This window comes from Electrona antarctica, assembly GCF_951216825.1.
Source record: "Electrona antarctica genome assembly, chromosome: 8".
NCBI classification, from domain to species: domain Eukaryota; kingdom Metazoa; phylum Chordata; class Actinopteri; order Myctophiformes; family Myctophidae; genus Electrona; species Electrona antarctica.
Genome location: NC_136789.1, coordinates 28767868 through 29002867, shown reverse-complemented (window position 1 = coordinate 29002867; position 235000 = coordinate 28767868). Strand labels below are relative to the sequence as shown.

General features: G+C 43.2%; 6 protein-coding genes across 6 annotated transcripts in view; 4 read left to right on the top strand and 2 right to left on the bottom strand.

Annotated features, from left to right (window-relative positions):
- igsf9bb (immunoglobulin superfamily, member 9Bb) overlaps window positions 1-553 on the bottom strand; it is a 191915-nt gene extending 191362 nt beyond the window's left edge. Inside the window, exon 1 of the mRNA XM_079508357.1 lies at window positions 354-553. Coding sequence (XP_079364483.1) covers window positions 354-417 — 64 coding nt within the window. The 5' untranslated portion in view covers window positions 418-553. The remainder of the gene's footprint in view (window positions 1-353) is intronic.
- A 90107-nt stretch (window positions 554-90660) lies between these two features.
- Window positions 90661-151324, top strand: jam3b (junctional adhesion molecule 3b). The gene is made up of 9 exons (XM_079508366.1): window positions 90661-90782; window positions 142687-142755; window positions 142987-143100; window positions 143250-143402; window positions 145026-145228; window positions 145997-146096; window positions 146725-146854; window positions 147405-147459; window positions 147844-151324. The coding sequence occupies exons 1-9, from the start codon at window positions 90734-90736 to the stop codon at window positions 147877-147879; spliced, it is 909 nt and encodes a 302-aa protein (XP_079364492.1). The 5' UTR covers window positions 90661-90733; the 3' UTR covers window positions 147880-151324.
- A 4847-nt stretch (window positions 151325-156171) lies between these two features.
- On the top strand, window positions 156172-164808 carry LOC306928295 (vacuolar protein sorting-associated protein 26B-like). The gene is made up of 6 exons (XM_079508301.1): window positions 156172-156529; window positions 159804-159960; window positions 160741-160905; window positions 161349-161524; window positions 163198-163340; window positions 164525-164808. The coding sequence occupies exons 1-6, from the start codon at window positions 156307-156309 to the stop codon at window positions 164660-164662; spliced, it is 1002 nt and encodes a 333-aa protein (XP_079364427.1). The 5' UTR covers window positions 156172-156306; the 3' UTR covers window positions 164663-164808.
- A 19009-nt stretch (window positions 164809-183817) lies between these two features.
- On the top strand, window positions 183818-184173 carry LOC306928338 (fasciculation and elongation protein zeta-1-like; the record flags this gene model as incomplete). The annotated part of the gene is made up of 1 exon (XM_079508371.1): window positions 183818-184173. Exon 1 carries the CDS (start codon window positions 183835-183837, stop codon window positions 184171-184173), a length of 339 nt encoding a protein of 112 aa, XP_079364497.1. The 5' UTR covers window positions 183818-183834.
- A 5578-nt stretch (window positions 184174-189751) lies between these two features.
- On the top strand, window positions 189752-202529 carry LOC306928335 (fasciculation and elongation protein zeta-1-like). The gene is made up of 9 exons (XM_079508367.1): window positions 189752-189866; window positions 190239-190326; window positions 193504-193590; window positions 195489-195654; window positions 196707-197002; window positions 198769-198849; window positions 201189-201264; window positions 201558-201623; window positions 202025-202529. Exons 3-9 carry the CDS (start codon window positions 193528-193530, stop codon window positions 202039-202041), a joined length of 765 nt encoding a protein of 254 aa, XP_079364493.1. The 5' UTR covers window positions 189752-189866; window positions 190239-190326; window positions 193504-193527; the 3' UTR covers window positions 202042-202529.
- Window positions 202530-215694: 13165 nt separating this feature from the next.
- Window positions 215695-226935, bottom strand: LOC306927900 (endothelial cell-selective adhesion molecule-like; the record flags this gene model as incomplete). Its single annotated transcript, XM_079507784.1, has 6 exons — window positions 226788-226935; window positions 225038-225245; window positions 223020-223175; window positions 221213-221335; window positions 217557-217686; window positions 215695-216250 (listed from the first exon to the last, which is right to left on the bottom strand). The coding sequence occupies exons 1-6, from the start codon at window positions 226902-226904 to the stop codon at window positions 215695-215697; spliced, it is 1290 nt and encodes a 429-aa protein (XP_079363910.1). The 5' UTR covers window positions 226905-226935.
- Window positions 226936-235000: the final 8065 nt, after the last annotated feature.

Below are 235000 nucleotides of genomic sequence, written 5' to 3'. Positions count from 1 at the left end.
CTATAAGGAAGGTTGTCTTTAGGGGCTATAGTCAAATTACTTTCTGCATGCGTCGTCGTAGCCGGCTATCCATTTAAACCTCATCACCGATTCGTTTTTAGATACCATTTATTAGCTTACCTGGTGAATCAGCCGGCAACCTTTCTTTAGCAGGTAATTGCGATCAGGTGCGGAAATGCACGAAATGCCACAACTTTCATCATAAAAAGTGCGAATATTCTAGGCGTGCACGCCACGGCACAACGCGTCGCCAAACAGGATCAATAAATGTCACATTTTTTAAAAAAGGACATAAAAACTTGAGCATATACAAAAAATAGCTGTTGCAAACAAATTATTGCACTTCAACTCACCTTGAGCTGCCGTTCCTCGGGTGCTGAATACACTTGCTATCAAAGTCGCCACATACCAAATCATAGTACTATTGCCAACCAGAAATAAACCTCATCATATCTCAAAGTGCCCCTTCCGATGCAGCTGTCATCGCCCAGTGCGGCCCAGGACGTTTGAATGAGCCGGTATCCTCTTTAATAATCATGCCCTGCACACTTTAATCATCCATATCCCTTCTCGGCTCCCCCTCTCCTCTTTCCTCTCTCGCATCCTTCTCGTCGAGACGGATCACCTGCACCAATGGGACGAACGGCGGCCGACGCCAGATCACGAATCCCGACCGTGAAACCAAGCTATGACAAATCTAAAGCCCCCTCTCTCGCGTGTGTTGTATATACTTCGTCGGTAGGGGGGCGCCGCGCAGCCCGGAAAAGCGCCGACCTGCAAGCCTTGAAGTTGTGCATTTGTGCATTTCCGTTGGGCTTGCAGATCGGCGCTTTTCGGCTGCGCGGCGACGTCGTACGGACGACGCGTATAGACGCCGGCAGGTCCGCCTCCGCGCGCCGCTCATTGGCGAGCGTAGCGCCGGCCTGGGGGCGTGGATTGGTGTGTGGGCGCCGTCGGTCTTCATATATCCCGTGCAGTGTGTATGGGGGACCCAGAAGCCCCAGACGAGATGGTTTGGTTCAAGGTGAGTTGGAGCGTGGAACCGTATTGGAAGCTGCAGTATCATCATGCGCAATCAAATGACATGAGCAGCAGCCGGCCGGGCTCTATATCTATATATATATATATATGTCGCTCTCTTCCAAAAAGCGCTGCCTCTACCTCTTCTGCTGCGAAGCTTATTTTGAAATTAAGGGGTTTTATGATGCATATTAATGGACGGAGGACAGTATGAATGAATGTGGAGTGAGAGGATTTTTACGTCGCCGAGAGATGCGCTAAACTGTTAGCTTTATACTATAGGCCCATATAGGGCAAAACTGTGGGCATTTCTTATATCGTTATCCTCATCCTGTCTGTCAGTGGGCTATTATTAAGCTAAGGTAAAACTTTATGCACGTTAATGTATAAATGTAGCATGAAGATATGGAATGTTAGTGCTGACTGCTGATATGCCTATTGTAATGATGCATTGACGCTTATTATTATTTGAATAGCTATTCACACGTTTAATGCAGCCCAGAAAAGTGTTGTATATAGAATTCACACAGATATATCGAAAAGGTGAGCGTGCAGTTACAGTATCCACCAACTGACTCACTCCACCTTGCACAGCACAGACCAATGTGCGTCAGAGTGAAATCCTACTCCACGCCTCCCATCTTCTTCTACAGTCATGTCCCATTATTCTCCCATGATATTACCTCAGGCTCTCCATCCCACTCAATATCATTTATGTATGCCACCGGCACCTCTTTTAGTTACCTCTCACTTGTCATCAGCCCAATTCAGACTTGGTAAATCTTTCTCCAAGTGGACTTGGAGAATAATTGGAGAGTTTCAAAATAACGTTTTTCTTTCAAGCTTTGCCATGCATGTGCTCATGGACTGTATCCTAGCTCAAGTTTTTTTTTTTTTTTTTTTTAACTTTTTGATGTCATGGCCCCCCATTAATTATTTTCTAGGGATCCTGATATTTTGGTTTAAATTAAACTGTCTACATCAACATTTTACATGAGAAATAGATTCATGGTGTTGATATTGAAAGTTAGAATAGCCAGTCATACATTTTATGGAATGTAATCATTTTTAAGTTAATTGAATCATAGTGAAATTAAACTATACCCCTTATTTGACTGGGGAACCCAATAGGTACCCAATAGGTTAACTTATGCAGGAATGTCTGCTGAGTTGCAAAAAACAACTTTCTGGCCATGACAGCCCATCCATCCATCCATCCATCCATCCGTCCGTCCGTCCATCCATCCGTCCGTCCGTCCGTCCGTCCGTCCATCCATCCCTCCATCCACCCATCCATCCATCCATCCCTCCCTCCCTCCCTCCCTCCCTCCATCCACCCATCCATCCACCCATCCATCCATCCATCCATCCGTCCACCCATCCATCCATCCATCCATCCATCCCTCCCTCCCTCCATCCATCCATCCATCCATCCCTCCCTCCCTCCATCCATCCATCCATCCATCCACCCACCCACCCATCCACCCATCCACCCATCCATCCATCCACCCACCCACCCATCCATCCACCCACCAACCCATCCATCCATCCATCCACCCACCCATCCATCCATCCATCCATCCATCCATCCATCCACCCATCCATCCATCCATCCACCCATCCATCCATACCACTGTATATTAAACCACATTGCAGCTGTACGGAAAGCTTGACTTATATCGTCTTTCTATCTGCAAAGTTTTTGTTTCATAAGAACCACCATTGACATGTTATGAGCTATTTATTTATTTTCTGTCGAGGAATTCAGTGCAGCAGTGTTGATTTCGTCGACTAAAACTAAGACGAAAAATGTTCGTCGACTACCTTTTTTCACAGACGAAAACTAAATGGAAACTAAATGAAAACTAAGCTACGATGACTAAAACTAAGACTAAATATACTGACAATTTCGTCTACAAATTAAAACTAGACTAAAATGTTAGGAAGGGACTAGTGGACAAGAGATCCAGTATAAGTCATTTTACACTTGGTTGCATGCTGAAAATAGCAGATCTACAAGCTCACAACGCGTCGCGCTGCGACGCGTTGTGAGCTTGTAGATCGGCTATTTTCAGCAAGTGCAAAATCAGCCATTACAACGGCATCAAGGCCCGCCAAAATACATTTCAGTCGACTAAATCAACTGTAGATTTAGTCGACTAAAATCTTATGACATTTAGTCGACTAAAACTAGACTAACACTATAAACATTCCAGGTGACTAAAATGTGACTAAAACTAAATTAAAACTATTCAAGAGACTATGACTAAAACTAAAATCAAAATTTGCTGCCAAAAACAACAATGCAGTGCAGGTGATTATTTTTGTGATTATGTGACATTCATAAACAGGACAGGTGTGTATGGCACACAGGACCGTCATGTGATTTAAAAACGAGCGCTTCCAAACTCCAACGCTCCATCCATGCTGCTCAGTGTGTGCCACTCAGTCTAGATGAGTGGGCTGTGTGTGTCCCAGTGGAAAAGTGATGCATGTGCATAATGAATTGCATTTTTATAGCGCTTTTTCAAGTGCTCAAAGCGCTTTAAAATGGTTCATTCATTCATACATTGGGAGGTGAAGCGGCGAACAGTCGACCCCAGCGTCCTCACTTCCCACATTCACACACACCAATGGTGGCGAGCTCACACCGACCTAGCCTGGCTAATAAGCCAGACTCAAATCACACTATCGCGTGGTGGCAGGCATCTTTTTTTTTGCCAACGGCTGATTCGGTCTGGCTTATTAGCCAGGCTAACACCGACCAACTCATTGACATGTGGACAGGAGGAGCCAGGATTTGAACCGCCTACCCAGCGATCATTGGACGACCTGCTCTACTTCCTGAGCCACAGCCGCCCTCACAATGTGCATATACTGTACTCTCTACTCTGAAAAGCACTTTTCTATAGCCTGACAAAGTCAAACTCCCAACACCAGCATTTTATCAGTAGTGTTTACACTCACTTGACAACATTTGTTGATCGTTCAGCCAAACACAGTATAAATCCTCAGTGTTAATATTTCCACTTCTGAAAAACCCATGTTTCTACGTCAGTGGTGCTCAACCTTTTTCATGTCAAGGACCCCCAGAATTATCTCTATTGGGCCACGGACCCCCATCTCAAAATATGTAGTTCCAGGGACCCCCCCCAGAAGCAAATATTTTAGTTAATGTTCGCTCTGAAATATTATATTCAATGATTTGCACCACATTTTAACGATTTTTCAAAAATAGCAGACCTACAAGCTCGTAGCGCGCCACTCGGTGGCGCGCTATGAGCTTGTAGATCTGCTATTTTTCAATAGATAAATTATAACAATGTTACTTACGTAGCAGCGAGTGTACAAATGTAACCCAAAATGGACCCAAAATGTTATATCCTTTAGTTGGGAGAGAGTTTAAGTTTTTCATACAAAAGCTCCTGGCAGCACACATGAAATCCTGCACTGTTCTTTTCTTTCTTTTTTTTTCAAAATCTTTTTATTCAGGTTTTTGTAACAGTAGCCCAGGGGCAAGTATTAAACAGACATATAAAATATAAAAATAAAACTCAATCCCCTATCCCACCCTCCCCCCACCCACAATCCCAAGGATAGTCGGAAAAACAGTCTGGAGGAAATAAAATAGATAAATATATATATACACATACACAAAAATACATGCATACATAATTACAAAAAATAAAAATATAATATAATAAGCACATTTTTCATAGAAAATCTGTTGTGGTTTGGCGTTGGCCGAGGCATAGGCACGGCACACTATGCAGTCTGTGTGTTGTGGTAGAATGTCATAAACGGGCCCCAGGTCTTGTAAATGAAATCCTGCACTGTTAAACGCTGCTCTCCCTTGTTGCACTGCACTGAAATGTGTTGTGGAAGCTGATAAAAGAGACGAGCAGACAGAGTAATAGGGAGTCTCTGTACTTTACTTCCAAACAAAATCAAACACACACAGGTAAAGGTACTGACTTATATCAGCGAGGAGGCGCTGGTACAGTAACAGTACACATCTCCTGTGGCGAGCATATTGGCATGTTGTTTTGAAATGTACTCCTCTTGTAGAGGGCTGCAGTGGCCCAGTGCACCCAACTCACTCTCAATAACAGTAAAATGTGTATATTGTGAGGTGTCTTGAATCTCTACTATCAGGACCTTCGCTTTACATTAAAATAACATGACAAATTCGTGAATTATACTCATGAAGCTTTATGGATTGTGTGTTCCAAAGCTCATTATATAGCACCACTAGTGGACAGATACTGTAGGTGCAGTGATGATACATAGGCCTACATCATTAACTTTCCTCAAGGGCCATATTTTGACTCGGGTACCAGGCTGGGGGCCGAGTCCGCACGCGCAAAAAAATGTTTTTTTTATTTTTTCATTAATTAATTAAAAGTTGTTCTCAACCAGTGGTCCGGGGACCACCAGTGGTCCTTGAGGGGGTGCCCAGTTTGACATGCATAGGCTACTGACCCCCATTTAATGCCATTTATATCTGGGACCACCAGACAAAAAAAAAACGTTTTAAAATTCTTCCAGGGGCCACAAGGGGGCGCTGCGCCGCCCGAAAATGGCCCGCGGGCCGCCTATTGGGGAACCCTGGCCTACACCTTCTACCATTCAGCAGCCTGCATCCATAAGTAAAGGGATTTATATCTGTATAAAATATATGTTATATGTTATAAATAAATGTTATAAATAAAACATACAATAACTAAAAATACATCGCATGGATGCACCATAGAGTATATATATAATAGAGACTGAACTGGCGCGAAGCTCCGCCCCCCCAGCTATTCATGTCAGTGGAAGTTGCTCAGTGGCGTTTTGAAGCACCCGGAAGACTGCCGGAAGTACCGTCTCAGAACGTCTACTTCCGCATTTGACCACCAAATTTTGGTGGTCAAATGCGGAAGTGCAACCGAGCGCTCAATGTTAAAGCCCAGCTGCACGGGGTTTCCCGGTCATGAATCCACGGGTCCGCCTGTAGTCCCTCCTCCTACCACTAGGGAGGAGAGCTTCAACGTTGGAAAGTCTGCCTGCCCCCTTGGGATGCACCTGGGACGTATCCTCATTGATGTATCCTGTGGTCAACGGGGTTTCGGCCGGGTCTACCAACATCATACCCCGGTCCTCACTCAGGCGACCCAGCCGGGGTTGATCAAATCCCGACTTAGTGGCTACCCTCGATCAGTCCATCAGGGAATGAGCAAGGCCACACAATCCGTTGCTCCGGAACTACTCTGTCGGGACTGAGAGAACCAGATTCTGGCGCGTGGAAGGACAATTTACAATTTACAATTTAGGCATTTAGCAGACGCTCTTAATCCAGAGCGACTGGATTAGGCTCTGTGGGTTGACTCCTGTCAGGGCCCCTCCTATACTACGTCTCACCAGGTCCACTCCTGCTCTACAACAATACTGTATATTAGCCCCAACTGTCTCACAATGTATTGTATTATGTCATGACATTTTATAGTTGTGAATATAATGGTGTGATGTGTTAGAAAAAATCACACCCGTGTGAACTGAGTGGTGCAAGGTCTTATATAGCCTGATCAGCTGTGGTCTGACGTAATGTCAGTGACCATGGTAACCATGCTCACCTGTGCACGGACACAGGTACACAAACATACAGACAAAGCTGGTTGTTGGAGTGGTAAGAAACCTCATAGCCAGATTCATAATTCATTGTTTACTATATTGAATGTTTTGTAAGTGTGATTATATGTATATAGATATCTATATATATATATCTTTGTTGTTGTTCAACATGTACATACAATGCATAAATTAATGAAATTTCGTTCCACTGGCTCTCAGACTACTCCTAGTTAAAAGAATGCTAAAATCACCACTTATAAATGTATGAACATTGTATACATTGTATAGAAGCAAAGATTTGAGTTAAAAACGTTCACTGTGAAAGAATATATATTCAAATATTTGCTCACATTTCAACGAATTTTCAAAAATAGCAGATCTTCAAGCTCGTAGCGTGGCACTTGGTGCTGCGCTATGAGCTTGTAGATCTGCTATTTTTCAACAGCTAAAGAATAACATAATGCAAAAGGGGTTCCTATGCTGAATGGGATAATAATGTTTCCCTCATACACTAATATTCGGCAAAAACTGCCAATGTACAAACTCACAACGTGTTGCTTGACGATCTGCAATTTTCACAGACGGCTCGCCCCAGAATAGGGAAAATGCATGCTTGCGTTGGGGAGAAAAGCCACAGTTCTTAGTTTGTACACCCTCTAGCCACTAGAAAGCCACATAATGTCACATAATGGCCTTTCTGTCGCCAAACGGCTATTGAGTGACAGTGAGTGAGTGGCCCATTACTTACAGTACCATGACCTAATGGTCTCACGCATATTTACTGCCCTCCCCCATACTACTGCCCTCTGTGATAATGTTGTTTATGATCCTATTGTTATGACAGAGAGGGAACCTACAGTTGGGTGCCACCGATATTGTCCCTTATCATTTGACCCATTTAGGCCTGACCTCAAAATTTAAAAAAATCCTTCTAAATCCTCCAGTTTTCTGAAATAAATATTTTCACGATTTTTCAAAAATAGCAGACCTACAAGCTCGTAGCACGCCACTCGGTGGCGCGCTATGAGCTTGTAGATCTGCTATTTTTCAATAGCTAAATTATAACATAATGTTTAAAACACCAAAAGGGGTTCCCGGTTCCCGCCCAAAATGGGTTAACTGTCCTTTTGCGCAGATCACCCAAACCTCAGCAAAAAGAAAAGGACAATATCGATGGCCTCCAACTGTATAACAAAACCATTCTGTAACTCGCTTTGACCAAAAAACACATTCATGGGTTATTCCTTTGAAGTTCATGAAACCAACGACCAGTACAGAATGAATTATGTTTACGGGTAGATCAGTAATGGATGGAATTCAAGTCCTTTTGCTGAGGTTGATGATATATATATATATATATATATATATATATATATATATATATATATATAAATATAGCAACATGAATTAAAATGTTTAACAAACAATTCTGAAAGGAAACTGTTACTTGGCTAATTTCGGCCAATCTACAAGCTCACAACACTTTACACACTGACACATTGTGAGCTTACAGATCTGCTATATTTCTGGCACGGCACACCGTCATCACCAAATATAAATCACCGAATGCTGCACCCCATTCGACCCGTATCTCTGTATTGGATCGGCGAAATCATCCGTTGTCAGCACCTTCGAATAGGGCCAATATGGCCATACTGGCATACTCACTGTTTCAGTATGTCATTATCACCTATTGTGACGGGTGATAATGTCACTGATGTCAATGACGGAGGCGTGCCGTGTCTGGTGGCCTTGAGCCACGTGAGGCACTGCCGAGCGAGGCGCTAGCCGAGCGAGTCGCCGTGCCGAGCGTTGCGACGGCCACCAGACCCGACTCAGCGCCGTCCGAGTTACGTCCCGATAGGCAGAGAATAGTATATATTAGTAGCCCCTAGTTTCCATGCGCCGACAATAGAGTTGGAAATTACATTTAAAGGGTAAGACCACTTTTTTAGAGGTTTGGGTTGTTTTCTTACCTTATTATGGTCAAACTAGTCCAGTCCAGGAGTTATTTCGCTCCATAGTGCAGTTTTACAGAAAATAGCGTTATAAAAATACCAGCCCATTGACTTACATTGTACACTGAAACAGCTCTCAAAATCACTCTTTTAGTTCGTAAACAAACACAAACAAAGTTGTTTCAGACAATATAGAGCAACACCAAACCTCATGTGGTTTTTTTTTTTCATAAAAATGTTAACTTCCTGTTGATTTTACTATATGAAGATCTGGATCCGGATCCATGGATCCAGTCCGGGTTTTCTTCTGAATAAAAATGGACAAATCAACAGGAAGTTAACATTTTTATGAAAAAAAAAAACCACATGAGGTTTGGTGTTGCTCTATATTGTCTGAAACAACTTTGTTTGTGTTTGTTTACGAACTAAAAGAGTGATTTTGAGAGCTGTTTCAGTGTACAATGTAAGTCAATGGGCTGGTATTTTTATAACGCTATTTTCTGTAAAACTGCACTATGGAGCGAAATAACTCCTGGACTGGACTAGTTTGACCATAATAAGGTAAGAAAACAACCCAAACCTCTAAAAAAGTGGTCTTACCCTTTAAGGGGCAGCGGTGGCCGAACGGTTTGCGGAGCGGTCTTGTTATCGGAAGTTCGCCAGTTCGAATCCCCGGAACGGCACGTTAAAATTACCACCGCTGAAGTGCCCTTGAGCAAGGCATTGAACCCCTACCATGAAATGTTCTATGAGCAGGGTCTGGCTGTAAACAAGCATCTCGAGCTTAGTCCATTCACCCTGGGTAAACAAAGAACTTTGCTTTGCTTTGCTTACATGTTCAGCCAAGGGTGAGTATGCCAGTATAGCCATATTGGCCCTATTCGAAGGTGCTGATAACGGATGATTTCACCTATCCAATACAGAGATAACGGTCGAATGGATTTAGTACTGTGGCTTATCGTTGTTCCCCTTGAACAGAACCGTGCCACCCGTTTGGGCCTCCTGCTGAGAGCTGGCACATGTGGAAACAGATGCATCATGCAGATCTGAGAGCATCAAACGCCGCCTGTTTGACGGTCATTGTGACACGGCGTGACGCCCGAGGGTTTTAACCCACCCTAGATGGCCGTTTGGTCGTGTTTTGAGCATCTTCTGTACCAGACAGTGATGAAAAGTGATGCCTATAATCATGACATGACTGAAACAGGCACATGCAGGGTGAAAGTGGTTAAGCAAATTACAAATAGACCATTTCACTGTATGGCTTCTAGGAAATAGTGCAGGTAAACGTTATCACTGCTGCAGGTTAAGCCCAATTGATTGATTGATTGAAATATTTATTAACAGTTTGCAGAATTACAGTACATTTCAAGCACAAACTCAATAAAAAACTCAAAGGCTGTTAACTGAGTGGACGACCCAATTAAGCATTACACTTGTTTACAAGAGGGTCCACCATGTTCAATTCATCAAAACATTTAGAGACGTACAAATACACACTTCTATATAGACAAAGAACAGAACAGCAATTCATCATAATGGAGGTAAAAAGGGAAAAGAAACATATACAGTGGGGGAAAAAGGGGGGGGGGGGGGGTGTGCGGTGGGGGGGATTCAGATTTTACGGGGGCCAGTTTCGAATTGCAGCCATCCGTAGGTGCCCTTTGAGAGCGGTTTTGAAGGAGTCAAGGGATTCGCATGTCTTAATGACTGTTGGTAGGGCGTTCCACATTTCAACCAGCTGGCAGCTAATTCAGTTTCCACCTCTTTTTGCTTTCTAGTGCTAAAGTATACTGTACCTGGGCACAGGGGCACAATAGATTTGCATGAGCCAACATGATAAGTGAAAACTGTTAACATTGTGAGGGATGGCATTAATTATCCTTTGGGTATATAGTTTGGTGGGTTTGCCATAATATGTGTGGGGAGGATACCCAGTGGTTGTTCTTTTTAAATATGCAAATCTCCTAATGGAGCAGAAAAAAGTAATTCTATTCATGGTCTCTAGTGAATACTATGGAAATAAAAGTCCTTTCTGAGTCACACCGCTTGCTGCTGCTGATGTTTATAGCCTTTAATCCATTTTGGGCGGGAACCCCTTTTGGTGTTTTAAACATTGTTATAATTTATCTATTGAAAAATAGCAGATCTACAAGCTCATAGCGTTACGAGCTTGTATGTCTGCTATTTTTGAAAAATCGTTAAAATGTGGCGCAAATCATTGAATATAATATTTCAGAGCGAACATTTTTAACTAAAATATTTGCTTCTGGGGGGTCCCTGGAACTACATATTTTGAGATGGGGGTCCGTGGCCCAATAGAGAGGATTCTGGGGGTCCTTGACATGAAAAAGGTTGTGCACCACTGACGTAGAAACATGGGTTTTTCAGAAAAATGTTAGGATTTTTTTATCGACCTCAGTCCAAAATGGGTTAAGCTCTGTTTGAGCATACATGGAACATCAGCATGAATACATTACAGCACATCTGTTCTCATAGTTGTAGCAGGAGCCACGGTTCTCACACCTGGAGCTATAGAATCCATAATGCAGTGCTGTTTCAGAAGGAATCCAGCTTGCAGAAGCATTAACTTTGGAGTGAGCAATTACAATTAGTCTGCTGTGGTCACATCTGTAACAACAATGAGTAACAACTGTTAAACATCCAGAACATTGATTGTTTCTGTTTGAGAGAGTGTGTGTGTGTGTGTGTGTGTGTGTGTGTGTGTGTGTGAGAGAGTGAGATACATTGTTTTCAATGAGAGCAGCGCAAATAGAGCAATTTTAGGTATATGTGTGCAACATGACATAGGACATAGGACTGTGTGGTGTTGTGTCTGTGTGGATATATGGCAACCACATTGTGGAGCTGGGAACATAGGACTGTGTGGTGTTGTCTGTGTGCATATATGGCAACCCCATTGTGGACCTGGGAACATAGGACTGTGTGGTGTTGTCTGTGTGGATATATGGCAACCCCATTGTGGACCTGGGAACATAGGACTGTGTGGTGTTGTCTGTGTGGATATATGGCAACCCCATTGTGGACCTGGGAACATAGGACTGTGTGGTGTTGTCTGTGTGGATATATGGCAACCCCACTGTGGACCTGGGAACATAGGACTGTGTGGTGTTGTGTCTGTGTGGATATCCATACTGAGAGAGAACAGAATGGTTCACCACCGCCACTAACCAGCACACAAAGACAGGAGGAGGAAAGAGAAATGTTGGATACAAACAGGACAAAATGTGCCAGCAATAGCTACAAGGAATGTGCTGTGCGTTAAGGAGGCGACTATATGGGTTGAGCGAAGAGAAATAACAAAGTAGTGAAGCGATTGTACGTGAATGTGAGTAACCGTAACTATATTGTACGAGAATGTGACTATAACCATAACTATCTGACCGGGGGGACATATTGTCCCACTATAACCATAACTATCTGACCGGGGGGACATATTGTCCCACTATAACCATAACTATCTGACCGGGGGGACATATTGTCCCACTATAACCATAACTATCTGACCGGGGGGACATATTGTCCCACTATAACCATAACTATCTGACCGGGGGGACATATTGTCCCACTATAACCATAACTATCTGACCGGGGGGACATATTGTCCCACTATAACCATAACTATCTGACCGGGGGGACATATTGTCCCACTATAACCATAACTATCTGACCGGGGGGACATATTGTCCCACTATAACCATAACTATCTGACCGGGGGGACATATTGTCCCTTCAAGGGGACCATAAACGTCCTTGCCAAAACGCGTCCTTGATGGATACGGATGAATGAACGACAGAACCACGTAGGTGTCTTCTCTGTTTAACTCGGGTATAACAGGAAAGAAAGAAAGAAAGAAAGAAAGAAAGAAAGAAAGAAAGAATTTGGTTCTTTTTAAGAGCCACCTCCTCTCCTCTTTCTGTGACCTTGCCGCGGTGGAGAGGCTTGAGCGACTCGATGACCCTGAGAGAGTGATGCCACCTGCTGGGGGTTGAAGGTACTTGATGACCCTGAGAGAGTGATGCCACCTGCTGGGGGTTGAAGGTACTCGATGACCCTGAGAGAGTGATGCCACCCGCTGGGGGTTGAAGGTACTCGATGACCCTGAGAGAGTGATGCCACCCGCTGGGGGTTGAAGGTACTCGATGACCCTGAGAGAGTGATGCCACCTGCTGGGGGTTGAAGGTACTCCATGACCCTGAGAGAGTGATGCCACCTGCTGGGGGTTGAAGGTACTCGATGACCCTGAGAGAGTGATGCCACCCGCTGGGGGTTGAAGGTACTCGATGACCCTGAGAGAGTGATGCCACCTGCTGGGGGTTGAAGGTACTCCATGACCCTGAGAGAGTGATGCCACCTGCTGGGGGTTGAAGGTACTTCATGACCCTGAGAGAGTGATGCCACCCGATGGGGGTTGAAGGTACTCGATGACCCTGAGAGAGTGATGCCACCTGCTGGGGGTTGAAGGTAAACCCCCCGACAGTTTCAACAATAACGTAACTGTTCACAGGTGAGAGTCCAGACAAACAACAACGAATTAGTGTTGTGTTTCACTGCCAACAGAGCTGTTCCTCTCGTAAGTACAGTATTTACACGCCATAAATAATAGAAAGGAGTGCTCCGTGGAGCATATATCTTCCAGGCCGGGTGTCCTATACCCAGCTCTGTGTTAAGTCATGGGTTGCAGTATTCAGGACGCCCCTATATGGGCAGATTGGCAGAAGTAAAAGTGGGGGTCACGGGTGAGTCTTAACCGGCCACGTATGTCGGACTAATGGGACGTTGGACTAACGCACGCCCCCAGATTTCTCTCCCTATTAAAATGTCTAATTATTCATCGTAAATCGTTTATCTTTTATTTCCATAAAACATTGACTTCATATCCCTTATTGAACTGCTGGATAGAAGCTGCAATGCCTCCATCTTAGCTCTATGAAGAGGCCATTGCTTACACAGAGTGCAGTGCTGAAATGGCACATGTACAGGGTTTCTTTTACCCAGCGGGCTTGACATGGAGCAGGTTTGTCCCTGCAGCCTGCCCTAGAGGAGAATAGATATGATATACTCACATTCACTCCCAGTATATGCTGTCCATGCACCACCTCCCTCCCCCAGTGTTATGGGCACACCTTCAGTTTAAATATTTTTCTCCAAAGCACCTGGGGCTCCGAGGGAGTTCAGAGTCTCCAAAACCGCCCACCCTCCACTGTTGTCCGCAACTTCAGGAGCAGCCAGAGGCCCATGGGCGGGCCCTAGGCCAAAGAAGCAGACTCACTCATCCAGCCGTTACTGCCAAGAGGGATAGGAGGAGGGAAAAGTATCCCGCATAGTAAAAGGTTGAAGGTGGAGAGTGCTCAGCCTCCCTCTGCTGCATTGTCTGGCTCTTCTTGGGGTTCTCCGGACCTTGCTCTGCAGTAGGGGTGTGCTGAAATATCGATATGGCGATATATATCGATACGTCCTCCTGCGATAAATAATCGATATTGATTATTAAAATATCGATATCGGGAAAAAGAAAACTTATTTTTTTTTTTTGAAATGTTGTTCATAATGAAGTGATGAACAACATGTTTAGAAAAGGAGGAAATTACAGCTAAAATAAAGCAAATCCCACTCAGATTCCACAGCAACCAGAAGTACTGAATTACTGGATGGTGATTTGTCCAAAGTCTCCAAACAGCTTGTGGGAATAAAAAATGCTGCATTTGTTCAGTTCCAAGTATTTTGTAGTTGCAGATATCGTGATATATCGTTGATGAAATTTCATACAATATATCGATATATCGCAAATATCGCAATATATCGAATATCGTGATATTATCGTTATCAAGGGCCTAATATCGCGATATATATCGTATCGTGAGGAACCCATATCGTCCCACCCCTACTCTGCAGCCCCCCCCCAATAAGTCCAGGTACTGTCCCAAGGTTTGTTTTGCACTGTCCGTTGTTGTATACAGTTGGAAATAAATCATGTCAACCACAGTGATAGCCACAGGGTTGTAGATGAGCTTAGTTGTAGATCAGCTATTGTCATGGTGTAGGTAGGGGAAAAAGAGGGGGGGGGGGCAAGCACAGATTGCAGATCCTGGTCAATAAAAATTGTTGTAGTTTATGTCAAGCTGTTTTTCTGTTTTTCTTTGGGTTTCTTTTGTTGTCTTTGTTTTTGTCATGTTTTTTTTTTGTTTTTATTTATTTATATTTGATCTGATTTCTGTTCATTCATTATTTGGTGGATATTTTTGAGTGGTGTAAACCACTCCTACAACTGGCTTTTTTGTGCAGAAAAAATGAGCATGGTTGCTATGTTCACCCTGTGACGTAATGAAATCACACCCGGGTGAACAGGGTGAACATAGCAACCATGCTCATTTTTTCTGCACAAACAAAGCCAGGTAATGAAATCACACCCGGGTGTGATTTCATTACGTCAGACATGATTTCATTACGTCAGACAGACCTTACACCACTCAGTTCACACAGGTGTGATTTTTTTAAAAATAAAAACAAAGTAAAAAAACAGAACATTGTGTTGTCCCTTACATGCACAGTGTCTCAGCACGAGCAGCAGCCTCTGTCCTACTCATGTCACCTTGTTGCTGTCTGTCAATATTTAGCATGGCTGGCTGGAGAATTAGTTTCAGCACAAGAGAGAATGCAAAATTAGAGCAAGCCTCCAGATATTATCGCATGCATTTGCATGCGAGTGAAAGAAACACAGGCAGGCACAAAGGATTCAGGGAAGGTATAATGTCCCAGTAGCTATATTCTTACTGTACATGTTGGGCTGTTCTGCATCATTTTAAAGTACAACTTTGCATATCAATGAGAAAGGGAAGAAAATGCACAGTCATCTTCCCGAAAAGGAGGCACCGAGTGAAGCACAACCGAACTGTAGGGGGGGACGAACAGAATTCAGGGGTGTGCCAGAGGGCAAAAGTTGTAACATTAGCAGGAGATAGAGAATGGCAGTTAATATAAGTATCCTGCATCTGTCTGTGTTAGGCGTTTAAAATGCATTCAGCGGCAGACTGAAGAGTGTCATGACCTCGGGTTATAGAGCATGCAAGAACATTTATTTGAAGGCATCTGGGAATATAAGAATTAGTGGTTAAGAAGCTGTGGCAATATCCAACGGGCTACAGCAGCATTTAACATGAAGGGACATTGCAGCCAATTCACATTATCTAATCATAATTTTGTTGTCGTTACTGAGAGAAATAGTCCAATAAGATAAGTATGATTACAGCATAAATGTCATATTAATGGTGGGGACAATTACGGCAATAGTCTTTAACTCCTACACATTATTAGCATACAGAGTTAAAATGTTATTGGTTTAAGATGTTAAGGTAGCCCATGGTGTGCACATCTCAGAATCCATGTGCTATGATGATGATTGAACCTGCTGCTTTTATACTTTTGACGCACTGTTGTTCTGCTTTATATGCCTATCCGTTGGCCATACCTTCAAAATGGCGCACCCCGGCCCAGACGGTGGCGTAACCGTCTGGGCACCCGACTGATAATCCAGTCGCAGTGTGCCGCGGGTTCGACTCCCGAGCCCGACACGGCCTTTACTGCATGTCTTCCCCCATCTCTCTCCCGTTTCCTGTCAGCCTACTGTCTGTCCCTTCAAAAAACCAATAAAAGGCGTAAGCCGCAAAAGAAATGCATAGCAAAGGTGCGAGGTTTGCATGCCCTTTTAGCTTTAGTAGCCTAGTAGTTATAGGGCCTTAGTCCTACTCCTCCCAGCCAAAATGGTAAATGGTAAATGGTGCATTTATATAGCGCCTTTATCCAAGGCGCTTTACATAGATTGTGCATTACATTCACCCATTCACACACACATTCATACACCGATGGCAGCGGAAACCATGCAAGGCACCAACTAGCACATCGGGAGCAATTAGGGGTTTAGGCCCTCATTTATCAACCGTGCGTACGCCAAAATATGGGTGTACGCCGAAATTACCGCAATTTTCGGCATTTACCATTTGCGCCAAAGACTGAAAATGATCTTGTGCCAAGACAAAACTCACGTCTGGTCGGGAGCTGTCGTACGCTTTGTCCTCACCTGTTTTTTTGTCGTAGAACAGCGGAGCAGCATTGTTTGACAGCTGAGAGGCTGTCACAGGCATCGAAACATATGTATTCACTCCTAAAATGTTTATATAAAACTGTATAGGTATGTATATGGGCTAAATGTAAAAAAAAAAAAGGAAAGGAATACATCAACGATGTGTCTTTGTGTCATATGAAATTAGTAGGAGATTTCCAACTTTACAAGCAAGCAATTAAAATCGCGCTTTTAAAAACAATGTTGCAAGTTAGATGCGTAAGCCATTTAAACAGTGTTTTGCATGATGAGCGCATACATGCGAGGATTTGGGCTGTCTGTGCTGAAATATTTCCATGACGGGACGTTGGAGATTATAGTACAGCGCTGCAGCTGCGGAGAGTCCCAACATGGGTAGCCTACTGTAGCCTAATCTACAGCAGGCCGATGTCTTTCTGGAGTTACAGTATGTGCAATCTCCTCCTCGTTTAATAAACCCGACGCGTCGCTCGAATGCCAAATGTGTCGTGCCAGCGCAAGTGGGAACGCATCGGAGATAGTATAGGCTAACCCAGCCTGCAGCCCACCACCACCACCACCACTGTCCAGTGCATGCCACATGAGGCTACGGTTTTGGCTTCAATATTCATATAATTGATTTGACAGTTGACAGCCCAACCACTGCAGCGACTGCGAGGCAATTTAAATCGTCGAACGTGCTGGTCAGTTGATCACGGTGTCACGGACGGACCACAGTGATAGAGAGAGACAGACAGGACAGGAGGAGCACCTATGCAAAACAGCAGCGTGTGTGTGCCTATTTGTTATTTAATTCATGGTTCACAGGTTCAGGTTTTCGTTCACTAATATTTCTTGTTGTATATTAAATTAAAAATACTTTTGCTTGCAAATTGCGATATGTGCGTGCATGCGTGCGGGGGGGGGGGGGTGAGGCGGACAGGGGGGAAGCGAAGCGAGAGGAGAAACAGACAGGGTAGGCTACAGCTTTATTTAATTCATGCAGGTTTATTTATTTAAGATACAACAAGTTGCAAGTTGCGTGTGCGTGCGTGCGTCTGTGTGTGTGTGTGTGTGTGTGTTTGTGTGTATGAGAGGGGGCAGAAAGGCAACTTATGCAAGCGAGGGGAACTTTATTTTTCCTGTAACCATGGTTTCCAGGTCGTATTGCAGTTGTTCATGTCGCAAAAACGAGGGCGAGGCTTGATTTCATAGGGCGTGCCAGATAGATTTCAGCCGTCACATTTATTAACGTCGGAACGAAATTAAGGAAGAAACAGCTGTCTGCGATCACTTTGTAAATGCCGACCCGACGTGGGTGTACTACGAATCCTACACTCGAATTTGGGGCAGATTTTACACTCGATTGATAAATGAGGGCCTTAGTGTCTTGCTCAAGGACACTTCGACAGTAACTCTGGGGGAGCCCGGGTTCGAACTGGCAACCTTGCACTTACCATCCAGGCACTCTACCCCTGAGCCACCGCCGCCAACACTCCCCACTGACAGGTAGTTACGCCCCCTTTTGATTTGCATCAAAAGGGCATGTGAGCTCAAACCCACAATTCAACATTTTGGTTTTAAGATGTTGATATTCATTTTGTATCCATCCTTAGGACCCCAAATCACACCTAGGAAAGCATGAGTGTCTATTTCAAACAAAGTGTTTTTTGACCGGGGGGGGGGTCATATTTTGACAGCAGGATTTGCCTGTCATAATTTGACCCCCCAGTATTAGGATGTATTAGGATGTTGATATTCATTCATCAGCCAACACCCCCCACTGACAGGTAGTGCATGTTTATTTAGTTCATGTTCAGTTGTATGAATTGTCTAAATAATCAAATAGTAACGTATAGCCATGTGCATTTCTAATCTTTAATTTGACCATTAATATCTCAAGCACTGTATTGGCTAGGTTCACATTGTTCCCCAGCTACAGTATTCTTTCAAATGAATTTCTACATAGTATGACTGTAAACATGGGATATGTCAGGTGTTATGTGTTGCGATGAAGAGCAAGTTACTTTCATTGAAACCTGATTCAGAATAAACTTTGTTGTCACATCGCAAGTTTGCAGGTGTTAAGAATTGGGTGAACTTCATTGTTGTGCAAGCTCCAACGGTTTCGTTATTTTAAAAAAGTGAAAAGGAAAATGAGAGATTAGATTAAGGTGCAGTATAGGCCGCAGTGGCGTGCACAGATAGACACTAGCACCCCCTTTTGGCAATGTGCCCTTTTGAAAATAATAATAATAACTTATTCTTTTTTTTTTGTACAGTGTACACTGTACAGTATGTCTACCATGGTGACATTGATCAATTCATGATAAAAAAAGCTTCTAATATATTATTTAGGCCCCAAAATCTATAAATCTCACTATAAGGCAACCGGCCGGTTCCACACGCTGCACAAGGTGCCCTTTTTTTCACTTGAGCACCTGCCCCTCTAAATGTCTGTGCACGCCACTGATAGGCCGGCCTCATGACAGGCTGACATGGAGCGGTAACCAATCTTAATTAAGAGTAAAGACCAAAGCCAGCCTACTGACAGGCGGCGGTCATGCCTTGTTCAACAGTCTGATGGTAGCTGGTCAGACATGTAGTCCGAACACTTCTGGCATAATAGTCAGAGAAAACTGTTCACCAATGTGTTTGTAGGTGTCTACTAACATATCCCACATTGGTTTCTTTCTTTTCAAAATCTTTTTATTCAGGTTTTTGTAACAGTAGCCCAGGGGCAAGTATTAAACAGACATATCAAATATAAAAATAAAACTCAATCCCCTATCCCACCCTCCCCCCACCCACAATCCCAAGGATAGTCGGAAAAACAGTCTGGAGGAAATAAAATAAATATATCTATATACACATACACAAAAATACATGCATACATAATTACAAAAAATAAAAATATAATAAAATAAAAAGCAGAGTTTTCATAGCAGAGCAGATTTTGTTTCTGTTGTGGTTTGGCGTTGGCCGAGGCATAGGCACGGCACATTATGCAGTTTGTTTGTTGTGGTAGAATGTCATAAACAGGTCCCAGGTCTTGTAAAACTTTTTCTCAGAGCCGGCAATTGAAAACCTTAACATCTCCAACTCGAGACAGGATATTATATCACGAAGCCACTGACGGAGCACGGGTGGGGCAGCATCCTTCCATTTGAGCAGACCACATTGGTTTCTAACCTTCTATTCAGCCCCTATAGTTTGACACGTCACATAGTTGTTAATGGTACCCAAACAAAGTCACTGGTGGCTGAATAGAAAATTCTTGGTAAGAAATGTATTCCCAGATTTTAATAATATCCTCTGACTAAAGTGTTTGTCTGACTAACTCCCCTACTACGATTCAGTGTTTGCTTATTTAGAGATAATATTGTACAACATGGTATATACAGTATGAGATTTGTGTTCGCCATTAAGCTCCTAAGTCAGTTATTGACACGTCCCAAACTCTTCTCCCTTCTGGCTCCAAAACTATGGAATGCACTTCCCATCACAGTCAGAACTGCAGCCTCACTCCCAATCTTCCGCCGTAGTCTGAAAACCCACCTCTTCAGACTCCACCATGGCCCGTAGCACTTGCCCTAGCCTAGCCCCTTAGATAGCACATTATGTAGACTTAGATAGTATTTTAAACAGACCTATAGCTTGTTACGTAGACAGCTCTAGAATTGCACTTTATGTAGTCATAGCACTTTATAGTACACATGTATAATATATTATATAGTATAGTATGTATAGTTAACATAGATACTCCACTGTTACGTTCTTAGTTTATGATTCATGATAACTACTTTTTATATATGTGATGTATGCCATGCTTTTGTTATTGCTTAATGTAAATCGCTCTGGATTAAGAGCGTCTGCTAAATGCCTAAATTGTAAATTGTAAATTGTAAATTGACCAAAATGTCAAAATGGCTCTCACCTGAAGGTGGGGCTACAACATGCTTAAAAAAATACTTCGGTGCATCTAAGGCGCGATTCATACTCCTATTTTAGAGCCGAATAAAAGTCGGTTCGGCTCTGTAGAGCCTACAATGTGACGTCATTTGAGGCTCGGGGGGCCGGGTACCGTGCTAAAGTCGGCTCTTCGGTGCTACTGAAAATTTCTGACGAGCCGAAATCATTTCGCCACTACAGCGGTAAAATAGGAGTATGAATCGACCCTTAGAATCACTGATGACCTGATGTGAAGGGCGATTAATGTTTTGTTATGTCGTGCATTGGATCTTGAAACATCTTGAATCTATAGAAAAGGTGCAATGTGACACCGACCTATTCCGAGTTAAATACCATATTGATACTGATTTGTTGACTGCTTGCTGATACCTGCATGCAAATTATTTGACCAGGATTGGATCCTGAAGGACACTGCTGATGACTGGTGGGATGGTGGGAGACTGTGAGAGTTACGTCAACCTGAGCCACTGGCATCACAGCATTTAGTTACTAATCTGCATGTCATCCATCCAGTCACCCTTTTAATAATTTGTGAATCGTAGTAGGGGAGTTAGTCAGTCAAACACTTTCTTAATTAATGCCAACAACGTCTATGAGCACATAGACCACCAGAGGGAGTAACGTACCACGTTCAACCCAGATTCGGCTCCAACATGGGTTGGGCTCCTATGCCACTAAAATGTGGAACACCCTACCAACAGCCTGTATAACCTCATTTAAGAGAAGTTTTCAATATTGTTTTACCACTTGAAAATGTTAAAAGGTTATTTATAGTAAAGTTTGCTTGGTTTTATATTGTTTAAGGTTGCCTTAACCCATTCTAAACGGGAACGCCTTTTGGTGTTTTAACTAAGCATTATGTTATACTTTAGCTATTGAAAAATAGCAGATCTACAAGCTCTGCTATTTTTGAAAAACCGTGCTTTCAGAAGACTTTTTTTTAATTTCGACGTCAGGCCTAAATGGGTTAATGAAAATAATTAATAATATTTGGGAAAAGGAAATGTGTTATTAAATTATGTTTGATGAAAGAGTCAATTACCCCTTAGGGTTCTCCCTAACCTAGGGCAAGTTGAGCCACAGGACCACTGTTTTTAGAGTCAATTACCCCTTAACTTCTCCCTAACCTAGGGCAAGTTGAGCCACAGGACCACTGTTTTTAGAGTCAATTACCCCTTAACTTCTCCCTAACCTAGGGCAAGTTGAGCCACAGGACCACTGTTTTTAGAAGTCAGATTTTTATGGCCCTTTGTCATAGATCCTTCTCTGAAACAGCAGCAACTGTGTGAGGTTAGATTACCCACATCATGTGTGCAATTGTGTAATGTTGTGTCTCCCTCTGTAATGTATTTTTGTTTGTCACTGATGTTTTATGTGTGTGGACAATACAGTTTACCTTGACCCTTGACCTTGACTCATCATGATTCATCAGAAGACATCCTGAAAAGGGCTAGATCTTTAGATTTGACTTCTGTCTCATTTCCTTGGTCTCAAGGACAACTTTAAGTGAAAAGTGGCTGCCTCCTTGTTGAACAGTATAGCCACTGTGAAAATAGCCACCATGAAACATGACTCAACAGATTATATACACTACACTACAGCATGTCCAACACATGCGGGGGGGGGGGGGGGCTCTCTACCTATTATGAGCAATCATGACTAATGACCTTTTATGTTCCAGCCAACACCATCAATTCTCTGACATCACCAGTTAACCAGCCACCTACAAGCACCTGTCGCGCTTCGCAAAGTGACAAATAATACCAACAAGTTTCTGATATTTACCATTTGAGAAACACACACACACAGGCCTTGTTGCTCCTGTTGTGTATGTATGTGTATCTGTCTTTGAATGAGTCACCCCACCTCTCCTTCCCTCTGTTTGGTCCTATACATGGTAACAGTCACACTGTTTGCCGTCTCATCCTGGGGAGGTGGGGGGGGACGGTGTTGAACCTGGCCTTTGTCAGGGTGACTCACTTATCCTCCCTGCTTGGCATCCTACAGGGACCTCACTCCGTGTCATGTTGCAGGAAGAAAAGCAATCGTCATTTATTAGAAGCCTTGTTCTTCCCTGAATGAATCCATCAGTGCCTGCCCACTGCACACACACTCATAAGAGGTTTGGGAACAGGCTGGAAATGTGTGTTAATAATGACCAGTGACTGTGCCCCGCCCCCTGGTGTTGCTATGGTTTCCTGGCTTATATCCGTCATACAGTAGCAATGAAAGTGAGGCTCCTTCTTCTACTACACCGGCTTTCAAACTTTTTCAAGTCACTAGACTACTAGAGGCCCCAAAATAACCCATAAGCTCCCCAAGCGTCACATCACAACACGCTGTGAGCTTGTGCATTCCATACATTCCATAGGGCTAGACCATATATGGGCATATGACATCTTCAACTTGCGACAGGAGCAGTTCCTATCGAGTGAAAGATTCTTTAAAGAGTCTTTGTTTTATTTTAGTTGTAGAGGGCAAGTAATAAGTATAGCTATAATTTTTAAGGCATATTTGTCTACTTAGCCAGGGATCCTTTTAACAGGTGGCCCTGGATCATGTGTCATTTTGTTTTGGCATAATGGTAAAGGTCATGGCCATGATGACCTGAAGTAACTTGGCATTCAATAACTACATACTTTGACTCATGCTAGACGTGACTCACACATCAGTTACCACACTGTGGCTACATGGTGGACTCTTACAACGTTTATTCTACAATACTAAGTGATATTTACATACCTGTGTAGTTGATATAGATGTCTAATGAAATGTGATCTGGGTTTATATGTCAACTTATGCGGGTTATTGATTTGTTGCATGTTCTTTAAAGGACCACTTCACCACTTTAACATCTCTTCATATAATTGGTCCTCACTAATGTTCATGATAAAACACCACCATTTTTTCCTACTCAGTCTGTGTCTCATAGGAGGGCTTTGGGCAGTTCGGACACCCGTCCACCAGTGACATCATCATTAGGCAGATTTTTTGAGTGGTGTAAACCACTCCAACAACTGGCTTAACAACTATTGACTTTGAACATTTATTAAAAGCAAGTAAAGTACAATGAGTCATTTTCAAGTCTGGAGTCCACAGTCAGATCTGATCAGAAATGATTGATATCCTGGAGCAGTTGTGGAGAACTGACACAGACCAACTCTTCTTATACTAGAGAGCCTGAGGTGGAGCCACTAACTGCTTGGATTGATAGGCCAAGGAGGAGAACAATAAAGCCATATCTCAACCAATCACAACAAACTCCCTCCCTCCTCAAACTGCTGCATGCTCCGCCCCTCCCTCCTCCCCCAGTCATGCTATATGCAACCTTCTAGAATCTAGAAAGAAACTGGCAACTGTGAGATTGCTTCGTAAACCTAATATGTAACATATGAATCTATTTATATCCAATACATATATGTATGGACATTATGCACATACAGTGAGTATATTGGCAATATATGTACAGTCAAATACTATTGAATAATATATTAATTCATTTTTACTGAAGCAGAGCCATTTGTGACTGCACAACTTTTAACATGTAACAAAGTAATAAACAGAAAATAATGCGCCACTACATAGATCAAATATAATTTCAATTGCTATGCTAAGAAAAGTCAATTTTGGACAAAGGAAAACAAATAGCAATATTCAGTATTCATCATATGACTAAATATATAGGCAGTTTGTTTTGGTCATTGAGTAAGGTTTCTCCCCAGTGTTAATTCATGGTGTAGTTTAAGGTTAGACATTATAGAGAAGTGTTGTCCACACTGATCACACCTAGTTTTTTCTCTCTAGTGTGGATTCTCTGGTGTGTATTAAGGTGGGACATTTGAGAGAAGTGTTGTCCACACTCATCACATCCATATGGTTTCTCTCCCGTGTGAATTCTCTGGTGTCCTTTAAGGTGGGACATTTGAGAGAAGTGTTGTCCACACTGATCACATCCATAGGGTTTCTCTCCAGTGTGAATTCTCTGGTGCGTTTTAAGGCTGGACATTAGAGAGAAGTGTTGTCCACACTGATCACATCCATATGGTTTCTCTCCAGTGTGAATTCTCTGGTGCGTTTTAAGGCTGGACATTACAGAGAAGTGTTGTCCACACTGATCACATCCATAGGGTTTCTCTCCAGTGTGAATTCTCTGGTGCTTTTTAAGGCTGGACATATCAGATAAGTGCTGTCCACACTGATCACATCCATAGGGTTTCTCTCCAGTGTGAATTATCTGGTGTGTTTTAAGGTGTGACGTTCGAGAGAAGTGTTTTCCACACCGATCACATCCATATGGTTTCTCTCCTGTGTGAATTCTCTGGTGCTTTTTAAGGCTAGACATTTCAGAGAAGTATTGTCCACACTGATCACATCCATAGGGTTTCTCTCCTGTGTGAATTCTCTGGTGCTTTTTAAGGCTAGACATTTCAGAGAAGTATTGTCCACACTGATCACATCCATAGGGTTTCTCTCCAGTGTGAATTCTCTGGTGTCCTTTAAGGTGGTACATTTGAGAGAAGTGTTGTCCACACTGATCACATCCATAGGGTTTCTCTCCAGTGTGAATTCTCTGGTGCGTTTTAAGGCTGGACATTACAGAGAAGTGTTGTCCACACTGATCACATCCATATGGTTTCTCTCCAGTGTGAATTCTCTGGTGCGTTTTAAGGCGGGACATTACAGAGAAGTGTTGTCCACACTGATCACATCCATAGGGTTTCTCTCCAGTGTGAATTCTCTGGTGCTTTTTAAGGCTGGACATATCAGATAAGTGCTTTCCACACTGATCACATCCATAGGGTTTCTCTCCAGTGTGAATTATCTGGTGTCTTTTAAGGTAGGACATTTGAGAGAAGTGTTGTCCACACTGATCACATCCATAGGGTTTCTCTCCTGTGTGTATTTTCTGGTGTTTTTTAAGGTTGGACATGACAGAGAAGTGTTGTCCACACTGATCACATCCATAGGGTTTCACTCCAGTGTGAATTCTCTGGTGCTTTTGAAGGCTGGACATTACAGAGAAGTGTTGTCCACACTGATCACATCCATAGGGTTTCTCTCCAGTGTGAATTTTCTGGTGACTTTTAAGGCTGGACATTACAGAGAAGTGTTGTCCACACTGATCACATCCATAGGGTTTCTCTCCAGTGTGAATTCTCTGGTGCTTTTGAAGGCTGGACATTACAGAGAAGTGTTGTCCACACTGATCACATCCATAGGGTTTCTCTCCAGTGTGAATTCTCTGGTGCTTTTTAAGGCTGGACATATCAGAGAAGTGCTGTCCACACTGATCACATCCATAGGGTTTCTCTCCTGTGTGTATTTTCTGGTGTTTTTTAAGGTTGGACATGACAGAGAAGTGTTGTCCACACTGATCACATCCATAGGGTTTCTCTCCAGTGTGAATTCTCTGGTGCTTTTGAAGGCTGGACATTACAGAGAAGTGTTGTCCACACTGATCACATCCATAGGGTTTCTCTCCAGTGTGAATTCTCTGGTGCGTTTTAAGGCTGGACATTACAGAGAAGTGTTGTCCACACTGATCACATCCATAGGGTTTCTCTCCAGTGTGAATTCTCTGGTGCTTTTTAAGTTGAGACATGTAATGGTAGCGTTGTCCACACTGGTCACAGCCATGCATTTTTGGTTTGTGTTCCTTTACTTTTGGCAAGACAGGGAGGCCAGACTGATGATGCAACACTGGAATGGAACAAAGATAAAAGGAAAACATTTTTGTGCAATTTGTTAATAAAGAAATGCACAATTTGTATGTGCTTTTAAATAAATTAATAGTAAATAATGATACAATAAATATAGCAGAGTATACATTTTCTTAGCATATTAATTAAAAATGACACTTGTAGTGACACATAATTTTATGTTTATTTCTTTGTACAAACAGACATTCCTCCTATAAGGTTGCTGCTATCTGTTATGCATGTCCTGCTGTCATTTACAGGTAAAATAAACAACACCATTCATGTCCTTTTCCATGTGTGTGAATGAGTCTCTCTTGTTATTCCACCAGAGCGACTGAGACACCATTCATGTCCTTTTCCATGTGTGTGAATGAGTCTCTCTTGTTATTCCACCAGAGCGACTGAGACACCATTCATGTCCTTTTCCATGTGTGTGAATGAGTCTCTCTTGTTATTCCACCAGAGCGACTGAGACACTTTCAAGGTCTTTCAAATTCCTCCTGGACAATACAACCTATTGGAGTGAAGGAACAGCATCTTCTAGTATTGTCTTTATTTGTGGCACTAATATAAATTTAGTTAAATTAGTTTTCTAGTGGGACATGCTTTGTTATTACTTTCCAATGCTTCCATGTGGTCTTCTTTATATGACATACTGACATGTTCCTATAAAGAACAACGTTATTATTTCAACCATGAGGTAAATTATATAATATGTAGGCTATTGATTATGTAATGATTATTATTTATGTTTACCTATCCCTATATCTTCTTGCAAGCCACTGACCTTGTATGTACCAATGTATGATGATTCACAGGGATACATGTAGTACGGCTGTTTGTGTCTGTACTTTCTGTAAATTATATATACATCTTCCTCTGATTTAAGAATATTCTCTACTAATGCAAATCCATCTCCAACCTCAATACAATTGTCTCCTTTCTTTGTGGACAAAGTAAACCGATGAGTGGAGACCTTCCTGTACTGTTGTGAATCAGTAAACTGGGGGGGGGGGGGGGGGGGACAGGCCCATCAGTGTGAATATTACGCAAAATTGGATCATCGGTGGGACATGGGGATCCAACATGTGGAATTTCAGACAACCTTTTCACTACCTGTTGTAGAGGCTGATGTGGCTTGCGTAGAAGATGCTTAATTTGTCCAAGATAGTTCTCAAAAGGGAATCCTGAGATATTATCTAGAGTGCCAAACTTCCTGTATTCATCAGCCAAATGAATAAGCTGGTGTACATTGTACACAAGTTGATCTTTTCCAGACAACGCACCAAAGTGTTCAACAAAAAAAAACATCAACTTGTGCGCAAAGGCCAACATTTCCTCAGAAATACTAGGGGACAGTAACAAGTACATTCCAACAGAAAACATGAAGTTGTCATACAGCTCACTGGGGAGGGAATCCTTCAAAACAACAGGACCCCAATACAACATGAAGGATCGCAACTCAGTAGCTTTCCAGCAATCTAACTCTGACAGTTCCCTTGGTTTACGGTTAAATTCACAAGGCATGTAGGAACGTAGCTTTAGCAGTTTACCTGAAATGGCATCTACAGTTTTGGAAGGGACCCTTGTTGCCAAATTTTTCCCCTTTAACCATAAATTAAGCAGTTTCCTTGTAACTCCGAGACAACACAGATGCATGTAATCAGTTGGAAACATAGAAACCATCTTAACTAAACCTGTTAAAGGGCTTGTCCCATTGTGATGTCCCTCATCAACCATGTCTGAGAAACTGGAGTCTGTCCTAAGTCTGACTTTTGTTTCAGGATATGTCATTTTATTTCTCCATACACCCTCCTGAAAACACTTGTCACAACCCGAATAGCCATTAAATGCCTTGGTCTGCTTAATATAAGCTCTAGCTGGGGCATCACAAATAAAAGAAGAAATCTGTACATCAAATTGCTTGTCATTATAAATAATGCCATTAGACATTCTGAAGATCTTTGACAAACTGCTCTAGGTACTCAGAAACACTCTTTGGCTTGCTTAGACCACAAAAAATGCCAACAACAAATGGGGACTTTGTGTAGTCACATTTGAGACTTCCAAGTATGGGCCAAAACTGAAGTTTAGAACTTTTGAATAAAGGTAAATTCATTAAACTGTAAATTAAGAGTTGTCAGAGTTGCCGGTAAACTCAAACATGCCAACCGTGAAAGCACCCCTTTGACGAAACCAAAATGATAGTATTCTCCCCCTTCAATCTTAATGGTAGGCACATATTTTTTGTGTTCCAAGCAATGTTCTTCCATCTTTAGGAAGGGTGGGGTGAAACATCTTCAAAATGGACAGCAAAGATGATAACAACCAGAGAGACTGAATAGGATGTTGCCCAATATTTTAACTTGTCATGAGGAAATCTTCATTATGCTCATCACTGTCAAATACATGTTCAGGTTCAATTTCGTCATCCCCAGCTATACTTTCAAAATGTGCATCTGACTCACCTGGTGAGTCAATATTTTCACTCTGATCACTGATAGTTAGTGGTCTGTTTAGTGGCCAGTCTGATGTAGTTGGTAAGTCTAGTGGCAAGTCTGATGTAGTTGGTAAGTCTAGTGGCAAGTCTGATGTAGTTGGTAAGTCTAGTGGCAAGTCTGATGTAGTTGGTAAGTCTAGCAGGCACTCAGAAGAGGCTGAGACAGGATCTGTGCTCTCTAAACAGTGACGGTTTGTCCTTGAATTAGCAGCAACAATTAACTTATAATCAGTGAGGATAGCCTGCTCTGTCTCTCTCACTAATTTGTTGACTCTACGTCTTTTAGCCCAAGAATAAGATGACATCTTAGGTGCTGTAGTCAATTTACAGGTACATAAATTGTGCCCATTTACTTACTTGCTATAACGGGTCTTCTTTCTTCAATGCTGCAGTCTTGAAACTGGTACGTGATTCTGGAAAAAAAGAAAAGGGGGGGGGGGGGGGGGGGGGGTCCTGATTAATGTGCTGCATTGCAATGTGCAAGGTGAAACAATCTGAAACATTGCATAATTCTACATTTGGATCAGTATCAAGAGAGTTAATTATTATATTGTTCATTATAAAATACCAGCATAACCAAACGTCTAACTATAACATTAGCAGGACCAGTGCAGTCTGAGACTTCTCAGACTGCACGAAAGGCACGTTCAAACTTCACCGTCGTACTTCAGAATGAAAATTAAGCCTTATGCCTAATGCCTTCTTAAAACGTTGTCTTTAGCGGATCAAACAATGTACAATTACTTTGTTCTCCGTGTTTATCCTTAGAGGTTTATCCACGCCGCCGTCTCAACTAAGAGCCGCATTTCTTCCTGTTTTGCTATGAGTCACCCACTATGCACGCTTTTGATTGGCTGACTCGCACAACGTCATTCAGTACCAAAGCACGCAATTGGTCTGTTCGTTTTGGCGCAACGCCGGTTAGAAAGATGATAAAACATTTGAAAAGTTAAACACATCGAAATAAATAATGTACTGCTTGGAATCATAGATATATATAAACACTAGATGGCTCAAGGCGGAGTTTCTGACGTCGTTCACCCGGCAGCCATCTTACTTCGGGGCTACAGTACAGTATGTTCAATGGCAGCTCAAACAGAAACAGTCTTGACGGATTTACAAACGGGTTGGTTTATTACAAACGTTGTCAACGTGGCTATGATTCAGGACGCTTATCTGCTTAATTTATGTTTTTTATATGAACGTCGTATAAAATCATATACGTATGCGGACGTCTCTGACGTTTATAACAAACCAAACCGTTTGAAAATCGGTTGAAAATTGAGCAAGTTATGGTCATTTAAGAGTACATGCCCCATAGACACAATGTTATGTGTCCCGAGGTAAGATGGCCGCCACGTAACGACGTCGCTCTCCATTGGCCAACAGCGCGAGTGAGCTATCTAGAGCTTATATATATCTATGCTTGGAATGATAGGCCAAGGAGGAGAACGATAAAGCCATATCTCAACCAATCACAACAAACTCCCTCCCTCCTCAAACTGCTGCATGCTCCGCCCCTCCCTCCTCCCCCAGTCATGCTATATGCAACCTTCTAGAATCTAGAAAGAAACTGGTAACTGTGAGATTGCTTCGTAAACCTAATATGTAACATATGAATCTATTTATATCCAATACATATATGTATGGACATTATGCACATACAGTGAGTATATTGGCAATATATGTACAGTCAAATACTATTGAATAATATATTAATTCATTTTTACTGAAGCAGAGCCGTTAAGTAGAATAAATCACTGCTCATTATGTGTGTGTGTGTGTGTGTGTGTAGTGCTACAAGGTTGGTTATGCAGTGATACCTTTGCAACGAAATCAACCAAGGCACACTGGCGCTTTTCCTACAGGCATGGTGGCAAAACGTGTAGCTTGTTTGAGTAAAACACGAGGCATCACAGCACAAACTATCTCTGACTTAGTACAAACAAACATTTCTCTAAAGGTTGCTGCTATCTATTATGCATGTCCTGCTGTCATTTACATGTAAAATAAACAACACCATTCATGTCCTTGTCCATGTGTGTGTGAATGAGGGTTTATGATCAGTAAGCCTAATGGGGGTGTGTCTGTGTGAAGCAGTGTGTACAGCTGTGATCTGCATTACCATCGACTCAGATGACTGAGATGAGGCAATGTTTTGGGCGTCTCACGCCTTACTGTTGGTATTACTATTAGTAGATATGGGGATTTTATATGTTGGATTTGTCATTGGTAGCTGAAATGTATTTTCGACTACATTTCAACATGTAGGCCTATTGTATGTTTAAATAGATAAATAAAATATGCTATTGTAGTTCACTGCTAATGGCTCAGTTAATACAAGCAGTCAAACATCGTTTTAGTGTGTTTTACTTGTAACAGGGTATTTCTACATTGCAGCATTGGTACTTTTACTTAAGTAGAAAGACTGAGTACTTTTTACACTACTGGAAAAGTAGTGTCTTTAGAAAGGAGCTGTCTTTAGAAAGGAGGCCACATGGATGCAGAAGGCTGATTACAATGAGACCTGGAGTAGTGTCTTTAGAAAGGAGGCCACATGGATGCAGATGGCTGATTACAATGAGACCTGTAGTAGTGTCTTTAGAAAGGAGGCCACATGGATGCAGATGGCTGATTACAATGAGACCTGGAGTAGTGTCTTTAGAAAGGAGGCCACATGGATGCAGATGGCTGATTACAATGAGACCTGGAGTAGTGTCTTTGGAAAGGAGGCCACATGGATGCAGATGGCTGATTACAATGAGACCTGGAGTAGTGTCTTTAGAAAGGAGGCCACATGGATGCAGATGGCTGATTACAATGAGACCTGGAGTAGTGTATTTAGAAAGGAGGCCACATGGATGCAGATGGCTGATTACAATGAGACCTGGAGTAGTGTCTTTAGAAAGGAGCTGTCTTTAGAAAGGAGGCCACATGGATGCAGATGGCTGATTACAATGAGACCTGGAGTAGTGTCTTTAGAAAGGAGGACACATGGATGCAGATGGCTGATTACAATGAGACCTGGAGTAGTGTCTTTAGAAAGGAGGCCACATGGATGCAGAAGGCTGATTACAATGAGACCTGGAGTAGTGTCTTTAGAAAGGAGCGGTCTTTAGAAAGGAGGCCACATGGATGCAGATGGCTGATTACAATGAGACCTGGAGTAGTGTCTTTAGAAAGGAGGCCGATTACAATGAGACCTGGAGTAGTGTCTTTAGAAAGGAGGCCACATGGATGCAGATGGCTGATTACAATGAGACCTGGAGTAGTGTCTTTAGAAAGGAGGCCACATGGATGCAGAAGGCTGATTACAATGAGACCTGGAGTAGCTGTCTTTAGAAAGGAGGACACATGGATGCAGATGGCTGATTACAATGAGACCTGGAGTAGTGTCTTTAGAAAGGAGGCCACATGGATGCAGATGGCTGATTACAATGAGACCTGGAGTAGTGTCTTTAAAAAGGAGGCCACATGGATGCAGATGGCTGATTACAATGAGACCTGGAGTAGTGTCTTTAGAAAGGAGGCCACATGGATGCAGAAGGCTGATTACAATGAGACCTGGAGTAGTGTCTTTAGAAAGGAGGCCACATGGATGCAGATGGCTGATTACAATGAGACCTGGAGTAGTGTCTTTAGAAAGGAGGCCACATGGATGCAGAAGGCTGATTACAATGAGACCTGGAGTAGTGTCTTTAGAAAGGAGGCCACATGGATGCAGATGGCTGATTACAATGAGACCTGCCTCACCAGCTGGTCCTGATGTGGGAACAACTCGCAGGAAGGGTTTGATGATGGAAGCCTTTTCAACTTAGTTACGACAAAATACAAAAAACAATATGCAACAAAAGGACAGTGCTAGGAGGAGGCAAGAAGCCCAAAGGTCTCATACGAGGCCTCAATAAGAGGCTCGATAGAATTCCTTCAGAACAACAGAACCAAGTAGAAGAAACAACTGTGATTTACATCCCAGCATCTTAACTTATCTTCTAAAAATGTTACTTGCTTTACATGACAATGTTTACTATCGCCTCTCTCTCTCTTTATGTTACTGGTTGAAATTATGGGTGTAACCCAGTTAAAAAATAGTTTACATTAAAAAACGTTTTGTGAAGTTTGTGAACGCATGACTAAGTCATTAGGAGCTGTGTGTTGTTTTGGTTTAAATGCAATGTACATTATTCTAAACCAGCACTGATGGTGTTAACATTCTATATGGAACATAGAGGAGTGTGTTGCTGCACGGACGACAGGAAGGGGAGACATGAAAGTAGGACGAGGACAGAACGAGTGAACAGTAATTCAGAGAAAGCCTGTATCATTATATAAGTTTGCAGTGCATAAACCTGCGTGTATTTTGTGTCTTAAGAGTGTTTGCACAACAGTCTGAGTAAGAGGACAAGCTGCACGTTGAGAAGCAAGCTGAATGTCTGCACGGAATTCAGACTGTTTTTTTATGTGTGAATGCTAATGCTAACTAGCTCAGTGAGTCTATAGTGCCAGTTTCATAGTTTGCACATGACAGATGTTTTCTAGACCCAGTGTAACTTCTACAGTTGGACTGTTGTTGATGTGGTAGTCTGTTGTTTTCGACTGGAGGACACAGAGTGATTGAATTACCACACACTATAAACACAAGCTCTTTTTAACTTTATTTGTGACTGCACAACTTTTAACGTGTAATAAACAGAAAATAATGTGTCACTACATAGATCAAATATAATTTCAATTGCTATGCTAAGAAGTAAATTTTGGACAAAGGAAAACAAATAGCAATATTCAGTATTCATCATATGACTAAATATATAGGCAGTTTGTTTTAGTCATTGAGTAAGGTTTCTCCCCAGTGTTAATTCATGGTGTAGTTTAAGGTTAGACATTATAGAGACATATATAGACATATATAAGTGTTGTCCACACTGATCACACCCCTAGTTCTCTCTAGTGTGAATTATCTGGCGTTATAAAGTGTGACGTTCGAGAGAAGTGTTCTCCACACTGATCACATCCATAGGGTTTCTCTTATGTGTGAATTCTCTGGTGCTTTTTAAGGCTGGACATTTGAGAGAAGTGTTGTCCACACTGATCACATCCATAGGGTTTCTCTCCAGTGTGAATTCTCTGGTGCCTTTGAAGGCTGGACATTACAGAGAAGTGCTGTCCACACTGATCACATCCATATGGTTTCTCTCCAGTGTGAATTCTCTGGTGTCCTTTAAGGTTGGACATTACAGAGAAGTGTTGTCCACACTGATCACATCCATATGGTTTCTCTCCAGTGTGAATTCTCTGGTGCGTTTTAAGGCTGGACATTACAGAGAAGTGTTGTCCACACTGATCACATCCATAGGGTTTCTCTCCAGTGTGAATTCTCTGGTGCGTTTTAAGATTGGACATGTCAGAGAAGTGTTGTCCACACTGATCACATCCATATGGTTTCTCTCCAGTGTGAATTCTCTGGTGCGTTTTAAGGCTGGACATTACAGAGAAGTGTTGTCCACACTGATCACATCCATAGGGTTTCTCTCCAGTGTGAATTCTCTGGTGCGTTTTAAGATTGGACATGTCAGAGAAGTGTTCTCCACACTGTTCACATTCATATGGTTTCTCTCCAGTGTGAATTATCTGGTGTCTTTTAAGGTGGGACATGTTAGAGAAGTGTTGTCTACACTGATCACATCCATAGGGTTTCTCTCCTGTGTGTATTTTCTGGTGTTTTGTAAGGTGGGACATTTGAGAGAAGTGTTGTCCACACTGATCACATCCATAGGGTTTCTCTCCTGTGTGTATTCTCTGGTGTTTTTTAAGGTTGGACATGACAGAGAAGTGTTGTCCACACTGATCACATCCATAGGGTTTCTCTCCAGTGTGAATTCTCTGGTGATTTTGAAGGCTGGACATTACAGAGAAGTGTTGTCCACACTGATCACATCCATAGGGTTTCTCTCCAGTGTGAATTCTCTGGTGCCTTTGAAGGCTGGACATTACAGAGAAGTGCTGTCCACACTGATCACATCCATAGGGTTTCTCTCCAGTGTGAATTCTCTGGTGCTTTTTAAGGCTGGACATGTCAGAGAAGTGCTGTCCACACTGATCACATCCATAGGGTTTCTCTCCAGTGTGAATTCTCTGGTGCTTTTTAAGTTGAGACTTGTAATGGTAGCGTTGTCCACACTGGTCACACCCATGCATTTTTGGTTTGTGTTCCTTTACTTTTGGCAAGACAGGGAGGCCAGACTGATGATGCAACACTGGATTGGAACAAAGATAAAAGGAAAACATTTTTGTGCAATTTGTTAATAAAGAAATGCACAATTTGTATGTGCTTTTAAATAAATTAATAGTAAATAATGATACAATAAATATAGCAGAGTATACATTTTCTTAGCATATTAATTAAAAATGACACTTGTAGTGACACATAATTTTATGTTTATTTCTTTGTACAAACAGACATTCCTCCTATAAGGTTGCTGCTATCTGTTATGCATGTCCTGCTGTCATTTACAGGTAAAATAAACAACACCATTCATGTCCTTTTCCATGTGTGTGAATGAGTCTCTCTTGTTATTCCACCAGAGCGACTGAGACACCATTCATGTCCTTTTCCATGTGTGTGAATGAGTCTCTCTTGTTATTCCACCAGAGCGACTGAGACACCATTCATGTCCTTTTCCATGTGTGTGAATGAGTCTCTCTTGTTATTCCACCAGAGCGACTGAGACACTTTCAAGGTCTTTCAAATTCCTCCTGGACAATACAACCTATTGGAGTGAAGGAACAGCATCTTCTAGTATTGTCTTTATTTGTGGCACTAATATAAATTTAGTTAAATTAGTTTTCTAGTGGGACATGCTTTGTTATTACTTTCCAATGCTTCCATGTGGTCTTCTTTATATGACATACTGACATGTTCCTATAAAGAACAACGTTATTATTTCAACCATGAGGTAAATTATATAATATGTAGGCTATTGATTATGTAATGATTATTATTTATGTTTACCTATCCCTATATCTTCTTGCAAGCCACTGACCTTGTATGTACCAATGTATGATGATTCACAGGGATACATGTAGTACGGCTGTTTGTGTCTGTACTTTCTGTAAATTATATATACATCTTCCTCTGATTTAAGAATATTCTCTACTAATGCAAATCCATCTCCAACCTCAATACAATTGTCTCCTTTCTTTGTGGACAAAGTAAACCGATGAGTGGAGACCTTCCTGTACTGTTGTGAATCAGTAAACTGGGGGGGGGACAGGCCCATCAGTGTGAATATTACGCAAAATTGGATCATCGGTGGGACATGGGGATCCAACATGTGGAATTTCAGACAACCTTTTCACTACCTGTTGTAGAGGCTGATGTGGCTTGCGTAGAAGATGCTTACTTTGTCCAAGATAGTTCTTAACACAGCCGACGCGAATCGCGTATCAATACGTTATCAATTAATCAAACGTCGGGTGCGAATCACGTATCAATACGTTTCAATAACTTTTTTATAGCATACTTTCATTCATCTTTTTACCCACCCGGACAATGAAGAACCATCGCCCTATCATTGCTGCTTAGTCCCGCTCACGTGATCAGAAAAAAAAAAAAAAAAAAAAACCCTCCCCTCCTGAAAACAGGAGGGCGGGCCGCTTTACGTGTATAAACCAGTGTAAAATGGATGCGCCCATGCCGATGTAGTCTGTGTGTGAAAAGAATCAAATTTCACCTAACCTCGCCTCACCAGGCTTTCCTCCACCTATTGGCTTTTATACTCGATTCCCCCCTCCCCTCCTGTTTCTCCTGCAGGAGGAGGGCCTTGCGAGATGGGGGCTCATGTCTCGGAAAAAAACATGAACGGAACGCTGTTACGCTGCCTAACACATGATCTGCAGATTCTGCACCAGATCGGCATTGCTGCAACACACATGGACAGATGCATGTTTACTTCTTCATACTCTAGCGACCAAACGATCCCCGAGCCTACAATACTACGAACTAACAAACGAACTACAGTATCGAGAGGGGCCGCCATGACAACAGACAGTCTACCGTTGGTGGATCACGTATCGCCATGCAGAGCCGTCATAATCGGAGATCGCTCAGACGTGTGATTGTAACGCTTTTTTATTCATTATAATTGTAGTGATAAGACCGCAATGAACGCGTCGGGGACGTAATCGACCCGGGTGTAATGTATAACGAACTTTTCCGCGTCCTAAACAGTGCATGCCCAGGCATGTTCCCTATACTAGCTTGAAAAACAAAATCAGCTCATGATGACAACGCGTCTCACCGTTATACTATAGTTCTGAACCGAACGGTGGAATGGGACTTTTTATAGCCGTACGATCAAGACTTTTTCTGCCCAATGTGCCCATGACCCCCCCCCCCCCCCCCCCCCCCCCAATGTTACTGCGATCAAAACAATGAAAGCAGTGAATCATCATCATCATCTAAAGGATGCAGAGTTATGAAGGTTTATAGTCAGACATTGACAGGCAGATATAACAATAAACACAATAAATATGCTATACATCCTATACACCGAATGAAAGCCCTGAATGTGTACTTTTACGAGGAAAAGAGTAAACATTGATCCCATGTACAGTCTGTCATAAATTGGTTACTGGGTGGATGCACATTGCGCCCACCAGATATAACTGCAGAGAAGACATGGACCCGAACTCAATATTCACAAAATAAGGCCTATAGCGACATATAAATACTATATACCGTATGAAACAGAAGACTCTCTGCTTTCATAAGAAAAAAATCACACCCGTGTGAACTGAGTGGTGTAAGGTTTTATATAGCATGATCAGCTGTGGTCTGACGTAATGTCTGACGTTAAAGATCTTTGGCTAGGTAGACTCGTCTTCTGATGTGACGATTTGTGACCATGAAGTTGATTCAGCTGGAGTTTTTGTCCGATGTGAGGTATTATATAAGGTAAGGTATTATATAGCCTGATCAGCTCTGATCTGACGTAATGAAATCACACCTGGATGTGATTTCACAACTGGCTTTTTTTGTGCAGAAGCCAGTTGTAGGAGTGGTTTACACCACTCAACAAAAGCCAGTTGTAGGAGTGGTTTACACCACTCAAAAACTTCTACTGTAGTAATAATAAAAATCACACCCATGTGAAGTGAGTGGTGCAACTCTGTCCCATATTCTGTTCTCTGCTTATTCAATACAGCTCGCTATATACGGACTGAGGCAGAAAGTCATGTAAACCTTTTATTTACAGTTTGGTCTGTAAACTTCTACTGTAATAATAAAAATCACACCCCTGTGAAGTGAGCGTTGCAACTGTTCTGTACTTATTCACTACAGCTCGCTATATACGGACTGAGACAGAAAGTCATGTAAACCTTTTATTTACAGTTTGGTCTGTAAACTTCTACTGTAATAATAAAAATCACACCCCTGTGAAGTGAGCGGTGCAACTGTTCTCTACAGTTGCGCGGTGCAACTGTAGAGACCAAACTGTAAATAAAAGGTTTACATGACTTTCTGCCTCAGTCCGTATATAGCGAGCTGTATTGAATAAGCAGAGAACAGAATATGGGACAGAGTTGCACCACTCACTTCACATGGGTGTGATTTTTATTATTACTACAGTAGAAGTTTTTTTCTTATGAAAGCAGAGAGTCTTCTGTTTCATACGGTATATAGTATTTATATGTCGCTATAGGCCTTATTTTGTGAATATTGAGGAGTTCACGTCCATGTCTTCTCTGAAGTTATCTGGTGGGCACAAGCTGCATTCAATAACCAATTACTGTCTAACTGTACATGGGATCAATGTTTACTCTTTTCCTCGTAAAAGTACACATTCAGGGCTTTCATTCGGTGTATAGGATGTATAGGATATTTATTGGGTTCAATTTTATATCTGCCTGTCAATGTCTCTGACTTTAAACCATCCATAACTCTGCTCGCTGTTCAAGATAACCACTTCCAGGCAAATGCAGGTGTTGCAAAAAGGTCAATATCTCCAGAATGGAACATGGTAAAATCAAAATGTATTTTTTAAATTGAAGTGGACAAGTTCAGCTTTCTTTTGATGTATGCGTGTGATTCTCGCTATAAGAGAACATTTTGCTGTGGGCCCCCGAACAAGGCCTTTGTGCAATGTTAAACGGTAGCAACATCCAAATAGGCCTGTCGAGATCTTGTAGCAATCAAAGTGTTAAAAGGGAATCCTGAGATATTATCTAGAGTGCCAAACTTCCTGTATTCATCAGCCAAATGAATAAGCTGGTGTACATTGTACACAAGTTGATCTTTTCCATACAACGCCCCAAAGTGTTCAACAAAAGAAACCATCAACTTGTGCGCAAAGGCCAACATTTCCTCAGAAATACTAGGGGACAGTAACAAGTACATTCCAACAGAAAACATGAAGTTGTCATACAGCTCACTGGGGAGGGAATCCTTCAAAACAGGACCCCAATACAACATGAAGGATCGCAACTCAGTAGCTTTCCAGCGATCTAACTGACAGTTCCCTTGGTTTACGGTTAAATTCACAAGGCATGTAGGAACGTAGCTTTAGCAGTTTACGTGAAATGGCTTCTACAGTTTTGGAAGGGACCCTTGTTGCCAAATTTTTCTCCTTTAACCATAAATTAAGCAGTTTCCTTGTAACTCCGAGACAACACAGATGCATGTAATCAGTTGGAAACATAGAAACCATCTTAACTAAACCTGTTAAAGGGCTTGTCCCATTGTGATGTCCCTCATCAACCATGTCTGAGAAACTGGAGTCTGTCCTAAGTCTGACTTTTGTTTCAGGATATGTCATTTTATTTCTCCATACACCCTCCTGAAAACACTTGTCACAACCCGAATAGCCATTAAATGCCTTGGTCTGCTTAATATAAGCTCTAGCTGGGGCATCACAAATAAAAGAAGAAATCTGTACATCAAATTGCTTGTCATTATAAATAATGCCATTAGACAGTACATTCTGAAGATCTTTGACAAACTGCTCTAGGTACTCAGAAACACTCTTTGGCTTGCTTAGACCACAAAAAATGCCAACAACAAATGGGGACTTTGTGTAGTCACATTTGAGACTTCCAAGTATGGGCCAAAACTGAAGTTTAGAACTTTTGAATAAAGGTAAACCATCTATATTAAACTGTAAATGAAGAGTTGTCAGAGATGCCGGTAAACTCAAACATGCCAACCGTGAAAGCACCCCTTTGACTTGTTCCAAGCAATGTTCTTCCATCTTTAGGAAGGGTGGGGTGAAACATCTTCAAAATGGACAGCAAAGATGATAGTGCAACCAGAGAGACTGAATAGGATGTTGCCCAATATTTTAAACTCATGAGGAAATCTTCATTATGCTCATCACTGTCAAAGACATGTTCAGGTTCAATTTCGTCATCCCCAGCTATACTTTCAAAATGTGCATCTGACTCACCTGGTGAGTCAATATTTTCACTCTGATAGTTAGTGGTCTGTTTAGTGGCAAGTATGATGTAGTTGGTAAGTCTAGTGGCAAGTCTGATGTAGTTGGGAAGTCTAGTGGCAAGTCTGATGTAGTTGGTAAGTCTAGTGGCAAGTCTGATGTAGTTGGTAAGTCTAGCAGGCACTCAGAAGAGGCTGCGACAGGATCTGTGCTCTCTAAACAGTGACGGTTTGTCCTTGAATTAGCAGCAACAATGAACTTATAATCAGTGAGGATAGCCTGCTCTGTCTCTCTCACTAATTTGTTTGACTCTACGTCTTTTAGCCCGAGAATAAGATGACATCTTAGGTGCTGTAGTCAATGTACAGGTACATAAATTGTGCCCATTTACTTACTTGCTATAACGGGTCTTATTTCTTCAATGCTGCCGTCTTGAAACTGGTACGTGATTCTGGAAAAAAAAAGAAAGGGGGGGGTCCTGATTAATGTGCTGCATTGCAATGTGCAAGGTGAAACAATCTGAAACATTGCATAATTCTACATTTGGATCAGCATCAAGAGAGTTAATTATTATATTGTTCATTATAAAATACCAGCATAACCAAACGTCCAACTATAACATTAGCAGGACGAAAGGCACGTTCAAACTTCACCGTCGTACTTCAGAATGAAAATTAAGCAAGAAAGCCCATTATTTCCTAATGCCTTCTTAAAACGTTGTCTTTAGCGGATCAAACAATGTACAATTACTTTGTTCTCCGTGTTTATCCTTAGAGGTTTATCCACGCCGCCGTCTCAACTAAGAGCCGCATTTCTTCCTGTTTTGCTATGAGTCACCCACTATGCACGCTTTTGATTGGCTGACTCGCACAACGTCATTCAGTACCAAAGCACGCAATTGGTCTGTTCGTTTTGGCGCAACGCCGGTTAGAAAGATGATAAAACGTTTGAAAAGTTAAACACATCGAAATAAATAATGTACTGGTTATAGGTCTGAAAACAGACACAGCAACCGTACGATTCCACTTGCACACTCTCAAGAGTTAAATTAATAAGTACACGCTAACGAATATTCATGAATATTTATCTTAATGTTAGTTGACGTATATAGCACATTTACCTACCAAACTGCAGCATAAGCACAACATAATGCAGTTATTTTTCACTAAACACAGTTAAGATAAAAGTAATATCGCCAAACTTACTGCAAAAGCGCTCAGAGTAGAATTAAAATCCGGGGGAGAGTAGTAGTAGTTTGCAAGCCAACTCGGGCACTGTTTTTTTGGCAAATCTAAGCTAGCAAATATAAGACATCCGGTGGACGATCTCTTCAAAATAAGAGTACACTCTAGAGTATTGAAAAAAAGATTAATTTGCACATTAAAACTATAAATTAAGCATTTAAACGATGCTATAGGACACACATTATGTTTCTGTGTAAAGATAAGTAATTAAAAAGTTATCTAAATGGATAAATGCTATTCACTGGAGTGCATGGACTTTATAAAGTGGACACTGGACAAAAATCCCTGCTATGTATCGACTAGTGTGACATATGCACATGTCCGGGGAGACCTCCTCTACAACACCACACTGTCCGCTAAGCAGCAGAGGTGTAAAACAAAGATTGGCACGCCATACAGCGAGGTCAGAGGTAAAAAATATCCCATTTCCAGACTAAAGTGAACTAAAGTGGACGCTGGACAAAAATCCCTGCTATGTATCGACTAGTGTGACATATGCACATGTCCGGGGAGACCTCCTCTACAACACCACACTGTCCGCTAAGCAGCAGAGGTGTTGAGGGCGTGGGGGGGGCTGGGAGGGGGGGGGGGTAGACGGCAGCATACGTTGATTCAACATTGATTAGATGTTGGCATTTCAATCATTCAAATTCGACCACAAAACAACATTGATTCAATGACATCTTTTCAACATTGGTTAATTGGCATCAATTGGCATCAATCGGTTGATGGTTGATCCACCATCAATCGTCGACCTTAACCAAAAATCAACCATTTTGACCATAATTCAACATTGAATTAACATCTTTTGCTATCTGGGTACCCGTGTCTGTTCGTACCAAAAACACCACACCCGTGTGAACTGAGTGGTGTAAGGTCTTATATAGACTGATCAGCTGTGGTCTGACGTGGTCTGACTGTGTCTTACGTAATGAAATCACACCTGTGTGAACTGGGTGACCATAGCAACCGTGCTAATTTTTTGGAACAGACAGACAGACAGACAGACACGTAAATTAACAAAGCCAGTCGTAGGAGTGGTTTACACCACAAAATTTACCCGTGTCTGTTCGTACCAAAAAAAATGAGCATGGTTGCTATGGTCACCCAGTTCACACAGGTGTGATTTCATTACGTCAGACATTACGTCAGACCACAGCTGATCAGTCTATATAAGACCTTACACCACTCAGTTCACACGGGTGTGATTATTTTAAACAAGATTTGTTTTAAAATATATTTAGATTTTTATTATCGTGAGAACGATGGCTTCAACTTTTGCATTGCAACTTTTCAGGGGAAAAAAGCCTGCCGTTTCTATTAGCTTGGATTCACCATTGATGATGTCACTGGTGGACGGGTTTCTGAACTGCCCACAGCCTTCCTATGAGACACAGACTGAGTAGGAAAAAATTGTGGTATTTTATCATGAACATTAGTTAGGACCAATTATAGGAAGAGAAGTTGAAAAGTGGTGAAGTGGTCCTTTAATGTTAACATGGTAGAATCCAGACTTGAGTGGCTCAGAAAAGGCTGACAGATTCAAACAGACGCAGTTCTATGGATAGGACATGATGGAGCTGCAGTTCTATGGATAGGACATGATGGAGCTGCAGTTCTATGGATAGGACATGATGGAGCTGCAGTTCTATGGATAGGACATGATGGAGCTGCAGTTCTATGGATAGGACATGATGGAGCTGCAGTTCTATGGATAGGACATGATGGAGCTGCAGTTCTATGGATATAGGACATGATGGAGCTGCAGTTCTATGGATAGGACATGATGGAGCTGCAGTTCTATGGATAGGACATGATGGAGCTGCAGTTCTATGCATAGGACATGATGGAGCTGCAGTTCTATGGATAGGACATGATGGAGCTGCAGTTCTATGGATATAGGACATGATGGAGCTGCAGTTCTATGGATAGGACATGATGGAGCTGCAGTTCTATGGATATAGGACATGATGGAGCTGCAGTTCTATGGATAGGACATGATGGAGCTGCAGTTCTATGGATAGGACATGATGGAGCTGCATGCCACCTTTTGATGCTCATGTCATTTTGATGTCTTTTTTCCAAAATTCTTGTAACATTTGGTGAGTGAGTAAAGCACTTTTGGGTTTCACTCTACAGTAGAAAAGTGACTCTGTGCTGATTTCCAGCTGTGAATTGGGCCAGCCTATACTAATAGAGAGACGTATTCATACATGGGATGTTTTGGAAAGCAGTGTTGGACCTTAACCCATTTTGGGCGGGAACCCCTTTTGGTGTTAGCATTATGTTATGCTTTAGCTCTTGAAAAATAGCAGATCTACAAGCTCATAGCGCTGAGCTTGTAGGTCTGCTATTTTTGAAAAATCGAAGAACGACTGACATAGAAACATAGCTTTTTCAGAAAACTGTCAGGATGTAGAAGACATTTTTAGAATCTGATCCCCATGACTTGAGTCAAATAGTCCTGGTCAGATATTATTCCACTACAAGTGAAAAATTGCTGAGGATCATAGAGAGAGATGCAGTAATTCACAATGACATTGAATTATGATGAACATGGCCCATCTACTTGTTAGTGTGTTTTGCTACCACACGGGGGCACTGTTAGGCCCAAACCACACCAATGCAACCCCTTGCAACCTGATAATTGGGAATAATGGTTGCAAGTAGTCGCAATGAGTTGCATGGCGACCCTCTGGTGTGGTTAGGGCTTTACAGGCGACCCTCTGGTGTGGTTAGGGCTTTACAGGCGACCCTCTGGTGTGGTTAGGGCTTTACAGGCGACCCTCTGGTGTGGTTAGGGCTTTACAGTTGATCTTTGAACAACAATAAACAATGGAATGATTGAAAACGGTCACAGTGGGAGATGTATAAGCTCCAGTCAGTAAAATGCATGGCCTTCCTGGCTTGAATCCTTGTTCACCATAATGATATATATATATTTTTTTAATTTCTTGGTTTTCTCATATTGTTATCACTTATGTAAATGGTAAATGGTGCATTTATATAGCGCCTTTATCCAAGACGCTTTACATAGATAACATAGGTAATGCACATACATGTGCATTACATTTGCCCATTCACACACACACATTCATATACACTGATGGCGGCGGAAACCATGCAAGGCACCAACCAGCTCATCAGGAGCAATTAGGGGTTCAGTGTCTTGCTCAAGGACACTTTGACACTAACTCTGGGGGAGCCCGGGTTTAAACTGGCAACCTTGCGGTTACCATCCAGCAACTCTGAGTGCCGGATTTTTGAAAAATCTTGAAAATGCGGCGCAGATCTTTGAATATATATTATTTCAGAGCGAACATTTTTAACTCAAATCTTTGCTTCTGGGGGGGAACAACATATTATCAGATGGGGGTTGGTGGCCAATTACAGATATGTTGGGGGTCCTTGACATGAAATAGTTTGAGAACCACTGACATAGAAACATGGGGTTTTTCAGAAAACTGTCAGGATTTAAAAAGACATTTGTAGAATCATATATAAAAGTACATAGGGTTTAAATGGATGATGCACATCATCCAATATACAATGGGTGTCAGCTAAGTTCATTGGCTGACTTCTATTGACCACAGGGGGGCAGTGTTTCACTACAAACAAGACTCTGCTTCATCCAGTGTCAGGAGTCAGGACATATTGCACAGCACATGTACCATGACAACAACTTCTGGCATCTGTATTTATTTTTTATTTTTTCATTTCACCGTTATTTATTCAGGAATTCCAGTTAAAGGACCACTTCACCACTTTTCAACTTCTCTTCCTATAATTGGTCCTAACTAATAAAATACCACCATTTTTTCCTACTCAATATGTGTCTCATAGGAAGGCTGTGGGCAGTTCAGAAACCCGTCCACCAGTGACATCATCGATGGTGAATCCAAGCTAATAGAAACGGCAGGCTTTCTTTTCCTGAAAAGTTGCAATGCAAAAGTTGAAGCCATCGTTCTCACGATAATACAAATCTAAATATATTTTAAAATAAATCTTGTTAAAAAAAAATCTGCCTAATGATGATGTCACTGGTGGACGGGTGTCCGAACTGCACAAAGCACTCCTATGAGACACATACTGAGTAGGAAAAAATGGTGGTGTTTTATCATGAACATTAGTGAGGACCAATTATATGAAGAGATGTTGAAAAGTGGTGAAGTGGTCCTTTAAGAGCCAGCTCTCTTTTCCAATGATGCCCTGATTACAGTAAACATAGCATACAGGTTTTTTTTGTTTGTTGTCTCCACCAGGCCGAAGGCATGGGGAGAGAGTATGTTTTGCACTCCGTCCGTGTGTGTGTGTCTGTCCGTCCTTCCTTCCGTCCGTCTGTGTACAGCTAATCTCCGGCACCGTTAACCCGGTCGATGCCAAACTTTGCACACACACTCCCTGGATGCCAACGATGAACCTCCGCCCCACATTTTCCAGAACGGCCTGTTATAGCGCCATCATGAGGCAGCTTTTCACATTTTTTACCTAAAACTGCACCGATCTGTGTGAAACGTTGCATGCACACTCCCTAGAGGCCAAGGACAAATCTTTGACCTGCATTTTCCGCATCTGCCTTTTATAGCGCCACCAGGAGGCCGACTTTTGTAAAACACATTTTTTGATATTACTCCTCCAGATTCTGTCCAAAAATCTCACAAATCGTTACACAGTATCTCTATGGTCATGTGCTCAAGTCGGATCTGTCCGATATTTCATATTCCATCCTAATTGGCTATAATTGGCTTTCACAGTTTGCAAGATTGCCCCGTTTTGAACAAAAGCCTCAAATCATGAACGCAGCATGCAATTTACGTGAAATCTTTCACACATTTTCTTACTAGGCTGAGGAACCCTTTTCACATTGGCCTGTTATAGCGCCACCAACAGGTTGATTTTTGCAAAACACATTTTTGCCATTAAACCCTTTTCACATTGGCCTATTATAGTGCCACCAGGCACTCTGCATTTCCTCAACAAAATGAAGAAAACCTGTTTATATTACTTCTAAACATTTTGCCAAACATCTCACACAGTCCTATCCTCCTGGTGGAGACCTGTGCCCAGAAGGGCACTTTTTCTAGTTTGTTTTGTTTTGTTTTGTTTTGTTTTAAGGATTGCTTTTATATTTACTCACAACTATACCTTTCAATCCAGGAACCCCTTTTGTCATTTATTTTTTATAAATTTGAATTTCTTTCAGAAAACCTGAATTTTGTTTTTAGAATCGGCCTCTGGTCTAAATGGGTACATTTATGGCAAAACATCAACATGGCCATAATGTACAGGTACTGTATTTATTCTTACAGTATAAAGACCTAGAAACAAGCGCAGTATCAATATGCTAAAATCTTAACCTTAACTGTTGTACCCTTGTTACTTGCGCAAGCAGAGCGTGCAAGTAATGTTATCAGTCAGGTGCTACGATGCGTATGTCCCTTAGCAGCATATGATATGACGTCATATGCTGGCCCCGGACATACGGAAGCAGACCGTGCAGGTATGTTTTCCGCGGATGTCCCATGACGATGCTGATGATGAAGATTATATGTACCAATGCCAGGGTATAATTGGTTTACGATGGTGACGTAATGATGATATGTTTCAGTGTCAGGTGGATTAAAAAAAGGGACATACGCATCAAACCACCCGAGTAACCACATTATACCACTAATCACTCAGAAATTACATATACATACATATAGACACATATATAGACATATGAGCATATGACGTGATGAGTACCAATGCCAGGGTATAATTGGTTATCGATGGTGACGTAACGATGACATGTTTCAGTGTCGGGTGGACTAAAGGTAATGCCCCTATGTATACATGTATGTAATCTGACACCACTGCCATAACAGGCATAAGTAATCATTACCATACTTCAAAATACTACTTTTTCTCCTCCAAAAGCAAGGTACGTATCAAATAGCTAAACCTAGTAATTCAATATTGCAAACGTTCCTTCACAGAGAGGCTGATATTTGAAAGTTTGTAGCGGTCTACAGTACTTGCATGCTCTGCTTGCGCACTACTAGTGTGCAACAAGCAAGTAGGCACTCGACTGAGTGCAGTTCTAGTTTACAATAGGTTTGTTTACAATCCCAGAAAGAAAGAAAGCACAACTACACAGGTGCAGCGTGTTTCAACCAGTCTTTTCTTCTGAATATCCAGTTGCTCTTCAGACTTTTTTGTAACTTATTTTGATTTGTATCTAATATTTGATATAGGCTACACTCTGTTGCTAATTTTATACTTTTATTTACTGTAGTGTCAGAATACCTTGCATTCCACCCCAGACGACCACGTGGAGTTATATAAGTCACTGAATTCTCCTCACGGGGAGAACATGCAAACTCCACACAGAAAAGCCCTTTCGCCAACCCTGCCTCGGGTATGGGCACTGATGACGCGGAGGAGGGAACACGCCCCCAGCGCCCACAGCTGTTTTTTTTTAAATTTTCTTTGGATCTTTTGAATTAACTCAACACACACCAGCTCCCAGCAGTCTCTACCACCTCCCCCCTGAGCCCCTCTCTGCTGCCTGGCTCCATAACTTCCTCTGATGAGGACAAATCCAACATGGCTGGCTCCATAACTTCCTCTGACGAGGACAAATCCAACATGGCTGGCTCCATAACTTCCTCTGACGAGGACAAATCCAACATGAACACGTGTTTGGGTGCGTTGCGTTCAAAGCTCACGATACGGTTTCCCACCATGCAACAGCACATTCCGGGCATTGGAAAACTCCCATTGAACTCAACCCTCTTCCACGAGAAATGGTCTCAGGGTTGAATTTCCACATATCATTGAAGGTAGTATGGTGAAAGCTATCGCCACCATAGATGTACAGCTCTCGGTTGTAAGTAAAGGATGAATGACAAAAGCGTGGATTTGGATAAAGCTGTGAAAGAGGTGTGCTCAGCCAGGAGTCGGTCTCCGTATCAAACACTCTGATGGTGTTGTAGTGGCCAAGGCCCTGACCACTGTGGCCCCCAAATACAAACATCTTGGTCCCAATGAGGGAGGCAGAGTGAGAGCTTGAATCAGGTGGTGGGGTGCCACGGGTGTTTATTGAAGACCAGACCATTGTGGGGGTGTCCAACTTGTAGATGTCATTAGTACATTCTCCATGGACATCCTCCGTGGATGTACATCCTCCATGGATGTACATGGCCTTCCCCAAGACACAGGCCGAGTGCCAGATCCTCCCCACTGGAACGGTCCCGGAAACCTCGGGCCTGAACCATGTATGGCCTTTGACATCAAACGCGTAAAGGTCGTTGCAGTACCGGCCCCTGCAGTTATATCCTCCCCAGATGTAGACGATACCTCCTACCAACACAGCAGTATGGCCACAGCGCCAGGAGGGAACTTCATGGGGACGTTCTTCATTTCCAGGTGTCAATGCAGGGGTCAACTTCGTCCAGTGTAAAGAGATTGTGTTTAAGACATTCACATCAATGTCATCTTTGCGTTGGCCACCTCGGGCACCTCCTCCAAAGCAGTACACGCTGTCTCCCACCGCTACAGCGGCAGAAAGACCAGTATTTGGCCCTTTGACTTTGGTCTCCGTCCACTGGAACATGTCTATCTTCTCTGGTCTCTTCTATCGTCTTTTCTCTGGATGTAAAACGTCTCTATGTCTCTTTCCGTCCTCGATTACTTTCTTAATTATTTTTCCACGTCTCTGTGCCTTATATAAGCCAGAGCCATGGTGTGACATCACAGTAGGCCATTTATGGCCTACTAGTGTGCAACAAGCAAGTAGGCACTCGACAGAGTGCAGTTCTTGTTCTTATTGTGTTGATGCGATGTATATTGTGGTGTGTAAGTAGCTGTGTATATGTGCATATAGGGCATTAAGCAACTACTCGACTAGTTTACTAGTCGACTAGTAAATCCACTAGTTGACCTTGTTGGTACTAGTTGACTAGTTGATTTTTTCCCCCCCGATTTTGTAGGCCTCAAGATCAGGTAGATCACCAATGTATTTTTTTTTTTTTTAAACATAATAGGTGGTTAAACAACTAGTCGACTAGTAAACTAGGCAACTAGTCAACTAGTAAAAATGACTAGAAGTGAATGCCCTACTATGTTTTATATGATTATGTGAAGGACAACATGAATGTATGCACTGTGCAGGTAGACAGATGTCCATCAGTCTCCAACACGTGGACCTACAGTAAATATGCAAATTTCTGTCAGGATTTGCGCCACATTTTCATGATTTTTCAAAAATAGCAGATCTACAAGCTCATAGCGCGCCACCGAGTGGCGCGCTATGAGCTTGTAGATCTGCTATTTTTCAATAGCTAAAGTATAACATAATGCTTTAAACACCAAAAAGTATGAACTGTATGTCCACCATTCCTGACCATCCAACTGAACTGAACTTACACCACACTGTAAAAAGGTTTTGAATAGTCCCATGTCAATGTATTTATTATTATAGATCTTATAGCAGGGCCTGCAAACCTGTGAGCAAGAAAAAAAATCACACCTGTGTGAACTGAGTGGTGCAACTCCCCTCTCCCTCCGCCTCTCTCTCTCTCTCTCTCTCTCTGTCTCTGTCTCTGTCTCTGTCTCTTTCTCTCTCTCTCTCTCTGTTTCTGGCACAACAGCACCACTTTTGCCTCTACTGGTACTCTAAACATAGTCACATAGGTTAGGACCTTAGAGTATATATGAATAGAGACGGCACCCGGAGGAAACCCTGAGGCGCAATGGACATAGTGGCCGAATTTGGTATTGCAGTGTGGGCCAAACACATGAACGCGCTGGTCCGTTGACTATCATTGCGCACGTTCATGATGACACGTGAACACGGTTTTAGTGCAATGGCAGCGCGTTCATGTCTTTGGCCCAATCAATCCCAGAATGCACTCTGTTCCTAACCGGAAGGAGGAGTGAAATCGCCTCATGCGCTTTTGAGCAACTTAATGCTAGTGGATGGGAGGAGAACTCTGGTGCCGTCTCTATTCATATATACTCTAAGGTTAGGACGGACATTGCTGTTCCTTGGAGTGGTTGCACCTGCACTCAAAAAAGACATCATGAAAATACACAGGCTTCCTCCACAAACACGCCCGCAGGCAGCTTCAAAGTCAGACCCCTGCACGGGTCAGGAGCAATAACACTACAGGGGAGGGAAAAGTGCACGAGTGGCGGTAAATCTATGGTTCTATTACAGTGTGTCAAATGCTGGGCTGCCTGGAGTGGAGGGAGACTGCAGCCTGGCACTTTTCTGCAACGATTCCTCTGTGGTTGCTGTCAGGGCCAATTTACACGGACTCTGGTGCCCCGGCTTCATTTCATACAGAGGAATGACTTTAAGTGGTCTTGCTGTGGGCAGGTGTAGTGCACTAACAGGTAGCCTACACAATGAGCTTCCGCTGACCTGACAGCGCAATTAAATCACCTCCACTGCTCCCTATACCCCACGGCTATATGCCACTGTCATTACAGCATTTAGCAACCAAAAGGTTCTGTTTACTACTAGAGGAGGATACAGGTCTACTACTATATGTTCCTGCCTGGTGTGTCAGGGCAGCAAGCAAGTGAAAACAGGCAAAATGCACATAATGCAGCCTTAGCAGGTGTGTGTGTGTGTGTGTGTGTGTGTGTGTGTGTGTGTGTGTGCGTGCGTGCGTGCGTGCATGCGTGCGTGCGTGCGTGCGTGCGTGCGTGCGTGCGTGCGTGTGCGTGTGTCCATAGCTGATCTTGTAAATCGAAACTGCCACTATAGGCCGCATTTTTGTCTCCACCAGGCCGAAGGCATAGGGAGAGTATGTTTGTCTCCACCAGGCCGAAGGCATGGAGAGAGAGTATGTTTTATTGTCTCCACCAGGCCGAAGGCATGGGGAGAGAGTATGTTTTGCACTCCGTCCGTCCATCCGTGTGTCTGTCCATGTGTCCGTGTGTCCGTCCATGTGTCCGTGTGTCCGTCCGTGTGTCCATCCGTGTGTCCGTCCGTCGGTGAACAGCTAATCTCTGGCACCGTTGGCTTGATCGCAGCCATACTCTGCACACACACACTCCCTGAATGCCAGAGCTGAACCTCTGCCCCAAGGTTTTCACATCGGCCTGTTATAGCGCCACCAGGAGGCCGCTTTGTGCAAAACACATTTTTTTTACATGTACACTTATGGAGGTCAAAGGGGCTCTGATCGCACGTAAAAAACGGTTACCTGGCCCAAATGTTGAGTCATACGTCGTCAAAGACTTGACATCACAGGCTGGCCAACATTCACAATATGAATGTGAGCTTGTACTGCAGTAGATCTGTTCAAGCTGTTACTCTGGGCTCGTTTTATCTGTAAAGACAAAAAATCACACCCGTGTGAACTGAGTGGTGTAAGGTCTTATATAGACTGATCAGCTGTGGTCTGACGTAATGTCTGACGTAATGAAATCACACCCGTGTGAACTGGGTGACCATAGCAACCATGCTCATTTTTGAGTGGTGTAAACCACTCCTACAACTGGCTTTTGTGTGCAGAAAAAAATGAGCATGGTTGCTATGTTCAAAATAATTTCTGACGTAATTAAATCACACCCGGGTGAACTGGATGACCGTAGCAACCATGGTCATTTTCTCTGCACAAAAAAAGCCAGTTGTGAAATCACATCCAGGTGTGATTTCATTACGTCAGATCAGAGCTGATCAGGCTATATAATACCTTACCTTATATAATACCTCACATCGGACAAAAACTCCAGCTGAATCAACTTCATGGTCACAAATCATCACATCAGAAGACGAGTCTACCTAGCCAAAGATCTTTAACGTCAGACATTACGTCAGACCACAGCTGATCATGCTATATAAAACCTTACACCACTCAGTTCACACGGGTGTGATTTTTTTTGGTACGGACAGACGTAAACTAACAAAGCCAGTTGTAGGAGTGGTTTACACCACTCAACAACTAGAATCGGCACATTCTACGGATGTGTTTGCAGATTAATCTAGTCCCATCACTAGATAGTCTAGATAACTGGTGTATTATTTTAGGGTGGCAGCTGCTGCCGAAACGCTGAACTGTCACCGCGGATGACCTCGCTGTGAAAGGAACTCACCGGGTCAAACATTTTACTTGGCTGCTAAACACGGCTGCTAGCTGCGGTTGGTCGGTGCGGGATAGAATTCATGGCTGAGGAGACACTGCAGTCCATCTGGGTGAGAAGGAAGGAACCAAAACACATGGCTGAGGAGACACTGGAGTCCATCTGGGTGAGAAGGAACCAAAACACATGGATGAGGAGACACTGGAGTCCATCTGGGTGTGAAGGAACCAAAACACATGGCTGAGGAGACACTGGAGTCCATCTGGGTGAGAAGGAACCAAAACACATGGCTGAGGAGACACTGGAGTCCATCTGGGTGCGAAGGAACCAAAACACATGGCTGAGGAGACACTGGAGTCCATCTGGGTGAGAAGGAACCAAAACACATGGCTGAGGAGACACTGGAGTCCATCTGGGTGTGATAAAGAACCAAAACACATGGCTGAGGAGACACTGGAGTCCATCTGGGTGAGAAGGAAGGAACCAAAACACATGGCTGAGGAGACACTGGAGTCCATCTGGGTGAGAAGGAACCAAAACACATGGCTGAGGAGACACTGGAGTCCATCTGGGTGAGAAGGAACCAAAACACATGGCTGAGGAGACACTGGAGTCCATCTGGGTGAGAAGGAACCAAAACACATGGCTGAGGAGACACTGGAGTCCATCTGGGTGAGAAGGAACCAAAACACATGGCTGAGGAGACACTGGAGTCCATCTGGGTGCAGCGAAGGAACCAAAACACATGGATGAGGAGACACTGGAGTCCATCTGGGTGTGAAGGGACCAAAACACATGGCTGAGGAGACACTGGAGTCCATCTGGGTGAGAAGGAAGGAACCAAAACACATGGCTGAGGAGACACTGGAGTCCATCTGGGTGTGAAGGAACCAAAACACATGGCTGAGGAGACACTGGAGTCCATCTGGGTGAGAAGGAAGGAACCAAAACACATGGCTGAGGAGACACTGGAGTCCATCTGGGTGAGAAGGAACCAAAACACATGGCTGAGGAGACACTGGAGTCCATCTGGGTGAGAAGGAAGGAACCAAAACACATGGCTGAGGAGACACTGGAGTCCATCTGGGTGAGAAGGAACCAAAACACATGGCTGAGGAGACACTGGAGTCCATCTGGGTGAGAAGGAAGGAACCAAAACACATGGCTGAGGAGACACTGGAGTCCATCTGGGTGAGAAGGAACCAAAACACATGGCTGAGGAGACACTGGAGTCCATCTGGGTGAGAAGGAACCAAAACACATGGCTGAGGAGACACTGGAGTCCATCTGGGTGCGAAGGAACCAAAACACATGGCTGAGGAGACACTGGAGTCCATCTGGGTGTGAAGGAACCAAAACACATGGCTGAGGAGACACTGGAGTCCATCTGGGTGTGAAGGGACCAAAACACATGACTGAGGAGACACTGGAGTCCATCTGGGTGCGAAGGAAGGAACCAAAACACAAAGCCACAACGTGCACAGAGTGTTAGAGAGAGGGGCAGGGGCTGGAATCACGTAAGAGGGCACTTTTGGACAAAAATAGCGGAAAATAGCAGATCTACCAAAGACTCTAAAAATGGGACCCAGTGCCTCCCTGCTTGATTGGATTGGGGGTCCCTGCGACATACTAGCGTCATGTCCAGGGGGTGTACTTGTACATCAAGCTGCCTCACGCTACAGAAACAGGAGATAGGCTCCTGCCCTATGGGCCTCGATCATGGCTCGGCAAGGCTACTACTTACTTACAAGCTCTGAGAGCTTGTAGATCACCAATTTCCGGGGCACAACCCAGCACTCTTTATCTACTGGAGATGCGGTGTGTAACGACATGGATTTCGAAACAAATTTGTTCAACGCAAAATGCTGTGTTCCAAGTTCAGGAGACTTCGGAGAAAAAAAGCTATTCTCCTGAAGGCTGCAAGGAAAGCGATGGCATTTGCATTTCTTTCACCATGTAGTAAATGCTGCATTCGTGGTCTGGAAAGGGCAGTTGTTTTACAGACAGGTAAAAGGGCAGTTGTTTTACAGACGGGTAAAAGGGCAGTTGTTTTACAGACGGGTAAAAGGGCAGGGGCTGAAGCCCCCTTTGATGTCTACGGTATGTGTGCAGGTCCCTGGTAGAACACTGGAGTCCATCTGGGTGAAGGAACCAAAACCCAAAGCGGAAAGCGGCTATAGTGAACAGCGACCGTTCACAGAATGGTTGCTTTTAGGCCAGTGGTTCTCAACCTTTTCAGACCGTGACCCCCCCCCAAAATAATCAAAATAATCCTATTTGAACTGGTGACCCCCCCCCCCCCCCCCCCACCACCACCCTGACAACAAGCACTTAGAATGTAGGAGGAGTTGAGGCATTACGTTTAGTTTGACTTGGTTCGACAGATTCATATTGTAAAAATAGCAGATCTACAAGCTCACAACGGCTGGCACGCGAGGTGTTGTGAGCTTGTAGATCGTCTATTTTCACATTTTCATATATTATTTAACAAGTGTTTGACCGTGAGCTGGATGGAAAAAAGTTTTCAAAGCCACAACATTTTTGTTGGATTCAGACAAATTTGAATCCATCAACTATTTAAAGGGGAATTCCACTCATTTTCAACATTTTACCATGTCATTAACATACCTTAGAGCTTTTGTGTGGAACTGGAAATAATAAAAAAAAGTCCCCCCATTATGTGTTTCCTAGTATGAAAAGTATGAAAAGAATCATTAACATGGTGAAACACATCTTGATGACATCATCAAGATGTGTTTCACCATGTTAATGATTTCTTTCAGACCTCCAGTTCTAGGAAACATAGAATGGGGGGACTTTTTTATTATTTCCACACAACAGCTCTAAGGTATATTAATGACATAGTAAAATGTTGAAAATGAGTGGAATGCCCCTTTAAGTACCTATTTTTCCAGGACACCGAACGAAAGAAAGAAAGAAAGAAAGAAAGAAAGAAAGAAAGAGAGAGCCTAGGCCCTACATAGAGCATTCTTTGCCACCATGCCAGTCATGAACCAATACAGCCACGCACCCTGTCACAATGACTCAACCAATCTCAGCAAACACAACACAACACAACACAACACAACACAACACAACACAACACAACACAACACAACACAACACAACACAACACAACACAACAACACAACACTGTAACACAACACAACACAACACAACACTGTAACAAAACACAACACAACACAACACAACACAACACAACACAACACAACACAACACAACACACATACTGTTCATCAGTTTCAATTGAAAATTAGCATTTGGAATTGTTGGCTGTTATGTCAAAGCCCAAAACTTCTAGCGCGAACCAAAGGAAATCTATAGCAAATTCAATCACAGGATTATTGAAGTGATCAAGAGCCACATATTACGGTTCCCTGTTACAACTCACATACCTTCAACGGCAGATACAACACAACATAGAAACTGTAGAATCACATCAAGGGCCTTTCTCGGCCCCACCTTTCTCCCTGTGTTTTAGGATCCAAGATGGCCGCAGCACCAGGGTGGGGTGGGGCAGAGGTGAGCGGGCGGGGTCGACATATGACCTTACTGAGCTGCATTCAAGACACTTGCCTTGTGTCTGACACCTGACTTGTGTCTGAACACAGCTTTGATGGATGTGTTCTGCCCCCCTCCCCCCCATCAAACAAAATGTTTGGTCAAACCATATGGGGTTCCATTGGAAATGCATTGGAGTGGCCATTAAACACAGACACAGGACAAACGCAAGACAGGTGTCTTGAATTTGTGAACGCAGCCCAGTAAGGCCACCCCCTGCTGGTGCTGCGGCCATCTTGGATCCCAAAACACAGAAATTAGTAATGGTACACCAGCTTGAATCACACTATATGACTAGTATACACAGCACAACACAAGCAGCAGCAAAGAAGCAAAAAACAAAGTTCCTACCTTGAGTCTTCTACTTGACTTCATAAGTTGTGTAAGTGATGCCAGGGTCTCCCTCTGGTTCATGATGAGCCCTATAGCTGGCCAATACTTTCCTCCCAGTGCCAATGGCACCGACCGGCCTCATTCTCCATGGCTGCCATCTTCTCACTCAGCCTTGGATGTTTAGTTCTGCACATAACATTCTGGTGTAGTGCAGTGGTCAGGGATCTGGGGGTCTGGGGTCATCACCCTGGCCGTGTACCTGTGGAGCAGTTTGAGAGACGCCTTTGATTATAAGTAGGCCTAAGTAAGTATGGTAGAAAGAAAGAAAGAAAGAAAGTGAACTAACCAAGAGCCACATATATGTATACTGTACCCTGTGTCGATGTAACTATATGTAACCTTGGCAGAGATAGACATGTATGTATAATCTTCAACTACGCCACCTTGGGAATTAATAACCCAAGGAAATCAATTCAAGTAATAAAGTAATAAAGTGCAACACACGTCCGGTGTAATCATAGGAGCAGACACGTGCTTCAAGATAATCACTTCCATTTTGTTTTTAACATTCAATCAATCAAGTTTTACAGTACAATTTAATATTTTAAAAGGGCAAACACAAGTACAGAGTCAACAATCGACTATAGGGGGAGAAGAGAAAGAAGTTAGTGGGGTGAGGGTTCTGACTACTTCAATCCACAGCAAATCACACAAATACCACTTACACAGGTTAGGTGCACTCTAACACAAACACACAGCATGCTGTGAGGAAGAGGGGGAATTGCCCTTCAGATAAATCTCCCCCACAGTACGACCGTTGCATCCTGAACAACACAAGAAACAACAATTAGGGTCATTTAAACCCTTTATTCAGGTTGCTAGTAAAAATCCCAATACAAAGTTCTGTTTCCCCACCCCAATTATACTCTGCAATATAAACTGCAACTGGTCACTGATTATCCCCTCCCCCCCTATAAAGCCAGGTACCCAGTCATTCATTCCTGCTTGGCTGTATGCACTGACTGTGTGAACAAGGAAGGCATTGGTTGTTTCGATGTTAAACCATGCTTTAAATCATTGTGTATTGTTAATGGTCCTTTTGTTCCTTGGGTGCCTCATAGGCCTCAGTGCCGAGGACCAAGAGCCTGTTTTGTTTGTAACCCATTGTTAGGGCCAAAACTACACTTAGGAGACGTATGTTCTTAACTGTCCGAGTTTGCTCCTGTGTCTTCCTTCTGTTACCAGTCCTGCTCCTGAGATGCACCGGACCAGCCTATAATAGGCTTGAGTCGCGGTGGAAACCCCTTGTGCGTGTTTTGGTGTTTAGCTCGGTAGACGCCGCCCAACAGGTAAGATCCACCCCAGAGAGCAGAAGCGGCAGAGAGACCACGCACGCCTGGGGCGGGTGATTGACGGAGCATATATGTACGTACCCAATCACCTGTTGAATCAACTTGAACTTGCAGCACCTGTATTGGGAACACCCTGGCCTAAAGGCCAGCTCTCTCTGCTTCATTGCGAGACAGCTCTCGGGAGGAGGAAGTTCAGAGCGACGATATGAATAGTGACTTACAGTATCGTCTCTCCTCCAAACTGTCACGGTGACACTCCCACATTCCTTTCCATCTCTCAGTCCTTGCCACACACCTGCTCACACTTCCTCATCAGCCCAACAGTGCCATGCCCCTTTCACACCTGAGGACACTTCTGCAATCAACCCACCACATATAAAACTGGACTCCTTTCACACACTCACTGTTAGGTTATACTTTGTCGCTTTTGCTCTTGGACTTGTCAGTGCTTTGCTTGTACCTGGACTTTATTGGACCCCTTGATCTACTATGGCCTGCATTCTTAATTTTAAGCTCTCCATTTTTGAACTGCTGTTCTTCTGCCTGGATGTCTTCCCTGTAAGTGTTGCTTTTTGGACTGCTGTTCTCCTGCCTGATACTTGCTGTAAGAATTGCCTTTTTGTGTTAAATTCTAAAATCTACTCTTGTCTACTGTGGCTTTGCATTTGGGTTCAATCTAAACCTCCTCACCCCTGACACAAACACAGGCACCGACGGGGAAGCGCTACACGCTCTACAATAGCGCTTCCTAACCACTAAAACGAAGCAAATGGAGTAGACATAAAGGATTGGAAAGGAGGAACCACAACCTGCCGAGTATGTGGATACGGAAACGGAGTGAAATGCCTATCTCTGACCTGCGAAGAGAGTACAAATACTCTACTTGAGTAGCAGGCTGAGTAGAAATACTTCCATCAATCCATCCATCCATCTTCAACCGCTTATCCGTAGTCGGGTCGAGGGGGCAACAGCTCCACCAGAGTGCTCCAGACATCCCTCTCCAGAGCAACATTAGTGACTTCCTCCTCAGGGATCCCGAGGCGCTCCAATTGGGCCAGTGAGTCGATGTGTTTCCTCCAACTGCGCCTTGGTCTGCCCCGGGGTCTCCTCCCAGTGGGACGTGCCTCGAGGACGTAGAAATACTTACGAAGGAGAAATCCTGTCCTTTTCACTTGAACAAATTAAGAGAGTCACTTACCTCGTATATGAACTGCTGTGCCTGAAGACCTAGAAGCAAGCCTAAGTTGTCGTTTTACTTACCTACTGTATGGACCCTTTTCAGTTGTTCGCCTTTGAAGATTCTGGTAATTATTACCTACCTGTGACGTCCCGCGACGACTCCATCCTGCGATGGCTCCAGTCCGGTCCTCGAACGCTGTAAAGAAAGACTTTTGAGTTGCCTATACCTTGGAACTGCTTCCCCTGCAAAAAGAAAAGAGAGAAAAGTGACTTTTTTGTATCTACTTTTCTACCTTGTGAACGTGACTCTTGAGTTGTAGTAGTTGAGTGGTGTATCAGTGTTCATCAGTTATGAAGATGAATTCTCTTCTCTTTCAAACTGTCACACTTGTGACTGAGCAGTTTTCCTAAGAACCCAGACTGGACTACTACACATGAGGTGTAAAGTTACATTATAAGTTGTTTATTGGGGCGGCGGTGGCTCAGGGGTAGATGGCTCAGGTGGATGGTAACCGCAAGGTTGCCAGTTCAAACCCATTGCTCCTGATGTGCTGGTTGGTGCCTTGCATGGTTTCCGCCGCCATCGCGCGGTGTATGAATGTGTGACTGTGTGTGAATGGGTGAATTGATGCACAATCTATAAAGCGCCTTGGATAAAGGTGCTATATAAATGCACCCCGGGGCAGACCAAGGCTCAGTTGGAGGAAATACATCGACTCACTGGCCTTGGAACGTCTCGGAATCCCCCAGGAGGAAGTCACTGATGTTGCTCTGGAGAAGGAAGTCTGGAGCACTCTGGTGAAGCTGTTGCCCCCACGACCCAACTACGGATAAGCGGTTGAAGATGGATGGATGGATTTACTATTTTACCAGTCGGATTTTAAAGAGCGCTGCTATCCCTAAACATAATAATTCCCAATGGTAAATGTACCGTGAATATATATTCCCCACACTTTGCAAACCTAGCGACTGTGGGTGACAATGGATGAGGTTTGAGAAGAAGTGGAACAGACAGGAATGTGTTGTTGCTTGCTAACCATGGAGCCTAGACCTATAGGATATCCAAACTGTGTCCGAGAGAGCTAAGAATTGTGCAGAAAATCCTCTTGAAGTCCACTTATTGTTCCTGAGCTTCTATGGAGACTGCCCTGGACTGTCAGCATTCCTCTATAATCTCACACAGACACACACCCTCAACATTTGTTCACATTCACTGTTGTGTTTAATTGACTACTGTCCCAAAATAGCAGATCTACAAGCTCACAAGTAATGCGATTTGACACATGACACTTTCTGCCTGGTTCCCTATATTCTGGGCAAAGATTTTTCCAAAATTGACAAAGTTTTTCATCTGTCAAAAAGTTAAAAGAAAATAACAGATGGGCACACTGTGTACTCTGTGTACTGTGTGTGTGTGTGTGTGTGTGTGTGTGTGTGTGTGTGTGTGTGTGTGTGTGTGTGTGTGTGTGTGTGTGTGTGTGTGTGTGTGTGTGTGTGTGTGTGTGTGTATGTGTGTGCTCGCGAGTGAGTACGTGCGTGCGTGCGTGCGTGCGTGCGTGCGTGCGTGCGTGCTGGACCAGTCAGGGGCCAAATTAATTTATTGTGCAAGTAGGTCACAGAAGTACCCTCTACACTTTCATAATTTCATAATGGAAGTCAATGGGGATCAGGCTGAAATCTTGCCCAAATTGGGAGCCATACTTAAAGCTGCAGAGAATAATATGCATGTCAAAATCTGAATGACCTTTTTAATTACTTTTTTTTATTTTATTCAGACAGCCAGCAATGGGTAAAACGCTCCCAAAACATTGTAGTCTCTGTGACACATCTATAGTGGCCGTAATCTGCATTCAAAGATTTTCCTAGAAGAGCTTTGTCATTGGTCGATTTGCCTATACTTCCTGATTGGTTAGTCATTTCGACCGGGTTTCTTTCGACCAATGACAAAGCTTCTAGGAACATCTTTGAATGCAGATTGTGGCCCCTATAGATGTGTCAAAGAGACAAAAATGTGTCAAAAATAGAAAGGTCATTATCTTGACATATTATTGCTTATAGCTACTTGAATAGATAACGATTGACGTTATAGCCGTTTTACAACAATGCTATGTACTGTAGCCTACAACAAAGCGCTGCAATCCTCCATCTTGTTTACCCCAGGTCCAATCCAAGAACCAATGTACTGAAGTCAGTGCATGGCACATAACTATACAGAGCCAGCCTACAGGCTGACACCTATCACGACTGACAGCATGTGTTAGAGCTGCCAAAGTTAGGATTCACTGAATCACTGAACACCTGCTGAATGGGCGGTACATTTAATTTATCTGAACCAGACTCATGCAATACCATCAACATTACTTGGATAAAAAAAAACATTTGATGTAGCCGTTTGTTTACCATCAAAGTTTCCCCAAATGTATAAAATGTCTAAATATGATCCGACCTCTCTGACTCACCTTGGTGGCGATAGTGAATTATCATGGTGAAAGCATGAGCAGCCACAAAAAACAGATGCTAATCTAATCCAAATCCATGCTGTACAGCATTAACTTGATGAGCTTCTCACCTCAACCACGAGTAAACAGAAGGTAGCATTCATTCACTGGGGTAGACCCAGGTGGTGCTTGCTTGAACATAGCATGCCAAGCATGTGGAAGTATATGGCAGAGGGCCAATCCGTCTTAATGTTCCTCTATTTCTATCCATAGCTGACTGGCCTTTCTGGGCAGATGTTAGCACATTACAAGCATATAAGTGAGGTCAACGGGAGGAGATGGGGAACCAAATCTGCTCTGACTCTGGCCCAGTGCCACAGTGGGAGTTGCAAAACGGAACACTCTATTGCGAGGCATGTTCACACTCAAGCTTGGTACAGTTTGCTGGCCAGAGTGTCCTGTGTGCAGTGCACGCCAAGCATGCTGGGATTTGTGACAGCTGTGGGCAGAGAGAGACACAGTCGGTCAGATTTGGCAGCAGAAATGAGTGACAGGTGGGAAGGGGCTCATCCCATTGAGTCACATGACCCAAAGCCTTATGAACATTACCCAAAAGGGAACCCAGCCAACGCATGATTCCTATCAGGACTACATGATACAGCATACAAGTACTAAACGGTACATTGGGAGAAGTATAATGGATAAAGACAGCTGATTGTGAGAACATAATTGATCCTTTAGTTAAAATGGATGACAAAAATCCTAATAAAGCGATCACACGACGCTGGTACCAACAGGACCCACCAACGAAAGAACATTGGATGGACATTACTGAGGAACTGTATGTTATGGAAAAACTAACATTCATACTTAGACTACAAGACGATAAGTTCTATAAAAAGTGTGAAAAGTGGGATCTCTTCTCTCAGCCTAGCGATAATGCAATAGGATTTCATTGAATGTATCTTGTAATATTTTAATTTTTTTTTTCTTCCTCTTTTTGTTCTTTTATTTTATTTATTTTTTTCGTTTTGACTTTTTTGTTTTGTTTTGTTGTCTGTCTTTTCATCAATAAAAATTAAGTGAAAAAAAAAAAAGGATGACAAAAATGAAAAAGCACCACACGGCATGAGTAGGGTGTGTGCGGGGTAGGGTGTGTACTGTGTAGTAATTGACTGAAATAACTTGGAGCAACTCCACAATGGGGATGCAGTAGCGATGGAATGCAGTGTGACAAACATCGAAGATGTCTCAGGAGGAGGATTTGTAGTGATCCCCGAGGGGAAATTACTGCTCGGCATCAATCAACCCAGCAGTGGCTTGTTCTCAGTGAGTGCACAGGAGAGCTAGACTGTACATAACTAAAGGATTTTAAGCTGAGTCATTCAGATTCAGATTCAGATGCCTTTATTTGCCATTGTGTAAAACACATAGGAATTTGTTTTGACATTAGCGTGTGTGCATTCCTTATTCCTTTTTTCACATATAACAAAAATAACAACAACACAAATACAACACCGTGCAGGAAGTATAAATATAAAGTGCAGAGTTTATGGAACATAGTGCAAAACATGTCCGGTGACACTCCCTAGGGGGCAGGGGGGGGAGGGAAACCAGAGTCATTTAGCAGCCTGGCGGCTGAGGGGAAAAAGCTCAGTCTTGGCGGACTTTTGTAGCCTTCGGCAGCCGCAACCGTCTCCCAGAGGGGAGCAGGGTGAGGAGGCCGTGGCCAGGGTGGGAGGGGTCAGCCATGATCTTTCTCCCTCTCTTCAAAGCCCTGGAGTCATGCAGGGACTTGAGGGAGGGCAGTCATCATCAATACAGTTTGTGCTGCATCTGACATGTTTTTTTTTAATATATATATTCCTATCCTATCTTGCCTACTTCTGTATCCGTTATGCCATATATCTTTGGGTCATGTAAAGCGGGTTGTATAAAAGGTGCAGTATATTCTCTGTGTGAGCTCTGACAGCCAACCAGGAACCTTAGATCTGGCAGCCAACCAGGAACCTTAGATCTGACAGCCAACCAGGAACCTTAGATCTGGCAGCCAACCAGGAACCTTAGATCTGACAGCCAACCAGGAACCTTAGCTCTCGCAGCCAACCAAGGCCTATTAAAAGAGGACAGGAAGCGAAGACCGTATGTTGCTCCCTGGAAGGAAAGAAACATGCACAGTGGGCGATATGCAGCCAACACTTCCGCGTTCAGCTTCCTTGGTCTCAATTGCGCATGTTTCTTTCCTTCCAGGGAGCAACATGGAAGGAACACCGCACGGTCTTCGCTTCCTAACCTAATTTAATTAACCTTGCAGCCAACCAGGAACCCTATAGCTCTGGCAGCCAATCAGGAACCTTATAGCGCTGTCAGCCAATCAGGAACCTTCTGATTCCAAAGCAAGTGCTCTGCCTCCTGATCACTGCGGCCGAAGTAGTGCAATTGATGAAAACGGAACAAAGAATAGGAGAAACGACTGTGTGCTGATACAGTTCGGCTTCTGATCAGCAGCTGTTTTCTGAGCCTGTGATTCAGGATTAATGCAGTGTCTGACCTCCAGGAAGTGTACTGTATGGCTGCGCATATAGGCCTGATGTGTGCAGAACAATATTTTTGGAAGGCGTTCTATAATGTTAGAATGTTGGTGTATTTCAGATCCTGTGTATTGGTACGTCATAGCTTTGTGTGGATAATACAGGAGAATAATGCATTTGGAAGAATAATTGGTGAGACCTGGAATTTATGAAACTTGGACACCAGTTGCAGTTCAGTTGTAGGCCAACGCGCTCATAACACTCCGGTACCGCGGTCCGCTCAAAAAAGCCCAAAGAAAACCGGAAATGAAAATACGCTCGCGGGACATGTTACATAGCGGATTTTCACTTCCTGATGACTCGCGGTTTCCGGTTAAAATCGGCTTTGAAACTAAGACGCTCTAACATTGAAGTAAACGGCAGGCCATGACAGCGGTAAATGCTATGCATGCATTTGGGTACATAGGGTATGTCTTATCGTCTCTTATTTATATAAATACATTTGACTTGACTTGACTTGACTTATCTATGACACAGAGCTAGTGTCAAGCAGGCAGCAGGGCGCCTGGTAAGGGTTGGATTGCGTCAATTATTGCATTGATAGCATCGTCTAGATTAATGTTCTTCAGCTCTGCAGTCATCACTCCAGCATTAAGTTTCATCACACTCCAATCACACTAGACAATGATTCTTAAATGTTCCATTACACACGTGTCTTTTGGAAATAATTAAAATGCTAATATCAACAAAATAAGTTGAGATTTTAAATATATACAGTGCTATCATCATTATCAATGAATTCAACAAAATAGGCTAATACTTTATACCATGCGTTAGGCGGTGGTTTTATAAAAAATGTCATTAGGTTCATAGGATGAACCCCCCGAACCTTGAAACGCATATAAATAACATGCATGCATTAAAGAGCTCATGTTACGGACATGAATCATGGGACACACCTCTATTTTGAGGAAACCCAGATCAAGTCACAGATACATGAGAGCCACTTTAATGCCAAACAGAAATCCGACATCTATCCAGTAACTGTAGCCAACCAGGCCATGTGGTTTTGTTATGAAATAGCAATTGCACAGACTTGCATTGCTTACCACAAAGGTTTCTTAAATTGTGTGAAAACAACATAGTTTGTTTAGTTTATTTGAATCAGAGGATCATAATATAGGCTCGAGCAGTTGGAATAATTCTAATAGATCAAATGGTTTCACAAGCCAAAATTGTAAAATTGTCCAAATCAAGTTCAAGCTGAAATCTAGCCTATATAACGTCTCATAAACAATTGAGGTGTAACTCAATTATGAGGCAAATTTTTGTGAACATGGGAAAATTCTGCTTCCCTTCAGTCCCTGCATGGCCGGCCCTTACTCCTTTTCTCTCTCTTTCACGTATTGTCTTAAAGGTATATTCAGTGATTTGACTTAATTCAAATATCACTTGTTTTTTCTGGATAATCCTCCCTACCATAGAGTGTGCTGACCATATAAGGAGTTCCTCCCTGTCCCCAGTGAGCCCCTGGGGTAAAAAAAACCCTAGTTTCAGTTTTGGTGGCGGGTGGCAAAACCTTCATCCAATCAGGATGAGAGGGGCCTTCCTCCAATCATGATCGAGTGGGGGCGGGCCTTGGTGCACATGCTGTTGGCCTGTTGCACTTCCCCCCACTGTAGAGCGTGCATGTGCACATTTTGTTACCGGGGCGGACTGCGTGGTTTTCCAAATCACCCAAATCACTGAATGCTCCTTTAAGCTCTCAATCATACAGACATCTCCAGCTCTAAATCATGTCCCGTGGCTGCATTTTCCACATGTCTTGCTGTCGTCACTCCTGTTACATTTTCTCCTCCCTTTCTCCCATCCGCACAATTTCCCTTTCTCCCCCATATATACACGTTCAGCGTATCCATCCACCACTATTCATTTTTGACAAAGCTCTACGAGGACGTCACTTATCACCAGCCTTCATCCCATACTTTTCCCCAAGATGGAGTGGTCCTGCAGGCTCTGATATACATCTAAATATCCATTCTCTACTTCTGCTGAGGTCTGGCGCTGTCCGCGTGTGGCACGTTCATGCCCGTCCGTTGTCAGTTCTCATTACCTAATTGGAATTGAGATACAGCTGGCCTGTGTTTCTGTCTGCACTGCACTCCTATAGTGGAGATTATAGCCGGCCCTCCCACCCCCCTTATCCAGTTCAAACTACTCCTCCTGGAGAGTCTGCCGCTGCCCTCATTTGTGGTCAAACAGTAGCTATAAGGTCACTGGGAGATGAGAGATGTGCACAGAGCAAAGCTAAAGCCAGGAAATCAACCTGCTATAGCGACTTAATCAGAGCACTGTTTAATTCATGGGATCTGGCATGGAACAGTGGCTTAATCTACTCTGTAACATTTACGGCAGAATCCACAGTTTTCTGTCAGTATCACTCCTTGGTTAAGGTTAAGGATTCAATATAATGTTTTGTATAATTGATGCCATATTGTATACCATATGCAATAGACCTTTTAAAGCAGCCATTTTGTCGTGAAATAGTTGTTTCCGGTTACAATTTATATGTCCAATTCTCCGTAGTTTTGTTTGATTAGCTCAGGTGCGGCTGATTTGAACTGGAAACACATCGAACTCTCTATAAATAATTACAGTATGCGCAATCAAACTCAACTATGGGCACATTAACTGGAACAGGAAACACGTATAACGACTTCTGAAAACATGGGACTACAGATACGTTCAACATGGGACTACAGATACGTTCAACATGGGACTACAGATACGTTCAACATGGGACTACAGATACGTTCAACATGGGACTACAGATATGTTCAACATGGGACTACAGATATGTTCAGAGCCTACATTGGCTCACTGGAAAGGCTCTACCCTAAATGGAAAGGAACCTTCATTGGCGGCGGCGGCGGTGGCTCAGGGGTAGAGTGGCTGGATGGTAACCGCAAGGTTGCCCAGAGTCAGTGTCGAAGTGTCCTTGAGCAAGACACTGAACCCCTAATTGCTCCTGATGTGCTGGTTGGTGCCTTGCATGGTTTCCGCTGCCATCGGTGTGTGAATGTGTGTGTGAATGGGTGAATGTAATGCACAATCTATGTAAAGCACCTTGGATATAAATATATATATAAATGCATCATTTACCATTTAAGACCTCTGTTTACCCGGCCCATACTATTTCATGTCAATGTGGCCACCTGGGGAGGTCCCCGGTTTGTGCCCCGGCCCGGTCTACTACGCGTCAAAGTGTCCCTGCACCTGGGGAGGTCCCCGGTTTGTGCCCCGGCCCGGTCTACTACACGTCAAAGTGTCCCTGCACCTGGGGAGGTCCCCGGTTTGTGCCCCGGCCCGGTCTACTACGCGTCAAAGTGTCCCTGCACCTGGGGAGGTCCCCGGTTTGTGCCCCGGCCCGGTCTACTACGCGTCAAAGTGTCCCTGCACCTGGGGAGGTCCCCGGTTTGTGCCCCGGCCCGGTCTATACGCGTCAAAGTGTCCCTGCACCTGGGGAGGTCCCCGGTTTGTGCCCCGGCCCGGTCTACTACGCGTCAAAGTGTCCCTGCACCTGGGGAGGTCCCCGGTTTGTGCCCCGGCCCGGTCTACTACGCGTCAAAGTGTCCCTGCACCTGGGGAGGTCCCCGGTTTGTGCCCCGGCCCGGTCTACTACGCGTCAAAGTGTCCCTGCTCCTGGGGAGGTCCCCGGTTTGTGCCCCGGCCCGGTCTACTACGCGTCAAAGTGTCCCTGCACCTGGGGAGGTCCCCGGTTTGTGCCCCGGCCCGGTCTACTACGCGTCAAAGTGTCCCTGCACCTGGGGAGGTCCCCGGTTTGTGCCCCGGCCCGGTCTACTACGCGTCAAAGTGTCCCTGCACCTGGGGAGGTCCCCGGGTTGTGCCCCGGCCCGGTCTACTACGCGTCAAAGTGTCCCTGCACCTGGGGAGGTCCCCGGTTTGTGCCCCGGCCCGGTCTACTATACGCGTCAAAGTGTCCCTGCACCTGCGGCTGGGCTAGACACTTAATTAACCCCTAACTGCTGCCTGAGGCGCTGCCCCCGCAGCTCCCACTGCTCCTGATACTTAGGACGGGTTAAATGAGTTGCGGGGACTCAAATTTCCGGTGAGCTCTGGGAAGACACGTGACGAAGGCAGAGTAGACACTGCCTTATTCAGTTTCCAATCATATAGACTTCTCTCATATGGTCTGGTCTGTTTACAGCAAAAAAATCAATAAAAATAAACATTGACACACTGTAAAAAGGAGGAGGCTCCTGCATTTAAACATTGGCTAAATGAAATGAGTATACGTAGTACACTTCACCTTGAGAGAATAAGCTACTAAAATAAAGACAGTTTGATAAGGTTTGGCTGCCCTTCGTCCATTACCTAAATAGAAGCACCCAGGATACCATTGATGTGGCCAACTGTCTATCATCTCATCATCATTTCAATGTTGATTATGTCTTCCATAGCAGCATTTTGTCATACTATACTCTATTTTATGCAATGTCACTGAGCAGTATGGGTATTGGAGGGATTGAGGGATTTCTTTTCCTTTTTTGTCTGTCTTATTTGTTCTTTATTTTATTTTTCATAAATAATTATGTACTGTACACTGTACAAATTGTATAACACTTTAACATGTTAATAAAGCATATTTGACAAAAAAAATAATAATAATGGCACGGCCTTATTTATAGAGCATGTGACTTCATGTGGGTCAATACATCATCATCATAGATCATCATCATACTGTACTTAGCAACCACACTTGCAATTTCCCGGAATTGCGAATTTTCTAGTTTTAATTATTATTATAGCTGCCGTGAAAAAGGTCTATTGTGCAGTTGTCACCGGGTGTGAGAGCGTTTGAAAAGGACCTGATAGTGATTTGCTATTAAGCGTGGCAAACTAAGAATGATATCTCCCTCTGACAGGAGATTTAACACATTTTGGGCGGGAACCCCTCTTGGTGTTTATAGCATTATGTCATACTTTAGCTATTGAAAAATAGCAGATCTACAAGCTCATAGCGCAGCACCGAGTGCCGCGCTATGAGCTTGTAGGTCTGCTATTTTTTTTAAATCGTGAAAATGTGGCGCAAATCTTTGAATATATATTCTTTCAGAGCGAATGTTTTTAACTCAAATCTTTGCTTCTGGAGGGGCCCCTTGGAACAACATATTTTCAGATGGGGGTCCGCAGCATTCTAGGGGTTCTTGACATGAAATAGTTTGAGAACCACTGATATAGAAACTTGTTTTTTCAGAAAACTGTCATGATTTAGAACATATTTGTTGAATCGAGCTCAGGTCTAAATGGATTAAGTATAGGGTGTTGCAGGAAATGGATTATATCTCATTAATATCCATCAACTTGACAGAAGAAAGAAACTATAGGCAAATGACCCACATTTCACAACGTTTGAGGACAGCCTTTGTAAGGAAACCGAAGCACTGACAAGAAAGAGAAAAGACATTAATTGGAGGGATTAATAATGACTTCTTTTCAATCTTTAGCTTGCCGGACACATTCAGTGTCCTTGTTGCCATCGTTAATTCCCAAGTTTCTCAACAAAATGCAAATGTCGGCATAATTATGTGGAAAAAGATTAATTAACAGTAAAAAGGAAAAGTGGTAGATTGTGTAAGTTGGTGTTTAAAACGATGGCTGCCTTTGAAGGAGGAGAGAAGGTCATAGAGGACTGATCCTTCTCTTTCTATTTATCTTCATTAACACATTGAGTCTCCTGAGCGGGACAGTTTAGCCTATCTGCACGGGTAGAGATAAAGGGAATTACATTCTCTGGAAAGACAGTGAGTTTGATTGTTCCAGATGTCAACCATTTGTCTTAACGCCAAAGGAGTCTAAAATATTGTCACAGTGGACAAACCCAATACGCTTGTCTTTAGTGAGATTTACAGTCATGGCTTTGGAATAGTGAAAGGTCTTTAGTCCTGACAATGCACTGCCAGGGGAACACACAAGGACAGCAGATAAAATGTAACTGAATCCTTTATTTTTCAGAGAATTGATGAGTAACCCTTCTCGGATCCTGAAACGCTCAGCCTAACTGCATGAAGCAGGTCAGTTTTGGTGCAGGCTTTCACGATTTGGAACAATGCTGATATCTTTTCTTTTAAATTCATTATTTTCTTCTTTTTTTTTGTAATCAATCTGTATCAATAATATCAAGTACAGGTGGACTCGCAAAATATCCCATATTACATAATTCTAGATTTGACCTCAGAGATATAACCCAATGTGTCGGAGCTGCAGTCATAACTGACATTATAACGTTATCTTGTCTTGGTTGGAAGTCATCCTTTGATCCTTTCATAATAGTATGGCTTATTCTTTGGCTCAGGAAGCTTCCTCCCTATAATGCAGATCCTCCTGTGGGCCTCAGGATGCAAGTCACCACAATGACAATAAAAGCTCACAATGCGACAGTGTCACATCTCAATGTTTTGTGAGCTTGTAGATCTGCTATTCTAGCTGAATGTTTGCAAATCTTTACAGATTTGTTCGCTTATTATCATCATGACGTAAAATAGACACTATGTCAATTTGCTCAGACACTATAACGTAAAATTCTCCATTCATTGTCAATGGGAATTTAATGCTTGTATAGGACAAAGTTTGTGGACAGACACCAAAAGCTGGAGGGGCTAGTGCCCCTCAAAAAAAAAGAAGTGAAAAAAGAAACAGCCTATTATGGCATGCCCAGAATTGGGATGCTACGGTTGATGTGGTCAATATAATTGCATAATTCCTGTAGCACATGATTAAAGTTTCATCACCCATATGATTTTTGAATAACATGTTTTGCTGTTGTACATATAAGGCAACAGTAAAAGGGCAACCCTCCATCCATGGCTGATTCTACACAGTAAACGCCTTCATTTAGAATATGTACGTGTCACCCTATTGTACATTTGTACACTCTCTAAATCTTTGATTAATTGACTGAGCACTTGACACATTGAAAAACAATCAAAATGATAAATATATTTACACAAGAAAGCCTGAAGAAAGCCTGACACTAATAATTAGTGTCAGTTTGGGGGTCCTTGACATGAACAAGTTTGGGCACCACTGATGTAGGGGATTAATGAGTTTTCTGAAATAAATATTTTCACGATTTTTCAAAAATAGCAGACCTACAAGCTCGTAGCGCGCCACTCGGTGGCGCGCTATGAGCTTGTAGATCTGCTATTTTTCAATAGCTAAATTATAACAATGTTTAAAACACCAAAAGGGGTTCCTGCCCAAAATGGGTTAACTACACATAAAAAGTATAAGTATGTGCAGCATAATAACCATATCAACTATACAGTACAGAAAATGATAAGCGCATCTAGGAGCCTGTGTGTGTTAATGAGTGCAGTGCATACACATACACAATTGCATAACCCCCAGTCCCCCCCCCCCCCCCCCCCCCCGCCCCCGTTTCAGCTGCCACACAATAATTGTCCCTTTAAGTGCATTTAATAAGAATACTTTAGCATTTCCTGAATTTCCCAACGAGTCTCACCCAGTCCGTTCCACGCAGGTGGTTCCTGCAAATGAGCTGGAGACTGTGCTGCTACAGGGCCGCATGTATAGAGCCCACGCACTCTAACCCTATTAACCCATTCAGGCCTGACATTGAAAATTTAAATAATGTTTTCTAAATCATGACAGTTTTCTAAAATACTTGATATTTCTATATCAGTGGTGCTCAATATTTCATGTCAAGGACCCCAAGAATTATATGTAATTGGCCGCCGACCCCCATCTGAAAGTATGTTGTTCCAGGGACCCCTGGAACAACATACATGTGAGGCACATTTTCACGATTTTTCAAAAATAGCAGACCTACAAGCTCGTAGCGCGCCACTCGGTGGCGCGCTATGAGCTTGTAGATCTGCTATTTTTCAATAGCTAAAGTATTACATAATGCGGTTCCCGTTCAGAATGGGTTAATATAATGCCTGATTTGGTTGTGCGCTGCGGTGTCACACACAGAGAATGGCCCCACAATGTGTCACATTGCATATCACATAAATAAGGCTTAAACCTTTAAATTTATTTGTATGAATCAGGCCATTTCAGTATCATGAGCTACGTCAAAAGTTATTCAACAGTTTTTCTTTTCAAAATCTTTTTTTATTTTCCCAACAGTATGGGTGTCAAGTCACAGGTTTATAGAAAAAAATAAACATAACATATCAGATTTTAGTATCAGTGACTGAGGTAAACAAACGTAGCCTACTGTATGAATCACAGAGATCGTGGGCAGACATAATGAAAAGACTGTTATTGTGCAAAACATGCCCCTTCAAGAAAAAAGAAAAACATTTTCTCCCCTTCAAGTCCCAATTTAGTAAAGCCAATTCCCAATTCCCCAGCCTCTATACAAGTACTCCATCTCTGCTAACCCCCACAATCAGTCATTGGGAGGGTGGATTTAACAGTTTTTAACAGTAAAAATATAGATCTGATGTGGTTAAGTGATGCAGAGCGACTGAGATGGATTTTCGAACAGAAGATATTTGCATTAGCAGAATATATAGAGAAAGCTTGGGACATATACGGACAAGGAAAACTTATATCTGATGTATTTTATTTTTATTTTTATGTTTTTGCTTATTTCTGTTTTAGTTTTTATCAAATACTTGGTGTAACTTCTGTGTGGGGAAGTGAACGTGATATTGTTTATTTATGTTGTTGGTGTCTTACAATCCCGTAAGGGATGGGTCTTAACCCATTCTGGGCGGGGACCCCTTTTGGTGTTTTAACTAAGCATTATGTTATACTTTAGCTATTGAAAAATAGCAGATCTACAAGCTCATAGCGCGCCACCGAGTGGCGCGCTATGAGCTTGTAGATCTGCTATTTTTAAAAAATCGTAAAAATGCGGCACAAATCTTTGAATATATATTCTTTCAGAAGACTTTTCTTTTTTTTGTTTTTACGTCAGGTCAAAATGGGTCTTAACGACAAGACACGAAAATAAAAATTTCTTTCATTCATTCATTCATTCAGGCTGAAAGTGCAGTTTTGTTTCCAGTTCTGCGAGTACCCAGCATTGCCCTGTCTGCTATGCCGAGTGTACCCAGCATTGCCCTATGTCTGCTATGCCGAGTTGTACCCAGCATTGCCCTATGTCTGCTATGCCGAGTTGTACCCAGCATTGCCCTGTCTGCTATGCCGAGTGTACCCAGCATTGCCCTGTCTGCTATGCCGAGTGTACCCAGCATTGCCCTGTCTGCTATGCCGAGTGTACCCAGCATTGCCCTGTCTGCTATGCCGAGTTGTACCCAGCATTGCCCTGTCTGCTATGCCGAGTGTACCCAGCATTGCCCTGTCTGCTATGCCGAGTGTACCCAGCATTGCCCTGTCTGCTATGCCGAGTTGTACCCAGCATTGCCCTATGTCTGCTATGCCGAGTTGTACCCAGCATTGCCCTGTCTGCTATGCCGAGTTGTACCCAGCATTGCCCTATGTCTGCTATGCCGAGTGTACCCAGCATTGCCCTGTCTGCTATGCCGAGTGTACCCAGCATTGCCCTGTCTGCTATGCCGAGTGTACCCAGCATTGCCCTGTCTGCTATGCCGAGTGTACCCAGCATTGCCCTGTCTGCTATGCCGAGTGTACCCAGCATTGCCCTGTCTGCTATGCCGAGTGTACCCAGCATTGCCCTGTCTGCTATGCCGAGTTTCTCGTGTGCAAGAGGCATGTCTGCATGGATGACCTCACGGAAGCTCACATCTCCAACTCCCACAATGCCATCTGGCAGCCACTTCAGAACATAGAGGTGCGTGTATTGTTGTCTATCTGCTTATGCTTCAGAACATAGAGGTGCGTGTATTGTTGTCTATCTGCTTATGCTTCAGAACATAGAGGTGCGTGTATTGTTGTCTATCTGCTTATGCTTCAGAACATAGAGGTGCGTGTATTGTTGTCTATCTGCTTATGCTTCAGAACATAGAGGTGCGTGTATTGTTGTCTATCTGCTTATGCTTGTCTACCATTATTGTGCATGAGTGCGTGACACCGCGAGGAGGTATAACCTTAGTATGGAAAAGTATCAAAACTCCACATGGTTCACTGATCACACCTTTTTATTCACAGTAACATGTTGAAGGTTAACTTAACTGCATGGGGAGTGAACAAATGTTCCGCCCTGCATGCATATGACAAATTAACACCCAAAAGTCTCCACAGTCAAATCCTAGCTCAGGGAAGAGGACGGCCCTGCCATAGTGCAGGGGTTCTCAACCCGTGGGTCGCGAGCCCTCGGGGGGTCGCCAAATTATTTTGGGGGGTCCCCAAATAAATTTCAAAAATAAAAAAAATATTTTATATATATTATTCTTTTTTGCAACTGAATGGCTGGAAAATGGAAATGAAGAGTTTACATATAGTACACATAGTACATGCATACACCTTCCCTATGGTGTATTGTCTCTATTATTATGGTTATTGTAGCAGTCCATTTATATTGGGGGTCGGGAGGGGGCGGGGCGGGGGTCCCGAGACGTTGCCAAAGCATTTTCGGGGGTCCCCGGCCAAAAACGTTGAGAACCCCTGCCATAGTGCACCATTGGGAGGTGTGACAGGCCCAAGGCCCAGCAGGAACTGCATCTCTCTTTATGCAATAAATGTTAGTCAGTTTTTAAGGCAGGGGTGCCCGCACTTTTCTTTACTTGAGAGCTACTTTCAAATTGACTGGCTCAACCAGATGTTTTTATCCCATTGTTTAAAAATGTACCTGAGGGGGCTTTTGGAATAGCGGTGATGGCATTACATATAAGACATTTTGAATAAATGCACTTTAATATGTTATTCTATGAGCTATATAGGTCTTTCGAGTATGACCCTCAACCTACCTCTTCTTTTTAAGGACTCAGCCAATGGTGCGCTATTACCTATTATTAATTTCTTACTGTTTAGATGTTTTGGAATTATTATGTGGGTAAATATGTGACTGACATCAGGGATGTTGTGCCTTATTGACTCAAAATCATGTATAAGCTTAATATATTTATGGTTGATGTAAATGTTATGTGACTGCACTTTGGGTACTGCATGGGATTGGTTGGACGTTGTTACGACACGGACAGGGGTTGGTGTTACAACCACGGACACTATAAATGTGACACCAGTTTTTGTGTGCAGTAAACAACGCTGACGAAGGCTTCGGCCGCAACGCGTTCGTTGTGTGCTGCTTGTTTGCAGCATACCATACCCAACCTACCTATGGTAAAATAAACAAGTGCCTTAAAAGCTACTGCCGTGAGTGCTGGTTTTCTTCTGTTTAAAATTACATATAAGACAAACACACATGGAATGGGAAATAGAGGCGGATCAATGGAATTGGATTGGTTCTCTTGTTGTAATGCTACGGACGTGTGTGTGCAACATCTCTTGAAAACAAAGTATTGCATTGTGTGTTTGAGCTGACAGGCCCTTTTTGATGTCAATCAATCAAGTCACCTTAATTCAAGTGGCAGATGCCTTTTTGAGGGGCCCCCCATCTCTCTCCCCCATTTCCTGTCAGCCTATACTGTCTGTCTCTCTATAACAAATATAAAATAAAGGCAAAAGCCGCAAAAAATACATTAAAAAAAAAGAAAAAAGATGACATTTCTCATGCAATGACTGTAATGTGATGTCAATACCTTGTTGTTTGCGGTGGTCTAATATTAGCCCTGACTTGTGTTGTTTCCCCTGAGGATGGTGCTTCTGCTATGAGGGAATAACAGTATTAATATTGTTATAAACACACCGACATGTGCCAGTGAGTTAACCCACTTATGACGGGGAACCCCTTTTGGTGTTTCAAGCATTGTTTTATACTGTAGCTATTGAAAAATAGCAGATCTACAAGCTCATAGCGCGGCACCGAGTGCCGCGCTATGAGCTTGTAGGTCTGCTATTTTTGAAAAATCGTGAAAATGTATAGTGCAAATCTTTGAATATATATATTCTTTCAGAATATATTTGTTAACTCAAATCTTTGCTTCTGGAGGGGTCCCTGGAACAACATATTACATATAATTACATATAATCTTGGGGCTCCTTGACATGAAAATGTTTGAGAAAGGACTGACATAGAAACATATGGGTTTTTCAGAAAACTGTCAGGATTTAGAAGACATTTGTAGAATCTGGTCCTGCAGGTCGCAGTGAGTTAAACTGATAAGCGCATGGGGACATTACCCGTCATGTGCCCATGACAGATTCGCCCAGAAGAGTTGATTACTTGAGACACATCGTGGTCCCTTGAGGGTGAGGAAAAAATAAGTCACTTTCATTATAATTGAATTATGCTTTCCTTTCTATTTATTTCACTGTCCCAAAGCCTTGGCTTCCCTTAAGCCCTTGCAGCGGTCTGAATAAGAATGGTATAAGAATATTAGTAACCCATGTTCCACCCAAGTATCCCCTCTGGTCCCGTCTAGAACTATCCCCTCTGGTCCCCTGCTCTGTGTGTGGGACTGTGTGTGTGTGACTGTGTGACTGTGTGTGTGACTGTGTGTGTGTGTGACTGTGTGTGTGTGCGTGCGTGCGTGCGTGCGTGCGTGCAGCATGGATGTTGACTATACTGCCAAGGAGAATTTTGTGTGACAAAAGCTTTCAGTTTGCCCGTCTATCATTCTGTAAGACGTGAGACATGAGGGATATAAATACCCAGCTTTGATACCCTGGTCTCCATCCTTCACCAGGCGTCTCTCACGTGGGGCGCGGGGCACACGCACGCACGCACACACACACACACACACACACACACACACACACACACACACACACACACACACACACACACACACACACACACACACACACACACACACACACACACACACACACACACACACACACACACACACACACACACACACACACACACACACACACACACACACACACACACACACACACACTTCCCCTCCTAGCCCCCTATGGAGACGGCAGATCAGTTTGAGTGCTTTGAGTGCTTTTCCCTCCTTGACTCTGATAAGGCCGTCCACATAGGAGGAAGAGAACTGGACCGTTCCCTCCCTGACTCTGATAAGGCCGTCCACATAGGAGGAACAGAACTGGACCGTTCCCTCCCTGACTCTGATAAGGCCGTCCACATAGGAGGAACAGAACTGGACCGTTCCCTCCCTGACTCTGATAAGGCCGTCCACATAGGAGGAACAGAACTGGACCGTTCCCTCCCTGGCTCTGATAAGGCCGTCCACATAGGAGGAACAGAACTGGACCGTTCCCTCCCTGACTCTGATAAGGCCGTCCACATAGGAGGAACAGAACTGGACCGTTCCCTCCCTGACTCTGATAAGGCCGTCCACATAGGAGGAACAGAACTGGACCGTTCCCTCCCTGGCTCTGATAAGGCCGTCCACATAGGAGGAACAGAACTGGACCGTTCCCTCCCTGGCTCTGATAAGGCCGTCCACATAGGAGGAACAGAACTGGACCGTTCCCTGACTCTGATAAGGCCGTCCACATAGGAGGAACAGAACTGGACCGTTCCCTGACTCTGATAAGGCCGTCCACATAGGAGGAACAGAACTGGACCGTTCCCTGACTCTGATAAGGCCGTCCACATAGGAGGAACAGAACTGGACCGTTCCCTCCCTGGCTCTGATAAGGCCGTCCACATAGGAGGAACAGAACTGGACCGTTCCCTCCCTGGCTCTGATAAGGCCGTCCACATAGGAGGAACAGAACTGGACCGTTCCCTGACTCTGATAAGGCCGTCCACATAGGAGGAACAGAACTGGACCGTTCCCTGACTCTGATAAGGCCGTCCACATAGGAGGAACAGAACTGGACCGTTCCCTGACTCTGATAAGGCCGTCCACATAGGAGGAACAGAACTGGACCGTTCCCTGATAAGGCCGTCCACATAGGAGGAACAGAACTGGACCGTTCCCAAATTGGTGGACTTTGCAGAAACTTGTTTGCTGAGGGCGCCACTGACTGATATACAGGGTTTTTAATGTTATTAGATTCTTCTTCTCCATCTTCCTTTGTTTTAGTCGACTTAATGATTTATAGTGCGTTGTATGACACATTGTAGAGCCGCTGTTTGTGGCACGCCGCACGGGACACGTCATACGATGGAGTAAGTTACCGTATAAGCATTATTCTGACATATTCATTCCAACAAGCCAGTGTAAAATGAATGTGCAGTGGGCATGGTCTAGATTTATTTGATCAATTACAATTAAGTTTTACAGCTTTTGTGAGAAACATAACCTTGTCCTTGTAACACACACTTCTAGCTTACTTTGTCAGTAATGAGCCGCTCATATTGGCACAATGAGTCGAGACCTGGTAAATGGTAAATGGTGCATTTATATAGCGCCTTTATCCAAGGCGCTTTACAGAGATTGTGCATTACATTCACCCATTCACACACACATTCATACACCGATGGCAACGGAAACCATGCAAGGCACCAACCAGCACATCGGGAGCAATTAGAGGTTCAGTGTCTTGCTCAAGGACACTTCGACACTAACTCTGGGGGAGCCCGGGTTCGAACTGGCGACCTTGCGGTTACCATCCGGAAACTCTATACCCCTGCGCCACCACCGCTGACCTGGGGCCAGATGTGAATACAAGATTATACTACATACTGTACCTGTACAGTAGTAATTATGAGTGTGACCAACTTTACATTAGTATTGTTATGCTCACACACTCGCATGAACAAGTAACTGATTTCTACTAGAGAAAAGGCGGCGATCCGAGCACTACAAAATGTTTAAAAACGAGGGTGCATAAAAATCAAGGTACTTTATTTAGAAATGTAAAAAAGCCAACATGTTTCGACTCACAAAGGAGTCTTCATCAGGGCATATCATACTTATAGTAAGGGCATTTTATCAGGTATTTGACCAATCTGGGAACTAAATCGTTACCAAGAAATGTCTTCACCAATGTGTTTCTAAAGGTGTCTAATAACATGTACTAAAAGTTTGAAATTCAACTCCCGTGGGAAAATTTAGTTATTAGCATAATATGTGACCATACCCATAACATCCTATATAAGGCAAAAAAGTCAAAATTTCATCATTCTTTAAGTAGCATGTGACATATGAAACTAGGGTGATTTCATGATTCTGAATCCATTCCAAGCATTAGTTTTGCACAAAAAACACTCCTTATTAAATTAGGCCATATCCAGTTGACCAAATGTGCTGACCTCATCACGTTTGTGTGGCTGTTTTCCTCCCAAGGAGTGTTTTTTGTGCAAAACTAATGCTTGGAATGGATTCAGAATCATGCAAACACCCTAGTTTCATATGTCACATGCTACTTAAAGAATGATGAAATTTGGACTTTTTTGCCTTATATAGGATGTTATGGGTATGGTCACATATTATGCTAATAACTCAATTTTCCCACGGGAGTTGAATTTCAAACTTTTAGTACATGTTATTAGACACCTTTAGAAACACATTGGTGAAGACATTTCTTGGTAACGATTTAGTTCCCAGATTTTCATAGATTTCTCTTACTATTAATTGCCCTGATGAAGACTCCTTTGTGAGTCGAAACATGATGATTTTTGTATCCACCCTCTCCTCATTTTTAATCATTTTAGAGTGCTCCGATCGCCACCTTTTCTCTACTATTCCAGTCCCACTGATCTTTGAAGCACCACTGAGTCTACTTTACTTTTAAACTTTTATTGCACCTCCATCGAGCACCTGGTTGATTCTTGGAACTGATTTCTACGTTATACTATTTTGATGTTGTAACACTAACAAACCTCTGTGGCCTGAAAGGGCTTATTTCCCATAAGAGTTTAAACAAAGTTGCACATTATTGGAAATGTATTTCAAAGATTAATATTTTCTCCAGCTTGTATGGTTTGAGGGTTTCATGGGCTATAGTTTGTAGTATTCCCTCCTTCACATTGAATGGAATTCTAACCACGTTTACACAAGGCTTTAGTTGTTTCCATTGGCTGGCCGTCTTGATCTGGAAAAATATACCCTAAAACCTCAAACCCAATTTATCTACAGAATAACCTATAGCCTTGGAGGGAGTACATTTTCACTCAGCCATGGCGTATGGGAAACTGTGGGATTTCACCTTTTTCTGATGTGATATTGAAAAAGTATCAGATTTTCTATACAGTGCCATTTCGTGGCGGGGAACGGGAAAGGACAATAACAACAATAAGTATATGAAAACAGTACCTTCCACAACTATTATTACAGTACATACAACATCCTAAAGGAGATTAGATATAAATTCAACAAATCTGAATGACATGACTCGGCAGAATTCCAAGTATTAATATTATTTAGATTCACTGGGTAATAATTTATCATCTGGCAGTCTACCAATATAACGTCTATATACCTCTTACATACCTTATAGTAAGAAGTATTATGGTAATAATTTAAGCTTTCAGAGTGTACTAAGCAGTTAGAAAGTGATGTTTCAAAACAACCTCGATCTCATCAAATTAATTTGAGTTGATTTGTTAGACTGAAGATGTAACATAAAAAAGGCCTGTGAGCTCAAACCCATAATGAAATACTTTGTTTTCAAGAGTGTTGCTGCGCAGAATTACAAATTAAATACAAACTCGACTTATTCCATTTCTCCCCCTCTATTTCCCATTCCAAGTGCATTTGTCTTAAATGTAATGCCAGCGCCGCTATTCCAAAGCCATCTTCAGCAATGGTATTATAATGTTTTCGGTGGGTAGATCTGGTCATTTTGAAAGTAGCTCTCAAGTAAAAAAATCACACCCGTGTGAACTGAGTGGTGTAAGGTTTTATATAGCATGATCAGCTGTGGTCTGATGTAATGTCTGACGTAATGAAATAAGGTAAGGTATTATGTAGCCTGATCAGCTCTGATCTGACGTAATGAAATCACACCCGGATGTGATTTCACAACTGGCTTTTTCTGCGCAGAGAAAATGACCACGGTTGCTACGGTCATCCAGTTCACCCGGGTGTGATTTTTTTACTTGAGAGCTACTTTCAAAATGACCAGATCTACCCACCGAAAACATTATAATACCATTGCTGAAGATTTAATTACGTCAGAAATTATTTTGAACATAGCAACCATGGTCATTTTTTTATGCACACAAAAGCCAGTTGTAGGAGTGGTTTACACCACTCAAAAAGTGTGGTCACTCCTGTACTCCTGAGCTAGAAGGATTCACAGCTGGAGAAGAAAAGTTCATTGTTTCGTTCTAGCTGGTCACTGTTTTGACAAGCAGGGAGCAATAAGCCGTAAAACAAGTCAATACTGTGGCCTATACTGTATATACATTAACCACATAAACCCACAGGAGTTTTCTGTTATTGTGGTTGAAAGCCCTCGCTGAAAACGGGTTGTGAGCTACAGTAGTCCATCTGCTATTTTCTGCGAAAGCTTTCCCCACAATACGGATGCTGGGGTTTAAGTGGTTAACAAACAAGTAAGACCACCGTCTACAGTATGGCAAATGGTAAATGGTGCATTTATATAGTGCCTTTATCCAAGGCGCTTTACATAGATTGTGCATTACATTCACCCATTCACACACACATTCATACACCTTTACATAGATAGTGCATTACATTCACCCATTCACACACACATTCATACACCTTTACATAGATTGTGCATTACATTCACCCTGATTCACACACACATTCATACACTGATGGCAGCGGAAACCATGCAGGGCACCAACCAGAACATCAAGAGCAGTCAGGGGTTCAGTGTCTTGCTCAAGGACACTTCGACACTAACTCTGTGGGAGCCCGGGTTTGAACTGGCAACCTTGCGGTTACCATCCAGCCACTCTACCTCTGAGCCACCGCCGCCCCATGCCGCATATGGCAGATATCTAGTGTGGACATTTCAAATTGCTTATTAATTTAGAAAGACTTCAGGAATGTCTGGATTATGCTGACTCTGACTTATATTAAAGGGGAATACCACTCATTTTCGACATTTTACTATGTCATTAATATACCTTAGAGGTGTTGTGTGGAAATAATAAAAAAGTCCATCTGTTCTGTGTTTCCTAGAAAAATCATTAACAAAAAAATCATTAACATGGTGAATCACATCTTGATGACATCATCAAGATGTGATTCACACCATGTTAATGATTTTTTTCAGACCTATTAATATATTAACATATACATATATTAATGACATAGTAAAATGTTGAAAATGAGTGGAATGCCCCTTTAAGCCTAGAAGACCAAGATGCATTTATCTTCTAAATACAAGAAAGGTACAGCAATTAAAAAGTTAAAAAAGCTCCACTATTATTGCACTTTTCTGTTTCTTTGTTTGTTCTGTAAAGCACTGGATTCTATATCATGATAGGTGCTCAATAAATAACGTGTATTATTATTATTACTATACTATAGATTCAATCAAAAATGCTGCACTCTGTTTAACATGTTAACCCAGTTAAAAAGAGAATGTAGGCTATGGTATTAGGAGGAACAAATGGTTTGCCTGAGGGCCAGGGCAGCAGAAGGCTTTGCTTATGTACAGTGACTACAGTCTGCTGGTACAGATACTGTATCTGGGGCTCGTCATATAAAGAGGCCACCAGTTTATAGTGCTCGTACTGCGGATGATGCATCTCAAGGTCACATACGCTGGACCGAATAAAGTTTTCACCTCAATAAACTTGATTGATCAGGGGTTCTTTTAATTACTTTTTTCATTTGACACGTCTACACAGCGGCGAGCATGTGGCAATGACAGCAGGGAACCAATGCTGAGCTGCTGCAAGTGTTGAAGGGATACTTCCTGATGTTTGATGGCATGTGGATGTGGTGACCGGTAGTACCTATTGATTTCTGGTGATAGGTAATGGTTCAGCTGTCACCACTGTAAGCTAAAAATTAACCCATTCTGGGCGGGAACCCCTTTTGGTGTTAGCATTATGTTATGCTTTAGCTATTGAAAAATAGCAGATCTACAAGCTCATAGCGCGCCACCGAGTGGCGCGCTATGAGCTTGTAGGTCTGCTATTTTTGAAAAATCGAAGAACGACTGAAAATGGGGTTAGGCCTGACGTCGAAATAAAAAAAAGGTTCGCTCTGAAAGAATATATATTCAAAGATTTGTGCCGCATTTTTACGAATTTTCGAAAATAGCAGACCTACAAGCTCGTAGCGCGCCACTCGGTGGCGCGCTATGAGCTTGTAGGTCTGCTATTTTTCAATAGCTAAAGTATAACATAATGCTTAGTTAAAACACCAAAAGGGGTTCCCGCCCAGAATGGGTTAAAATAGAATTGTTGGTGTGGAATTGACACTTGACCTCTACTCCGCCAGTGATCATCATCACACATCAGATTTCAATGTCACACCTTCAGTTCGATGTGCTTTCATATATTTAACAGATCTATAAGTCATATATCAGTTGATATTGTGTGATTTATATTTTAGCATTACTTGGTCATTATGATAACCTGTAGATCAGCTATTATTGATGCGCGACATCGGCGTACGACGAAGTATAGATCGGGCTTAAGTGCTGCAAGTCAGAATGTCTCTCACCACTTCTATTATTCAAAAGAAAGAAACAATGGAAAACAAAATATTCAATGCAGTCTGTGTGTATATATATACGTACATGCACAGGAATGTGCATGAATGTGCTATTTCTTTCTTACATCAAGCTGGAAAAGCCTGGTGCATAATTTAACTGTGTTTTATCTCTCTCTTCACTCTGAGAGACATGACATCAGTGTTTTATGAAACTGACTGAAACTGACTGAAACTGACTTTTCAGTCAACTTTAAGTGCATGCGAGAGAAATAAGCAACCGGGTCTATGAAAACAAGCCCAAAAGAAGCGACTATAGGCCACATGATGAGCACTTCAATTACGTTGGCAGATCTATAATGGGTGTATCAGATATACTGTATGAAAGACAAATGAATTATGAAAGACAAATTAATTGTTATCTATTATGATATGTACTGTATTGTGATACACTATGTGCGGGGGAAAAATGGGGGAAAAAAATGAAATAAGCTCATGCGATGCGTTGTGACCTTGTATATCTGCTATTTTAAAAGAGTAGAAATAAAGAAACACAAATCTGGTACTGCCACAAATTATACTTTCATATGGGGGGTCCATGGACAAATTTACTTTGGGGGTCCCTGATGTTTACTCAAAGAAATAAAAAAAACGTTTTGAATTTGCCTCTCTTCTAGAGAGAGTTATTATTATTTTCACCCCTTTTTAAAATGTAAGTGAATGCGTGTGAATGCATGTGAGCACGTGTCCGCAAAACTGGTTCTGGCCCACATCAAGTGACCTTTGACCCCAACATGAGTTGGACACCACGTACTGATCTAAACCAATTGGTGGGTGAGGATCCGTCGAGTCGCAGGCGTGGAGAACATGCCAACACAGCCACGTATTTGCATACATTCTACATTACACACAGAGAGAATTATATACAGTATAAGAACAGTGGATCTATTTTTATTTATTTTTATCCCACGATTTTATAGCGCGTGGAAGGAACATGTTATTCCAACCAGTTCCTTTCCCCACCATCAGGCGCCCCGGCTGGCCAGGGGGAGGCAGTTTAGACCAGGATTACTGCATGTTTTTTGTGAGGGTACCTACCCTAGGGGACACGGGAGAACATGCAAACTCCACACAGAAAGGCCCTTTCGCCAACCCTGCCTCGGGTATGGGCACTGACGGACCTTCTAGCTGTGAGGCGACAGCACTACCAACTGTGCCATGTGCCCCCTAGAACAGTGGATCTATGACCTCCTTAGCAGATTATGGATAAGAACAGAATGAGCAGAAACAAGCATGCATCTCATTTCACAATCCACACTCACCGTAGAAGTTTTGGAAGTCTTTTTTTTAATAATGTTGAGAACTGCAGCAGTAGTCAACCAGACGAACAGATGCGTTCTATATTCTTTATCTGTAAATGTTCCTTTGCAGTCTTGCAAATTGTTTTCAATTTTAATGAATTCCTTGAAATAGAGCATTCCCTCTGCAAAGCCAGCATCTTACAAGTCTAGTTCAAATCATTTCTAGGCTGATTGCTGTAGAAAGAATTTCATTTCCTGGGAGGGATTGGATATTAAGAAATCCAAAATGCAGGTCGATTTCCTGATATGCTTGATATCTTCTATTTCTGTTAACACATTCACGGAAAACCTTTCCTTCCTCCCGGATGTGTTTTATTGACCCTCAGACCCCATCACGCGGTTCATCAGCCTGCCTGCCTTGTGTGTTCACTGTTTGACATATCCGTGCACTTTAACACACACACCGGTACAAGACTGTCTCCTTTTACAGTGCGTAAAAAAACAACGGATGAGTATGATTTATTGCCTGTTGCTTGTGGGCCACCGTCCGTGCGGGCCCCTGGTAGCCTCCTCGGGCCCCTGGGCTGCTGCCCCGTGAGCCTGTGTGTTAATCAGGGTCTGGTTAGGGGTTAAGTGTCTTTCTCAGGGACACTTTGACACGTATACTGTGTGAGAAAGAGGTCAAACTGGCTACCTTCCGATTCCCAGATGCATGCACGCTCTAGGCACTCAGCCACCCAGGATACAAAAGGTCTAACCCAGGTCCGAGACATTGAAATCTTCACTATAGACTGAGACCTCTCTCGTTGACTGTTGGCCTACAGTGAACCATTAAGATCGTCCAACTGGATATAACTCTAGTCTCTGACTTGGCTATTGTTCACAATTGCATCCAATAAGAAAAAGACATTAGCCGTCAGCTACTTATGTATAAGGTTTGTGTCATGTTTTAATTATTTTGTCTATCGTCACATTGTTTTCTATAAGCTCTAGTTAGGGCATGTATTGTATGAAGCCAAAGCTATTAGAGGTCATTACTTCCTATTCTATCCATAAGCACTAATTTCCTGGAAGAGAGACAGTTCTTGTTGGAATAGCCTCTCTCTTAATAGCCCTACTTCATGGACACAATGCCTGTAGCCTCTCTCCTAATAGCCCTACGTACTTCATGGACACAATGCCTGTGCCTGGCTGTGGCAGCAACGATAGCAACCATTCTCAATAGCCGCACGTCTGTCTGTCAACCACGCTGTGTCGTTCAATGTGGCGTGCCTGCAACGCGCTGTGATCTTTTAGATTGGCTATTTTCTGAGCATAAATTAGGCATACCTGTGTAGAAGGTAATTTTGCACACTTTTAGTGAATAGTGGGATACATCTACAGTAAGTGATTATGTACAGGAGAACAAGAGACATTTGTTTGTTATCCACTCCTTGCACATGGCAGTATCATTTTACTGTATAGTTTGTTTTCCAGTTCAGGTTAAAAGCACAAGTATAGAATAAAACATGGCAGTCTAACACATTCTGGGCGGGAACCCCTTTTGGTGTTAGCATTATGTTATGCTTTAGCTATTGAAAAATAGCAGATCTACAAGCTCATACAAGCGCTATGAACTTGTAGGTCTGCTATTTTTGAAAAATCGTAAAAATGCGGCACAAATCTTTGAATAGGTATATATTCTTTCAGAGCGAACATTTCGACGTCAGGCCAAAATGGGCGACACTGCACAGCACACCCAGAGCCATGCATGTGTAACGCCTGGCTGTGGCAGCCATGCCAATGTGGCAGCCATGCCAATGTGCCATAGATAGTATTGGCACACCTAAATCTAGCGCCCACAGCTGTGTTGTATTATGCTACATCATGGTGTAGTAGTATAAGGTCAGCCTGCCATGTATATACCCTGTTGTAGTTTGTTTTACCTGAACTGTCTGGAAAACAAACTACAGAATCAGCAGTGTTGTTTTTGGCAGCAAATTTTGATTTTAGTTTTAGTCATAGTCTCTTGAATAGTTTTCAGTTAGTTTTAGTCACATTTTAGTCACCTGGAATGTTTTAGTGTTAGTCTAGTTTTAGTCGACTAAATATCATAAGATTTTAGTCGACTAAATCTACAGTTGATTTAGTCGACTAAAATGCATTTTGGCGTGCCTTGATGCCGTACTGTTTTTACACATGCAACCAAGTGTAAAATGACTTATACTGGATCTCTTGTCCATTAGTCCCTTCCTAGCATTTTAGTCTAGTTTTTATCTGTTGACGAAATTGTCAGTATATTTAGTCTTAGTTTTAGTCATCATAGCTTAGTTTTCATTTAGTTTCTATTTAGTTTTTGTCAGTAAAAAAAGGTAGTTGACGAACATTTTGCATCTTAGTTTTAGTCGACGAAAGCAACACTGCCTAAGAGTGTCTATTTTTTTTCCAGTGCATGCACAGCATACTGTACTTGTTGCATAGAGTATACGTGCGGTCACAGAGTCTAGGAGGCACGTAGTAGTGTATACAGTATGAGTTGTTGGCTATCCGGATATGGAAAGTATCCTTTGGCCTTTAGCCTATACACTATACTGTATATTTAGTTACTTTCACCCAGCCTATAGGGTTTCAGGTTTTCTTTAAGTGGTTATGTCTTACTGGACTACTGCTATTATAAGCGAATAGTCACTTCTTATACAGTACGTGTTGTTCAGCAGCTCATTGTCTTCTTGATGCTGATCTCTACCTGGTCCGGCCCATCATTGTTATTGTCAGGGTGATTTAAATAAACAATTCCTGCAACCCTATATACACATGTTCTGTAACCTCGCGTCACCAGGCTTTCCACCTCGGAGGAAAGCCTGGTCTGTGTTCTGGTCTGGAGTGGATGGTAATTTACGTCATGTTGTATGTAGTCATTGTTTTGTACCGAAACGTCGACCCAATAAAGAGCAACATTTTGGCATAGTGTCTGACAGTGTGTGGGACCCTTTCTTGGTTTTTCAAAGATAACCTTTTTAGGAATAAGAATTCCGCCATTCAATTCCGTCTTCCAGATGACTACAAATCATTGACTACAACATGACGAAAGTTACCATCCGCTCCCGACCGGATCATGAACCCGAAATGGAATGCTGCCCCTGCAGGCTACATGCAGTTCTGCAAGTACAAACAGCCTTTACATTGCAACAATGACCTTATTGATAAAGATGTATCAATAAAAGGACCATGACAAGGTCCAGAGATGCGTAAGAACATCATCATACAGTGTTCCAAGGCACAGCCACTGTCTGGAGGTGCATGTAAATACACACGACTGCAGCACTATTGAGCGTCGCAGTCCCGCCCCCTACCATGGCCCAGGAAATTAATTCCAATGCATTTTTCCCATAGACATTTCAAAAAGTATTTATTTAAAGACGGTTACGCCGCGGACAAAGCCAACTCGAGTCGTGACAACTCATGACAACACAAACAATATTTTGGACCAAACAAATAATTACAAAGAAGAAAAACAACAAAAAAAGTGTTGTAACCTGCCGTTTTTTTTCTTCTTTCTAATTATTTGTTCGGCCCAAAAAATGTTGTTTGTTGTCATGATTTGTCACGACTCGAGTTGGCTTTGTCCGCGGCGTAAACGTCTTTAAATAAATACTTTCTGAAATGTCTATGAGGAAAATGAACGGAGAATCATTTCCTGGGCCATGGTAGGGGGCGGGACTGCAACGCACTATTGACTAGAGACTTTCTTTTTAATTTTGACCTGAGATCAAATTCTAAAAATGTCTTCTAAATCCTGACAGTTTTCTGAAAAAGCTATGTTTCTATGTCAGTCGTTCTTCGATTTTTCTAAAATAGCAGACCTACAAGCTCGTAGCGCGCCACTCGGTGGCGCGCTATGAGCTTGTAGGTCTGCTATTTTTCAATAGCTAAAGCATAACATAATGCTAACACCAAAAGGGGTTCCCGCCCAAAATGGGATAAACACGACTGCAGCACTAGAGACTAGAGACTTTATTTTTAAATACAGACAGACAAACATGACTTGCTCATATAAATTCCACCCAGTAAACTGAAAGTGAGCTTCAGAAAAGAAAAAAATAATATTATTCTATACTGTAGATATTTATTTTATTTAATCCAGCTGGAATGCCAATATTGAGTATACTCCATGATAAATATCTGACTACACAATCAATGTTTTTTTTTCTCCATTCTATGGAATTATTAATTATTTTTCATTTTGATTATCACTAGTCACCAGTCACTAGTCATAATAATTACACATTATTGTCTCACATTATTCGTAACTAAATAGTTATATGAATAATGTAATACCAGCACATGATTTAATGTTCATGTAAGTGAGCGAGGTAAGGTGTCAAGGTGTCAAGGGGGCCAGTTCTATGAAAAATTCACATTTTCACATCTGGTGCTCCTCGTCAGACTGACTTTCAAGCAGGTTTTAAAGGCCATCCATCAGCTTCTGCTTGGTTAATCAATGTAGCTGTAGCGGTATACTGCAGCCTTCTTCCTTTCTCTTTCTGTGTGTGTGTGTGTGTGTGTGTGTGTGTGTGTGTGTGTTGCAAAATAAAATAAATGTATCGATGTACTCATTTATGTAGCCTATACTTACTTCAGTAGTCTGAAAAGCCATTACAATGCTGACGAGTGTGCATAGATAAGATTATTATTATTATTATTATTATGCAAGGAATCCCTTTATTGCAAATAGTTTACTTGAGGTGAAATGAATGTTTGTGATTGATGTGAATAGCATCAATCACAATCATTCCCTGAAGAAGGCCGAAAGGTCGAAATGTTGGATTCTTCTCAATAAATATACAGCATCGTGGCTACGTGTGTGCGGCCTTTTCTCATTCTTACTTATTTACTGCCTTAGGCCAGCACCTCACCAACACTGGTGTGCGCCCTTTCCTGCTTTTTCTGATGTGAATAGCATGGCATGGGTAGCCTCTACAGTTGGTTATATCAGCTTCTGACAGAACAGAGCATGAGGAAATATAGCCTAGCAGTGCAGACTAGAGGCAGTAATAAAGAGAGGGAGAGATAGAGACCAGGTGGGGGGGGGGGGGGGTAAGCAAATAATTAACCAGCTTCTTCAACCTGGCATCCCTATTTTGGGCATGCCGTGCCATATGTTGTGACAGTTGTGGGCTTGTGAGACACCATCATACGACAGAGTATCAATATATAGGGCTGGGCTTGATTGATTGAATTGCATCATTATTGAGGACTTGGCATATGGTAAAGGCTGGACTTCATGCTTCAGGCTGTGAAGCCTGTGATTTATGGCTGCAGGGAAATCAAATCACGAAAGGCCTTTGCGTGATATCCTCCCGGTCACTATTTTGATCAGACACAAATATACCCACATTTTCCACTCAGTCACCAGCAAAAAAAAAAGATTCTATACAAAATAATACCAAAACGAGTGAATGAGAAAATAGGGATATGGGTATAGCCTAATTGTGATTAATTAAATTATAATTTGCATCTCTGAATTCTAGCTGAAGCCCACGGTAATACTTATATAAGGCTGAACACTGGTCGGTTTTAATCTGAGCCTGTAGTTAATTCTCTATCTATACCATAAGGCCACAGACTTGTAAACGCCTCCTATACATCTTGTCAACTATAAATTACTGTCTGTGTGAATGATGCTTTCGGTAGCTATGGAAACCCAATATAATAGGACCCCCTCCCTTTCCCAGCGTGCCTCTCTCTCTCTCTCTCTCGCCCTCTCTCTCTCTCTCCTCTCCTCCATCCACTCCAAAGCGTTTAGGTTACTTTGCGCATGCACAGCCAGCCCAAACAGAACAGAGAACATTGCATCGACTATAGCTGAGACTCTAAGATGGCGATAACACGTCTGGCTTGGCTTCTGATTCTGCTCTCAACTCACTGTAAGTAAAACTGCGTGTGGATGGATTGTTACTTTTATCTGCCCTCTTCTTCGACGTCGGTGTCCTGTGGATCTTTTGCCGTTTGAGCTATACTATGGCCGGTGAAATATGTCCTATTCTGTTACAGAGAAGTGTATCTTCTCTGTAAACTCCAGCCAGACTGTCAGCGTTGTAGCTACACACACACAGTCATCTCTCTGGACTGGAAGTTTTTTGTTTTGTTTTTTAAACTCTCATTTATACTTTAATGATTAATTCAGAATAACTGCCGTTCTCTTGGTGGTTTGTTGATTGACAAAAGCGCGCATAAAAAAAGCCCTATAATCCGAAAGCTCCATTGTTTCGCAAAGCCATCGCATGCCGGACAGCGCATCGCTCGTTTATAACGTAGCCTAGCTACGGTTAAAGAATTCCTGCTCGTAAATCGTAAAATAAACAACTATGTTGTATAGAAACATACAGTATATATTTCATACAACCTCTTTAGTAACATGTTAACATTGGGAGCTCTTTAGTTTGTTACATTTGAGGGCACATTTCGAGGTGTGTGAATATAAGTTTCTCGATATGTGTCTCCCACTTTCAAAAGTTTTTACTCGCTGTAGCCTACTTCGAGGAGTGAGTTTTATGTACATTCAATTCTTTAGTTTAACCAATAATACAACTTCGCCGTTGAAGTGATTATAGCAACACAACATCTTATTGCTATAACGGTCCGTTCTCACGGTGTAGCCTGGTCTGGTGTGAGTGAGTTGCGCTGAAATTGGTGATACGAGATAACGGTTTTTCCTATGAGGGAATAAACAGCGTCCGCGCTGCGGGAGGAGCCAATGCAAACAGACAGTCTGCTGCTGCGTCCCCCTGTTTGACTCGTTTAAACAAACCACGACAGCATACAATGTACCTCTTTTAGATGGTAGTAGGCTACAACAACAACAGTGCGTATAATTTAGTGTACAGGCCTATATATTATATATATACCGGTTCTGTACGTTTTGTTTAAGCGAGCGAGCCTGCTTCCATCCATGTTTGACTCTCGGGAACACATTAGAAATGTCAACTGTTGCATCATATTGCATTGAGGTGCATTTTTTGCTTATAGCCTACTTTTGTCTATTCTGAATGAGATCATTTTGAAAATGAATAGGACAGAACATTAACACCTATTAAATAAAGGACTTAGCGTAGGACTACATTGTATTTTATTGAAATAATCAGTAGCTACGAATCCTACTGATCATCAATAGTTGTATTCTTGAATAGAAAATGGCAGAATCCTATAGGACATTGAATGGAACTAAAAGACAGGCTGTAAACAGTAGGACAGTGCCTACAGCTCTTCTAAACAGATTGGCTTAAATTATTTGTGATGCTTTTCAGAGTCAGTATATTAATTGTTGACGATCTGTTGCTTAAATCAATCTGTGAGAGGTCAACATGCATGTTGACAGAAACCATTTACATTTTCAGGGGGGGATTTATACTTGTCTAAGGTTATAAGATATATTCTTTTGGTCTTCTTCATGTCTGGACAGGGTTTAGCTAGCCGTCAGCTGGCTCGCAGTCAGCACCTCCTGTCTTTAGAAGCAGGCCAAATCTGGTTATATCACAGCTGAACTAACACCATCTGACCTGCCCAATGTTGATTAAGCTGATGTATACTATAGAATTAGCTACGTATGGTTGTCTTAATCTTACAACACATCCATCATCAATGTGTCATGATTCTCCTGTAGCGGTCAAACTAATGTGCGGCTTCTGTGTGTGTTTGAGAGAGAGAGGCTATTGCTATATGACCCGTCCTGTAAACATGCATTCATTTCAATGTCAAAGTAGCAAAAATAGTGCTATGGCTTTTATGTTTAAGTGTGTGTGCTTGTGCGTTGTTGTTTTTTTTACAGCAGACCTTTCAGTCAGAGTCAGATCTAAGTGGGAACATTTTCCATTGTTGGCTTTTACCTGAACTGTTTTACTTTAACCCATTCTGGACTGAGGTCGATTAAAAAAAAGGCTTCTAAATTTTTCTGAAAAACCCATGTTTCTACGTCAGTGGTCCTCAACCTTTTTCATGTCAAGGACCCCCAGAATTATCTCTATTGGGCCACGGACCCCCATCTCAAAATATGTTGTTCCAGGGACCCCCCAGAAGCCAATATTTTAGTTAAAAATGTTCGCTCTGAAATATATATTCAAAGATTTGCGCCACATTTTCACGACTTTTCAAAAATAGCAGACCTACAAGCTCGTAGCGCGCCACTCGGTGGCGCGCTATGAGCTTGTAGATCTGCTATTTTTCAATAGCTAAAGCATAACATAATGCTTAGAACACCAAAAGGGGTCCCCGTCCAAAATGGCTTAATATATGCCAAACAAAGCAGTATGCACTGCATGGTGGTACATCTGCCAGGAAGCCGCTGCCAAGAGCAGAGCCAAGATATGTAGGAGCTTGGATGCTGCTCAGAGTGGATTAGCTCTGAGCTAATATAAACTTTAAGATCATCACTTGGATTCTTCTTTTTTTTTCACGAAGCACCTGCTGTGTAGGCAACCTGCTGTGCTCACTGTCTGCTCATCCATATGCTCCCATGATCTGTTTGCCTTTTGCTCCCGTGATTTATTGCCTTTAATATGTATCTTTGGATCGATAGTCAGCACCTGTAAAACAATTGTATTTCTTTTTAGATAACAAATGGAATATAGCCTACTGCCTAATATTGTACTTTAGGCAAAATTGTACTTTGGTTAAGGTTTAGGTTACCTTGCCATGATGTAACTCTACATTTATTATATATTGGTGAGATATCATTCAATGATTGTTCTGTTGATTTGAAATGTATATCCCAAAATATAGTCTCAAAAGTAATCAAAGTCACTCTTTTAGCACATAAACGAACGCATACTGTACATTCTGTACATGAATGTAAAACATTCGAAAACATATCGTTTATTTATTTATTTCATAAAACAAAATCAATTTCCTGTTTATTTGAGATAGGAAGATGATCTGGACTGGATATTTATGAGAAAACCTTGGCCAACCGACTCATTTTGTGACTCAACCTAAATTGTCACTTTAATTGCAGCTGAGAATAAACCAATTTGAGCCCTTTGGGACAAGATAGTGAGTCTCTTTATCTGAACAGATAAGATGGTGGATAAAGCTGTCCACTGGTGTTGTTGTGTCGACTCCCCTGTTCTCTCACTCCCGATAACAGGGAAGCTTTGGACATACAACCATTTGTCTAACCACATTAACACTCGTCCCTATTCTGGGCATGTCACAATAGAGCAACAACATTTGGTGAAAACAGGTGAACATTCAGCAAAACAGGCATACAAATAGCAGACCTACAAAAAGACCTGTGAGTTTGTAGATCGGCAAATCTCCGCTGTTTTGGAGTGTATGGGTTTTTAGTTCACTCATAGTGGTTGAGGCGGTTCATTCATGCTTTGGCATGTGTGGTATAGCTGGTTGGCATGGTGGGAGTTGGTGTAGCCCCGCATGCATGCAGGATAAGTGCTGATAGTTCCTCCCACAGGAGGTGCATGTTGTCAGATGGTTCCCTACCCACCCCAAAGCTTGTGAGCAAATGTTTAGAGCACTTGTCTCTGAATGGCATGCCTGGCCCCTGTGGGCAAGTCACATACAGTCTGACATTTTACTGGAGAGACAGTAAATGGCAGTGTAACTACTAACTCACAGGGAGAATGAAATGAGCAGAAAGCAGTCACGTCCTGCCAAGTGTAGTTGTTTTATCACCGTTTTGGATGTATCTTAATGAACCCATTTAGACCTGAGCTCGATTCTGCAAAATGTCTTCGAAATCACGACAGTTTTCTGAAAACCCCATGTTTATATTATGTCAGTGGTTCTCAAACATTTTCATGTCAAGGACCTCAAAAATTATATGTAATTGGCCACCGCGACCACCATCTGAAAATATGTTGTTCCATGCAGGGACCCTCCCAGTAGCAAAGATTTGAGTTAAAAACTCGCTCTGTAACAATATATATTCAAAGATTTCAGGCTCATTGTCACGATTTTTCAAAAATAGCAGACCTGCAAGTTCATAGCGCGGCACTCGGTGCCACGCTATGAGCTTGTAGATCTGCTATTTTTCAACAGCTAAAGCATAACATAATGCTATAAACACCAAAGGGGGTTCCCGCCCAGAATGGATTAATTAGGCCTGAGTGAGACACATATACCACTTAAGCCCTACAGTGTATATATACTTAGTTGACCGGGCTATACTTTGTCCACCACCTTCTTCCCCTCCAAATATCTCCAAATGGCAGAGCACAGTGTGTTGCGTTGCAACCTGCTTGAAGATCTGCTGTTATCACCAAATGTCCGTCTATAAAGGAACGCCCAGGGTGGTGTTGTCTAGCCTCAAACGGACACTAGAAGAAAAGAGTTTGGCCTGAGTTATTGGTACATTTGTCATGGATGCTGCTGGTCGATGCTAATATGTTCACAAGCAATTGTATAGTGCTCAAATCTGATCAGAAGATAATTAGCACACGCCTTAGGATCATCACCCAGATGGATATCTGTAGCAAAACAGTTTTTTCAACTGGGATACACAGGCAGAGCACTGGGATACACAGGGACACACAGGGATACACAGGGATACACAGGCGAAGCACTGGGTCACATGACGCTTGCTGTGGAATGGCCCCAAACAGCTGAGTAGGAGTGGGTGGAGGTGTTTTAGGCAGTCAGGGACGTGACCAGAAATATCTGTGGTGTCCCTCCCAAACCTCTGTGTGTGTGTGTGTGTGTGTGTGCGCGTGCGTGCGTGCGTGCGTGCGTGTTGGCAGCAAATGCAGTGTTTGTAGTAGCAGCAAATGCAGCATTCCGAATAGAAAACATATGGGGTGGGAAAGATCTTCATATCATGTGTGCTGGGAATAACAATCATACCCACCTGTTTTTCTGCGAGATAAAAGGGAGCCATGTTGATGAGCGGGACCCCGGGGCCCAAGAGGAGAGGGGGAAATAATACCAGGACTTTGTAAGGAAAGCACAACTGAAGGTTGGGTTTGAAGATGCCTCTCCAGAGAGAAAGTGGAAGAGGTGAAGTCAAGTCCTCACAGGGAAGAATCCTATCCCACTTTTATCATTTTCCCTCTCTCAGTAAGCTAGTAGCAGATGTTGAAGGTTAAAAGCTAAACACCTTCACACTCACATTCCAGAAATGGCAGATATGTGCAGCCTCAGCCCTCCATCGATTCGAACCATGATTCACATATAGGGGCCATTTTGCTCTTACGTCATACTGGTGGGGGGGGGGGGGGGGGGAACGCCATCCATCCCCCGAGTATGATGGCCACCATGTGATTATGTCAGTGACAGATAAGACTAACATGATAAAAAAAAAAGAAGGCAAATAATGGAAGCCATTTCATAGATAGAGCATAATTGGCCAAAACCTCCTCATGGCAATATAGAGAGTATGCGCATGCTTAAAGTGAATGGCACATCGAGTGGCAAATCGAGTGGCAAAGCAACAGGCAAAGTGAGTTTAACATTGTTTAATGTTGTTTAATGCAATCAGATATGACTTTTCTGTGTGGATGTATGTGCTGTCAAGGCCAGAAAGTAGGTTTTTGCCACTCAGTAGGCGTTCCTGCATAACTTCCTGGTTTGATGATGATGTCACGCGCATAATCTCTATTACAGACACCATTGCCTACCTCATAGGACAATCTAAATATATAGTGTATAGGCTAAAGGCCAAAGGATACTTTCCATATCCGGATAGCCACTTCGTCAACAACTCATACTGTATACACTACTACGTGCCTCCTAGACTCTGTGACCGCACGTAACAAGTACAGTATGCTGTGCATGCACTGGAAAAAAAATAGACACTCTTAGGCAGTGTTGTTTTCGTCGACTAAAACTAAGACGTAAAATGTTCGTCGACTACCTTTTTCCACTGACAAAAACTAAATAGAAACTAAATGAAAACTAAGCTATGATGACTAAAACTAAGACTAAATATACTGTAGATTTTGTCAACAAATAAAAACTAGACTAAAATGTTAGGAATGGACTAGTGGACAAGAGATCCAGTACAAGTCATGTTACACTTTGCTGCATGCTGAAAATAGCCGATCTACAAGCTCACAAGCTTGTTTTTCAGCAAGTGCAAAACCACTGCACTGCATCAAGGCCCGCCAAAATACATTTTAGTCGACTAAATCAACTGTAGATTTAGTCGACTAAAACTAGACTAACACTAACACATTCCGGTGACTAAAATGTGACTAAAACTAAATGAAAACTATTCAAAAGACAAAAATAAAAATGTGCTGCCAAAAACAACACTGCTCTTAGGAGAGGTTGAGTGAAGAGGTGTCGCTGTATTATAGGAGCATACAGTGATAATAAAGGACTTGAACTTGAAATTGTGTTTGTTGGCAGGTTTGATGAACAAAATACAAACCTGCATTTTTTTTTTAGAATCTTTGCTGAATCTGCATTCCAGGAATGCATAGACATAATTGATGCAAGATAGAGGAGGCTACTATAGGATATTAGGGGCTCCATTTTCGTCACCGCTAAACCCCGTATCCCTTTGCCTTTTTACTATTTTGAAAAACATTTTTGAATAGTTCAACTACTAGCCGATCTACATTGACACGTTGTGAGCTTGTAGACTGGCCATTTTAACTATTCACCCATTTTGACCTGAGATCAGATTCTAAAAATGTCTTCTACATCCAGTTTTCTGAAAAAGCTATGTCTCTATGTCAGTCGTTCTTCGATCTTTCAAAAATAGCAGACCTACAAGCTCGTAGCGAGCTTGTAGATCTGCTATTTTTCAATAGCTAAAGCATAACATAATGCTAACACCAAAAGGGGTTCCCGCCCAAAATGGGTTAAATAGTAAAAAAAAAAAAAAAAAAAGGCAAAGAAGTTTAGGGATAAGGGGTTTAGCGGTGACGAAAATGGAGCCCTAGACCTCTTCTCACAATGGCAATAAGTCCTTCAGTTGTCTGGAAGGTCATTAGGTTGTGCCTTGTATCGAGTGCAGCTCGTGTTGCTACTGAATGTGTGCACGTCTGCAGACACCAAATTGTAGTCAAAAGATATGAATACGCATTGCAGACCCTTGCATCTACACAGATGTATAATCATATAATCAGGCTTATTATAGAATTTCTCATAAAAGGCCATATTATCAGATAGCACACACAACAGAAAAGATACCAGAGAAATGACTCTTGGTATCATAAATGTTTCCTGCATGGCAGGCAGAAATGGTTGTTTGTTTTGCCAGGATGTTATTATGTGATGTTTAGACGACTCCAGAGATTAACATGATAACCTTTGAGATATATGCCCATGCAGCTCCAATCCGTCTGCGTTAGGGCAACGTACGTTAGCTAGGCTTCCTGTTTAAAGATCCTTATCTGTGGTCCCCAGAGGCAGTAAGCACTACAGCAGTGTTTCCCTTGCTCTTCATGTGCTCGCTGGACACTGACGGAGCATATCAATAAGTCAGATGAGACCGCCATCGATCAAACATCGGGATGTTGTCAGCTTAGTGAAAGAATTAGGGGCTTCATTAATCCATTCTAGACGGGAACCCCTTTTGGTGATTTAAGCATTATGTTATGCTTTAGCTATTGAAAAATAGCAGATCTACAAGCTCATAGCGCGGCACCGAGTGCCGCGCTACGAGCTTGTAGCCAGGTCAGCTATTTCTGAAAATGTGGTCGATATCTTTGAATATTATATATTCTTTCAGAGCGAATGTTTTTAACTCAAATCCTTGCTTCTGGGAGATCCCTGGAACACCATATTTTCAGATGGGGGGGGGGGGGGGTCGGCGGCGAAAATCCAGATATTTTTGGGGGTCCTTGACATGAAAAAGGTTGAGCACCACTGACATAGAAACACAGGTTTTTTCAGAAAACGGTGTAGGATTTAGAAGACATTTTGTAGAATTGTCCTCAGGTCAAAATTCTGGACGGGAACCCCTTTTGGTGTTTTAACTAAGCATTATGTTACACTTTAGCTATTGAAAAATAGCAGATCTACAAGCTCATAGCGCGCCACCGAGTGGCGCGCTATGAGCTTGTAGGTCTGCTATTTTTGAAAAATCGTAAAAATGCGGCACAAATCTTTGAATATAATATTCTTTCAGAGTGAACGTTTTTTTTTATTTTGACGTCAGGCCTAAATGGATTAATGCCATGATGCTGCATGGCGATGGGCTATAGTATCCGTGTGGTTGAACTACCGTCTGAGAGAACAGGAGGCTCTGCGCTGGGAGTCATAACCAGATAATCGCTCTGGATTCATCCTCTTGTTTACCGGCTTGTAACAAAAGGCAATTACCAAACTAAAAATAGCCAAAAGGCAGCGTCGTATGACAACCTCAGGTGTTTTTCAGCACAGTTTGTTCCACAGCATTGCACCCATATTCAGGCACACATACGTGAATATATGATTCCGGATGGAATATTCATATGCTGATTATAACCATGATGTATTTGGATGATTTTGGTGTTTCCATGTTGCAGAATTGAAGCTGTTTAGGAGAAGCTCAAGGATGTTGTGTGCCAGCTCATGGCGTATTAAACGTTTTCCATATTCATGCAAGCCTCTAAAAGTAATATTCAAATCAATCCGAAATCTCCAAAAATAGTTCAGGGAGACTAAAAATAAATACAGTATATGGTGTTACAGTTCATCCTAGCTGTTGTTATGTTCTTCGGGCCTCAGTGGAGCATTTTTGGGTGAGTTGTAGGCAGAGGAGAGACTGGGGAGTTTGCCAGGAGTTACAGTAATACAACTGAGAAGAAATGATAGCACGGATGACATTCTCTAGGTCACCATGGGATGGGGAGAGAAAAAAGAAAAAGAAAAAAGGCCCTCTTTTTGAGATAGCAGCCTTATTTCATATAGCTGGAGAAAGCATGACTGAACAATCCTTTTGACCGGTTCATCTGAACCATGATCTGGATTTAAAAGAAGAAAAATAATCACCTTTTTTTTCTCTCTCTAAATCTCATTCTGTGGATTATATTTAAAGACGCCATGAAATGTAATTCAGAGCGAAGTTTGCGACGTACGCCTCCAGCACAAACACACATGAAGGGGTGGGAGCTGCTGGTAGACTAAGCTACGATAAAGTTGAAGTCACAGTAACTTTCTATCGTGCATTAACCTCACCCCAAGTGCCCTCGATCTCACCAATGAAGATGTCAATCACAATGTTATGCTGCTGAGTGGTATAGCTCTGGGCACAACTGCAGGAAAAAGGGAGTGGGAAGATGACTTTTATCTGATATGAAAGAGAGTCTCTAAAGGGAAGACATTTTGTTTAGCATTCTTTGGGCCTGTGTTCATCTCCTGGAGCATCATTTTCCCATTTCCTGCTGTCTAAATTCGAAGACCGTAACTACGTGATGGAGCTGTTCCGTGTCCTCTGATAGACATCCTGATGTTCTACTGCAAAGGCAGTGATTGACAGGTCTGCTATAGTACACTACTCAAAGTCATATTCATCTGAATAGCAATGAGGAGAATCTTGTTGCAGTAGATGAGATCAATTTGTTGACCCCTGTCTGTGACGATGATGATCGCCAAACAGAAAAGCAAATATAGCTTCGGACAGAAGTGACCATGTTGAGGAATTTATTAGGGACAGCTAGATGGCAGGTAGAAGATGTGATACTGTGAACAAGTCCTTATAGTGGTGCCGGGCCATGGCAGAATAATCTAAAAAGTAGTCTTCAAGGGACAAGAAACGACGCAGAGTAAAGAAACCAGCCAACAAAGCAACCTTCTTCAGGGAAGGCAGTTACCTGCCGAAACGTTGGTTTCTTTACTTTAAAATATTGGCACTTTGGCTCCAAGAATGTGCGGCCACATTTTGTCTCCTCAAGACTACTTTTTAGAAGGGGGGGGGCAGCAGACTGACCTCATGCTTCCTTCTATGCATGAGGAGTCCAAGCTGCTTTTTTTCACCTGACAGGGCAGAGTTTCCCCGGCCGGACGTAGGAAGGAACACGTTATTCCGACCAGTTCCTTTCCCCTCCATCAGGCGCCTTGGCTAGGGGCTAGGGGCTAGGGGACACAGGGAGAACATGCAAACTCCACACAGAAAGGCCCTTTCGCCAGCCCCGCCGCCTCGGGTATGGGCACTGATGACGCAGAGGAGAGGACACGCCCCCAGCGCCCACAGCGTCCCCAGCGGGGATCGAACCCAGGGCCTTCTAGGTGTGAGGCTGGAAGGTCCTGGGTTCAATAGTGCTGTACTTGATAGCACAGTCTCTCCAGAGGGGGATTTCAGAGTGCTTGTGGTAGGACATGACAGAAATCTTGGTGGCCATCCAAAGGGAGTTACATACCAATGAGTAGCAGAGCGTGTGTGTGCATGTGTGTGCATGTGTGTGCATGTGTGTACGTGCGTGCGTGCGTGCGTGCGTGCGTGCGTGCGTGCGTGCGTGCGTGCGTGCGTGCGTGCGTGCGAGCGTGCGTGCGTGCATGCGAGATAGACAGAGCATGTGCATCTGTATGTGAGTTATAAAGGGATGCTGTTTAGAATTTCACGGTGCGTTTCCAGTGAAACATTTCTTAGTAAGCCGTTTCAAAGTACTCGCGGCTGACACTTCATCAGTTCAGTGACACATGCATCACTAATGCTTCACAATGAGGCTAAAAAGCTCAGTATCGATGAAATCCTCCTGGAAACCGTCTCAGGCTTTAGCGCACAGAATATATAGTCCTGCTATTAATGTCACCCAGTTGATTTAGATTTCCTTTCAGATGTGTTTTCAGGTTAAGCACATCTTATTATGCTGCTGCATTGTCTGTAAGGAAGCCAAACAAAAAATAAGTTTTACTCTTATGTACCTGTACGTGTACACAAGATGTAACAATAAAGTACAACCTTCAACCCTAGCGTCCCAATTCTGGGGGAGAACATTTGGCAAAAAATAGCACATCATCTACACAACGATTTTGGGCACAATAAGAATAATGTAAAATAGGAATGTTTTCGACGTTGTGAAGAGATGCGGAGGGGAACAGTATAGACTTGTGGTGGTCGCTGGTCAACAACGTGTACTTTTTATTTATTTCCTTTAAGTTTAAGGTTTATAAAGAATCAATGTTGCCGTCCTAAACAAATTAATTAGGTCATATATCATGACAACCAAGCAGGTTGATAGAACACACACACACACACACACACACACACACACACACACACACACACACACACACACACACACACACACACACACACACACACACACACACACACACACACACACACACACACACACACACACACACACACACACACACACACACACACACACACACACACACGAAATGTTTCTTCATGTAAATCAAAGAAAATAAAAAAAGAGCATCAGAATCAGACCCCCAATCAATCAATAGCTTCTTCTCTGTTGTGGAAGCCCCACCGGTTGCATCATCGTTGCAGTCAGTGATGCTTTCAGCTGACTGGCCAGATAGTGTTGACAGATTGTAACCACACCATCTGTCCATATGGTGTTAGTACGCTATCCCTTCTGGGCTACTTAGTGGTAAAGATGTTAGGATTTAACTGGAATAGATTGCTGTTACAGTATGTCGCTTTACAACTTGGTATGTCTTATACGAGGGGACATTATGTTTGGCATTAATGTATAAAAAATAGACTCGCTATAACCACTTTATTGACCCCCGGGACAGGAAATCATCCTATCCTAAAAATCACACCCGTGTGAACTGAGTGGTGTAAGGTCTTATATAGACTGATCAGCTGTGGTCTGACGTAATGTCTGACGTAATGAAATCACACCCGTGTGAACTGGGTGACCATAGCAACCATGCTCATTTTTTAGTGGTGTAAACCACTCCTACAACTGGCTTTTGTGTGCAGAAAAAAATGAGCATGGTTGCTATGTTCAAAATAATTTCTGACGTAATTAAATCACACCCGGGTGAACAGGGTGAACATAGCAACCATGCTCATTTTTTCTGCACAAAAAAAGCCAGTTGTGAAATCACATCCGGGTGTGATTTCATTACGTCAGACATGATTTCATTACGTCAGACAGACCTTACACCACTCAGTTCACACGGGTGTGATTTTTTTTGGTACGGACAGACACGTAAACTAACAAAGCCAGTTGTAGGAGTGGTTTACACCACTCAAAAAATTAAGCAGATAAATGCAGAAAGAAAAAACTGACTGGCTGTCTTCCAGCATAAAAACTTAATCAACTGGGTGAAGGAAAGAAAAAAACCATCCTAAAGTATTGTCGGATGGAAGGTGAATAAATATTTAAAGAATGTTGAAATGGCTGATATCTAGGGACATTAATGGCATTTCCTGATCCTGTCAGAAAAGATCATTGTGCGTGGGTCTACTGCTCTGGTCTGGTCTTTTCACTGTACTTAGTAGGGCTATAGTGGAACATGGCCGAAGGTCTACTGCTCTGGTCTGGTCTTTTCACTGTACTTAGGTCTACTGCTCTGGTCTGGTCTTTTCACTGTACTTAGGTCTACTGCTCTGGTCTGGTCTTTTCACTGTACTTAGTAGGTCTACTGCTCTGGTCTGGTCTTTTCACTGTACTTAGTAGGGCTATAGTGGAACATGGTCGAAGGTCTACTGCTCTGGTCTGGTCTTTTCACTGTACTTAGTAGGGCTATAGTGGAACACGGCCGAAGCCCAGAGACCGCATGTACACAGTCCAGTTGTCACACGTATGTGAGGACATACTTTGGGTAAGTACGTGCTTCAGATATTTGCCTGGATGCCAGAGATAGGTGGCAAGTTTGTAACATGGTGGCCCGCCATGCCTGAGCACTGTTAGAGGGAGCGTATAGGCCTCTCTCACAGCCCGCTTTCCACGCCCACTTCCGGTACATAGTGGTGTCATTTAACATTAGGCATTTACACTTTTTTTCACTGGAGAATCTAAGTACATTTCCTAATGTTAAAATGTCAAAGACCGATAATAATATGAAGAAAACACAATGGTATAACAACTCAAATAAGTAGAATAAACCTTACCTTTACAAAACGGTAGTTTGTGGCTTGTGAAAATACCTCTTTTAACATGGAAGCCTATGGACCGGAAAAAGAATAACACCACTAGCTCTAAAAGGGGGGCGTAAAAAGGGGGCGGGGAAATGCTGTGAGATAGGCCTATTGCCTCGGGATCTCTTCCTAGTTGTGTTTCATGGTAAACAATATAATAATATAGTAAATATTACAGAAACTGAAGGGTTTGTTTTTTTCCCCCATCTTTATAAATGATCACTTTGAAGGCATGGGCTACTGCGAGCCGCCTCATTGTGGTTCTAATCTTAGCTGCATGGTGCTTCCCTGAAGTGAATACTTCACATTACTAGGAAATAATAATAATTATGATGACAATAATAATAATAATAATAATAATAATAATAATAATAATAACAATTTAACCCATTTAGGCCTGACGTCGAAATAAAAAAAAAGTCTTCTGAAAGAATATATATTCAAAGATTTGTGCCGCATTTTCACGATTTTTCAAAAATAGCTAAAGCATAACATAATGCTTAGTTAAAACACCAAAAGGGGTTCCCATTCAGAATGGGTTAATAATAATTCATTTTAAAATCATTTCTTCAAAGAAGTGTCTTTGAAGAACATTATTTTAACTACATTTCCTGCTAAAAGGTAAAAAAGCAAGAGATGTAGAAAGAATGACTAATGTTCCACATCCCATGTGAGCCGAGGGACTTCCTGACTTGTATGCTATGCCGCAGAAGTTGATAATCAAGCTTCTCTTCGCATTCCAGCGATGTAATGCAGCAGAAACACCCCTAAAATGACAATTACTTATCTCTCGTGCCATTTCCTTTCACAAGGCAGTCCCACTTCCAAAGCCAGCTTAACATTATACAATGCTCTTTATCAGAGCTTACAAGATAACCTTAGAAGGAAGACCCACCAAGAACATGGAGATTTGTCTGCCTGCCAGAATAATGAGAGCCTATTACTGTGTAAGGGAACAAATGTATCCCTGACAGTAATGTATCCCTTTGTAAATCTCTCACGTACTTAAGATGAGGTTCCATTTGGTACACAGTGTGTTCCATAAAGCCAGAAGAAAGCAGATAGCTGTAGCTGTCGGGTTTTGTAAGGTATCTGATGGGGTTTGCGTGCAGCTTGCTGAGACTGAGCCACATCTCATCATTCTTGTCTAGAGAACTGAAGAATACACGGATATGCACATATGTGCAGATCCTAAAATATTCAACGCATACAAAAGCAAAGAGCCAACAAATAATTTATTAGAGGAAAATAAAAAGACAAACAGTAGAACCCACGAGAACAAAGCCTTTTGTCGGCATGGGGTAAAGTTTACGGCGCTCACATGGGACCCCCAAGGAGATGTGTGTGTGTGTGCCTGACTGTTAGAGAACTAGAGAAAAACAGTGAGCTAGGCCCACCCCCTCCCCACACACGCACACACATTACCCATCTATTCTCCACCCCTAAGTTGAACCCAGAGTTTCGTCATGAGGACCCCACCATTCCAGCTCAATCCGGTGTGAGGCAGCGAGAACAATTGTCTTATGCCTTCGTGCGCTTGCTTTCCGCCACACTTTCAGATGAAGTCTACATGTATCTAGGCTGACGACTGCCTCAAAGTGACCTCCGTCCAACTGATGCTTGGTGTAATGAACATCCCCCCTCCAGTGCAGCCGCTCATGCGGAACTGACCAACCATGCAGTTTATCTCTGATCACCAACCATCAAGATCATCCCTGCACATGGCCGAGGGCGGCGTCCTGTGGCCAGGGTTCTCGTTGGTGGTGTGGTACTCGGAGGGAGAGGCGAGGGCATTGTTGTCCAAGGAGAAGGCTAGGATAGTCAGGGCTTTTTGGGGGGGTGGGGGGGGGGGGTGGATGTGCACGTGTAAGGTCTCAGATATGATTGTGTGACTGTAGTGTACAGTGTGTGCTATCATTTATTATGCCTGCTCCGTTATACTGTTGTACTACCATAGTAGAATGCATTTAAGCTGATCAGGCCTGGCAGATGGCCAATCTGTGTTAGTCAACGTTTATCAGGGGTGGGTCCAGCTATGTGCTGCTCCAGAGATTCCATAGATTTTCCACACCAGGAGCAACAGGCAGACGAGCGGCTCTTCTCTCTAAGTGATGGAATATTCGACTCTGCTATGAATGTTCAAGCTGCAATCATTGCCTAATGCCTATTAACAGGTTATTTTTTCCTATACACACGGCCGAGTCCTTCCAGGGTTACATATTGCATATAATGTGGCACAAGACCGTATCATCTTGTTCAGATGAAACTGAACTTGCCACAAATGATGAGGCAAACGGAAACCCACAGGTTTGTATTTCCTTTCTGGATCAGGGTCCAGAGGCAGGCTTGCTTTCTGCTGTCTGTCCTACTGGCACGTAAACACCAGACAAAGGCATAATCTGCTTACAAAACAGCTCAGTGGTTCTTAGCTCTGCAGAAAGACAAAGATTATGTTGAAAACCCCTCTTTCAAAGCATTTTCATGCAGTAGATTGTATGTATTTTACGTTGATTTGTATTGCCACCCCGAGGTAAATCATAAAAAGACGATAGTATTGAAACGAGGACCATGGTGGGGTTTTCCTTACCAGCCACAAGTGCCACAGAAACCTTGTGTTTGGATACAAGGAGAGACAGCAGGTGACTGAGGTCACCAGCTGGCCACCTAGCCTATTCTTAACACCACAGCACTTTAAAGCAAAGCCTAATTTCGTCGAACGTGCTTCACTAAAATAACATATTTTCAACAATAAAGAAATTATCTTCAACTAAAAATGCTTTGCATTGTGTGTTTTTAACTTGAGCCTAAAACAAGCTCACAACACGTCATGATGCATATTGCTATTTAACCCATTCTGGGCGGGAACCCCTTTTGGTGTTTTAACTAAGCATTATGTTATTGAAAAATAGCAGATCTACAAGCTTGTAGGTCTGCTATTTTTGAAAAATCGTGAAAATGCGGCACAAATCTTTGAATATATATTCTTTCAGAAGACTTTTTTTTCCCCCGACGTCAGGCCTACGTAAATGGGTTAAAGAGAAGATGTAATCACATGCCTAAAATAGGCTGAAAGTGGTTAAATCAGTCCTTGTCATTGAGCAGCATTGTTGTCGTACAACAGAGTAAAACGGTTCTAAAGCATCAACAGGCTTGTGTTTATTTCCTGTGTGACTGTAAGAGCAACGATGGCATAGGTCACGTTATGCAGTCTGTAAATAGTCCTCGGTGGCATTGAGGCAGCGTGTCGTTGTGGTTGCCTGTCTATTGCATGTGTCTGTCTGGCATTTCCCGTGGAAACCCACAGAGGGATTCTTCCCCCTGAGCAGGTGATGGGAGCTGCAGAGAGAGGGGAGGTCAGTGGCAGCATGAGGCTCAGATGCAGTCGTCCCCCATCCCTTCACCAGCTGCTGTGCAGCGACATTCCCTTTGCAACAACTCAGGCGGCCTATGCAAACTATTTGAGGTTAGAGTATGCCTTTGTGCACATTTGTTGTCTGAGATGAGAGGCTGCTCGACCCGTAAACCGGAAATCTCTCACTTTATGACGTCTCCATTTTCATCCGTTATTCTTTACATTTTCTAAAAGCTTCCGGAACAATTAGCAAAAATAGCAGATCTCATAACATGTTGCATCGGGGTGTGAGCTGCTTGTACATAGGCTATTTTCGATCTATCGAACATCGCACGATGCACACCAAAGTATAAAATATGGCTGGTATAAGTGGTTAGCCGGAAATTGCTCACTTTTGGTGTCAACATCTTTCTTTCTTTTTGGGACATGTACTCAGATAGTAGTCACGTTTTAGACAAATAACAAATAATCATAATGGTTTACCGTCAGCTATGACTCTCCTGGAATGGAATGTGATGTCTCAGGCGTTTAGCATGCGGATTTTTATGAGCGAGCGACTCCACCCTTTTAGTGAGAAGCTATTTTGTCGATGTGGAGTAAACAACTATTAAATTGCACAGTAGTACAATCTTTCTGGATGGAAATCAGATTTAGCCCATTTTGACCTGAGATCAGATTCTAAAAATGTCTGTTTGAAAATGACAGTTTTCTGAAAAAGCTATGTTTCTATGTCAGTCGTTCTTCGATTTTTCAAAAATAGCAGACCTACAAGCTCGTAGCGCGCCACTCGGTGGCGCGCTATGAGCTTGTAGATCTGCTATTTTTAAATAGCTAAAGCATAACATAATGCTAACAGTAACACCAAAAGGGGTTCCCGCCCAAAATGGGTTAAATCAATTCTCATATTATACCGTATGTACAATTGTGTCACTTCTTTACAACTCAAATAATATATGCAAAATAAATTACAGCAAAGGCTTTCTGTCACAAAGACCGGACTTAATTTAACCCTGGAATGTATTTGGAAATTTGCACATACAGGGTAGGGAAGCTATGGCTGATTTGCCCTTGGCGGGGCATTACTTTCTCGATTGAGTCTGGTGGTAAAAATGTGACCCATGTCCCTCTTCAACCATGCCTGTCAAAGCATGCTCACCTGTGGTCACTTGTCCCCACAGGCAGTCACACGCTGTTGGTGACACACATTCTACTCTGCTGGCCATGTATTCCACACTATAGTGCTTACTAATGTAATGAGCAATGAAATGGCATGAATTGCTTCCCACAGCATTATACAAAATGCTGGCCAGTTGCTAGAGTTTGCAAGCCAGGTTTAATGGATATCTTTTGCTTAAGGTGTAAATCTTCAGCAGCAGTAACTTGTTTGACCCTTGACTCCATACTTAACGGTATTGATTGGTGGCAGGTTTGCTATGCACTAACCATCGCCATCTCTATACCGTACGGTTGACAGTAAAAGTAAGCATCAGATTGGATCTGCATCGATCAAAAGTCTTTCACGTTGTGAATCAAAGTGTATACAACTAATAATCATTGTCTAATGTATACATTCAAGACCCAGCAAGCCAAATGACGTCATGATGACGTTATGATGATGTCCTCCGGTGACTCCGGTGGCGTTCAGGACTAGGCCAGATCACAGCCCATATGGGGATGATCTTTACGTTCAGGACTAGGCCAGATCACAGCCCATATGGGAATGATCTTTACGTCATTTCCAGGACGTCTTCACCAGTTTAAATAATATAGCTTATTCTGGGCCAGATCTGACTAGTTATGATATGACTTAAGTTGATCTGGCCTCGATCAGACTCTCTCCGATTCATCCAGGGACGTCCGTCTTAGTAGGTACAATTTCTGTTGGTTGAAATCGGGTGATATTCTGGGCCAGATCTGACTAGTCTCGGTTTGACTTGATCTGGCCCCAATAGAGACGTCACTGATTGGTCCAGGTCCTGATCTAGCCCCAATAGAGACGTCACTGATTGGTCCAGCTCCTGACCGTGCTTGCTGGGGAAGTGATGGGGATTGACGGCCTTTCTTTTAAATGTGGTACTCTATAGCCATAGATCATTGCTCCAGAACAGTGAAAGCACTTAACCCATTTTGACCTGAGATCAGATTCTAAAAATGTCTTCTACATCCTGACAGTTTTCTGAAAAAGCTATGTTTCTATGTCAGTCGTTCTTCGATTTTTCAAAAATAGCAGACCTACAAGCTCGTAGCGCGCCACTCGGTGGCGCGCTATGAGCTTGTAGGTCTGCTATTTTTCAATAGCTAAAGCATAACATAATGCTAACACCAAAAGGGGTTCCCGCCCAAAATGGGTTAAGGCTGGTGTGGTGGATTTTAATTGTTGCTCATTGCACTTAACAGTCTGAGGTCTGCGCGCCTGCATGCATGCAATAAGAAAAAAGTAAATGGAATAGCATGTGGACGTGTTCTTAAGAAATAAACAGGTTCAGCTATTGCCAGCACTGATAATGAAAACCACATACAGTCAGGTCTGGCCAAGTATTTTGATGATAGACATGAGAAAGGAGACATCTTTCTTAAGGGCGGTAACCCCTTTTGGTGTTAGCATCATGTTATGCTTTAGCTATTGAAAAATAGCAGATCTACAAGCTCATAGCGCGCCACCGAGTGGCGCGCTACGAGCTTGTAGGTCTGCTATTTTTGAAAAACCGACAAAAGACATTTTTTGAATCTGATCTCAGGTCAAAATGGGTTTTAAACCTCAGAATCGGAAATTAACTTTATGTTTCCATGTGTAAAACAGTGGGTGAAATTTGTTTTTGTGCAATAATTTTTTCATGACAATCACAGTAAGAAGCCTTTCTTACTGTGATTGTCATGAAAAAATGATTTCATGACAATCACAAAATCGCAAAAACTAGAGCAATACCATTGGGCTCACATAAGAGTTCCAAAGAGAAGAGGATGTATGCGTTCAACTATAGCCTGACTGTCACGGATTACTGCGTTGCTGCCCCGTTACACACAAGATGGCTTTTGTTCGGGAGTGCAAACAAAGGCCAATTAATGAGACGGACTAAACGGGAACCCAACCAGCTACTGTTGGAAGAGTAGTCTTTAGAAAACACTGTCATTTCTGCTGTTCCCGCTGTTTCTGAGCCGATAGCATCTCCATGATGGAGCTCAATGCCGCCGGGAGGCCCCATTATGAGGAGTTTATATGAGCTTCCTGCTGCCTCCTCGCACATTGTACGTCCCAAGTGCTACTCTGCAGTGTTCAACACATGACTCTCTCTGTGGCTCCACTCTGGCTGTTCAACACATGACTCTCTATGTGGCTCCACTCTGGCTGTACGCTACGGTGTTCAACACATGACTCTCTATGTGGCTCCACTCTGGCTGTTCAACACATGACTCTCTATGTGGCTCCACTCTGGCTGTACGCTACGGTGTTCAACACATGACTCTCTCTGCGGCTCCACTCTGGCTGTACGCTACGGTGTTCAACACATGACTCTCTATGTGGCTCCACTCTGGCTGTACGCTACGGTGTTCAACACATGACTCTCTCTGCGGCTCCACTCTGGCTGTACGCTACGGTGTTCAACACATGACTCTCTATGTGGCTCCACTCTGGCTGTACGCTACGGTGTTCAACACATGACTCTCTATGTGGCTCCACTCTGGCTGTTCAACACATGACTCTCTATGTGGCTCCACTCTGGCTGTACGCTACGGTGTTCAACACATGACTCTCTCTGCGGCTCCACTCTGGCTGTACGCTACGGTGTTCAACACATGACTCTCTCTGTGGCTCCACTCTGGCTGTACGCTACGTTCTGCAGTGTTCAACACATGACTCTCTGTGCGGCTCCACTCTGGCTGTACGCTACGGTTCAACACATGACTCTCTCTGCGGCTCCACTCTGGCTGTACGCTACGGTTCAACACATGACTCTCTCTGCGGCTCCACTCTGGCTGTACGCTACGGTTCAACACATGACTCTCTGTGTGGCTCCACTCTGGCTGTACGCTACGGTTCAACACATGACTCTCTCTGTGGCTCCACTCTGGCTGTACGCTACGGTGTTCAACACATGACTCTCTGTGTGGCTCCACTCTGGCTGTACGCTACGGTTCAACACATGACTCTCTATGTGGCTCCACTCTGGCTGTACGCTACGGTGTTCAACACATGACTCTCTATGTGGCTCCACTCTGGCTGTACGCTACGGTGTTCAACACATGACTCTCTATGTGGCTCCACTCTGGCTGTTCAACACATGACTCTCTATGTGGCTCCACTCTGGCTGTTCAACACATGACTCTCTATGTGGCTCCACTCTGGCTGTTCAACACATGACTCTCTATGTGGCTCCACTCTGGCTGTACGCTACGGTGTTCAACACATGACTCTCTATGTGGCTCCACTCTGGCTGTACGCTACGGTTCAACACATGACTCTCTATGTGGCTCCACTCTGGCTGTACGCTACGGTGTTCAACACATGACTCTCTATGTGGCTCCACTCTGGCTGTACGCTACGGTGTTCAACACATGACTCTCTCTGTGGCTCCACTCTGGCTGTACGCTACGGTTCAACACATGACTCTCTCTGTGGCTCCACTATGGCTGTACGCTACGGTTCAACACATGACTCTCTATGTGGCTCCACTCTGGCTGTACGCTACGGTTCAACACATGACTCTCTCTGTGGCTCCACTCTGGCTGTACGCTACGGTGTTCAACACATGACTCTCTCTGTGGCTCCACTCTGGCTGTACGCTACGGTTCAACACATGACTCTCTCTGTGGCTCCACTCTGGCTGTACGCTACGGTGTTCAACACATGACTCTCTCTGTGGCTCCACTCTGGCTGTACGCTACGGTTCAACACATGACTCTCTCTGTGGCTCCACTCTGGCTGTACGCTACGGTTCAACACATGACTCTCTCTGTGGCTCCACTCTGACTGTACGCTACGGTTCAACACATGACTCTCTATGTGGCTCCACTCTGGCTGTACGCTACGGTGTTCAACACATGACTCTCTATGTGGCTCCACTCTGGCTGTACGCTACGGTGTTCAACACATGACTCTCTATGTGGCTCCACTCTGGCTGTACGCTACGGTGTTCAACACATGACTCTCTATGTGGCTCCACTCTGGCTGTACGCTACGGTGTTCAACACATGACTCTCTATGTGGCTCCACTCTGGCTGTACGCTACGGTGTTCAACACATGACTCTCTATGTGGCTCCACTCTGGCTGTACGCTACGGTGTTCAACACATGACTCTCTGTGTGGCTCCACTCTGGCTGTACGCTACGGTGTTCAACACATGACTCTCTGTGTGGCTCCACTCTGGCTGTACGCTACGGTGTTCAACACATGACTCTCTCTGTGGCTCCACTCTGGCTGTACCGTAGCTACGGGCTGCATTCAGGCCTCACATCTGCATCAGCGGCCGGTACGTGTCACACACTGATGGTTAGTGTGAATCGATTACAATGATTTGTAATGGGTGACAAATACAAGTAGGGCTGCCACTATAGATTATTTTCTGTGATTTATTCTGTCTGCATTTCTACGTGTGTTGTCGTTTGTTGACTGTCGTTTATTGCCTACTCCGCTTAGTGCAATCTTGCACTTTGAAGCTTAATAGATAGGATAAAAAGTAAGAAAAAAATAAACAAATTATATTATTTCGTCCCCCTAAATACAAGGACAGAGAGAATAAATACTGTGTGTGGCTGTGGGTTGGGAGTTGGGACAAAGCTAAACAAGGCAAAAAGAAGTGGCCTATAGCGGTTGCATAGAGCGTTTTTGTCCCGGCCTAAACGCAGTGCCACAAAAGGACAGCACGTTTGAAACCTTCCGCGTGGGCATCCTTGGACCATGCAGGAAGTGAGGCAGATTAAACCTTCCGCGTGGGCATCCTTGGACCATGCAGGAAGTGAGGCAGATTAAACCTTCCGCGTGGGCATCCTTGGACCATGCAGGAAGTGAGGCAGATTAAACCTTCCGCGTGGGCATCCTTGGACCATGCAGGAAGTGAGGCAGATTAAACCTTTTGGTGCTGCTAAATCAACATGTCTCTTCTCTGCAGCGTGGCGTTATTGTTCAGCTGTCAGACGAGCCTTAGCGCATCGCAGTCAGCGACAACTCACCGGCCACACACTCAAACAATGGCCGCTTATCCCTGCGGCCAGCGTGGCTCAGCAGCACTCCACCCCTGACGGTCAGTGTGCTGCTCCACCCCTGACGGTCAGTGTGCTGCTCCACCCCTGACGGTCAGTGTGCTGCTCCACCCCTGACGGTCAGTGTGCTGCTCCACCCCTGACGGTCAGGGTGCTGCTGGCCAAATGCATTAGTAGTAGCAGTAGTTAAAGGGAAGTACACAAAACAACCCTCGGTGTTCATTTAACTCTATGAGACTGTATAAATGTAACTAAATTGACCTGTAAAATTACAGTATGTATGTCTGATATCTAGGTTCTCATATCATTGTTGTAAAGTAGAGGAATAATCATTTAGATATATTCTGCCTGGTCCCCTTTTGGGGCGAAGATTTTCTCAAAAAGTAAAAACAAAAATATCAGATGGGCACACTGTGTGTCTGTGCGTGCGTGCGTGCGTGCGTGCGTGCGTGCGTGCGTGCGTGCGTGCGTGCGTGCGTGCGTGCGTGCGCATGTATGTGCGTGTGCGCACGCGTGCAGAGCACATGCATGCCGGTTGGTGCGTTATGACTATGAGCTTTAGAACGCAGGGACCAAAGGACAGCCTGTGGAATGTTGTTATCCTGGGATTCACCACCATGGTATGATTTGACCAGTTCACTATTCACCTGAAGGCCGTAATAGTCTAGTAGTAGGCTACGTCTAGATGAAACACTGCACCAGTCGTTAAATTAAACACCTAATTATTCACGTGAGCCGGCTGTCTCAGTATAGCTGCCTACAGTATGATAGTCTATTTCACAGAGGCCATGTGCCTTATAGCAAGAGAGAGAGATTTATTTTCATCACAACTTGGAAAGGGCTAGGGTGAAAATTGCATTCCTAATTAGGATTAAGGAAGGGGTCAGTCTGCCTGGACTAGAATGTAAGGCATTTGCAGCGAGCAACGGCCCGATGCCATCTGTGTGGAGTGGGGTGAGGAGCTAATTCTGGCACTGAGCACTGAGCAGACCCCTTGTCAAGCATGGGCTCCGACTGTGTCTGCAGTCCCCACAAAAACTGTTGCATTCAGCTGAAATACCACCCCCCCACACACACACACACACACATATACACATGACACACACACACACACACACATACACATGACACACACACACAAACATCCCTTTACATCTTTAAGCTGACACCATGAAACCTCCCAATTGGTTGGGACGGCCAGCATGTGTGTCATGTCAGATTGCTGGTGTGTCAGAGATGCTGTGGCCATGGAGAAGCTTCCGCTCTCGGCCCTCATACCTCGATGTGTTTTGACAAGGCTTTCTCAGCATCCTCGTGGGGCTCTCTCGCACGGCCGGGATCTGACTGACCTGGCTGAGGAACATTGGCAAGTGTTATAATTGTGCTCGGTCAAGGCTTCCTCCGGTTGCCTGGCTGTGTGGCAGGGAGGGAGATGCGGAGGCTGCACTTCAGTTCAGTCCTTTACCTGAGAGAGAGGGCAACTAATTAGCCGGCCGTGGTGGTTTCAGCGTGGTGCTGACAGCCACTATAAATAGTGCTTGGACTTTCTGGATGCTAACCTGTTCTCACCCTAGTGAGGAATAACTCATGGATATGGACTCATGACTGTCCACTAATATACTGTATATCATAACTAGCCTACAGTGAAACCAGCTGGAAGTGCAGTAGATATTAACTCAGCTTGTAGATATTCCATTTTCACTATACTTCGTTTAACTTTCTTTCTTGTTTTCTTCTTTTTTTCCCAATGGAATTTCGTTTTGGAAATTATTTTACTTAATTATTTTTTTCCATTTCTGAAACATTTTGATTTCTTTGGGGAAAATCTTTTGAAATAAACGTTTGAAAAATTGTAGATAACGACCCCAAACAACATGAACAACAACTCCCTCCCGACCACATTGTTTAGGAAACACTGCTGCGCTAGACACCTGGAAGATGGAGCTGTCAGTAGTTTACTGTAGTGTAACGTCTTAAAACGTTACCCAAGCTGTGCTACATGAGTTCGTCTGTGTCTCTCTGGGATCAAACGGCTTGAGGTTGAAAGGCGAGCGCTCTACCTGACTGAGCTGGCCGGACAGGCGGACGCCATGACCACTTAAACCATATATGCTTCGTTGACCGGGGGGGGGGGGGCCCAGGGGTCAATACTTGGCCCCCACCTTTCCTCCCTCTACAGTACTGTACATCTCCTCGAAAATATGCAATGTACGTATGGCTCACAATGCATCGTGTTTCAGTGTGTTGTGAGCTTGTACAGTAGGTTGGCTATTTTCACCAAATATTCGCCTATTATGACCAGAATTAGGTTATATTAACCCATTCTGAACGGGAACCCCTTTTGGTGTTTTAACTAAGCATTGTGTTATACTTTAGCTATTGAAAAATAGCAGATCTACAAGCTCATAGCGCGCCACCGAGTGGCGCGCTACGAGCTTGTAGGTCTGCTATTTTTGAAAAATCGTGAAAATGTCCCTCAAATATTTGAATATATGTATGTTATTACAGAGTGAACATTTTAACTCAAATCTTTGCTTCTGGGAGGGGGTCCCTGGAACAACATATTTTCAGATATTATGCTATGAAATTATGTGGGCGTTATTTTAGGTATGTATTATGCTTCCTATAGGAACTATAGACAGTAATGGAATAAAAACAATTCAGCAGGTGCCGCATTACAAACAGATCTAGCCCTATCATGTTTTCCACAAAGTTTTCCCATGTCACTTTAGTCTCAGTGAGGTTTACAGTCAGTCAGTAGGTCTGTTTTCCCACTCCATACGTGGAATGTCTTTATTCTTTAGACACAATAGCCATCAACCATTGTTAATCAATTAAGCATTCATTCACTCCTCCTCCTCCTGCCTGGAACTGTGTCACAAAACAAAGGTTCTCATTGGCCTCCGCGAGGGTTAAGCCCATGTGAACAGGGCAGTGTGTGTGACAACAAACAGGGTACTATTTTTGTTCTCCAGGCACAAGGATCTGATCAACCCAATGCCAAGATGTTCACATGACTTTATGAATGAACCCAACAATAGTCACAGTCTCTTCAAAGGCTATTCACAGAATAACAGAATGTACCATTTAATAGTTTGATTGTCAGGGGCAATTTTGGCCAATTCAGAGTTCATTGTAATGATTGCAAATGCAGAAAATAGCAGTGCAGCTCATATTTAAAGGACCATTACAGTCTAATTTTGAAGATTGAGATTATTTGAAACAATAACCGTTTCTAGTAACATTAAGGTAAGAAATATAAGACACACAGTTGCTCAACATCTAGTGGAAACATCTATTATACATTTGAAAAGGTGTGCCCAAAAGCTGTGCCCAAACCACGAAAAGAAAGTCACCAGCTACTATGTCACTGACACGCTGCAACACGCTGCAACACACACTGCAACAACACACTAACACGTCACACACTTACCCTCCGCGTCGTTCGTTCCCTATCTCCTCATGTCGCGCCGCACGGCCACACTCAACACCACCCGCGTAAAAATTGTCATCGCACTGCCACTAAAGCCGGCTCCCGTCCACACTCGCAAACAATATCACTATCAATAATAAACACAAACACGCCACAAGCACCGACACCCCCGCCTAATTTGTTGCCACGTCTATGAAAACAAGCACAGAAAAATGCCATTCAACACGCTACTTACACACACTACCACTCGCTTACAATACGCGGACCTGGCAACACTACATTCCCTCTCCCATTTGCTCAAAGCCCACCACGTGACCCACACAGGGAGGGAGACGATTGCGTGATGCTTCTATGTACAGGATTCTATAGGTCACCACTTTTGGTGTGACACACACACGGCTTCTGTTTACTATGCGTTGTCAACACGTGCTGAGTTGACAAACATTGACCGATTTCGGAGAACACTGATAGTTTATCCTTTAGTAATTAGGCTGTGGAAGTATTCACACTAGGCAACTTTTGCATTTATTGGGATTGGCAATTTGGGGAGAAAAGGAGGAGGAGGTGATCAAGCTCCACAACACCACATTGGTAGGTAGGCTCAAGGCTGCATTTATTTTCCTTCTTTTTCCTCTCGAGGGTGCATGGGATGATGTGAACCCCTCCAGCAGGCTAGGGAGCACCGCTCCGGTTAGCGGAAAATGACCGCGGGGTGCGGGTTGCCAGGTTTTTTTATAAGTAAAGTATTTACATTCAATTAAAAAAATATATATATATAATACATTTTAATTTACGTCATATTTAGCGGCATTTCGACCTAATTTCTCTGTTCTTTGTCAATGGCAAATATTGAGACGTGTGGGGACTAAAGCTGTATATAGGAGGGCCCTCAAACACATTATTTGATAAATTTTCATCGTGCTCCTAAAAAAAAATGTGTGCTACTAGCCGCGATTACATACACAGTTAAAATAATAAGAAATTTGCGCCAACGACTGCGTCGACACCTGGCGTGGAACAAACGGGACGAACCGAGGCGCATATATGGATAACAACAACAACACTACACGCGCGCTGCAACACAAAACAGCTGCATACAACGCGTGTCACTGTGCACTTCTGTATCTGTGGACTTCTGTATCGCAAGGCGGGGCAACGCAACTCTGGGATGAGCGGGCCGAAGGCCCGCGAAATTCTAGTTTCTTAAGGTTTAAGAGTATAGGCACAGCAGGTACACAACAAGAGACTGAGAACTAAATAAATACATACATGTTCCATTTAACCTACACCTACAAAAAGTGATATTTTACAAGAATAGCTATAATAAGCTTAATGTCAGAGTGAACCATGGCCTTATACTGCTCCGTGCTATATTTACCAATGCAATATGGATTATGTGCACTAAAGAAAGCAGCAGAAGGCTATAATGCTAATAAGGTGCATATGGTTATACACTCAAGAGATAATCATCCCTTATTACAGCAAACACATACAAACACAATGCAGTCTAATCACACATACTTCTAACACAGGGAGACATATCGTCACGAAACTGCCATGTGTGTGGATTCCTTGAAATTAAAAAAAAAATCTAAAAGATTTCTGTATGTTTCTGTATTAGTGGTGCTCAATATTTCATGTCAAGGACCCCAAAAATGATATGTAATTGGCCGCCGACCCCCCCAGAAACAAAGATTTGACTTAAAAACGTTCCCTATGAAAGAATATATATTCAAAGATTTGTGCCACATTTTCAAAAATAGCAGACCTACAAGCTCATATCGCGGCACTCGGTGCCGCGCTATGAGCTTGTAGATCTGCTATTTTTCAATAGTTAAAGTATAACATAACGCTTAAAACACCAAAAGGGGTTCAGTTCAGCAGCCATTTACATCACCATTTTGGTAGCACCCTCAGCTTGCTTGGAACTTATCAGGGTACTAAAAACGGACCCGACCAGGTAGCCTACTAATGGGAAGGAAGAAAGGAAGGGTAGAGATTCAGAATATAAAAAGGAAAAGCACCATGTAGTCTTCAGAATTCCAGTGACGCAAGCATGCAGTACATCATTAGGCAACAGCAACTTGTTGCTGATGTTTTATTAAATTACTTTGCACTCCAACAGAGTTCTGTTGTGTCAATTCAGTACGCAATGTTGTCACACAATGCGTATAATCTAACCGTGAATAAATGTTACGCTTACAATTTGCCTTTGTAATTTAATTTGCAACATTGACATTTTTGACATGAGGTTGAGCTAGATAGGATGAGTCGATGAGGTCACTCGAGTGGTTAGTGTTCGTCCTCTGGGGAGCTTTGGATGTGCTCGTTCGCCTCATTCGCTCTGAAAGAATATATATTCAAAGATTTGTGCCGCATTTTTACGATTTAAAAAAAATAGCAGACCTACAAGCTCGTAGCGCGCCACTCGGTGGCGTGCTATGAGCTTGTAGATCTGCTATTTTTCAATAGCTAAAGTAGAACATAATGCTTAGTTAAAACACCAAAAGGTTTTTTTTTGAGAGATAGATTTTGTAGATTTTGAGAGATATTATGTGTGCAAATGGAATTTAACTTAACCCATTCTGGACGGGAACCCCTGTTGGTGTTTTAAGCATTATGTAATACTTTAGCTATTGAAAAATAGCAGATGTACAAGCTCATAGCGCGGCACCGAGTGTCACGCTATGAAAAATAACATTCGTGAAAATGTGGCCCAAATGTTTGAATATATTCTTTCAGAGCAAACGTTTTTTAACTCAAATCTTTGCTTCTGCGGGGGTCCCTGGAACAACATATTTTCAGATGGGGGTCGGTGGCCAATTACATATAATTTTTGGGGTCCTCGACATGAAATCTTGAGCACCACTGATATAGAAACATAGGTTTTTCAGAAAACTGTCAGGATTTAGAAGACATTCTTTACATTTCGACGTTGGTGATGCTAGAGGAAGGGGCACTGGGTCACCACAATGAGTATAGGGCAGGATTTCTTTGGAATATATCCCCCACCAAACGCCAGCGGAGGGAGAAACACGTTTATTAGGGAATGTAAATAACTATTATACAGATAACATCAGGTGTTGCCAGGTTTGTCTGGACCTGAAGTCAAACTCACCTACACTGAATAACTTTGCAGATCAGCAAACCTGTACTGTAGGCTTATTTATGCTTAATGCTGTGTGCTGCTTTATAATAAATTAACGCTATTAACGCCAAACATATGAATTGCTATACATTGCAGGAGGTAATAGGAAGAGACACAAGCCTTTTGCACTAATTAGATTTGATCAGAATATTTTTTTTTATCTAAGCAGGTTTTGTCACTTGTGTGCACATGCAAACTATTCTTGGAATCACTATCAGTTGGAACCACGGCAGCTACACACGAAGGCCCCAAATGTGAAGTGACAGTACGTAGCACTGGGGCGGGCCGAAGGCACAGTAAGGTAGCAGAGAGCCGGGCACAGATCCATTCCCTACTGCTCGGGACCACCAGTCCCTTGTTAGAGTCAGTTGTACTTCGCTCGGGGATGAAGTGAGAGAGCGGGGCCAGATGCGGACACTAACACTGACACAAAGTGACAGGTTCTCAGGCATTTGGTGACACCATGGGCTGGCTCCTCCTCTACCCCCCCTACCACCCCTCCTCCTCTACCCCCCCCCCCCCCCCCCCCCCCAGTCTACCATAGGCTCAGTCAGTCAGGGACGTGCCCACATAGACATCAAAGGGGGGCTTCACAGCCCACCTGCCCTTTTACCCGTCTGTAAAACAACTGCCCTTTCCAGACCACAAATGCAGGATTTACTGATGGTGAAAGAAATCCACATGCCCCATGCATCCTCCTTTCCTTGCCATACCCAAGGGGCCAGTGAGGCTATTCAACGTTGAAGCTCTGGGCCCTAGTGGTAGGAGGAGGGACTACAGGCGGACCCGTGGATTCATGACCGGGAAACCCCGTGCAGCTGGGCTTTAACATTGAGCGCTCGGTTGCACTTCCGCATTTGACCACCAAAATTTGGTGGTCAAATGCGGAAGTAGACGTTCTGAGACGGTACTTCCGGCAGTCTTCCGGGTGCTTCAAAATGCCACTGAGCAACTTCCACTGACATGAATAGCTGGGGGGGGGGGCGGAGCTTCGCGCCAGTTCAGTCTCTATCCTTTTATATACTCTATGGCCATACCCAAAGTCTGCATTTTTTTCCAAAGACTCCTGAACTTGTAACGTAGCATTTTGTGTTGAACAAATTTGTTTTCGAAATCCATGTCGTTACACACCGTATCTCCGCTAGCTAAAGAGTGCTGGGTTGCGCGCCCTGAAAATAGCTGATCTACAAAGCTCTCAACGCGTCGCAGCGCGACGCGTTGAGAGCTTGTAGATCTGCTATTTTCTTTTGTCCAAAAGTGCCCTCTTTACGGGATTTCAGCCCCTGCCCCTCTAGCAGGGTCCCTGGGCTCAGCTCTCTGACCCTCAGCCTACATCAGAGGGCTCAGCGGCCATGCAGTAAAAGCACAACGGTAGTAAATGTGTCCTCTGAGCTTTACACGGCCTGCAGCAGCCTTTACACGGCCGTCTTTACACGGCCTGCAGCCGCCTCGTATGGAAATGTGGAATAAATGAATGGCCAACGAGCCCTCACGGGGAGCGCTGAACTTTGTCTGAGTGCACCTGAAAAAAAAAAGATGGAATGCAAATGAGCTTTATCTCCCCCGATACTGAGGCGCACGCAGCGCAACTACGTACTAGTCATGCAAGGCAGAGTTAGATATATAGTGTACACGAGAGATGGAACAGCACAATAAATAGATGAATAAATTAGTTAATAACACTGGGCTCTATGCTCAGGACATTGGTTTTACTGTGTGTGTGTGTGTGTGTGTGTGTGTGTGTGTGTGTGTGTGTGTGTGTGTATGGTGATTTGAGTTACTCCTCACACGCCACTGTTAATCTAGAAAAAAACAAAAAAACGATCCATGCCAACCTTTGCACACACTCCCTGGATGCCAACTATGAACCTCTGACCCAGATTTTCCTGAACCGCCTGTCAGGGCCGATTCATACTCGGTTCGGCTCTGTAGAGCCTACAACGTCATTTGAGGTTCGGGGGGGCGGGTACCGTCCTAAAGTCGGCTCTTCTGTGCTACTGAAAATTTCTGACGAGCCGAAATCATTTCGGCACTACAGCGGTAAAATAGGAGTATGAATCGGCCCTTATAGCACCACCAGGAGGCCGACCTTTTTTGCTATTACTCCTCCAGATTTTGTCCACAAATCCCGCAAATCGTTACACAGTATCTCTATAGGCATGTGCTCAAGTCGGATCTGTCCGATATTTCAGATTCCATCCTAATTGGCTAACATTGGCTTTCAAAGTTTGCAGGACTGGCCCGTTTTTAACAAAAAGCCTCAAATCGTGAACACAGCATGCAATTTACGTGAAATCTGTCACGCACTTTCCTACTAGGCTGAGGAATATATGCCACCCTTTTCACATTGAACTGTTATAGCGCCACCAACCATTTTTGCAAAACACATTTTTGGAACAAGGCACAGAACAAATGGCATCCTTTTCACATTGGCCTATTATAGCGCCACCAGGAGGCCACAAAATGACCTGCCCTGGTGGAGACCTGGGCCCCGAGGGGCACTTTTTCTAGTTTGTTTTTGAAATCACAAAGTGTCTCTTATATATATACTGTAGCTGCAATATGCTGCATGCATGTCTGTTAATGTGTTACTTAATTCTGGCCCGTAGTGTAGCCTACGTTGCTCTTATGCGGATTGTGGTTGCATTGTAGCCTGACCACAGACTGTTTTAATCACAGTACAAGTCTGACCACGTCTTGGTATCCAAAAATGCAAAAAGGAACGTGAGAAAAACATATATCGTTGGTGTGTTGGTGCGGAAACCATCTGTGTCCAAAACGGTTACGTTTTCACAAAATTGAAAAGATAACCTGTGTTCCAAAACTCCCAATGTAGTTGGTTTAATAACCCATTTTGGGGCGGGAACCCCTTTTGGTGTTAGCATTATGTTATGCTTTAGCTATTGAAAAATAGCAGATCTACAAGCTCATAGTGCGCCACTGCTGGTCTGCTGTTTTTGAAAAATCAAAAGAACGACTGACATAGAAACATAGCTTTTTCAGAAAACTGTCATTTTCAAACAGACATTTTTAGAATCTGATCTCAGGTCAAAATGGGTTAATACTTTTCATTATATAAAAAACTAAAAATAACTAGAAATATGGAGATACAATGTTTCTGTTCGTCAGCAACGAAATACATATTTTGCTCACATTTGGACACTTCATAAGTCCTATCGTGATGAGATGATAACCATATCTTCAGCCAAAGCTAAATTACCCCTTAGCCGTGTGGTGTCCCCATAAACCTGACAACAGTGTCACGCGAGGTGAAGTGAGATTTCACATGTGAATTCACCGTTACACCAGTGAAAAGAATGTTCTTTCTATATGCTACTAGGTTACGTACTGTACTCTCATTATGCTATTACCGCACACTGCTCACAGCACTTGGAATAGCAAAGATTCTCCATGACATGGACTCCTGGCATTAACACATTCTGGGCGGGAACCCCTTTTGGTGTTAGCATTATGTTATGCTTTAGCTATTGAAAAATAGCAGATCTACAAGCTCATAGCGCGCCACCGAGTGGTGCGCTACGAGCTTGTAGGTCTGCTATTTTTGAAAAATCGAAGAACGACTGACATAGAAACATAGCTTTTTAAGAAAACTGTAATTTTCAAACAGCATTATGTTATGCTTTAGCTATTGAAAAATAGCAGATCTACAAAAATAGCGGGTTACGCAGGGAAGCTTGTTAACAAGAGACTGTCCACTGTCCACTACGTTCCATAAAGAGGGAGGAAATACATGGTTTGTTTGTATTAGCACACATGTAAAGTGAGAAAATTAACACAGCCTCCATTTCCTGGCATTACCTCTAAACATTTCACTCCTCTTATACTGAGACAGTGACATTTCATCTGCACGACTTACTGTATGTTGGGTTAATACTGTACAATGTACAGTAACTGCCTATGGTACTGTACATGTTCAACATACACACTTCAAGGTTGCTGCTGTCATGCCGTCGCAACAAGCTACTTGGGCTCTGTCTTTCTTCTCACAGCCAATGTGGTGACACTTAGCTTAGCAGCTGGAGGTGTCTAAGGTATTTGTTTTTCTTGAGGTTGCGTTATCTTTGCGTCAAGCTAGGCCTCTATATATAGCATGCACTACAAGGATGGCAGATTGTATAGAGGTGGAACAGAGCACAGCTCCAGAACTTATTTTCCCTTTCAAGCCAATGGGAGCTATAGGTGACGTCCCCAGTCGAATCTCTGCACACCCAAAGCGAATGATCTCATTAAAAGAAAAAATAAAGAAAAAACTTGATATATGTGATGATATATCAGTCACTGTTGATTTTGTCGACTGAAACTAAGACGAGAAATGTTCGTCGACTACCTTTTTTCACTGAGGAAAACTAAATGGAAACTAAATGAAAACTAAGCTATGATGACTAAAACTAAGACTAAATATACTGACAATTTCGGCAACAAATGTTATGACTAAAATGTTATGAAGGGTCTAGTAGTGGACACGAGATCCAGTGTAAGTAATTTTACACTTGCATGAAAATAGCCGATCTACAAGCTCACAACGCGTAGCGCTGCGGCGCGTTGTGAGCTTGTAGATCGGCTATTTTCTTTTTCATTACGACGGCATCAAGGCCTGCCAAAATACATTTTAGTCGACTAAATCAACTGTGGATTAGTCGACTAAAATCTTGTGATATTTAGTCGACTAAAACTAGACGAAACACTAAAACATTCCAGGTGACTAAAATGTGACTGAAGCTAAATGAAAACTAGTGAAGAGACTATGACTAAAACTAAAATCAAAATTTGCTGCCAAAAACGACACTGCTATCAGTAGGCTATATCTTGATATATATCAGTAACGCGATGCATGTTTTAGCTGAATGTTCACCTCAGATTCAGAATACAGATGCTATAGGGCAGGGGTGGGCAACTTTGACCATGGAGAGGGCCACTATATTTCCACACTCACTCCAGAGGGGCCACATTGCTTATTATTGTTGTAGCAAAAATAGCCGATCTACAAGCTCAAAACGTGTCGCAGTGCGACGCGTTTTGAGCTTGTAGATCGGCTATTTTTGCTATATTTGAATTGAAATCCTGAATTATTTTTTGCTATTTTTGAATTGGAATCCAGTCTGAATACTAGTCATTAGTCATAAAAAGACGTAATTAAAGTGGGTCATGTTTGCATGTTTGGAATTGTAACAGCTGAAATCAATAATATATCAGTATTCCGCTATTAACCTGAGGGCCGCATTAAGTGAAGGTGGGGGCCGCATGTGGCCCCCGGGCCGCCAGTTGCCCATGTAGGCTATAGGGTATGTATGTGTGGTTAAATGAACACGATCAGGACGTTACTGTGTACACACACTGTTGGATGAGCACAGCTGTGACGGTATGACATGAGCTCACTATTTCCTCCCTAAAAACACTCCCTCCTAATCTTTGTTTTGTTGGGGGGGGGCTGTGTGTGTGTGTGTGTGTGTGTGTGTGTGTGTGGTCTAGGTTGTTGTTGTTGGTAGTGGAGGTGGGTGGTCTGTGTGTTGTGGGGGGGTTGGGGGGGGGGGGGGGGGGTTGTCTTCCGTTACCAAGGAAAACCGATGAGGTCAGTTTATCCACTTTCTCCCCCCACCGGCCAAACAGGTGGAATCATCTCTGGTTCAGCTCTGGTCAGAGGTGGGGGGGGGGGGGGACCATGCAAATATCATTGCTATGGGAACTGGAGCACCAGAGAATCCATTGTCTAGGATGTAGCTGTAATCGTCTCTACAGAAAGAAGCTTATGGTAATATGGAATGCTCTTATGAATTAATTTGTCAGGCTTTGTATATATCCCGGCTGACACACAGTTCTATCAAATGGAAATTGGCATCTCTGAGGGTAAAACATGCAAGACATCAGAGCATGTTACTGAAGAATATGATGTTCAGCTTCACGTCTATTTTTTGCTTGCCTTCCACTTAACACCTTGGAGGCGCAGGACGGAGATCACCGTCAAGTTCAAGTGCACGGGCATGTGCCCGAGACGGAGATTGATTAATCTCCGTCAAATTAGTGCTATGAAAACTGATCGCATCGCTCTACAGCCTAGAGGCGCTTGTTGTGCAGTCCTCGGTGTTGCACAACAGGGACACGTCATCGAAAATGTTCCCTGCCTGTTTAGCTGACGACAACGGAAATCTTAAAACATTCATAACTCGCGATCTAAATCATCCCGTCTAATTATGAAAAAAGATCCTGTGTTTGACGGCCCTCCGCTGTCCAGTCGCTAGTCGCGATAGATTTATTCTTACCTCCCGTTGTTGTCGATCGACTCTAGAGTGGTGTGGCTATTGTTAGCTGCTACACACACATTCACAACAAACAACAAAAGTGGTCCGGGCGCTATAAACGATGGGCACATTTTATTAATGGATTAAATAGGCCCGGGTCCTCAAGGTGTTAACAGTAGCCCACACAATGCACTGTGTACATACTGCATCTATGGGGGCATTTCAAGTCATACTGAAATAATTGATTAAAAGTTTCAAGCTCGGGTGTACTACAATTGATTCTCCATTAACATTTCTTTTAAAAATCATACTCTTTAAATAAGTACATTGCGAATATATAATTCATTGGAATATTCTTAACCATTCTCTTTTATAAAACATCTGAACTCTGAACATCTGAACATCACGTACGGCTCTTAATTAAGCTGCGTTCAGACTTGGATGGTTAGAGCGGTGCGATTACATACAAAGTCAATGCAGAGGCGATAGTTGCGCGAACGGGAGCGGCGCGACCTGGCGCAACACAAACGGGACGAACCGAGGACGAATATACATATTCAAGTCTCTGAACGCACCTCTAGTTGTCAGAATTGGAAGAGTTTTTTACAGACACAATGACAATTTACACATGAATTACAGGCATTCACATTCATAATCAATTATTTTGTTGTGAAAGAGCTGTTCACATTGGTAGGCCTATACATGCAAGAAAACTACTATGCTAACAGAATACATTTTATGTTCAGTTTCGTTTTTAGTTTTCCATTAATGGAAATGAATGCGATGCGATGTTGTCTCGTCTGTGAGTTTAGCCACATTCTGCTCGGAGCTCACACTGAACTTTGAGCATTGTGACCAAAAACAGACCTAACATGATCAAGTATGCAGTGCCAAAAAACTGTAACCTAGTTTACTTGAGAAGATAAATATTTACACGGATAAATTCCATCTGTAATTTCTTGACACTATTAACCCATTTTGGGCGGGAACCCCTTTTGGTGTTTTAAGCATTATGTTATGCTTTAGCTATTGAAAAATAGCAGATCTACAAGCTCATCTACGAGCTTGTAGGTCTGCTAATCGTGAAAATGTGGAGTGTTCCTGGAACAACATGTTTTCAGATGGTGGTCGGCGGCCAATTACATATAATCTTTGGGGTCCTTGACATGAAATATTGAGCATCACTGACATAGAAACATGGGTACTTCAGAAAACTGTCAGGATTTAGAAGACATTTTTTTAAATTTCGACGTCAGGCCTAAATGGTTTAAGGAGATATAAAACGCACGAGGAGATGGAGTTGGCAGCCTCTTGAATTGCAAAGGGCAACAGGCAGTTATTATGCTTCCCCTTCTGTACTGGGCAAGTATCTAGGTTTCCTGAAATATTCATGTCATTTTTAGTCATTTGAGGATACAGACTAAAATGGAGGATTTCAGGTCAGGAAATACACTTACTGTACAAAACAAGGGCATGGAAAGGGCATCAAATGTGACTAAATTTGACTGAGGGACTGCCATTGGATTTTTTTAAATTTGTTTTTTCATGTCATATGAAAGCAGGGAATCATAGCTTCAAATTGACATATTGGTTGTTCAGTTTGGCCCACCAGTTTTGGAGATATGGCTTATAGAGTAATGTCTTGTAGAAAACAGCGAGTTGAGAAAACAGGCTTGAAAGGTTCACTTCTGTGGTCTCTAACATTACACCTAGCTACATGTTTAAGCATTTATTTCATATTTACATGTCGATTTCAGCTCTGACACTTATTTCAGACATGCTCTAATATGTGAAGAGTCTGCCTGTGCTATTAACTCATTTTTGAAAAAAAAAATGTTTCTCCTCTGGTGAAAAGCTGTAATTTGCGCGATGGCAGTCTCTCAGTCAAATCTGGTCACAAATTTCAAAGAAATATAGTCTACCTAGACCACACTTCTACAGATCTTTGCAGGCCCGACATTATGTGAGCTCAATACTACCTGGCTTCCCTAATAAGCCTGATGCTAACCCTATCGATGAATTTCTGTCTTTTGACCCAACGATTAAGGGCGCCATTTCAATATTATATGATATCATTTCAAATTCGAGGCCAGCGCCCTTAGATAAGATATAGGCCGACTGGGAACATGATCTGGGCCTCACACTGTCTGATGAAGTTTGGGATTCTATTCTTTCTTCTATACATAAGTCTTCTCTTTGTGCACGACATTGCTTAGTGCAGTTTAAAATAGTCCATAGAGCTCATATGTCTAAGGCTAAACTGGCTAGTATTTATCCTGACGTAACTCCATACTGTACCTGTGACAAGTGCAAGAGCGGTGATGCAACTTTGATCCATCAGTATTGGATGTGTCCTAAATTACAACCATTTTGGGGGAATGTGTTCAATACTCTATCCAACATTCTACATCAAAATCTAGACCCAGATTCCTTAGTGGCTCTCCTTGGCACTGCTGGAAGGGATGACCTTCCTCTAACACGCATAGAGTGTCGTATGGTCGACTTTGCCTTGTTGCTCGCTAGGCGTGCCATTCTGCTCAAATGGAAGGATGCTGCCCAGCCCGTGCTCTGTCAGTGGCTTCGTGATATAATGTCCTGTCTCGAGTTGGAGATGTTAAGGTTTTCAATTGCCGGCTCTGAGAAAAAGTTTTACAAGACCTGGGGCCCGTTTATGATATTCTACCACAACACACAAACTGCATAGTGTGCCGTGCCTATGCCTCGGCCAGCACCAAACCACAACAGAAACAAAATCTGCTCTGCTATGAAAAATCTGCTTTTTATTTTATTATATTTTTATTTTTTGTAATTATGTATGCATGTATTTTTGTGTATGTGTATATAGATATATTTATTTATTTTAGTTTTAGTTTTTCCGACTATCCTTGGGATTGTGGGTGGGGGGAGGGTGGGATAGGGGATTGAGTTTTGTTTTTATATTTTATATGTCTGTTTAATACTTGCCCCTGGGCTACTGTTACAAAAACCTGAATAAAAAGATTTTGAAAAGAAAAAAAGAAAAAGGAAAGAAGAAACCAATTTGGATAGGCCTATTTTCTGTAGAATTAAGTCATCGCAAATTAACCAAAATCCATATAGAGGGTATGAGCATGCATAAAGTCAATGGCAAAGTGAGTTTAACGTTGTTTAAAACCCATTCTGGGCGGGAGCCCCTTTTGGTGTTTTAACTAAGCATTCTGTTATACTTTAGCTATTGAATAGCAGATCTACAAGCTCATAGCTTGTAGGTCTGCTATTTTTGAAAAATCCTGAAAATGCGACACAAATCTTTGAATATATATTCTTTCAGAGCGAACTTTTTTTTTATTTCGACGTCAGGCCTACTGTAAATGGGTTAAGTAATCGCAAATTAACCAAAATCCATATAGAGGGTATGCGCATGCATAAAGTGAATGGCAAAGCGACAGGCAAAGCAACAGGCAAAGTGAGTTTAACATTGTTTAACGTTGTTTAATGCAATAATATAGGACTCTTCTGTTTGGATGCATGGGCTGTCAAGGCCAGAAAGTAGTATTTTGCCACTCAGTAGGCGTTCCTGCATAACTTCCGGCTTGAATCGCTGACGCAGAAGAGTTGAATGCTGGCTTTAGTAGGGCCTCTGTGGCACTGAGTCACTGGGTATGGCCTCTTCAGGGTTGTACGTATATAACATGGATGGAATTCTGACTGCCTTTGCTTGAAGTATTCCACACTTGAGTGGTGAGGTCAGGGCAACACCAGCTGAAGTGAAATGGCAGGAGAGAATAGAGAACCACAGCGTCATGCGTTTGCACTTGAAGGCTAATTAGAGAATGATGAGCCAGTGAACTCATTCCAGAAGAATCCCTGTTAGAGAATCTTTGCCCTCCAATCTGGACTGGCAGCTTAGATTAGTTTGTGGTGAAATATAAGTTGCGTGACCATAATGTGCCCTCGCAGTTTGACCCGCTGCTTTGTGCAGTAAAAAGTACAGTGTTCATTACATTTTATACTGAACCAGTCTAATCGTGGATTCTTACCTTGTTTTGTCACTTTATGTTTAAAGCTGGAATAGGCTGTTGGCTGAATAAATGTGACTAAATTTGACTGAGGGACTGCCATTGGATTCTTTTGAATTTTCTTTTTTTTCATGTCATATCATGAAATCAGGGAATCATAGCTTCAAATTGACATATTGGTTGTTCAGTTTGACCCACCAGTTTTGGAGATATGGCTTATAGAGTAAACAGCGAGTTGAGAAAACAGGCTTGAAAGGTTCACTTCTGTGGTCTCTAACAATCCACCTATAGCTACATGTTTAAGCATTTACATTTACATGTCGATTTCAGCTCTGACACTTATTTCAGACATGCTCTAGTATGTGAAGAGTCTGCCTGCGCTATTAACTCATTTTTTTAACTCATTTTGGCAGCTAGGCTCTCAGTCAAATCTGGTCACAAATGCTACGGGCATCGATCTAGGCCAAATTATGAATGCAAGGTTAACTTACAGGCAGTGAATATGTATGTAACATGTGAGTCCTCTGCCTGTGCCCTTGGCTGCACAGGCATTGTTTCATGCTTGGCCTTTGCAGAGGTCTAGTATCTACTGGTAGTATGTCATCCTTGGCATCCGTCAGTCTCCAGAGACTATGGAGTCGCGTTCAGTGTGTCTGAGTAGTAGACCAATGCGGGAAAGACTGATATGCTGGTCTGTCTGGTTGTTTTTTTGGGCCTTATTCTTTCGCCTCAGTCTCTTTGCCACGGACTGCTGCATTCAAACTTGGAGAGGCCATCCTCAATGATCTGTCTCCAAGCTGTGCGATCGGATGCAGCAGCTTCCCCATGTGTCCAGATCGATGTCCGAAGGCCTTCAGGTCTCGCTTGCGAATGTCTTTGTAGCGGTAGTTTTGGTCTGCCTACAGGACGTTTTCCCTTAACTAATTCTCCATAGAGGAGATCCTTGGGAATCCGTCCCGACATCCATCCATCCATCCTCACCACATGACCGAGCCAGCGTGTGCGTCTCTGTTTTCAGAGTGCTGTACATGGTGGGGATTCCAGCACTCTCCAGGACGCTGTTGTTAATTGGCAGTGTTGTTTTTGAAAGCAAATTTTGATTTTAGTTTTAGTCATAGTCTCTTGAATAGTTTTAATTTAGTTTTAGTCACATATTAGTCACCTGGAATGCCTTAGTGTTAGTCTAGTTTTTGACTAAAATGTATTTTGGCGGGTCTTGATGCCGTCGTAATGGCTGATTTTACACAATAGCAGATCTACAAGCTCACAACGCGTCGCGCTGCGACGTGTCGTAATGAACGTCCGTCCACTTCCATTAAGTGCTGCAATTCCACATTTCGCCAGTAGCTAGTGGCATCTTCAACGTTGGATAGCCTTACTGGGGGCTTGGGCGATGCCCATAATGCGTCTAAGGCAGCGCATGTGAAAGGTTGGCGCTCCTGACCGGTAGTATGTACAGCACGTGTGTGATATATACTAGGATAGAACAGCTGACATAATATATCATTTTCTCCTTGTCATTTTTATGAGCCATTAAAACCATATCAGTCAGAAGTAAACACAGGAGGTGTGACCTTTGTGTTATCATTGGCGATTATGGCATGTTAGCGTCAGATGGGGGTCGGTGGGGGGGTCGACGGGGGTCGGCGGCCAATTACATATATTTTTGGGGGTCCTTGACATGAAAATGTTTGAGAACGACTGACATAGAAACATGAGGTTTTTCGGGAAAACTGTTAGGATTTAGAAGACATTTGTAGAATCGTCCTCGGGTCTAAATGGGTCAATGGGTTAACGCATTTTGGGGCGGGAACCCCTTTGTGTTTTAAGCGTTACGTTATACTTTAGCTATTGAAAAATAGCAGACCTACAAGCTCATAGCGCGGCACCGAGTGCCGCGCTATGAGCTTGTAGGTCTGCTATTTTTAAAAAGTCGTGAAAATGTGGTGCAAATCTTTGAATATATATTCTTTCAGAGCACAACGTTTTTAACTCAAATCTTTGCTTCTTGGGGGGTCCCTGGAACAACATATATTCAGATGGTGGTCGGCGGCCAATTACACATATTTTTTGGGGTCCTTGACATGAAATATTGAGCACCACTGATAGAGAAACATAGGTATTTCAGAAAATTGTCAGGATTTAGAAGACATTTTTTTTAAATATCGACGTCAGCCCTAAAAGGGTTAACAACAACATGGTCAGTGTATTGGGGAGGGAGGGAACAACATGGTCAGTGTATTGGGGAGGGAGGGAACAACATGGTCAGTGTATTGGGGAGGGAGGGAACAACATGGTCAGTGTATTGGGGAGGGAGGGAACAACATGGTCAGTGTATTGGGGAGGGAGGGAACAACATGGTCAGTGTATTGGGGAGGGAGGGAACAACATGGTCAGTGTATTGGGGAGGGAGGGAACAACATGGTCAGTGTATTGGGGAGGGTGGGAGCAACATGGTCAGTGTATTGGGGAGGGGGGGAGCATCTGAGGACACGCAGCCATACTCCCATCCATCCAATCACAGCTGTTGAACTGCATGGGGAGGAGAATTAATTGGTCCTTTCTTTGGCACCGCTTCGGTCAGTGAATATAGACGCAATTTCTGCTCCGGGAATTTAATCAATGCAGCCTCTTTAATCATAATAATGGAGGATATTATCTGATCTGTTATGGGAGCAATATTTCACGGTGACATATTCACTGACACGAAGCCATAAGCCCGATTTATACTTTGTTAGGTGTCGGTGTCGAAGGCCAGAAATAGCCAATGTATGTATGTATGTATGTATATGTATATATGTATGTATGTATGTATGTATGTATGTATGTATGTATGTATGTATGTATGTATGTATGTGTATGTATGTATGTATGTATGTATGTATGTATGTATGTATGTATGTATGTATGTATGTATGTATGTATGTAGATCTGCCTATTTTCGTCTTGTGATAACGCCGTACAACAAAGTGTGAATTTAACTCATTTAGACCTGAGGTCGATTCTATAAAAACATGCATGGCTTCTAAATCCCAAAAGTTTTCTGAAAAACCTATGTTTCTATGTCAGTGGTGCTCAACCTTTTTTCATGTCAAGGTCCCCCAGAATGATCTGTATTTGGCCACGGACCCCCATCTGAAAATACGTTGTTCCAAGGACCCCCCCCCAACCCCCCAAAGAAGCAAAGATTTGAGTTAAAAAACATTTGCTCTGAAAGAATATATACTCAAATATTTACGCCACATTTTCACGATCTTTAAAAAATAGCAGAACTACAAGCTCGTAGCGCGGCACTCGGTGCCGCGCTACGAGCTTGTAGATCTGCTATTTTAACAATGCTTAAAACACCAAAAAGGGGTTCCCCGTCTTGAACGGGTTAAAGCAGCACTGTATTTCTGATCATTAAAGTGAACGTTTGCGGCTCAAGCAGCCTGACACGTTGGGAAAAAAAGGGTTGCAGCAGGATAGCAACCGGTTGTTTTGCCAAAAAAACAAACAGGTGCGCAACACTTTGATCTCTGCAGCTTCCAAAGGGGCGTGGGAATATCCTGCCGCGTAGGGCGCGCTACCGTAGGTATAGAGATGTGTGTGTGTGTTCCACCGGGAGCATCGCCAGGTTGGGCTAATTGAAGTGTTCTATTTATGACATCAGCTCCTTCAACTCGCTGGATCTTCAGAACATCCTTATGGGAAATGTAGCTGCATTTCCCTTAAGGAGCTACAACACCATAGAGCAGGCATCAAGATCTTATCCTATTCTTGCGTGAGTTCCGTGTATCTGCACGGTATACTCCTCCTCATTGTACAACCTGGGGTTTTAGCAGGGCATTACACCAAGATTACAGAGAAAGCCTGAAGATTAAAAAAGGGAAAAAAAGGAATCTTTGATGCAGATTGCCAGCTCTTATACAGCTGTGTGTCCTGCCAAGAATCATAACAAGAGACGGGAACAGAGAAGAGATGGCATATACAGTATATACAGTATGTATGTAGGTCAATGAACACCTGGTTCGAGAGCCAATAAACCTACATCGCACGCACGCACGCACGCACGCACGCACGCACGCACGCACGCACCTCCCATTCAGACCTGCATTCTGTGTGATGACTGCAGTGTATTTGAGCCTGCAAAACTGCATGAGTAGCCTACTTACTACTAACTCTGCCTATATGTGCAGCAAACTGTTGAAACACTGGTGTTCACAGTTGCCAGATTATGTGAGAGCAATAAGCTCTCTGAAAACAAGCCCAAAAGAAGCGACTATAGGTTGAAGGTCACATGAGCACTTTAACTGAGAAAGGAGAGGCCGCACAGCTCGTAGTCACGATGCCAACACATTTTTATTTTTCAAACGTTTCGGCAACAAGTTGCCTTCTTCAGGGAATGAATTCCCTGTGTGCATTATGTGCTGTGGTAATGAGGTAACGACCTGTGTGCATTACGTGGTAAATGAGATAACGATATATGCGTGGCATGAGTAAAAACCTATACTCTAGCTGTTCTACGACCGTGTCATTGACCGAAAATATCTGATCTACAGTACAAGCTCACAACACGCGCAGATCAGCTGTTTTTGCCGAGCAACAGTGTCATACAACAAAGAATAAATCAGGCAGCAGTATTAGAGTGTCCAGACTGAGACATATTTTTTGAAATCACATTTAAATTAGGAATGTGGCTCAAATTTGTATTTGCAAAAATCAATTTCCATGCGTTTGCTTTGCTGTTCAGACTTGATCAAAACCATATAACCATCTCTAATATAGAGAGGTCAGATTTGGGCTTCCAGTCTGATGCTAGCACACTACGTACAAGCGCACAATGCATCGCTTCGTGCCACGCTGCGAGCTTGTAGATCGGATATTTTCACTACTTTTTTTCTTGGACAGGATGAGTATACAGGAAAGAGTGGAAGGAAAGGGAATCAGCACCAGTCTCATCAGCAGTTCTAGCTCCGTGTGGAACCTCTATGCTGCTACGCTTTAGCTCCGAGATGTGAGGGTCCGTCCCGTGATATCCCTGCCCCGGGTCGAAATGGGGTCTAGCTGCATGGGTCGAGCCCGTCCACAAACAGTGGCGAAACAGTATCAAACAGTACTCTTTTTCGTATCAGAACCGAGATACAGTTGATAAACTTAAGTCCGGCCCTTAACATTTTTAATCCGGCGTCAAACAACTGCTTAAATCAGGCTTTAAATAAAAAATGTAGTCCAATCAACCGCCGTTCGCATGCGCAGTACTGCTTCCGTAAGATTGCATTTGGAAAACATGGTACTGGCTGACAAACAACCGCTTTGTAAGCGGTTGTTTGACAACGGACTAAAAATGTTAAGGGCCCGGCCTTAAGTTTTTTCAACCGTATCTTGGTTCTGATACTTTTAGTTTTTGAAAAGAGTACAGTTTGATACAGTATCGCCACCGTCTGTGGACGGGCTCGACCCAGCTCGACCTGAGAAGGGATATCACGGGACGGGACGGAACCTCATCTCGGAGCTATAAGCGTAGCAGCGTAGTAGATATAGAGGTACCAAACGGACACACAGCACTTCCTAAAGGCTGAATTCCATACTTAGCAGTGTGTACCTACAGTACTACCTCCTATAGCGATAGTCAGAGTAGTATAAAAGAGAGTAATGACACTCCCGTTGACTCTCATTGTAACAATGGAATGCGAAAGTGCTCATTCTATCTCAATGGAATAGTTCCAGCCATAGGAGCAATGTTTGGAACTATCGCCCATAGGCACCCACTTTGCGGCGAGATCAAAACTCTCTTATTAGATTACTCTGGCGATAGTAGCACACAACTTGTGAGGTCAGCAATTTTCTCTATGCGACACTATGTGCAACCAAGTGTAAATCAGGTGTGTAAGACTGTAAGTGACCATCAGAGATCCAAGCCGAACATTTCGATGGCCCATTCCAGTAGTACTAGTCTGATATTGCCCGGTCAGGAATGCTGTTTGACTTGTGTGTGAATGGCTCAGGGGGGATGGGGGGGGGGGGGATGCAGGGATATGTGTTGTTGTAGATTACACCAGATCTACTGTAATCCACCCTGACCTGACCCGGGCAGACCTTTCTGCTCAAAACGCAGTTTGTACAGTATGGGTGTTTTGTTTTGTTTGAATCCTGGACGCAGACAGAGGCTATATAGCTTTTGTAAGCAATACTGAATGACGAAGGAGGTCAGTTGAGGTAAAATACAAAACAATACAGCTTCTATGGAATATATCTCAGGCAGCAGCACTTTCAAACAGTGTCTTGTTACTGTGTAAACAACACAGGGTTCGATGGGAATGTTCAGACATGGCTTTCATCCACATCAACCTGCATGGTAAACACAATCTGCTTCCAATGTCTCGGCAAAGACACATAACTAACATTTTGATTTATTCTTTGGCGAGTGCTGAAAGCGGTATCAGTAGGCCTCTTTAAAATTACTTTTCTCAGGCTAGTTTTGGACTAGTTTTGGACCACCTAAACCCTATATATATAATTGTGATGCGACACGCTGTGAGCTTGTAGTTCTGCTATGTCCGTCTCTTTGACATTTTGGAATTCTTCGAATTTTTGTGGGACATTTTTTGAATAATCTCACCTAGCAATCTCACATTCCCAAAACAGGGACACCGGTTGACAGTGGTTAACAGCTGCTGACTGCAGCATGTATTTTCCACTAAACAATAATGGATAATACTGTAAACGTAAAAGTATTTACTGCAGGGGTGCCCACACGTTTTTGATTTGAGAGCTACTTTCAAAATGACCAGCTCAACAAGATCTAACCGCCCACAAAAAATAAAATCCCGGCACTGTCGTTAAGACAAACACTCATGGAATGAGAAATAGAGAGTGGGAAATGTAATTTGTAGTTGTTTCTTTGTATATAACTTTGTAATGCTACTGATGTTTGTGTGCAACACTCTTGAAAACAAAGTATTGCAACGTGTGTTTGAGCTCACAGGCTATTTTTTGATGTCAATCAATCAAGTCACCTTAATTCAAGTGGCAGAAGAAGGGAAAAAATAGATTTTCTTTTTGAATTACCGGTATATATAATTTAAGGGCATGTCATGTGGTCTACCTGCAAAGCCTTTGTTGGGATCTACTGGTAGATCACGATCTACCTTCTGGGCATCCCTGAGTTACTGTATAATGTGTATATGAGATATTGCCACCCGGCTTTTGGGGGGAAAGAATACCCATCCCCAGTGGCGTGCACAGATAGACACTAGGGGGTGCTAGAGCAGCTTTTGGCAATGTGCACTTTAAAAAAAAACAACGTATTATTTATTTTGTACAGTGTACACAGTACAGTTATGTGGACCATGGTGACATTGATCAATTCTTGATAAAAAGCTTCTAATATATTATTTAGGCCCCAAAATCTATAAATCTCACACTATTAAGGCAACCGGCCGGTTCCACGCGCTGCACAAGGTGCCCTTTTTTTCACTTGAGCACCTGCCCCTCTAAATGTCTGTGCACGACACTGCCCATCCCCTGACATCCATGTAGCAGTACATGTGTGAAAATAGTGCTATAACATTATCCATCCAGCCTCATTTGAATGCAGCCAGTCAACTATCACATGTGAACATGCATTGCAAACCCTTGAGTATTATTAATTTGTATTAATTAAAGACACTTGTAGGAAAAGAAAATAACATATCAGGCAGTGCTAATATCCCACATAAATGTTTTTGATTTTAAAATCTGCTCTCTATCAGTATTTTATCTTTCTTGTTTGCAGGGTTTAGGTCTTGTGATGGTTGTGTGGACGTAGCTTAAAGCTTTAGAAGTCATTATTTCTGAGAGGTCTCTTTCATGTTCTTTCCTGGACCGCTGTTTCCAGGGCAGACCTCTCAAGCTGTTCATCTCAACGTCAAGCTCACTTAGGCACCTTAATCTACTATAATACTGTCCCCGTAGGGGAAAAGGAGGAGGACAGGGAATAATTCATTGCATTAGTCATTTTTAACACTCACTTCAATGGGGTAGACATAGTTCTCCATCACTGAGAATGTTGTCTATCTATCTATCTATCTATCTATCTATCGACAGTGTTTTGAATGTCACATTTCTGAAGAGAAGTACTGATCCGTGGCTAACAATAAAGATGCCCTACTGATCTTTACAGAGCTCTCTCTCTCACCTCCAGTGACTTTTAAAACTACTTTTATAAAGTTGTGAAGGATATTTTTAAAGGTTGTGGAGTGGAGAGCTGGGGTGATTGCTCTTGGGGCTCTATAACTTGTCATCTTTGCTTACGCTAGCACTGTGGACACGCTAAGCACAAATATATTATGAAATGTAAAAATCAACATTAACAACAAATAAATTGAGCTTTGCATTTCATGCATATACAGTATGTTGTCATTGCAAAGTCAGCAATGCATTAATAAAACCAGCAACACGTCTCTGATACTAAAAGTGATGGATTTTAGATCAGATAACATGTCATTTCTACGTGCATCGAAAATAACAGACCATATTGTATGTGAACCAAACTATGCTAAACATGTTTAAAATACATTCAGGCAGACTCAGGTGAAGATGAGGTTTAAAATGTTCATTAAAATGCCCACATGCAGTGACATTTTCCCATGAATTACTAACGGTACGGGTAACTAAGGTATATGACCTAGTTATGGCCTACTGTACATGTGGTATTACTACCACCAACAGAGCGTACAGTAAGAACAATCTGTGGGTCTGATCTCAAGAGATACCTCGTGCTAATCAGCTTACCCCGTCTGCATTAGGCGACCCAACTGTTTGCGTGTAAAGGTGATGGTTGATTGGGGCTGTAGATTACTAAAGCCTGATTTGTCTGACTTGGTTAACGCATTCTGTCTCAGGCCCAAAAAAAGCCCTTTTACAAGCTCACAACACATCACAGCACAATGTGTTGTGAGCTTGTAGATCACATATTATGTTTGGTGCGAGACACTGGTGTGCAATTAAGCATAAATCAGGTGTAAAGCTCTTACACGTAAATAGATTCTACTACTAGGTCACTAGGTCAGTACCTTCGCTCCTACCTACTGTACCTACTTATATAGCCTCCCACACCTGTGCGTGGCCAGTGAACAAGCTGCCGTTCACTTCAGGCGTGATTGGATTGATTGAGTGGCAGTTACTCTCCATGAGCCCTTTGACACTAGTACAACTTACTACTAGTACTCTACTTCTACTACTACTGTTATACTCTCCATGAGCCCTTTGACACTACTACAACTTACTACTAGTACTCCACTTCTACTACTACTGTTACTCTCCATGAGCCCTTTGACACTACTACAACTTACTACTAGTACTCTACTTCTACTACTACTGTTACTCTCCATGAGCCCTTTGACACTACTACAACTTACTACTAGTACTCTACTTCTACTACTACTGTTACTCTCCATGAGCCCTTTGACACTAGTACAACTTACTACTAGTACTCTACTTCTACTACTACTGTTACTCTCCATGAGCCCTTTGACACTGTCTACTACAACTTACTACTAGTACTCCACTTCTACTACTACTGTTACTCTCCATGAGCCCTTTGACACTACTACAACTTACTACTAGTACTCTACTTCTACTACTACTGTTACTCTCCATGAGCCCTTTGACACTACTACAACTTACTACTAGTACTCTACTTCTACTACTACTGTTACTCTCCATGAGCCCTTTGACACTACTACAACTTACTACTAGTACTCCACTTCTACTACTACTGTTACTCTCCATGAGCCCTTTGACACTGTCTACTACAACTTACTACTAGTACTCCACTTCTACTACTACTGTTACTCTCCATGAGCCCTTTGACACTACTACAACTTACTACTAGTACTCTACTTCTACTACTACTGTTACTCTCCATGAGCCCTTTGACACTAGTACAACTTACTACTAGTACTCTACTTCTACTACTACTGTTACTCTCCATGAGCCCTTTGACACTACTACAACTTACTACTAGTACTCCACTTCTACTACTACAGTTACTCTCCATGAGCCCTTTGACACTACTACAACTTACTACTAGTACTCCACTTCTACTACTACAGTTACTCTCCATGAGCCCTTTGACACTACTACAACTTACTACTAGTACTCCACTTCTACTACTACAGTTACTCTCCATGAGCCCTTTGACACTAGTACAACTTACTACTGTTACTCTCCATGAGCCCTTTGACACTGTCTACTACAACTTATTACTAGTACTCCACTTCTACTACTACAGTTACTCTCCATGAGCCCTTTGACACTAGTACAACTTACTACTGTTACTCTCCATGAGCCCTTTGACACTGTCTACTACAACTCACTACTAGTACTCCACTTCTACTACTACTGCCATTAGTGATTTGACGTCAGACAGTGGCCTTGTGGTTAGCGTGTCCGCCCTGGAACTGGGAGGTCGGGGGTTCGATCCCCGGCCGGGTCGTACTGTACCAAAGACTGTAAAAATGGGACCCAATGCCTCCCACTCAGCATCAATGGGTTGGATTGGGGGTCAAATCAACTAATGATTCCCGAGCGCGGCGCACGCTCCAAGAGATGGGTCAAATGCAGAGAACAAATTTCACTGCGGCAACTACTACTAATACTGCACCACTAACAACAGCTAAACATCATATTTTAGTTACTTCTCGGCTGCATGATATACTTTGCAAATTTGAACAAGCTAATGAATAAATCAAAACAAGGAGAATCACACTGTAATTGTTTTTGTTTTTATTTTTCCATATGCTTCACGGTCACAGATGTTTCAGCTATCCAGCCTTCAGTGTGCAACCCTCCTAGTTTTAATTTAGGGTGCGTTGTTATATGTGTACCGGGAGCACATGCACTCAGATATTTGTTTGTATTGCACAGCACAGTGCACTCAGTGCACGTCTATATCAAAACGTACCCTTAATGAATAGTTAATTTGTCTAACTCAGAGTGGTCAGTAACATTATAATCGCATACCTAAGTGATATTAGTTTTAGGTATTTGCGGTGCCCTCGGTTCAGAATGCATAGTGTTTCATTAGTATTAGATACAGCGTCTGAGCTATAATGAATGCAATGGCCTGTCAATGTGTATCACTTAAAGTCCCATGAGGTAAACAATTACAAAAAAGTATGTCCTGAGTAGCTCATTTGTCGGAACTTCTTGGAAGCCAGACATTCACTGCAGGAAGAATCTAGCTGCCAATATTTAAAGTGCAAGGTTAGGTCAGTATTGGAAACAATCCAACAGAAAGGATGGGGATCACTTCAGTTAGGACTTGGCAGTGGAACCCACTCAGCTAGTGTCAGTGTACGTGAGAATCTTTCTCCATGAGCTGTTGCATTGCGCCTTCGTCCCTCTCCGGAGCGGTTTCTTGTGCTTCTGGTTTTGCTTGTGTGACTTTTAGGGTATTTGTATGTGGACCACGGGCTGTCATGATGATTCAGCACAGCAGTGGCCCCCTTCCCAAGGCCCTATCCCTCTGTCACAGAACGACACAGTGCGTTCCGCGCTGCTTTTGCACCATTAGTCCCACATGGGCAGCTGCATTAAACAGTCAGAGAAACGGAAACACAGACAGACAGAGTTTGTGCGCGTGTGTGTGTAAACACAGAGAGACAGAGAGAGAGAGAGGGAGACATACAGAGAGAGAGAGAGAGAAGGGCCAGGCCAGGCAGACAGGCGGCTGACTGAGCCATTGGCATGGTGAGCTTGCCCTGAAGGGCACATGCCTCCCTGCACAATTCTCCACTGTGCACAGAAACAGCACCCCCATCCTGCAACACATAAACATTCGTTTGCCCAACGAGACTAAAAATGGACGGTAACAACATTACGCCAATACGCTGGGGATGAAAAGAAAATTAACATGTTGACGACAGAGGGTGTTTGCTATGTGAAAACGAAACTTTACGGAATTCACATCTCAGACAAAATAAATAGCCTCGACTTCCATCATCAAGGAATAAATCTCACCCAGTGCTATTAGGCAGGAGACTCTTTACATTTTCTGGTGACAACACTATTACATTTATGAGGCCAACTCTGAGAAATCTCTTGCAGCACCCGAGGGGATTTCAAGGGAAACAAATGTGTCCTGCTCAAAAATTGCCTTTAAAAAAAATGTTTAATTTGTCTGTAAAAAGAAATACTCAAACAAACATTCCGTTATGATAAAACCCCCATATATTATGAGTTATTGTTTTTACATCGTCATCGGCATTCCTTTTAATATAGTCTGTGAAAATTCAGTAAAGTCAGAAACATTTCCTGAGGGTGATACTTGGCATGGCATACATAACACAGCCCGACCAACGATGTCAGTTCATATTCAATATAACACAAGGTCATTCGTGTAATACGACGACATCAAAACTCATGCATCAGAGAGATTAATGTTTCTTTTCCCTCTACCATGTCTTGCAGGCTACGTCAACGTGTTGGCCGTGATACTCAAGTCAAACGAACAGGCACCATGGACCAACGAGTTTGAATGTAAGAGCTAGTGGGCAAATGTCCTGCCGAATGCTAATCTGACATTTCCTACAGACTGTTTTGTCATTGATCTTGACATGATGCTTTAAATGAAAGCATGAAGTCTGTCTTCTCTCAGATGTATCCTGACCGAATGTCTTGCCATGATCTCACTTCCTCCTCCTCCTCCTCCCCCCCCTCCTCCTCCTCCTCCTCCTCCTCCTCCTCCTCCTCCTCCTCCTCCTCCCGCAGCAATCGAATTATCCTGTCTGATCGAGTCCATTACCACCAACAGTCCCAGGATCGAGTGGAAGAAGATACAGAACGGGGAACCCAGTTACGTGTACTTTGACAGGAAGGTTTCAGGTAATGCATAACAATGCACACATTTTAGAGTGGAATGAAAAAAAAAAACCCATTCCACCATGGAAATTAACTATCGATCGTAAACCGTGTTCTATCGTTGTACTATGTATTGTTGTATTGAATGTTGTTGTTTTTTCCTACCCCTGCAGGTGATTTGGAGAATAGAGCGAGGATCAGAGAGCCTGCGACATTAGTGATAACGAACGCCACAAGGTCGGATACTGCGGACTACCGTTGTGAGGTCACGGCTCCCAATGACATCAAGTCCTTTGATGAGATTTTGATCAGCCTGGTTGTAAGAGGTACATTCTTTCAAACAATAAACAAAACAAACAAGCCCTTTTAAAACCACATCCTCTGTTATATTGTGTCCCAATTTAATTAAAACGACATAAATAATAATAATATTGATAATCCATTGTTTTGTATTTTCGTATCCAATTTCCGTATTTAAATTGTACAAATGTGTCCGCGACCCACAAATGGGTCCCGAACCTGTGTTTGGGAACCAGTGGCTTAGACCAGGGGTTCCCAAACTTTTTCATGTCTAGGACCCCCAAATTCACACTAATTATCCCACGGACCCCCATTTGAAAAGATATGCCAGGGACCCCCATAAGAGAAGATGTTTACAGCTCAAGCAGTGATTCTCAACCCGTTTAATTTCAAGGACCCCCCAGTTTGACATGCATTAGTCTAATTAGTTTAATGGCATCTCTGGGACCCCCAATTTATATTGTAAAATCAATGTTATTTTAACTCTCTGAGTTACAGACCCATAAGGGTCCATTTGGTTCCAAACTATCATTTAGCTGGGGACCCCCTGGAACTCCCTCAGGTACCCCTGGGGGTCCCCGGACCCCACTTTGGGAACCACTGTCTTAGAAGACCACCCAAGATAAATGTAAGCTTGTGTTGTACATAAACACACATAGGGGCCAACGTATACAGTACATTTAATTTGCTATACTTCCCGCTCAAATTAAACATGTTCTCTTCCTAAGCTTCCAATACAACATTTTTTTACAACAAGTTTGTCATTGGGGACTTTATGAAAGAAAGAAAGAAAATAAAGCTTGGTGCGTCATGCTTTGGGATGCTTGTAAGATGAAACCGTGTTATAGGTCATAGCAACCCGCTGGCTTACATACGTAGGAGGATGCGTTGTGTGACCAAAGACCTGCCCAGCTGCAAAGGCGTGCTCTGGGCTATAATGGGAAGCCCCTGAAACTGCATCTGCTCCCAATCGCAGTGCTAAAGAAAGCAAGCGCTACATGTTTTTGTCGCACTACTTGGCACGGCGGGCCAGAAAACATGGACCCCGCGGGCGGCGTCAAGGTCTCAACATCAGTGTTGTTTTCGTCGGCTAAAGCTATGACGAAAGATGTTCGTCGACTACCTTTTTTCACTGACGAAAACTAAATGGAAACTAAATGAAAACTAAGCTATGGTGACTTAAAACTATTGGCAATTTCGTCAACAAATAAAAATTAGACTAAAATGTTAGGAAGGGACTAGTGGACAAGAGATCCAGTATAAGTAATTTTACACGTGGTTGCATGCTGAAAATAGCAGATCTACAAGCTCACAATGCGTTGCGTTGCGACGCGTTGTACGCTTGCAGATCGGCTATTTTCAGCAAGTGTAAAATCATTCATTACCACGGCATCAAGGCCCGCCAAAATACATTTTACTAAAATCGCATGAAACTTAGTCGACTAAAACTAGACACTAAAACATTCCAGGTGACTGAAATATGACTAAAACTAAATTAAGTTTCAGTCCGAAGACTATGACTAGACTAAAATAGAACTTTTCTGCCAAAAACAACACTGCTCAACATGTACAGTATATCACTACTCTCTCCATGAAGGTTCCGAATCCACACAGTGACTTCATTATGCTTTATTGTCTCACCACCACAGTAAAGCCGGTGATGCCGAAATGCAGTGTCCCAAAGTCGGTGCCCTTTGGGAAGTCGGCAGAGCTACGCTGCGTGGAGGACGAGGGCTTCCCCAAGTCCCAGTACCAGTGGTTCCGGAACAAGGAGGAGATTCCAGACGATCCAAAGACCAGCCCAAAGTTCTTCAACTCCACGTACACGCTCAACTCAGAAACAGGAACTCTGGTTAGTAGTTATGCGTGTGCATTTGTTTGGACAAGGGCATGCTTTGAGCATGCAGGGCGGGGCAGTGGGGATAGAGGGCCTGGCGCTCAGGGATAGAGGGGCAGATATTTTGGGGAGACAGTTGATGGTGGGACAGAGCTTGAGCCATGAGGGGAATCTGCTGTCCTCGCTTTGCACATTCCTCGGTTCTCTCTTGCTACGCGGCATGGCCAGAACTGGTCTGTGTGGCTATGGCTGTTGATCATGGCCAGAACTGGTCTGTGTGGCTATGGCTGTTGATCATTTAGTTGATGGTTAACTGTGTTGATTGATTAATAAATGGTATTGTTGTATTTGCATTTTATCCTTTGTAAAATGACTGAAATATAAAACAATTATGCTCAAATAATTACGATTGGCTCTAATAAATGTGAGATATTTTAAAAGATAGGTCACACAATATGAACCAGCCTAGTACATTAGTTATTTTTATTTTAGAAAAATAATAAAAAGTAAGTAAAAGTATTGAACCTGTGCAAATAAATAGATAAATAACTGATTTGGAAAGGTTTCTGGTACAGTGTACAGTACAGTATTATACATGTACAGTACAGTATTGTACATGTACACTACACAGATGTTTCTAGGGGCTGGACAAAACAGCAGCAGATTAATAAAGAAACAGATGAAAAAAGACAACGTTAGGAACATTAAAACAGCATCCCCATTGACTTCATTACATAATGTCATATCATTAATCAAATGTATTGTGTATTTTGTATCCAACAGCGGTTCAGTGCGGTGAGGAAAGAGGACGGTGCTCAGTACTACTGCAGAGCCAAGAACGACGCGGGACACGCAGAGTGTGGACCCCAGACCATGGAAGTCTGTAAGTACTTTATGTCAGTTAGTTTTATAGTTATGGCAGTTAGTTTTATACAGAATATATTCACCGGTACATGCATGAGTTTCATGTTGTCCACCACATGTTCACGTTCGGTTAAATATTGAATATTTTATTCACTATGAGCTTTAACCCATTCTGACCTGAGATCAGATTCTAAAAATGTCTTCTACATCCTGACAGTTTTCTGAAAAAAGCTATGTTTCTATGTCAGTGGTTCTTCGATTTTTCAAAAATAGCAGACCTACAAGCTCGTAGCGCGCCACTCGGTGGCGCGCTATGAGCTTGTAGATCTGCTATTTTTCAATAGCTATAAAGCATAACATAATGCTAACACCAAAAAACACCTGACAGTTTTCTGAAAAAGCTATGTTTCTATGTCAGTCGTTCTTCGATTTTTCAAAAAATAGCAGGCCTACAAGCTCGTAGCGCGCCACTCGGTGGCGCGCTATGAGCTTGTAGATCTGCTATTTTTCAACAGCTAAAGCATAACATAATGCTAACACCAAAAAGGGGTTCCCGCCCAGAATGGGTTAAGCTTTGCCTTTTATAAATTCCTGGAATTCCAGCAAAGCCTTCTCAATTATAATTTGTCCCGCTTGTCATTCCACAGATGACATTAACATCGCGGGGATTATCCTGGGAGTGCTGGTGGTGGTGGTTGTGCTCCTATGTATAACAGTAGGAATTTGCTGCGCGTACAAGCGAGGCTACTTCGCCAGCCAAAAACAGACGGGAAACAAGTAAGATTTTGAAATGCCGTCACAGTCTACATTTTAAAGGACCACTTCACCACTTTTCAACTTATCTTCCTATAATTGGTCCTAACTAATGTTCATGATAAAATACCACCATTTTTTCCTACTCAGTCTGTGTCTCATAGGAGGGCTGTGGGCAGTTCAGAAACCCGTCCACCAGTGACATCATCGATGGTGAATCCAAGCTAATAGAAACGGCAGGCTTTCTTTTCCTGAAAAGTTGCAATGCAAAAGTTGAAGCCATCGTTCTCACGATAATACAAATCTAAATATATTTTAAAACAAATCTTGTTTAAAAAAAAATCTGCCTAATGATGATGTCACTGGTGGACGGGTGTCCGAACTGCCCAAAGCCCTCCTATGAGACACAGACTGAGTAGGAAAAAATGGTGGTGTTTTATCATGAACATTAGTGATGACCAATTATATGAAGATATGTTGAAAAGTGGTGAAGTGGTCCTTTAATGTTATTGTATTTATGGCATATTGTATCGGAAAATAAATATTATAATAATGATTTATTTGGTCTTATCAGTTACAAGGTCCCGGCTAAAGGAGATGGAGTGGATTATGTCAGGACAGAGGATGAGGTGAGTAATGCAAACAAAAGATTCCTCTAAATAAGTTGTTCAATCATCAACATTTAAGTGTTGTTAATGATTGGTTAATATTATTATTACTTCTCACATGAAAATAATAATAATAATACAAAAATAACTTTCTGTATTATGCAGTAAAGGGCAGTATTATGCGTGTCTTAAGTACCAGGTCTTATTACTTAACTTAAGACCTGGAGGCGTGATCAATGACATTTGGCTATTCTGAGTGGCCAAACAGCATTGACCATGCCTCCAGGTCTTAAGTTAAGTAATAATACCTGGTACTTAAGACACGCATAATACTGCCCAAAATGTCATAACTATTTAATTAGTTCCAAACGAGTAGCTAATATATATATTTAATATCTTTCGCAGGGTGACTTCCGACACAAATCCTCATTTGTCATCTAAAAAAAGGACGAGGAAGATGAAGCTGGATTTGCCTAGGAGTCAACGGCATATGTTGGACTGCACTCGTGAAGCTGTTTAAACCAGTGAGCTGCCCAGTTTGTGCCTTGAGTTCTTGGCTTGACTGAAATGAAACAATTCAAGTTTGCCAAAGGTGACAAGTTTTCACAGGAGAACAGTATGTAGAAACTATTACCCACACTGTCCGATACAGATTGGTACTGAGAATCATTTGATGACCGTATCACCACAAAATGACACATTTTGCTAAATTATGGGGTTCTTTATTTAGTTATCAATGCATGTTTTTAAAGGTTTAACACCAACCGAGAGAAAATAGAAAAGTTCTATCAGGAGAAAAAGGAGAAGAAATTCAGTTCTGGAGTCAATCTGTTATGACAATATCCTACTGTAAACAGTTTGCTTCAAACCTCTTGTCATTTATATAACATTTCTTTTCTACTGTTGAAATTTGTCAGACTATTTTTGATGGAATATATTTTAAAATGCCTATAGATAAAAGGTTTACTTTTTTAAATATTTGTAAAATACTAACATGTGTTTTTTATTTGGTTGTGGATAAAGATATTTAACATGTTTAACCATTTAGCATCAACCCGTAAGCATTTTACACCTCTGCAAATTAAAAGACAGAGCTTGATGGATTTATGACATTTACACAGTATGAGCATATCGAGATTTGGTTCTTGATCAGCGGTCTTACATGTTTTATTTCTCTGCTGGGATAATAGGGATATCCCAGTCATTATTGCAAGAAGGTTCCATGTTAATGTTTGTAGATAGTCTTTAGACAGTAACGGATGACTTATACTTGGTTGTTCGCCGGTGTCTGGCACCGAAAACATCCTATCTATAAGCTCACAATGCGTCGCAGCACAACACGGTGTGACCTTGTAGGTCAGCTATTTTTGGTGCGCGACACAGACGCGCAACCGAGTATAGATCAGGCGTGAGAAGCTTTGAAGAGTGCCAGTCAAATGCTGTGAAACACTACACGATCAGTGCTGCGTTTTCTTGATTTTAAGTGTCCTTCTGTGCTTGCTGTTTATCTTGTATATATTGAATATACTGTCCAGGTTGGGGGTTTTGTGCTGTCAAAAGTACGTTCAATATTACATTATAACAATACAGGGTTTGATGTTAACAATTGTATTGATTTGTATATAGTTTTTTTTTTTATGTGTAAAGTGGTGAAATGTAAAACTTCCTATTTGCGGCAATATGAAACTCTTTCCATTTCAAACACTCAAAAGATCACTGTAATGTTTTACGTGGACTTCCTTTTATAAAACATTCATAGCACCCGAGTAAGTGCAAATCGTTACATTGCAAATTCATTAATACTACCTAGATCCCTGTCCCTACTGGTACTCATAGTAACATAGTCACATAGGTTAAGACGGCCATTGCTGTTCCTTGGAGTGGTTGCACCACTCAAAAACAATATAAGATAGTCTAGTCACAATGAATACAACGATATCGATAAAAAGGTATTTGGTCCAAAATATTGTCATATTTATCGTATCCATATCGCCCAGCCGTATATATCACATCCACTCTGTGATGAGGAGCGTGCCGTGTTGCTGCCGCGAAGCTCTCGTGTACAGGGACGTGTACACGCAGATCTACAAGGTCACAACGCATCGCAGCGCGACGCGTTGAGAGCTTGTAGATCAGATATTTTCGGGGCGCAACCCAGCACTCTTTAGCTAGTGGAGATGCGGTGTGTAACGACCTGGATTTCTAAACTAAATTTGTTCAGCGCAAAATGCTGTGTTCATGTTCAGGAGACTTGGGGGGGAAAGGAATTCTCCTGAATGCTGCCTTCCGGCATGGCATGGAAAGGAGTGGCTTTTGCATTTCTTTCACCATCAGTAAATGCTGCATTCGTGGTCTGGAAAGGGCAGTTGTTTTACAGACAGGGTAAAAGGGCAGGTGCTGAAGCCCCCTTTGATGTCTGTGTGTGCACGTCCCTGCTTGTGTAGATGCTATGAATGTTTCTACGAGAGGAAATCAGGTCATGGTGGGGACGATCTGCCCAGTGTTTACACATAGGAAGTTATCAACATCGCTCAAAGTGTTTTCCCATGCAAGCAAATTTCATTTGTGACATGAAATATAGGCTATAGGAACAATGAGAGGCACTCCATAATGCAGGGTGTAATTGTGTAATCAGTTTATTTCACAGGTAAATATTATGATGAAGAGGTACAAACACGCATAAATGCGTTTTCCTTTCCCGCCTAAACCGTGATGGTTGTCATTTGTACAATTCATTCCTCTTAAGTGCCTTCTGCCATTACATTATTAGCGCCACTGACCACAACAAAACAATGATATTTCACACTTGTACATTGCTATGTATATTTTGGAGAAAAATACACCAAAGTATATCTACAGTTTATTTTACATGTATGACACAAGCATAGCGTTTGAGAGGAATGATGACACCACAAATTGTAAATTCATAACATTTACCCTCACTACATATCCAATATTATGTAAATAGCTTATTTCAATTATTTGAAAGCTTCAACTTTATTTCTTTTTTTTCATCGAAGGTAGAAATAGAACTATATTAGTGCCTAAGCATAGCAGGAATTATTTTTGGTAAAGACACAGCACTAGAAGAGAAGATAAATATACCAGAAATATATAGTGTTAAAACTTTACATGATTTCCGGTTTGTAAACACATTAATGGCTAATAGCATATATTTGGCCATTTTGATTCTGTCTAATGGCATATAATGATGTGGAGTGTGACATTTTCACACATGACAAAAACAGTGTTACTTGGGCTCACAAGGCAATCAAGTTTACATAAATTGTGTCTGGCATATAATAATTAAATGAGTATTCAGAATGTGCTGTATTCTGATGTTCTTTGTTCTTTGTTTCATGAAGCAGATATCATGTAAAGTGTTACCCAAAATGTTTGTCTACAATAAAGTGAAAGAGCAGTGTGTATACAGTACAAACTAAAGGCCTACATTTGCCCCAATGAACGGCCTAAAAAAGTGTCTACTCTCTTGTTGGCTGCAGCAAGGCAGAAGGGACTATAGATATTCACATCTCCACTCAGGCATAAGCAAGCAGTGAGAGATACATTTGTCCTGTGCTAAGGGGCAAGCTAAGCCAAATAATAACTGCCAAAACACACCGACGATGTCCTCCGAACCTGTGGAGGGTATACAGTTTCATTGATCTAATAATTGATAAACTGCTTTCTGTGATAGCGGGGATTGGCATGATGTAAACCATGTACTGTAAGAAAAGTTCAGAATCTTGAGATCATGATTTTATGAACCAAACTTGTGTACTGTATAGAATGTCCTTCTAGGGCCTGGTGTTTTGTTAAATATTGAACCATTATTTTATTTCTTTATTTTGTTTTGTGATTAATAAATCTCACTTCTAATATTTCAGCAGACGTTTGTGTGTGCTATTTTTTTTAACCCATTTAGACCTGAGGCCGATTTTTTTTTAAAAGGCTTCAGTTTTCTTAAAAAACTATGTTTCTATGTCAGTGGTGCTCAACCTTTTTCATGTCAAGGACCCCCAGAATTATCTGTATTTGGCCATGGACCCCCCATCGGAAAATATGTTGTTCTAGGGAGTCAGGGACCTCCCAGAAGCAAATATTTGAGTTAAAAACGATCACTGTGAATGAAAGAATATATTCAAAGATTTCCGCCACATTTTCACAAATTTAATAAAATAGCAGATCTACAAGCTCGTAGCGCGGCACTCGGTGCCGTGCTATGAGCTTGTATATCTGCTATTTTGTAATAGCTAAAGTATAACATAATGCTTAAAACACCAAAAGGGGTTCCCGTTTTGAATTCAGAAGAATAATTGATGAATGATGTATGAATAATAGTCAATGGTGACTACTAGGTTGCAGCGGCTGTAGCATCTTGACAACAAGACAACTTGGAGGAGTACATTAGCTAGAGCTCAAGTAAGAGAAAACCAAACAGAGGCCAAAATAAATTGGAGTATAGCCTACCCTACTTGACACAACGCTGTTGGAGCCCACAATATCAGAGCTGTCCTGTCATAAATAATTTCTGTCTGCTACTTAAGGACAATGTACTGTTGCAAGAGTTCTCTGCTTGCTCAAAAATGATTGCAAGACGAAACTGAATCATTCATCTTCATATGATAGTGTCTAAACATTGGACCAGTGTTTCTCAGCCTTTTCTGGGCCAGTGCCCCCTGTCCAATAATCCCCCCCCCCCCCCCCCCCCCCCCCACACTCCCAATTAAATTGTAAACTGTATTTTTATTGTGTTGCTTATATAGAGGCCCTACTACAGGGATGTCCGGTGATGTCAACACCATGGCCAGTATCATTTCAGTGTCATGGTCACTCAGTATCTTGGTCAGTATCATGGTTAGTATGATGTCAGTATCATGATCAGTATCATGTCAGTTTCAAGGTCAGTATCATGGTTAAGGTTAGCGCTCTTGGCCCCCGTCACCCCGGGTTTGGCATGGATGTTAATGGCATCAACAGACTTCAGGCATTGAACGTTTGTGTGATGGTGGATGAAGTTGGAGAGATAAGGTTGTATTGGGCCTTGTACAGTATAGCCTGGTGGTGGTGAGTTGTGAGTATAAAATGGTGCATTTATATAGCGCCTTTATCCAAGGCGCTTTACAGAGATTGTGCATTACATTCACCCATTCACACACACATTCATACACCGAAGGCAGCGGAAACCATGCAAGGCACAAACTAGCACATCGGGAGCAATTTGGGGTTCAGTGTCTTGCTCAAGGACACTTCGACAGTAACTCTGGGGGAGCCCGGGTTCGAACTCGCAACCACGGTTTCCATCCAGCCACTCTACCCCTGAGCCACTGCCGCCCACGTATGATTTTGAAGAGTATATATTCTGGAGTAGATACTGGAGGCAGCCGGGTGGTGGAACTGTGTACATATTGAAGTTGACTGAGAACACTTCATATATAGTGCAGTGGTTTCTCCCCCTTCCAGGGGGTCCACAGCAAAATGAGGACGTTTAAATATTTGGTTTTTCGAAAATAGTCAATCTGCATACTTACAATGTGTTCATTTATTTGAAATTTCACTAGAGGATGTTGTGATTCGTTGTGTTGTGAGCTTGTGGATCTGCTATTTTTGAAAGATACTGACAAATGTTGACAAATATTCTCTTAGCCCATTTTGGGCGGGAACCCCTTTTGGTGTTAGCATCATGTTATGCTTTAGCTATTGAAAAATAGCAGATCTACAAGCTCATAGCGTGCCACCGAGTGGCGCGCTACGAGCTTGTAGGTCTGCTATTTTTGAAAAATCGAAGAACGACTGACATAGAAACATAGCCTTTTCAGAAAACAGGATCTAGAAGACATTTTTAGAATCTGATCTTAGGACAAGGGGGTCCCCCTGGCATATTTTAGAACCACTGTCATATACTTGTCCAGTATTCAAGCCTGAATGTTATAATTTATAAATATACATGATGAGTGTTTGTGCAGCAGTAAGTGACAGTATGGGGTTGGGGAGGCAGGCTCAGGCAGCCAATTGATGCTACTGAGGCTGAGCCAGTGTGGGGACAGTTTGGGTCGGAGGCATGCAGGCTCAGGCAGCCCATTGATGCTACTGAGGCTGAGCCAGTGTGGGGACAGTTTTGGTTATCTGGTTGACATGGGGCAGGAAGTAAGCGTTCATTAAAAATAATGTGGCTGAATTGTAAAAAAAAAAAAATCAAATAAAAGAAGCTGAGAGGAAGAGAGAGGCCTCTGGCAGGTTTTCAATGCAATTAATGTCAGCATGCAGAGGCACACAAGTCGAGAGTCCACAGGGAGAGAAAGGTCTTCAGTGGTTCTTAACCCATTCTGACCTGAGATCAGATTCTAAAAATGTCTTCTACATCCTGACAGTTTTCTGAAAAAGCTATGTTTCTATGTCAGTCGTTCTTTGATTTTTCAAAAATAGCAGACCTACAAGCTCGTAGCGCGCCACTCGGTGGCGCGCTATGAGCTTGTAGATCTGCTATTTTTCAATAGCTAAAGTATAACATAATGGTAACACCAAAAGGGGTTCCCGCCAAGAATGGGTTAAAATATTTTCATTTCAAAGACCCCTAAATTATATATTTGGCCACCAATTTGCAAAGATTGTGTGCCAGGGACAACGTTGTTCAAATAACCCTGAAAAATAAAATGTGTTTAAACTGTTCCTCTCTCTGTTCCTATAGCGACCCCCTGGGACCACCCCAAGGACCCCTGGGGTCCCCCAGACCCCACTTTGAGAGCCAGTTCACTATCACCATCCACCACAGAACACTCAGCAGGGCAGTGACACAGTTTGAGAAATCACATGAATAAAGTCTGCCCTCTAGTGGTTGAGAAAGTTAAAGGCCATGGTTGCAAGTTAACTAACTTGACAAAGCATTTCAATTGTTAAATAATAACCTATGCCGAATTAGGTTAATGGTATGAATATTTTTTTATTTATTTATTTCTTCCGGACAAACCTTTTTATTTCAATGGCACCTTAATTTATGTTTGCTGCAGAATCTATTGGAATCCTATTATGCAGGGCCTGGATTTCCAGGCCGTTACAAACACTCAGTCACTTCTGAGATTGTTTACTTCTAGAGCAGTGGTTCCCAAAGTGGGGTCCGGGGACCGCCAGGGGTCCTTGAGGGAGTTCTAGGGGGTCCCCAGCTAAATGATAATTATAGGAACCAAATGGACCCTTATGGGTCTGTAACTCTGAGAGTGTACAAATGGAATCAAATGGACCCTAACAGGTCCATTTGGTAATTCCATTTGTACTACACCGAGTTAAATTAACATTGATTTTACAATACACATTGGGGGGTCCCAGAGATAGAAACGCCATTAAATAAGGGGACCGTAGCCTAATTCAGATCAAACCTGGGGGTCCTTGAAATGAAAATGATTGAGAATCACTGCTAGAGCCGTAAAAATCTTCTCCTATGGGGGTCCCTGGCATATCTTTTCAAATGGGGGTCCGCGGGGCTAATGAGTATCATTTTGGGGTTCCTTGACATGAAATAGTGACTGTTCTAATGGATTTGTGCAGTACAGTATAGAGTGTATGCGCATGCATGCAGTAATGGTAAATGGTGCATTTATATATTTATATATATATATGTATAGCGCCTTTATCCAAGGCGCTATACATAGATCGGGTGAATTCACCCATTCATACACCGATGGCAGCAAGAAACCATGCAAGGCACCAACCAGCACATCAGGAGCAATTAGGGGTTCAGTGTCTTGCTCAAGGACACTTCGACACCAACTCTGGGGGAGCCCGGGTTCGAACTGGCAACCTTAACGGTTACCATCCAGCCACTCTACCCCTGAGCCACCGCCGCCCCTAAGTGAGTGGCAAATCGAGTGGCAAAGTGAGTTTAACGTCATTGTTTAACGTCGTTTACTGTTCGGATGTATGGGCTGTCAAGGCCAGAAAGAAATTAACGACAAAATGTTTTATTTCACAGACCTGACCACTTTAAATAGACAGATGCTTTATGTCTAACAAGCAGACCGGTAAGCTTTTTAGCCATGGAAAAAAGGGGGGAAAAGGTGTAAAGGGCTCCATTTAATCATCAGTACAGAATACAGATTATATTCTGTATAATCTCTGCAGAAAGAAAAATAAGTGTAGTTTTGGCCCCAAATGGTTATTGACGGTTTTTAAATAATCCTGTGGTATTTAGGACGATTTGTGCAATATAGCCAAGGCCTAGAATAGCTGTGTGTGTGCGTGCGTGCGTCCATGCGCGCGTGCGTCCATGCGCGCGTGTGTGTGTGCACACAGACAGTCAGTTTCTCAGCGGTGGCATGACAACCAATTAGCCAATCACAGCGTGTCCCTCCGGTCCATGGGATCTCTAGTCCCTACCCAAAAGGATGGTTGTTCGCGCTAGTTGATGCTGCGCGAACATAAACGCATACATTATTTATTGTTACAGTAAACATTTCGACTCGACATTTTAAAACAAACTAATTACGCTATGTTAGGCCAATCACAGTGTATTTTAAAATAGCAGTGAATTTAATACATGGCCTTTTTTTTCTTTTTAGACATCATGTGCAAAAAAATAAACAAACATCTAATAAACATCCTGATTCCCTTAGTTGCACGTGACATATCTACGCACGCGCAGATCGACGACGTGGTGCAAATCGAAATATTCAATAATCTGCCACTCATTTTTTTTTAGCACTGGATAGAATAGCAGCACACTTATCGCGTTAACTACAACTCAGATCGCCTTGTGTTGGATTTATATATATATAATATATAAAACGGTCTCTTTTCTCCATAGAGGATCCATCGATATTTAGTCGATATAAACACAACAAAGCGCTTTAAAACGTAGCTGAAAACAACGTAGGGATGAGCTTCTTCGGTTTCGGTCAAAGTGCAGACATCGATGTGGTTCTGAGCGACGCCGACAGCAGAAAGAAGGCAGAGCACAAGAGCGAGGATGGCAAGAAGGACAAATACTTTCTGTTTTACGACGGAGAGACGGTGGCGGGGAGAGTCAACGTTACCCTGAAGAACCCGGGCAAGAGGCTGGAGCACAACGGCATCAAAGTGGAGTTCATCGGGCAGATTGGTGAGTGTGTGAGTGTGTGTGTCACTGTGTGTGTGTGTGTGTGTGTGTGTGTGTGTGTGTGTGTGTGGTCTACAAGTGTGCAGGAGGCCTATAGATTAATCTCCAAAGTACACTATCTTAACGCCTGTGGGGTTGTTATGAAAAACAGGCTGTGTGTGTGTGTGTGTGTGTGTGTGTGTGTGTGTGTGTGTGTGATGTGTGTCATCATATCATGTGTGTGTGTCATGTGTCATCATGTCATGTGTGTGTGTGTGTGTCATGTGTGTCATCATGTCGTGTGTGTGTGTGTGTGTGTGTGTGTACTGTAGTAATACGTCATCAATGTGCTATCTTTTTGTATTTCATAATGTAACCTTCTTCTGATCAGTGTTTGGATTATCAATCTCATTGCGCCTCTTAATTGTGCAGATCCAAATAAAATAATTCAATTTTGTGTGTGTGTGTGTGTGTGTGTGTGTGTGTGTGTGTGTGTGTGTGTGTGTGTGTGTGTGTGTGTGTGTGTGTGTGTGTGTGTGTGTGTGTGTGTGTGTGTGTGTGTGTGTGTGTGGTCTACAAGTGTGGCCATCACCAAAGTACACTATCTTAACGCCTGTGGGAGGGGTTGTTATGAGCTGACACGTATTATAGTTTGTCTGTTATTAATAATGTATCAAAATAAAGTTACAAACAATGTAACTACAGTAGTGTCACCACAGGATCATGCTGACTTGGAGGTAGTCTACTGCACTGGTTTCCAAACTTGTTCATGTCAAGGACCCCCAAATTGACACTAATTAGCCTAATTATCATTTAGCTGGAGGACCCCCTGGAACTCAATCAAGTTCCACTTTGGAACCACTGGCCTACTGTGTGGCTTGCTGTTTCTTGGCAGACAGCCACCAGTCGTTGGGTTATCTTTTGACAGGGGGGGGGGGGGTGACTGGCCCCCACCATGATGGACATCTATGGCCCACACATTGACACTTTGACAGTTATGATGATGTGGTGTTCAGCTAACAAGTAGAAATGTAGTGTATAGATTTTAACTCTTAAGTTATTAACCCATTTTTGACGGGAACCAATTTGTGTTTATTGCCTTATGTTATACGGTACTTTAGCTATTGAAAAATAGCAGATCTACAAGCTCATAGCGCTCATAGAGCTCATACAGAGTGCCGTGCTGCCTACGAGCTTGTAGATCTGCTATTTTTGAATATATATTCTTTCAGAGCGAACGTTTTTTAAATCAAATAATATATAATACGTAACATAATATATATGACCAAACACAACTTTGCAGTGGCGTGTGAAGAGTTCACTTAATTCGGTCCTCATCGGCCCCGGACGGTTTAGCTCAACCGTCTGGGCCCCTAGAGGCTGCTGAGCCAGCCTGGACGGTTAGCTCAACCGTCTGGGCCTCTAGAGGCTGCTGAGCCAGCCTGACGGTTAGCTCAACCGTCTGGGCCCCTAGAGGCTGCTGAGCCAGCCGGACGGTTAGCTCAACCGTCTGGGCCTCTAGAGGCTGCTGAGCCAGCCTGGACGGTTAGCTCAACCGTCTGGGCCCCTAGAGGCTGCTGAGCCAGCCGGACGGTTAGTCCGACGACCTTTGCCGCGTGTCACTCCCCCATCTCTCTCCCTCTTTCCCGTCAGTCTATACTGTTCAATAAAGGCATAAAAAGCCCCCAAAACAAATCATAAAAATAAGTTTGTCCTCATCAGACCTTAACCCATTTAGACCCGAGGACGATTCTACAAATGTCTTCTAAATCTTGACAGTTTTCTGAAAAACCCTATGTTTCTATGTCAGTGGTTCTCAAACATTTTCACGTCAAGGACCACCAAAAAAATATATGTAATTGCCCCATCTGAAAATATGTTGTTCCAAGGACCCCCCCAAAAGCAAATATTATTTGAGTTAAAAACGTTCGCTCTGAAAGAATATATTCAAACATTTGGGCCACATTTTCACGATAAAAAAAAAATAGCTGATCTGATATTTTTCAACAGCTAAAGTACAACATAATGCCCAAAATGGGTTAAACACGAGGTTCATGTTGGTCATAAAAACATTGCTGTCACTCCTTCCTTATTTATTACCACTTCCTTATTTATTACCAGGAAGTATCATTTTGTGGAGGAGGGGGACTCGGGGGCAGGAGAGGAGGTGGGACCACAGAGTTATGAAAAGACCGCACATAATATGGGATCACCAATACCATACTGTAGTGTATATCAGTGGTGTTTTTGGCAGCAAATTTAGATTTTAGTTTTAGTCATAGTCTCTTGGATAGTTCATTTAGTTTTAGTCACCTGGAATGTTTTAGTGTTAAGTCTAGTTTAAAGGTGGCCTTACACTAGCCGATAATCGGGCATTTTTGACGCTCGGGGGGTGCCCGACCGCTCAAAGCGCGATTGGGATCGGCCCGATCAACATCAAGAATGTTTGATATTTGCTCTGCCCCGCTCCGATTATCCTGTAGTGTACTGTGTGGTGCTATCAGATTTCAGATTGAAAAAAATCGGCTAGTGTAAGGCCACCTTTAGTCTCGCATCTGATCTCACATCTGGAGAAAAAAGATGTTGCATCACTAGCCGTGTCATTGTAATGAGCACTGTGAGGACCTTAGCTGTTCTCTAACCACAGTATACAGCATTATTAAATAAATATTATAATAAACACAAACTTTTCACATAAAACAGTTCAGATCCTGGAATTGATGCAAAAATAAATGTAGACAGCTAGCCAACTGTTAGTACCGGTAATGTGAATGGATATTGTTAGCCCTCCTTAGCAGTGGTGGAAAGTACTTTTACGGTACTTAGGTACTGTACTTAAGTACAATTCTGAGGTATTTGTACTTTATTTCCAATTTCCAGTACTTGTACTTCTACTCCACTACATCTCAGAGCCAAAATTTGTACTTTTACTTCATTACAATTATTTGAAAACCTTACTTTGGCGATTTTAATTTTGATTAGAAAACATACAGTAACCACTTCAACCCTATACATTCCGGCCATTTGAAAATAGCTGATCTACAAGCTCTACACATTTTGAACTTGTGAAATATGAATACTTTTAGTACATTTTGATGCCGATACTTTCGTACTTTTACTCAAGTACATTTTCAATTCTGTACTTTTACTTGTAACGAAGTTGTTCTAAATCGCAGTATTGGTACTTTTACTAAAGTAAAACAATTGAGTACTTTTTCCACCACTGCTCCTTAGTTACAGAACACAGAATCTGCTGTTTTTACTGACCAACATTGGTGCCTTTTTCTTGATCCCTCAGAGCTGTACTACGACAGAGGAAACCACCACGAGTTTGTGTCTCTTGTGAAAGACTTGGCCCGACCAGGAGAGCTCACGCAGTCCCAGACGTTCGACTTTGAGTTCACGCACGTGGAGAAACCGTACGAGTCTTACACTGGTCAGAACGTCAAGTTACGGTGAGTAATATTGATCAAAGCAAGCAAAAAGAATGTGCACAGCATGCAATACTGGCTGCGCATGAATTATATTATAATTATGCACTTTGTAATCGCAAAGAATAAATCGATGTTATAATTTGATGGCTTTTAACTCCCCTGACAATTGAATCACTCACTGGCTCCGTTTATAGCTAAATCTGATGATGAAGGCACATGATATTGTCTCCTCCAACTTGTTCATCGTCTCTAGAGTAGTGGGTACACTACACATATATTAACCCACTCTGTGTTTTAAGCATTACGTTACACTTTAGCTATTGAAAAATAGCAGATCTACAAGCTCATAGCGTGGCACCGAGTGCCGCACTACGAGCTTGTAGATCTGCTATTTTTGAAAATATATGTGACGCACACATATAAATGTTCGCACAGCGAACGTTTTTAACTCAAATATTTGCTTCTGGGGGGGGGGGGGGGGGGGGGTCCCTGGAACAACATATTTTCAGATGGGGGTCGGTGAGCACCACTGATATAGAAACATAGGTTTTTCAGAAAACTGTCATGATTTGGAAGACATTTTGTAGAATCTGTTCTCCGGTCTAATGGATTAAGCCAGAAGGGAGGTACTGTAGGTCCCCTGAAGTCTACTCAGTGGTTCTACAGCACAAGGAGAATGTGACTCCTGTCAGGAGTCACATTATAATATATCATAACGTGTTTCCTGTTTCCTCATTGCCTTTTAGTGCTAAAGTACATGTATGTCTATGAGATGAACCTCCTTGTGATCCATATTCCCAGCTACTTCCTGAGGGCCACTGTGAGCCGAAGGCTGAACGACGTCAGCAAAGAGCTGGACATCGTGGTGCACACGCTCAGCACTTACCCCGAACTCAACTCATCCATCAAGATGGAAGTGGGGATCGAGGACTGTCTACATATAGAGTTCGAGTACAACAAGTCAAAGTATGACGTCTCCACATGTTACGTGGGCTTGCTTAAACCATCCTGGACGGGAACCCCTTTTGGTGTTTTAACTAAGCATTATGTTATACTTTAGCCATTGGAAAATAGCAGATCTACAAGCTCATAGCACGCCACCGAGTGGCGCGCTACGAGCTTGTAGGTCTGCTATTTTTGAAAAATCGTGAAAATGCGGCACAAATCTTTGAATATATATTCTTTCAGAAGACTTTTTTTTTTATTTCGACGTCAGGCCTAAATGGGTTAACCTAATCTGCTGAGTAAAAGTTAATGTCATGAATGCTTTCTTTGATCCTGAAATAACATTACAAAAGCAGTAAAAAAAAAAAAAGGACTATCAAAAATATATATTTTGACATGCCGACATAACGCAACACAGACGAGCTTTCATCTCTGCCGATGTTCTTCGTGTGCCTGTACTGTAGGTATCACCTGAAAGACGTCATCGTGGGGAAGATATACTTCCTGTTGGTGAGGATCAAGATCAAGCACATGGAGATCGACATTATCAAGCGAGAGACGACGGGCACCGGGCCCAACGTCTACCACGAGAACGACACCATCGCCAAGTACGAGATCATGGACGGAGCGCCGGTTAGAGGTACAATAGAGTCTCATGGAGCGCCGGTCTCATGGAGCGCCGGTTAGAGGTACAATAGAGTCTCATGGAGCGCCGGTCTCACGGAGCGCCGGTTAGAGGTACAATAGAGTCTCATGGAGCGCCGGTCTCATGGAGCGCCGGTTAGAGGTACAATAGAGTCTCATGGAGCGCCGGTCTCACGGAGCGCCGGTTAGAGGTACAATAGAGTCTCATGGAGCGCCGGTCTCATGGAGCGCCGGTTAGAGGTACAATAGAGTCTCATGGAGCGCCGGTCTCACGGAGCGCCGGTTAGAGGTACAATAGAGTCTCATGGAGCGCCGGTCTCACGGAGCGCCGGTTAGAGGTACAATAGAGTCTCATGGAGCGCCGGTCTCATGGAGCGCCGGTTAGAGGTACAATAGAGTCTCATGGAGCGCCGGTCTCACGGAGCGCCGGTTAGAGGTACAATAGAGTCTCATGGAGCGCCGGTCTCATGGAGCGCCGGTTAGAGGTACAATAGAGTCTCATGGAGCGCCGGTCTCATGGAGCGCCGGTTAGAGGTACAATAGAGTCTCATGGACGGAGCGCCGGTTAGAGGTACAATAGAGTCTCATGCCTGATTTATAAATAGTTAGTTGCACGCAGGGGTTGCACAACAGAATTAAAGGAGAATTCCATACTAAAAGGCTTTCTTACCTTTCTTTGTAGTTGTTATGTCCCCACCAAAGAGGTCCAGGTGTTATTTTGTGCTAATTCGCTTATTTCCATCGCTCAAAATTATAATTTTTTTGTATATATCCTATCTTCATAATGTAAATAATATCCCAAGCGGCAAACTTTACTACTTATTTTGATGGAAATAAGCGAATTAGCACAACACCCCATAGCCCCATTCAATTCCCATTCAATGCAATTCATTGAGGGCTTATGGTAGGGGAAATAGCCAATAAGGAGTTTTTGCACAAAAAAACACCTGGACCTCTTTGGTGGAGACGTAACGACTACAAAGAAAAGTAAGAAAGGTAAAAAAGCCTTCTAGCATGGAATTCTCCTTTAAGCCACTCCACAAGCTCACAACGTGTTGTGAACTTGTCGATCAGCTATTATCTGGTGCGTGACAACAACCAGGTGCGTAAATCAGGTCATACGTTTTTTTGGGCATATAAGTTTAGCTTACCTAGGAGGGGTGGTCCAAAAATTGTACCGACGTCATTTTGTCTACAGGTCACTAGATATATGACCAGTTAGAATAATTGGTCATGTAGGAAATGGAAACAGCCCTTCCTTTTTAAGGTCTTTCTGTACTTTCCTGCAGTGCCCAGTTCAGATTATTTTCTTTTTTTAATATACTTTTTTTATCCCACGATTTTGTAACCCATTTTTCACCCCTGTGTCAATGATCTAATGTGATCCTGGGCTCTACACACCCTCCGCCAACCTGGGGAGAGCAACGGACTTGAACTCATGCTTGTCCAAGTTGCTCCTTTACACCTGACAGGGGGGAGTTTCCCTGGTTGGACGTTAGCGTGTGGAAGGAACACGTTATTCCAACCAGTTCCTTTCCCCTCCATCAGGTGCCCCGGCTGGCCAGGGGGAGGCAGTTTAGAGACCAGGATTACTGCATGTTTTTTGTGGGGGTGCCTACCCTACCCAGTTCAGATTATTTCACCGTGGACCATAATGTTGTCCTTCAGGAGAGTCCATCCCCATCAGGCTGTTTCTGGCTGGCTATGAGATGACACCCACCATGAGGGACATCAATAAGAAGTTCTCGGTGCGCTACTACCTCAACCTGGTGCTCATAGACGAGGAAGAGAGACGATATTTCAAACAGCAGGTACAGTAACTGTGAACACACAAACAGCAGGTACAGTAACTGTGAACACACAAACGGCAACAGCCGTATGGCTAAATAATATAGGACTTGAAACAGGGTCAATAATGTCAAAATTTGTATCACTTTTTTTTCTTTTTTTGTATTCAGACAGCCAGCAATGGGTAGAACGCTCCCCAAAAATGTAGTCTCTGTGACACTTCTGGGTTGCCGCAATCTGCATTCAAAGATTTTCCTAGAAGCTTTGTCATTGGTCTTTTTGCCTGTCTGCTTCCTGATTGGTTAGTCATTGGGACCGGGTTTATTTCGACCAATGACAAAGCTTCTAGGAACATCTTTGAATACAGATTGTGGGCCCTAGATGTGTCACAGAGACAAAAAAGGAGCGTTCTACCCATTGCTGGCTGTCTGACTAAAAAAAAAAAGAAAAGAAAAAAGGTCATTAAAATGTTATATTTATATTTATATACATTATATTATTTGGTTCGATGTATGGTGGGTATATGTGTATAACTGTGTCCTTTGTTCCACAACGTGTCTGAGCTGAGCTGTCTGTGTTTTTTCTTTTGTTTTTTCTTCTGTCTTGTCTTTGTCATAAAATGTAAAAATCAATACAAATATATTACAAATATTTTTGACATATTATTGCTTATAGCAGCTTTAATGCATTCACTTACGTATGTACACATAAGAGATAGACGTGTTATGTTAAGTTTACATTTGTCCAAAGGGGAGGGGAGAAAATGTGGTAGTATTACTGTGCATTTGACTTACTTTATTTTGTATCGGAGCATGTGACTATGCACACCAGGGCCGGATTTAGCCAGCCCCACTCAGGTGGGCAGACAGAATTGTAAGGGGGGGGGGGGGCTTGTAGGTCTGTCATTTTTTAAAAATCGTGAAAATGTGGCGCAAATCTTTGAATATATATTCTTTCAGAGCGAACGTTTTTACTCAAATCGTTGCTTCCGGGAACATATTTTCAGATGGGGGTCGGCGGCCAAATACAGATAATTCTGGGGGTCCTTGACATGACATATTGAGAACCACTGATACAGAAACATAGGGTTTTTCAGAAAACAGTCATGATTTTAGAAGACATTTCTTTCATTTCGATGTCAGGTCTAACTGGGTTAATGTACTGTACAGTAGGCTATAATAACCAACTGCCTGCGGTTCTGTTCCAGGAGATCACGCTATGGAGGAAAGGGGACATCGTCAGGAAGAGCATGTCTCACCAAGCAGTCATGGCTGCTCAGAGGTTCGAGCCCACCTCCAGCGCTGAGAAACCTCAGGCCCCGGCGAGCACGGAGGACAGCAGCTAAAGTCTGGCACACTCCATGCACATGTATTTACAAGTGTGTGTGTGTGTGTGTGTGTGTGTGTGTGTGTGTGTGTGTGTGTGCTCACTGCAGAGGGAATTCAGTGCATACGTTGCCAACAATGTCTGAATGTGATACGATGTCTCTGTTTGTTTTGAGATAGAATGTACTGTAGTTATGACAGTGTGTGTGTGTGTGTGTGTGTGTGTGTGTGTGTGTGTGTGTGTGTGTGTGTGTGTGTGTGTGTGTGTGTGTGTGTGAAAGAGAGAGGATATCAGGCATATTCTTACACTGAAGAGTATGTGTTTGTTAAGAGAAACACAAAGAGTCGTACGTTATGTCAATTTCAAATAGTTAGCAAATAATTCTTGGTAAATGCTTAGGCTTGCACAGATACTTATTATATAGAATGGCTGGGGTTTGGTGCCTCTTTACAGCTCAGATATAATGTTAGCAAAGTCAGGGGAAAGCATCATTAATATATTGTCACGATTCACAATTTTTCATGTATTTGACAAAAGCTCCTGGCATTGTACGCTCCTTAGTGCAGTGTTAATTTTGTTGACTAAGACTAAAGACTAAGTCGACTAAGGTTTTTCAGAAGACTAAATAGGACTAAGACTAAAAGACTAAGACTAAACCTTTTCTGGCAAAATTAACATTGCATTAATAACCCATTTTGGGCGGGAACCCCTTTTGGTGTCAGCATTATGTTTATGCTTTAGCTATTGAAAAATAGCAGATCTACAAGCTCATAGCGCGCCACCGAGTGGTGCGCTACGAGCTTGTAGGTCTGCTGACTAAGGCCTCACTCAGACCTTTGCAGCATTGATGCATGCTTGTTGTATGAATGTTGTGAGTGCCCAATGCATTTCCAATGGAAGTCACATGGTTTGAGGACTACATTTCGGACTACAAGCTGTTGTATGGCTTCCGGCTGTGTTTCGACTGCGCCCCTCCCCCTCATACAACACAAGTGTTGTGTCAGACCATGTGACTCCCATTGGAAATTCATTGGGGCAAGCTGTGTCACACCCTTTATATACAGCAAGCATACAGCAATCTGTTGTAAAGGTCTGAGTGAGGCCTAAGACTAAAGACTAAGTCGACTAAGGTTTTTCAGAAGACTAAATAGGACTAAGACTAAATGGTGTGTTATTCAAAAGACTAAGACCAAATTAAAAATATTGTGAACAAATTAACACTGCCTTAGTGGCATACAGTACCTCACCCGGCTGGTTCTCCCAGAATGCCAAGAACGTTTCACAAATACTTTGACACGGGGTGTGGGATTCTTATTTATGCATGGATGGATGTATGAGACACATTCATTTAGGGGCGTACCTCTAAAACGGGTCCCTTTTTCCTTGAAATGAATCTCCTGGCTTGCGGAGTTAACCCATTAAATGAATCTCCTGGCTTGCGGAGTTAAGTGCCATCCAGCAAACTGCAGTCAGAAACGGAACCTTTAACCCATTTTGGACTGAGGTCAATTAAAAAAAAAAGACTTCTAAATCCTAAAATTTTTCTGAAAAACATATGTTTCTATGTCAGTGGTGCAGCTGCTCAACCTTTTTCATGTCAAGGACCCCCAGAATTATCTCTATTGGGCCGCGGACCCCCATCTCAAAATATGTAGTTCCAGGGACCCCCCAGAAGCCAATATTTTAGTTAAAAATGTTCGCTCGGAAATATATATTCAAAGATGTGCACCACATTTTTAGGACTTTTCAAAAATATCAGACCTACAAGCTCGTAGCGCGCCACTCGGTGGCGCGCTATGAGCTTGTAGATCTGCTATTTTTCAATAGCTAAAGCATAACATAGCATAACACCAAAATGGGTTAAAAAACAAAAAGCATCGCAAATGTCAGAAATGTAATCTCAGTACAAAAGGAATATGTCAGAAATTTAGACAGGATATATTGTTAGTTTTATGGTTTATGGTTTTTTTGTATTTATTATTATTTGCTTATTCTTTTGCTGAAAAACTATTCCTTTCGTTTTGTGTTTTTCTTCCATTGCTTGATACTTCTTACATTAAGTATAAGACCAAGTTGCAAAATGTAAATTCTTTAAAATCCCTCCGAGTCGTACAATTAGATGAGAAGATTAGATGTTTGTTTTTATGAGACCAATGCTTAAAACATTTTCATACATTCCATGGTGTTGTCTGTCCCCCCCCCCCCCCCATTAGCGGTAGATATGATTATAGAGTATTTATTTTTTTGGTACAAATTCCATTTTTATATATTTAAAATGTTTTTACCAGCATTCTCTTCGTTAGATGTGTCAGTTTTCTTTTTTTGTTTGTTTTGTTTTTTGTCAGTGGTGCCACCAGTGATGGAAAGTAACTAAATACATTTACTTAAGTACACTTTTGAGGAATTTGTACTTTACTTGAGTATTTCTTCCAATACTTTCACTTCTAATTCACTACATTTTCGATCCAAATATTGTACTTTTACTCCACTACATTTAATTGAAAACTTTAGTTACTTTGGAGATTGTAATTTTGATTAGAAAACATCCATTAACCACTCCAGCCCTATATATTTTGGCCAATTGAAAATAGCAGATCTAAAAGCTCACAATGCGTCGCGTTGTGAGCTTGTAGATCGGCTATTTTCAAAAGATTATGTACACATTTTGAACTTGTGAAATGGGACATTCTGCAATATGAGTACTTTTAGTACTTTAAGTACATTTTGATGCCAATACTTTTGTACTTCTACTTGAGTAAATTTTTAATACGAGACTTGTACATCTACATTGCAGCATTTATACTTAAGTAAAACATTTGAGTACTTTTTCCCACCACTGGGTGCCACTGCTGCGTCAGCATAATGAATGTGGCCAATAGGGGTTCTTCATGTTGAGGATGAATTGCCAGCAGAAAAGTGCCACCCTCACCCCAGTATTCCCACTTGCACTATAGTCTACTTGCCAGGACATAGAGCCCCATTGTGAGCCCGGACATGTTCACCCATTTAGGCCTGACGTCGACATTTAAAAAAATGTTTTCTGAAAAACCTTGTTTCTGTATCAGTGGTGCTCAATATTTCATATCAGGGACCCCAAAAAAACGATATGTAATTGGCCTCCGCCCCCATCTGAAAATATGTTGTTCCAGGGACCTCCCCCAGAAGCAAAGATTTGAGTTAAAATGTTCACTCTGTAATAATATATATTCAAAGATTTGAGGCACATTTTCACGATTTTTCAAAAATAGCAGACCTACAAGTTCATAGCGCGGCACTCTGTGCCAATACAATACAAAAGTTTCTACTTGCTGTCCGGGAACCACATTTCTAACATAAAACTTTGGTGTACTCAACATGCCTGGGTTCACATTCTGGCAAGTGGACTACTATGATCTCCTTCATTTTGTTATTTTTACTACCAGTTCCACTTTTGACTCTGACTAGATAATAAGTGTGTGTGTGTGTGGGGGGGGGGGGACGACGACGACTATCGCACTAACCCAGAGAATCGCCTTAAAAAAAATCTGTCTGGTCAGTATTAAAACCATTGTTGCTTTATAAGGAATGGGATTATAAAACAAATTTCTTTCCTGTAAGTTTTTTTTGATGAAGCTGTTGTTGGTCTTGCATGTACTGTACTGTAGGTCTCCCACTACTTAAAGCTAAATTACATTGTGTTGGAAGTTTGGCTTGTGTCGTTACCTTGCCATGCTAGAATATTGGTGCGATGTCTTCAGTAGTTGCTCCACGGATTTAATATTCATATCCAAAATACTGTAGTCTCCTTATTGACTTACATTACACACTGAAACAAGTCTCAAAGTCACTCTTTTGACATATAAACAAAACAGATTCTGCCAATATCTTTTATTTAAAAGAAATAAAGACAATGCTGTGATGGGTTTTATATATTGTTTTATATTGACAGAATCGGCTTAGTCTGCATTTTGTCTATGTGCTAAAAGAGTGCCTTATATTTGTGACCTATTTTACTGTGAAATTTAAGTCAATGGCTTGAGTTTTTTGGGGAATATCAATTTCTAATGAATGGAGCAACTACAGTATTTAAGATATCTTATACCAAAGTGTAATTATGTTTTAATGCTGGTTTGTTAGCTTTGTGCCTAAGAGTTTACTGCCAAACTGTTTCAGTGCAATGGTAGAGAAATTCTGTCGCATCTTATTACCATATTTGTTAACACTTAGCGCAGATTAATTTGTTGTTGCGTTAGTTTTTATGAAGAATAATTTAACATGGGCTCAGAAATGGTAGCTTACGAGTTTTATGGAAAATTAATGAATGTATGAAAACAAAGTGACTCCATTCCCTGGTTAAGTGGATAAATATTAACCTAGTACTAAAGCTGAAATGCTAAGCTCAGCTCATTTCCCCAACAATCACACTTGTTTTGTTTCTCTTCTGGTCAAACACGTTTGAGCTCTAGAAACCGATTCAAAAAATGTGTTTACAAATGCTACTGCTTAGATTTAATGTGTCCGAAATGTGAAATACGTTTGTTTTTAAAATTCAAGGACCGCACAATATAATGTACAACGTGTGACACACTGAAACCTAAATCCTAGCTCTCACCCAATCGTTCTTACTTTTCCTGGCTTTGCAACTTTTGTGTGAAACTGACAAGCTTGTTTTGTGCCGATTTGTAGCATTCATATGGTTTAACCTAAGATGATTTTGTTTCATACTTGCTATACGTGCTTTGTATGATGTTTAGATTATTTGTTTTGCCACCCTTGTACTAATAGGAAACTTCTATTGTCATGAGACTATTGTACAGGTTAAATGCCAAATTGTCATAAATGTCATTAACACCAATGTTGTGTTGATTTGATCCAATGTGAACGGCCTTAGTGCACCTTGGCATAGATTCTACAAACAACTGGACCTCTGTTAGAGGAATTAAACGCACACAGCACACCATGTCTCGTGGGGGTCGCTCCAGAAACTCTTAAAGCCCTTTCTTGTTGACATCTTGGTACAAAGATAGCCATGATCTGACGACATTATGAGATGGACCATAATTATACACAGTAATGTAGTACCCTCTCAGAGTTTAAGCTAAAAGCACGATTCTTAACACAGCAGGTTCCTCAGAATGAGCTGAAGTGTTGCATAGGCCTGTAAAGAGGAGGACAATTCCCTACTGTAACATCTGGAATGACTTTCTGTGCCTCCTCTCCACTCCCCGTGTATTTAGTAAGATATCTACATTGATATAATGACGCTTCACCGAAATTCAAAGCTGGGATCCATAACTTTCATATTTTAGCTGGGATTTGAACCCCGGTCTCTAGCATGATTTCCGTTGCTGCCGACTTTACTTGGTCTGGCAGGGGAGATGGTGCTTATTATTTACCAATGTTCAGGCTGGGGTCCTACCCTACACCAGGGTCTATATTTCTCAAGGGAAGAGTAGGGAAAACACTTGTGACGTCTGCAGCTGTGCTAGTTATATTGTATTAACATACTACATAAAAATTACATTTTATTAATTGAAATAAATTCCGGATTACAGCTTTAACGCATTTAGACCTGAGGCAGATTTTTAAAAAAAAGAAAAGCCTTCTAACTCCGAAAAGTTTTCTGAAGAACCTATGTTTCTATGTCAGTGGTGCTCAACCTTTTTCATGTCAACCACCCCCAGAATTATCTGTATCTGGTCGTGGACCCCCATCTGAAAATATTTTGTTCCAGGGACCCCCCCAGAAGCAAAGATTTGAGTTTAAAAAAACGTTCGCTCTGAAAGAATATATATATTCAAAGATTTGCGCCGCGTGAGTGCCGCGCTGAGCTTGTAGATCTTCTATTTTTCAATAGCTAAAGTATAACATAATTCTTAAAACACCAAAAGGGGTTCCCGTCCAGAATGGGTTAAAGTATTCATGACAGGTACTGCGTACATGTTACGAAATAACAGCAAATAAAACAGTTTTAATTCTATAGGAGGAACTATAGGAGAAATGCAGAACCCAAATGAAAATGTAAATGCTGTGAGCTTTCTTTTTTTTTAATATGTTTTGGGCTTTTTGCCTTTTATTGATTAACAGAAGTTTTGACAGGAAAGGGGGTGAGGGATTGGGAGGGGGGGGGGGGGGGGACACGTGGCAAGGGTCGTCGGGATCTGGACTCGAACCCGCGACATGCTGTCAGGCTGGATTCCCAGCCTAGGTGCCTCGACCGCTAGGCCTGCCGCTAGGACCCAGGCCTGCTGTGACCTGCTTTCTTTATTGTATTTTATCTTTCTGTCCATAAATGTAATCATATTTTATATTCATATTTTACTTTGAATTAAAAGAGATATGCTGAAAAGTGTCATATTTTGTACATTGATTGAAGTAATATTTCTGTTCCTTAAACTATTGTTTCACTGGGCAATGAGAGGAGACTTGATATTTTTGAATACTAATTTCTAATCAGCAGAGGAACTATTGAAGATATCTTGTCAATATGTCGCCGATATAGATATAGGCCGAAATGAGTTTTCTCCGACGGGTGGCTGGCATCTCCCTTAGAGATAGGGTGAGAAGTTCAGTCACACGAGAGAGACTCGGAGTAGAACCGCTGCTTCTTCGCCTGGAAAGGAGCCAGCTTAGGTGGTTCGGACATCTGGTTAGGATGCCTCTCGGGTGTCTCCCTAGGTAGGTCCTCGATGCACGTCGCACTGGGAGGAGACCCCGGGGCAGACCAAGGCGCAGTTGGAGGAAACACATCGACTCACTGGGCCTTGGAACGTCTCGGGATCCCCCAGGAGGAAGTCAAGTGCTAATGTTGCTCTGGAGAGGGACGTCTGGAACACTCTGGTGGAGCTGTTGCCCCCGCGACCCGACTACGGATAAGCGTTTGAAGATGGATGGATGGATGGATGGATTGTCAATGTGTATAGAGTTACATCAAGGTTCTGTAACTATGCAGCCAAAACCTCTACCAAAGCGTCATTTTGTGTTAAAGCACAACAAACACGGACAAACACGGTCAAATTCTAGGCGGATTCAATTTGTTTTATCATTGCAAGTATTATTTAGCTACTGTTCATAGTTGAGCAGTACATTCCATACTACTAAGAGTATGTCAAGCACCTACAGTATATGGCCAGTAGAGGGCAGGTTTGGATACTATTATTTTATCACTATTAAGGAATTGCAGATTATAAGGAGTATATTGAGCAGTCATGTTTTAAATGTGTATGGTTGTTAAGTAAGTTTGGTGGTTGAATGAAATAAACTGAATTTAAAGTTGAATTTATCATACATCTGGCATCATATATAATGTCCCCATTTTGTTCCCTCCACACTGACTGCAGTTTTCTGAGAATCACACTAAATTATGTCTCTCAAGGGTTTTCAAGTGCACAAATAAAGTACATTGCTTCACCATGACAACACAAACCCCCAGTCTGTCAACTCAACAGACAATAGTGCTGCCAGCACCATCTTCTGGCCGTTTCCTGGAGTTGCAGCAGGGAACATGTCTCAGGTTGAGCTAGGTGAATTAAATAGGCACCATCAATATTAACATCTACTTTTCCCCCAAACAAATCTGAAAATCTGAAACTTCACCACTTTTCAACCTATCTTCATATACTAGGTCATGACAAAATGGCACCATTTTTTTCTAATCTGTCTGTGTTTTATAGGAGGGCTGTGGGCAGTTCAGAAACCTGTCCACCAGTGACATCATCGATGGGGAATCCAAGCTAATAGAAACTGCAGTCTTTCTAGTCCAGAAAATTTGCAATGCTAAAATGGAAGCCATCGTTCTCACGATAATACAAATCTAAACATTTTTGTAAAATAAATAGTTAAAAAAAGATCTGCCCAACGATGATGTCACTGGTGGACGGTTTTCTGAAGTGCCCACAGCACTCCAATGAGACACATACTGAGTAGAAGAAAATTGTGCCATTTTATCATGATTATTAGTGAGGACCTATTTTTATAGGTTGAAAAGTGGTGAAGTGGTCCTTTAACCCTGATATTGTACAAATGTAACTAATTTGACCCCCACGGGTCCACTTGGTTACATTCTGGACACTCACACAAGTATAAATCAACATTGAGGATTGCCCTGTGCATTAATTCCCCTCTCACACTTATAACCATGGCAACGAGCATCGGTTCAATGCTCAGCTGAGAGAGAGAGGTTGCCTTAGTGATGGGAGGCCTCTCTACCAGAGCAGACCGTTTTCCCCTGCATGTGTTGAGGAAGGAGAATAACAACGTTGTTCGGCTGGTTTTGGAGTGCATACTTAGATTAGACTAGTCATTGGTTAGACATAAGGTTGGTGAGGGGTGCGTTAAGACGACCGGATTAAGGTTGGTGAGGGGTGCGTTAAAACGACCGGATTAAGGTTGGTGAGGGGTGCGTTAAGACGACCGGATTAAGGTTGGTGAGGGGTGCGTTAAGACGACCGGATTAAGGTTGGTGAGGGGTGCGTTAAAATGACCGGATTAAGGTTGGTGAGGGGTGCGTTAAAACGACCGGATTAAGGTTGGTGAGGGGTGCGTTAAGACGACCGGATTAAGGTTGGTGAGGGGTGCGTTAAGACGACCGGATTAAGGGTTGGGAGAGGGTTAAGGTTAGGTTTAGGTGCGTTAGGGTTAGGGCTTGAGATAGGTTGTACGACGACTAATGACTGGTCTAACCAATGACTAGTCTAAAGCTAAAATGGACAGCAAGGTGACAACATATGATTTCAACATTTTAGACTTTTGGTAAAAAGCAATGAAACACTAAAGCAAAGTCAATTAGTTGTTACTTGTGTCCATTGATGCACGTCATTCGTCAATACTTTTGTCACTTTGTACCGCGTATGCGGCACGCCGCAAGCTTACATGATTGATTGATTGATTCTTTAATGAAGTGTCATGCTTCCGAAGAAGCCCCGCCCATATGGACTTACAGGACACTTTTTACAGTTTACATAAACAATGACAATAAACCCACATGACGGTTTGGCAAACAATAATCAAGTGAATACCGAACTGACTAATACACCCCAGATCCTTACAAGGCAGATTACATAATATAAAATAAAATAAAATACACCATTAGGCCTGTAACAGGAGACACATGCACATCTGTTATATTATAACTTTTTTAATTTTAAAGAATACATTTCATTTTTTTAAGACAAATCTGGGGGCTCCCTGGCACAAAACATCTTCAGTTTGCGGTCCGTGGCCAAATACATATCATTTTGGGGGTCACTGGCACGAAAAGGTTTGAGAACTACTGATTTTGAAGGCATAATTTGCAGAATCTGCTTCACATGTCTTACAAGGACTATCTGGTTGTGTTTTTCAGCATGATTGTGTATCTTACACAATAGGTGTACAGCAAAATCCTTCAGTGTTCTTCAATCCATTTGTAACTCGTTTGGGTCTATTTGGTTCCATTTGTACATTCTCAGAGTTAAACATGAGGTGTTAAACATGTGTGCAATAGTCTCAGCAACTCCTGCAACATGAATGCAGAGGTCCGCCTACTACTGCTAAAGGCACGAGACGCTGCTTTTAGGGCTGGTGACACGGAGGAGGCTAACCTGAAGAAGGGCATCTGGAGGGCCAAATATGCCTATAAACTGCGGATAGAGGAGCACTTCAACAACTCTGACTCTCGGCGCATGTGGCAAGGCATACAGGCACTCACAGCATACAAACCCCACAACTCCACCCCTTCTACCAGTAGCTCCTCTCTGCCCGATGAGCTGAACCACTTCTACGCTCGCTTTGACCGGGACAACAGGGAGACCGCCATCAAAACCAGAGTTCCACCAGGTGACCAACCGCTCACACTCTGTACACCACACTGAGTAGGGTGAAGGCACGGAAGGCTGCGGGCCCCGACGGCATTCCTGGTCGTGTGTTGAAGGCATGCGCTGAGCAGCTGGCAGGAGTTTTCTGTGATATTTTCAACCTCCCTCCGTCTCAGGCAGTCATTCCTGTCCGTCTCAAAACAGCTGCCATCGTGCCAGTACCAAAGCATTCCACAGCAACATGCCTGAATGACTTCCGCCCCGTGGCACTCACCCCCATCATCACCAAGTGCCTCGAGAGGCTGGTACTGGGCTGGCCCACCTGAAAACCTGCCTACCCCCCGACCCTGGACCCTCACCAGTATGCCTACCGTCACAACAGGTCAACTGAGGATGCCATTTCCACTGCAATGAATACACACTGCCCTGACTCACCTGGAACTCACCAACACCTCTCTCACATGTAAGGATGCTGTTCAACACCATCATCCCCTCTAAACTGGTCACCAAACTTCACCACCTTGGCATCAGCACCACACTCTGCAACTGTATTCTGGACTTTCTGACCAACATAGACCCCAGTCTGTTAGGTTGGATAATCACACCTCCTCCACCCTGACACTGAACACCGGCATACCACAGGGCTGTGTGCTTAGCCCTCTCCTCTACTCCCTCTTCACCTTTGACTGCGTTCCTGTGCATGGCTCCGACACCACGGTGGTTATAGGCCTAATTATGAACAACAACGAGTCGGCCTACAGGGAGGAGGTCCAGCACCTGGCGTCGTGGTGCGCTGGCAATAATCTGGCTCTCAGCACCACGAAGACCAAGGAGCTCATTGTGGACTACAGGAGAACGAACCGCTGTGACCACACCCCGATCAACGGGGCGGTGGTGGAGCGGGTGTCCACCTCTCTGAGGACCTCTCATGGGCTCTCAACTGTCCCATCCTGTTCAAGAAGGCGCAGCAGCGTCTCTACTTCCTAAGGAGACTGAGGAAGGCTCACCTTTCTCCCCGGATTCTGGTGAACTTTTACCGCTGCACCATTGAGAGCATCTTGACAAATTGCATCTCAGTGTGGTATAACAGCTTCCAGTGTCTGATCGGAAGGCCCTGCCACGGGTAGTAAATACTGCCCAGTACATCATTGGCACCCAACTCCCGTCCATTGAGGATCTACAGCGCCAGAGATGTCATGCGTAGGGCGAGAGGCATCCTGAAAGACCCCTCTCACCCAAACCACAGACTCTTTGCCCTTCTTCCATCCGGGAGGCGCTTTATGACTATTGGTTCCCGCACTAGTAGGCTGAGGCTCAGGAACAGCTTCTTTCCTGTTGCTGAACTCTGGCCCTCCTCAATGACACTGAACAATAATACCCCCTTCCTCCTACCCATCTGAACAGTAATACCCCCTTCCATCCCTCCTTCCTCCTACCCATCTGAACTCTGGCCCTCCTCAATGACACTGAACAATAATACCCCCTTCCATCCCTCCCTCCTCCTACCCATCTGAACTCTGGCCCTCCTCAATGACACTGAACAATAATACCCCCTTCCGTCCCTCCATCCTCCTACCCATCTGAACTCTGGCCCTCCTCAATGACACTGAACAATAATACCCCCTTCCATCCCTCCCTCCTCCTACCCATCTGAACTCTGGCCCTCCTCAATGACACTGAACAATAATACCCCCTTCCATCCCTCCATCCTCCTACCCATCTGAACTCTGGCCCTCCTCAATGACACTGAACAATAATACCCCCTTCCATCCCTCCCTCCTCCTACCCATCTGAACTCTGGCCCTCCTCAATGACACTGAACAATAATACCCCCTTCCATCCCTCCCTCCTCCTACCCATCTGAACTCTGGCCCTCCTCAATGACACTGAACAATAATACCCCCTACCGTCCCTCCCTCCTCCTACCCATCTGAACTCTGGCCCTCCTCAATGACACTGAACAATAATACCCCCTTCCATCCCTCCTTCCTCCTACCCATCTGAACTCTGGCCCTCCTCAATGACACTGAACAATAATACCCCCTACCGTCCCTCCCTCCTCCTACCCATCTGAACTCTGGCCCTCCTCAATGACACTGAACAATAATACCCCCTTCCATCCCTCCTTCCTCCTACCCATCTGAACTCTGGCCCTCCTCAATGACACTGAACAATAATACCCCCTACCGTCCCTCCCTCCTCCTACCCATCTGAACTCTGGCCCTCCTCAATGACACTGAACAATAATACCCCCTTCCATCCCTCCCTCCTCCTACCCATCTGAACTCTGGCCCTCCTCAATGACACTGAACAATAATACCCCCTTCCATCCCTCCCTCCTCCTACCCATCTGAACTCTGGCCCTCCTCAATGACACTGAACAATAATACCCCCATCCTCCTACCCATCTGAACTCTGGCCCTCCTCAATGACACTGAACAATAATACCCCCTTCCTCCTACCCATCTGAACTCTGGCCCTCCTCAATGACACTGAACAATAATACCCCCTTCCTCCTACCCATCTGAACTCTGGCCCTCCTCAATGACACTGAACAATAATACCCCCTTCCTCCTACCCATCTGAACTCTGGCCCTCCTCAATGACACTGAACAATAATACCCCCTTCCGTCCCCCCATCCTCCTACCCATCTGAACTCTCATGCTCACACCACTATAGCATGTTATGGCTTGTGTGGGTGGGTGTGTATGCATATATTTATATCTTCATGCACTTGTACAGGATATTGTTCTTCTCATACTCATTTATATTTATACTTCATTGCTTATTTACTATTTATTATATACTACTGTACATTCTGTACATTCAAAAACAAACGTGTATTTATTCCCATTACTGCATTGCACTCTGGCTAGACGCCACTATTCATTTCATTGTTAAAATATTTGTATACTATATGTGCAGTGACAATAAATGTAATCTAATCTAATGTCAACTCTGCTGTTTTGTTTGGCAATGATTTTTATTTGTGTGCCTTGTCCTGTTTTCCATGAGATCGAGAAGACAACGAACAACCAAAAATAAACCCCACAAAACATCTCAATCAATTCACAACTGAAGGATGCACAATAAACGCAGCCTACACAAGAGTGGGGGGGGAAAAGGCAGATACAGAGGGAGAGATCGTATGACAAATCTGCACACAATTACTGAGTGTTAATTCCTGTTCTGTTCTTTGACTATATAGAAGTGTCTATTTGTACGTCTCTAAATGTTTTGATGAATTGAACATGGTGGACCCTCTTGTAAACAAGTGTAATGCTTAATTGGGTCGTCCACTCACAGTTAACAGTCTTTGTATTGAGTTTGTGCTTGAAATGTACTGTAATTCTGCAAACTGTTAATAAATATTTCAATCAATCAATCAAACCATTTGTACAAATTGTGTATTTGGCCACAGACACCCATCTGAAAATATTTTGTGCCAGCGACCCCCATACAAGATTTGACTCAAATGTTTCAGAAATATCGGTATTCAAAATCTTTTTTTTTTAAATGCCCTATGTATATAGGGGTTAAATTGGTTAAACCGATTGATGCTATATTAACTGATTTTGCTGCGGACAGCCTGGAACCCCCTCAAGGACCCCTAGGGGTCCCCAGACCCCACTTTAGAGAACCACTGACCTAAACTTTTATTAGCATTTTCATCATCCATGTACCATCCAGGAGTTTTGAAACACTGAGGAAGGCCTGAGTGCCGAAACGTGTTCGTTTCTCTAGGTGGACTCACTGGACTGCTGCTGCATGTGTTTTCATGAAATAAAGAAACTCAAACCTTATACAAGAGAGTGCGGAGCAGAGAGTGCGGAGCATTATGTTATGCTTTAGCTATTGAAAAATAGCAGATCTACAAGTTCATAGCGCGCCACCGAGTGGCGTGCTACGAGCTTGTAGGTCTGCTATTTTTGAAAAATCGAAGAACGACTAGCTTTTTCCATTGATCTTCAATAATCTGCACCCATCAGCTACAGAGACTCACCTTGACTCCCTGAGTAGAGCGAGCCTTCACTTACAGTATAACTGTTGTTCCATCCAGGTACTAAGCCACAGGAAAGTTCATGTTCATGCTAATTACAAGATAAATTCATGTAGATACTAACTATTAATCACCACAATGTAAATATGCTGCAGGAGTAAACATAGCCTGGAATCCAGACAAATCTGCCAGTGCAAAAAAAAAAAAGAAAAAAAAGTTGTGGGGCACCAGTCGTTCTTCGATTTTTCAAAAATATCAGACCTACAAGCTCGTAGCGCGTCACTCGGTGGCGCGCTATGAGCTTGTAGATCTGATATTTCTGAGTGGTGCAAACCACTCCAACAACCAGCTTTGTCTGTATGTTTGTGTACCTGTGTACGTGTCCAGGTGAGCATGGTTACCATGGTCACTGACATTACGTCAGACCACAGCTGATCAGGCTATATAAGACCTTGCACCACTCAGTTCACACGGGTGTGATTTTTCAATAGCTAAAGCATAACATAATGCTAACACTAAAAGGGGTTCCCGCCCCAAAATAAATTCTCAGTGATGGTCTGGTCATGCCAGGCTAGAGTAAACAGACACTGGCAACGTCATTATCAGAAACATCTACTTTCTGCAGACATACAGTAGGGCTGGGCAATAAATCACTATATCAATATCCTGACAGGAGACCAGATATCATCTGGAACTTTACAGAATTGCAATTATTCAATCAATCAATTATTATTGATTCCGTTGTGTCTTTAACTGGTTTTAATCCCTTAAACCCTATTTACTGTACTTTGTAAATAAAATAGCCCCAATATGACCCGCTGTGAGCTTGTAGATCTGTTATCTTCACTATTTTGGAAGCTTTTTCTTTTTAAAGAATTTGTGATGTCACGATCAAATATTATGATATTGTCCATATCGCCCCAGTCTGAACCAGATGCAAACGTGACAGATCTCAGTATATTTCACTGTATGACCGTCCCGCATATGCTGGTAATATGTAAACATGCGTGTGTCTGTGCTTCGTGTGCGTGCGCCTGTGTGTGTGTGTGTGTGTGTGTGTGTGTGGTAAATGGTAAATGGTGCATTTATATAGCGCCTTTATCCAAGGCGCTTTACATAGATTGTGCATTACATTCACCCATTCACACACACATTCATACACCGATTGCGGCGGAAGCCATGCAAGGTACCAACCAGCACATCGGGAGCAATTTGGGGTTCAGTGTCTTGCCCAAGGACACTTCGACATGTAGCCAGGAGGAGCCGGGATTCGAACCGCCGACCCATGGATCATTGGACGACCTGCTCTACCTCTTGAGCCACTGTGTGTGTGTGTGTGTGTGTGTGTGTGTGTGTGTGTGTGTGTGTGTGTGTGTGTGTGTGCGTGCGCGCGCAACCATAGATTAAAACTAGGGATTAGGCATAGGGAGGTGTCAGGACACAGACAGCAATGCAAAGTCCTCCTTTGCATTGCTTACATTGTCATTACATACATTACATTGTCCACATCAATGTTTTGTCAAGCCCATGTGTGTTTCTTTTTCTTTTTTTTAAAAGCTATATCAGATTTGGAATCCAATTTTACAATATATATGTAATTTCCTTTATTTTGGGGATGCGCAAGCAGGCAGGTTGTCACTTTAAAGATATCATATACTTAAGTAGGCACAGACAGGAATCCCCCACCACCAATAAACCCCTAACCTCCCTCCTTTCTGCCCTCATGAATATTGAGGGGATTTAGGAGCGTGAATCGGCCTTAAGACGTGGAAGAGAGAGGAGGGGGGTGTGAAGGAGAGAGGAGGCGTGGACAAAGAGACAAGAGCGAGATGGGAGGGGGGAGGCCATGGTGATGCGCAGGCTCTGTGTGAGCTGGGCAGGCTGCCTATTGATTGGAAAACAACGAGCTGTGAGAGGACTGATAACAAGGCTAGGGGAGGGACAGGGATACAGAACAACACAGACCAACAACCACCACGCAACACCACGGTAGCTATCCTCCATCTCTCTCATCATCATCAGTGATCTGCCTTTTCCCTTTTCACTGGAATGAACGCAACTGCTGCTCAGCGGTGGGTTTTAAAGTGGAGGGCGGCTTAGCGCAGAAGATCTGCCTCGACTGCTGCTGCTGTCCGTAACACCCAAGCCATAATATCGGACTGGAATCTACACCGCAGGTACGTCGACAGACAGAAAGCCCTTCTGTTCATCCATCATTGTGTTCATCGCCTCTCTATCCATGTTTGTTTGTTCATTCTCTCCCCTGCTCCTCCTGAGCCGTTGTTTCGCATCATCTGCCTCCATCCCTGCCTCGTAACCATGGTTTCCTCCATCTCTCCTACCCCAATCCTCCTGCATTTCTTCCTTTCCCTCCCCCACTCTCTCTCTCTCTCTCTCTCTGATGACATACACTTTGCATTCCTGCCACAGCAGCGTACATTCCCATTTTGAAGAGGGATCCATTTTTATTTGCATGTATGTGGACAATACAAAAAATACCTCCGATATTTAATACTCAAGGGTTGTAGCTTATTGCATCCGAGCAGAAATCCAGTTTTTATACATCACGGTTTTCTACAACAGTATCTTCTCGCATACAGAAATTGTTGTTTGAGCAAATCCATCCTGACATAAAATTGTATCTGCTTCAATTCCTACGAACCACAATGTGGCCATACTGGATACTTGGGCATTTACAAATACGAATCTGAAATATTTGTAGAAGAAAATATATCAAAATGTATGTACAGTAGCCTATATAAAGTGGAACGGCTGTTGACTTACATCTGACTGTGACTGTCGTCCTCTCAAGGTAACACAGGGACAGAGCTTTGATTCTATTGCTTTAAATGACCTCTGTTGATCTTCTGTGATTGGGTCTTTTTTCCCTTCTGGGACACAAAAGTAAAAACTCACGGGGGAGGAGACCCCCAACTCAGGGACAGTATAGTCTTGATGAAGGACACACACACACACACACACACACACACACACACACACACACACACACACACACACACACACACACACACACACACACACACACACACACACACACACACACACACACACACACACACACACACACACACACACACACACACACACACACACACACACACACACACACACACACACACACAACCTGCTGTCATGCCTGCTTTTCATGCCTTGTTTTTGATCATAGACTTTTCTGCCTTCTTCCACTTCTACCTAACAACAACCTACTTTTAGGCATAGGCCTGGGTTTAGTGGGGTTGGCAGAAGAGCTCTCTGGCAATACTGAATTCAGGACTGTTCCCCTGCTGAATGGTAGAATACATTTTCAAGGAACCATGAGACAAATGCAAAGCAACCCCCGGCTGTGACAAGGTTAAATTATGCTCTTATTTCCATGTCTTCATTCATCACGTTTCGTGAGGGGAAAATGTCACGTTCTCTGATGGAGGCTTTCAGTCGGACACATAATGGAGACAGTGGGGCGACTCGTTGCCGTTGCTGCGAGGACTTATGGAGCATGTAGTAATGTTCTTGACCCTACTTGTCAAGACAATTAACGATATTAGGCCGAGCGTTGGGTGAGATGAAGCTCCAACATGGATGACTACTAGCTACAATAGGCATGTCTCTGAGGCAGAGGAGAGCTAGGGAGTGGAGGTGAGAGACGGAAGTCAATGATGGACAGAGTGCTGTAGAATAACATCCGGCTTCAGAGGATGTACAGTAGCACTTTGCTGAGTAGTGTGATGGGGAGGAACGGCCTTACACAAGCTTGTTTTAAATGGACTCCACTGTGCTCCTCTCCTCGCCCACAACACACCAGGCCTCCACTCTGCAAAAAGCATTACGGGTGGATTCTAGGCCTCACTACTATTGTAATTACACTGCGTCAGGAGTCGGACTCAAGCACAACTTCCTTCATAAGTCTGACTGCAGTATCAGGCCCTAGCAGCAGCATGGCTGCTCGCTGCCTTGTGTCGTTTCATGGAATGTATGTGAATTCAATATGCAGTAGCTATCTAGGATTCTTTTTATTAACACCCTATATTACCTGTAACATGACATACTTGGCAAATGATGACCATACTGTACAATTATTTTCCTGATCCAGCACTTTTAATGTCTAATTTGATCCTCAAAAACAATGTGTGCCTGTAAATGAGCATGCACCTAATCCAGAAGAAATTAAAGCACACTGCAAAGGACTGGAGCTAATATAAATGACTAGCATAGTTAATCTCCCAGCCATATTAACGAGAATGTCCTCTTTTTCCTTTAATTTAGTCTCACTGAATTGGAATGGAATGTTCTCTAGACTCTATACTGCTTTGTTGTCTTACCATTATTATGATTATTATTACACCGATATATATTTGACAGAAAATTAGACCATACCGTTTTTAGCCTAGCATTCTTGACAGTAAATCTTAGTGTCCTCTTCATTGAAATCCCAGCAGCACACCTTAATTAACTGTTCTTTCCCAGCGAGCCCAACTGGTTTGGGCTCCCTGGGGAACCTGGTCCCCTTATGGTGCGTGTGGCTCCATCTACTTTGTCTAGACATCATGGGGCCAGTCCACCTGCTCCCAAGTGAGACGGATGAGGTAGAATTTAGGAAATGCCAGATACATGCTTTAGTTATACAGGCCTATGTATGGATACAGGGAGAACTCGCCAGTTTACCAAGTCGCCGCGGTGAATATTCTTCATCAATGTCTTCATCGTTAGGCTGTCGTGCTGTCTTCATCAGTGTAGTATATGTCAAACTCATATAGTTAATTTCCAAAGTGATCAAATTATTTTGTGCAATTAAATGGTCAGCTAGATAATGATAAAAAGGTGAGTATGTGAATACCAATGATAAGTAGGCCTACCATTTCAGGATATTGTTTACTAATGAATTACATTGTTTCGGTACTTTGGCGTTTAAACTTTTAGCATTCCTACTTTCTCTAGTGTTAACTCTAAACAACTATCCTCTCTCTCTCTCAATTCAATGCAATATAAATTAAGGTGAAGTAAAACTAAAATGCACTAAATCGTGGCGAGTTGGTAAACTGGCGAGTATTGGAGAGACCATCCAGTACGGAGTCATAAGACTTGTAGTGTGACAACTGCAAACTCTATACTATAGAGGGTATGCGTGTGACATCATCATCAAACCAGGAAGTTATACAGGAATGCCTACTGAGTGGCTAAAAACTACTTTCTGGCCTTGACAGCCCATACATCCACACAGAAAAGTCATCTCTAATTGCATTAAACAACATTAAACAATGTTAAACTCACTTTGTCACTCGATTTGCCACTCGATTTCCCATTCACTTTATGCATGCGCATACTCTCTATACATACGTTTCTTTAACTAATGGCTCTACTCCAGGTCTCCCATTCAATAAGAATCTGACGGGGAAATCATGGAAGCCCCTCTCGTCTGCCTGGATGAGGAGTTCGAGGACTACCGGCCTTGTCGGATGACGGACGACGACGACGACCTGGACAACCTGTACCTCGGCCATCCCGCCATGACCACCATCACCGTCCCACTGGCTCCCATCACCCGCGAGGACTTCTCGGAGCTGGAGAACTTCTCGGAGATGATGAGCTTCAAGTCCATGGAGGACCTGGTCAACGAGTTTGACGAGAAGCTCAACGTCTGCTTCCACAACTACAACACCAAGACGGAGTGCCTGGCGCCCATACGCAACCAGGTGCAGAACCAGGAGGACGAGGAGAGGCTGCAGGACGAGGAGTGAGTACAATCAGCCAGTCTGGTACTTTTTTCCCGAATACAGGACAACTCACCAGGACAACTCACCCCGGTGCTTGCCCGTTTTTCCTCCCAGAATGTTCCTGGGCGGGCTAATTAGTGTCAATTTGATATACTAGTCCTTACCCGTTGTGAGATATTGCCCCCCAGAAATATTAATTACCATTCATTTTAACTTGTAATGTAACTGTGAGAGTGTAAATGGAGCCGTTACGGTTCATTTGGTGTGGTTCTATTTGGTTTAATTCACTAATAAATTCATTATTAATCTATAATTTGTTAAATTGGAAAAAGGGCTTCGTTAAGACCTCCATATTATTATGGTCAATTATGTGTGAAAAGTGGGAGTGATTTGGTGCAGGCAGTGTGGAGCTATGTGAGCGTTTCTGACAGACATTCAGACACACATTCAGACTAATTATAGTATGATGATGATGATGATGATATGATATAGTACTTTGTCAGTTAGCACTGAAATTCGTTTTGCGACCCAGCGGCCTTGTATGCAACACATATACACATTTGACATGACACAGGACAAAAAAATAGAAATAAAATACAGTTACATACATAGAAAACATAAGGGCAGAGAGCAATGTCCACAGTTCAGTCTAGTCTTGGCCAAAATCCTGATTAAGTCTCAGAGTTGATTGATGGACAAAAGACCTCTTCAGTCTGACCTTATTGTATGCTGGAACACCATACTGTATCTCCTTCCTGAAGGCAGCAACCTATACTCTCCATACAAGACATGGCTAGTATTAGAGGTGATATTCCTTGCTAACCTTAGGATGCTGTTATCATACGTGGATGTATAGAGCCTCTGAAGTGGTTGTCCAACAATCTTTGAACAAATGTTTAGTTGTTGCAGCATTTGTGACTTTAAGGCTACAGACAGACATCCATACCAGGTGGTACTACAGTACTGAAGAACATTTGGGAACCACTGTCCCAGAGTGACTGCGTCTTGGGAGAGGTTTTTCCGTGACAAGACATTTTACCCTGATTCTGTGTTATAGCACTATAGCAGAAACGCTCTGCTCAAGTGAGAGCGCATCTTGTCTTATTTGAACCACATACTGTAATAAGACCTATTCACTTCATTGTACGATGAATAGAGAAAATAGCCAAGCAGGCCAACCTCAACATATTGTATCATGATGCATTGTGAGCTTGTAGATCTGGTATTTGACATTTTTGAAATTGTAAACATTACTGAAATTCTTTGCCTATGACACACCCAAGGGAGAGACCCCTGCAGGGGAGAGACCCCTGCTGTTACTGAACAAATATGATTACTATCACCAGCTCAGTGTCCGCCCTGAGACTGAGAGGTCGGGGTTCGATCCCCGGCCGGGTCATACCAAAGACTCAGGGACCCAGTGCCTCCCTGCTTGACACTCAGCATCAAGGGTTGGATTGGGGGTAAGTCCCTGCGACATACTAGCGTCATGTCCAGGGGGTGTACTTGTACATCAAGCTGCCTCACGCTACAGAAACAGGAGATAGGCTCCTGCCCTGTGGGCCTCATGGCTCTGCAAGGCTACTTACTTAATGATTACTATTTACCATCACAAAGTAGCCCATCAAATATGAGTGACTGACGGTCGTAAATGATACAGAGACATATTTTTGTACCACAATGCTTATATGCTTATATGAGATGACCCCATGTTATTCTCCATAGTAGAGAAATTACTTCCGTGAACCAGGGGATGAGCAAGTGACGTCAAGACTTTCGGCGCTCTATTACTTTAATGTTTAGCAGTCAAATACATTTCATAATATGAAACAAATACAAGCATTCACATTTTGATTAAGTAAAAATGTGCATGTGAGCAAAGGAACAATCCGATAATTACTAAAAATGATATTACATACATTTTCTGTCAACTAATCGATTATTCAATGACTTGTTTTAGTTAGTTTTAAACCAGAGGACCTGTACGCCTACCAGCACTAAACTGCATGTGACCAACTTCTGCTTTCAGTACCAGTAACATTGTGTGTAGGTACTTTTTGAACGAATACATTTAAACCTCACAGACGGACTATCACGAAACAACACGAGGACAGTATGGTTCCCAAACTTTTTCATGTCAAGGCCCCCCAAAATGACACCAATTATCCCGCGGACCCCCATTAGAAAAGATATACCAGGGACCCCCATACGAGAAGATATTTACGGCTCTAGGACTTTCAGTGATTCTCAACCCGTTTAATTTCAAGGACCCCCAGTTTGACATGCATATTAGTCTACAGTACAGACTCTCATTTAATGTCATTTCTATCTCTGGGACCCCAATTTATATTGTAAAATCAATGTTAATTTAACTCTCAGAGTTACAGACCCATAAGGGTCCGTTTGGTTCCAAACTATCATTTAGCTGGGGACCCCCTGGAACTCCCTCAAGGACCCCTGGGGGTCCCCGGACCCCACTTTGGGAACCACTGCTCTAGGAGTCTAGTTCGAGATAACCCTAACCAAGCGATTGGTGTGACCACAACAATACAAACAACCCATCAATCAAGCACTGTGACCCCACCCTATACTCGATCACTCCACAGTCAGGCTGCATGCTGAATTATTCAAGAATACAATTTGTGCGCGCCTCGGTTGCTTTGCTGTTAGGTTGTCTGGCTCTCAGTCTCTGTACCAGCCAACAACCAGCACCTCTTCTATTTGGTAACAACAGGCTCTGAAGTGGAAACTCACATTCTTACACTGGGTTGCTAAAAATAGCCCAACTCTACAGTAGGCCTACTAGGGCTGTGAATATTTGAGTGTCCCACGATTCGATTCCGATTCTTGGGGTCACGATTCGATTCAAAAACAATTCCAGATTCAAAATGATTTTCTATTCAAAATGATTCTCGATTCAATACAAAGGATTTCATCACAATCTACTCCAGTCTTGAACTGAAGTGACTACAGTAACTTGAAAATGACTGAAGACATGATGTTTACTGTGATTAGGGTAAGCTTACATTTCATATCACAGACACCATGTAGTGAAAACTCCTGTAACTGTAACCAGAAAAATAAATACAATATTTCTTTTTAAATTAAAAAAGAAAAAAACGATTTTTGGAAATGATGAATCGATTTTTACACCCCTAAGGCCTACGAGCATGGGGAGAATCACGTGAATCACTTTAACAACCGTGACAAATTACTGTTCGCAAAGGAAATCACCTATGTTTTGTAAACAAATGTGAAATACGAGAATTAAATCCCATCCTATTCATTCATTAATTCCTCCTCAAAATGTGTCATAGGGTTTGGCACAGAGGATTGAATCGGTGTAGATATACTTACTAAATCAGTTACTTTTAGAATTTTTTGCCATTTCACCATCATTCCTAATTGCTCGAGATTTGTTTTGTTTTCCATAGTTGTCCTGCGTGGCACAGAAGACAGAATGTGAACACAATTATCATCAAAAACACTATTTGCAGTTTTGGGAACATTTAGCCATTAAAGTTAAACCAATTCTTTATTGATCTTAATGAGGAAATCCCCCCCCCCCCCCCCCCCCCAAAAAAAAAAACTTTTAAGATTTTATATTATGCACATGCCATGGTCAAATAACCATTAAGTGCATGCTTTGATGGTTACAGTTTTATAATCAGTTTTGATGAGTAAACCTTTGTGGAGATCTTCTCAGTTCTCATATGCTAGTTACTGCCGTTCAGGATGGAAAATGAAATCCATTTGGATTTGGGGAGAAGTAGTTTCATAAGGGGCTGGTATGAAGTACTTGATATAAACAGAAAACGTTCAGTTCACTAGTCTACACTCTACTCTACAACTGCCTTCATTTCATCTGATTGTCTGTCTGGCAGGCACTTAACAAGCGATCGTTAACTGCGTCTGTTAGAGAGAGGGGCAGAGAAGAGTGGCTTTGCTCAACTTGATTTATACTTATATTCTCCACTCTGATGAAGGTACATGTTCAATATATCATGCAGCCTTACTTATTAGCCTATATTTTGGCTATTAAAAAAATATATATATTAAAATCGATTTCGGAGACTCCGGCGATTAATCGGAAAATCGATTAATCGGAAAATCGATTAATCGGCGGCATCCCTACGCATTTCACCCATCATAGTGGCCAGCCCCTGAGCAGTGTCTGCTGGGACCAGTGCCTTTGGAATGTCCCTAACATGCATGTCTGTCTGTTCATTTGGACTGTAAGTAAAAAGGTATTTACCTCTAAAAAGCTATGAACAATTAGCTTTACTGGGGTACTCATGGAATATTTTGCCACAGGGAAAACAAAATTAGTTTAGTTGAGCTTGAAGTTATGAGTTTTAATATTATAGGGATTTCAAATTTGTATTTATTTTGGAACTTGCCAGTTTAATTTATAATGAAAATGACCAGGACTATCATACAGGCCACTACAATTTCACACCAACTATGCAGCTACTGTACCACCTGGGAAATAACTAGATATTGCCCAAAACATATTATTAAACATTTATCCGTTTACTGAATTTGGTCATAATCTGAGCAGCTTTTTGGCTATTACAGGCCGTGGCCATATTTGGACTTTGTGCAGTTGTGGATCAGTATTCTCAAAGAACATAAATGGCTCTAACCATGTGAGAATAATTATTAGACAGGATTATTAACCCTTCACTGGCCGCAGGACAAGCACGGCTGGTTAACTTCATACAAGTCAAGGTCGAGCACGTGGACTGCTTGTGGCTTGTGTCGGCATGCACATGCAAATGTATGTGCGGTTGTGTACAAGCAACGCAATAACATCTAGTTGTGTGTGCACAAACTGTCGGAAGAGTTAAATTAATTGTAAATGCGTTCATTGCAATGTGTTTTATTCAATATTCATGTGTGTGTACATGCCAGTGTTGTTTTCAGCAGCAAATTACATTTTTCAAATTTCATTTATTTTAGTTTAGTCATTGTCTTTGGACTGAAACTTCAAACTTTATTTTGGCGGGCCTTGATGCCGTTGTAATGACAGATTTCACACTTGCTGAAAATAGCCGATCTACAAGCTCACAACGCGTCGCGCTGCGACACGTTGTGAGCTTGTAGATCCGCTATTTTCAGCATGCAACCAAGTGTAAAATGACTTATACTGGATCTCTTGTCCACTAGTCCCTTCCCAACATTTTGGTCTAGTTTTTATTTGTTGACGAAATTGTCAATATATTTGGTCTTAGTTTTAGTCACCAATTAGCTTAGTTTTCATTTAGTCAGTGGAAAAAGGTAGTCGACGACTCGACGTACATTTTTCGTCTTAGTATTAGTCGACGAAATCAACACTGGTGCATGCCTGCACGTGGCAGCCATGGCCTGCGTGAGGTAAGCAGTGTGATCAATGGTCACTTGTTCAGTGTGCGCCTGCCTGGGTCTGGGCTGTGCCACTGGGAGAAGGGCATGGGGCCTCAGTGTGCGCCTGGGTCCTGGGCTGTGCCACTGGGAGAAGGGCATTGGGCCTCTGCCAACTTCCAGGGGAGAGAAAAAAACACACCCACACTCACACAAAGGGCTGGAAACAAAGAAAGAGTTCTGCTCTGGCTTTGTGTCACTGGCTGCTCCTTCAGATGCAAACTCTTTTCACTGGCTCTTGTGGCTATACGGGAAACGTCTGACACAATGATGTGAGAGGCTTTATATCTTCTCAGGATATCTTGACAAAAGTAGTAAGAAATGTTTATTTTTTTCTCCTGTTGGTACCTTTCTTTAGCTCTATGTGTTGATTTGTATTGTTGACTTGCCTCAGTGAAATATTGACAGAGTTGTAGCTTTGCTGGAGCATGAGATGAAGTTGAACTATATACAGTAGGGAATAAAACAAGGTGTATAGTGCTATTATATAACTGTGACCAAATCTTAACCTGGAAGAACTGCACAAGTTTTAAATAGTTTATTGCATGTACAACTAAAGTGGGCTTTGCATGTCGAGCGACAACTAAAGTGGGCTTTCTTGTTTTCATTTGTGGTACGGTAGTTATTCTTGCTCACTGTGTGTGCGCGTGCGTGTGTGTGTGTGTGTGTGTGTGTGTGTGTTGCAGCGTGTGGGATGCTCTAACAGACAACTACATCTCCAGCTGGGACCAAACCGGCTCAGAACAAGTCATCAACGGCAACCTGGACCAGGAGGTACATCTCTCTCTCACTCTCTGGAATTTTTCGTTTTACACATTTCAGTTATTTGGTCGTCTTGTGTGACTATAAATGTACAAGAATATTTTCTCTCAGAATTAGTGAAATGACAACAAACGGCTAACAAGAGAACATGCAGTAGAATTACCGTTTCTAATTTACCGTTTGTTTGTAGTGCCCAAGGTTTCTGGCAGCAATACATTCCCCTCCTTCACAGACAGACCGTGGCATTTGAAATCTATTTTTGGTGTTCAAATCGCCATATGGCAGCAGCCTGCTATGGGATTCATTCTGCACGTCATTGGGGCTTGTGCAATGTTTATTTCCACTTTTATGCTCAATTGCGTTGCAGTGGGGTAGATATCGCACTTGTTTGAGAGTCATAACAGATAGAGATTAGCCATGTGCTAACTAAAGGTCCATATAGCATTATAAACCGACTTGTATTAACCCATTTAGGCCTGACGTCGAAATAAATAAAAAGTCTTCTGAAAGAATATTATATTCAAATATTTGTGCCACATTTTCACGATTTTTCAAAAATAGCAGACCTACAAGCTCGTAGCTATGAGCTTGTAGATCTGCTATTTTTCAATAGCTAAAGTATAACATAATACTTAGTTAAAACACCAAAAGGGGTTCCCGCCCAGAATGGGTCAATACAGACAGGTCTTGACTCTAGATTAACACTAACAGGGCTGCAGCCCATAGGGTAGACTCTAGATTAACACTAACAGGGCTGCAGCCCATAGGGCTCCAAAGATCAGAGAGGTCTAGACTCTAGATTAACACTAACAGGGCTGCAGCCCATAGGGTAGACTCTAGATTAACACTAACAGGGCTGCAGCCCATAGGTCTAGATTAACACTAACAGGGCTGCAGCCCATAGGGCTCCAAAGATCAGAGATGCACCAAAACAAATGGCTCCAGAAAATAAAAACAAAACAGACTTTTTGTAGCACAATATCGGTGCCAACTCTGTGAAGCCCCCCAGGATGAAAAACGTAAGTCTTAATCAGGCCCCGACTAGACTCAGAGACTAACGTCTGTGGAGATCAGATCAGTAGAGTAAGATGATAAACTATAGCTTCTAGCTTCCCTGACTCATTTGTCATTCTTCTGTTCTTTATACTGTTATTTGGCCGTCACATTACAAATACACTACAGGCACTTATAGCAGGTCAGGCCATATCAAAATTATGTCAGATTGCTGACAAGCCAGAGTGAACAGACAGATGAAGCTACTACAGCTGTAGATGGGTCAGTGTTTCACATGTCAGACACTAGGGTAGGCCTACTGACTGAAAAAAAATCACACCCGTGTGAAGTGAGGGGCGCTCTTATAAGGATTATACATCATCATGATCATCTCATGAACAACTGAATGTATGTGATTGGTTGGTTACATTTACGGTTGACATTTTACCTAATTTCTCCTTTCATTGTCAATGGCAAATATTGAGACGTGTGGGGACAAAATGAGGCTGTATATGAGGGGCTAGTGCCTCTCAAAAACAAGCAAATAGTAAACATAATTGTCCCTTGCCAATAATTATGTAATTTCAATTGTGCATAATTCAAGCAAATTCTTTACTAAATAACATGAAATCAAGTTTCCCCAAAGTTCCAGACTCTGCATGACCCCTGTTGTTGTTGAGATAGCCTACTGGAAAAACTTGCTTGCTAGAAAACCAAACAACTTGAATTGAAAGAAACTCACTTAATAGGTCATTTTAAAGCACTATTATGTTGAAATGTCTAGCCAAAATAGTCCATGGATATGATGGATACAATTTCAAACATCTATAACTTAATATATGGTCTTCAGCCAACATATCTTCCTTCAATGGAGACCTGTGTTTATGTACAGTATTATGGCTACTATGAAAAAGCAATTACGGCCGGGTCTTTTGCAGGGTCGTTACACTATTGACACCCATTTGGTCCCCCAACACTAAACGTATTGAATAGGTGGCCTCTGGAGCCCACATGCAAGCCCACACATGCTCTGACTGACGACAAGTAGCTTATACAGTAGGCCTACATAGGCCCCTATGTATGTAATAATGGCCTAGGCAGAGACCAACAACTAGGCACATGAAAATAAGCTGCAGCACCACACAGTGGCCAATACATAGAATGACAGTGGGCAGTGGGCACTGACTAAAACATTAAAACAATATGCTTACACACACACACACACACACACACACGAAAAGGCATAAACAGGTTGTGCGGAGCGGGCAGACAGGGTCAACATCAAACACATCCCGCATAAACAGGTTGTGCGGAGCGGGCAGACAGGGCCAACATCAAACACATCCCAGACAAGAAACAAACAAGACATTAAACCTACCGTTTATTGTTAGGGTAATCATCAGGCTGCAGAATAGTAGTGGCTGGTGGCAACTGGTTGATTTACTGTTGAACAGTGATTTCTCACGCAGTCTCTCACTCTGTCAAATGATAGAAGGACATGAATTGAACAAGGTCTTGTAAACAAGTGTAATGCTTTATTGGGTCGTCCACTCACAGTTAACAGTCTTTGTATTGAGTTGTGCTTGAAATATACTGTAATTCTGCAAGCTGTTAATAAATATTTCAATCAATCAAACATGTGTACTACACATAGTGTTGCCTACATATTGTGTAGGCAGCAATTAAGGCTATATATTTAACATGACGCTGTCGCTTGTATGCATACACTTTATGCAAATATTGTTTAGGCTGTTAGGGCATGCAGGACTGTGTATGGACTTACATTGCATGAACAAACACAAAACTGAGGATGAACTTGAGCACAAACAACTTGATGTGAACTGAACACATGTTGTACTTCTCTTGAGGCAGAGGAGGAAAAAAGAAAGAGGGAAAGGTCTCGTTAAAATAGTTCATTGATTACCTGCAGGTGCGTGCCGTGCATAACCTGACTCCGCCAGATGGGGCAGCAGAGAGTACACTGGGTTCCCCCTCCTGTACTCTCTGCTGCCCCATCTGGCGGAGTCAGGTTATGCCGTGCATGCACCCAATGTGAACTACTTTAAAGCCTGAGTTCACTTAATTGTCATCCTTTTAGTCTGACGATAAATACAAATATAAAAGCCATTTCAACTAAAGAAAACAAAACGTCTTTATGGTGTTTGGATAGTTTATTTATGTTCTCACACATTCTAGATCCACGAAAAAGAGGAGGAGGAGATGAATGAGAAGAATGATAATGCTACCTGCCTGAAGGATGAGCCTCTCATCACAGCTGATCAGGTGTGTGTCAGTGTGTGCGTGCAAACTCATGTTAAACTCCAGCGGCACGGGGTTTCCTGGTCATAAATCCACAGGTCCGCCTGCAGTCCCACCTCTGGCCAGTAGGGCCGAGCGCTTCAATGTTGGCAGCGGTGGCAGCGGTGACCGAACGGTTTGCGGAGCGGTCTTGATACCGGAAGATCGCCAGTTCGAATCCCCGGACCGGCACGTTAAAATTACCACCGCTGAAGTGCCCTTGAGCAAGGCATTGAACCCCTACCATGAAATGTTCTATGAGCAGGGTGTGGCTGTAAACAAGCATCTCGAGCTTAGTCCACTTCCCTGCATGGGTAAACAAAGAACTTTGCTTTGCTTTGCTTGCACGTGAGTGGTCTGGCTGGTATCCACCTGTTTCCAGTGTTCATAAGCCTAACTTGCATTTTGTCGCCTTTGTGTGTACATAACTTCCTCTTCCTGTTGTTGCTGTGACCAATGAGTGTTGCCAGATTTTGCTGTCTATGAAAACAAGCACAAATGAAAATAGCAGATCTACAAGCGATTTCACTCCTCTCCTTCCGGGTAGGAACAGAGTGCATTCTGGGATGGATTGGGCCAAATCATGAACGTTGAACGTTGAAGGGCTCTGCCCTACTGGCCAGAGGTGGGACTGCAGGCGGACCTGTGGATTTATGACCAGGAAACCCCGTGCCGCTGGAGTTTAACATGAGTTTGCACTTCCGCATTTTGGACACCAAATTTTGTCCTCAACGTTAAAGCCCAGCTGCACAGGGGTTTTCTCGTCATACATCCACGGGTCCGCCTGCAGTCCCTCCTCTTACCACTAGGGCCCAGTGCTTCAACGTTGGAGAGCCTCACTGGGGCCCTTGGTTCTTCCGGGTGCTTCAAAACGCCACTGAGCAACTTCCATTGAAAATGAGTAGCGAGGGGGCGGGGCTGTCCCTGTCCGCCCTCTAGAGCCTTTATAACTCTATGAAAGTGAAGCACAGTAGCACACACACACACACACACACACACACACGCACCTGGAAGAACGCTCTACTTCCGCATTCAATGTTTTTTATGTTTTTTTTTCTTTTGTGGCTTTCGCCTTTATTTTATTAATTTTTTTATGGAGGGACAGACAGTAGGCTGACAGGAAATGGGGAGAGAGATGGGGGGGAAGACATGCAGTAAAGGCCGTCGGGATCGGGAGTCGAACCCGCGGCACACTGCCAGACTGGATTACCAGCCAAGGTGCCTGGACCACTGAGCCATGGCCCAGGCCGAAGTGCTCAATGTTAAACCACAGCTGTATGGGGTTTCCTCATGCCAAATGCACGGGCACCGCCTGCAGTCCCAGCTCTGAGCAGTAGTGCGGAGCGCTTCAGTTTAGTTGGATAGTTTATGGATGTGCACTGCCACTTTTTATCCTCCACATACCCTGAAGAAGGCAGTTGCATGCATCTGTCGAAACGTTGGTTTTTACTCTGTGCTTCATATTCTAATACATTATCTGCACTTTAGCTACGAGTGTGTGCGGCCACTTTTGTCGTTTCAAGACTCAACACATTTAGATTGTTCTACCGTGGACCGGCACTGCTAAGGGCCGATTCATACTCCTATTTTACAGCTGTTTCGGCGCTGTAGTCAGACATTTTCAGTAGCACCGAAGAGCCGACTTTAGGACGGTACCCGCCCCCCCGAACCTCAAATGACGTCACATTGTAGGCTCTACAGAGCCGAACCGACTTTTATTCGGCTCTAAAATAGGAGTATGAATCGGCCCTTAGACTGTTGTGTGTGTGTATAGCATCCTCCTGCACAGCATGCACTGCCAGGCACTTATACCATACTCTCCTTTCTATTCTATGCATGCCTCGCTGCATCTCATGGGCTCCTTTCTCTCAACCCTATAATAGGTCATCGAGGAGATTGTGGAGATGATGGAGAACTCCCCAGATCCCGGAGAGACAGAGGAAGAGGATGAGGAGGAGATCAGCGATAGTTCATCCAGGGCGAATCCTTCCCTCCTGGAGGAGATCAGGCAGCTGTCGCACGCCTCGAACAACAACTGCTCATATGAAGGTAGGACACATAACACATAACACAGCACAGCCACATACGTATCTGACATCTGAGTGTTCACCTAAAAATTTAAATCTGAAGTTGGTGCAAAAGTTGCACCATTCTACATACTTCTACACATCTGTAGCAGGAGGCAGGAGCCGAAAAACCTTTTTAAAGAACTATTTTAACTATTTTTGTAAATTTCTTCAGTGTGACATTAAGGGCAAGGCAGTCTAGCAGACACCTCTGGAGTCTGGAGCTCAGAACCTTCATGAGAGAAATCTATACATTGCAGTGCAACAAAACATGCAGTGCAGCTCGTCTAGATCATGGGATTTGTCCCTGTACTGCACCGTCAACATAGATATTCTATTAATTCTGAGGCACAAGGGGAAGCTGTTTATTACAAGAATTCAAAGGGCAACTGTACACAGAGCACCATCCGTCTTTATAACGCCAAGGACACAGTCCTCTTTAGGGTAGAATTAATGGCGCTCTTTGAAGCATGTTCCTTGTAAGAAGGGCTGTTGTGCTGCAACATATTGAATCTTTATAGGTAATTATGTTAAACATAATTACCTCAATATGTTGCAGCACAGCAGCCATAATTACCTATAAAGATTCAATATGTTGCAGCACAGCAGCCTTACAGTATGTTGTGAACATGAAGGTACTTGTCTTAATCGGTTAGGGTTAGTCCTATTTCTATTCTCTTTTTTTAAACTCTTTTAATTTCACATTATTGGCAAGGCCAGTTTAATTGCATTGAACATTAAAAGCAAAAAAGCAAAAGGCTTTACACAACGTGAAGAAACAAAACACACCATAAAAGCAGATTTTAGTAAAAAATAAAAAATAAAAATAAAATAAAAATACTGCACGATTTACAGTGAATACTTAATGCTAAAAGAAGCCTCAGTAAAAGGCTGCGGCAGCTACGTGGGGACACAGTTGTTTTTGGGGACTTGTTCCAGTCACATGTGCTCAGAGCCTCAGACAGAGTCAGACCTCTATCTGTTGCATGGACACGCATGGCTGACGATCTGTCATCCATCCTCCACATCCTCCAGGCCTGAGCCTGATGTCCAGTTCAGCCCTGGTCACACTGCTCGAGCGGGTTGAGGCGGCCATCCGCGAGTACTCCGAGGAACTCGTGAGCCAGCTGGCTCGGCGCGACGAACTGGAGTTCGAGAAGGAGGTGAAGAACACGTTCATCACGGCCCTGATGGAGGTGCAGAACCGACAGAAGGAGCAGCGCGACAGCAGCAAGCGCCGGCGTCGGGACAAGACCCTGAGCCTGCAGGGTCCCGCCACCACCACAGGGAACACAGGCACGGAGAAGACAGGGGGGAGCATGCCTGTCAAGGTAACAGGGTGGAGGGAACAGGAGAAGACAGGGGGAGAATGCCTGTCAAGGTAACAGGGTGGAGGGAACAGGAGAAGACAGGGGGGAGCATGCCTGTCAAGGTAACAGGGTGGAGGGAACATGAGAAGACAGGGGGGAGCATGCCTGTCAAGGTAACAGGGTGGAGTGAACAGGAGAAGACAGGGGGGAGCATGCCTGTCAAGGTAACAGGGTGGAGGGAACAGGAGAAGACAGGGGGGAGCATGCCTGTCAAGGTAACAGGGTGGAGTGAACAGGAGAAGACAGGGGGGAGCATGCCTGTCAAGGTAACAGGGTGGAGGGAACAGGAGAAGACAGGGGGGAGCATGCCTGTCAAGGTAACAGGGTGGAGGGAACAGGAGAAGACAGGGGGGGAGCATGCCTGTCAAGGTAACAGGGTGGGGGGAACAGGAGAAGACAGGGGGGGAGCATGCCTGTCAAGGTAACAGCGTGGAGGGAACAGGAGAAGACAGGGGGGAGCATGTCTGTCAAGGTAACAGGGTGGAGGGAACAGGAGAAGACAGGGGGGAGCATGCCTGTCAAGGTAACAGGGTGGAGGGAACAGGAGAAGACAGGGGGAGAATGCCTGTCAAGGTAACAGGGTGGAGGGAACAGATCAATTACAATTAGGCCTGTCTCACAGCCATTCCCCACCCCCTTTCCAGACCTAGTGGTGTTGACGTGACGTCACTCCATAGACATTACATGTTAAAAGACCTACATTCAGAAGCCATAAACAACGCTTTTTCTGAAGGTAAACTTTATTCTATTTGGTTTAGCGGTCTTAACATCTTGTTTTCTTCATAATAATATTGGTCTTTTACATTTTAACATTTGGAAAAATGGTGCAGAGAAAGCAGGTAGGGATGTAGCTCTGGTCCCTAGCCTTACTCATGGACCAGAGCTACAGCCGGAGCCGGACAGCATGCACTGTCTGTCTGTCTGTCTGTCTGTCTGTCTGTCTGTCTGTCTGTCTGTCTGTCTGTCTGTCTGTCTGTCTGTCTGTCTGTCTGTCTGTCTGTCTGTCTGTCTGTCTGTCTGTCTGTCTGTCTGTCTGTCTGTCTGTCTGTCTGTCTGTCTGTCTATCTGTCTGTCTCTGTCTCTCTCTCTCTCTCTCTCTCTCTCTCTCTCCCTATCATCGACTGGTATCATAATGGACCTGGAGGCTATTAGCCTCCAACCACTCTTCCAGGAACTATTCTTAAGTGGATGTACTGTACTCTGTCCTCCACATACAGTAACAGCTCAGTCCAGTAAACAGATGAATAACAACTGCCCTTCACTACAGTACAATGACAAGACATGTTGTGTTTACAGAACCTATACTGCTGTACCTGCTGCATCACAATTTGGCAACTGATGTTGCCAAATTGTGTTAATGTGGCCTGTGCAGACTCAGAGAGACAAGCCGCTGTGCTCAATTTCATGTCAAGGACCCCCAGAATTATATGTATTTGGCTGCCGACCCCAATTTGAAAATATGTTGTTCCAGGGACCCCCCCAGAAGCAAAGATGTTAGTTGAAATGTCCGCTCTGAAAGAATATATATTCAAAGACTTGCGCCACATTGTCACAATTTTTCAAAAATAGCAGACCTACAAGCTCGTAGCGCGGCACTCGGTGCCATGCTATGCTATGAGCTTGTAGATCTGCTATTTTTCATTAGCTAAAGTATAACACGATGCTTAAAACACCAAAAGGGGTTCCCGTCTAATGTTTGTGTTTCTTCCTGGTTGTGTTCCTGGCAGCGTTTCAGCATGGAGGGACTGTCCAACATCCTGCAGACGGGCATCAGGCAGACCTTTGGAAGCACAGGGAATGACAAACAGGTGAGATCAGGCATCAGGCAGACCTTTGGAAGCACAGGGAATGACAAACAGGTGAGATCAGGCAGACCTTTGGAAGCACAGGGAATGACAAACAGGTGAGAGCAGGCATCAGGCAGAGCTTTGGAAGCACAGGGAATGACAAACAGGTGAGATCAGGCATCAGGCAGAGCTTTGGAAGCACAGGGACTGACAAACAGGTGAGATCAGGCATCAGGCAGAGCTTTGGAAGCACAGGGAATGACAAACAGGTGAGATCAGGCAGACCTTTGGAAGCACAGGGAATGACAAACAGGTGAGATCAGGCATCAGGCAGACCTTTGGAAGCACAGGGAATGACAAACAGGTGAGATCAGGCATCAGGCAGAGCTTTGGAAGCACAGGGAATGACAAACAGGTGAGATCAGGTATCAGGCAGAGCTTTGGAAGCACAGGGAATGACAAACAGGTGAGATCAGGCATCAGGCAGAGCTTTGGAAGCACAGGGAATGACAAACAGGTGAGATCAGGTATCAGGCAGAGCTTTGGAAGCACAGGGACTGACAAACAGGTGAGATCAGGCATCAGGCAGAGCTTTGGAAGCACAGGGAATGACAAACAGGTGAGATCAGGCATCAGGCAGAGCTTTGGAAGCACAGGGACTGACAAACAGGTGAGATCAGGCAGAGCTTTGGAAGAACAGGGAATGACAAACAGGTGAGATCAGGCAGAGCTTTGGAAGAACAGGGAATGACAAACAGGTGAGATCAGGCATCAGGCAGAGCTTTGGAAGCACAGGGAATGACAAACAGGTGAGATCAGGCATCAGGCAGAGCTTTGGAAGCACAGGGAATGACAAACAGGTGAGATCAGGCAGGCCTTTGGAAGCACAGGGAATGACAAACAGGTGAGATCAGGCATCAGGCAGAGCTTTGGAAGCACAGGGAATGACAAACAGGTGAGATCAGGCAGAGCTTTGGAAGCACAGGGAATGACAAACAGGTGAGATCAGGCAGAGCTTTGGAAGCACAGGGAATGACAAACAGGTGAGATCAGGTATCAGGCAGAGCTTTGGAAGCACAGGGAATGACAAACAGGTGAGATCAGGCATCAGGCAGAGCTTTGGAAGCACAGGGAATGACAAACAGGTGAGATCAGGTATCAGGCAGAGCTTTGGAAGCACAGGGACTGACAAACAGGTGAGATCAGGCATCAGGCAGAGCTTTGGAAGCACAGGGAATGACAAACAGGTGAGATCAGGCAGACCTTTGGAAGCACAGGGAATGACAAACGGGTGAGATCAGGCAGACCTTTGGAAGCACAGGGAATGACAAACAGGTGAGATCAGGCAGAGCTTTGGAAGCACAGGGAATGACAAACAGGTGAGATCAGGCATCAGGCAGGCCTTTGGAAGCACAGGGAATGACAAACAGGTGAGATCAGGCATCAGGCAGAGCTTTGGAAGCACAGGGACTGACAAACAGGTGAGATCAGGCATCAGGCAGGCCTTTGGAAGCACAGGGAATGACAAACAGGTGAGATCAGGCAGGCCTTTGGAAGCACAGGGAATGACAAACAGGTGAGATCAGGCATCAGGCAGAGCTTTGGAAGCACAGGGAATGACAAACAGGTGAGATCAGGCAGGCCTTTGGAAGCACAGGGAATGACAAACAGGTGAGATCAGGCAGGCCTTTGGAAGCACAGGGAATGACAAACAGGTGAGATCAGGCAGGCCTTTGGAAGCACAGGGAATGACAAACAGGTGAGATCAGGCATCAGGCAGAGCTTTGGAAGCACAGGGAATGACAAACAGGTGAGATCAGGCAGGCCTTTGGAAGCACAGGGAATGACAAACAGGTGAGATCAGGCAGGCCTTTGGAAGCACAGGGAATGACAAACAGGTGAGGCGGAAAAATAAGGTCAGGGCTGAGAGCCTTCTATGTCCAAAACTGTTACTTTTCAGGAAATGGAAAAAATAACCTGTGTTCCAAATGGATCCAATGTAGGAAAGTAGTCACAAGCTCTTATTAATACTTTCCATTTGTTCAATATTTATACAAAAAAACACTTTCACTTTCACAAAAATAACAAGCAAAAATAGCAGAATAGCAGAACATGCTCAAAACGCATTGCATCGTGCCACCTTGTGAGCTTGTAGACAGGCTATTTTCGAAACCTTTGTGTGACACTACTATGATGAAGTAGGGCATTAATTCATGAAAAAACAACAACATAAGACGACACAAGATGAACTACTGTATGGAGAATCGAGATACAAGATTTCTGTCCAATGTCAGCACAATGTTGCTGAAGTTTGTTGTATGTTGTATTGTTGTAACTGTTGTATGAATGTGTCGTTTCAGTATCTGAACACAGTGATTCCATATGAGAAGAAGGCATGCCCTCCCTCTGTGGATGACCTGCAGATGATCACAAGTAGTAAGTAGACCAGCGGGAGAAATATTGAGTCTACACTAAACATTTCAGATTGCTAAATGTGACTAAAACGAAATACAATTTTACTCAAAAGACTATGACTAAAGCTAAATCAAAATGTGCTGTCAAAATCAACACTAAACCACGACACATTGCTGAAGCTGGAACCTAGCTGGGACCTTCTATTTCCCTGGCATGCAGCCCTAATAGCTGGACGTTATTGGGCGTGGCAGTATCCCTTCCCGTATCCCTGCATGCCCATTTCAAGAACTATCTTCTTCCTTTTCATTCTGTAGTTCTTTATGCCATGAAGGAGGACAGCGACAAGGTGCCTACACTGCTAACTGACTACATATTAAAAGGTGAGATCCACAAGATCCTTTTATTTGGGGATATTGATATTTTGGTTAGGTATTTCTTCGGGAACACCACAGGAAGGAAACCACTATTATGCTTAGTTAATTTACTTTGTTTTGTGTCGATGTTGCGTGCCAAAAAAATCCAATGACACGTTGTGAGCTGCCTTGCATTTCCTGCGTGCGACACCGGCACGCAAATAAGTATAACTTTGGCTTTACTGTGTTTCAACGGCTCTGTCCTGACAGTGGGGACAGTTGAGTTGAGTTTATTGCTAACTGTTGCTAACTAACTTAATGCTGACATACACTATCTCAACAACTAAAAACATTGTTGCGAGAGCTTTTTTTCCTTCCAAACGTACGTTGTAACTGTCCTTCTGGTGCTTTTGTCTGTGTGTGTCCAGTGTTATGTCCCACCTAAAGAGGACGGGCGACAGACAGGCCAACACAAGGCACTGTGTGTGTGTGTGACGGAGAACTCCAACCCTCCACAGACACCACCACCACCTCCTCCTCCGGTCTTAGCTGCATGAGCTCCCCTCTTTGCCATCGACATCATTATTGTACCCATCTCACCCGACTACAACGACTGCCTTTCGCTGAGCTCACCTCGTCCTTCCTGCACACTAAAAAGCTCAGGCCTACATCCACAATGGCCACCATCTGAATGCTATATTAAGAGACTGGTCCCTATACGTTTTAAGGACTTGACTAACCGCTCTCTCTCTCTCTCTCCGGAGAACGAGACGCTAGTATTAACCACTTAAACCCTCTATTCTTTAGTCAAACGGACCCGAGTCACAACTGTACATGGACCGCTTTTTTTTCTGTCCACACAAAATCTCTTCTGCAAAATTAAGTATCCAGTCTTCAAGCTCACAAGGTGCTGCCACACTATCTAAAGAGCTGCGCACGTTCTCGGCTGCGCGCAGCTTAGAGTTTTTAGACAGCTGGTGGATGGAAATTAAGCTCCACCTCCGCGGAAGACTTGCGCGACGGCCAGATCCCGGAAACGCTCTCCTCCGCGGAAGGTGGAGCTTAATTTCCATCCACCAGCTGTCTAAAAACTCGGAAAATAAACTGCGCACAGCTTAAGATGTGCGCGGCTGTCGGCCGTTTTGCGCTTAGGTGTGGAAACGCTGACAACGCAATGCATTGTGAGCTTGTAGATCAGCACATTTTTTTTGCCTAATGTTCCCACCAGAATAGGGATGCTGGGGTTCAAGTGGTTAATGATGACCACATCAATACAGGGATGAGTTGTTTCGATCTCACTTTATTTCTTTCTTTCGTTTCACGGGGGATTTGAGGGTTTTAAATCTTCTTTGACACTTATTGTTGTAAACTGGCCTTTTTAGCACAATGGGTTTTGTTTACCACACCGTCCTCTGATCCACAAGGACAGTAAATGTACAGATACATGAACGTTGCATTCACATTAAAAGTCATCTCTCTGCATTGTTCAAGAAGGAAGCAAAACACACGCAACCCTTTTCCATTTGAATACAAAAGCCATGCACCTTTCTCTGCCAATTTAGTACTGTAGCTCCATGTGGAAAGAAAGAACAACTATACGGGTGCAGCGTGTTTCAACCAGTCTTTTGTTCTGTTCTATCTTCTCAATATCCAGTTGCTCTTCAGACTTTTTTGTAACTTATTTTGATTTGTATCTAATATTTGATATACACTCTGTTGCTAATTTTATACTTTTATTTACTGTAGTGTCAGAATACCTTGCATTCCACCCCAGACGACCACGTGGAGTTATATAAGTCACTGAATTCTCCTTGAATGTTGTACCCTGGTGACATGAGCTCATTTATAAAAAAATAAAATAAAAAAACAGGCTTACATATTTAACATATTTATGACTTCCTTTTGAGCCACGTAGGTGAATGTTACATTGCCAATTATGAATTCTAATAAACATCCTACCCAAACCAGTGTATATATGGGATCATTATTTGCTTCGTCTTTTTCCTTCCTCTTTTTCTTCGTCTTCTGATTTTATTGATGAGGATACTAGGACGCAACCTCGAACGTTCCGGCAACCTCGGAACGGTCGCCCTGGGTCTAGTCCGGCAACCTCGGAACGGTCGCCACCAGGTATACATGAACGTGACTTCAATAAAACTATGCCTAAAACTAACCTTAATCCTAAACGTATCCTCAGTAAAACTATTCCTAAACCTAGCCTTATTCCTAACTCCCCTTAACCACCATAGGAAGCCACATAGATGGCATTACCAGTAAACTGACTTTGATACTGCAAATTATACTGAAAATGAGGAATGAGAAAAGAGGTCCCGCACACTGTCAGATACTGCCAAAAAATGTTGCTCTTTATTTGCTTGACGTTTCGGTTGCTTTAGACCTTCATCAGGACAAGTGTCTGACAGTGTGCGGGACCTCTTCTTTGTCTTTAAAGATACCCATTTCTCTATTGCCTGTCACCAGTGCACCTGTCACCAGCCTTTTGAGGTGTGCATTTGAGGTGCACAAGGTTTAAACATCCCAGAGAATGGATTAATGGAGCATTGAACAGTGTGGTGGTAAAAGTACTGATGTGTTTACTTGTCCTCAGTAATATGCAATGTGTTTCCTTTTTTTTTGAGTGGTGTAAACCACTCCTACAACTGGCTTTGTTAGTTTACGTGTCTGTCCGTTTACGTGTCTGTCCGTACCAAACAAATGAGCATGGTTGCTATGGTCATCCAGTTCACACAGGTGTGATTTCATTACGTCAGACATTACGTCAGACCACAGTTGATCAGTCTATATAAGACCTTACACCACTCAGTTCACACGGGTGTGATTTTTTTGTGTCAATTATCTAATGTAATCCTGGGCGCTACACTTCCTCTGCCAACCTGGGGGGGCAGCGGACTGACCTCATGCTTCCTTCTATGCATGAGGAGTCCAAGCTGCTTCTTTTCACCTGACAGGAGGGGAGTTTCCCCGGTGGGACATAGTGTGTGGAAGGACCACGTTATTCCGACCAGTTCCTTTCCCCTCCATCAGGCGCCCCGGCTGGCCAGGGGGAGGTAGTTTAGAGACCAGGATTACTGCATGTTTTTGTGAGGGTACCTACCCTAGGGGACACGGGGAGAACATGCAAACTCCACACAGAAAAGCCCTTTCGCCAACCCTGCCTCGGGTATGGGCACTGATGACGCGGAGGAGGGAACACGCCCCCAGCGCCCACAGCTTTATTTTGTAATTTCTTTGAATCTTTTGAATTAATTCAACACACACCAGCTCCCAGAAGGCCCTACCTCCACCCCCCTGAGCCTCTCTCTGCTGCCTGGCTCCATAACTTCCCCCCTGAGCCTCTCTCTGCTGCCCGGCTCCATAACTTCCTCTGACGAGGACAAATCCAACATGGCTGGCTCCATAACTTCCTCTGACGAGGACAAATCCAACATGGCCGGCTCCATAACTTCCTCTGACGAGGACAAATCCAACATGGCTGGCTCCATAGCTTCCTCTGACGAGGACAAATCCAACATGAACACGTGTTCGGGTGCGTTGCGTTCAAAGCTCACGATACGGTTTCCCACCATGCAACAGCACATTCCGGGCATTGGAAAACTCCCTTTGAACTCAACCCTCTTCCACGAGAAGGTCTCAGGGTTGAATTTCCACATATCATTGAAGGTATGGTGAAAGCTATCGCCACCATATATGTACAGCTCTCCGTTGTAAGTAAAGGATGAATGACCAAAGCGTGGTTTTGGTTTAAGCTGTGCAGGAGGTGTGTTCATCCAGAAGTCGGTCTCCGTATCAAACACTCTGACGCTGTTGTAGAGGCTGTTGTCATGACCACTGTGGCCCCCAAATACAAACATCTTGGTCCCACTGATGGAGGCAGAGTGAGAGCTTGAACCAGGTGATGGGGTGCCACGGGTGTTTATTGAAGACCAGACCATTGTGGTGGTGTCCAACTTGTAGATGTCATTAGTACATCCTCTATGGACATCCTCCATGGACGTACATCCTCCATAGATGTACATGGCCTTCCCCAAGACACAGGCCGAGTGGCAGATCCTCCCCACTGGAACGGTCCCGGAAACCTCGGGCCTGAACCATGTATGGCCTTTGACATCAAACGCGTCAAGCTCGTTGAAGTACCGGCCCCTGCAGTTATATCCTCCCCAGATGTAGACGATACCTCCTACCAACACAGCAGTATGGCCACAGTGCCAGGAGGGAACTTCATGGGGACGTTCTTCGTTTCCAGGTGTCAATGCAGGGGTCAACTTCGTCCAGTCTAAGGACATTGTGTTTAAGACATTCACATCGATGCCACCTTTGCGATGGTCACAGGCTCCTCCAAAGCAGTACAAGCTGTCTCCTACCGCCACAGCGGCAGAAAGACCAGCATTTGGTCCTTTGACTTTGGTCTCCGTCCACTGCAACATGTCTCTCTTCGCTGGTCTCTTCTATTGTCTTTTCTCTGGATGTAAAACGTCTCGATGTCTCCTTCCGTCCTCGATTACTTTCTTAATTCTTTGTCCACGTCTCTGTGCCGTAGATAAGCCAGAGCCATGGTGTGACATCACACACAACAAATAGCGTTGCCTAGCAACGTCGATTTGCGCAGCCATTCATATCTGCACACATCTTCCAAAGGGAGGCCTCTGATGTCACACTCATGTCACCATGACTCAGCCATGACCATATAAGGAGTTCCCAATGCAACTACGCCCAAATCTAACCTCAATGTGTCATTATGACATCAGGGACAAGGAAATCAGTCAGAAAAAGGGAGCATGCCCCATGATGTCCCTGGTGACATCAGGGATCTCCATATAAGGGCATAAAAGCGACATGGACTGGAGATCTCCATATAAGGGCATAAAAGCGACATGGACTGACAGATAGAAATCTCCATATATGGGCATTGATTGATTGATGAATGTAGAATTATATGATTGGAGAATTACATTACATTTCAAGACTGTTAACTGTGGACACCATCAAGCATTACACTTGTTTACAATAGGTTTGTTTACAATCCCAGAAAGAAAGAACAACTATACGGGTGCAGCGTGTTTCAACCAGTCTTTTGTTCTGTTCTATCTTCTCAATATCCAGTTGCTCTTCAGACTTTTTTGTAACTTATTTTGATTTGTATCTGATATAGGCTACACTCTGTTGCTAATTTTATACTTGTATTTACTGTAGTGTCAGAATACCTTGCATTCCACCCCAGACGACCACGTGGAGTTATATAACAATTTACAATTTACAATTTAGGCATTTAGCAGACGCTCTTAATCCAGAGCGACTTACATTAAGCAATAACAAAAAGCATGGCATACATCACATATATAAAAAGTAGTTATCATGAATCATGCGTAGGCTAAGAACGTAACAGTGGAGTATCTATGTAAACTATACATACTATACTATATAATATATTATACATGTGTACTATAAAGTGCTATGACTACATAAAGTGCAATTCTAGAGCTGTCTACGTAACAAGCTATAAGTCTGTTTAAAATACTATCTAAGTCTACATAATGTGCATACATAATGTGCTATCTAAGGGGCTATAAGTCACTGAATTCTCCTTGAATGTTGTACCCTGGTGACATGAGCTCATTTATAAAAAACAAACAAAAATAAAACAGGCTTACATATTTAACATATTTATGACTTCCTTTTGAGCCACGTAGGTGAATGTTACATTGCCATTTATGAATTCTAATAAACATCCTATACCCAAACCAGTGTATATATGGGATCATTATTTGCTTTCTCTTTTTATTCGTCTTCTGATTTTATTGATGAGAATAATTAGGACGCATAGAAGACAGGGAAGCACCATAGAAGACAGGGGACAGGGAAGCACCATAGAAGACAGGGAAGCACCATAGAAGACAGGGAAGCACCATAGAAGACAGGGGACAGGGAAGCACCATAGAATACAGGGAAGCACCATAGAAGACAGGGGACAGGGAAGCACCATAGAAGACAGGGGACAGGGAAGCACCATAGAAGACAGGGAAGCACCATAGAAGACAGGGGACAGGGAAGCACCATAGAAGACAGGGGACAGGGAAGCACCATAGAAGACAGGGGACAGGGAAGCACCATAGAAGACAGGGGACAGGGAAGCACCATAGAAGACAGGGAAGCACCATAGAAGACAGGGGACAGGGAAGCACCATAGAAGACAGGGAAGCACCATAGAAGACAGGGGACAGGGAAGCACCATAGAAGACAGGGAAGCACCATAGAAGACAGGGGACAGGGAAGCACCATAGAAGACAGGGAAGCACCATAGAAGACAGGGGACAGGGAAGCACCATAGAAGACAGGGGACAGGGAAGCACCATAGAAGACAGGGAAGCACCATAGCACATAGAAGACAGGGAAGCACCATAGCACATAGAAGACAGGGAAGCACCATAGAAGACAGGGAAGCACCATAGAAGACAGGGAAGCACCATAGAGGACAGGGAAGCACCATAGAAGACAGGGAAGCACCATAGCACATAGAAGACAGGGAAGCACCATAGAAGACAGGGAAGCACCATAGAAGACAGTGAAGCACCATAGCACATAGAAGACAGGGAAGCACCATAGAGGACAGGGAAGCACCATAGAAGACAGGGAAGCACCATAGCACATGATACTGCAAATTATACTGAAAAGGGTATCTTTGAAAGACAAAGAAGAGCTGTTAACCAGCGTTGTTGCAATGTTTGTAAAGAAGATGTTTACGTAGTTGGGCTACATCAAGCTTGTCAGCGATGAGGGTGTCGTCCGATTTGATGTTGATTTTTAGTTTCTAACCGCAGCCAGTGTTAAGTAACTTCCAGAGCTCCCGAGGATTGTTTTTGTTTTCCTCTGCTTTATCATTGATAAAGTTTATTTTTGCTGATTTGGTCATGGCAGTTACACTGTTTCTTAGCTTGTTACGTTGGGTTTTTAGGATGCCCAGTTGGGTTTGGAGATCACTGTCGTAGCGCTTGGCTAGCTTGGACTTGCATTTAAGAAGTTCAGAGCATTTTTTGTCTCTGGCTTTCATTGCAGTCAGTATGTCCGAATTCATCCATGGCTCAGAGTGGGGTTTGACCCTGATGGTTCTCAAATTAGCCATGTTGTTTAGTACTGATGTAAATTTGGTTTTGAAGCCAAGCCATGCTTCTTCGACTAGTGTGCTCCTGAGCTCATCGGACCAATCCAGACTCTCCAGTTCAAGGTTAAAGGCCTCACTAGAGTAGGTTTTGAGGTCCCTAGATATGACTGTTTTGTGACAGCCAGACTTAAGTTTTTGCTTTTTGCGTGTACAGAAAATCATAAAATTATCGCTAAGCCCTTTCTTGGAGATTCTGGATTTGTCCGAGGTCAGAATGAGATCAATGACAGTTTGAGAAGAATCACACACTCTTGTGGGTTGGGTAATTAGCTGACTGACTATGCAGATCACAGAACCCACTGAATGACTATGTATTGTAGTCGCCAATCAGTATTTTCTCTACATGTTCTTCCCCAGCTAAGCACCCCTCAAGAATATCACAGAACCCATGCTGGTCAGGCGGTCTGTAGACGGTACCAACTAATACTGATTTAGCATTTTTGAAAATTAGTTCAACCCACGCAGTTTCTATTTCATCATGCTGCAAGTCAGTACGAGTAATGAATTGCCCTACAAACCTGTCACTAGCCTTTTGAGGTGTGCATCGGCCTTTTGCTATACTGATGATACTGACATGATACTGACCAAACACAAATTGCATTCCACACAAGGTTTAACTACAATTAACATCTGGTTATAAGAAAATGAAATGATAGTCTCGGGATGAGTGCAAACATCCCAGAGAATGGATTGATGGAGCATTGAACAGTGTTGGTGACAGGTAGCCTATAGACAGCTCGACGGGTTGCTGTGGTTTTAATGATCACGTCATTCACTATCAGGTCACGTGGTGTTGGGGTTCAGGTAGTAAAGTCAGCTGTTCACCGGCGGGTTTCATGAATGGAAGGAGAGGGGGTGAACGGGGAGAAGTCCAACTTTGTTGACCACCCCATCGCTTTATGAACGCAAATACAACGCTATGCTACCTATAGGTCATTTGCACGTCGCACTATGCACTTCATGCTGCTAAATTAATTGTTTTCAAACTTTAATAAATTAACAAAACGCTGAAACACATCTTGGAGAAGTGATTTCATTACAAGCAGCGAGTCTGACAGGTAAACATTTCCCCCGCTTTAGCCTCTCGGCGACTAAATAAGTTTGTCCCGATGGTCGCCATACAAACAGTGTGGTGGTAAAAGTGCTGATGTGTTTACTTTGCCTCAGTAATATGCAATGTGTTTCCTATCAATACAGTTAATCACACTTCATGAAGCATCTAGCAATACAATGTCTATAATAGTGCTTGGAGAAAAAAAACACAAATAACTATTAGTCTTTTATTTGAAAATATTGATACAAAGCCTTTTCTAGGAACATAACTTAATATGCAAGATACTGTACGAGTGAACACTGCACATTATTTCCTAAGGTTTAGGCTCACATAAATAAGCGATACATTTGGCCATAAGTTTGTGCAGTAACACAATCCAAGTTCAGCAACAGAATATCAACTCTCAATATCTTAACTTACATGGTATATATATAAAATTTGCTCATGTAGTCATTTCACCACACATTGGTTTAAAAAAATAAAGACTTGTCTTAAATGCATTTTACTTTTTCATAATTTACACTGTTAAAAGGACCTGACTGGGTGATACAGCAGTGAGTAATATGACAGACATATAGGTCATTATGATAGGTTAGACTGTTTAAGCCAACAGATCTTACTTATTTTGAAGCTGTGTCCATTTTGCCAGTGGCGTGCACAGACATTTAGAGGGGCAGGTGCACCTTGTGCAGCGCGTGGAACCGGCCGGTGGCCCTAATAGTGTGAGATTTATAGATTTTGGGGCATAAATAATATATTAGAAGCAAATTGTTATCAATAATTGATCAATGTCACCATGGTCCACATAATGTACAGTGTACACTGTAAAATAAAAAAAGTTTTTTTCCCCCTTCAAAAGGGCACATTGCTGTCCAGAGGGCAAAGGGCATGTGCTCTAGCACCACCTAGTGTCTATCTGTGCATGCCACTGCATTTTGCTCCGATGTGCACAAACCAACACAACCCGGGATCAGATCAGATTTAAAAAATGTCTTCTACATCCTGACAGTTTTCTGAAAAAGCTATGTTTCTATGTCAGTCGTTCTTCCATTTTTCAAAAATAGCAGACCTACAAGCTCGTAGCGCGCCACTCGGTGGCGTGCTATGAGCATGTAGATCTGCTATTTTTAAATAGCTAAAGCATAACATAATGCTAACACCAAAAGGGGTTCCCGCCCAAAATACTCCATCACTCTGTTCATGTATCACACTACACACCAGAACCCTTTTGTTTTTACATCCATTTGTAATTCTGGGAGAGACTATTTATCTGTTTGTAACTCTGAGAGTGTGAAATGTAACCAAATGGACCCGTAACTCTCAGAGTTAAATGAACACTCAAGGTCATTTCACTCGGTCACTCAATATACCAATTCCAGACTGGGCCATAATTAATAACGGTGATTATAACGAGTTGAAAATCTATGATATCCTCTGGAAGGTTTCAGTAAAACCTAAACACAAAACAACAACAAGAAATATATAAATGTTCCAGTGTATCGACAACACAGCAGGAGATTTGTACTGACATGTACTTTATACAGAGTTCACATGTCCAAGAGGCTTTTGTTACTTTACTACTAAGTAACTTTTAGATCGATGTCTGTCTGTTGTATGGAGGACTTTCCTTTATAAATGATTTTTACTTCCTCTTCCATTTTCAGACACTTATCATCTAAAGACTCCACATGTGTATTTGTTCATTAGGGCACGTTCACACCTAGGGATGGAGCTCGATAACCGATACCCGAAGAAATCAGATAACAAGCTTATTGAGTATAACCCGCTATCAATACGCTTGTCGGTCTAAGGCCTCACTCAGACCTTTACTGCATTGCTGTATGCTTGTTGGATGAATGTTGTGTAGTGTCATGGCCGCCCCAATGCATTTCCAATGGGAGTCACATGGTTTGACACAACATTTGTGTTGTATGAGGGGGAGGGGCGCAGTCGAAACACAGACGAAAGCCATACAACAGCTTGTAGTCCAAAATGTGGACTACAAACCATGTGACTTCCATTGGAAATGCATTGGGGCGGCCATGACACTACACAACATTCATCCAACAAGCATACAGCAATTCAGTAAAGGTATGAGTGAGGCCTAAAAGTGTATTGAATTTGATACCTGCCTACCAGCGCTGCCCGGGGAAACCGAATTACGCTTTTAACGTGACTGTACACATATTAACCAGTTAACAGTTTCTTTAATATTATCTTATTGGTAATTCCCTCTGTTAGAAAAGTACTGTATTTGAAGACCCTATAGTAAAAGATACTGGTTCCGTTCAGAATTTATTGTCTCCCGTCTTTCCACAAAATAATAGAAAATGCTCGATAGTGGAGGTCGATAAGAACCTGGCTCGATAAGCCTGATCGATAAGGTGCTCGTTATCAATACAAACTATTATTAACGAGCTCCACCCCTAGTCACACCGCACTTTTATTCTACCTATGAGGGCAGATTCTGCCATTGCATTTCAATAGGAATGGAGTGTTTTTGTCAGGTGAAACCTAGCCTGGAACTCACCTATGCTTTCTATGGCATAGGCAGCTCCCGGCGGATCCTGCCGGCAGAAACTGTGCGCAGCTGCTAGACATGAGACTAATTACTTAGAGCGACAGAGAGAGAGAGGAGTGTGTGTGTGTGTGTGTGTACGGGTGTGCGTGTGTGCGTCAATTTAACAAAGGTGCAGACGATCAGAAATCAGCAGAGAGTGATCGACGTTTGCGCTACTCTATGCCAATTTGAAGTGGACTCGGACCCAGACTTTTTTTTCTCCCTGGAAATAAAAACGTCTGAGTTTCCGAGGCTAGGTGAAACCTGACATATGAATTAGTCAAATGTAATGACGACTTTGGCTCCTATAGTCGGGACTTAGTCCTGGTTGGTTGCCTCGTCTCTAAGCAACGGCATGCCTCTCTAGCCTATGGGACTCGTCCTGATTGGCTCAGCAAACAACGGCATGAAAAGTCAAGGCTGCCTCTCTAGCACAACAGCTGATAATGTTATATGAGCTAAACTGCAAGGGCGGACGGAGAGCAGCAAAGCCACCACAAAACACGAACAGAACGTCGCAAACGAACGCAAACAACGGCCGCGAGTTTGTGACACACAAGCATACACGTTACTAAAATAATAATATAATAATACTAGGGGGGAACACAAGAACACAACGGAGACGGCGCCTGACAAATATCACTATGTGATGATTTCTTGTTTTTTGTTGTTTTTGCAGCTCCATTCTCATTGAAATGCATTGGCAGAATCCGAAAGTTATATATAGTCCCAATCCCAAGCTTTTTCATCTGGCAGTTTTCATTATGGAATGATAAACAACATTTGTAATGGATGTGTCATCCTAATTTATGCTCTGTGTCGGCCAAGCGACACGGTCTTGCTACAGAGGATAAATTAAGCTCTCGACATCTGTACATTTGATTTACCAGTCAAGCACACTCATCACATCCAAAAAACCATAACATTTTAGGTGTTGTTTTTTTCTGAGAATCTGGCACCAGCCTCCTGTTCACATCTGGAGTACTAGTCCAAAGTCGCACGATTTTGAAAACAGCCCTGGTCCAGATCACTACAGGTAAATAGAATGTCAGACTGTTTTGCCTGTGATAATGAATTAAAGGTTTTACTCCCTAGAATATAGTGAATAATTATCTGGTGGGGTATCCAGTGTATATGTATATAGCAGGCAAACACAATTATCTGTATGGCAATGTACTGTATCTTAACCCATTTTGGACTGAGGTCGATAAAAAAAGGCTTCTAAATCCTAACATTTCAGTCAATCTTTTTCATGTCAAGGACCCCCAGAATTATCTCTATTGGGCCACGGACCCCCATCAAAAAATATGTTGTTCCAGGGACCCCCCAGAAGCCAATATTTTAGTTGAAATATATATTCAAAGATTTGTGCCACATTTTCACGACTTTTCAAAAATAGCAGACCTACGAGCTCGTAGCGCGCCACTCGGTGGCGCGCTATGAGCTTGTAGATCTGCTATTTTTCAATAGCTAAAGTAGAACAGAATGCTTAAAACACCAAAAGGGGTTCCCGCCCAAAATGGGTTAAGACACATTGTGCCTGATCATGATCAGGCACAATGTGCTTATTATAATTATGCTCATTATATTATACAATAAGCAGTTTTGTGTTCAGGCAATAAATATCTTATTTACATCAAAGCAGTCAGTAAGCTTCAATCTTTACGACTGAGGGATGGATCCTGCAGGTGCTCCATTACCAAATATTTATGTCTTTAAGCACCAAATCAAAAAGTCATCTTATGAACTGAAAACTAGAGGAAAATGCCCAAACTGGATTACAATATTTTTTTTGCATCTATTATAATGTAAAAACAAAATGTAAAAAGAAAGAAATTAAAAAAAAAAAAGAATGACATCTTACTTTTAATAAAGGCTAGCTGTGAGCATATATATATATATATATACATGAATACATATTTATCCGAATGTATCATTTAAAAGTCTGTTCTATCGTACAGTAGTATGAATATAAAACATTCAGAACTCACATACTGTACTGTATGTGCTTATCACTAATTTGGTCTTCTCCATTTGGTCATTAGACATAATTCAGAGAAATTAACTATGAAGCAAAACGGGTCTCTTTGGGAATATCCATAAACCCATTTTTTGATTAATTAGGAGGCATACTGTATCCTGTATAATGACATGTGACTAAATTTGACTGAGGGACTGCCATTGGATTTTTTTGAATTTTCGTTTTCATATGACATTTTCATGTGAAAGCAGGGAATCATAGCTTCAAATTGACATATTGGTTGTTCAGTTTGACCCACCAGTTTTGGAGATATGGCTTATAGAGTAATGTTTTGCAGAAAACAGCGAGTTGAGAAAACAGGCTTGAAAGGTTCACTTCTGTGGTCTCTAACATTACACCTAGCTACATTGGGCATATACTTCATATTTACATGTCGATTTCAGCTCTGACACTTATTTCAGACATGCTCTAGTATGTGAAGAGTCTGCCTGTGCTATTAACTCATATAATAATAATAATAAAAAAAAAAAAAAGTTTTACTCCTCTGGTGAAAAGCTGTAATTTGCGCGATGGCAGTCTCTCAGTCAAATCTGGTCACAGTTTGTCTCCGTTTCCTAGAGAGTAGTCCCGAGCAGTCTTCTCTTCACTTACACAACACATTGCCGATATACAAGCTCACAACACGTCGCACCACGGCGCGCTGTGAGCTTGTAGATCAGCTTTTGCTTTTTCTGAACATCTTTGAAAATCTTTTTTCAATGTTTTTCCTCAACATTTTATGACAATATGTCCAAAATAGATGAAAGTGGTTATGGCAACATTTCAGTCAAATTACATTAAATTGATTGAAACAATGCCTTAATAAAAGTGTTGTGTGTCATGGTCCTCTCCTATGCATCTGTTGACAAGGGAGAGTTGAAGTTGACAAGGGAGAGAAAATATATCTAATAAAAAACAAAAAAGCTAGAAAAACAACAACAATAGAAATACATTGGTATAATAGAAAATTAAGATACAACACAAATGTATGAAAGTGAAAGTATACATACTTTGTGTACAGTGCATGTTGAATATAAAATAATAATTATACTTAAAGACTTGGCTTCAGCAGGACCAGGTCAAACCAGGTTCAGTGTTTGAAGGTCTTTACCTGCATGTTTTCACTGTATCAAGCTTCATGGCGCCCAGAGCAAGTGCCAATAACTAAAATTCCATTCCATTTTTTTATCTAATCTCTAGCAAAAAGCACTCCGTCCCTTTCCAGTAGTGTTAAAAGATACACGGTCATTTTCCAAGTGTTTTTCCGACCAGCTGGTTTGGCATTCATTAGACTAGAGATCCAGCCTGGTTCTGCGCGGGCACCATGATGGGCACGCCGCCCATGCGGGAGATGTTGGCGGCCGTGACCACGCCGGTGGGCAGCGGCGGGGGCGGCCCGGTGGCAGCGACCTGGGACTGGTGGTAATGTGGCTGGCTGTAGGTCTGTGGTACAACCTGGGCCTGGGGCAGCGGGGTGAAGCGCTCTGTTCTGGGCGTGGGGCTGCCGTTGGCGCTGGTTTCGGAGGAGGTGGGTGGCTGCCCGCGGGGCAAGGTGGCGCTGTTGCTGTTGTAGCCGTAGTGGGTCGGGGTGGAGGCCCCACCGTGCTGCTGCTGGCGGGAGGGTCGGTAGCCTCCGGCCGTGCTGCCCGTGGCGGTGATGATGGAGGCGGTGTCGGACGGAGGGCGCTGCGGGTACTGCTGCAGGTGGTGGTGGTGGAGGTGGGACGGCTCTCTGCCGTGAGGGTTGGAGGTGATGGAGGACAGCGTGCCGTTTTTGGAGATGTTGTCCGAGCCCATGCCGCTCTTGGCCCACGAGACACGCTTGGGGGCTTGAGCATCCTCCCTGAGAGGTACAGTAGAGGGAGGGATTAGTGATACACGCTTGGGGGCTTGAGCATCCTCCCTGAGAGGTACAGGGGGTGGAGGGATGTTTAGGTTAACTCATATTTGTTTATTTATTTTTTATGATTTGTACTTTATTAATTTTCTTTTGTATATGAAACATTGACATAGACATAGACAAAACACAACAAAAAAATGCAAAACTAAACTAAACTAAACTAAACTAAACTAAACTAAACTAAACTAAACTAAACTAAACTAAACTAAACTAAACTAAACAATATAACAGAGATGTACAGAAATATCCCGCAGTCCACCCAGCCCCAATTCCAGACATATTCCTTCAGTGTATTTTTCTAAAGTTACAGCCCGTTCAGAGCTCACTCAGAGCCAGAAACTAATCAGGTAAAAGCCCCATTTTAAGTCATAGTCGTGTTATTTTGGTTTGTTTTTCAGTTTTTCTCCCAATTTGGTCATTAGACCAATCCCCAGCTGACCACTATACAGTTGGTGTGTGTGTGTGTGTGTGTGTGTGTGTGTGTGTGTGTGTGTGTGTGTGTGTGTGTGTGTGTGTGTGTGTGTGTGGGGATAAGCATGTGTCTACACCGTCTCCTCTACATCAGTGGTTCCCAAACTCTTTCATGTCAAGGACCCCCAAATTGACACTAATTAGCCTGCGGACCCCCATTTGAAAAGATATGCCAGGGACCCCCATAAGATAAGATTTTTACGGCTCTAGCAGTGATTCTCAATCCATTTAATTTCACAGACCCCCCAGTTTGACATGCACATTAGTCTACGGACCCCCATTTAATGGCATTTCTATCTCTGGGACCCCCCAATTTATATTGTAAAATCAATGTTAATTTAACTCTGAGAGTGTACAAATGGAACCGTTAGGGTCCATTTGGTTCCATTTGTACACTCTCAGAGTTACAGACCCATAAGGGTCCACTTTGGGAACCACTGCTCTACGCCTGACAGTCAGGGGTTTCGCCAGGAGGACGTAACTCTATCCCTCCAAATATGGCCAATTCTGTTGGGGGCGCCAATCGAACACAATCTATGTAAAGCGCCTTGGATAAAGGCGCTATATAAATGCACCATTTACCATTTTTATAATTTAATTGAATTTAATTACAAATTAGCACTTTTGGGCAAGTGACATTATTGTATTACAGCATATCAATTCTTTACTCTTTACTTTAAATCTTAAATCTTAAATCTCTTTTGGAAACATGCACGTGCACGCATGCACGCACGCACACACGCACACGCACACACAGCCTGTACCAATCCAAACTCACTTGATTTCGTTGGCCATGTCATCCTCAATGTCTCTCCTCCTCTTCACCAGAAAGATGAGGAAGAGCAGCAGGATGATGAAGCCCACCACCGAGCCCACCGTGGCTCCAGCGATCACCCCCGCGTTAGTGGCTGCCATGAGGACCAGAACACAGCAGCGTTAGGACCAGAACACAGCAGCGTTAGTGGCTGCCATGAGGACCAGAACACAGCAGCGTTAGGACCAGAACACAGCAGCGTTAGTGGCTGCCATGAGGACCAGAACACAGCAGCGTTAGGACCAGAACACAGCAGCGTTAGTGGCTGCCATGAGGACCAGAACACAGCAGCGTTAGTGGCTGCCATGAGGACCAGAACACAGCAGCGTTAGGACCAGAACACAGCAGCGTTAGTGGCTGCCATGAGGACCAGAACACAGCAGCGTTAGGACCAGAACACAGCAGCGTTAGGACCAGAACACAGCAGCGTTAGGACCAGAACACAGCAGCGTTAGTGGCTGCCATGAGGACCAGAACACAGCAGCGTTAGTGGCTGCCATGAGGACCAGAACACAGCAGCGTTAGGACCAGAACACAGCAGCGTTAGTGGCTGCCATGAGGACCAGAACACAGCAGCGTTAGGACCAGAACACAGCAGCGTTAGGACCAGAACACAGCAGCGTTAGGACCAGAACACAGCAGCGTTAGTGGCTGCCATGAGGACCAGAACACAGCAGCGTTAGGACCAGAACACAGCAGCGTTAGGACCAGAACACAGCAGCGTTAGGACCAGAACACAGCAGCGTTAGTGGCTGCCATGAGGACCAGAACACAGCAGCGTTAGGACCAGAACACAGCAGCGTTAGTGGCTGCCATGAGGACCAGAACACAGCAGCGTTAGGACCAGAACACAGCAGCGTTAGTGGCTGCCATGAGGACCAGAACACAGCAGCGTTAGGACCAGAACACAGCAGCGTTAGTGGCTGCCATGAGGACCAGAACACAGCAGCGTTAGGACCAGAACACAGCAGCGTTAGGACCAGAACACAGCAGCGTTAGGACCAGAACACAGCAGCGTTAGTGGCTGCCATGAGGACCAGAACACAGCAGCGTTAGTGGCTGCCATGAGGACCAGAACACAGCAGCGTTAGTGGCTGCCATGAGGACCAGAACACAGCAGCGTTAGTGGCTGCCATGAGGACCAGAACACAGCAGCGTTAGTGGCTGCCATGAGGACCAGAACACAGCAGCGTTAGTGGCTGCCATGAGGACCAGAACACAGCAGCGTTAGTGGCTGCCATGAGGACCAGAACACAGCAGCGTTAGTGGCTGCCATGAGGACCAGAACACAGCAGCGTTAGTGGCTGCCATGAGGACCAGAACACAGCAGCGTTAGTGGCTGCCATGAGGACCAGAACACAGCAGCGTTAGTGGCTGCCATGAGGACCAGAACACAGCAGCGTTAGTGGCTGCCATGAGGACCAGAACACAGCAGCGTTAGTGGCTGCCATGAGGACCAGAACACAGCAGCGTTAGTGGCTGCCATGAGGACCAGAACACAGCAGCGTTAGTGGCTGCCATGAGGACCAGAACACAGCAGCGTTAGTGGCTGCCATGAGGACCAGAACACAGCAGCGTTAGTGGCTGCCATGAGGACCAGAACACAGCAGCGTTAGTGGCTGCCATGAGGACCAGAACACAGCAGCGTTAGTGGCTGCCATGAGGACCAGAACACAGCAGCGTTAGTGGCTGCCATGAGGACCAGAACACAGCAGCACACAGTCACATTTGGCCTGTTCATTGACATCATGGGTCCATTTGTACACTAATTAAGCCATTAGTGAGTTAAATTAAGCCTAAATTAGTATATGTAATTGGTCGCCGACCCCCATCTGAAAATAAGTTGTTCCAGGGACCCCCCCAGAAGCAAAGATTTGAGTTAAAAACATTTACTCTGAAAGACTATATATTATTGTTTATCTTAAAAATCAACATTTAAAAAAAATAAGAATTTGCTATGGCATGCTATAAAACCAAAAAGCATGCAACTAAATAGACACACAATGTTCTTTTGCACTTGACCATGAGGAGTGTCTTTCTAAAGACTGCCATGACTACAAAATGTGTGTGATATTCAGGACAGTTGTGTCATGGTCAGTACAGCTGTGTCATGGTCAGTACAGCTGTGTCATGGTCAGGACAGCTGTGTCATGGTCAGGACAGCTGTGTCATGGTCAGTAGTCAGGACAGCTGTGTCATGGTCAGTAGTCAGGACAGCTGTGTCATGGTCAGGACAGCTGTGTCATGGTCAGTACAGCTGTGTCATGGTCAGTACAGCTGTGTCATGGTCAGTAGTCAGGACAGCTGTGTCATGGTCAGGACAGCTGTGTCATGGTCAGTACAGCTGTGTCATGGTCAGGACAGCTGTGTCATGGTCAGGAGGACAGCTGTGTCATGGTCAGGAGGACAGCTGTGTCATGGTCAGTACAGCTGTGTCATGGTCAGTACAGCTGTGTCATGGTCAGTACAGCTGTGTCATGGTCAGTACAGCTGTGTCATGGTCAGTACAGCTGTGTCATGGTCAGTACAGCTGTGTCATGGTCAGTACAGCTGTGTCATGGTCAGTACAGCTGTGTCATGGTCAGGAGGACAGCTGTGTCATGGTCAGGACAGCTGTGTCATGGTCAGTACAGCTGTGTCATGGTCAGTACAGCTGTGTCATGGTCAGGAGGACAGCTGTGTCATGGTCAGGACAGCTGTGTCATGGTCAGTACAGCTGTGTCATGGTCAGTACAGCTGTGTCATGGTCAGTACAGCTGTGTCATGGTCAGTACAGCTGTGTCATGGTCAGTACAGCTGTGTCATGGTCAGGACAGCTGTGTCATGGTCAGTACAGCTGTGTCATGGTCAGTACAGCTGTGTCATGGTCAGTACAGCTGTGTCATGGTCAGGACAGCTGTGTCATGGTCAGGACAGCTGTGTCATGGTCAGGACAGCTGTGTCATGGTCAGGACAGCTGTGTCATGGTCAGTACAGCTGTGTCATGGTCAGTACAGCTGTGTCATGGTCAGTACAGCTGTGTCATGGTCAGTACAGCTGTGTCATGGTCAGGACAGCTGTGTCATGGTCAGTACAGCTGTGTCATGGTCAGTACAGCTGTGTCATGGTCAGTACAGCTGTGTCATGGTCAGTACAGCTGTGTCATGGTCAGGAGGACAGCTGTGTCATGGTCAGGACAGCTGTGTCATGGTCAGTACAGCTGTGTCATGGTCAGTACAGCTGTGTCATGGTCAGGAGGACAGCTGTGTCATGGTCAGGACAGCTGTGTCATGGTCAATACAGCTGTGTCATGGTCAGTACAGCTGTGTCATGGTCAGTACAGCTGTGTCATGGTCAGTACAACTGTGTCATGGTCAGGACAGCTGTGTCATGGTCAGTACAGCTGTGTCATGGTCAGTACAGCTGTGTCATGGTCAGGACAGCTGTGTCATGGTCATTACAGCTGTGTCATGGTCAGGAGGACAGCTGTGTCATGGTCAGTACAGCTGTGTCATGGTCAGTACAGCTGTGTCATGGTCAGTACAGCTGTGTCATGGTCAGGAGGACAGCTGTGTCATGGTCAGGACAGCTGTGTCATGGTCAGTACATATTATGTCATATTCAGTGTCTTGGTCACATACATGTAACGATCTCCAGGTTGATGTAGCAGCTCTCAGCGCCAGCCGTGTTGCTGGCTGTGCACACGTACTTCCCAGACATGTTGCTGCTCAGGTTGCTCAGCTTCAGCGTGCCTATCTTCTCATCTAACAACACACAGACGCACGCACGCACACACACACACAGCAGACGCACACACACACACACACACACACACACACACACACACACACACACACACACACACACACACACACACACACACACACACACACACACACACACACACACACACACACACACACACACACACACACACACACACACACACACACACACACACACACAGTTAAGGGCTATGGATTATGACTATTTGTTAAGCACTTGCTTGTTCTCAAAGCACCACCTACAGTAATACAAGGAGACACACGAGGGCGCCATTGTGCATTATATTTGTAGGAGTTTTCTAAGGTTATTACATTTTTGTGGGAAACCACAATTTGGAATGAGTGTTCATTCTGCAAATTAATCATTAGTACCAGGCAAGGCGCAATAACTACACAAAGAAGAATGATAAGAACGTGTTCAAGACTTTCAACTGCACCAAATGGGTTATTGTTATATCATTTATATTGCACTAATTGTATTATGAGGTAACTGTTTATCAACCAATATAATGAAGGCTGATTTGAACTTTTGTCAGTGTCTCCAAAAAAATGTAGTTACTTTGGCTTTGTAGAGAAGGGTCTAATGTTATAATGGTAAATTAAATTCATATTTGATTAAGTCTAGGAGAGCACCAATAACTAATTCAATTATGTAATTTCTCCCCACTATGCCGTTAATATCATTAAATATAATTGCCAGGATACTGTGTAAAAGGATTAGAGGAATTAGATCAGAATGGAAATGCAAAGATCAGGAAACATTTGATCCAAATTCACAAACTTAACTGTATCCACCAGTAATACGCTATAAATAATAACAAACAAAGAAAGGCAAGGGATGAGTGCATTCTGGAGCAACTGCAGTAACACATACACCATAAAAACACTTACAGTAAGCCAAGTATGAAGAGCTATAATAATGTTTTAAAAAGAAATTATCCCACGATTTTTCCAAGCCATTTTTCACCCAGTGTCAATTATCTAATGTAATCCTTCCTCTGCCAACCTGGGGGGGGGGGGGGGGGGGGGGCAGCAGACTGACCTCATGCTTCCTTCTATGCATGAGGAGTCCAAGCTGCTTCTTTTCGCCTGACAGGGGGTCAGTTTTCCACGGCCGGACGTAGCACGTGGAAGGAACAAGTTATTCAAACAGTTCCTTTCCCCTCCATCAGGCGCCCCGGCTGGCCAGGGAGAGGTAGCTATGAACCATTCCATGCAGGACTGGACTGGCCACAGGTCCTACCGGGCATATTCCTGGTGGGCCGCGACCGTAGGGGGCCGCCATGATTTTTTTTTTTTTACAGGCAGGCAGGCCAATAGGCGGCAGGCCACCAGGAAAGGTCCGGGCGTGCTGCCATTCTGCCAGTCCCATCATGATAATTTCAATGTACCTGTATCAGTGAGTGACAAATAAACCCTCTACAAAGGGTTGTGTAGTTGTCTGTTGGTTTGTATCATTTATGTTGTTCTGTAAAAGTGGTGGTATTAGGGCTTGTTTGTTTGTGTGTGTGCCTCGACGGAGTGGGCGGTAGAGTTTCTGCTATCTGCGCGCTGGTTGTGGTGGGCCGGTCTGGGTCAAATTCACGCGAAAATGACCGGGCCGAATTTTTGTCCCAGTCCAGCCCTGATTCCATGGCACTGTGCCTGGCTGGGTCCTACTCACTGAGCATGGGGGAGAAGAACACCTCCGAGGTCGGGCTGGTTTTCCTCCATTTGTAGATAGGAATGGGCTTTCCTGAAGTGGATTTACAGCTTAGTGTCACGTTCCCCTTCAGCACTGGCTTCCCTGACACGGAGCATTTGGGGACGGCGGGCGGCACTGAGAGAGAGAGGAGAGGATTAGAATGAAGATGTTTAATTCAGTTTTCCTTTTCATCTTTCACTAGAGGAAAAAAAAAGGTTCAAGCATAAGTTTAAGGTTTTGAATGCAAAAAAAAACAAAACAAAAAACGAAACAAAAACAAACGTTTTTGGGGCTTTTTGCCTTGAGAGAGAAATGGAGGGGGGGGGGGGGGGGCACGCAGCAAAGGTCGTCGGGATCGGGATTCGAACCCGAGACACACTGCCATGATGCATGATGGATTACCCAGCCTAGGTACCCGGACCGCTAGGCCAGGCCGGGCCAAAGGACACCTTTTCGTGAATTTGTTGCGCGCGTGCTCGTTCCGTGCACACGCCCGCGACTCACCAGACCTGGATTCGGTTTAGCTTTTTTTTTTTTTCGCTTGCGTTGTCGCGCCCCTCTTGAGCAGACCTGTAGCAGACCTGTAGCAGACCCGTCGTTGATCCAGACCTGTAGCAGACCCGTCGTTGATCCAGACCTGTAGCAGACCCGTCGTTGATCCAGACCTGTAGCAGACCCGTCGTTGATCCAGACCTGTAGCACAGGGGTTCTCAACGTTTTTGGCCGGGGACCCCCGAAAATGCTTTGGCAACGTCTCGGGACCCCCGCCCCGCCCCCTCCCGACCCCCAATATAAATTGACTGCTACAATAACCTTAAACCATTTTGGGCGGGAACCCCTTTTGGTGTTTTAAGCAGTTATAATTTAGCTATTGAAAAATAGCAGATCTACAAGCTCTACGAGCTTGTAGGTCTGCTATTTTTGAAAAATCGTGAAAATAAAATTTAAAAATAAATCTTTTTTTTTTTTTTTTTATATAATTTGGGGACCCCCTAAAATAATTTGGCGACCCCCCGAGGGGTTGCGACCCACGGGTTGAGAACCCCTGCTGTAGCAGACCCGTCGTTGATCCAGACAACAACGTGTGCGTTCCTCGCTCCCCGTTTCAAGGCCCTTAAAGCAGCTGCAGGAGTATACAGCAGATGCATGTCTGTCAGTGCAGTGACATTCTGTGATTTTTTTGCCATAATCCTATTAAAAAATCTATAATCTTCGGTAATAAAGGTCAGGAGGTAACAGGGAGTGTGCACGGCCAAAAAGGTTTGGGGACCGCTGATCTACAGGGTGTTATGGAGGCGTCACCTACCCTTTACGTTGAGGATGAGCTCAGACATCTACAGGGTGTTATGGAGGTGTCACCTACCCTTTACGTTGAGGATGAGCTCAGACATCTACAGGGTGTTATGGAGGCGTCACCTACCCTTTACGTTGAGGGTGAGCTCAGACATCTACAGGGTGTTATGGAGGTGTCACCTACCCTTCACGTTGAGGGTTAGCTCAGACATCTACAGGGTGTTATGGAGGTGTCACCTACCCTTTACGTTGAGGGTGAGCTCAGACTTCTACAGGGTGTTATGGAGGCGTCACCTACCCTTTACGTTGAGGGTGAGCTCAGACATCTACAGGGTGTTATGGAGGTGTCACCTACCCTTTACGTTGAGGGTGAGCTCAGACATCTACAGGGTGTTATGGAGGTGTCACCTACCCTTTACGTTGAGGGTGAGCTCAGACATCTACAGGGTGTTATGGAGGTGTCACCTACCCTTTACGTTGAGGGTGAGATCAGACATCTACAGGGTGTTATGGAGGCTCCACCGCTCCACCTACCCTTTACGTTGAGGGTGAGCTCAGACTTCTACAGGGTGTTATGGAGGCGTACCTACCCTTTACGTTGAGGGTGAGCTCAGACTTCTACAGGGTGTTATGGAGGTGTCACCTACCCTTTACGTTGAGGGTGAGCTCAGACTTCTACAGGGTGTTATGGAGGTGTCACCTACCCTTCACGTTGAGGATGAGCTCAGACATGAGGCTCTTCCCCTGGGGAACGATGACCTGACAGAGGTAGCGTCCCGAGTCCGCCTCCTTGGTGTTGTTGATGTACAGCGACAGGTTGGTGGAGGGCATCTCCGCCGCCGCCGTGAAGCCCACCCGCCCCTCGAACAGAGGGCTGTCCACGCTGCTGGACTCCTTCGTGTACGAGATGATCTAGAGCAGAAAGAATGAGAATGAAGCACCATTTATACTGCTGTGAGGGTAGTAGCTGAGTACTAGTGCTCGTTTTCAGCAACGCCCTGCACATAGAAACACACAGACAGAGTGACACATTAAAACCTGTTCAGCAACGCCCTGCACATAGAAACACACAGACAGAGTGACACATTAAAACACCCTGCACATAGAAACACACAGACAGACACACACATTAAAACCTGCACATAGAAACACACAGACAGACACACACATTAAAACCTGCACATAGAAACACACAGACAGAATGACACATTAAAACCTGGGAGCTGACCAGTACAACCACAGTCTTATACTATTGGCCACTAAGCAGCTCCACTGGAGCAGTTGGGGGTTCAGTGCCTTGCTCAAGGGCACTTCAGCCATGTTGGGTGAGTGATGACCAATCACTTCCCGACCCAGATTTTCCTGCCCGCCCAGGCAACTTTTCAGCAACAAGGGCGCTCCTCTAACCCTTAGGCCCTAACTAATTCTGGTAAAAAATTAAGCACGAGTGTATCGGATCAGATGGAGGGAAATAGCAGATCAAAGGAATCTTCTGTTTATTCCCGGTGACACACTGATGTAAGTGAGGTGGCACTGAAGCCGCATGGAAGCGTTGTCCATATAATCGCATGTTATGTTGATTTGTGTAGTGTTTGATTTACAGCAGTACATGGCAGTAAAAATTATATATCTTGCAAGAGTTGGCTGGATGGTCAATGCTCCAAGAACAGACCAGGTATGTACAAATTTGTACACTCTCAGAGTTAAATAAACATTGATTTTACAATATAAATTGGGGGTCCCAGAGATAGAAATGCCATTAAATGGGGGTCCGTAGCCTAGTCAAAGGCCTATAGCCTATGTCAAACTGGTCCTTGAAATTAACCCATTTTGGGTGGGAACCCCTTTTGGTGTTAGCATTATGTTATTCTTTAGCTATTGAAAAATAGCAGATCTACAAGCTCATAGCGCGCCACCGAGTGGCGCGCTACGAGATTGTAGGTCTGCTATTTTTGAAAAATCGAAGAACTACTGACATAGAAACATAGCTTTTTCAGAAAACCGTCAGGATGTAGAAGACACCCAGTGACCACAACCAGAGGAAACAGTCATGTTTAAAACCATTTAGACTAGTCCCTTGTGCGTCATTTACAAATGCATTGAGGTCATGCAAACATTATTATGAGGCATGGAAACCCTAAATAGCCACTTCCAAACTCGCCGTGCTGTGATGTTAATTAATGGCTTTTAATGAATTAATTTCCAGCTGAGTAGATGTGTCCATGCAATGTCTCTATTAATTAAGGGCCCGGGCTGCCCTGTGACACATCTGTTTTCTGGAAAAGTAGTTGACCACCGCTGCAGTACAGTATGCAATACTGTTGCGAGTAGCCACCAGGTCCCTTATCTTTATTCATTGCACGCACGCACGCACGCACGCACGCACGCACGCACGCACGCACGCACGCACGCACGCACGCACGCCACACACAGCTCCCTGTTCCCGTTTCTCACCAGCTGAGTGTCGTTTCCCACGAAGGTCCAGAGGAGGGTATTGGCGTTCTTATCGGTGCCAGGCGCGGGGGAGTACCAGGCTTTCAGCACCACCATCTGACCCTGGATCACCTCCATGTTCTTGTTGGGCGTCTGGAGCTGAGCCCACACATCTGGAGAGAGAGAGAGAGAGAGACAGAGAGAGAGAGAGAGAGAGAGAGAGAGAGAGAGATTTGATGGAGGGATGGGTGATAGGAGGAGAACATAAGAACAGTGTCAGTCACATTAGTCTTCGCCAATTATTATTATTATTATTACTGTGAAATCCAGAGTGTTCATTTTGACCTGAGATCAGATTCTATAAATGTTCTTCTACATCCTGACAGTTTTCTGAAAAAGCTATGTTTCTATGTCAGTCGTTCTCCGATTTTTCAAAAATAGCAGACCTACAAGCTCGTAGCGCGCCACTCGGTGGCGCGCTATGAGCTTGTAGATCCGCTATTTTTCAATAGCTAAAGCATAACATGAATGGGTTAACTCTGGGGATGTTCTCAGAGTTGACAAATGGATAAACAACAACCATGGTTCTGCGTGGATTCTCAGAAAACAACGATTATCATTTATACCAGTCTCTACTACATAGACTTCTATTGGTTTGTCCCCATTTGTCCCTTCAAAAGGGGACAACCAGAAGTTTACGGAATGCATTGGAGTCTATGGGCTCGCGTGAGTACATGAACCACATGACCGGGCTGTTTTCTGCCCCCTCAATGTCGTAACTCTGTCTTGTACTCTATGGCTCTGGGCGGGTCTGGTTAAGAGGGCTACAGGTCTGGGAAGGAAACAACTAAAACTACAATACTGACGATGTCACAACTAAGGACAGAGGAAGGTGTAATATTTCTACTTAGCCAGAGCGGGGCAGCAGAGAGCCAGATTTGTCACTGACAGCGCCGGACACACATTCACAATCATTCCTCAATCCACTTCACTTCACATCTAAAACCCCATTGGGGGCAAAGATAAACAAAGGGTATCTCAACTTTAAAGTGATTGATTTTTACACTCGTCAAAATGAGTGACTATCAATGGATATGAGGCGTGTGTGACAATGTGATGAACATTGTGGACCCTATTGGAAACAAGTGTAATGCTTAATTGGGTCGTCCACTCAGTTAACAGCCTTTGTATTGAGTTTGTGCTTGAAATGTACTGTAATTCTGCAAACTGTTAATACATTTTTCAATCAATCAATCAATCTGTGTAAGCAGACCTAAGGATAGTGTGTGACAATGTGAAGTCAATCTGTGTAAGCAGACCTAAGGATAGTGTGTGACAATGTGATGTCAATCTGTGTAAGCAGACCTAAGGATAGTGTGTGACAATGTGATGTCAATCTGTGTAAGCAGACCTAAGGATAGTGTGTCAACTGTTAATGCTCCTTATTCAACCGGCAACCGCTACCTATAGAACTCATGTGTGTCCTATAATTAGAGGTTGTGACTCTTGCGAGAAGAAAGTGTGTGCGCGTGCGTGCGTGCGTGCGTGCGTGCGTGCGTGCGTGCGTGCCTGCCTGCGTGTGTGCGTGCGTGCGACGTGCGTGCGTGCCTGCCTGCGTGCGTGCGTGCGTGCCCAGTGCCCACGCACGTGAGTCATTAGAAGAGCACATCTGTCTTACTGAGCCCTTCCTTATCCCTCCATGTTAATACCTAAGTAGTGAAGGAGAAGCAGAAAGGGGGAGGGGCAGGGTGACACACAGCAGGGTAAAACTTGTTTTTCTTCTCCTCTCTCCTCCATCATCATCCTCCTCATCCTCATCATCATCCTCCTCATCCTCATCATCATCATCATCATCCTCATCATCATCATCCTCTCCTATCTCTGTCTCTCCTTATGTTGTCCTCACAATGTCCATTTCTCATATTCTAAAGCAGTTGTTTTCAACCATTTTCATATCAATCAAGGCCCATTATTTATTTGGGAATTTGAGCCACGGAACCACCATTTGATGAGATTTAGACCCAAAACTAAAGAATATTTTGTTGTCGCTGAATACGTTTTTGACCAGTATCCATGCGGTATTATAGGAGAGACTCTTGAGAGTGCAAAATGAAACCAAATGGACGCGTAAGGGTCCATTTGGTTTCATTTTACACTCTCAAGATCTATAAGTCCATTTGGTTACCATTTTGCTGCATGGGGACCACCTGGAACCTCCTCAAGGACCACTGGTGGTCCCCGGACCTGTAATGGGAGTTTTAGAATGCCAACTACAGTGCCAAATATATGCATTATCTAGTGAGCTTGCGTAAATCAAATAGTTCCTGTCTCTTCAATGTGTTCCATGTGATATGTTTGATACCTATCTGTATCTAAACACTGCACCATGTGAGGAAAAAATTCCATGTGGGGAGTAATTATTTTTATTTCCATGAAGTGAATTTCCTGAGTGATGACAATTCCATTTAGCAAATTCCACGTGATGATATATAAAAATGAAATAGTAATAGATAGCTGTATCAACATGTACTTGCTTTAATGTTTATTAATTTGTCATTCTATAAATCTCCTGTGGCATATAAATTAATATTTTATCATTAATTTACAAAAACAAAACAGCTGTGGATTGTAATGGGAGTTTTAGAATGCCAACTACAGTGCCAAATATATGCATTATTGTGTATTTATCTTCCTTCCATTAAGTCCCTTTGCTCACCAATGTGCTCAGTCTAATTCATGCAGCTGTCAATCTAACAGCTGACTTGACTCCTCCATGCTGTCAGCAAAGGTATACTTATTTGTGTGTCACCCTTATCTTTAGCGCAGATCCTTATATGAACATTTTGTATAGCATCTCTGTTAAGACAAGACTATAAGGACTGTCTGGGAATAGGGTTGGGGAGGCTTGTGTCCGGAGGGGCTGCTGGAACAGGCAAGGAGGCCTGTTCCTCACTCTCTGTATATTGTTTCTCTGCCGTTTCATCTTTGGACGATTATTTAATCGACAACAGACCACATGGTTGAAAACCACTGTTCTAAAGTATACTTGTGTGGGGTCGGGTGACCATGGGTGTCCCGGTGACCATGGGTGTCCCGGTGACCAGGTGTCCCGGGTTGGCCCGGGATTGTCTCCGTTTCAAGCTGTGTGTTGTGCATGGCCGCCACAAGGCCAAACACAAGACATTAGTAAAGACATTTAATGAGTCATAATTCTCAAACGCCCCAGTTTTCAACATTCACCAACAAATTGTCCGGGTTTTTGCCACAATTGAAACTAGAAAACGTTCCCCCTCAGGGCACAGCTATAGGTCTCCACCAGGAGGATAGGCGTGTTTAACGTTCCCATCAGGGCACAGCTATAGGTCTCCACCAGGAGGATAGGCGTGTTTAACGTTCCCATCAGGGCACAGCTATAGGTCTCCACCAGGAGGATAGGCGTGTTTAACGTTCCCATCAGGGCACAGCTATAGGTCTCCACCAGGAGGATAGAAAACGTTCCCCCTCGGGGCACAGCTATAGGTCTCCACCAGGAGGATAGGCATGTTTATACCACCAAAATGTGGAACGCCCTACCGACAGTCATTAAGACATGCAAATCCCTTGACTCCTTCAAAACCGTAATGCTTTATGGTGTCGTCCACAGTTAACAGTTTTGTATTGAGTTGTGCTTGAGATGTACTGTAATTCTCCAATCTGTTAATACATTCTTCAATCAATCAATCAATCAATCAATGCCCATATATGGAGATCTCTATCTGTCAGTCCATGTCGCTTTTATGCCCTTATATGGAGATCCCTGATGTCATCAGGGACATCAGGGGGCACGCTCCCTTTTTCTGACTGATGTCGTTGTCCCTGATGTCATGATGACACATTGAGGTTAGATTTGGGCGTAGTTGCATTGGGAACTCCTTATATGGTTATGGCTGAGTCATGGTGACATGAGTGTGACATCAGAGGCCTCCCTTTGGAAGATGTGTGCAGATATGAATGGCTGCGCAAATCGACGTTGCTAGGCAACGCTATTTGTTGTGTGTGATGTCACACCATGTCTCTGGCTTATATACGGCACAGAGACGTGGACAAAGAATTAAGAAAGTAATCGAGGACGGAAAGAGACATCGAGACGTTTTACATCCAGAGAAAAGACAATAGAAGAGACCAGAGAAGAGAGACATGTTGCAGTGGACGGAGACCAAAGTCAAAGGACCAAATGCTGGTCTTTCTGCCGCTGTGGCGGTAGGAGACAGCTTGTACTGCTTTGGAGGAGCCCGTGACCCTCGCAAAGGTGGCATTGATGTGAATGTCTTAAACACAATGTCCTTAGACTGGACGAAGTTGACCCCTGCATTGACACCTGGAAACGAAGAACGTCCCCATGAAGTTCCCTCCTGGTGCTGTGGCCATACTGCTGTGTTGGTAGGAGGTATCGTCTACATCTGGGGAGGATATAACTGCAGGGGCCGGTACTTCAACGAGCTTGACGCGTTTGATGTCAAAGGCCATACATGGTTCAGGCCCGAGGTTTCCGGGACCGTTCCAGTGGGGAGGTCCCACCACTCGGCCTGTGTCTTGGGGAAGGCCATGTACATCTATGGAGGATGTACATCCATGGAGGATGTCCATAGAGGATGTACTAATGACATCTACAAGTTGGACACCACCACAATGGTCTGGTCTTCAATAAACACCCGTGGCACCCCACCACCTGATTCAAGCTCTCACTCTGCCTCCATCATTGGGACCAAGATGTTTGTATTTGGGGGCCTGAGTGGTGACTGTCAGTGGCACTACAACACCATCAGAGTGTTTGATACGGAGACCGACTCCTGGATGAGCACACCTCCTGCACAACTTTATCCAAATCCACGCTTTGGTCATTCATCCTTTACTTACAACGGAGAGCTGTACATCTATGGTGGCAAGAACATTCACCTTACCTTCAATGATCTGTGGAAATTCAACCCTGAGACCTTCTCGTGGAAGAGGGTTGAGCTCAAAGGGAGTTTTCCAATGCCCGGAATGTGCTGTTGCATGGTGGGAAACAACCGCATCGTGAGCTTTGGACGCAACGCACCCGAACACGTGTACATGTTGGATTTGTCCTCGTCAGAGGACGTTATGGAGTCAGCCATGTTGGATTTGTCCTCATCAGAGGAAGTTATGGAGCCAGCCATGTTGGATTTGTCCTCGTCAGAGGAAGTTATGGAGCCGGGCAGCAGAGAGAGGCTCAGAGGGGAGGTGGTGGTGGAGCCTTCTGGGAGCTGGTGTGTGTTGAGTTAATTCGAAAGATTCAAAGAAAATTACAAAAAATAAGCTGTGGGCGTGTTCTCTCCTCCGTGTCATCAGTGCCCATACCCGAGGCAGGGTTGGCCAAAGGACCTTTCTGTGTGGAGTTTGCATGTTCCCCCACGTGTGGAGAAAAAGGGGGTGAAAATGATTGGATTGGGAAAGGAGTTGTATTTTCTTTCTGTGAAACTTGCATATGATGTCATACTACAAAAGAAAAGATTGGCTCCTCTAAATCAGGAGTTCTCAACCCGTGGGTGGCGACCCCCCAGGGGGTCCCCAAATTATATAAAAACAAACAAAAATCGCAACTGAATGGCTGGAAAATGGAAATTAAGAGTTTACATAGTACACATAGTACATGCACAAACTTTCCTTAACACTTTAATTGCCCGGAACTATTTAATCCATTACATTCATGCGCACAGATGAGTGCATTCTTTCAATTTTCACGTTTGGGGTTGAAAATATCGTCGCTCCTTTTGTGGGGACATCTGGCCCTCCACAACAACTACTGTATACTAATACTGTGCACGCACGCACACACACCTGCATGCACATACACCTGCATGCGCACACACCTGCATGCACACACACCTGCACATAGACATATGTCCATCAATATATTAAACATGCATCTGCATGATACTAACAAGTGCCATGTGGGAAACACAGTACTTGCTATGTTACCAGAAACGTATTACCAGGTGTGTGCGTGCGTGCGTGCGTGCGTGCGTGCGTGCGTGCACGCAGACAGACAGAGAAGAAGGGAATAAGATAATGAGGTAGAGCACATGTGGAAGAGCTGCTGAACAGAGAAGCGATACAGACACAAGACGAAGGAACAGTGTCAAATGCTGACTGGTAATTCAACTCAGAGAGTACAGTACGGAGTACAGTACAGAGTACAGTACAACTGGACCTGTCGGGGTTCATTTGGTAATTCAACTCAGAGTACAGTACAGAGTACAGTACAACTGGACCTGTCGGAGTTCATTTGGGAAGTCAACACTGGGGATTTTTACAGTGAATCCTTCCTAATAATCTGTTCTTTTTTAAAAAAATACCTAGAATAAGAAGATTTCTATAATGACCCCCAGAGGAATGAATGAAGTCTTGGTCGAAATGGAAGTTGTGGCTAGTATAGATAGATCAAGTACACTGTAAAATTGTGTTAATTTAACATTCTCTGGTTATTCCATATAATATTTTGTGACATCGCGATGGATGGATGGATGGATGGATGGATGGATGGAAGGATGGATGGAAGGATGGATGGAAGGATGGATGGATGGCACTGAATAAGTTGATGGAGTGGAGGGCAGCCAGTCAGTCACATAGGGGAGGTGGTATAGAGACACATACGGTGCTACAGCAGCAGAAATACAACACTTTTTATATCTGTTTTATCAGACAACATCATTGGAAGCATCTCAACAACGTGCCATATCCTCGCAGAGACAGAAAACAGACTGGAGATTTCATGAATGACACATCATGGCTGTATGTATCTCTCCCATGAATGACACATCATGGCTGTATGTATCTCTCCCATGAATGACACCTGGCTGTATGTATCTCTCCCATGAATGACACATCATGGCTGTATGTATCTCTCCCATGAATGACACATCATGGCTGTATGTATCTCTCCCATGAATGACACCTAGCTGTATGTATCTCTAGATTTCATGAATGACACATCATGGCTGTATGTATCTCTCCCATGAATGACACATCATGGCTGTATGTATCTCTCCCATGAATGACACCTGGCTGTATGTATCTCTAGATTTCATGAATGACACATCATGGCTGTATGTATCTCTCCCATGAATGACACCTGGCTGTATGTATCTCTATATTATTTTCATGAATGACACATCATGGCTGTATGTATCTCTCCCATGAATGACACATCATGGCTGTATGTATCTCTCCCAATGTGGAAGCCCAGGTCTCTGCTCCGCTCGTCTCTCAGACTGCACACAGACAGGCTTTAAATATTACATAGTGAATGATGAGTGAACGGACATGTGACATGCAGGCTGCTGCTGGGGGGATGATGAAGCCTGACTGGGGCTCCTGCTTTCTGCTGCTGGGGGGATGATGAAGCCTGACTGGGGCTCCTGCTTTCTGCTGCTGGGGGGATGATGAAGCCTGACTGGGGCTCCTGCTTTCTGCTGCTGGGGGGATGATGAAGCCTGACTGGGGCTCCTGCTTTCTGCTGCTGGGGGGATGATGAAGCCTGACTGGGGCTCCTGCTTTCTAGCTGGAAGTAAATCTGACTTAGGACTCAGTGCCGATGCCGATTCAAAAAAATAAAATGTCTTTGAAATCCTAAAAGTTTTCTGAAAATCCTATGTTTCTATGTCAGTGGTGCTCAACCCTTTTCATGTATTTGGCCATGGACTCCCATCTGAAAATATGTTTTTCCAGGGACGTCCCCCAGAAGCAAATATTTGAGTTAAAAAAATAATATATATTCAAAGATTTGCACTGAGTGCCGCGCTGCAAATCTGCTCAAATTTCGAGCAAAAACAGCAGATCCCAATGGCTTGTAAAAAAAATGAAATAAATAAAAAGTAAAACATGGCATACTTTGGAAAACGGCAGGCAGTATTTAAAGGTGGAGCATACTGTGATCAATCAATGAGCTACACCTGTCAGACCACCAGACCAGTGTGTATGTGACCAGTATGACATTAGGGCAAGATTTGAATACTTTTGAACACACGCCCCTAATTTGGGAATGTCATTATAGGCAAAAACTACTACAAAATTAAAAAAAATGTAGCCTACTGTATATACAGTACATCTCAACATTTAATGATTTTTAAAAAATACGCTATAGTAAGCTATTTTGGGTCCTTGGGTGGGTTACAGGGTGGTCCCCACAGCAAAAAGTAGTTAACATATAGCATCATAATTATCTTATACTTTAT

Excerpts from the sequence above, each read along its gene's own strand:
- jam3b (XM_079508366.1), top strand. The coding sequence starts at position 90,734 with ATGGCGATAACACGTCTGGCTTGGCTTCTGATTCTGCTCTCAACTCAC. Across the intron at positions 90,783-142,686 it reads GATTCTGCTCTCAACTCACT|GCTACGTCAACGTGTTGGCC; the intron begins GTAAGTAAAACT and ends CATGTCTTGCAG. Across the intron at positions 147,460-147,843 it reads ATGTCAGGACAGAGGATGAG|GGTGACTTCCGACACAAATC; the intron begins GTGAGTAATGCA and ends TATCTTTCGCAG.
- LOC306928295 (XM_079508301.1), top strand. The coding sequence starts at position 156,307 with ATGAGCTTCTTCGGTTTCGGTCAAAGTGCAGACATCGATGTGGTTCTG. Across the intron at positions 156,530-159,803 it reads GGAGTTCATCGGGCAGATTG|AGCTGTACTACGACAGAGGA; the intron begins GTGAGTGTGTGA and ends TTGATCCCTCAG. Across the intron at positions 161,525-163,197 it reads GGACGGAGCGCCGGTTAGAG|GAGAGTCCATCCCCATCAGG; the intron begins GTACAATAGAGT and ends GTTGTCCTTCAG.
- LOC306928335 (XM_079508367.1), top strand. The coding sequence starts at position 193,528 with ATGAATGAGAAGAATGATAATGCTACCTGCCTGAAGGATGAGCCTCTC. Across the intron at positions 193,591-195,488 it reads CTCTCATCACAGCTGATCAG|GTCATCGAGGAGATTGTGGA; the intron begins GTGTGTGTCAGT and ends ACCCTATAATAG. Across the intron at positions 195,655-196,706 it reads CAACAACTGCTCATATGAAG|GCCTGAGCCTGATGTCCAGT; the intron begins GTAGGACACATA and ends CACATCCTCCAG.